General features: G+C 42.1%; 1 protein-coding gene and 1 pseudogene across 2 annotated transcripts; one reads left to right on the plus strand and one right to left on the minus strand.

The window, feature by feature from the left end:
• Positions 1-33,721: 33,721 nt before the first annotated feature.
• TGFBR3 (transforming growth factor beta receptor 3) lies at positions 33,722-233,774 on the minus strand. 2 transcript variants are annotated; one of them, XM_044238675.1, is made up of 17 exons: positions 233,409-233,774; positions 209,934-210,105; positions 149,730-149,914; positions 108,204-108,341; positions 84,955-85,138; positions 80,209-80,377; positions 77,946-78,093; positions 72,479-72,668; positions 70,612-70,946; positions 70,061-70,213; positions 67,683-67,820; positions 67,352-67,510; positions 63,016-63,315; positions 60,054-60,174; positions 50,388-50,429; positions 48,050-48,154; positions 33,722-37,140 (listed from the first exon to the last, which is right to left on the minus strand). In XM_044238675.1, exons 2-17 carry the CDS (start codon positions 210,019-210,021, stop codon positions 37,022-37,024), a joined length of 2,574 nt encoding a protein of 857 aa, XP_044094610.1. In that variant the 5' UTR covers positions 210,022-210,105; positions 233,409-233,774; the 3' UTR covers positions 33,722-37,021. The 2 variants fall into 2 exon arrangements, with proteins under 2 accessions (XP_044094610.1, XP_044094609.1); XM_044238674.1 differs by having other exon boundaries at positions 48,050-48,157; positions 233,409-233,773.
• Positions 159,855-185,550, plus strand: LOC122898519 (annotated as a pseudogene).
• Positions 233,775-288,358: the final 54,584 nt, after the last annotated feature.

The raw sequence follows: 288,358 nt of genomic DNA on the forward strand, positions 1-288,358 counted from the left end.
CTGATAGGATGACTACTATCAAAAGAACCAGAGATAGCCAAGTGTTGCTAAAGGGGTGGAGAAAAAGGAACCCTTCTATACTGTTGGTGGGAAAGTGAGCTGATAACTACCATTATGGAAAACCATATAGAGATTCCTCAAAAAATTAAAAATAGAACTATCGTATGATTCAGTCACCCCTCTTCTGGGGGTAGAGCCAAAGGAAATGAATCAGAATCTTAAAGAGATATCTGTACTCCCTTGTTTACTGTGGCATTATTCACAACAGCTACAAGATAAGTCCACAGATGGATGAGTAGATGTAAGATAAACACACACACACACACACACACACACACACGTGCACGCAGGATAGAATATTATTCAGCTCCAAGAAAGGTGGAAATGTTGCCATTTGCAACAACACTGATGAACCTGGAGAACATTATGCTAAGTGAAATAAGCCAGACAGAGAAAGACAAATGCTGTATGGTCTCACTTATATGTAGAATCCAAAAAAAACAAAAACAAAAAACATCAAATCCAGAAGCAGGGTGTAGAATGGTGGTTGCCAGGGCTGGATGACTTGAGGAGGGTGGAATAGGGAGATGAAGTGGAAAGGGCACAGAGTTGCAATCGGGTAGGGTGAACAGGTCTAGAGGTGTAGTACACAAGTATGTTGACTATACTTAGTAAAGCCATACTGAACACTGGGAAGATACAAGAGGGTAGATATGAAGGGCACTTATCACACACATAGAAAAAGACAATTAAGTGAGAATATGTTCATTAGCTTGCCTGCAGTAATCATTTCACTATGAGTATGTATATCAAATCACCCCATTTTATGCCTTAAATGTATACAATTTTTATTTAAAAGTATATAGACTTTTTTTTTTCATTTATTGGGCAGAGAGAGCAAGAGAGCATAACAGGGAGATCAGTAGAAGGAGAGGGAGAAGCAGGCTTCCTGCCAAGCAGCCAGGGAACCCAATGCAGGGCTCTATCCCAGGGCCCCGGAGATCATGACCTGAGGCGAAGGCAGATGCTTAACCATCTGAGGCACCCAGGTGTCTCAAAGTATATAAACTTTTAAAAAAAGGAAAGAAAGCCAGTTCTGAGCAAAGCTAAGTGATGTAATAGGATAAAAGATGAAGTAGGATAAAAGATGAAGTCAGAGGGTAAGATGTTTTATTTAGGAGCATACAGAGGAAGAGTGGGGAAGATCATGTCAAGCCTATAAATTGTTATAAGGAATTTGGTTTTTCTTCTGAGCAGGAAAGGGAGCCATCAGAAGATTTTGAGCAGATTAGTAAATTATCTGATTTACATTTTAACACACTGCTCTGTTGGAAAAGACTGCAGGGAGGCAGCAGCAGGAAAACCAACTGGGAGGCCCAGGACTCAGGCTCAAAAGAGTCAGGTGTCTTCAAAAGGCAGTGGAGGACATGGCAAGGAATGATTAGCATTTATACATACTGCGAAGGAGGAAGTGAGAGGATCCATGGCTGACAGATCTTTTGGGACACAGGAGAGAAAGAGGAGTCAAGGAGAAATAAAAGTGAGTTAATACATGTAAAATGCTTACCATGGTAAAATGCTTAACCTGTGGGGATGCCTGGGTGGCTCAGTTGGCTAAGCGTCTGCCTTCGGCTCAGATCATGATCCTGGGGTCCTGGGATTGAGTCCCACTTTGGGCTCCCCTCTCAGTGGGGAGCCTGCTTCTCCCTCTGCTCCTCCCCCTTCTTGTGCTTTCTCTCTCTCATCCTGTCTGACAAATAAATAAATAAAATCTTTTAAAATAAATAAATAAATAGAAACCAGTGAATCAATTTCAGCTACTGTTCTTGTCATTCTTACCACCTCCTGTTACACATGTCATGGGAGTTACTGTATGGAACCTACAAGTCGTACCTAACATAAGGTGTTCACAAAACGATTAAACTCTGAGAGATGCATCCCAGCAGTGTTTGTGCCCCCTGCCCCAGGCTGGGTGGTGGGCAGGTGAAGAAGTGTTAAGCATGAAGACAAATTAAATGACTTATCGAGGTCCTTGCTGAGATTGTTGAGTCAGATAAGTAAGTGGCCATGCTCTTTCTCACCTAGGACTTAGAATCTCAGCTATCTTCTGGGGTACTGGTTTTGTACCATGTACTCTGTCCTATTAGTAAAAAACAAATGTATATTTAATACAGAGAATTTAGAAAGCATAAAGGAAAAAATTTAAACTACCCAGGAATAGGGCGCCTGGGTGGCTCAGTGGGTTAAGCCGCTGCCTTCGGCTCAGGTCATGATCTCAGGGTCCTGGGATCGAGTCCCGCATCAGGCTCTCTGCCCGATGGAGCCTGCTTCCATCTCTCTCTCTCTCTCTCTCTCTCTCTGCCTGCCTCTCCATCTACTTGTGATCTCTCTCTCTATCAAATAAATAAATAAAATCTTTAAAAAAAAAAAACTTTTAAAAAAAAATAAATAAACTACCCAGGAATAATATCACTCTAATGTCTTTCTGAGACATATACATCTTTTAAAAATTAAAACTGGGGTCATACTATACATACCGCCTGATTCCTTTAACAATACCTTGTTTGTCTGACAATACGCTTCAACAGTGTCATTGTCGATGGTACATAACGGATGAATTGCAGGTATGGATTCCCTATCATTGGACACTCAGGCTATGTCTAATTTTTAGGTATGAGAGGCAGCCCTGTGATGAACATCATTAATGGTATCTTTTCTCACAGCTCTCATCAGTTTCCCAGAAGAGCTTCCAAGAAATGCAGCTGTTGGGTCCAGGTTCATTCGTGAAGCTTTCGTTGTATGTTGCCACAAACCTAACACTGATTGTCCGGGACACACGTTTTTACAACTGAAGCCTCCTCTAATCCCTTGGCCTCCTCCTCAAGGAATAGGATAGAACTATAACTATGAAGAACTTCAAGTCCAGTCTTTGTTTCCTATTTGAAGCTGTGAAATAGTTTTACCTCTATTTCCCGATGCCCCCATTTGCCAAATGAAGCTACAGCACTTTCCTCAAGGCAATCAAAACTAATCTTTGAAAAGATTATGACTTTCCAAAGCACACAGTTTTTTGTTTTTTTTTTTTAAGATTTTATTTACTTATCTGACAGAGAGAGAGAGCACAAGTAGGCAAGCAGAGAGAGAAGGGGGAAACAGGCTCCCTGCTGAGCAGAGAACTTGATGCAGGGCTCGATCCCAGGACCCTGAGATCATGACCCAAGCCAAAGGCAGAGGCTTAACCCACTGAGCAACCCAGGCGCTCCAAAGCACACATTATTTAAACCAAAAAATTCTTAGAGATCAGACCCTGTCCTTAAAGTTATCCTTCAAGCAGAGAAGCAGGAACAAATCTCCTATGTCTTCCAAGCCAATTTTTTCCCCATTTTATTTTTAATCACATCTGGGACTTTACTGACATAAGAACTGAAGACTAGGAATCAAAGGGCTCAGGACCTCATTGTCAAGGATGGCACACTTTACCCGCTGTCTAGCGTGAGTGAGAATTTTTAGCCAGGAGGCCAAGGGAGGAGGCAGAGGGCTCTTTTCTCTCAGACGCAAGCCCTTGGTCTGGTATTGAATGATGCATGTGTTGAGTTTTGAGATGGTGGACTGGGCTGAGCCAGCTGACCCAGGGGGGATGCCCCAGCTCTCACCCTGGACAGGGGAAGGTGAGGTTGGGCCACCTCCAAAGGGAAGATGGGAGTTGGCAGAAGGGAGGATGAAAGCTGGGGCGGCTGTGCTCTCAGTAACCATGGGAGCAGCCCTTCCTGTACCTCACTCCTGGGCCACCCTTGAGCCTGAGACCCGAGTGAGTTGACATCATTGGGTATCCAGCTTCTCTGCATCTGGCTGACACAGCCGTCCCCACTGAGTAAGCCAAATTTCCTCATCATGGTTGAATTGAAGCTGTTTCCTTGGATGTAGCAGAACTGCAGTCTGGCACTGGACTTTTTCCTTGTCCAGGTCACATGACCTCTAAGGACTTGCAGGATAACATTTACCCCAGAGCTCCTGGGCTATGAACTCCACAAACCCTGAGCAGATTATGGGAAGAAGGCTCCCTCGCCAAAACTCCGAAGTCTCTAGGAAATCTCGTGGTAGACACATTTGGATCCCCTGGAAAACCTCTGAGCTCACCCAGGACACATAGCTTTCACAGTACTCCAAAGGGACCCACAGTTGTTTTTTTTTGGGTGGAGACCACAGAGGAACTTGCTTGCATGAGGTCACCTCACCCAAGGGGTGCAGCACGGGGTTCCTCTGACTGCAGAGCTGCCGTCGTTTCCTGAAAAGTGCCAGGGACCCTCCCTTTCAGGTTCTCCCAGGGACCGTGTTCTGGGGGTACCGCTCCTTGAAACATCACCCGTGGCCCTGAATGTGACCCAAGGTCCTGCAGAGACACAGAGACTGCAGAGGTCCCGGGAGCTGCAGGCGCATATGTCACCATGACCTCAGGGGTCCGGCCCTCAGGCAGGCTAGCTGGAGGTCACAAAAATTAATTAAACCATGTAAATTGACTGTTGGGGTGTTAACCCACAGCAGGCATTGACATTGCTCAGACTTTGAGGGCAGTGAGAGCTAATCTGAGTCATTGTGAGATGGGTCCCTGCAGAATCCAAGGATAAGCAGGGAGGTGCAAGTCTGGCCCACTCCTTCCTGAGTCAGAGCAGGCCTCCCCCTGGTGGGGAGGGGTTCCCTCACGTGGGGACTCCTCCCTTGTAAGAAGGGTGCTCACATCCCACAGCAGCTCACCCTCCTGCAGGGGAGGGCAGAGTGAAGCCTCCTCAGGGATCATCCCACTGGAGGGACGGGACAGTGTCCTCTAGGTTGGTTTTATTCCCATGTCTGAGTAGATGCACTTTTCTTCCTCCATCTCCTTCTCCTCCTTTCTTTTCCTTTTCTTTGCTTTCTCTTTTCCCACATCTTTCTCGGGAAGTAGAAGAAGTCAAAACCCAGTTCCCCAACAGGTAGATGAACATGGTGCTTTTATTCCAGAAAAGTCAGAACAACCCAAGAATTGTTTGGAAAGGCTCCACTATCATATCACATATATTATCCCAGATGTAGAGATACACATCAGGAAAATCATACCATTGTTTAACTTGTTGATATTTTCTTTGTGGTCTAGTCCAGTTTTTCGTTTGAGTTATAGGAGTGTTTGTGGGAACAAGCACCATCCTCTTTTCTTTCTTTCTTTCTTTTTTTTAAAAATTTTTATTTATTTATTTATTTATAGATTTTATTTGACAGAGATTGCAAGTAGGCAGAGAGCCAGGCAGATAGAGAGAGAGAGAGAACCATCCTCTTTTCTGAAGTGAGAGCCAGGAAAGTCCTGTGGGTAAGGGTAGTGAGTTTTGAGAGGTTGATGTCAGGGTTGGTACTGATGGGAGACTAGTTTTCAGACCTAAGGGCATGTCCAAGATCTACAATCATATTAGGGATTGCTGCTAGACGCGAGCAGTGGCAGCTTCTTTGGGAGACCACAGTGTAGCATGGGGTCCAAAGCACAAACTTTGCGGTCACACAGGGTGAGTTCAAAACCCAGCTCTGACATTTACATCCAGAGTGACCTCAGTGAGTTATTCAACCTCTCTGAGGATCAACTTTGTCATTCATAAAATAGGTGGTCCTGAGGACCGAATGAGCTCACATGAGTAAGCCACTTGATACATAAGTATTAGTAAATGATTGCTAGTATTTTGCAATATAAATTTCGAAAATAATTCTGCTGTTTGTATTATTAAGACTGGCCACAGGATAAATTACACCTCTTTTAAAATTTTTTTTTTGTATCACTTTATTTTTTTAAATACTTTTGGTTTTTAGCAAAATAGAAAGACTTTCTATTTAGGGCTATTAAATAAGCCAAATAAGCTCTTAGATTAAGAACTTAAACCTCAATGCAGGTATAATTTATTAATTGGCTCAGTTGATGGAATTATGATCATCATCATGGAAGCCCATTAAGCTAATACATCAATTTCACCCATAATTTAAACAAGGAAAAATAAAGACCTAGAAAGAGTGGAAACACTTTCTTTACCTAGGCTCTGTTAATTATCAGTTTAAGTTAACTTAGACCTGAAGTTGGAAAGGATGGGAAGGGAAAGGTAGCTGACCCATGATGACAGAGAAGTAGGAAGCTGGGGGAAGGGTTTCCATCTTGGAAGAGACCAAAACAAGAGCTTCCACGGAAGTAAAGATTCACATAGGAAAGGCCTGGAAAACCAAGAGCTAAGTAGAGGGCTCCCACTGTGGTCCTGATCCCCTGATGGTGACTGATAACCCCCATTGTGTCCAGGCATAGTGTTTCCGGGCAGGAAATCCCAGCCCCCACACTGGGATAAGGCCAGCCTGGGAGCAGGTCCTGTGGGGACATCTCACCACCACTTCTCACTCTCCTGAGCAGGGTCGGGTTCAGGCTCCCTTTCCCAGGACCTCAGGGGTCCAAGAGGTCAGGGCCAGAGCAGGATGGTGTAGAATCCAGCCTCATCTGTGTGGACTCAGTGGTTAAAGCCAGGCCTGGAGGTGAGAGTGTTGTGCTGGCTGAGGGGAGGAGGGTGAGGTGGGTGAGGGAGGAGGAGTGAGAGAGAAGATACAAGTTTGAAGTTTCACGAGGTGGTTTATGAGGACACAGTGAGGTCAAGGGTCAGAGCAGAAAGTGATTTGAGGGTTAAGATAGAAATGATTCTCTTTCCCCTATAGTTTAATTTTTCTTCCTGGTTTTAACTTCACACTTTAGCTAATTTGGTTAATAGCTAAGGACAAAATCAATCTTGAGTAACTTCTGTTTACTTCAGAGATAGTGATAGTGAGCTCTGAGAGGTCCAGCTGAGGCTTTTCTTGGGGAGCTGTTGGTATATCCTAGACACATGTTTGGACTGGAGTCCCAAATATGCAGGCATTAAAATGCTTGACCTAGGTTCACCTCTGCGTTTTTAAGGATTGGATAAGAGAATGTGAGAGAATTCTTAATGATAATTTTCATGATGATAATGATAGTAGGAAACACATACAACACTGTTCTAAGTGCTTTAAATAGAAAAACTCACTTAGGGGCGCCTGGGTGGCTCAGTGGGTTAGTCTCTGCCTTCAGTTCAGGTCATGATCCCAGGGTCCTGAGATGGAGCCCTATATCAGGCTCTCTGCTGGGGGGGGGAGCCTGCTTCCCACCCCCACCCCCCCACCCCCCCTCCCCGCCTACCTCTCTGCCTACTTGTGATCTCTGTCTGTCAAATAAATAAATAAAATCTTAAAAAAAAAAAAAGAAGAACTCACTTAATCCTCATAACAATTCTTTGAAATAGGATATATATATATATTTTTTTTTTCAGTGATATCACATATGATATTATATATAGACATAGAATCACTAGAGTCACATGAAACAGCCAGGAGCCCCTCATATCTTAATTTTAAAACAAGAATCAGGGCTCCTCGCTGGCCCGTCGATGGCCCACGTGACACGTGATCTCGGGGTTGTGACTTCGAGCCCCATGTTGGGTGGAGAGATTACTTAAATATAAAATCTTCTAAAAATAAATAAATAAAGCAAGAATTGAAATTTGATAACTGCTTTTTAAGAATCCCATTACTGGGGCGCCTGGGTGGCTCAGTGGGTTAAGCCGCTGCCTTCGGCTTGGGTCATGATCTCAGGGTCCTGGGATCGAGTCCCACATCGGGCTCTCTGCTTAGCAGGGAGCCTGCTTCCTCCTCTCTCTCTCTGCCTGCCTCTCTGCCTACTTGTAATCTTTCTCTGTCAAATAAATAAATAAAATCTTAAAAAAAAAAAAGAATCCCATTATTGTTTTTCCTAATTATAAAGTGTACAGTTGTAGAGAATTTGAAAAAAAAATTTTAAACTTCACAAAGAATAAAATTAAAACCACCCATACTCTTGGCACACAGAAATAACTACTATTAACACCTTAATGTATTCTCTTTCAGATTTTTCGAAGATTTGACTATCTGAAGCTTCAGTCCCATCTCTCAATAGATCTAAGCCTCTCTGTTTCCACACTGAAAACATTCTTCTACTCTCCTCCCAGCAGCAGCCTAATGGAGGCAACTGCCTGACCTATTATCGCTGGTGCACACTGTCAGGGAAAAAAGAAACACAAAGTTAAAGATAAGAATACAGAGTCGAGCAGTTTGCCTTCCAAACTGTAGGAGATGCTTGATCAGTCTTGAAACTTAGAGTCAACAAAACACAATTGCTTCAGTTTACTCTGGACAAAGAGATTTCCTCAGCGGCAGAAAACCCTGCCCTGGGCCTCCTGTGCCTTAGAGTTCAGTTTACATTTTGAAACTCTAAACCCGCAGTGACTCTTCTACAAATGGTATCTGCTGTGACCCACACAATGACCACATCGCTAAGGCCAAGTGAGAACAGCGGGAGGCGCGGTGTGGGGGGCGGGGGGAGGCCTCATGGCCATCCGGGTATTTTCAGTCTCTTGTGTGGTCGGGAGCTACAGGAGAACCCAGGACTACAAAGCAGGGAGGCACTGGGGCCAACATAACAGGGCAGCGTTCCCTCTCTCCCGCTCCAAGACATCAGTGGCTTGCTCTCTGCAGAATCTCATTCTCCTTCTTTGACAGGGCTTCGAGACTCGTCTTATTTTTCACCGTAACTTATATTATTTAAATGGCAGAATTCAGCCCACTACGGTGCTTGCTGCCCTGGAGATTTGCAAGGTGCTGCTGGGGGCATGCCAGGCTTCTAGCATGAAATCGCATGGAACCTCAAATTAGCTTAAAATCTTCTCCGCTATTTATCCTCAGTCTTTTAAAAATGCTGCAAATTGTGGGAAAATAAAAGAGGCTTTCTGTAATCCCCAAATGTGACAACTGGGCAGGAAATGTGAGTTTGGGGGAACCAAATTGGGGCGTAATTGAAGAGGAAGCATGATCCAACAGGCGAAGAATCAGACGGGATTTTCTGTTCCTCCATCCACCAGCGGCAGGGTTCTAGAGCTTCTGGGCACTTCACCTGCTGATGCTTTAGTTGTTTTTTTTTGTTTGTTTGTTTGTTTGTTTTGTCAAGTGAAAATCACACTACTTGGTATTCTCTAAAGTCCTGTACAAGTTTCTATGAAAAAAAAAATTTTAAATGTGTTTTTGCACATTTATCAGAATTGAGAAAGCTGAGGGGTGCCTGGGTGGCTCAGTGGGTTAAGCATCAGCCTTTGGCTCAGGTCATGACCCTAGGGTCCTGAGATGGAACCGTGCATCGGGTTCCTGCTCTGCAGGGAGCCTGCTTCTCCCTCTCCCTCTGCCTGCTGCTTCCCCTGCTTGTGCTCTCTCTCTCTCTCTGGCAAATAAATAAGTAAGTCTTTTTTAAAAATCGAGAAGGCTGATAAATGCATTAATAATAATAATATATGAGATGGGCAAAGAGCATGAACAGACAATTCATAATAAAAAAGACACGTAACTAATGAACATTTTCAAAGAAGGTCAACCTTACTAATACAGTTTTCGACTTAAACAAACAATAAGTCTTTTTTAGAAACAGTTTATGCTAAAGAGGTTTGAAAAAGAGTTCCAGAAGAGTTGAGATAATTGTGCCTGCTTGGAGGGTCACACAGGTACAGGTAAGTCTCTAAGTCAAGTGGGGTTTAGACAGTGGGGGTGGGGGATGGGACCTAATGTCCCACAGCCTGGCCAGTCTTGCCAGAGACTGCATGGGTTCTGTTTGCCAGGAGCCCCGGTCCCTTCCACTGTCAGCACTGCTTGGTCAGCCACTCACACCTGACCTCCGGGGCATCTGTTTTGGGGATACTGGCCAAGCCCTTGTCCATTCAGTGGAAATTGATCCTGGGATTTTGTCAGAATTATCAGGAAAGTGAGGTTTCTTTCTGCTGGCACTAATAGCTATAAGAAAAGAGCAGAAAGTAGAAGGGTGGTTGCCAGGATCATGGGGGGGCAGGAAATAAAGAGTTGTTGTTTAGTGAATATAGATTTCCCATTTTGCAAGATGACAAAGTTCTGGGGATCTGTTGCACAACAAGGTGGATACACACTATTTGAATACACACTACTACATTGTACAGTCAAAATGATACAGATGGCAAATTTCATATGTTTTTTAACTACAGTTAAAAACATTAAATTACAAAAGAGGAAAGAAAGAAGGAGGGAGAGAGGGAGGGGAGAAAGGAGGGAGGGAGGAAGGAAGGAAGGAATCAAAGGAAAAGAAAACAGAAGGGCCACGAGGTCCTGTGCCTCATGAAGAGGGCCTAACTAAAAACAGCCAACACAGGCAAAGCAAAGCTGAGAAACTGAGTCCTGATAACTTTGTATAAGCTCCTGAATCTAGTCATGCTTGAAGCTGGTCCTATCCATGGACTTTCTGTGTCTTTATTTTGAAGTAACACATGTACAAGATTTTAAAAGTCAAATTGTATTACAGGGTTTATAAACAACAGCTGTAGAAGTCCCCTGCCTCCTCCTTCCCATCTCCTTTATCTTCCTTTTAAGTGCTATCTGCTACTCCATTTGGTATTTATTTCCATATTTCTAACCAGTAGGGTTATATTGCTCCCTCCCAGGTTTATAATTTCACATGTGATCTATTGACTTTTGATACAGAAGGTGAGGATTTAGCACTACTGTCTTCATTATTCTTAAACCTATTTCATCCTTCCAAAATAGATATATTTTTAAAGACTTTATTTATTTACTTGAGAGGGAGCACAAGTCGGGGGGAGGGGCAGGGGAGAGGGAAAAGCAGACTCCCCTGCTGAGCAGGGAGCCCAATTCGGGGCTCGATCCCAGGACCCTGGGATCATGACCCGAGCCAAAGGCAGACACTTAACCGACTGAGCCTTGTAGGTGCCCCAAAATAGATATTTTTAAAGTTTCGGTTAAATCACTATTTTGTTCCCTCTCTGAAATGTCACGTGATAATATTTCTGTCTTTCATTGTTTGTTCTTTCTATAGATAATACTCTCCTCCCTTGTATTCATTGCTTTTTTTCACTGCCATAATTTCTTCTTACAGTCACAAAAGCATGGTACGACCCTCTGAATTCAGCCTCCTTTTTTCAGCGAAACGTCTGATAGTCTTTCAGTTCCTTTTGATCCTTCAGACATCCCCTCCTGGAGACTTCTATCTGCCTGTTTCAGTCTGCACTAGTTAACTTCCAGGCCTGCTGTGAGCCTTCCTTGACTTTCTTTTCAGCACTTCCCGTGGCGGACACTACAATATGTCCCTCCAAATGGATCCTTCTTCTTCCCAACCACAAAGCTAGATGATTTTTTATCAGTTTTAGCTGAGGGGATGTGAGCAGAAATGACACCCACCCCTTACAGACCTGATGCATAAAACCCTCTGGAGAGTTCCTCTTCCTCTTCTCCAGGCTGATGTTAGAAGCTACGTACCAAAGAGGGCAGAGTCCTTGTCTGCTGCACTCAGAATAATGTCGTGGAGCAGAGACCCATCCCACTCTGCCTTCTTTTATCATTGATTGCATTTTATAAACAAGAGATCATTTTTTGTATTGTTTGACTATTCCTTTTTAAAGCATCTGTTTCTCATTTCAATAATGCAACATCATCTGTTACCTCTTCAAGGACACTGAAGCGTGTTTTTGTTTTTTTTTTTAAGATTTTATTTATTTACTTATTTGTCAGAGAGAGAGAGAGGGATCACAAGTAGGCAGAGCAGCAGGGGGTGGGGAGTGGGGGTGGGGGAAGCAGGCTCCCTGCTGAGCAGAGAGCCCAATGTGGGGCTCTATCCTAGGACCCTGGGGTCATGACCTGAGCTTCTGAGCAGAAGGCAGCCCAGGCGCCCCTGTTGTTTTGTTTTGATTTGAGTTTCCTTTTGCTTCCTGCACCGTTTCTGTTTTCTCCAGGTTCTTTTTGGCATCTATCTGCTTTCATAACTTTCAAACTTCAAATTTGAGTTTTTCCCCAAGTATATGAGTATCCTCATTGACTCTCTGACCGTATTTGAGAGTGAGGCATTAAAAAACTGATTAAAAGCTGTGACCACAGGTGAGGTATATTGCCTGGTAATCTGCATGCAAGAGATAAGGCGACTGGCTGGACTTTTTAGTTGAGAACCCTCAAATCTCAGTATGGTAGGTTTTTTCCTCTGGGACTGGCCAATCTCCCTAGAGATGGATTTCCTGTCTAGACTCCTGCTGGGTCTCCATAAGCCCAAGTGTGGGAGTTCTGGGAGCTGTGCTGGGGGCCGGGGGTGGGGTGGGGATGGGGGCTGGAGGTCTCACCATTCCGAACATGGAATTCCCCCTATTTTCAGAAGATGTCCCTACCTTTTGCATTTTCAGGAGCCTCCTCTACTCTTGCCATGTGTAGTGTCTCAAGGACTAGGAGATCTCTGGTTAATCCACCAGACTAAACCTTCATCCTGTCCCAAGGCTGGGAAGAGTTGGGAACCTCCTCATGCACTCTTTGAGACGATGTCTCTGTTTTCAGCCCCACACCTTCCCTCAACCTTCAGAGGCTCCTGCTTTGCCAGTTGTGAGCCCTCCAGGGTTCTGGGGTGTGAATGGGCTTGATCCTCCTTTGAATCTCTTCATAGTGAATATTGAGACACACTGCCCAGACGCTCCATTTTTTTTTTTTAAGATTTTATTTATTTATTTGACAGAGAGAGATCACAAGTAGGCAGAGAGGCAGGCAGAGGAAGAGAGAGGAGGAAGCAGGCTCCCCGCTGAGCAGAGAGCTCGATGCGGGACTCGATCCCAGGACCCCGAGATCATGACCCGAGCCGAAGGCAGCAGTTTAATCCACTGAGCCACCCAGGCGCCCCAGACGCTCCATTTTTGATTGATGTTCTCATTTCCTTGCCATTGGGCTGATGGGCTGATATAGGCTTACAGCTGAGTTCTTTCCCAGGGATCGGCTCTGGCTGAAGGGACTCACCTCATCCAGAGGTATAGCTCCCTTCCAGGGACAGCCACATCCAAGGACTGGTCCGTGGAGGTGTACAAAGGCCTGAGGCCCTGGCCTCCATTTGGGATCCCTCTGAAGAGTTTCCTGTGAGGTCAGCTCAGACCACTGTGACTGCCTCTCTGCCCGGTCGTTCTTCTTCTGCCCTTCTGCAGGTGTGGCTCCCAGAAACTTCCTGAATCACATCCACCCCCTGTCTCGGGGTCTGTTTCACAGACAACCCAGTCTAAGACGCCCCCAGCCCTCCTGGGCTTTCATCTGATTTTCATATTCTAAGAATTTCTTGGCATTTCTCATTTGCTCTTGTCTCCTCTTTTCTGTTTATATCTATTTTTTTCTCCTCTGCTTTCATTCCGGTGATATTTTTACAAGGCATCTGGGATGAACACGTGTATTCAATCTATCCTATTGAACCAGAAGTGTGAAAACATATTCATAACACCATAGAAATTATAAACCCAGCTTCCTATAAGTCATGTGAAAATTATTAAAATTAACTCCATTTTTTTTTTTTTTGAGACCCATTTGGGAGGGAATGTTAAGACATGAGAAACCATAGGGTAAATAGGACAGATCCAGATCATCGGTGAAAAAGCCAGAGAGTAACCCCCGTGCTTTCCTGACGTACCCTTACCCCACTCTGTTCTCTGCCCCTTCCTGGCAGAGGCCACTAAATCCACACCAAGCTCTGAGGAGCATTTTCTTTCCTTTCCAGGCCTTCACACAGGTTGTTTTCCTGGCCATGAGGGCCCTTCTATCATGTCATCTGGCCAAATCCTCCTAATCTTGTGGAATCCAGCAGAGAATCAAACCCCACACCCAACATCGGCTCAGGTACCCCCTCGGTACCCAAAGCACTCCACATCTGCCTTCACAATCTGACACCAGGATTCTCATTGCCCTGTGACTTTGAGCTCCATGAGCATAGGAACTGAGTATATTGTTCATCTTTTTAGAACTAGCACTTGTCACAGTACCTGACACATAGGACATGCTCCATCATGAGTGTGGAATAAATGAGTAAACAAATGGGTCAAGGGATGGATGATTCAAACGGTCTTCCCTAGGGGGTCAGTCATAGAGGAGCAAGCCCTGACACTTGGGGAGAAAAGATTTGGAGTCTATCCAAGCCCTCACCCACACCATGATCCTAGAGGTGATAGAGCAAAGGAGAAGTATAACCCAGCGCTAACTGGTCTGGGTTGGTAGAAATGAGGTGGGATGATGTGAAACTAGCTATTTTGGGGTACTGATCCAAAAAAGGCAGCAAAGGGGAGACCACACATAAAAATGATTATTACCAACCTGACATTGCAAAAAATTTACCGAAAGGAACCTCCCTGAGAGCCTGTGGTAACAACAGCCTTACTACTAACACTTTTATATCAGGAATTTCTTAAAAATCTGCACTTATTATCTTCACAATAGTCTTAGGAGTTGGGTGCTTATTTATATTCTATTATAAATGAGGAAACTGAGATGCAGAAAACTTGTCCCAGGCCATTCAGCTGGGAAGTGCGAGTGCCAGGATCTGAATCCAGATAGTCTCTTAACCAGAGAACAATAGCTCCCCCTCCTCCCATTTCCAGATCTCACCAACTAAATGCCTACCCCAGGCTGACAGAGAAGAAATCCACCTTTTCAGATAGAACAGTAATATTTCTGCCTTAGCAGTATTTCCAGCTGTGTTTAGTCCCCAACCCAGGTATCACGGAATTTAGGTAAAGAGAGCTGGGAAGGAGAAAGACCCAGGGGAGGGGGCTTTTACCCTCATCCCTCGACAAATGAACCGGGAGAAAGAATCAGTCCAGAGGAAAAAGGAGAGAAAAAGAATCTCTGGAGGGCAGGGCCAACCGGCTGTGCTTCACTGCAGAGCTGTCCCCTCCAGGCCTGCCCACAGGGACCTGGTGGTCTGCTCTCAGCTGATGGGCTTGGCTGGGTTTATGGACCCAGGAAGAAGGGGCCAACAGCGGCAGGGAGCGAGTCAGAGCCAGTGACTCACCCCACATGGGGCCAGAGGTTCAGGAACACATCACAAGATGCTGAGACACGTCTCAAACACTTGCCAGCTGAGTCCATCTGGAACATGAGTTCTGAGCATGAAGGAGTGGGGAGACGAGGGGAGGAGCCCTAACCCTGCTGGTCCCTGACAGCTGACTCAGAGCTGACTTCCAAGGCCAACTGGGATGGCCTGGGCCTGTTGCAGACCATCCCCAAAGTGCTGTGAGAGGTCATGAGAGCCGCCGGGCTGCACTTCCAGAGAGTTTCCCAAGGACGGAGGAAAAGCAGCTCCTCTGAGGTCCAGCGGCTCCATACCCATCCCCCTTAGATCTCCCTTCCCCTGTCAGGGCTCCCTGTTTTCTCAGGACAGCCCATCCCACGTGGGCGGCATAAGAAAGGAATGGCCACCAAACATCCCCAGGGGCCAGCTTGTTGCTGTTCCTCTGAATCCTTTCAACGGATTCAAAGCTGGGCCATTGAATAGTTCCACTTGCCTAAACAGAATTTTCACACTTTTTATTATTGAATCTGTGAGGTAGAATTATTTATTTCATGCCTGTCTTTCCCACTGGGCAGTCAACTTCACCAGGGGCAGTTTAGTCTTGTTCGCCAGCACCTGGGAGAGTGCCCAGTACACAGTTGGTGCTCAATATGTGCTGGATAAGTGATGAACTGTGCATGGATTTATTCCAGTCTTTAGAGGTTAGTATGAACCAAACTCCCCTCCTCGCCCCCCTATCCTCCACCACCCCCTGTCTCTCGTCTCTTGGCTGATGGGCCTTCGGAGACATCAGACGCTCTGATTGCCCCCTCTCTCACTGCCCCAGGCTGGTTCTGCATCTGCTGAGGTGGTAATTAAAGCTCCCCCAAGAGCCTGAGAGCTGGAGCCCAGGTCACGTGGCTCGGGGCCCCAGTCACAGCTCAGGTGTCAGGGGCCCAGGCTGTGCCCCCGGGGCTGGAACGGGAGGGCAGGATCTCTGGAAATCATCTGGGGACTGAACTACACGGATGAAGAATTTGAGAAGTTGGGGAATCAGCTTTTGAAAGGAAATGTCAGTAACTGAGGGGAAAAAACAAGGAGGAAGGAGGGCGAGCTCCTTGGCTATGAGAAAGTGTACTGGCTCCAAGTCAAACTGGCTCTCTTCCAGATTTTTATTTCTGGTGTTTGGTGGTTAAATAAAAAAAGCTTATAAACTTAACTCCAGTTAGGAAAAAATACAACTATTTCAAATATTGATCCTGAATAATCCCTTCAAACCAGGCAGGGTGGGGGTTGGGGAGACCACCCGGTGTGCAGGAAGGGAGGGGGCCCATTGGAGGAGGGCTGAGGCCAACCACAGTTCTGGCTGCTGAATTGGAATAGCACAACCCCTTGTCGGGGCACATATTTTACTGGTCACCTACCCACCTCCCATTGGATTTTAAGGACCAATACAACAAGTCAGTTTGCAGGCAGGTAGCTTCCAGCAGTGATTCTCCACCTTTCCAGACTGTTCCTGTGCTAACATTTACATTAGGATATTAGGTGACTCTTCTTCTCCAGGCAGAAATTATTTTTAATGTGGAAATGAATTCCAAATAATTTTATCAGGTTAATAAAAACGTTACAAATATCCCATAGAAAAACTAGCAAGGGATGTGAACTGGCAGTTCACTAAAGGAAAACAAAGGTTCGACAAACACCTGAAAAGATGTTCATTCCCAATAGTTGTCAAATAAATGCAATTAAAATAATGAGAAACCCTGTTTAGCCTTTCCAGATTAAAAGAAATGTTATTTGCAAATTTTAACTCTTGAAAAACCAGAATCAGCTGGAAGACCACAGAACTGAGATCTCAGTCAAGGAATAGCCACAATATTCTTATTAAAAAGCATGTGATAATATTATGTATGCATAAATATATGTGATATATCTATATATCTTCTATATAACTCATAATAACCAGCTATAAAATGCAATGGAAAAAAGAGTTCATTCATAGTAGCAATAAAACAAAATTTAGGGGCACCTGGGTGGCTCAGAGGATTAAGCCTCTGCCTTCGGCTCAGGGTCCTGCGATAGAGCCCAGCTCAGCAGGGAGCCTGCTTCCCCCTCAATCTCTGCCTGCCTCTCTGCCTACTTGTGATCTCTCTGTCAAATAAAAAAAAAAGTGTGATGTCCAGTTATTAATATAATAAGAAATGAGGGACCTGTATAAAGAAAACCATTCTGCTTTATTGAGGAGCAATGAAAACAAAAGACCCATAGATCTGAAAATATCCAGAAGAATTAAAGACTTAAATGTAAAACATGAAATCATAAAAGTCCTGGAAGAGAATATAGGAAATCATGTAATTCTGAGATAGGGAAGCCGTTCTATGGATGACCCCAAAGGCAGAAACCATTAGTGAAAAGTTCAATAAACATGGCAATATCCAAGAAAAAAGATTAGTTCCAGAATGTTGATAAATACCATAAACCAAAACAAAATAATAAACTACTATAAATAGTAAATATTTTATCATTGTTAAAAGAAAACATTGCCGGCATTACTTTTTGTTATGGAACATTCATTCTCCTCTCTAAAGGAGCATGTTGGGGTAAAGTGTCAGTAGAACCTGGTTAAGTTCTTATTTCTCATCAGTAAACAACTCTATGGACTTCATTCTAGCTCCTCAAAAACTATCAAGATCTTTTGGTCCTTAATGTACTTCATACATTGTGTTGTCTTTGCTTGAAAAGTAAATATTCCTTCTGTCATCACCATGAGCAGCCATGTCTCATTCTTTAGGCTTGAGCATAAATGATGTCTAATTCAAGTCATTCCTTACTGTTCAGCTCACCAACATGTGCATATCCTTTATAGCATTTATCAAAACTACACCTTGTAATTATAAATGTATTTGTTCATTTGTGACTTCAATACAGAGTATGATCCCAAGGGCAGCACAGGAAGATGCCTTCCTGATAGACCGGCAGAAAGCAGTGTTTGGTAGAGTCTGGCAAAAGCCAGGCAGATAACACTTATTTGTGGGATGAATGAATCAGCACTCACCGTGGTGTTGGAGATGTAAGAGGAACTGAGGCAGTCCTTGAGTCTGGCAGCTGACATTTTAGGCACTGACAGATTGATTGAATGTATGGATAGATGAATGAATGAATGAATGAATAGGCTTGGATAAGCCTCTCATGGTAGTATTCTGTAAGGATTGCCTATCTGGTTTTTACCTCTTCCAGGGGATCAGAAACTTGACCTGAATCATGTGGTAGGGTCCAAACCCTAACCCTAGTCAATACCCACATGCCCAGTCATAAACCACTACTGCATTCAAGGAATGCAGTTCAACAAAGAAATTATTGAGAAGGACTTTCATTTGTTCCTCATGTCTTGATATTCAAAGTAGTCCAGTTCATAATCCCTGCAGGACTTCTCTTTTTTCTCTATCCCAGTTCCCTCCAGTGGCATAAGAATATAAGTCATCTAAATCAATTTAGACCTTTCCTTTACCAAGTCCTCATTCCCCTTCTTTTCCAACAAACCCATTCCTCTCCCTACCCCCAACACATTCCCATGACCTCTTCCACTCCTAGCTGTTTAATAGGACTTAATCTCTTTTTAAATCCTTTCCATCCCCCTACCTCTTGGTCTGTGTCTCTCCTGTCTTCAGAATTTGTTTTTACCAAAGTCCAGGAATAAGTCTGACTAAGGCATTCTCTTGGGAAGATAGGGGTAAGTGCAGGAGCGCAATGATCTGGAAATTACTGGAATCTCTTTGGTGGCTTGCAAAGAGGGATGGGGAGGGGCATGGGAGAGAAGGAATCTCACTATCCATCATCCATAAAACCCCTACATGCCCAACCTTTTCTGGAATCCTTCCCTTCAGACCTTGTTATATCTGAAACTTGGCTGCACCCTGAGCACTCAGTTGCCCCTGCTCTTAGACATACCATAAAGTCTCTACCAAAGAACATTCTCCCACCTTCTTTAAAACCCCTAACTCTGAAGTTTATGACATCAGATGATGCTACCAAAGAGCTGTCCTTATGGCCTGGTCCCTCCTTGCTTGTTCCTTGTAGATCAGTCTCTCTCTCTCTCACTCTCATTTCTGTGACAGAGCCTGCCTTTTTCATCTCTCTCATCTCCTATGTTGGAATGCACTGGGGGCTCTGACCCCTTCTCTCTCTACAGCTAACATCTAGGTGATGTCATCCAATCCCATGGATGGCCCATTTACCCATAAGCTAATAACACCTGTTTATATCTCTGTACTCCGACCTCTCCTGTACTTCAAACTCACATACTCACATCTCTATCCAAACGGACATCTCACTCTTACCAGAAGTCTTGATGTCCCCCATGTTAAAAACAAGACAGTAGGCCCCAAATGGAGCTGCTTACTTAGCACAAGCCCCACATCTCCAGACCAAGACTTAATTACAGTTTCAGCTCTCCCAGAAATGGAATCTTAAGCCAGTCAATCAGGAATCGCCTGATCAGCACTAGTTAGATAATTTGTCTTATGGACTGCTGCCATCCCTGCAAGGAGGGCAACCTTGCAGCAACCAACCTGTTTTTTGTTTTGTTTTGTTTTGGTTTTGCCTAGCTAACATTGTTCCTGCTCCCTTCTCCCTATAAGTCTCATTTTTGCAGCTCCGGAGCTCCTTTCTATCTGCTAGATCGGATGCTACCAAACCCAAGAATCATTGAACAAATCTAATAAGACATTCGGTTGAATTTTGGTTTGGGGCACTTAAAGATCCTGTCCTTACAGTTCTTTCTATCCCAGTCAATGCACCTGCCATCTTCTGCTGCTCAGCTCCCAAACCTTAGAGTCACCCTTGACTCCTCTCTCACACTCCACATTCAGCCTATCAAATCTTGGCATTCCAGAATCTATGTGTTTCTCACCACCTCTGCCATGTCTTCCTGTGTCCAGGCCAGTTCCCTTATGCCCTGATTAGTGCCATAGTCTCTGAGACAGATACCCAGCAGCTTCTCTCTAGTGTGTCATTTTTCACTTGGGTTGAACACTGTGTCCTCTGGGCCCTCCTGAAGAACAGAGTCATGGCATTTCCCAGGCTCAGATAGTGTAACCACTCCAACATGCCAGCTGTTCTGAGCCTTTTGGTCCCTCTTCCACCATCCACCACAGCAGTTTTTACATTTCTACTTTGCTTTATTTGGAACATTGCTTTCTCTGAACAGCATGTTAGCACTATTGCTCAGAGGCCTTACCAGGGTGTTAAATCCCACATCATAGGAGAACAGTCCCATACCAATGAACTCTCCGTGGCAAGAGGCTCAAAGCGACCCCCTTGATCATCCCTCCTGGTATTCACACTCCTGTGTGATCTTTCCCCCTTGAGTGTGGTCCAGACACGTGCTGGACCACATGTGATTATGCTACGTAAGATCGTAACATCCATCTTGCTAGAAGTCTGTCTCCCTTGCTGGTTTTGAAGAAGGAAGATGCCGTGTTTTAAATTGCCCTAAGGAGAGGGCTACATGGCAAAGAACTGAGGGTAGACTCGGCAGAAGCCAGCAAGACACTGAGGCCTTCACTATAACAGTCTGCAAGGACCTAAATCCTACCAACAACCATGTGAACTTGAGAGTAGATCCTTCCCCTGCTGAGCTTTCAGATAAGACCCCACCCCTGGCTGATTCCTTGATTGCAGCTTTGCAGATGACCCAGCGAAGCTGTGCTGGAACCCCTGACCTAGAGAAACAGTGAGAAAAATAAATGTGTATTGTTCTAAGGCACTCAGTCTGTGGTAGTACTACTGTGAACAATAGATAGCTAATACATTTACTCTTATCCAATCTTAGGTTCTATCATTCTCCCCTTGATCTAGCACTCACAGGATCCAGTTCCATCCACACTCTCCCAGTCTCTATCCATATATATTGACAGATCCAGGTCTGGCAGATCCTTTCTCTCCTTAGTAGGCCCAGCACTTCCCCAGCTGGGGGTATGTTGTTGACTTGGCCCTAGTTATTGGTTTTAACAACTGTCTGTTACATTTTGCCAGAATCTAGAAATACTCACCCACTCTCACCACCCCCATTCCTACCAAGACAGTTTTCATTCCTAACAGGGAAGGACATATCCATTCTTCAATCATTTAGGTCAGAAAACTGGTGTCATCCTTGATTTTGCATTTTTTCTCATATCCCACATCCAAGCACCGAGCATTTATTGTTAGATTTTCTTTTGAAATGCATGTAAAATCTGACCCTTTCCTACGAACTTTGCTGTTCCTGTCCTGGCCTGAATCACCACAGTTCTCATCAGTACTTTCTAAGAACCACTTCATTGGTCTTCTCACCTCACTTTCTTCTCTACAGTGAGAGTGATCCTTGTAAAACATAAGATCATATCCTGCAATTCACCCTTTTCCAGTGATTTCTTATCTCATCCCAAATAAAACCAGAGTCCTTGTCAAGTCCATAAGGCTACCTGCTCTGGCACTTTCTAGCCTCTAACTTCCTCTCTTACACACACATAGCAGCCACATGGCCTCCTTGCCGGGCCTTCAGCACCCCAACAATCCTGCCCCCACCTTAGCCTTTGCATTCCTTGTTTCCTCATACAGAGTAAATTCCCCCCTCCCACAATACAGACACTTCCTTTGGAGCTCTGTTCAAATGTGCTCTGTGTGCTACCCCCTCCTCATATCAAAGAGGCATTTCTTACCAACCTACCCTATTCCCACCACGCTAACTCTGCTCTAGTCTTCTGCATAACACATGTTTATCGGATTGCTTTCCCCTCTAAAACACAAGTTCTCTAAAGTCAGGTCTACTGTTCACTGATGTGTCCCCAGCATTTAGATTAGTACCTGATACATACTGAACATTCAATAAGTATCCCCTGGGGGTGCTAGACGGCTCAGTCTGTTAGGGCATCTGCCTTCAGCTCAGGTTGTGATCCCAGGATCCTGGGATCAAGCCCCATTCAGAGGAGAGTTTGTTTGTTTCTCTCTCTTTCCTCATCCCCTCAAATAAATAAAAAGAATCTTAAACAAACAAATCCAGGGGACAACAGGTAGCAGCAGAAATGGATACATCAGTTGCCTCTTTTTTGCAGTCTAGGGATTTCCCATCTTGTATTTGTTATTGTCTTATCATCTCATTCAAAATACAGTTCTAAAACCTCATGGCTTCTACCCAGACCAACAAGGTTTATGACACGGCACAACCAAACCCCTTTTTCCTTACCCATTTCCCAAACACACATCCACATCCACACCCACACTTAGACTTAGCAAACAAATCCCTCACAGAACACATTAAACCAACCAAATATATAAAAATCTATATTTACAAAAAGATTAAAAGGAGTTTATGCATTTCACAAAAGGATCCTTTGCTTTGGAAGAGGATTCACCACAGGAATCCTTTAAATAACTAGTTCACTAAATGATTTTAAAATAGGACTTGGCTTCAAGCATCTCTCCTAGAAAAAAAGAAGGCTATATTTATCAAATATCTACTTCTGTTCCAGTCACTGGGCATGTACCATCAGCCATTATTTTATTCAATACTGATATTCTGTGACTTATCAAGTTATACCAGGGATATACTGAATTCTTACATTAGCTTATTTGTATCTTTTGAGTTTCTTTGAGTTTCTTTATTCTTTCCCAGGAAAAATATAAAAATATATAGCACCCTGAGGTCATTTAGTTTAGTTGGGGGGGGGGCAAATAAATACATTTTACACACTGCAAAACAAGAGAATTCCCAAAAGAAGAGAATGGGATTTGAAATTAGCAGGCCTCATTTGGGTTGTCCCGTATAAACCACATATACTTGGACAACTTCCTTAGGGGCGCATTTCAGCCTCAGCTTCTTTACTGATCAAAGTGGACATAATGCCAACCAGCTCAGAGCAAAAGCAGAACTGAATGAGATGTAAAATGTTATTTTCTATCTTCTTTCTACAGGATATGACATATAACACTTGGTGTAAACCATGTGAAATGCCTGCGAAAAGGAGGAAAATATTCATTAATTACCTGATCTGCATGACAGGCTTACTATGTGCTAGGCACTGTTTCAAGCGACAGGGACCTGGTGATGAACAAGACAGTCCCTGTTTTTCCTGGAGCTTCCATTCTAGATAGGGAGATACTGACAATAAATACACTGAAACAATAAATACACCGAAAATGAAAAATATTAGTGGGGAATGAGTGCTACACAAAGAATTAAAGCTGAATGATGTGATGGAGAGAAACTGGGTGTCCTCTGTGGGCTGAGTGGTCTGGGGAAAGCCTTTTTCCATGTGACACCTGAGCTTAGAACTGAATAAGAAGGGGTAGCCAGCTGTGTGATGATCTGGGGACAGCATTCCAGGCAGAAGGACAGCAAAGTCCTTCAGGCAAGAAAAAGATCACGGAACATTGTGGCCAGAGCATAAGAGTTGGGCAGGAGAGTGATATTGGCTGAGGACAGAGAAGAGGAGGGTTTGGCTCCTTGGGGCTTTGAATGCTGATATAATCACAGATAAAAAGCTAATCTTCCTAATATGTAAAGGATTTTTAGACACTGAGAAGTGAAGGACAACAACCCAATAGAAAATCAGGCAAAGGGATGAACAGATAATTCACAAAGGAATACAATTCACAAAGGAATATATCTGTATAAAGACTCACACTTGACTGATTAAAAAAAAATACAAATTAAAATTACATTGAGATGCCATCTTTATCCACTAGACTGGCTAAAATACCAGACTTGGATGGTGCCCTCAGCTGGTGCAGCTGTGGGAAAAGAGGCATTGTTGACAGGGGTGTCATATGGTGTACCTTCGTTCTGATGGGTGAGGTGATTTATTGCTCATTGTGGTTTTGATTTGCATTTCTCACCTCACACCTGTCAGAATGGCTAAAATCAAAAACACAAGAATCAAGTATTGGTGGGGATGTGGAGAAAAAGAACCCTCCTGCACTGCTGGTAAAATACAGATTGGTGCAGCCACTGTGGAAAACAGTATGGAGGTTCCTCAAAAAATTAAAAATAGAACTACTATATGATACAATAATTCCACTACTGGATATTTACCCAAAGAATATGAGAACACTCATTCAAAAAGATGCATGTACCCCTATGTTTATTACAGCATCATTTACAATAGCCCAAATATGGAAGCTGCCAAACTAGCTATCAACTGATGTATGGATAAAAGAAGATGTGGTTTATGCACACACACAGGAATATTACTAGGCCATAAAAAATAACGAACCGTTGCCACTTACAGTGACATGGATGGAGCTAGAGACTATAATGTTAATGAAATGTCAGTCAGAGAAAGATAAATACCATGTGATTTTCACTCACCTATGGAATTTAAGAGATGGAATAAATGAACAAAGGAAAAATGGGACAAACCAAAAAATAGACTCTTAACTATAGCGAACAAACTAATGATTAGCAGAAGAGAGAGGTTGGGGGTGGGTGGGTGAAAAGGTGAAGGGAATTAACAATACACTTAACGTGATGAGCCCTGAGTAAAGTGCAGAATTGCTGAATCACTATATTGTACACCTGAAACCAATAAAACACTGGAAGTTAATTATACTGAATTTAAAAGATTATATTAAAAAATTAAAAATTAAAGAGAACTAAGTTGTAACATCCAAGAAAGAAAGAAAGAAAGGAAAGATATAACTTCATAGGATACAATTTGGTAATATTTATTAGAAATAGAAATGCATTCACTCTGTGGCCCAGGAATCCCTTTTTCTGGGACTTTATCCTTGAGATATTCTTGCACACAAACCAAAGAACCTACACATGAGGCAACCCACTGCAGCTTGTTTATAAAGCAAGACATAGAAAAAAGCCAAGTGCTCGCTAAAAGGGGCAGGTGAAATAGATGATGGTATTTCCCACAGAAGAATCCTATATGAAAAAAGAAAAGAAAAGAAAAGAAAAGCAACGAGGAACTAATATTCTGATATGGAAACAAACTACATTAAGTGAGAAAAGCAAATGCAGAACAGGTACAGAAATTCTCATTCGCTTGCATTTTAAGAAACACCACAAACTTGTACAAAATGATTACCTATGGGGAAAATGGGCTGGTAGATACAGGAGTAGGAGCCAGACTTACTAACACATACTTTTTTTATATGACTTAAATTTTCAAGTCATCTGAACTGTCTTTTTACTCAAAACTTAAAAAAATAAAAAAGTTAAAGACAAAAGTGAATAAACAAGAAAACCTACCGATGTACCTAAGAACTGATGAAGGCCTTAGAATAAATTCCAAATTTCTTTACCAAGTGTCTTGGGAAGTTGAAGAGCTTTCAGTGAGACTTTGACAAGATCTAGCATCTTGTGAAGAGAATGGTGCGGCAGCCACATGGGAAACAAACTGTAGTGGGACAAGAGGGACACAGAGGTCTGTGAGTGGGGATGGGATGGGGGGTGAGGAGTAGTCTATGTGAGAGGTCAGGATGAGTTAGACTTGACTGAGGTGCAGGCGAAGGCCAGCCGAGTACGTCTTGGAAGTGAAGTGAAGAGCACTTGGCAATATACATCTCCTGTGAGGAGTGGGAAAATAATAAGTTTGTCCCGTGAGCAACGGGGTGCACGATGGTGCTGGCAGAGCTCAGAAAGGGGTTGAAATAACTCAGATGGGGCTGTTCCAAAGGCTCTATGGAGCAGGGTGTGTACTGGCAGAGCCATGAAGGACCTTACGATGTGAAATGTTAACACAGTGAGAAGCCACTGCGAAGGGATAGGAAGGGGGCACCCAGCAGGGGGCAGAAGGAGGGCTCTGTCCTGCAGAGGAGGCAGAGCTCTCTCTTCAGAGTTGCTTCTGTATTTCTCCACTGCAACTCAGCTCTAGACCCATGGGCATGAAATGACTTGAAACGAAATCCTGTTTCCATGACATACTTCTCCTAGCCGTAACCTACACTTCCTGACTTTTCCTTGCAGTAACTATAGAGTTTCTCTCACACACATTGGCATTCTGAGAATATGCTGGAAGAGAAAATTCAAACAGGCAAAATGGGGACTGTCTGGCTAGGTTAAGATTTGTCGTTTTTGCCATTTGCTCACAGTAACTGATTTCCCTTCTCTTGGAGCTGTAGTGGAACGGCAAAGAACGATGGGTTTCCCTGGGGTCCATGTTGAACGCACCAGCAGATGCTTCTACTTTGAAGGCTAATTGGCAGGCTACAAAGCTGCTTTTTTTTTTTAAGATTTTTATTTATTTATTTGAGAGAGAGATAGTGAGAGAGAGCATGAGCAAGGAGAAGGTCAGAGAGCGAAGCAGACTCCCCATGGAGCTGGGAGCCCGATGTGGGACTCGATCCAGGGACTCCGGGATCATGACCTGAGCTGAAGGCAGTCGTCCAACCAACTGAGCCACCCAGGCGTCCCACTACAAAGCGTTTTGTATTCACCTCTCCTCTCCACTTAAGATTTGACAACTACGCTGGCCCATGGAAAGACTCCTCTGCAGATGCTTGTACTTTTCTTGAATCAAGAGTAGTGACCCTAGAAGTTTGTGTTTCTGATGAAGAAACTACTTCAGGAGCACCTGGGAGGCTCAGTGGGTTAAAGCCTCTGCCTTCGGCTCAGGTCATAATCCCAGGGTCCTGGGATCGAGCCCCACGTCCGGCTCTCTGCTCCGCGGGGAGCTTGCTTCCTCCTCTCTGCCTGCCTCTCTGCCTACTTGTTATTTCTATCTGTCAAATAAACAAATAAAATCTTAAAAAAAAAAAAAAAAAGAAAGAAAGAAACTACTTCCGGGGTAGACTGTTCTTATCTGGGTTGGGTCTTAATACTGATAATGCAGTGTTCTCTCTTTCTAAACAGAATCCCTTTCACCAAACAGAATCCATGTGTTTTTGTCCTTTTGAAATTCAGCATTATTTCAACACTCTTGTTGAGTGCACTGTGTTCTCTGCAGGAACTATGTCATAGGCAGTTTATGAACCGGGATGAGTAACAGACCAGCGTGAGGGCCTCCACCCAAATCTCTTATGAAGACTTTCAGCTCCAGATCTTTTTGATCGGTCAAGTGGAAGCAACCAAGTTGGGTTTTAAAGCTGAGAAATTCTTGTTGTCTTTGCCCACCCGTCTTGTGCAGATGGTATGCTGAGTCTATAAAAGGATCATGTTCTGGGGTTAGAAAATACTGAGAGCATGTTTTTTTCTTTTCTTTTCTTTTTTTTGAGAGAGATAGAGAGTATTGGCATACAAGGGGGTATTGGAGAGGAAGGCAGAGGTAGATAGATAATCTTTTTTTTTTAATATTTTTAAAAAAATTTATTAATTTTACAGAGAGAGACATAGCAAGATAGGGAACACAAGCAAGGGGAGTGGAAGAGGGAGAAGCAGGCTTCCCGCTGAGCAGGGAGCCCAATACGGGGCTCAATCCTAGGACCCTGGGATCATGACCTGAGCCAAAGGCAGATATTTAAGGACTGAGCCACCCAGGTGCCCCGAGAACATGTTTAAAAAAAAAAAAAGGCAGAAAATGACTGAGATGTAAGGGTATGTGTAGTGTGTGTCTGTGTATGTGCATACTCCTGACCCTCATTTCTTTTTAAGATTGAGCTCATTTCAATCATGTGGATCTACCATGAAAGTTTTTTTTTTTTTTAAACAAAATCTCAGAGGCAGTAATTGGAGGTCATTAAAAGTCAATTTAAGCTATGACATTTTATAGAAAGGGAGGCGATATCATATGACCTTGATTTTAAGTGTGAAATTAAATCTACATAAAAGGCAGTGTTCAGTTCCTCTGAAAAAGCTGAGATAGAAATTTAGACACAAATGCAGCCAATATGCCAAAACTCAAACTGTAGATCATCAACAATGTCCATAAAATTTAAACCAGCCACTTGCTCATTTTTAAAAACATTGTGTTAGGGAAGAACAATGCTGTATAGGTTTGGCTTGCTTTGAAACAAACAAACAAAAAGACATCTACATTTGTCTTGAAAATTCTATCTGGTAATATTTCTTCACTTCACAGAATTATTATAACATTCACAAAATCAAGTGTTGGAATAAATCAACACTTTATAAATGGTGTTTGATTAGTTAATATTAATTTTTCCATAAGCCTTTTGGGGAGGGAAATAAGAAGAGGAGTAACAGAAATTGATTTCTGTTTTAGTCAGCTTGAGCTGCAATATCACATACCACAGACTGGGTGGCTTACACAACAATATTTCTGTCATAGTTCTGGTGGCTGGAGGTCCAAGATCAAGGTGCTGGCAGATCTGGTATCTGGTGAGAGCCCACTTCCTGGATTGTAGATGTCTGTCTTCTCATTACATCCTCACATGAAGGGAAGAGGAAGCAAGCTCTCTCCTGTCTCTTCTTATAAGGGCACTAATGGCATTATAAGAGTTCCAGTCTCATAACCTAGTTACCCCCACCCCCCAAAGGCCCATCTCCAAATAGCATCACGCTGGAGATAAGCTTTTCAACATATGAACATATGGAAGGAGACAAAGATCCAGTCCATAGTGTTCCACTCCTGGCCCCCCAAATCCATGTCCTTCTTATGTGCCAAATATGTCCATTCCCCCTCAACGGCCCCCAAAGTTCTCATTTCAGCATCAACTCTGAAGTCCAAAGTCTCATCTAATTATCTTCTAAACCATTTATGAATGAGAGTGGATATAGGTATGATTCACCCTGAGGCAAAATTCCTCTGCAGCTGTGAACCTGTGATCCTGTGAAACCAGACAAGTTCTGTGCTTCCATAGTACAATGGTGGGACAGGCACAGGGTAGACATTCTAAAGGGTAGCAGAATATGCCACCCAGAATATGACTGTCAGAGTTCAGAACATGCCACCCTAAAATATGCCAGTTTGGTACATTGATTATTTTGAGCTATAGGTACTTGAAAAATAGCACATGCAGGAAGGGACTTTTTCTGAACTCCTCCTTTTCTGGCTAAAGGCAGACCTTACAAAAGGAATTCAATTATCATAAATACCCTCTCTGGGAATTTCATCCATCAGGGAAGATTGACTCATCATGGGAGAGAGAGCCCAGAAATTGACACCACACCCAACTTTGTCACAAACTATCATACCTCCCATCTAGTCTTATAAGGGCCCATTCATCTTCTATAAAAACCAATTATTCTCCCCTAAGAGGCCTATTATCACCCCTCCCCTTTCCCTTTTAAGAAGATATTTAATCCTGAATTCTAAAGCCACCTCCTCTTTTCGCTAGGTATCTCCCATATATACATAAGGTACACATGTTAATAAATGTGTTAGTTTTCCTCTGGTATGTGTCTTTTATTACGGGGTTGCAGCTAAGAACTCAGAAAGGTAGAGGGAAATTTATTTTTCCTTCCCAATAACTCCCATTCCAAAAGGGAGAAACACGAACAAAGGAGTGGGTAACAGGTCCCAAGCAAGTACAAACCCTAGCAAGATTCTGAGATCTTAAGAACAATCCTCTTTGGCTGGATGCTCTACCCTCCAAACCCACTAGAGGAGCAACATCACCCATGGCTCAGCTGTGTTGAACCATGAAAAATTTATTGTATTAATATTGGGTCTACCTCAAACTGTTCTGTTTCAACATGCCCAGTGCTGATGGGGAGACCGTAGCAGTCTGATTTGCTACAACTGTTAGAAAAAGTAATGTGGTAATAGATATGGATATTTAAAAAAAAACAAAAAACAAAAACAAAACTCACTCCCTTTGACCTGTTATCTCCCAAATAAAAGAATTACCATGATCTGTTATTACTGATTCTTTGACTATGTGGATGAACTTAACCTGTAAAACCATGTTAGTTTGGCAGTGGTTTTTAAATTTTTAAATTTTGTATGTTGCTGTTTGAGTAGATTCTAAACCATAGATTTTCTTTTCCTTTTTTTTTTTTTTTTTAAGATTTATTTATTTACTGTAGAGAATGAGGAAGGAGCAAGGGAGAGGGAGGAGACTCCCTGCTGAGTGCAGATGGAGAGGTAGGGCTTGATCCCAGGACCCTGAGATCATGACTTGAGCTGAAATCAAGAGTCAACTGCTTAACCAACTGAGCCACCCAGGCGCCCCTAAACCACTGATTTTCTTTCTTTCTTTCTTCTTTCTTTCTTTCTTTCTTTTAAAGATTTTATTTATTTATTTGGCAGACAGAGATCAGAAGTAGGCAGAGAGGCAGGCAGAGAGAGAGAAGGAAGCAGGCTCCCTGCTGAGCAGAGAGCCCGATTCGGGGCTCGATCCTAGGACCCTGGGATCATGACCTGAGCCGAAGGCAGAGGCTTTAACCCACTGAGCCACCCAGGCACCCCAAACACTGATTTTCTTAATGACTATGTATTTCCAATTTTCTGTTGCTTCTTGAATTGGTTTTGGCAATCCTTCATGCTATCTACTAAGCTTTGGTCTCCCAGTGCCCAACCTACCCTTTCTTCCTGGTGCTGGAACTCAGCAAACCCCTGCCGACTGAGGTTCTGATAATCTTCAGCCCCAAGGAGGTAATTTTTCCTTGTGTGTTAATTCTGTTACCTCTGTTTCCCCTTTTTGCCTTTTCAGCCTCTGGGCACCTGCTTCACCAAGTCATTATATTAATTGCCCTATATTAAAATATCCAGTGTGGTTTCTGTTCTCCTAACAGGACCCCCAAAAGCACATCACCACATAGTAAGTTTTCAAATTTATTAGAATGAAGTTGTTTATGGTGATCCCTTATTTATTAAAATCTCTGGTATTTTGTTTGTCCTCTTTCATTCCTAATGCCTGCATTCTTAATTTTTGACTATCTCTAGTAGTCTTGTAATTACTAGTTTTTGGCACTTTTCCTAACTTGCTACACTGGATGTACTTTCATTTTCAATGTTTCTTTTTTTTTTCCCCCAACATAAGCATTTCACAGATACAAATTTCTCATAAATTACTGCTTTAGCTGCATGTTTGAGTAGAACTTTCATTATTTTTCAAATCTACTTATTTCCTAATTTCTATTAAGAGTACATTTTTTAAAATGTTCATCATCACTAGCCCTCAGGGAGATTCAAATTAAAACCACATTGAGATACCACCTTACACAGTTAGAATGGCCAAAATTAGCAAGACAGGAAACAACATGTGTTGGAGGGGATGTGGAGAAAGGGGAACCCTCTTACACTGTTGGTGGGAATCCAAGTTGGTGCAGCCACTTTGGAGAACAGTGTGGAGATTCCTCAAGAAATTAAAAATAGAGCTTCCCTAGGACCCTGCAATTGCACTCTTGGGTATTTACCCCAAAGATATAGATGTCGTGAAAAGAAGGGCCATTTGTACCCCAATGTTTATAGCAGCAATGGCCACGGTCGCCAAACTGTGGAAAGAACCAAGATGCCCTTCAACGGATGAATGGATAAGGAAGATGTGGTCCATATACACTATGGAGTATTATGCCTCCATCAGAAAGGATGAATATCCAACTTTTGTAGCAACATGGACGGGATTGGAAGAGATTATGCTGAGTGAAATAAGTCAAGCAGAGAGAGTCAATTATCATATGGTTTCACTTATTTGTGGAGCACAACAAATAGCATGGAGGGCAAGGGGAGATGGAGAGGAGAAGGGAGTTGAGGGAAATTGGAAGGGGAGGTGAACCATGAGAGACTATGGACTCTGAAAAACAATCTGACGGTTTTGAAGGGGCAGAGGGTAGGAGGTTGGGGAAGCCAGGTGGTGGGTATTATGGAGGGAACATATTGCATGGAGCACTGGGTGTGGTGCAAAAACAATGAATACCATTACACTGAAAATAAATTAAAAATAAATAAATAAATAAAGTTATAAAAAAAAAGAGCACATCTTTGATTCATGAAATTAAAAAATTTTCAAAGTATTGAGTATTTTTAAATTAACCTTTTTTTATTGATTTCTAAACTACTTGGATTGTGGCTAAAGAACTTGACCAGTGTGTCACCTGTGTGGCTCAATTGGTTAAGTGCCTGCCTTTGGTTCAGATCCCAGGGTCCTGGGATTGAGTTCCCTGCTCAGCTGGGAGCCTGCTTCTCCCTCTTCCTCTGCCTGCCACTCCCCCTGCTTGTGGTCTCTGTCAAATAAACAAATAAAATCTTAAAACAAAACAAAAACAGAAAACTTGACAGTATAATTAAGTTCTGTGATACACACTGAGACTTTGACTATGGTCTAACAGTAGTCAAATTTTATGAACATTCTCTATGTACAAAATTCTCAAATTTTGTTTATAGGCATTAGATCAAGCTTAATTTAATTGCCTTGTTCAAATCTTCCATATCCAAATCTTTGTGATTTACCACCTTCTATGTTAAAATCTATGATGATAAGTTTGTCAGTTTCTCTGTGACAATGTCACTTTGCTTTAGTGCACTAGGACACAAGGATATATATACAAGGATATTAACTGCAGCAGGGTATCGTGGCAAAAACCCTAAAAAGAATACTTCTAAATGTCTATCACTAATGAATTGGCTAATTGTATGAAATATTATTTTGCCATTAAAAGCATAAATTTGTTCTATATCTATTAACCTAGAGGGAAGACCATGTCCAGTGAAAAAGGCTAGTTTCAGAATATGTATACTGGGATCCCACTATTAGTAAACAAAACAAAAATCTGTCTGTGAACACGTTTCATATGTTTGAATGAGAAAAAGTCTGTAAACTTCCTCCTGGGAGGTGCCAGGGAAAGAGCATTAACTTTATTTTATTTACTTAGCAATTTAAGGAAAATCTAGTTAAAACAAAAAGTGACCATCAATACTCACGAAATCTGATAGGAGGATATGCCATGTGAAAGAAGCAAGTCACAAATGCTATGATATGATCTTACGCATTATAGTGACATGTACATGGTAATATAAGGAAATGCCTGGGAATACATACAATAAATCAATATTATTACCTTAAGTGTGAGGCTTATGGGGACTTTTCTAGTGCTAGATGTATTATTTGCATTCATTTTATATATGTATATTGTGTGTGCAAGAAAAATTTTTAGAAGATGTGATGATAAAAACACTATGGATCTGGGGGTGCCTGGGTGGTTTGGTTAAGTGGTGCCATGTGGGGGATCTGCCATAGGGAATAGGAGTTCCAGAGAGATCAAAGTAGTAGCTGGGAAGGTAGGCAGATTATTCTCTATAAGCTCTATCTAGGAGGTTGAACTTTATCCTGAAAGCAAGTGGGGGGACTACTTAAAGGCTTCCAGTTAGAAAGTGACATGATTTGAGCCTTTATTCAATTCTCTTGGTTGCGTAGTGAAGAAAGAATTAGCAGGGGCCAAATATGGAAGTCAGCATACTAGTTAGGTGGTTGTAGTCCTTTAGTCCAGGCCTTGGAGTCTGGATAATAGCAGCAGGAGTAGAAGAGGTTGAATAAACTTGAACTTATTAATTTGGTGGTAGGAGGCCAAAGAGGATTCCAGTTAGATTTCCAGATTTCTGGCTCGGGCAGTTAAAAGGTGGTGGTCATCCAGGTCCATAGAGAATGCTGGAACCATTACTGGGGTATGTGGAGATCCAAAATACTATTATTTCCCATTCCTGGGTTCCAGGAGGTTGACAGAAAGGCCAGGAATGGATGCAGGGGCTGACACCCACTTCTGGGTCTCCTGCCACATTTTTCCGAGAATAGTGACAGCTCCTGCTGTACGTTTCTTCTGGTCTATCCATTCTTTCTCTCTGTTTTACTGAGTTAGGCTTTTCTCTTAGCCTCTTCACTCCCAGCTCCTCATAAACGCATTTCCAATAGAGGATCAATTTAGGAGAAAGTCACAAGGAAAAAGTCACACCATCCTGATGGTAGAATTTAATGATAACCAAATAAGACAGGCATTAATAAATTGGTATATATCTTTTTTATTATGCACAGATAAAGGACTTAAAACTGTGGTTATCAAAACTATACATCTAAGCATATTCATAAAATTGCCAACACATTGAACAGAGAAAAGAATATAACGGGGGTGTTCAAACTGGCCACAGGGATTTTAAGGGTACTCTTTTTACCCCAATAGATGAAAAAACAGCAACAAAATCAGGCTCACTCAGGAAAAACCAGAAGAGAGAAGTATTGTATTTGGAAACTGATAATAGTCCTTTTTAGAAAAACATCTGTCAGTTTCATGAACAACCCCCAGATAAAACAAACAGGAAAAAGGTCACACACACACTCATCACCCAACAAAATGTGCTCTGTTAACACACCCGGCAGTAGAAGCGTCACTCACACCATGAGGTAGTTACAGTACGAAAAGGCTGGCACGCGTGTGCGCGCCCCTCCCCCCACACCCACAATCATGCCCACTACAGAACACACACAGAAAATGGGTTTACAATCTTATTACAGACAAGGAAAAGACCATCTTCGTTTGTGTAGAAAATGCTATAGAAACAGCTCAGAGTGAAGATGTCTCTAACTCTTAAAATACAGAGTAACTGCTGGTAAACACATGGTGAAAAGCGAGAGGGCATTACACAGGCCCTCCGCCTTCCTTTAGAGCATTTCAATAATAGCTTTAGCTTGAACAACAAACAAAGCCAAATGGTCTCTGTGAATTAGGGTGTAGCCTGCAGAAGTAACAGAATACTTTGTAGACAGAAGCATTTAACTGGAATATAACAACAGTTTTAAAGAAACTTGCAGAACTTGTTATAAAGTATAGCTTGTATTTTGTATTGAGACTGTGAAGTATGAAGCGATTGAAAATGTTGTAATAAGCTAGGAAGATAACACTTTCTTTAGAAACACTTTTTTAGAGACATTTCTGAGATACTTAATGACTTCACTCGCCAATTAATATGGGATCAGGTTTATCAACACGGATTTCGGGATCTACATAATACTTCTGACAGTAAGACCTAAACAAATAAAAGGTGTTTTTTTTCTTCTCTTTCTTTTAAAATCTTTTGGTTTGCATCTATAAATTTGTAAATTAATTTTAAATTATTTATAAAATCATTGGCAATGTAGCATCTCTCTTAAAAATATACATTTAAATATAATCACAAAAGGTTTTAACCCTGTCCATCTGAAGATTTGGATCTTTTAATATCTCTTAATGGCTAATTTTCTTTTTTGTAGGATGGAAAGAGTTTTTTAAACAGCAAAGGACTAATCAAAAGAATTCACAGTAACTGAAATTAAACATTTCATATGGAGTAATTTAAATTTATCGAAAACACTTAAATATATCTTTATACACAAATTTTTGTAGTAAAATATAGCTATAAGTGACTTAAAGACTCTAGTCTTCTTTGAAGACATCTTTAAACTTTTTTATACATAGAATATGCTAAAACAATACATTCTGCTGAAGGTTAGGCAAAGCGCATTATTTTCAAACACAGGTAGCATCATCTAAGTCCTCCATTCTGATACCCTTGTGTTAAAAAGTTAACTGAAGGAAATAAATTCTCTAATCTCATATCTTCATTTGTATGCGGAAATCTGCAAAATTTCCAAGAAGTTAACATAAACAGCCTTGAAATCGTTGCCCTCAAGTAATCTGTTTTGGTTCATATTATCCAGATTGAGTATCTACACTGCTCAGAGTATTACTCTATGACTGAGTGACAAGTCTGTCTTATCAGTGACTATTCAGATCTATCATATCATATCAACGACTCTCAGTATCTCCACCTACTTATGTGCCTTATAGATACCGCCTTCAGATACTGGGTGATATCAACATTTCCTACTTAGCGTTCCATTCAGAGAAAGAGGCACAACTTCCTTATTTTAAGGGTGGTGAGATTTGTTTTCGAGTATTTTGGGGTAGCATCTAGCCTTTCCTGTTTGTAGTTTTCAGAGTGATTTTGGGGAGAATTCTGGAAAAACGTTAGTATTTACTTGCAATGAAGCTATCCTCAGTAGTAAATCAATTGGCATGAAGTTTCCCTCTGGAATTTTTTTTTTTTTTTTTAACACAGAGGTATCAGTTGAGCTTATTTTAGCTGCAAAGTGGCATCATATTATTCCATTTTAATGAAATCCACCTCAAATCCTTTTTGAGTTTGGAATATATTTAAGGCAAGAGAACTAAAGCAGTCCAAATGAGTGCCCTTTTCCAGATCTCAGCACTCTCTTGGCAGAACTGGTGACCGTGTTCAGATAACCAACCGGAATCCAACAGGATCTGCTGTGCACGAACAAGAGCTTCGCATTTTACAAAAGGGTCTATTAAAAAGGCCGACATGTTTTGAGAGGAAACACTAATTCTCCCAAATAATTTAAGAGTAAGTTCCAACTTGGAGGCATAGGAAATTTAAAAAGGGGAATGAATTTCTTTTTAACCAGTCTATACCTGTACTTGAATATACATTACTGTGCGAATTCCTCTTCTACTTTAAAACTAAAGTTGCCCCCACCTATAGGTTATTTTTTTAGAACACAAGGTCATCAATGGGCCCAAATCTGCAGTCCCAGAATTTTGGCCATTTCCAATTTCTAGATGCTTATAAAGAAATCCCAAATTTGCATTAAGACATTTTCGCAATCGGTGTGTTAGTGTGGGAGAAGGGGGAAGCTGATGAGGTTATCAGCGTCCGTTTTGGCCCAGGGCACCAGGAAGGAATGTTGCTGTGCTATGTGTCCCGATGCAGTCCCTGAGGGCAGTACCCGTCAAGCCGACGACATCAGCCCCCAGAGGGTGTGACAGCAAAGTGAGAAGTGTGCATCCAGAAGGTGCAAATTAGACGTGGAGGAACACACTTAGAAAATCCTGAAGAACTCCTTTTGTCCTACATCTTGGTTCAGTTACACAAGAACCTTTGGCCATATCTCCTCACGGGTCCTACCGTCTGCTTATTATCCTCTTACTGACTCCTTGCACCAGGGTCAATCTCAGGGCCCCAGTTTGCGGAGAGTCTTACCTGGACAAAGCAGCATTTTTGAAAACTGGCATGTGTTTCACATTGAAAACCCCCAGGCCTGCGCGGGGCTGGTGGAGAAGGCCACCACCTCGGCTTTCTCATGTGAGTTCTAGTGTCTTACGGAAGTCCCGGGGTCACATGTGTATTTGCCCTGGGGGAGGGGGGTGGGGATGAATACAACAGGTGGTCTTTGGCTGGAAATTTTCTCTTTACAAGGGCACGGCCGCGAGGTCTTCCAGGCCCGCATGCACAGTGAGGGCCCCGGCTAGGCGGCGCTGCTGCTGGAGCAGGGGGTGCTCTGCGTGCTGCCGATGCTGTGGGCTGCGCTGCTGTTCTCCGAGGCCGGCGGGGAGGTGGGGACTTGCTGCCTTCCTGCGGTCTCTCCTGCGGTGAAGGAAGCAAAGGGACAAGGGACAAAGTCACTGACTAGTACATTTCCCCGTCTGCCAGCACGGGCAGAAGCAAACCGAGCAGGCCTTACACAGAAAGTTGCTGGGTGCGCTGGTGTTCGCTTGTTGTTCTTCCAGCCTTTGGCGTGGCCAAGAGAGAAGGGTTTTCCAAGGGGACTGACAGGCAGTGTTAGTGACTCAGACCCTGACAGAGGACACCGAGTCCTCAGGATTTCAGTGCTTCGGACCTTTGAAGAAAGTACCACCATGTGCCCCTACAGCCCAGCCCCTGTACTCAGGAACCAGCCCATCTCTTCTCACAGAGAAGTTTGCAGGGTGAGACCTTTACACTGTAGCAAGAAAGACCTGCCGCTTTGGGGGTCTTTTTCTGAATCTACTTGTTCAAACTTCGGGTGGGGAGGCTTGGTTTTGCCGGAGCTGTAGCAGAGAGAGCTGTGTGTCCCAAGCACACAGCCCACCCAAGAAATGGCGTTTAGGGCAAACTGCTCCCAGAAAAACCTTTTGGGGAAGGAGGTGAGCACATGGGGAGTGTGGATGCCAGGGAACCAAGGGAACCACATCCTCCGTCCTCCAGTTCACTGGGGGGTGCAGCGAGAATATCTTCTAACACATGAAGCATCCCACTTTTCATGACATCCCACTGCATTTTAACGAAGCACGTTCCTTGTGCCAAATGTGCAGTGCTTTGGAGGAGGAACAGGAACCCCCGGGTCACACACATGGTTTGCATTTAGCCCTCCAAAAGGCCCTAGAGCGAAGTCTTTTCTTCAGCGAAAATGGTCTCAGGGCAGCCCTCAGAAAATGGCTCTGTGTGGGGAAAAGCGATCAACGCTCCAATGAAAAACACTGCATGTTCTCCGAAGTCGCAGCATAAACTTGATAAACTTCTGGTCAGCGGTCTCCCTCCCCTCCTCCTCCAGTGTGGGAAGGCCCAGAGGGCCAGGTCTGTTTATGAATGAGCCTCCTCTTTCCTGTCATGCTGAAACACACAGCTATCAGCCGAAGAGATAAGCAACCCTCTGGCTGCTTCATTAAAAAACTCCCAGAGCAAAGGCGCTACCCTTCAAGGACGGGATCTTAGCCCCTCACTTCCACTCCCTTGCTGGGCCCCTCAAAAGACTCTGCCAAAAAAGCAGCTCTGGGAAATGTAGACCAGGCTCGTGCCCTTGCGTCTGGTTACAGGTTTCCCTGCCACCCATTTCAGAAACCACACAACGACAACAGACGTCTGCATCAACCTCCAGGCATTTTTATGCTCATTGCATTATTTGGCCCATGCTATATCTCCTCTGATTATCTTTTCTTCTGGGATTGGTGGGATAGAGATGGGATAGGGGGTCAATATGCCTCAGAGGTAGAGAAACTATATTTTCACTCTTCTTGGTTTCTTTCTTTCTTTTTTTTGGCAATCTGTATTTTGGACCCTCCCCAGCATTGCCCTCTACCCTGCATGGATGTATGTAATTAAAGATGGGGAAGTTTGCCTTATTGACAGTGACTTTTCTGCCAGAAATTCACTTTCCCCAGAGTGGGGGCTTATTTCTAGAGGGAAATCAAATCTTTTAGCTATTCTGATGTCAAAAACCAAATGAAAACAAAAACCCCAAAACAAAAAAACCAAAAGCCTCCAGAGACCTGAACAATTCGTGATATATTTTAAAAATTCAGCTCCCTTAAGCCCACATGTTGTTCCACACCCAGCTGGATCCTTATGTTATCAATTAGAAGGACAAATGTGGCTGTGCGTGAAGCATATTTTAAAAACATATTTTCCCCATTTAAACAGAGAATACACCAGAAAAGCAGGAGGAATCAACACTTCACCTTCACTTTCTGGCTCACCTGCACTTCATTTGCACAGCCTGATAGCAGCTAAAGCAGGACGGCCTGGCCTCATCTATTCACAACAAACAAATGTCTCATCCAGAACTGGATTATTCCGAGTCAGGAAAAGTGCCAGTCCTGCTCCCTGCCCAGGAAGTCTGAATATTTGCTTTCTGATGTCTATTTGCCAAATACAATTTGTTGCCATGCCAGTTTATTTTAATCAGTGCCCATTAAAAAGGTCTTTCAACTCCCAGTTTTGGAAACTCTTGTGCTAATGTAAAACACTGTCCAAAATGAAAGCTCAAAACAAAGAAGCCCCCTAGAGTCAAGATTGTAGGATGCATTTCACCATGGTGGATAAGTCAACTTAACCTAATAATCTACTGACTTCAAAGTAGCATTATATGCTGACAGATGGTAACTACACTTGGTGGTGATGCTGCAGAATGTACAGACTTGTAGAATCACCATGTTGGATACCTGGAACCAAAATAACACTGTGTGTCAACTATACTTCAGGGGGAGAAAATTAGAACAGCAACAACAAAAACCAGTCTACTGACTTTGAGCCAATTATGTGCCAAGGCAAGGAGAATCTTTATCTGAGAATCTGCCCAGAAATATGAAAAATACCTTCTTCTACCGTGGTGACTGTTTTCACATGTAAGGCATGAGATTTCTCAATATAACCAAGTTATTAAAAAACTTCTACCTTCTGAGAAATTAAGACAAAGTTTTTTGTTGTCAGATGGAGGTGGTGCTCCAGAAAAAGTCACCATGAGAAACAAAGTTCAGTGTGTAGCCACTTCTGCTTAAAAAGCCAGTGGAGTTCCCCTGGGTTTTCTAAGCGGGGCCCTTTGGTTTTCTGCTATCACGATGACCTCTCATTTCTTGGAGCACTGACTTTCTCTAACACATCCCTTGGGTGACAAACACAACCACCCTTCTTCTGGAGAAGATGCGCCATGAGGACCACAGGACTAAGTAGGGAAGCCCCACTTAGCAAACGTAAGGAGTCCAAGGAAGGATCCTTTCTGCTCATCAACATCAGAGTTGGCCATCCGAAGAAATGTGTTCAGTCTTCACACTTTGCTCCTAAAATTTCACACCCCACTGAGGAAGAGAGATGTGGGGAGGAAGGACAGTAGAGGAGGAGGCATTTGGAGGAGAGTGGTTAGAACGACTTTGACCTGGCTCATATATTTGCCTGCGGCTGAGCTCAGCTATTGGCAGAGATGCTTTCAGAAATAGAAAAATATATTTCTTAAGGGATAATCTGTTTTATTTCTTTAGCTTGGCATAGAGTTGTCCAGATCTGATTTCTTGCCACCTCTTTGGCAGTCTACTTTACAACTGGATTCTTATCTCTGCGTCTTTCAGCACGGCCGGGCAGGTCGTGGGGAAGCAGCTTTATCACAGAAAGATGTGAATAACAGGGAGAGGCTCTATGGGTAAAGAACAACAGAAGAATTTTAAAGGAAGGTGAGAGGAATCTCAAACATTTAGCCCAAAGGAGAATGTTTGCAAATATCACCCAAAGAGGATTATTATGAAGAAGAGCAGACAGCTGTTCTTTCTCTCTTGAGGGCAGATCGTGAGGAAATCAGTTTAAATGGTAGCAATGAGGATTTAGGTCACAGAGAAAAGAACTTGCTGATTATGGGGATTGGTTAGTTATAAGGGGAATTTATGGAATCTCCTTCTTGGAAGATACTTAAGCAATGGATTGAAAACCATATGCGGGGGGGTGATTTAGATTTAGTATTACTTAATGCTAGAAAGAAAAAGATACTGTCCACTAGGCCTATGTGTTGCTTGCAATTATGAACCAACCAATGTTTCAATCTCTGGATATCCTAACTGTAATTATTTTATAAGCTTACTCCTGTAAGGAGAGTGACCTAGACTACCATTAGTTTATAGAAATTGTCAATCACTATCACTTTCAAAAATTGTCCCTCCCTACTCTCCAAGCTAAAAGACTTTCCCTCTGCAGGCAAACTCAGCAGGAGGGGTAAATTTGATGCTGTTATCATTTATGAAGAAAGGGGGAAATATTCCAAGCCAGGAATGAATGAACGAACGAATGAATTTTTAAGATTTTATTTATTCATTTTTGACAGACAGAGAGCACAAGCAGAGGGAAAGGGTGGAGCAGGCTCCCTGCTGAGAAGGGAGCGCAATGCAGGACTTGATCCCAGGGTCCTGGGATCATGACCTGAGCTGAAGGCAGACACATAACCAATTGATCCACCCAGGTGCCCCCCAAAGCGGGAGTTTAAAAGCTTTAAAAAAGCTTTAAAAGCTTTAAAAATATCCTATCTCTTTCTTTCGATATTCCCGCAGTATGGCCAATCTATGTGCACCTGCATTTTGGTTTTCCGTGGCTATCTTTTTTATTTTTCTTAAAGATTTTCATTTTTAAGCAATCTCTATACCCAATGTAGGGCTCCAACGTAGGACCCCAAGATCAAGAGTCATCTGCTCTACCGACTAAGCCAGCCAGGGTCCCTGTAGCTATCTTGCTTTAACTTCGTGTGCGCATGTGGCTGCCAATGGATCCTGAAGTCTTTACAGTCACACCAGAGTTCCCACCCATATCCTTCTGATCCCTGGGACTGAGTCTCTTGCCCCCTACTTCAGTCACACCTATCTTGCTGCTTCTCTCTTCACCTGGACTAAACGTGGAGCTTGAAGAAACTTCAGACTTCTAGAAACATAGGAAGCCCAGACAGATGCTCCTAATTAAAAGCTCTTACCTGACTCAGATAAACGTAAGGATGTGTTGACTTCTGCTTTTTAAGAACACAGTCTGTTCATCTGAGGATTGCTGAATAGAAGCCTGAGGGATTAGGAAAGGTACACCTAATTTGAGACCTCAGCATTTTAATTTGCTCTGTGAAATGCAGCATTCCTTCCACTCTTAGGTTTTTTTTTTTTTTTTCTTTTTTTTTTTCCCCTCTGCCTACACATCTGAGAACCCTTCAGTATCTTACATTTTTGTAGCACTTGGGAGTTCAGAAGACTTTTCACATGTATTCTTGGTTACTTGCTCTTACTGCCAATAACCCTGCGGAATAGGAATCAGGTCTATGTTTACTAAAAGGAAATATGGTTAAGGTACCTGGCTCAGGTAACAAGACTAGCAGTGAAACTAGAGCTTCAAGTCCAAGGGTTGTACAGACACACGTGGAAGGTGGCCTCCCCCAGCACCCCCTGCTCTTCCCTCTTCCTCCTGTTATCATCAGACTTTGAGTACGTTCTGTTCAGGGGCCACAAGGCAAGTTAAATAAAGTATGAAGATAAATGATGACAACATCTAACCCATCCTCCTGCATGGATTTGTTTGCAAAAGGAAAGTGTTTTAGTTTGGCGAATGGGGAGGCACAACTTTAGAAACTGATAAATAGTGACCAGAAACTTCTCTAAACTACAAGGGGTCTAGTTCACTCTTCTTATGGATGAGCGATTGAAATCATTACAATTAGGATATCAAGAGACTGAGAAATTAACAGTACAGAACTGCAACCTACACATAGGCCTGGAGGAAAATCTCATCAAAATTAAAATACATAAACCTGCAAGAAAGAAGAAAAAGGAAAACAAAGAAAGAAATAAAACTGGAAATGGAGACCAAAGCAGTAAAATACTGGAAGCTGGTAAAGAAATGAGTGAGTGACCTAGCAGATTTACGAGAGCCAGAACCTAAGTCAACAGTGAGAGAAGCTGAGAAACAACCAAGTTATAACCCAGAGCCCTCAAAAACTCAAGAAATGGTGGCATCAGATACCCCAAAAGAGAGAGTAGGTGCTGCAAGCACTGGGGTTGGCTGACTTCCGTATAACTACCAGTGAGATTTCCGTAAATCCCCTTCTTTACTGTCTGGTGGGACCCTACCCTTCCTCAGCGGGGAGGAATACAGGAAGTTTACTCTCCAGAAGATAAAACTGAGTCTGATCAACATCAGGACAGTGGAGAGCAGAGAACCCAGCTGAAAGAAGATTAAATGAATGTCATGGACATTGAATGCTGTGACCCCCTGAACTCAGACAGCCAGATCTATACCCTCCAGGAGGAAAACCTGAGGAGCTCAAGAAGAAAGATCTAAAGATGTGTTATCAGGAGTTCTTTGATAAAAGGCCTAGCCAGATCACCCTAAGGGAAGTTCGCAATCAATGTATCCCATCCACAAGCTCCGAACTTACTCATTCTTAAATAATCCTATGTTAGTATTCTCAAGATAAGATATTATACCCATGAGATAAAAAAAGGGTATATGCTTTTATATGCTTTATATGCTTTTATATGCTTTTAATTCATAGGAAAAATATTTTGGAGTTTAAAAATTTGAATACAGTATTTAAAAATTCAGTAGGAAACTAAAAGATAAAGGTGAAGTGATCTCTTAGAAATTAAGGGAAAAAAGTAGAAAACAGAAAAAGAAAAATTAGGGGATCATTCAAAAGATTTTTTTTTTTTTTTTTGAGAAAAAGGGGGTGGGGTGGGCAGAGGGATAGGGAGATAATCTCAGGCAGACTCCTGCTGAGTGCAAAGCCTGATGAGGGGCTTGTTTGCATGACCTTGAGCCAAAAATCAAGAGTAGGATGCTTAACTGACTGAGCTACCCAGGTGCCCCAAGAGGTTCAATTCCAAATGGATTTCTAGAATGTGGGAGAACACAGAAAATAGGAGAAAACAAATAATTCTAAAAATCTTAATGCTCAAGGACATGAGTTTCTGGACGAAAGGATTCAGTTAATGCCTGGCATAAGATATGAAAATACACCTAAATCAAGGACTGTTGCAAAATTTCTTCCAGAAGAAAACAAACCAAACTAAACCATAATAACATAAAAAAACAGGCCAGGAATCTGAATGGCTTTGAGTTTCCCAAAAGCAATCTTCAGAGGTAAAGGTCAATGAGGAGTGCTTCTAAAGTACTGAAGGAAAATTATTTATGACCTAAAATCCTATACTCTGTCAAACTACCTACCATGTGTTTGTATAAACTGAGGATATTTTCAGATAAGCAAGGTATGACAAACATTTACTTCTTATGTGCCTTTTCCACAATGGAGGAGAAAGACATGGGAGAGACGACACAGGCCATTCAAAACTCCGAAGTGCAGGGAACACCCAGAACGGTGGTGTAAGAATTTAAGACGGCAGTGTCGAAACAGAGAGGATGACCGGTTCAGACAGGAACAGCTAAGAAGGCTCCAGGAAAGATTGAGTGAAGGAATCAGTAGAAGATCTGTTACCTGAATGTGTTAAGAGATTGAGTCCACTGATTGAGAGTCAACAGATGAATTAGTGAGAAGCATACAGAAAACTAAGCTAATGTGTGTGTGGGGAAAGATAATCATTAATTCTAGGGAAAATTAAAGGTCAGGCAGGAATGGGGTGCCTGGATGTCTCAGTTAAGCGTCCAAGTCTTGGTTTTGGCTCAGGTCATGGTCTCAGGGTTGTGAAACTGAGCCCCACACTGGGATTCCCACCTCTCTCTGCACACAGACCTCCATGCCCTCACTCGCATATTCCCTCAAAAAAAAAAAAAATCATGCAGAAGGAACAATAATATTACATAGCTAAACTGTGCTTAGCATTTAGGTAGTCATAGTAATGTAAAGAGTAAATACTCATCAACCCCAAATTTCAGCATAATTCTGTCAGGCAAACGGTGGCAATAGGGGAGCAATCAGGGGCATGAATGTATAACTGGGGCAGAGGGATGAAAAAGAACTAAATTCTCCATTGTAGGAGGTGGACAGAAAAGGCCTATAACTGGTAAGTTAAGAAGTAGTGATATTATACTATTATTTTGATATATGCATTAATGTCCAAAATAATCAGCTAAGAGTCAAAAATGGTGCTCTGAGGAGCAAGAAAAGGGAGTGAGGCAGGAGGGGGCTCATGTTCTTCACAGTATGAACAGCAGTTCTTATGGAACGACTTTAGCCTTTAAAGTATATGCAGGTACTACTGTGATAAGATTAGAAAATTTTACGAAAAAATAAAAGTAAATACTTTTGCCCCGGCCTCAAAAAACCCTTCATGGACCACAGGTTTGGGACTCTTGAACCAGGAGGGCTCTCAGGAGCATCAAGATTCTATGGCTCCTTTCTAGCAACCATTTCCATTCCAACGGCTCCTTGAGAACGTAAGCTTCAGAAATGGAGTTTTCCAAACAGGGTTAATATAGCCTTAAGGGTGCATCCCTCATGATGCTCAAAGCTACGATATGAAGTAGGGACTCAGCTTTCTTAGACTCACACACATTGCAGGTACATAAGTAGATAGCCCCAATTCAAACACGTGACTTGGTTTTGTGCTGTGCTCAGATGGAATAGAAAGCATAATCAAAGAGAATCTGTCTAAATTAAGGGTTATGTTTGACACAGAAGCAGATGCTGCTTGAACCCCCAAATTATGCCATATAAGGTCTGTGTTCCATAGCTTAGATTACTGTAGAAATTGAATGTACTGAGTCTGTGTTTGTATACACATTTCTCTCCACTGGCTACTGCATTAGGATTTCTCTTCATCTAAATTTGCTGCTTCGCTGGTCCAGGTATGAAACCAGAGGAGTTCTGGACAGGATAGTGCCACTGGGTTCTGAAGTGAGCCTTTTTCACACTTACGTGATGCTGGTTTCCCGTAGGAGAAGTCTTTAAAATGAACCAGAGGCTATGGCTATTAGTAAAAATTCATTCTGAAGCTGTATCACTTGTGATGCTAGCAGGGTTAGAGCCCAAACGACAGTGTCTATAAACCTTTTGACTTCCACATCAGAGTAATTTATATTGCTGGAAACCGTAACAGGAAGGGTTTTAGGTTTTGTTTTTCTTTCATCTATTTCCAAGCCTATTTCTCTATTAACTAAATGTAAAAACTCCTCCCCTTCAGTCTCTGGTTTGTGGGAGGAGGGAGCAGGAACAATAAACCTGGGAATGTAATGAGCAAAGCAATAAAGGGCGTAAAACCACACTTTGCTTTTTATCAGGTTTGTGAGCTTGGCTCAGCACAGGAGTTGGGGATTATCAGCGTGAGTGCAGTGGGGTGTGTGCCAAGAGTGAGGGCCATGCGGTAGCTGGACCTGGCCTCCTGGCCTGAGATGAACTCTCCGGGTTTGAGGGTGTAGTTCGATGGCCAAGGCAAGTCAGGGCTCAGTGGGCACATGTTAAGTCCATATAAAATCCTCAGGGCTATAGAGTCTTTTTGGCGTAATTCCAAGTTCATTCCCAATATACAGCAGAAGCCGCAAACAGTCCTAGAACCTCCCAGCAACGCAGGAGATTGGGAAAGATTGTGAGAAACAGCTAGTCTGAGATCTGAAAGTGTCCGTATTCCCGTGACAAATTATTTACTCTAAAAGGCTACTCTGCAGAACACTTTCTCTTCTGGTGCTTGTATGAGCCATTCCCAAGGAAGAATATTCCTAAACTGATTCACAGACATTTATATATTCTCAGAATCATTACATTTACGATTAAGAGTCTTATTTTTCTCTCTCTCACATGAAACAGACCTCCTCAAATGTCACTGACTAGGAACAAGAGTCTGAGAACTCAAAGCCCCACTATTACACTCTCCTCAACTTTCACTGTGGATTGTGTGACTTCCCCAAGCTAGGCACAAAGGATTTTTCCTCCTGTCATAATCTAAAATGACTCATCTGGAGGATGCGGTATTTGAAGTGAAAATTCTGGTAAGGATTAAGATACATCTTCTCAAAATGCCACAAAATGCCCTTCTGTGCTTCTCCTTCCTTTAAAGCAGTCTTCTTTTCAGCTTGTCTGGTTGAATGGTCCAAGGTAAGGCCAAAGATGAGCGCGTTACTGGTTCAGTGGAAAATTAATGAAATTCTTTTTTTTTTTTTTAAGATTCTATTTATTTGACAGAGAGACACAGCGAGAGAAAATAAGCGGGGTTGTCAGGGAGAGGGGGAAGCAAGCTTCCCACAGAGCAGAGAGCCTGATGCAGGGCTCGATCCCAGGATCCTGGGATCATTGCCTGAGCCGAAGGCAAGCACTTGACTACTGAGACATCAAGGTGCCCCCAAATTAATGAAATTCTAAACAGAAAGGCCATGGCCTCTGATTGATCAATCAAGCACAATTTGCCTGGGTTCACAGTGTAAATAGCAAGGATCCAAGGACATAAAAGCCCAACTAGCTCACTAGACATACCCCCAAATGCATGTCTTTCTTTGCTATATCCATCTGCAAGGAAACTAAGAAAGAAGCAACATAAGGGCAGTCTATTTGTTTTTTCCCCACTGCACTAGACTCCCCTTGCTACGCCTGCCTTCTGTACTGGGGTCAGAATAGGTTCTCTGTTCAGGGCAGGTTTCCAACCTTGGGATTGAGGAGAAGAGGCAAGGGAAGGGGTAGGGGGTGGGGGGACACATCAGAATTTTGGGGAAAGAGGAACACAGCTTGAAAGCAAATGCTTTGTTTCACCATTTTAATTTTTTTTTTGCAATTCATGAAAATTTGTTTTTAAAATTTAAATAACTTCATAGAAGACAGACATGAGAATTTTATGCTTATCAAAGAGGACATGGCATGGGTTTTAAAAGGGTCAAGAAATTCTAGTTGAAGTCATGGAGACTGGGGACTCTGGTGGATAGGGCTCAACTTCTTGGCAAATATGATAATAAAATCTTAGCTTCCTTTCTCATTTCCTGCCCATTCATATGTCTGTACTGAAGTCTTGAGCTTTGAGGGAAGGGTTTATATTTCCAGTATGTCTACATCAATTTTCTTTAATTAAACCCTAACCACAAAATAGCTTTATTAGTAGCTAACCTTCACCAACATCTCAACGGCAATTAGCATAGTTTAAACATTCCTTTTCTAACGGTGCTTAAAGCAAATTATATTTTTGCAAAACCCAACTGATGCCAAAATATGTCCAAGTGCAAACTGTGGGAATGACCTTTCTCTCGCTTGTTATTATTCCATCCACCCACCCATGCAATGAAATACTGAAACGTCTGCTGTGTGGCAGACACAGGGGACGCATGCGGACTAATACTTGACAGTCACACTCACCTGTGTGAGAATAAATGTACCACAAGGCCCCCGTCAGGAGCGCTCCGATCACAAACGCCGCAAACGCAATGCCCATCACGGTGAGGGTGTCCAAACCATGGAAAACTGCTACAAGGAAGGGAAGCCAATACATGCTTTCAGTGAGTCTGTACCAGATGTTGTAACTTTGTATTTGTTTTACAAGCACTGTCAGGGAGGCTGGGCACAGACTAAGAAAAGGAGGCCAAAATGAGAATCCCAACCAAATGCAATGTATCTGAAACTTGCACATTTTTTTTTCTTTCAAAATGATCAGATTTCCAAGAGAGCTGCAGTTTGCAGGTTACATCCTCAATCTGAAGATGCTCTAGAAACTGAAGTGGGCTCCCATTATCAAACTGTGGCACAATGTTTCTTATTCATCAAACACTTGGAACAATGAGACAAGGAAAACACAGAATACATTTCAAATACTCTACAAATACATTTTCATGGACACTTACAGGTATGAGAGATAATAGGAAGATGGGGGGTGGACAAGGAGGAAACGTAAGGTAAGGAAGGATCAACTATTCCTATAGATTCTAATATTTCACTGGTTCCCTCAGATCAAACCCTCCATCTTAAAAATTCTGTATTGAGTCATTTAAAACAACCCACTTTTTAACACTTTCCCAACCGTGATCTTTCTATGAGGGGGACAGAAATACTTCTCGATGTGGAGTGATGTCAATTTTATGGGCAGCAAAACATATAAATAGAACCAATTGTTCCTCCACTTGGCAAAGATGTTTATATTTGAAATTAATTCCAGGCCACAGAAATAGAACATTTCCTTTCCTTTAAGAGAACTACGTTCTGTGAATCACTTATAAGAAGTTAAAATCAGCTTCTAAGAGACGGGGTTTTCAGCAGAATAAAATGTCTAAGGTGTCTATTTTTTTAAATATAAATTTAAGGTATAGGATCTCCCCACTATCTCAAACCCATTTCTATGCTCCTCTTGAGTCGGAAGTGACTCTGGCTGATCGCTATGTAAATTAAATCTCTTTGCCTTTCATCTTACTTCAGCGTAAAAGACCTAGTTATATAGACAAATGTGACACACATACCCGCCCCTGCTCTGAGGAGCCCCGCAATTTGTAAGTGCTCAGGAAAAATATGCCATGCTATTGAAGATTCTGGAATTTTGGAATTTCCAAGTCCTGGTGGCTACTTTTCTAGCCATATGCCCTTTGGTGTGTTAACTTCTGGAACTGGACCTAGCACTACTTCACCTGCTGAAGACAGGGAGTGAACAAAAGGAGTTTGTAAAAGGTTTGGGGACCTGAGGAAGGAATATGAACTGGAAAGAACTCTGGAGGTTAAGATGAACCAAACCATCCACTCAATTTAAGTTAGTCTGTAGGTATGCCTTTTTATGCTTACAGATGCAAAACTGGGGCATGATTGAAAGTTTTTAGTAAAACTCCTCTGAAATTCTAAAAATGGAGATGTCATTTATGAAAATCAGGGTGGGTCACTTCCCTTGTTGTCTCTTTGTAAGTTCATGATACTCTTCTGTGATACTGCTGAACTAAGGCACTTAATTAAAACAGTGTAGTGCTTTGCATAAAGAAACTCGCCAGACTGTTATGTGTATGTGATAAGGTCAGCCATGGAGACTAATCTAGAGAGCTGTAGGGAAGAATTCTCCTCACAAGGCAACAACATCATCTAGAAGAGCTCTGGGTGCAAAGCCAGAAAGCCCAGGTTCTAGTCCTGCCTGAATGCCAGTTATAACCACGGGCAAGTCACCTAAATATTTTTTGGTCAGAATTTCCTTCTGCATAGAGTGACAAAATTGGCCCCGATAAATCCCAATGCACCATTTTATAGTAGTTGGTCTCTTTTCTTTATTTCTTACAAGTCTCCCCTCCTCGCCTTTCCTTACACACGCCCCTTGGACTAGAGATTGTCTCAAAGACACAGCAACTATCTTTCTTTAGCAAGTAACTACTGTCGATGACATGGAAAACACTCCCAGAGATGGAAGTTAATGCTTTTAGATTATAACTGTTAAGTATGCAAATAATGAACTGTCTCCAAAGCTAAGTAAGTTACTACCTTCCCATTAAGGCCACACGTGCCAGTGGGTCAACAAATTCATATTTAAAAGTGGCAGGCAGAAAAAAAAGAAAGAGGATGAAGGAAGGACAGAGGAAAGGAAAAAGTATGAGATTACGAAAAAGGAGGAGACAGGGATTGAGAGCAGAGGTCTTCTTATCAAAACTCAAAGTTTGCCAAATGCTCCATAACCAATTCCTTTTTATAAAAAGCCCAGGAGGCTTCCTTTCGAAATAGATGGATAAAGACTTACGTGGAGAAACTGGACTCGGTTCCTTAATGCTTGGACCTGTTTCTGGAAAAAAAAAAAAAAAAGAAAAAAAAAACACAAAGAAAAACTTGATGTATTCCATAGAGAAACCAAGTTTTAAGCAAAAGTTCATCACAATCTCAGCAAGGACTGACATGTTCCTATTTGTTAATACTCAGTGAAAGTGTTGTCAGTTATCCTCTTTAGATGTCAAAACTTTAACATGGCTACTCAGAAATGTTAAACATTACATTTTGTTAACAATCAATTGTACAGCCTCTCCAATTTGAAGAAAACCTGAAGGCAAACTTAAGGAATTTGAGTCTGACAGCGTGTGTGTGTGTGTGTGTGTATACACCTTTGTATTTATTTACAAGAGGATTCAATACCTTTAAATACCATATTTCTCCAGTATATTCATGATATTTTTCCACTTCCAAAAATCTTTTAATGTGCACAAGTTTTGTGGTGGTGCCTGGGTGGCTCAGTCGGTTAAGCATCCCACTCTTTTTTGGCTCAGGTCATCTCGGGGTTGTGAGATCAGGCTCCATGCTCAGCTCAGCAGAGTCTGCTTGGTTTCTCTCTCTGTCCCCCACCCCTCGCTCACTCAAATAAATAAATAAATAAAATCTTTGAAAAAGTGTACATAAGTTTTGTAAAAGTATCCTTATTCTTCTTTCCTTAATGCCATTACCCTATAGTTTAGCTCTTTTTAAAAAAAAAATAAGAACTTATTTATTTGAGTGAGGGACAGAGTGCACACATGCATTGGGGGAAGGGCTGAGGGGATGGGAAAGGGACAAGCAGACTCCCTGCCTAGTGGAGCTTGATGGGCAATCTTGGGATCATGACCTGAGCCAAAACCAAGAGCTGGGTGCAACTGAGCTACCCAGGTGCCCCTCAGCCTCTTTTCATCAAACATCTACATTATTATAGAGCTTCCCTAACTGGTCTCCTTGTTTCCACCCACTGCCCCTGCTCCTGCCCTAAATATTTCCTCCTCCATATTTTCCCTCAGAGTGAATTTTCCAGAGCTCAGAGTTGATTATGTTATTGTCCTGATTAAACTGCTCCATGACTTCCTGTACTCATAGGGGAAAAAAATCCAAACTCCAGTCTGGTACACAGAAGTTCTGCTTTCCTTCTCTACCAGCATATCGCTAGCCTCCTTACCTAAGGGCCCTTCACCCACACTGGGCTCCTATACTTATTTAAGCTTCCCAAATTCTCCATGCTGCTTTAGGTCGTCACACTTTGCAAGCCATCCCCTGAAATACCCTCCTCCCCCAGACCTGCTTATTGGTATTTTCACTGGGAGGCCTTCTCTGACTCTCTCAGTGCTACAACCTCCACCTCAGCAGGGCCGGTCTCTACCCCTGTGGCTTACTCCACCCCTCGGTTGTCCTACACAAAACTCCGTAACATCCTAATTCTCTAGATTCTTCTCTGCCCTGAGGGCAGGGTATAGTTCTTACTCATCTGGACATCGCAGGGCTCAGCCTAGCAAGGAATAGGCCTGCCAGAAATGTTCCGTGAAGGATGACTAGAATGTGGATGTACTTCTTGACAATGGAGACAACAGAGGGAGCTGGGAATAAGGCTATACAACAGTGCTTGTATACTCTGACACTTTCTATAATGCTTCTGCGTTCAAATCTCATTAGAGGTTCACACTAGCCTGTGAGAGAGGCAGAAAAAGAATTCTTATCACTATTTTACAAATGAGCATCCTGAGACTCTGCTATCATGTGACTTGCCCAAGGTCACAGCTGGAAAGCATCAGTGCAGGGGCTGAGCCCAAATTCCCGATTCTGCTTCGTAGGCTACATGACTGGGGAGTGTCACTCTGTCCTTAGCAGGGGAGCACTGATTAAGAAGCTTCTCGTGACTCACGGTGAGAACAGCACAGACCAGGGGATGGTGTATCATGGCCCAATACTTATTTTTGCATGCCTTATGAATTAAGAGTACATCCTGTATTTCTAAGTGACTGGAAAAAAAATATTAAAGAATAATATTTTATGACATACGAAAGGTATGTGAAAGTCAGACCTATTCCATAAATCAAGTTTTCTTTGAACATAACTATGTGCATCATTTGTATACTGTCCACGCCCGCAATGCTATAGGAGCAGCAGGGGTCATCAGGGCACAGCCTGTGTGAGAGACAGACCCGAAACACTCCCCAGCTGGCCCTTCCCAGAAAAAGGGTGCTGTGTCCTGGGACAGACTCTGACCCTGCCCTTTAGAGCGGCAAGTGATGAGTGTTCTGCACCACCTTCATTTTCACTCAGTGAGAAGGAACACATACCTTGTGTAAGAATCCACAGTGGAGCAAAAGACAATGTGAAAAACTGACCAAAACAGCAGCGTTTGAGCTCATGTTTACAAAAATAAAGAAGCTACGTAGGATTGTAAATTCTCGGGATTAACCACCTCAGCTGGGCTTCCTACATTCCTGCAGCCTGGGGTGACTGGGTCCAGCTCTAGGGGAAGCGAAGGCACCACAATGGAATGATGCCCCCCAGAGTTGTGCAATGTGCTGGTGCCAGGGTGAGGATATGTTCAGGTTTTAAAGAGAACTACTAAAATTAAAATAACTGTGAAAGCTTTTAAGGAAAACTTTTTTTTTAAAGAAAATATAATTCAGGATGCAGAGTAATTACCAACTACAAAGTAACACAAGAGACTGTCTCCTAGGAGTCTCATCCCATCAGCCTACTGGCAGAGATAAAATAATGAAGGTGATGCCTTCCATTTACACATGTGTGTAGTGTTTTACAACTGACACAAAGCCTTCTCTTAGATTTTCTCATTTTAACCTCCCAAGAATCCTATGAAGTAGGGGTATCTCACCACAAAACTCTACTTCCAAGAAGCAGTGGTTGGATTCACTGAACTAAGTCCACAGGCATTTAAAGGTCTCTATAGTCTTCATCATATGAGAAATATACACACTTCTGGGAAGCGTTCCATCCAGTCAATCGCCCATGGCTGAACTCTGTCGCTCAGAATCCCTAAGTGGTTTTAAATAATGACTCTCCCCTGAGGAGACCTCACATGTGAGAATGTGGGTTTTAGAGCAAGGCCTGTGTGATGGATGGCATTGTTTTAAAATTCTTAATGGATTTAGGCTATGATCTAATCCCTCTCCCCCACCCCAAATAGGGGCCTTCTCTCAGAGCTAAATAGAAACAGTTGTTGCTTATTTCCCCTGGGTGAAGTTTCTCCATAAACAATAACAAGTACAAGCTGCAGCACTGAGGTTATAGGATTTTATCCTTTTTTTTGTTCCAAAAATCCCCAATAACCCCTGTGTATGACTAGGGAGTCTGATCTCTACCGGAACCCTAAAACAGAGTTGGCGTGCTGAAAGGAAAACAGGGGAACACAGCAATATTTACTTTTGGTTTAAGGGTACAATTGTAAGAAAGGAACCCTTGCTATTGCTGTAAAGATAATGTTAACAATAGAGATTTATTTGCAGGAAGAACAAACTATAATCAACATTCTGAATTAAGGATCTTCATTTACTCTGGAGCAAAATTCTGTCTGCCTCTAGAACCAAATTTCCCTCCTCAGATGGCTGGGCATGGTTTTCATAAATGGGATATTTGGGGGGTTATGCATGAGTAATGGACCACAGCTTTTAGCCTCCAGCTTTCAATTCAGTTCTCCTAAACATGGTAGACCGAGCAGGCCCCCAGGGAAACAAGGTGTTTACTCAGTACCCACCTCTATTGGTGTTTGGCAAAGAGGGAGAGAGAGGGAGATCAAGAGGCTAGAGACTCAGGAGGCCTCGGTGCAGATCTCTTTTAACATACAGTTTTTACTAACTTCATTGTAATCAAACCCCTTCTCTGGGTTCTTTCAATATTTATGGCATTCATTCTAATTGTCTGGTCACTCCTCTATACCCTTTCACTTGATTGGTAGTGCTTACCTAGGGTGATTTTTGACCCCTGGCCCTCCACCAGGACATTTGGAAATGTCTGAAGACATTTTGGGTAGTGGAGGGGTTTGCTATAGGCACCTAGTGAGTAGAAGCCAAGGATGCTATTCCAAAATCCTACAACGCACAGGACGGCCCTCTACAATAGTTACCCAGCTCAAAAGCATCAATAGAGTCAAGGTTGTGAATCTCTGCATGACACTGTGAAGGCCTTACAGACAGGGCAATGTGTTTACCATATGCCTAGCCTATGGTAGGTACCAATAAACATTTTTTGGAATAACCATAATTGTCATGTGTATCCCAATACTGCGTACATCTCCCCAAAACCAATCTTCATGCTGCTTTCAGGGTAGTCTTCCTAAATGATCTGATCATTGGTTCCCTACCCAAGAGTTTTTTTTTCTTTTTTAAGATTTTTTTTCCTTCTAAGTAATCTCCATACCTAACATGGACTTTGAACCCACAACCCCAAGATCAAGAGTTACATGCTCCCCCAAATGACCCGGCGAGGAGCCCCAATCTCTTAGTGTTTCTTAACTTTCAGAGGTGCCATACTGGAATATTTATGGATGAGATGACATGTCTGGATTTCCTTCAAAACAATACAGGGACAGAAAGTGAGAAAACAAGTCTAGCCATAAATGGGTAGTTGTTGAAACCAAGAGAAGGATTCATGGGATTCATCCTACAATTCTATTCTATTTTTGTACATATTTGATATATATATATTCCAAAGTAAAAAGTCCCTACGGTATCCCTCTCCCTTAGGTAAAGACTTAACGACTTAGTTTGTCCATTAAGCATTTCTACCACCTTTTTACTTAGCTTCTCCTCATCTCTACCTCAGCCTGAGGACAAAACCTGGCTGGGTGCATTAGAATATTTTTGTTCTGGAAAAATCAAATGTGTTCCAAAAAGTAACGCCTCTCTTGGATTAACTTCCAATTGACGTTCACAACTTTCCCTTTCATTCCCCTTCCACCCCCACTGCCCCCAAAAAACCTAGCTTGGCTGAGAGGTTAAGAGGAAGGAAAGGAAATTAATATTTACTGAGTGCCCATGATATGCCAGATGCTGTCCTGAGCACACTTATTTTTAAAAAGTTATGTAGTGGAAATTCAGTATTTTGGACATTTAACTTGCTAAGAATTACATGCCATATGTAAATCATGGCATATTTGGGGATGATTTTTATTGTCCTTTCTCACTCTTTTTTTTTAATATGTGCCCTGAATTTCAGAAAAATGATCACTCTTCCCTTTCACCATTCTCAAAAAACTATCACTGACGTGGTATAGTCGTTTTTATTGTGTAAGCCCTAGTGTTCTCAAAGGCCACAAAACTGCTCACAGCATCCAAAGCAAACAGCACTAACATGCCTATACTTCAAACTATTTCAGAAAATATGGTAGGATGGCACTACCTCAACTATTTTAATTGTTTTGCCATAAACCATAATACACATAAAGTATGCGTGTTTTCTGGGCTTTTTTTGTGAGTTACAATTCAAAGTCACAGAACTTCTAAATTTTAATACTCCCTTAAACAGCTTACATTTTCCCCAACATCTTACCCTTTGGAGAACAGACATGTTTCCTAAAAGTCTTCATCTTCTTTTCAGTTCATAATCAATTAGAGTATTTGGGTGTGAACTTGAATGCCAATGCGGTATGTATGGCATGAACAGGAGGAGGCGGTGGGAAAAGGGTGTGGAGAGATGCCTATGTTGCTGGCAGTTTATTAAAAACTAGAATCAACCTCCACCTAGCACAAGGCAAAGGGTTTAGGAAGGCCCAAACTAGAGTCAGACTGCCTGGATTTGAACCCCAGATCCACCATTTATTTATATGTGGTGTGACCTTGGTCAAGTTACTTAATCTTGCTTTATACTTGGCTCACAGAAGGGCTATGAGGATTCAATATGAGTATCCCCACAAAGGATTTAGCACAGGGCTTTGTACTACGTAAATGCTCAATAAATGTTAGATAATCACGGTTGTCATCTCTATGACTATCATCACCACCAGCACCACCATGTTGGAAGTTTTAGCAGCAAAGGAATTTAACCCAGTGCTGGTTCCCAAAGGACTGAGACGGCGGATATGTGCTGCAGAAGCACAGGCAAGTTCCATTAAAAATGGTGGCCCAGAGGAGGGACCCAGAATTAGTTAGTCTTGAGAGCCTATTCTCTCTGTCCACAGAAGGAAGAAACACCACCTGAAACGTGTCCATGCCATTGGCTTTGGGAGCTACAGAGCAGCTCTCTGCTTGGCTACGAAGTTGATACCCAGAGACTTCAGCTGCTGTTGCCCCAGAAAACCCAAGTGTTAAAAAATTAAGCTGGAGTAAATGACCATGTAGACCTGGAACTTTGGCACAGCCTTTAAAGAGTATCAGTGTGGGGACGCCTGGGTGGCGCAGTTGGTTGGACGACTGCCTTCGGCTCAGGGCGTGATCCTGGAGTCCCAGGATCGAGTCCCACATCAGGCTCCCAGCTCCATGGGGAGTCTGCTTTGCTCTCTGACCTTCTCCTCGCTCATGCTCTCTCTCACTGTCTCTCTCTCTCAAATAAATAAATAAAATCTTTAAAAAAAAAAAAAAAAAAAAAAGAGTATCAGTGTGGTTCAAAGGACAGTGAAACATCCCACTGCTTGGGCAATTTTTACCCCCAAAATTCATTCTGGTAAGAGATACTTCTGGAGATACTATGGAGTCTGTGGCTTACAAAAGTAACACAAAGCTGGCAGGAAAAACATTCATGACCCTGTTACTATTCAAATCAACTAACGTTATTGGGCAAACGGTCACATTCCCATTTCAACTGACTATTCCAGTTCACGGAGAGGCAGAGGAAAAGCACAGACTCCAACGGCCTGCATCCTGGAGAAATGATTTCAGAGTCAAAAGAAAATAAATAAAGAAGGTGGGAAGAGTCACTCACAGAGCTGAAAACTGCCAGAAAACTGACCCCACTCAGTGCAGTTAGAAAGCACATTTGCACACAGCCCCTGGGAAGCTGGCCCATCTGCTAACCTTCATTTGTTTAACAAACCTAAGCAATGAACTTTCTTCACAACACGCTTCTCAGCTAAAATCTACTCTCCATTAGCAAATCTCGTGAAACTGCTTTGATATTTGGTAAAATTTCCTCCTGAACTTCAATATATATATATATAAAAAAAAAAGCCACTGAACTTTCAGGATAATTACACTAAGCTTAAATAAAAGTAATTACCTAATTTACAGGAGGAATTACTTAGAAAAATACCACCAAACTTAAAAGAAGCATGCATGAATTACTAGAAGTTATACTACTACAATATTAATGCCCAATTATTGTCGGGCATAGAAAAAAATGCAAGCTGCTGCCATCAATTACCCACAGAACTACATCTCTGGAACCAGGTAAGAATAACAGATGGGAATAAAAGGTAGTGATTGTTATTAGTACAAAGTGCAGCCAGCTGTTGCTCAAATGTGATATACTTTGTAATCCAATTAATTCACTTATTTCCCTCCCCTGGACCCAATAAACAGGGAACTCTTTGGGCAATAAATTCAAAAAACAATTTCTTTCTTTCCTTCTTCCTTTCCTTTACTCCTTCCCTTCCTCCCTCCCTCCCTTCCTTCCTTCCTTCCTTTGAAGTAGGCTCCATGGAGCCCAATGCAGGGCTTGAACCAGCTGAGCCACCCAGATGCCCCTGGGCAATCCATTTAAAGAAGGACTGTGGCTGGTACACTGTTTCAAATGGCTGAAAACCAACCAGTCAAAGCAAAACAAACAGCAACAACAAAAAGTGTTGCTGAGGAGCAAATAAACATCTAGTATGCACATTTCACACCCACTTCAGGATGGCTGGGAAATGTATCAAAAACTATTTTGCTTCTTCAAACAGTAGCTGTGTTACAGCTGAAAGGGTCTCAAGAAGCCATCTGGTCTAAACCCTTCCTTTTCCAGATAAAGAAAATCAAAGTCAAGGACATAAGGAGAGATCTCCAAAGTCCCATAGCCAGTTAGCAGGGAAAGTTAAGAGCTGTGCCCCAGTCTCCTAACTCTAAGCCACACCCGCCCCGTGATCCTCTCTTGCCCTTCCAAAGTGAGCATGCCCCTAGGAAGAGGGCAGATGCCATCACCAGATATGTCAGGAAGAATGGCTCTACTATTTGCATAAAGGTCACGCCACCAAAGAATAAAGTAGACAGACAGCATCCACGTGCCTCTGTTCTACTATTAGGTACTGTGTGCCTCTTCTCTCATCTCTTAGCCCCTGCTACCTTGCCAAATCCAACAGTGATTAGATCAGAAAGGCCATCCCAGGGCTGCCTCCAGGCCTAGACCTGGTCAGCTCCACCCAGCAGGACTCTCAGCCAGTGCTCACCAACCAGAGACAGGATGCTGGGTGGCTTTTATCAAGGCTCCAGGGCCATGCTCCTCCTCGCCCCTCAGGGTGGTGGAAGGAGGCCTGGAGACGAAGCCCTGAAATGTCTAATCCCAGAGGCTAGGAACCCACTTTTACTCTCCCAGACTTCTCTTCGTTTGGCACCCTTTGGCAATGTTTCTAAGATAGTTGCAGGTTGTTTTCAGACAGTGACAGACGTAGCTGCCCAGACAGCCCAAATGTGCATTTGCCCCCACCCCCATCAGATGTTGCCAACTGCCTGCTGTGTTCTTGCCCATCCGTGCCCTTCAGCCAGGATGTCCATCCCCATCAGGTGCCCTCCATGGTCCAGAGGGCCTCAGGTCCATTCCTAACACCCTCATGGAGCCTGACTCTGCTTCTCTATTGATTCGGCTGATGTGGCCTACACCGGGTCTGGCTTTGCCTGGCCTAACCACCTGAAGCCAGACCTCCGAGGACACATCCTTCCTTTCCTCCTACAAGAAAGTGCAGACTGCCGAATGCTCCTGTGTGTGTTTGTGTGTGTGTAGGAGGAGACACCTTTCGCTTCAAGAACAAATGTGACTGTGTACAATTCGGAAACCTGAATTAAAAAATGCATTTGGACAGTGACTCTCAACCTTCCTTCTGCTCTGACCTAAGATGGATGGTATTCACATACACAACACCCTCCCCGACCAAAGGCATCTGCGATTGGGATGCCCTGGGACTGCTTGTACTCAGCACAAACACTGCCAGGAGATCATGAAAGATGGGCTGTGGGCTGTTCAATCCTGGTATGTGAGGAACTCAGAGCTTTTCTTGCATACTTGAGGAATATATCTGAATGGCAAGGGAGAATGACATTGGGATAGGGACAACTTTGACTCTGATCTAATATTTAAAGAGGAAATCGCTGGCAAACCTATCATTAATAACTTAGCCATATGGCAGAACAACTAAATAAAAGGCTCCTTTGGTAAAAACCCTTTTCTAAAGTTACTAATTGGCCCTTAAGGGTTTTATTTATTTATTTATTTATTTATTTATTTTAGAGAGAGCACATGAGCAGGGGGAGGGGCAGAAGGCGAGGGAGAAGCAGGCTCCCCACTGAGCAGGCAGCCCTACTCAGGACTTGATCCCATGACATTGAGATCATGACCTGAGCTGAAGTCAGATGCTTAACCAACTGAGCCACGTAGGAGCCCAGCCTTTAATGTCTCTTTTGAATACAACTGGATTTTGATTTACTGTGCTTTGATTTTTAATATTGGAACTTCTTAAAATGAGCAGCCCTCAGGCCCCTCATCTCTGACTGAGCCTCCCAAAACGCACCTTTAGCCTCTACTTGCTGGTGGATCACAGCGAGGGGCTTGGTGAATGTCTTCTTATTCTGCATCATGGCCCAGATCATTGAGGCGTCCAGTGAGGTGCAGGCTTCGTCTGGGGGCACACACTGCAGAGAAAGCAGAGCAAAGAGGGTCAGGGGTCACTCTGAGGAGCCCTGCACCAGCCCAGCCTGCACAGTTGTCCTGTGCCCCTTATCAGACAGTTCCCAGCTGTTTACCACAAAAAAACAGGAGATCTGGGGGTTTTCCAAAGAACCATAAATAATCCGGGAGACGAGTGGCAGACCCCGCAGATACAGTCTCAGCTGCACTTGGAAGATTCAAATATCACTGGATGGCTTATAAACACTGCCTTTCTTCCCCATCTTCCCACAAAACAACTAGAGGTTTTAGTGTTATTTAGTCTGAAAAGTAAAGAAACTATATGATGAGTGTTGGCCCCTCACCAAGCCGGCTTCACAAAAATGGTTCCTGTTTGTGATTTGTGCTTGTGGGAAACGTCACGTGCTGCATTACGAAAGTGACAGATTCTACATGTCTTGTCCAAAAAGATAATCATGGTGTCTAGTTTGTTTGATTTTTTAAATCCTAGTATCGGCTCATCGAAAATGAAGCTTTTCCGGGGTCGTCAGCTATAGGGTTCCAAACTGGAGCCCTGCGGACCCGTACCCAGGTGTGGGGACCATGAGATCAACTACTTCCAGTTATTTTCAGGCCTCCAAATTAGAATTAGCATGCCCAGCCTTGTTTACCTGTTTTTAAAAAGTGGTCACACTCCAGTCCCTTTTTCTTTCAAATAACTTTAGTTCCTTGTCTACGCTCATCAGTAGGTGAAACTCAAGACATCTACCTGCTTTTGTTGTGAAGAAAACAGATCTATCCTTTAAAGAACCTAGAGCAAGCCATCTCCCAAAACCAGTAAATTTCTAATCACAAAAGAGCACCGTGTTTTGACTTTATTGTCACTTTTGCTCAGAGCAACATACTGTAGGAAGACAACCCCTCTCTCTCCCTCAAAACCCAGGGAAAGGTTTTAACACACAAGCCTCTTGCACCTGGAAACAACAGAAAGGCCTCATTATTGCAAAGATTTGCATTTTAGGAAAAGCCTTCTTACTGTGCCGTTAGTTCTTCGGTTAAGTAAGGGCTAAACGAGTGTACGTCCAACTCACTGCTCAACCCTGGACAAGATACCCAACTCCGGCCTTCGTTTCCTCAGCTAAGGGCAGGATCGGACTCAACGATCATTGAGAACTCCTCCTGGAAAGATTCTTTGGCTCTATCATCTGAGAAGTCACTAGAGCTGTGGAGATATTAACCACGAGCAGTAAACACGAAGACAATGGTAAGAGCTTATCGGAAGCCACTGCTTTATCAACGGCGGACTGTTGTCACACCTACTACCTCCCTCGCTACTCTGCCCTCTAGAGGAGTCAGGCCCTCGTAATTCACTCTTACAGGTGAGGCCATGCAGACTCGCAGACAGAGGTCAGGGGACTTGCTTCAAGTTCTGTTAGTAAGCAGCAGCCATCCTTCTCAGTCCCCATGCTCTTTCTAGTGTAAGTTGGGACTTTAGGGTCCCATCCCATGTCATCCACTGAGACTTGGAGCTCTCTACAGACTGTTGTGGAAGGAAACACTAGGGTTAATTTTTACACACTAACATGCTACAGGTGGTGCCAGGCCAGGCTCAGAGAGAGGTAACAACCAAGCCACCATGAAGACTCCTAGAGTAACTGCCAGGCCTCCCCTCCTAAATCCCTCACTCCTTAAAGTCATCCTCCAGCTGCAGGGAGCAGCTGTGTCTCCCAGCCAAGCATTCAGTGACCCTGTCACAGTCCACTGATGGCCACTGGAAGGCGAAGGCTACAGCATCCATATTGCCAAAAGCAACCTAAAGAACATGGTCTGAATCATCTTACACATTCATGCTCCCAAATGATATTGACCAGATTTGCAACATTTTCATACCCAGTATAAATTTTTCTTTGGTGTTGTCAGAGAAATGGATGCCCAGGGGAATGTAACAGTGTAAAGCATTCAGATTAGTGGCTATCTAGCCCCAATAATGTAATTATTCCTCCTCCCTCTGTCCCCCTATCGTACAACCTACATATTAAGAGAGAATTCCATACATACATTTGTTGATACCGCTCAATCATCAGTTTTAGACACTGATGGATATGTGACTACAAAAGTCTTATAAGTCAGCTGATACTGTGTGAGATAATTGCAAAAAAAATGCATGTATGGAATTATAAATAATAATGGCAGATCACAGACACAAAACTATGGCAGAAGACACCTTTCTCACACCAGGCCCAACTAATGAGGTATCGTCATTAACCTTGCAGACTCTCCCCTACACAGTCACTCCAGTGAGGTCAAAGTGTTCTGATTAGTGTTGTGGCAACAGAATGTTTAATATGGGGAGGGATAGGAGGCAAACACGATGAGCCAATACGAAGCTGAGAAAAATTAAAATGTTTGTTAGTTTCCATTAGAAGTCCTCCTGAGACAAGTCAACCTTATAATTCACACAGAGAAGGTCAAAAAACAATTGCAATACAGGTCTCAGTGGGACCTGGGAAAATTAATCCTCACACTGAACTTGTCCTTTTGGATCTCTGTGCTTCTGGCACTGCACACTATCCGAACTGCAAAGATAAAGCCAGACCTCTCCCTCATGGAAAATAGCCTTGATTTATCATTTTTAAGATACTACTAAGTAGCATGCACGGAAAAAAAAAGTCATACTGTCGGGATTTATTCTCTAAGACTCCATAAAACTCCTGGTTCCCTGCTAACAAACATTTTATTACTTCGGTTGGGCAGTTCCCAAACCAAAAACCTCAACCTGCAATAACTCGTGATTAAACTTCTCCGGCAGATCACTGCCTCACCTAAAAATGTCAAAATAACATAGAGATGGATGAAGGCCCACTCACCTTAGGTAACTTCTGGGGGTCCTTTTCCTTCTTGGTGCACAACGTGAGCTCACATTGTAGAAAGAGCAGGGAGGTGTTGAAAATGGACTTAAAAACAAAGCTGAACCGCTTCTTGTCCACCTCAGCTTGCGGGACTGGAAAGTGCACCCTCTTGGGATTGTAGAATTTCACAGATTCATCTTTTGGACAAATGTTTTCAATGATGGTGTAATCGGACATCCTATCAGGGTTTGAATATGGAGAGATAAAGCATGTCTGGATGGCAAATCCCAATTCTTGGTCAGCCTTAGTGACAGACACCTACAAAACAACAGAAAAACCAATCAGAACCAAGCAGGCCTGTTACTTCCACTTTAGGCTACATGGTGCTTCTGAGGAGGGACATGGCTTGATGTTCATGACATCCGTATCTCATCTCCTTTCTAATTACAAAAGTAACATATACTCATTGAAAAAAGATGTCTCCCATCTAGACTTGGCATGGATAACAGTGAATTATTTAGTTCAAATGCTAGGTCTGGAAGAGTCTAATACAATATGAATGAAGTCTCTTCAACCTTCCATAAGTCCTCTGGGAGATAAAAACAAAAGCATGGCGTGCACCTAAAGTGGATTTTCCAAAATAAACAAAACACCAACAGGCGAAGCCCCAAATGTCATAATACCAGGTCATGTCTCAATGGTGTACCACCTGTAAAGCAATATATTTTTCAGAACTACTCACAAAATAAAGTAAAGAGGCAGAATCTATTTAACCCAGGCAGAGAGGACTGAACTTCTAAACTGCCATGAGCCAGAACGAGCCTACAACACTGCAGCAAACCTACAGATTCCTCTCAAGTCTGGCTTCATAGTGAGCAGGCAGAGCGGCCTCTGGGGTTTGGTGTCAGGAACCGTTGCAATCTGGTGGCGATCACAAGCCTGGCAAAGTGACCTAGCGGCTCACAGGTCCAAACCAGGCCTTGCCAAGTACTCTCCCTTCACTCTTTAAGCCCAAGGGTATTTTAAGGGAAATCTAATCTGGAAATGTTTCCAACTCATTATACTTCCCTCTTACAAAACATTTGTATGGGCTATGTCCAAACCTTGTTAAGGTTCTTTTCTTTAGAAACAGGAAGTGGTGTTTGGCCAAGTATAAACAGAATTCAAACCTCAACTATCCTGAGCTCAGCTAAAATCCCCAGGCCAGAGTGGATTCTCCATTTGGTGACACACGGATCGCTGCATGAACTGCCTTTCCCCACATGCCTCATTCCTTGACTAAACTTAGGATCAAAATAAACTTAAACACTTTAGAAATAAAGTCAGTCCTTAACCATAAGCCAATAGCCCCAGAATCCTTTCAAAAGGCGTGGAGATATAAACACACTTTCCATTCTGAGAACCCAGGGGAATCCCCTGACATCGCATGGGGCTCTGAGGACACAGCACTATTTTGAAAGATGCCTCTGTGGTTAACTACAAGACACTCAGCAACGAAGATGATTGTTACCATATCACTTTGTGGTGCCTTAGAGCTCAAACCATCTGAATAATCTGGTGAGATAAATGGTTTCATCTCCTTTTGATAAATGGAGGAAAAAATGAACATACAGGATCGACGACGTGTTCAAAATTCTACCGTGGAAACACTGGATAAAACCAAGCCTTAAACCCAGGTCTTCTGACCTCTCGCCCATTTTCTCTTTACCATTTCACTGTAGCCACAGTGTCAAGTCAACTAAACGTACGATGTGGCCTTGGGAGAACACCTGGTGAGAAATCTTGCTAGCAAGTAGTGTTTGGGAGTCTGTAAATATTCACACATCATTATTTTGCCAATATTTCTGAAAAATAAGATATTTTATCTGGAAACGATGGCAAATTACATATACTGTATTACTAAAAAGTGCCCTTTAACAAGAACTCATAACCCACAAAGCAAACATGCAGGCAGAGTAAGAAATGTAAATCTTTTCTTGAATTTCAAAGAAAGTATATTCTGGTAGGAACTCTAGGGTATCCCAAAAAGTTGTTTTAGAGGAAAAAATAGCATCAGCAAGTCTTTCACTGTAAAATGGCCTGCTGGGGGGGGGGGGAGGAGTGGGCACAGTCAGTTAAGAGGCTACCTCTTGGTTTCAGCTCAGGTCATGATCTCAGGGTGGTGAGATTGAACCCCGCACCGGACTCTGCACTGAGTGTGGAGCTTGCTTGGATTCCCTTCTCTCGTCCTCTACCCCTCCCCCACTCCGATAAACAGATAAATCTTGTAAAAAATAAAATGGTCTGAAAATGAGTACTAGAAGAACTACAGGTCTCAGAGGGAGAAGGGCTCCAGGAAATTGTGTGGCTCATGTGCTGTGAATTGTGAGCCTCAGTTTCCTCCCATACAGAAGAAGAGCACCAATACCTATGAGAAAGGTAGATCTAGATCAGTTATTGTAAGGATCTGTAAAGTCACAGTGACACAAACAACACAGTTCCCAGCTAGTCAATACATGACAGCTCTAACTAGCAGTACTATTCTAGATTTGAATTTAAGGGGTTACCAACAGTTCTTTTTAATTCCCCAAGACAAATGAACTAACAGAAAAGCTGCCATTGTGTGACCAACCATCACCTAGAGATGACCAAAGACCAGGTGGCAAAATCGATGATGTCTTGGATTAAAGGAAAGGATATGGTCTAGAAGGAACATGATTCTGGGGGTGTGCTAGGATGGCTGGGACAAGAAACTTGGAAATAGTTCTTTAGACCAAGCCAATAATTCGGTGAGTTTTACCTACCTTAAATTAAAACATTTTCCTACCAGCATTAGACTCCAAACAGAAACAAAGATTAGGTGTGGATTGCTACCTTATTTTGTAAAATATTTACAGAGTCTCTCTTTTAGTTGGATTTAAACAACTTTAAAATAAAGCTGTTTGAAACATATACTACCCTCCTCAAATTCTCAATACATTTGGTATTTAAAATGGTAGCAAAAAGATTCAGTCCATTTCTTTGTCATCATTTGACAATGTCTTTGCCTAACTTTAACTATGAAAAATATAAATGGTATGTGAAAAGATATAAACGTGAAGATAAGTGAAAAAAAAGAATTTCAAGTAAGCAGCACTGGGTGGACTGGGGAGAAAAACCAAAACGTCCACCAGGGTGGGATACAGGAGGAAGATTGGTCAGTGATTAGCACATACCAGCAAAGCCATGAATTACCCGAGCCAGGTCCAGGTTTGGAAAAGAACAAACCCCAGTTAAGCAGGGCCCCTAAAATCCAGGGCACAACGCAGAGTCAGTCACTGCCCAAATACACACATGTGGATTGTGCAGCCAGAAATGCAAGAAGAAAATAATGATCTTGAATAAGAAGAGATCTCTAATTAGGAACAGTATGTAGAAAGCAGTATATTTTCCCCAGTAGTGAAAGAAGGTATGCCCAAAGAAAGAGAAGACCTCTCAAAACAGGGAATCAAAAAAGAGGAGAGATCCAGGAAAATGTCGAGAGCCAGTGGGCTCTATCCCAGAATCTGAACAAATGTGAGAGTTATTTATCTTTCTGAAATAGAAATATGTGCTCTGAAGTCACTTGCAACGTATGGAAGTATCCCATTTCGACCCCATGAGCTTCTCACTCCTCCTACAGTGAAGCAGAACAGCAGCTTGCAGTTTAACCCCAAAACTAGACAACCAACAGATGTGCTGGGGCCAAAAAGATATTTATCTTTTTCTAAAATCTAATCTGAACCTGGATATTTGCACTGCTAAAAAGTCACATTTTCTCCTCTTTAAATGGCACTTGGAGGTTAAATGATGCTAGCATCTAGCACGTAATACTATGGACTCTCAAGCTGGACAACCTGAGTATGGACCAGACTCTTGAATGGAATCTACTGGTTACTAATTGTGATCTTAAACGAGTTCGTGCCTCAGTTTCCTCACCCCTAAAATGGGGATACTAATAGTCTTATGTCCGGGAGCCTGGCTCAGTCAGTTAAGTATCTGCCTTTGGTGTGAAATATTCCCGGTTAGCCCTAACACTGCAACTACTGAATCCCTGTTCCAAAAATGCTAAGGACAAGCAAGAACAGGACTTTATTAACAGAATTCACACCACCGATTTTTAAAAAGCATTCATCTATAAAACACTCTCCTCCTGTACCAAATCCTGCAATGTCTCTCTTTGGTCAGAAATCAACCTGGATGCATTTTCTGAGTCCAGCCCTCACCCAGAGCTGGTTGAGGGCTGCGGGGAAGAACACGGGGAGGGCTTCTCCAGCAGGTGCCTTGGCTCTGCTCCAGAAGCTGTAACAATTCCGCCCCAACCTAAAAGCCCAAGGACAATGTCCAAGTCTCATACCTCAACATAAATGTGTCCATTCTCTGCCACAGAGAAGACCCCCTGAGAGGGCACGAGAAAGAGGTCAGTGTTGTACAGCTCCATGTTGAAAGTGATGTTTCTGTTCGGTGGGTCCTGGAAGCTACTGGGATTCCCCACCTGCCGCACGCTGCAATTAAACTGGGGAAAGCAAGCAAACAAAAACAGAGATAAATCACAGTGAAATGAAGGGTGAAGACCCCGGAACTTAGTAAGCTTTGGTCTTTAACACCCATTTCCCTCCCCGTCCCCCACTCAATAGTCCCTAACTAAAGCTAACCAAAAAGACAACATTCTCACAACCAACACATACCACGACAACTTCAGGTCGGCTGAAGGAGGTATCTCCTTCATCCATATCTCCCGGAAATCCATTATCCCCTGACTCCAAATCTTCGTAACCATCTGGCCAGCCGCTACTATCTCCAGGCGATGGAACCTGTATCACAATCTAAAAGACAAAGAAAGCACAGACAATGTCGTTAAAACACCAAAACACATGATTTGGTTCTACCTCACACAAACACCCATGTATAATTCAGATGCCAACTGAAAATCTGAACTTAAAAAAACCTCAAAAACTCCATGTTTTCTGAGGATTTTTACCTTCAAAGAGACTAAAAATTAAAGATAAACCCAACATATGTTCAAATTAAGACTTGAATTAAAATGTGTATTTTTCCTCATGAAAAAATAAGACTTGTTCCAAACAGTGGGAAAACGCCAGTTACTGAAATAGGGCTGAATGGGGGCTGCCAGTAGGCCAGTCTACACTGGAGGGAAGGGGGCTTCTTCTTAAGAGGGCTTTTCTTTACATCAAAAATACTAACAAATACTAAGACGGACTAATTTAAAGAGCTTTTCTTATTTGTATCCATCAAGATTTGTATAAGGTTTGAGTTAGAGACAAAGTACCTAATGTTTACTATTGGGAGAGTCTCCTCAATTTTTCTCTGTACTCGTCTATCTTTCCCTCATTTCCTCCCCCGTATATTTGTGTGTGGTGTACGGATGCAGAAAAGAATCATGTTTTTATCTATGACCATCTATCTTAATGTTAGCTGAAATGACTATTCCTAGGTTAGTTCTAGACAACATGAAAAATTCACGTGAGGACCGTGACTCCATAAATAAAACCCCAATTTCTTTGCATTTATAGAATAGTCACATTTTTTGTTTGGTTTTGTTTCATGGGCTGAGACTGCTGAATATGGTGCAAAACAAAAATATATACTAAGTCAGAAAATTGCTACAGTTATAATTGGAACAGCTACAATAATCACTGAAGGGAACAGAATGGGAAGAGAATATAGGAAAACCACCTCTCCATTCTTTACCAGTTTCAAAGAAGGAAGTATTGATGGAACTGAAGCCAAGGACCTAGGACATTGTTTACTCTAGGTATCATCATCATCCCCATGAGAAGAAAAGGATTTCAAGGGCTTAAGATATACCTTTCTCTTCTGAGTCAGAAGTTACCTTTTTCTTTTTAAACTTAGCAGATTACCATACCCTCTTATTGGTGTTAATTTAGCCATAAATTTAAAATTCCAAAATGAAGAATATCAGTAATATATGCCATTCATTATATCTGGAAAAACTGGATAATGTAAGAAAATTAGTGTTGGAATTGGCAGGAGGGTGTTCATCATAGAGCTCAACGGCTAAAAAATTATTCCAGTAACAAAGGGAGATGAGCTGAGCCAGCCAGCCTGGTGTAGGGGAAAGATTAGTGGAGGAGAGGTCAGGAAGCTGGATTCAGTCCTGGCTCTGCCCTTAACTAGTTCCTCAAATCTAAGCAAGTCTCTTAACTCCAGGCAGTTCAATTTCCTCACCTGTGAAATGAGGAAGTTGAATGAGATCATCTTAAGGTTCTTTCCAGCTCAAACACTCTGAGTCTGAAGAATAATAAACTTGGGTCCATAGGAGAGTGAGTGCCCATGTAAGCCACACTGACAAAACACCTGATCTCCAGTCTTTCCTTTGGGTGGGTCAAGTGTATCTACTGCAGGACAGTGGGACGAACACAAATGACAGTCGCACCCTCCCTGTCCCGTGCCACAGGTGAACTCAGGGATTTATAACCTTATTTTTACTGTCAGAAGTATAACCTGAGCTGAAAAACGAACATTATGAAGTGCTTTTGAAATTTCATGTTTCAAATTCTTTTAAGTCACAGACTAGTGTGTATTTCTGCAGAACAGACTTAATCGGAAGAAAGACGATTCAGATGAATGAGCTGACAAGAATGATTTCTGGAAAGTATAGGTTAGCTATTGCAGTGGACTACCATTGGGGGAATCTATGTAATCTCCCTCGGCATAATGTCAAAAGTAGGAGATCTGCCTCAGTTTAGGATCTTTTTCAGAGGTAGAGAGAGACTAAATAATCATTTCCTGAGGACCCTTTTCGGATTTCCCTTGGTTCTTCTGTTCATGAGGAAGGGCGAAGCCCTCCCACCTCTGGACAAGACTCAAACGAGGCCACAGAGACCACAGAGCTGGTTAGCTCAGTTGTGTAGACAACTGAGGGTCAGAGTACATCCCATTTTGTTGAGAACTGGCGCTTGGCTTTCTTTAGGTCTGGGGTCTACGCCCCTGCTCATGGTCATAGAAACTTGAAGGCTATTTTTAAGGTAACACTCAGCAAGGCTCTGGCAAAGGGCCAAGCTTTGTTTCGGAGAACACTCACGGAGTTATAGTAAACCACACCATCTGGGGCTGATCGCCGGTGCCGAGTACCACAGCCGTTCAGCGGAGACTCCAGAATGAAGTGGGTGCCATTCATCGTGGCCTTGCAGGTAGGATCCAGCAGGGTGAGCTCCATCCCTGAGTAGCTGTTGGCCTGAAACAACCACCACTAAACGTAAAAGGGGGCCCCACAGGCAGATCTGCTGCACAAAGGGAGCACGTTTTGCCGGGTCTCCCCATACAGTGTTGGTGGCTGGAGGCCTGCATTTCCCTTCCCCCTTGCTTCCTCCCAACGTACCAAGGATTGTGTTTGTTGGCCTTGGAAATTCAATACCAAAATATTGACACACGAGAATCTGGAACCCCCCTCAACTGAGAACAACAGGACCCGAGTGAGAATCACAGCCAAGGGGAAGTGAGTCCATCTAACTGAGCAAACAGAATCAAGTCCCCAGAGTTCAAAAGTGAAAGAGGGAGAAGGAAATAACTCACACACACTGGGGCAAGATGGGAAAGGAGGTGGCTTTCTCTTCTCTAAGAAATTGCACTGACCTGAAAAGAATCTTTTTCTATAGCTACGATCATCTTCTCTTTGTCACATTTGACTGACAGGGCAACCTCCACGTTCCCCTGCACCTCCTCGGGCTCTTTGGGATCAGGAAACAGTTGTAGGCTGGGGAGGAGAGGGTCCTTTGGCCGGGGGATCCCATCTTCTCCCCCTTCCCTCTGGCCTCTCCTGGAGAGATCAGGGAAAGGAAAGGGGAAACCTCCACTGCGGCCTCCCCCTCCTCGGATGGGCGGGTTCTCCAGGGCAGGCAGGGTGCCGGGGTCCAGCAGGATCCGTAGCTCAGGAGGGATGGTATGTACCTCTTCATCTCTCATTTCCTCTGAGGATGACAGAAGAAGGCAAAACATCATCAGTATCTGATGCCAGGCCCCAGTCATCATCATTAGCAGGAAGAACAAGAGGAACTAGCACAGAATGGGCATGTGTAAAATTACTCTTAACAAGCAATGTGTAAAGGAGATGGGGATCTGGAAGCCTGAATTCTAGTCCTAGTGTTCTTTCTGAGAAAAATTCCCTATACCCAGGCTGTACCCCAGGTCAAATAAAAATCAGACTCTCTGGAGCGGCACCTAATCGTTAATATGTTTAAAGCTCTCTGTATAGGTCCAATGTACACCCAAGGTTGAGAACCACGGGATTAGATAGCTTCTAAGGCTCTATAAGCTATAAAAATCTGATTTGAGAAAGTTATTGGGACAATAATATTCTTCAAGTGCCAATGAAATAGCTCCCTTGAATCTAGGAATTCTTTAATTTCTTGAAATGGTATCGGCAATTTAAGATTATTTGCTACCTCCTTTCTGCCTGCTAAATTCTAACAGATATCTGGGCACCCTGGCCTGTTAGAACCTAGTCCTGAAAAAGAAAAAGCGGCTTAGGCACACATTCCTTCAAAGAGAGAGGCATATTTTGACATAATGAATGCTCAGTGTTCTATCCTATTTTCAGCAATTTAGGGAAGAAAATTTTTCCCACTATTGTCTATATCCAGTCTCAAAGCCAATGCCTGAGGTCAGCCCACCTCAGTGGGAGCAGGGAGTGAAGACAACCAGAGGATATTAACTCTCCTTCAATACTATCTTTTGGAAAGAGATGGCCCAGCCATATGGATCCAAAAGAAATCAGAGCTCTGGAGGGTTTTTAATTTGTACATTGACAGAAACCTTCACAACTCTTTGAGATAGGGCCTATTTTTTTCTCCCATATTACTGAGGAAGAACCTGAGGCTCAGAGGTAAGCAACTTCCCCCTCAAACAGTGAATAAATGGCCCGTACTGAGGCTTGCTTGGTAGTGATACCACTGGGGTAAGGAACAGGTCTGGGGAGCAGAAAACTTGGGATTTGAGTCTCACTAGCTGTAAGGCTCTGGAAAAACCTCACGAACCTGTTCATATTCCACTTTCTGCACCACCCAACGGGGGCAAGAACTCCTGTGTGCCCACAGGTGAAAGTGAGAAAAGTGCCTAGTGACTATTGTCCTCCAAGATACAGCCTGCCCTAGGACTTCACCCCTGTAGTAGGGACAGCTGTATGTCAACTGTAGTGATTAGTAGGCACTTCTGAGAGAAAAAGCCAGGCTAATTTGTTCTTAATGTAATCACAGTGAATTATGTGATCTATAATGAAGGTCTCCAACTTGCAATCAACTGTTACCAAAAAATCTGTACCAAAGATCATTTCCTCAAAATAATCTATCACAATTCTAGATAACCTTAAGCTTTATAGTCAAATGAATCATCAAAATTTACAATAGAACAACAGCACCATATAAGCTGAAATGAGAGTTCCTCATTGGAAAGCCTCATTTGGTGAATATTTTTACTTCAGGGGGAAAAAAAAAATCACACTTACCATTGTTTTCAAGCCGAAGATGGAATCTATTAGCCACAGGAGCCACTGTATATGATGTTACTGGATTATAGTCGTTATCCAAAGCCCACTTGACCAGATTCTCTTGGGTTGAAGGAATGTCATCTCTTATGGATTTGGTCATTATCATGGATCTTTCACTCTCTTTCCCAAAGCCAATACTGTTAGGAGCCTGAAGATAATAGCAAAATTTCACTCATTAGTCTATAACTAAACAGTGCTTTGAATAAGAATTAAATATCTGAAACACACAAATTCTATATTGTAGATGAAGGAACTATGTATTCTTTTGATCCCTATTTTCCTCAGGCTAAGGACACTGACACAAAAATCTTTAATAGCAGATTAAGGGAAATCTATTCATGCTGTTTGATCATGCCATTTGGGTGGCTTATATTGATAAAAATAACCCAATGATCACCAAGTAGCTACATATGGTGTATACCTAGTATGTTCCTACAGTTAATGTTTAAATTATATGTACATACATACCAAACTTTCCCTTATTTTTATTTAAAATGATGTATAAAGTATACAGATGTGCATGTTATACTGCCAAAAATATATCCATCCTTCTATCCTATCTCCTATACCCTAGATTTAAATGACAGAAGGCACAATCTAGTTACTTCACTATGGAGACCATCTCATCTTTGTAGACTATTAAGTCCCTTATGGTGAACCAGTGTTGGTATTTCAGTTGTAATTTATACTCAATTTAGTGATCCTGTCATTGTATTCATTTGTCAATTTTATTAAGGGACTATGCTTAGATTTTATTTTAAATATAAATATATTAACATTAGTTAATATGAGTACCAATGTTTTTATCCCTCTGAGAACCAATATTTTTATCCAGCTATACAAGGTGACTTTCACTTGGTAGTTAGTTACAAAATTAAAAGTGAATGACAGAAATCCTTCCAAGAAAGGACTGAGTAACCAAGACACGGACGGTAAATTTCCACACCACCTGGCTCCCAGGGCAGTGATCTTGTCAGATAGTGAGGGAGCTGAATGCTGCAGGGGAGACGCCAAGGAGAAGGCACCATATTTTCAACAACTGCTCCAACAAGGCTGGAAAGCTCTTCCAGCCTGCAGATTAGACCATTTTCATGCCATATAAAGATCACTTTAATTTCCATGCCCAATTATTTTCTCCTGCATACATGCAGCATTTTTTCCTAAATTCCCCATTTGTTTCCCATTCTGTTTGCCCCTAACATGACTAAATATTAATCCTTTCCCACTGTAAAACCATAGAAGACTCGCATAGGCTCTAAGTTCTCTTGGCCTCTTTGGTTGTGGGATATTGGCTGAGGACACATATTTTCAGCTCAAAGCTCAGATGATCTCCCCCACTACATTTTCCTGCTACCCAAAGTGCTTATCCGAAACTGCCCAACTGGCCAGTCACAATCATGCATGCAAAGGAACCAGACAGAGCTTTAACCATGCTTCGCAGCCATCTGTGAAAAACTCAGTTTCACAGGTTTGGAATATTCTAGCTCTTGGTGTGATTCAGAGAAAATGCCTTACGGGAAGGAAAGGTTAAAAAAAAAAAAAAAACTAAACTAAACTGAGGTAAAGAAGGATCCAATTAGTTCTTCAAACTTAGTTTCCTAGGCGCAGTCTCTAGACTTTGAAAGCAGCATGTCATTTTGATTGGCTGGAGTTGCAACACTGGCCTCCACAGCACTGGTTGGCCTCATCTGCCCTAGTCTCTCATGTTGTTGGACAGCTGAGAAAATACTATATTTCCAGAAGACTATCATCACAACTGCCACCTGTCTTTTTTTTGGTACCAATATGGAATGATTTGTTTACACCTTTCCACATTAAATCTAGGAGCTGTCAGTACAACTCATATTGATTACGCCTCGGGACTTACAAGGCTAGAAATCTATCTACACATTTGTAAAACAGCAAGGCTTGGCAAGCCGGTTCCTTCCCAGCAATGAGTGAAATCCTCACCCTGTATTTCTGGGAGTCCCCAGGCTTTTTTTCCAAGGCTTCAGTGTAGCTACTTCAAATGGGAGTGTTCGGGGGGGGGGGTTGGGAGGGATCTCCAAATCCCACCACCATGTTTCAGCCACATCTTTGTGAGGGATGATGAGCTAGGTCAAAGTCCAAGCACCTCCCTCCCCACTTCCCTTCCACTGCCAAACACACACTTGCATCAGAACTGATGGTGGACAGGGAGAGGTGCTCAGAGATGTAATGCATATTCCCACTGGGACTAAAACGTGTCTTTTCTAAGAATAAGCTAGCCAACGTCAACCTGGAAGTGCTAAGGCCATTTGAAATAATACAACAAAAAATTTCTAGTAAGTTTCCTCAATCTGTTCTTTTATGTTTTGGAGGTTCTTCCACAATGTGACTATGCACAGTCCATAAGGGATGTGAAGAAAGAGCCAGAGCTGGGCATGGTAATGTGGGTGCTTCTTGTATCCCATTCTTGTCCACGGTCCTGCCTGTGCCCATCTCTGGACCGTTCTGTCATTTGGAGGGTGCATTCTGCCCCATGCCCCACCCCCTATGAGCACACACATGGAACTCGTGCTTAAGGGGGGCTCTTTACATTTACCCTATCAAGTTCCTCACAACTCTTTTAATCTACGTTTTGTTTTTCAGTTTGTTTAGAGCTGTTAATTGCTCCTCTAGACAAACTTTTGAAAAGTTGCTTGTGGAAGGAAGATGGCCCCCTTGTCTGTGGCAGGCACTGTGTTAGAAGCTTTACATATTTTATTTAATTCTCCTCTAAATAAAGAGATAGGCATTACTATTCCCTGATTAGAGAAGGGGAACCTAAGAAGCACAGAAATAGCTTGTATGGCTGAGAACCCACCACGTGCACACAGTGTGCCAAGTGCTTAAATGAAACACCCAGGAGGCACCTGACAAATGTTTGTTGAAGAACTAAATGAATGAACGAATGAACGAAAACACTGGGCCATATCTCACAAGAATTCCCACGTGAGTACTATCATCACACCAGTTTCACAGGTAAGGCTACAGACCCTGAATTTAGTTGGGTTCCCCACTATTAACTAAGAGGAATGACAATCAGAAATGGGATTTGATTCCAGCCCCATCAGGAACCAAAACCATGGTTCTTTCCAATCTACTAGGTCGTCTCTGAAGAAAATACTACAGACAAGGCCACGATAAATCCTTCTCCCTTTCTAAGCATGAATGTATGCTTTTTTAGTAGCAGGTACCTTTTCCTCACAGCACAGGCAGAAGTCACATCTGACACTGCGAGTTAGGAAATCACAAAGCATGAAACTGACTGGGAGAATAAAAAAGAACATCATGCAACATTACCTAATTGTTTAGTAATGTTGTCATGCATTGTCCAAAATTGGCCTGGAACAGGAGTACAGCCAAAGAGGGGAATATAAACAGATCTTGCACTGGGATGAGCAATCTCAACTCCAGCCTTTCTTATTCATATGAAAAGTAAGGACACGCACAGTGAACTCCAGGAACACACACTCAGGTACAGAAAGAGCCACTGAAGGGTCAGGGCCGAAAGAACACTGACACAACTCCAGCAGGGAATTTAAAATGTACCGTATGTTTTCGCCTTTCAAAGCATGATTCCCTTTCCTGTTTTTGTTATTCTGAAAATTAAAAACATTTGGTTGGTGTGCCAGGCAGCAAATGCTGTAGACACCCCAGGTCACCAACACCCCTCATGCCATGCCAGGGAAAGCAATCAGAACAGCTCTGACTTCAGAAAATCATGGCTGGGCTTTGTTCTCGACACCAAATTAATTAATGGATCACCCTTATACACGATGGTTTCTTTGGATCCTCTCAAAGTTGAGGGAAAAAAAAAAAAAACGACAATAACAAAAAACCCACAGGAACCAGAAATGATTACTTTAAAATTAAGATGTGTATGCTCGTGGCTTTGCCTGCTGCCTCTGGTGAGTGTTCATGCACGACGGTACCTAAGGGAGCACTGGCTTTGCTCACTGCTGGATTACACTAAAGGTGCCATGAATAAATAACACCAAGACTAAAGGCATCCCTCCCCACCAAATACTGAAAACATAAAATCCTCTCCAACTGATCCAATGCAGGTACTGGAAAAGGAATCGGACACAGTATTTTAAAAAGACAATGCACAAAAATTTAAATCTACAAAAGAGAAGATAAGGTAATTATATTCTTAAAAATGAGGAGGGGGAGGTTTTTCTTTAACTTGCAATGTGATTTGTGCAGTATTCTGTCAAACAGTTATCTCCTTACACATATCTGAAAAAGATTTATTTTGGGGTGCCTGGGTGTACAGTTGGTTAAGTATCCGACTCCTGGTTTCAGCTCAGGACATGATCTTGGGGTCATGAGATCAAGCCCCATGTAAGGCTCCAGACTCATCTCAGAGTCTGCTTGAGATTCTCTCTCCTTCTCCTTCTAACCTCTCCCCCCACTCCCCCACCCCCGCTCTCTCTCTCTCAAATAAATAAATCTTTAAAAATTTTTTATTTTACTGGGACGCCTGGGTGGCTCAGTTGGTTGGACGACTGCCTTCGGCTCAGGGCGTGATCCCGGAGTCCCGGGATCGAGTCCCACATCAGGCTCCCAGCTCCATGGGGAGTCTGCTTCGCTCTCTGACCTTCTCCTCGCTCATGCTCTCTCTCACTGTCTCTCTCTCTCAAATGAATAAATAAAAATCTTAAAAAAAAAAAAATAAAAAAATAAAAAAAAATTTTTTTATTTTACTAAATTTCAACATTCAACTTTTCAGGAAACTAGCTAGTATTTGCCTATCATGCCAACCAAATAAACTTAAGTGTATTTCCTTCATGAAAATAATGCTTAGGAAATAGGCTGGGGTTACTTTTCCTGTGTCATTTCGCTAACCTCTCCATTAGCGTGATTCTTTTATCAGTGTTTCTCTCTCAGAAGTTAGAAGCAAGCAAAAAGACACGCCAACAGCTCTGTTTATCTCAAAAAGACAAGTCAACAGTATGAACTGGGGTCAGCCCAATTTTCTACACCTTCCCTAAATACCTAACCCCAAAGTAAGAGCTGATATTCAGTACCATGACACGGAGGTCCTTACAGGATGACTGTCAACCATGAAAGGCCCCATTGTACTCGTTATTTTACACTTGCTCTGACTAGAAACTACGCTCATACACTTCAGGAATTTCACAAATGAGGCAACAGGGTCCAGAGAGGTTAAGGGACTTGCCCAAGGTCACAGTTTGTAAATGGCAGTCTGGACTTCAATCTTGATCTTGACCCCAGAGGCCACACTTTTAATCCCCACACTGTCTGCCCTTGTTAGGAGGAACCAAGGAGCATCTTATTTTACAAAGTGAAAAATAACAGACAAAGCTCAGAGAAGCAGAAACTTCACAAAAATAACACACATAAGCACAGCTTAAATCGCTGCCATACATCAAAACAAAGAAATGCTCAACCAACTTACAATAACTTTCAGGTTTCCCTTAATATCGAAAGACTTGATCACCCAGTTGACAGACTTTTTGCACTTCAAGATCAGGATGAGATTTCTGACCACCTCCAGGTCCTTTCGAGAAGGTCTTATGTCAATTATTATATCCACCTGGAAAGCACTGTGAATGGAAAACAAAGGCAAAGTTAGGACCCAGATGCCAGAAAGTTGCAACTATCTCCTCTCTTCCAAGTCTTCATGTTTCCAGTGTCTGGCCAGTTGATTAAAAAGCTGGAGTTGAGCCCAGGCAAATGACATGTGCAAAACAGATTGTTAGTGCACACAAAACAAAATGGTTTTACATAACAATAGACAAATATGCCTGCTGATAATTAGACACTAAAATTTTTCTCCTTCTTGAGTGGGGGGGGGAAGATGGTTACTTAATGCATCTATGGTTTGAAATGGACTTGGGCAACCAGAGGAGTTTACTTTTAAAGCAAGTTGTTGCTTTCCAACCTTCAACACCTTCAATGTGTAACTTTCCCAATTTCCTACAAGCACAAAATCCTTCAAAACCAGAAATTTAAGTGCCAGTTTGGTAAGGAAGGCGTCAGGGAGGAGGGAAGCCTGGTAGTAAAAAAACAAACTAGGACACTTCAGATAAAATAAGAAGGAAAGGGCTAGAGAATCTGAATCTGAATAGAAGGTTTGCTTAAGCCATTAACATTTGCTACAGAATCATATCTGCATTTACTTTCCCAAACTTCTGGATATACAGTTATTAATATAAAGAAAACAGATGGTCAACCAAGTGATTACTGGAAAATTGATGAACACAACCCAAACTTCTAAGAATTCCATATAAAAAAGAAATTTTTTTAACCAAACAATAACATTTCTGTCATTCTGAATTTAGAGGACAGTCTTTCTTTCCTGATTTTACACACTTGTAAAGCATATGATGAATGATATACTCAAATGAAGCCTGAGGATTAATATCTAAGCACATTTGCCAGATTGCTTCTATTTCCATTCTCTTTTAAATTTTCCACAAAATTATTCATGTGGGATAGAATGGAATCTTCCCAAAACTGATGTGTAGTTTATTCACTTTTGGAAGCAAAAATTTGATTAGGATTTGAAATCCCGCTACAATATAAATTTACATTTTAAGTCACTAGTCCAAAGGAATGCAGGCTAAAGTGGGAGAAAGAGCCACTTTCCCTCTTTTATTCTCTTTTTTAATTTCCTAATCATTCCTGACAAGGAGAGTTAAATTTTTAGTTCTGGGGCAGGAAGCTGAGGGTGGAAGAAGGAGAAAAAGAACACAATGTAGAGGCAGGTCATATCTAATGGCTCTCTGGTGTGTCACCATGAAGGGCCACACCTACACACACATACACCCCCCTCTAAAGTAGGAGCGCAAATGCGCAAGGAACAGAATTCCATTAAAAACAGAATGTTATGGGACGCCTGGGTGGCGCAGTTGGTTAAACGACTGCTTCCGGCTCAGGGCGTGATCCTGGAGTCCCGGGATCGAGTCCCACATCGGGCTCCCAGCTCCATGGGGAGTCTGCTTCTCCCTCTGACCTTCTCCTCGCTCATGCTCTCTCTCACTGTCTCTCTCTCTCAAATAAATAAAATAAAATCTTAAAAAAAAAAAAAACAAAAAAACACAGAATGTTATTAAAAATATATTAATAAGGCATATTTTCTAATTTTTCTTATCAGGGATAACCTCCGTCAAGGAGATAATGATGGAGCATGAGTGAGTTCTGTCCTATCATTAATGTCCGGGAAGTTCACAGGAGGCATCAGAAATTCATCTAGAATACAGGGGATCTAGAGGCAGATGCAGAAAATAAAATATACCATTGGTGCCTTCACTCCCTTTTTTCAAAACTTCTGTTAATTCACTGAAAGCATCAAACCTCATACACAGGTAGGGCTCTATGTCTCTCTGCCTCAAGTCAGCAAAGATCTTTATTTTCATCTCTTTGTTTTTTAAGATTTTATTTATTTAGTTATTTATCTGAGAGAGCAAGAGAGAAAGGGGGGTGGCAAGTGGGGGGAGGGGCAAAGGGAGAGGGACAGACTCTCAAGCACACTCTGGGCTGAGCGTGCAGCCCTACATGGGGCTCAGTTTCATGATCGGGAGACCACAACCTGAGCCGAAACCAAGAATTGGATACTTAACTGACTGTACCACCCAGGTGCCCCTTTCATCTTTTCTCAGTTCAACACACACACACACACACACACACACACACTCTCTCTCTCTCTCTTTACTTACCTGTAGGGGTTAGAGTTGGGGGTAATTAACTCAATGATGTGTACTTCCTTATCCTGGGGCTGGCTGGATATCACACAACCCTCTGCTGCTTTGGGCTGAAGGTACTCAGCAAGGTAATTGAGTGAGAGAAAGTTCTTTCCTATGTTGCATGTGGGAGGGAACACTTGATCTGAAAGTAAAGAAGCACAGGATAACCTGTCACGCCACAGAGCTATGTGGTAACCAGACTCAGAGGGAAGATGACACTGACATTGAGCAGGTGCAGGACACAGGGAACTAGAAGCCCTAGGAGTGCCTTAGAACTCCTAAGCCACGGCCCTGAAATGCCTCCCATACAGTTGCCAGTGACCTCCTACTGACCAACTCCAGTGGTCTGTCTGGGTCCAAATCTTCTCCTTTCCTGTCCTCTGCGAGACTGCTTTGTCCTCATCCACTTCCTCTGACCTAGCTCTTGTCCCTTTCCCTGCCCCCTCCTCTTCTGCCCATTTTTTAAACACCAGCAATCCTCAATTTTGGTGCACACCTATTTGGTACCCCATCCCAGAGATCCTGATTCAGAAGATCTGGGGTGGGGGTGGGAGCCACTTAGGAAGCTTTCTTTCTGGAAAAGCTCCATAGCTGATTCTGATACAAAACCAAGGCTGAGAACTCCATTCCTTCCTCAATCCCCGTTTTGTCTTGTATTCTTCCCAGATGATCTCCATCACTCCCAGGGCTTCAACTTGCACCTAGATCATGACTCCTTTATTGAGCTGCAGAGCTGTGCTGCCTCCCATCTACCAAGCACCTAAAAATCCAATAGATATTTCACAGCCCACATACTCAAAACTGAAATCAATCCATCTATCCTATTCCCCAGATATTTGCTATTAGAAGAACCAACCACCTAATTAATTCTCTGGCGGGCTATGGAGATATTTACTCATCACAACACTACAGATATGAAGACTGAAGGAAAAAGTTTGGGAGAAACAGACTTTCACTCTTTCTCACAATCTTAGCACAGGTGACGAATGCTTTGATCACACTTTACAGTTTATAAGGTGCTTTTACAAACATCATCCCATTGTGCTGGGGGCTGCTCATCACCTCCACTGGGGAAAGCGACACAAGTACCCAGAGTCTGAAGATAGTCCCGCAACGGCACATGCCGTTCACACAGCACTGTGCTTGATGGGATTTCCAGCTAGCGGTTTAAATGTTTAAACAGAACTTGAAACTGCTGGCAGGATGACAGCTGGGACCAGTGTAAGGGAAGCTCTAGGTGTAGCAGACTTTTTTTTCAGAAGGGGTAATTAATCAGAGCCCTAGCACTTTAATGAAACAAACTTCTGCCTCTTTCATTTAAGGGACAGGATGCTGGGGTTCAAATTCACAGGCAAGTTTCACTCCAGAGAAAGGGGTCAGCCCAGGAGGTCCCCAGATTGGGCTGATGCTGCCCTGCTCTCAACCCCCACCAAGCCTGCGTCACCTCCCTTGGGCCGAGGTCCACAGCACACATGGCGGCATCCTGGCTCCAGGAACCGTGGCGTCCTCAGCACCAGGCCTGGACCAGATGGGACCAGAGGAGCAGGCAGGCTCTTCACCCTGCATGCCTCCCTACAGACCCCCTGGCTCCACTGACTCCAGCGGCTGGAGCAGTCTCCCCTTGCCAGTCCCGGCGGCATCTGCTGAGGGTTTTGCCAGATGAACAGATGAGGAACGCATACTGTGCCGCTGCAGGCCTGCGGATGCCTCCCCCAGATCACAGGACGGAAAATGATGCTGGGTAGCAAGACTGAAATGGAATCAAGACTCCAAGGGGATGTGTATGGGTCAGGGACAAGCTAGTCAACTCAAGAGACTAGGACCCTCCTGGGACTCTGGCCTATCACTCCATCCAGTCCACAGGTGTGCCCGGATTGCACCTGGTGTACAGCAAGCACAAGTCATAGGTTTTCTGAATGGACAAACAATGATGTGAGATTGGAGACAAATGACAAAAAAACTCACACACATTGTGACCCTCCAAAGCTACTAAGAAAAGTTTGTTTAAAAGTTGTGTTATTAAGGGCTTAAGACCCAGAGGCCATTGTCGCTAAGCTGAATAAGCTAATCACTTTCTGTTGTGTGTACATGCCTATATATGAGTTCTTTTCCCCCTGAATGACCTTCTGCACGCCTGGCATCAAAACTTAGACCAACTGCCAAGCAGAAAGGAAACCACAAAGGGGAATCCCCGGGTAGAAACCTGGCAAGTTTTGGGAGGTGGGGCGGGGGGAGTCACATGCGTATTTGTATTTTAGGAAAGGACTGACAAATAACTTTGCAACCTAGAATGATATCCTCGAGAATGGGGGGTGGGGTGGGGGGGTGGGTGGTGGTAATGTAAACTCATTTTCCTCCTGTGGAAAGTAAGGCTTAAGTGGGAAATCAGAGGGTTGCTTGAAGTTTCACAGCTGGGATAAGAACGGAAACTCCTCAATTCTTCCACTCTAGGTACGCAGGTTACAGTCACAGTTCTCCAATATTAGCATGTATCTGAATCATCAGACATGCTTGTTAAAACTCAGATGGCTAGACCCCACCCCCAGAGTTTTCAATCTGGTTGGTCTTTGGTGGGCCCAAGAATTGGCATTTCTAACAAGTTCCCAGGTGATGAAAATGCCACTGGGGATACAGCAAGAGGAGGCTCATGGGCTGCGATCCCTGGATTCAAGCTTGGTAGAGGCAAGTCAGGTTCTGGGGAGCAGACTCATGAGTCCCGCTCAGTGAAGCCTGATCCATGGTAATAGACAACATCACCTTGTGGTCCACCAACCCAAGCAAGGACCCTCATTTCCCCCAAATGCTCTTCTCCATGCTGTCTACCAGGGAGTCCTACCCAGCTGGTGGCTGGAACCAAGTTTCAGGGGCTCCAAAGGGGTTATTAAGGAGTCACTGGTTTTTACTAGACTAGACACCATGTCCTTTAAGTTCTTCCTTGACTCAGCGTGTGGCCCTGGGGACATCACTTAATCCCTGACTCTCAAGGCAGGCAACAGCTACGAATAAAAGTTCATGCACTGTCAAGAGAACAGGTCAACATTCTAAATGTTACTGTAATACCTTTTCTTATTCTAACAAATTCTGGGTAATCAGCATTCTTTGATGCTACTAGAGTTCTGCTTCAGAAATGTAGATCACTGTGGGGGTGTGTGTGGCTTAGAACCTTTGTTAAAAGAGGTTCTTCATTTTGTTCCAATGGAACTTGACTTCTATAAGCTACCTGACACCCCCTCAGAGTCCAGTAACAAACTTCAACTTTTGAACCCAACACACATCTAAAATTCTTCTCTCTACGAAAGAAATCTTCCCATCTGGGTGCCTACTTGCATTTTCAGGATGCGCTTACTTGGCTAAGACTTAATATACGGCATCAGGAAACAAGCATTTGACTCAGGAGTCAGGAAACCTGGGTCTGAATTCTGGCTTTGCCCCTGGCTAATAATGTGGATTTGAGCAAGCTAGCTTCACCCACCACTAACCCCTCTGTAAAATGGTGGAAATAATGGTTTCCTCCTAAGATTACTGGCGAGGTTAAGTGGGGTCCATGGGAAAGGCACCTGTTGCAGCCGTGTTGTGGCTTCTGCACACAGCACACACTCTAACATCAGTGTCCTCCTTTCCTGCACCTGTCACACAGCCCAAGTATAAGAACGGGCCATGGGGCGCCTGGGTGGCTCAGTGGGTTAAGCCGCTGCCTTTGGCTCAGGTCATGATCTCAGGGTCCTGGGATCGAGTCCCGCATCGGGCTCTCTGCTCAGCAGGGAGCCTGCTTCCCTCTCTCTCTCTCTCTGCCTGCCTCTCCATCTACTTGTGATTTCTCTCTGTCAAATAAATAAATAAAATCTTAAAAAAAAAAAAAAAAAACAAAGAACGGGCCATGAACAAGCACTCTATAACCCGTGCTGTGCTGTCATGTAGCCTGTGAAAGGGGTGACACGTGCTGTTAAATTCAACAGAAAGCAGATGGATGCGGAAGACAAGACATGCGGTTTTCACATCATCACCTGACTACAAGAACTCATTCACAAGAGTTGTTATTTCTAGTAACTCAGGGGGGCTCCAAATACGCTCAACTAAAAATAATGATGAAAGAAGTTATTTTTAAAAATGGGCCTTCAAGCTGACTGACCAGATATTTATATCCCTCTGCAAGGCAAGGAAATTAAAAATGGACCATCTCTTATCAGGACCACACAGGTCCTTTCTCCAGTAATTTTGTCCTTGTAACTGGTGTAAGTTTTAAAAATATATTCAAACACTTTTCCTCTGCTATTGTCCAAAATCTAACCAATGTTTCGAGACCATAAACTAACATTGGCTTCCAATGTTTGCAGGTTAACAGGTAAGGGGGTGCCCTAACTCCTTCCGGCAACTCCTCCTTTCCATTGGCAATCACCTCCTTTCCCTCACCTCAGATTCTCACCCTTCAGTTACTCTGACTTCTGTGCATGGATGTCTTCTAAACCGTACACCGCAACCTCCTCCTCTCTCAACCATGTTATTCCCCATTTCCTACTTGGCTGTTACCAGGCCTGTTTCCTCAGAAGGAAAAAAAGAGAAGGAGGGAGCATGAGGGGAGTAGGCCCAATGATCTCCCGGGTCCCTGCCAGCTCCAACATTCTGTAATTCTAGGGTTCCTTGCCCTAACCACCTGGTCTCTGAAAAGAAAACAACTGAGTGTCATAAATCAGTCATTCATTGAAACCACATAAAATTTACCTTCTCCCACTTTAATATAAATGTTTCTTGCTATCTTGAGTTCAGTGAATGAAGTAACTGCTCCGTACTCCTTTCGAGCCCAATTTAACAGATGTTCGTTTCCATGGGGGAAGCTCCTTTCTTCTGTTTCTGCTGACAAGGAGAAGTTTCCTGGTGAAAACTGGACTGTGGAACCCTGAGACACCTAGAGGAAACAGAATAGAATAGAATAGAATAGAGAAACATATTTATTGTGGAGCAGTCACGGGGAGCTGAAACATAATTAAAGAGAGCACTTATCAACCAATGGGTATTTGTCAATCCATCTTCTTCTCTTTGTTACACAGGCCGATCATCTTTATTTTTTTTCAGCAGCTGATTCAAGAAAACAGTCCCAAGGCTACTTCTCCCAGGAAACAACAAAGCTACCAATGACGCAGGATGTCCCTAAGAATTTTCAAAGAACTCTGTGATGAGAGAGTTCTTTGAGAGACCGCAGAGTGCATTGTGAATGATCATTGCTGTTTTTTTCTGATATCTACACTGAAGTGATTTCAAGTAATGGGTTTCAAGTCAAGTGGAAAACCTTGATGAGTGCTGTCATGGGTCTGTAGTGGCCTTCAAGATCAGGACAAGTCAGATCAGGATCAGTCAAGTTCCTGCTAGCAGGTAAACTTGACTTTCAGGTCATCCATGACCACAGCATCTACCAAAAGTTAACCACCACAGAGACAGAGCAAGAATCTCCCTTTGGTTTACGTTCTCTTGAACACAGAGATAAAAAAAAAAAAGAATGACTGGAGACTGCCAGTCTTCTACCACATTACACTGCTTCCTGGAAGTGAGTGAGATGCATGTATGCTACCGTTTATTTTGAAGACCCCCAAATACCCACAGATAATGAAGTCAAGAGGCTGCTGGACTGATCCCAGTACAACTTTCAGGATGATTTATGCAAATACCACATTCTTGCTTGATGTATTTAGACAATTGCTGACATAGCACATCATGGTATATATAATTAACACATACAAAGGAGGAAAATTATCATCTCGTTGCTGCACTGTAATCAAATTTAGTTGGCAAAAATATTCATGTCATCTTTACTGGCTAGCATTTGCAAAAATAGGTGATTTTATGAATGTCAGGGTGAAACCTCAAATTGTCAGCAAAAATGTTCATAAATTCCCAAGTCACACAACTATAAACGTGTTAAATTTCACATTAACAATTTACCACTAACAAAAAGTACAACAGTTTCTGAAGGGATTATCAATAACCGACCAAAGGCAGGGTGAGAGCAGAAATCTTGCTTATGGTTCTATCGCTTACAGCAGTGTTTTCAAGCTTAATGTACACACAAAATGGTACTTATCCTAACTATTGTGCTGGCCTTAACAGTTTCTATTCAATTATATGTATGTACAGTAGTCTCCCCTTATCTGTGGGGCATACCTTCCAAGACCCCCAGTGGATTCCTAAAACCAGAGACAGTACTGAACCCTATGTACACCATGTTTTTTCCTACACATACATACGTATAATGAAGTTTAATTTATAATTGACACACAGTAAGATATAATAATTAGTAATAAAACAGAGGAATTAAAACAATATGTTGTAAATAAAAGTTATGTGAATGTGGTCTTCTTCAAAACATCTTATTATACTATATTCACCCTTCTTCTTGTGATGATGTCAGATTATAAAATGCTTACGTGAGGAGGGACTCCTCGGTGGCTCAGCTGGTAAAGTGTCTGACTCTTGATTTCAGCTCAGGTCATGACTTCAGGGTCATGAGATCAAGCCCCATGTTGGGCTCCATGCTCATTGGGAGGCTGCTTGAGATAGTTCTCTCTCTCCCTCTGCCCCTGCCCCTGCATGTGAGCTCGTTCTCTCTCTCTCCCACTAAAATAAAGAAATAAATCTTTAAAAAAGATTCCTACATGAGGAGATGAAGTGAGGCTAATCACACAGGCATTGTGATGCAGTGTTAGGCTACCAGTGACCTCCCAACAATTTGTCAGGAGGACTGTCTGCTTCTAGACCGCAGCTGACCACCAAAGAAACCACGGAAAGTAAAACGGCAGGTAAGCGAGCACTACTGTATTTTTTTAAATGCCAGCAAAGAAGTTCTTCACCAGATTGATTCCATGATCTATTGATGCTATGGTCTCACTCTTGGCTGAGAAGTAGAAGCATTTAAGAGCTTCGGAATATCCCGAGGTCCAGGCCACACCCCAGACCAATTAGAATCTTAGGGATGGGACTCAGACATCGGAATATCGTAAGGGCCCCTGCGGGATTCCCAAGCTCAGCCATGGTGGAGAAGCCCTGCCTTACTTGGTACCCAGTGATCCATAGTTTGAAAAGCATTATTATAGGTCAAGGACAGTGTGGATACCTTGCAGCTTCCTCTATATCAGTGGTTCTTAAATGGAGTGATTTCTGTCCCCCTGGGGACTTTTGGAAATGTCTGGAAACATTTTTTTATTGTCACAACTGGGAGGAGAGGCTGTCTAGTGAACCGAGGCCGGGGTGCTCCTCAGCATCCCTGCCCCCCATTCTACAACTGCAGCCCCCACAATCAAGAATTAGCCAAAATGGGGGCGCCTGGGTGGCTCAGATGATTAAGCATCTGCCTTCAGCTCAGGTCATGATCTCCAGGTCTTGGGATCAAGTCCTGCCTTGGGCTCCCAGCCCAGTGAGGAGTCTGCTTCTCCCTCTGCCTGCCTCTCCCCTTCCTAGTGTGCTTTCTCTCTCTCTAAAGAATAAATAAGATCTTTAAAAGAGGGGGAAAAAAGAATTAGCCAAAATGTCAATAGTACTGTGACTGAGAAATGCTGGTCTACACTATGAACTGACTGCACATTAGTAACACTCAAACATCTACTGGATCCCCAGATTGGATCCCCAAATCGACAACCCTCACTATGCTAGAAGCTGGGCTGTCTAGTACTTAATAAAGAATAAGAGAAGCTTCCCCGTTTGTACTGGCCCGGGAAGCTGAGAACTAATCATTACTAAGCTGGACATAAATGATGACCTCTAACTATGTAGTTACCCCTCCTACACACCTACTATCAGGCTCCACGAAGTGCTCCAAGGTGTGATAATGACATTTGCTAAATGTCCTGATGCCAGTTATATACAAGCAAAACCAGTGGGGGCAGTTTAGCTTTGCCCTTGTTTTGACAATGCCTAAGAAAAATTTCCCGAACCGTTTACCTGCCAACCCTCGTCTAAATACTCCCAGGCTTAGCTACTCACCAACACTGAACTCCAGAGTTTATCTGGTTTTTATGACTTAAGCACTGTAGCAAAACCTTCTTTCCACCAAAAAGCACTTGTGCTAATGGAGGCTAAAGGACTTGTGATGAAAAAGTCATTTTTTTCAAACCTGTTACTGAGAAAAACCCACAACAGTGCAAAGGCTTTTGTCCCTCTGCCAGCACAGTTCTGAATGTTTAGGCAGGCACCTTGAATGCGCCTCTCTTTTGTGCTCATCACGGGACAGCTATAAAATAAAGCACTTAAGTATTAAGCATTTTACAGAGAATGCATTCCTTCAGAGTGGAAGGCGGGCTCTACAGTGTCAGTAAGAGAAGAGCAACTTCGAAATGTATGCTCAAGTCACAGAAAAGCAATCTGATGGCATGGCCGATGCTTCAAGAAGGGTCAACTCCTGGCTGATCCCCTCAAGCACCGTCAGCCCAGCTCAGGTCTGTGTTCTCCTGGGGCCAGCAGCAACTCGGCTTATATACTCACGGCTGTGGAATCTGGAGAAGGAGTGAACTGCCACTCCTCAGGCACATTCCAAGGAGAAGAAAGCAAAGCTGCCAGAGGCAGTGAAGTGTCCCTGACTACAGGTCAGTGGAAATTTTCTGCTACGGCAAGGGTTTAGTCAGCACTCCTGACCACCCGCTCTCCTGGCTCAGCCAAAGCTGGACGCCGACAAAGGCCTCTCCCAACCCCCACTGAGCTTTAGAAGGTAATGTTATTTCCATCTGATCCTTGGACGACCTGTGAGCGAGGCCACTATGATTTCCACAGCAGAGAAGAAACCTCTGAGAAGCTGTGGGCCTACCCAAGGTCAGAAAGTCAGCACTGGAGCAAGACCAGAACAGGAGACTTCTGACTCCTGGTCACAGCTGGCCTCTGCACCAATCCTGCCAGAAAGAAGACCTCACCAGCTTCCAAGGCAGATTTCTGCTCTATCTGTAAGCTTTGCCTTAGGCCCACGTGTCAGAGCTCTGCCTTCCAGACCAAGAACTCCTTCCTCTTCTCTCCCTGAGACAAGCCTTCAAATGTTGGAAGATGTCCTTTGACCCTGATCACGACTTTGGTTCTTCAGGGCGCTATTTCCAGCCCCCTCAACAACTCCCCAGATATTGTGGTTCTCAGAGCTTTACCAGCATAGTCTCGGAAACACAGTGTCTGGGACAAGACTTGGGGTTTGGGGTGTGGTCCGACAAAGGCACTGTGATGGTTAATTCTGTGTCAGCCTGACAAGGTGCCCAGAGTATTGGTCAAACGTGATTCTGAGTATTTCCGTGAGGGTGTCTGTGCATGATATTACACTTACATCAGTAGACTGAGTAAAACAGCCTGCCCCTCCTATCAAGTGTGGGCCTCCAATCAGTTGAAGGCCTGGCCCCTCCCTCTGAGTAAGAGAAAATCTCCTGCCTGACAAGCTCATCTCCTTCAGACTCGGACACAGCTCTTCCTGCTTCTACAGTAGCCTACTGGCCTTCAGATTCAAATTGAGGCAGACCCTGAGGATTTGGGGGCTTGCCAGCCTCCATAATCATCCGAGCTAATTCAACATACCTCTCTTTCTACATATATGTGGACTCTTAACGAGGCCCCAAATCACATTAAGCTTTTTCATCATCTGAACCCTGCTGGTGTATCTCATATTCATTAATTTATACTTTAAACATATTTGTGACAAATATTTATTGAGCACCTGCCTCCCCTATGCCAGGTGCTACTGGAGAATCTGGGATAATAGTACAGAAGATGACAGACAAAACTCCCCATCCGTGTAGAGCTTACCGTCTAGTAAGGAAGTCAGAGGAGCACAGTAAGTCAGTCAAATATGCAATATCCTAAGAAGTGCTGTGCAAAGAGGAGAGGAGAAGGTTTAAATGTTGTCGTGGGGAAAGTCCAACTGAGGAAGTCAATGAGCAGTTAAACCCCTGAAAAAGAGAGACAGCAAGCCCTGCAGAAGGATGTAAGAAGGAAAACATCTGCAGCAGGGACAGCAGCAAATGTAAAGGTGGGGCGAGGGCGAGTAGGGAGGCTCGTGTGGCCAGAGCACTGGGATGGGCGTTGCGGGAGGGCACAGGTAGGTGAAAAGGTCAGAGGGGTCCGAGAGACTAGGAGGTCCCATCTGACCTTACCCTTACCCAACCTTACCCTTCTGGTAAGGACTTACAGTGTTTAGTCTGGGTGAGATGGGCCACCGCTGGAGGTTCATGAAAACAACTAACAAATGTTTTAACAGAATTGCTCTGGCAGCTACGGCCAGTCTAGACTGAAGGGAGACAAGAGCCCAAGGCCAGGAGTAGACTTCTGTAATAATCCTGGGGAGAAAGGGTAGCAGCTCATGCCAGGGAGGTGACGGAGGACAGGGCGGGACCTAAGTCCCCAGGTCTTTATTGGGTCGAGGCTTTCTGCATCCCTCCCTTATACCAGTAACTCTTTCCTATAAATACAGAGTCTTGTATTTATTCCTTAGACCCATATTCGAAGTCTGTGGAGAACACATAAAAATCCTCACTCTGTTGGCTGTCAACATCGCTGTATTTCATATTTGTACCTCCTATACTTTCATCTGAATCCCTGAGTGGTGGACTAAGACCAGGCTAAGGTCTGTGGCCTTTCAGGTACACCCCCATGCTGACCCCAGCATGCTGAAAAGCACCCACTGGGGTCACAGGTCATCCAGCATCTACAAAGGAACTCCCCAGAACTGTCCTCATCTCATTTTTTTTTTTTTAAGATTTTATTTATTTATCAGAGAGAGAGGGGGGGAGAGAGTGAGCACAGGCAGACAGAGGCAGAGGGAGAAGCAGGCTCCCCACCAAGCTAGGAGCCTGATGTGGGACTCGATCCCAGGACGCTGGGATCATGACCCGAGCCGAAGGCAGCTGCTTAACCAACTGAGCCACCCAGGCGTCCCCCTCATCTCATTTCTAAGGGCACCATGCTAGAACCTGCCCGAGGACATGGTCTGTCACTGTCGTCCCTCCACCGGTCAGTGTCCTCACCCCTGCTTCATCTTCATGGCATGGTACCCTCATTAGAGTCTGACCTGGGTTAAAGTCTGTGGAAGGACATAGATGTAAAGAGAATAACGATGACCAAAAATATTTTTTCTAAGACAATCACAACTGCAAAGAAAATACCGACCTGAGTGAATATGGGATTGTTCTTTGTTTGTTTGTTTAAGATTTTATTTATTTATTTGACAGAGAGATATCACAAACAGGCAGACAGCAGGCGGGGGTGGGGGAAGCAGGCTCCCCGCTGAGCAGAGAGCCCGATGGAATTGTTTTTTAAAAAAAAATGTTAAGTGGGGCGCCTGGGTGGCTCAGTGGGTTAAGCCACTGCCTTCAGCTCAGGTCATGATCTCAGGGTCCTGGGATCGAGTCCCACATCGGGCTCTCTGCTCAGCAGGGAGCCTGCTTCCCTCTCTCTCTGCCTGCCTCTCCATCTACTTGTGATTTCTCTCTGTCAAATAAATAAATAAAATCTTTAAAAAAAAATGTTAAGAGCAAGAATTTTATATTTGGATACAACAGCAGAAACTTTCAAATGCTATTTACTGCATCCTCCATTTTCCACCTTAGCTGTAGGTACTCGCCGTGCTACCATCTCACTTTTGGCTCTAATATCTCAAGCAATCTATACCTCAGGGATCACAGTCACCTCCTATCTTCCAAGCTGCCAATCCTATCTCCTTCTTCCACCCTGGCACCTGAGAGATCTTTCTAAAAAGTCCACACATGATGATGTGAGATAGTATTAAGCATCTTAGCTGGCATATGACCAGGGAGGGTCTCTGCCTGCCCCACTTCCCATTGCTCCCCCATCTCCTCACCATATGGGATCACTCAGTGACAGACACATCCTGCTGCTTCAGGCTCCTGAGTCTTTCTACACCCTGCTCCCCACCTGGACTGCTCCTCCCAAGCCTCCCAGACTCCCCTCCTTTCCTCAGAGTGTAATGGGGCACAGGTGCCTTGTCACACCTCTCGTTGGGCCCCTCTCTCACAAGAACCATGATTGTTTATCACCAAAACTGACAAAAGAACAACACCAGGAGGGCCATAAGAGTGCCCTGTTCATTCTAAATCTCCCGGGCCTGGCACAGAGCTTGGCACAAAGCAGGGACTCAGGAACTGCTCGTTGAATGGAACTCAGTCCTGTTATTTCCAGGAAAGGATATGCCATAATTTCTTCATTCCTGTAACCCGAACTCCTTACTTCCCTCACTGCCCAAACGATCTCGTAGCCAACCTCTAACCCCATAATTTGCTTTTTCACCCATTAACTCCAACTAAAAACCAATTACTAAATCATTCAGTAGTTCCATGTCTTTCTCTCCCCCACCCCTCAATTCAGTGAACTTTCCTCCTGCTTGCTAATTAAAACCCAATCCTCTGACATTCCCTGACATGACAAACGTCTTCCTGTGGGAATGAACGGAGCGCTGAGCTACAAGAATCCTGATCCTTAGCAAGTGAGTGTCTACTAAAGGGGCAAACAGGAAGCACTTTACGGCCCAACAACTCCTGGGCTGCCGAGAGGCACACGGAGCTACCTCCCTTCCAGAATGCTCGCCCCTACTTAAACCACGCATGACATTTGTATTTTCGATTCTGGTTATGCTACCAGATTTTTTTTGAAAGAGCAGAACATTACTCTATCTGCCAGTGCTGGGAGTTTTATGACAAGAACTTACAGCTAGGCAACGAGAGCCAAGTTTATTATTTTTTCTGGATCAGATTCAACAACCTTGTCCAAAAAGAGCAAGAAAAAAGCAAAAGCAAAAGAGGCAACCAGCCCTTTTGTTTCCACACCTGTGTTTAAGCTTTAACTCTTAAAGTCCTAAGCAGATCCACGGAAGCCTCAAGATTTATCTCCCAATCCCAAGCAAAGTGAACAAATCTGGGCTGATGGGTGCAGTCACCATTTTCCTGGAACAGGGGTTCTCTGTTTTAGCACTTAACTCAGCCCAGTGGCTGACTCAGAGGCCTGGGGGTTGCCTCACGGTATTCCTCTGGGCCTCCCCCAAGTTGGTCTGGTCTTCAGTGAGGGGGGAGACGGAAACTTTGCTGAGGATGGTGCCATCCCATAAGGACTCACCTCGTCCTGTCCCCTTCTTCCCGGCTCCCTGCCCTCACCTAACAAAGAATGCTCCCAGGCCAACAGTCCTGATAAAGAAGTCTCACCTCAAGTTTCACCTCACCCTCTTCAAGGCCACTCCCTGTTACCTTCTCATGGGACCTATTTAAAGTTACACTCCAACCGGCCAGCAGCCCCACTCTAGCAATCCCGATGCCCCCTGCCCAAACCTGCTTCCCATGTCCTTACTGCTATTAGATTGAACAGTCACCTTCCAAACTATCAAATACTTTACTAATTTATTATACTTATTGACCATCCCCATCCACCAGCACGGAAGCTCCCTCAGAGCCTGGCATCTTCATCTGTTTTGTTTGTGGGGCTATCCCAAGCACCTACGACAGGGTTGTGCATAGAAAAGATACTCAAGAAGTACTTGTTTGGGGCACATGGGTGGCTTAGTCGTTAAGTGTCTGCCTTCAGCTAGAGTCATGATCCCAGGGTCCTGGGATCAAGCCCCACACTGGGGGCTCCCTGCTCCTCGGGAAGCCTACTTGTCCCTCAGGCCACTCCCCCTGCTTGTGTTCCCTCTCTCGCTGTGTCTTTCTCTGTCAAATAAATAAACAGAATCTTAAAAAAAAAAGTATTTGTTTAATGAATCAATGAATCTTGAGGTCTGATTAACTGGTAGTTCTGAAATTCTGTCACTGAGAAGGATTCAGAAGTCATTCATATAGAGAAGCAATGGAGAAACGAGGAGGGCCATAACCTGTCACGTGTCTGCCAGTGGCTTGGGGCAGGCTGTACTTGTTCCACAGCTGCCCACAGTGGCTGCTAGCCACATGCCACCACTGCTCACTTGAAATATGGCTAGGGAAACCGACCTGTGTTGTAAGGGCGCCAGCAACTGTACTGTGTCGTATTGCACAAGAAAAGAGTAAATAAATCTCAACAGTTTTTTTATTCATTACATGTTAAACGATATTATTTGATTATGTTGGGCTAAATTACATATGCCATTACAATTAATTTCACTTATTTCTTTTACCTTTTTAAAAGACTTATTTATTTGAGAGTGAGAGAGAGAGAGAGAGACAGAGAGACAGAGAGCCAGCATGAGGCTGTGCAAGCACCAGAGAGGGGAGGGGCAGAGACAGAAGACGACTCCCCACTGAGCAGGGAGCCCGAATCGAAACTTGATCCCAGGACCCTGAGGATCATGACCTGAGCCAAAGGCAGATGCTAAACCAACTGAGCCACCCAGTTACCCCATTTGTTTTACCTTTTTAAATGCACTAAAAGATTTTAAATTGCCTCCATGGTTCACATTTTATTTCTACTGAACAGCACTGCTCTAGAACTCCCAGTATGACCATAAGGAAGCACTGATAATATCCATCTATCCATCTGCTTCTTGATCTGCTCTCAGAATATAAACTAATGTCAAGAAGCCTCCTCAAGCCCAATACTTCACAAAGTGTGCTCCTTAGATCACTTTAATCATCCTGCAGTTTCTGGGATGGGGAGGAATGCAGGGTCCAGGAAATTGCATTATAACCTTCCTCCCACCACCCCATGATTCCAAGGCATACTCGAGAATCACCGCTCTAGGCGCTAGATACACATATTATTTAAATTCCAAATAATCTTTGTCAAGCATGAACAGGATTGCATACAGATTGAGCAAGAATTCTCTCCTCTGCACTGGTAGAAAAAAGAAAGGGGGGGAGGGGAAAGCCCAGCAGAAGAGCATAAAGCCAAGTCATGGATGGAGTCACCTTCCTGCACATCTAAAAAGAAAGAAATAGGCCTTGTGAAAACAGAGGAGCCATAGCTCCCCAAAGATAAAGAAATGCCGGCTGACATCTCAGAGGAAAATGTGTTCCAGGAACTGCACAAACACACACCCCATGTCTCAGCTGTGGTCCATTTGGAGCTTGAGTTATCAGTCGGGTGAATGCCTGCTATTGAGGCTGTCTAGCTAGCTCTTTGCGGCTGCTCTGCTCTGCTTGCACACCCAGCTTCACATATTTATAGACTTTGGCATTGGTCAAGGGGTAGCGCGTAGACAATCAAAATCATCTCCTCTCCCACTTCTGTCTGGCCCTACCCCCAACTTTTATCATTCCTATTCCCTTCCCCTGACCCCTGTGCAGACAAATCTCTTCTTGGAGTTGTCTGATTAGGAAAAATAGAGCAAAACAAGAACAACAAATAAGGCAAAGAAAAACACATCCGTATTTCCAAAACACCTGCTGTGTCAAGTATTTACTAGTTCCATTCTAGAGGAAAAAAAGACATAAAGTAGAACAGGCATTTCTCTAGAATTTAGGTTTATATGTAAATAGGATCTCTACAGATGGGCCCTAGGACTCCTAACAGTGTCCACACAGAAAGGCATTGAGATTATGCATTGGTGTATTTTGTGCACAAAGTCCAGTAAAAACAAACTCACATAAAGTACTGGAGCAGTACTGAAATATTTACCTCCCAAATGAGGACTAAACCCTGTACTCTGAAAGAGGAAAAAAAATCACACGCTCTCTCTACCCAATTCCTGGGGGGGGCTGCGCTTGCCCATTTCCTCCAAAGCCACGTGATGTGAAATGTGATCTGAAACCTGTTTTCTATTAACCATATATCATGAGTCAATTTTTTTTAAGTTTGTTTTAAAGAAATAATAACTTCCATGCCCAGAACCTACAGTCATAATTTGTAATGCTACATATTCATGAACCATGTGATTATGGTATCTGCCGACCATGCATTCAAGAAACACAAGTCCATGCAACCATTTAAAAATTCTTGGGTGTCTTCTATTTTGCATCTACAACCAGATTACTTTCTTCTACTAAAACAACGTAAAACATACTCAACGCTTTTTCTCAAAACATTCATGACGGTCACCCTCTGCTTTTAATTTTTATTTTTGCTGAACTAGAAAGAACTAAAGGACTAAAAGTGCCCTCTGTTCTTAACACCCAACATGTTTGCACATGTCCAGGAAGAAAGCTCTGAGATGCTGCCACATGAGTATAAACACGCACAAACTTGAATGTGGGCCACTACAAAAGCAATACTCGAATCTCCCATGGCGATGTTACAGAAATGATAGTATATGTGAATATACAAAGAGAAGCAAAATATGTCACTCCACCTGAAACACAGATTCAGTCCGCACAAGTTACCAAATTAATGAAGCGTGAGCTGCTTTATAATGTACAGTTTTCCAAAGCAGAGTCCCAGGCCACACAGGGACCCTCAACGGTCTTAGAAAATGAGCTCTCCAGACTCCTAAATTTACTCTTTCTCATCCGCCAATGTTAGCAGGATTTTAGGATGAGCATGACCCAAAATTTAAAGTGCATTTGCCATCTAAAGGGTATTTTTCAGGGGAGCCTGGGTGGCTTAGTCAGCTGAGTGTCCAAATCTTGGTTTTAGCTCAGGTCATGATCTCAGGGCCATGAGATCAAGCCCGACATTGGGCTCAACACTGACCCTGCCTAAGATTCCCTTCTCCTGGGGCACTGGGGTGGCACAGTGGGTTAAAGCCTCTGCCTTCAGCTCAGATCATGATCTCAGGGTCCTGGGATCGAGCCCCACGACGGGCTCTCCGCTCAGCGGGGAGCCTGCTTCCCATCCTCTCTCTGCCTGCCTCTCTGCCTACTTGTGATCTCTGTCTGTCAAATAAGTAAATAAAATCTTTAAAAAAAAAAAGATTCCCTTCTCCCTCTGCACCCCCAGCCTGGTACTCACGTGTGCATGCTTTCTCCCTCCCTTAAAGAAAAAAGAAAAGAAAAGAGAGAGAGAGAGAAAGGAAGGAAGGAAAGGGAGGGAGGGAGGGAGGGAAAAGAAAAAGTAAGGGGTATTTTTCAGGAAAAAATAAAACGTTGGCATCATTACTATTACTTGCCTTGATCCTCGGTCTGTTTTTGCCCTCCAAAAGTACTTATGGGAAATCCCTCACCGGGAAAGATTTTTCTTTTTTTCTTTTAAGTTACATCCAATCTGCCAACCCGGGTTCAAACGGACACAAACGGAAATTTACAAGTGCATGGCTCCAAATAGGGTCTTAGAATTCCCTTTACAGAATTCCTCTTTATCAAGATCGATAATCCAAGTTCCATTTTATAGACAAGGAAATTAACACTAAGAGAAGCTACAGGATCTGCCTGAGCCACACACACGGTAGAAAGCAGAGCTGACACCAGAACCACAGACTTTCTTTCCCACTAGAGAGCTGTTTTACTCCACTATCATGGAGCAGGGAGCAGTCAGCTACTGAACTCAAGAACTCAGCAGAGCTGGGTGGACAGAGCCCCACTTTAGCCCCCTAGCAATAGAACACCAGGAGATAATAACCAAGAAGATCCTTACTGATCACTTACCAAGTGAACAAACCTCTGTTTGTGGAAATGGATTCGCTCATGTTAAAATGTGGAAAATAACAGGACCCACTTCACTGGCTTGTTACAAAGGTTAAATAAGGTAATATACGTAAACTGCTTGGAAGAGGGCCTAGCTCTAAGTGTTTGTCAAATGTACACATACATGTATACACAGCTTCAAGACAGGCCACAAGGGTCGTCTGGCTGACAGGCCACAATTCATTCCTCACTGTGACTGGACCATTGCCTTCTTGTCCAAACTGCCAGGAGAGGATATATGAACCCTGTTTTCCAGGGTTAGAGCAGTAGTGGCTCCAAACAGTAGGTCTGAACATGGCCCAGCAGCTTGTATCAGCCAGAAACTGTAGCATCTCCAGAACAGACTCTCTGTGATGAACATGGAAGGGCTAGAGATCAAATGGGCTTTTGTGGGCTTTCGACCAAGGTGGCAGATGGAGAAGCCCCTGACCTCTAGGTCCACTCTGAGTCTCAGCTCACAGCTGTGTCATCAACCACCCAAACGGGGCAAGGCAGGGGCAGAGTGAAGAGGACTCCTTGGCCCAGGGGCATTCAGAGGCCATCTGAGGACCGACGGCAAAACCCGAGAGCAAAAACTGTTCTCGGGATACACATTCTACCTCGGACAAAGAAATAAGAAAAGCCAAAGGGACCCTTTCTTCCCTTGCAGAAATCAGTTTCCAAGCCAGGGGTTGGATGATGGAGGTCTAGAGGGCTAGAACTGGGCTGCCTCAAATGAACCCGATGATTCCATGCCGAGGAAGGAGTCGGACCATCACGCAGTCCCCACCAGAGATGGGGAATGCAAGCCACCTGTGGGGAATGCTTACCAAGGGCCCACTGTCAACAGCTTACAAGAGGACCAAGGCATTGCCATGAGCTTTCAAGCCAAACTCCCCACAATCTCCCAGGAGACAGGTTTCTCTCCCTCCTATGACATGAAAAAATATTCTGCAACCTCCCTTAACAAAACACTCACTTCTTCTACTGAAGAGTCCCTGGAGGCTGCCCACAACATTAACCAAGGGCACCAGCAATGTCACATTTGATACAACTGCCCAGAACTTGGGAGGGGCAGCCCCATCAGATTGCCAGATTAGCCTTGGACAGTAAAGCCTTAAAGCAAGGGAACAGAACTCTCCGCGAAGAAACCAGCCTTCCCTCCTCGGTAAAATTGAGTTTATTTAACCTCAATTTGTTGAGTGAAAGCAAAGCCTTCACAGAGATGTGGCTCAGGCCTACACACAGACATGACACGGCAAGTCCAGCCGAGCCAGGAAAAGTCGACGCTTACGTGAACCCTCCAGGACAGGATGTCTTGATCAGGAAGAATACACCCAGGCAAACCCCATAAGGCCAAGGGGCCACTCACTGGCAAACTTCACAAGCCTCAACCCGGCAAGTGAAGATAAATCCTAGGAAGTCTTCCAAGAAACTCTTTCTGGACAAGGATTGCCAGCTGAAACTGGACTCCTGCCAACACTCTAATTGCCACAGTGACATTTAGGAAGAGCTCTTTTACCACAAATGGGCCAGAAACTCGTTCCTAGGAAATATGGTAGTTGACTGACCCCAGTTCATGAGAGGATCAAGCCCTGTACAATTAGGGCTCTTACAGACAAGCCACAAAACCAACAGATAAGCAGCTTCTGGAACAGAAATGTATGGTACACAACCACTTGATAGATCCCACAGGGCACAGTGAGTCATTCCACAAGAGACATTTTTTAAAAAGAAGAAGAAATGAAATGTTTAGTTATTTCATCTGTCTCTGAGAGAGAATCTATCTGGGGAAAGCCTCACTGGAAAATCCGAAAGGGTATACATGGAGCCCTGGTCTGTACACTCCTAGCATATAGGAGGGACACTGGGGGTGGAGCAAGGAGCTGTGCTCGCGTCTGCAACCCCGACCCATACTGCTCCTCGGCCTGCCTCACAGAGGGGTGGTCTCAGCTTCTCCCACCTTCAGAAGCCAACAATGGTACCCCCTACACTGAACAGCAATTGCCCATCTCTTCATCTCCGACGGGCAGCTCCTCGAGGGCAGGCAGTCCACTCCACTTCTCTCTGGAATTCTCCATACCCAACCTCACTTCCCAACAGCCTGCAGGCACTAAAAACCGGGTGTGGGATGAATGAACAAGTAGATGCATAAACCGTCATCCCAGGTATGCTAATCCATGTTTTCCTAAATGTGGGGAGAGCTGCCAAATAAGGGAAAGGACGAATTTTGAGAGGAAAAAAAAAAAAAATCATTTCCAGATTTTTAAATGTAACTAGTGAAGAATATGGGAATTTTTTTTTTTTTTTTTAAAGTTCCCTCCTCCACAACCGAACGTGAATGCCTGAGTTATTCAAAGGGCATTTTTGGATACTACAACCCTCCGTTACACATCACTTGAAGTCATGAAAAGGAACGTGTGGACATGTGCCGTGGCATAGGCTGTGCGTGTCCCTTCCTCGAGCGGAGCTGAGCGCACATCTGGGGCTATTTAACAACTGATTGGAAATTTTGCCTTCTGATTTCCAGTTAAATACTGGGCACAGGAAAACAAATAGCACTTGTTTTTCACTGAGGCTTGTCAGTCATCCAAACTGCAGTGCAGACCCAGAACTGCCTGTGGTTTGGTGGCAGAGGCCCAAAATAGTTAGACTTTTTTTCCCCCAAGTTGAAGTAAAAGGAATAAACCAGATTTTGCAACCTCAGGCTCTTCACCCACCCCTCCCCCCATCTCTGGAACACAAAACTAGATTTTAAATATTAAGCATGTTCCTGGTATTCATTTACATTTTTTCATTAGGATTAAATCTTGATTTATTTTTATTCCAAAGCCAATAGCATAGTGTTTGGTTTCTTTCATTTTTTTTTTTTCCCTCAACTGCTCTGCCCTGATATTTACTTGGATTTGCTGAAGAGGCAATGTTCAGATTACCATTTTCTGTTTCCAATTAAACTGGGATGTAATATCTAGCAGCCATATTATCAAAGAATCAGAAAATCTCTTTAGAGACTGGCTAGTACCACCTCCTCACTATAGGGATGAGGAAACTGAGGCCCAGGGACTGAAGTGATTTTGTCCAATGATACAGAATGAGTTAGTGGCACAGCCTCCTAGTACTCAGGCCTCCTGTTACCAGGCCAGAGTGTTCAGCAGAAACAAAAATCTGAGTTACCTCTGAGTAGAGTTGCCTGATAAAATACAGAACAGCTAGTTAAATTTGAGTTTCAGATAAATAGTGAATAATTTTTGAGTATAAGTATGTCCCACATATCGTATGGACAAATGAAAAAGAAATAATTGTCGTTAACTGAATTTCGAATTTAATGGGGTGTAGGGCTCCATCCCAGGACCCTGGGATCATGACCTGAGCCCAAGGCAGACGCTTAACGACCGAGCCACCCAGGCGCCCCCATTTCTTATTTTTAATGTAAATGGCTGCAAAATAGAAGTTGCAGCACAGTAACCTGAAGGACTAGTGAGACTGGAAGAAGTTGCTGCTTATTTTTTGGCTTTCCTCCTCTTAGATGCCTTTCCTCCTTAGAAGCATGTAAAACAGCTAAGCCTGACATTGAAAGGCTGGCTGAGGCCTCTCGATTAGACAATTAGACACTTTAGGTCTTGTCTTGAGCATTTCTGCTTGTCTCAGGGCTCTGAGTCTGTGGACCAGGAGGGCGCACTCAGGTTTGGAATACAATAAAACAAAATTAAAACAATACAAAACAAAAATCAGGTACAAGGAATAAAGTAAAAAGATACATTTTTAAATCCAGTTCATTGGTTTTACACCTTGTTTTTGTTTTTGTTTTTTTTTAAAGATTTTCTTTATTCAAACCATAAGAGACTCTTAATCTTGCAGAACAAACTGAGGGTTGCTAGGGGGAGGGGGGAGGAAGGGAGGGAGGGAGAGGGTTGTGGGGTTATGGACATGGGGGGTTGGTGTATGCTGTGGTGAGTGCTGTAAAGTATGTAAACCTGGTGATTCACAGACCTGTACCCCTGGGGCTAAAAATGCATTATATGTTTATTAAATTTTTTTTAAAAAGTCATTAAAAAAAAAGATTTTCTTTAATTATTAGACAGAGAGAGAGAGAGAGCACAAGCGGGGGGAGAGCAGGAGAGGGAGAAGCAGGCTCCCTGTGGAGCGGGAAGCCTGACACCAGGCTTGATCCCAGGACTCTGGGATCATGACCTGAGCTGAGGCTTAATGACTGAGCCACCCAAGTGCCCTTACACCTTAATTTTTAAAGACTGCTGGAGAGACTTTTTTTTCCTAACAACATACTTGAGATATAATTCACGTATTAAAATATCCATCCTTTTAATCTCTATAATTCACTGTTTTTTGTTTTTTGTGTGTTTTTTTGTCAGAAAGAGAGAGAGAAAGCACACAAGCAGGCAGAGAGGCAGGCAGAAGTGGAGAGAGAAGCAGGCTCCCCGCTGAGCCAGGAGCCCGATGCGGGACTTGATCCCAGGACCTGATCCCAGGACCCTGGGATCATGACCTGAGCCAAAAGCAGCAGCTTAACCCACTGAGCCACCCAAGTGTCCCTACAATTCACTGTTTTTAGTACATTCACAGTTGTACTCTAATCATCACTATCTAATTCCAGAACATTTTTATCATTCCCCAAAGAAACTCCGTATCATTAGTAGTCATTCCTCATTCTCCTGTCCCACCAGGCCTGGTAATCACTGATGTATTTTCCATCTCTATGGATTTACCCATTCTGGAAACAAATGGAATCACACAACATGCAGCCTTTTATATCTGGCTTCTTTCCCTTATGTTTTCAAAGATTCATTCACATTTTGGTATGCATCAATACCTCATTCCTTTTAATGGCCAAATAATATTTCATTGCATGGATATACATCTTTTTTAACCCACCCATCAGTTGATGGGTATTTGGGATGTTTCCACTTTTGGGTTGTTAAGAATAATGTTGCTATGAACATTAGTGGGCAAGTTTTTCTGTAGACATATGGTTTGCCCAACTGCCTTCTAAGGCCAGCCATTTATGAGGGCTCCAATTTCCCTACATCCTCAACGACACTTGTTATTATCTGTTTTTTTTTTTTTTTTTATTAGATCCATCCTGGTGAGTGTGAAGTGGCGTCTTTTTTTTTTTTTTAAAACATTTTATTTATTTATTTGACAGACAGAGATCACAGGTAGGCAGAGAGGCAGTCAGAGAGAGAGGAAGGGAAGCAGGCTCCCTCCTGAGCAGAGATCCTCATGCGGGGCTTGATCCCAGTCTGCCTACCTGTGATCTCTGTCTGTCAAATAAATAAATAAAATGTTTAAAAAAAAAAAAAAAGACGCCACTTCACACTCACCAGGATGGCTCTAATAAAAAAAAAAAAAAAAACAGATAATAACAAGTGTCGTTGAGGATGTAGGGAAATTGGAGCCCTCATAAATGGCTGGCCTTAGAAGGCAGTTGGGCAAACCATATGTCTACAGAAAAACTTGCCCACTAATGTTCATAGCAACATTATTCTTAACAACCCAAAAGTGGAAACATCCCAAATACCCATCAACTGATGGGTGGGTTAAAAAAGATGTATATCCATGCAATGAAATATTATTTGGCCATTAAAAGGAATGAGGTATTGATGCATACCTGAGCGAAAGGCAGAGGCTTTAACCCACTAAGCCAGCCAGGCGCCCCTGTGAAGTGGCATCTTGTCGTGGTTTAAGTCTGCATTTTCCTAATGACTGATGATACTGAGTATCTTTTCATGCGCTTATTGGCCGTTTGTGTTTTTTCTTTGGTGAATGTCTATTCACATGGTAGCATATTTTTAAAGACAATCTAGTATTGTCCCGATCTTCTTTTTTTTTTTTAAACAAACTCAGGTTGACAGCTCAGACTTTTATTGCCCAGTTGCACTATGCTTTTTCTTCAGTGTGGAAATAATTGCATAAATGAAGTTTTTGCAGACTGAGAGAGTAGGACTATTCTTATTTCTAATTGCATGGAGGGACAACCTGAACCTATGCAATACTCTCTGGGCCATCCAAACACCCTACAGAAGAAAACCTACACAGCTCTGACAGCTGCATCACACACGTGCACATGCACATATGTGTGTGCACATGCATGTGTCAGAGAGAAACTCACACTTACAGACTCACTACTTGACAATGAAACAATCACTCTTTATCCCACTCCTGTTTCCCATGGAACCAGAACAACCAGATAAAGGAACTGCACTCTCAGAGGAAATTCAATCCCACTATCTCCCACCCTGACATGCTCCTTCTTGCCCGCACTGTGAAATCGTAAGAAGGCCTAGAACGATCTGACAGAAAAAGCCAGAGATATTTATTAGACACTATTAAAGTATAATGTTTTTATCTTATTTTTAAAAAATATTTTATTTATTTATTTGACAGAGAGAGAGAGAGATCACAAGGAGGCAGAGAGGCAGGCAGAGAGAGTGGGGGAAGTAGGCTCCCCGCTGAGCAGAGAGCCCAATATGGGACTTAATCCCAGGACCCTGAGATCCTGACCTGAGCCAAAGGCAGAGGCTTAACCCACTGAGCCACCCAGGCGCCCCTCAAGTATAATGTTTTTAGTCACTCTCATGGGTGGCTGAGACATGAGAACAACACAAGCCCCTGCTAACGAACTATGAAAGGTCCCCCTTCGAAGTCGGGGCAACTGTCATGCAGACATGTCAAGTTCAATTTAAAAGTCATCCGAGGGGCACCAGGGTGGCTCAGTGGGTTAAAGCCTCTGCCTTCAGCTCAGGTCAGGATCTCAGGGTCCTGGAATTGAGCCCTTTTTGGGCTCTCTGCTCAGCAGGGAGTTCCCCACTCCCTCCCTCCCCACCTGCCTCTCTGCCTACTTGTGATCTCTGTCTGTCAAATAAATAAATAAAATCTTAAAAAAAAAACAAAAACAAAAAACAAAAAACGATCATCCTGAACAGAGGAGTAGATACCACTGCTTCAACTTTTCTCACCACCTTACTTAAGAGAAAAAAAAAACCCAAAACTGTTTAGTATTGTAACTCTACCTGTAAAGTAAAGATAGCTTTAAGACAGTAATGCAGACATACACATCAGACCTAGAATCAAGGGACTGACTGCCTCTTAGGACCCCTGGGTGGCTCGGCAGCCAACTCTTCAGGTCAGGTCATGATCTCAAGGTTGTGAGATTGAGCCCTGCCTTGGGCTCTGGGCTCAGTGGGAGGTCTGCTGGAGATTCTCTCTCTCTCCCCCTCTTCCTCTGCACCCCCCAACCCCATCCTCTAAAAAGACTGCCTCTTTCCTCTGCAACTCTGAGCTCACTGGGTAACCTGGGAGAAGACAATGATGGAAATGGCTTAGCCCCAGTTTCTGAAAATTCCATGGGCCTTCTAAAGTGTTTGTAAAATAATGTGATTATCTTATCTCCAAACTTTAACTTTTAACTACTGTAAGTGGATAAACAGAATTCACCACTGGTTTTCTGTCCAGCAGCAGAGCTGTCTGCTACAACAGCTGTCCAGCCGAGGAACAGACCCTGAAATTCCCTTCCAGCTACACAGATCAAGGGAAGAGCTTGCCTTCCCTTCTTCACGTCACATACTCTCTCTTAGGGACAGCTACCCAGCTTGTTAGAGAGCTTGCATCACTCATCCACTGACCTGAGAACCCAAAGGAACAAAAGATGTTCTATCCTGAAGGAATGTACAGATGGGAGAAAACCATTCTCCCTAAAGAAAGCCTGCTAGACAACAAAGCAGAGCTCAAGTGTCCCCGAATTTAAATCCTTGCCTTCTCCCAATGCTGGTAATTTTAGGCACATCACTTGATGTGCAATCTCCTTCCACGGGATTAACTCCAAGTAGGGCTAATGTTCCATTGTTAATTAAAGCCATCTCCTGTTTTCATTGTTAGTGCATTTTAAACTGATGGCCCAGAAACAGTTCTTACAGATCTTAAACAAAACTAAAGCAAATAAATAATAACAAGGACTGAGATACTTTCCATTAAAACCCAAGGAGTGATAGGTTCATGAAGAATCCTAAAACAGACCAGAACAACTATGATATATCTGGACCCCACTTTACGTCTGGACCTGCAGCCCAGAGAGATAGGAACTCCTTTCAATCTTGGACAAGCCAAGCAAGATTATTTATAATTAGAAATATACATTCAACATCCTTCCCAAGTGTTCCTTACTACGATTAATAATAATAAACAGTTACAACAACAGCAGGTAATGGGGTCAGGCACTGTACATGTTACATGTAATCTCACCTAATCAAAACAACACCGTGATGCAGGGACTGTTAATTTTCCCATATCACAAGTGAGGAAAATCAGGCTCACATAAAAAAATAATTTGCCTTGAGTTATTATTTGCCTTAAGAGGAGGGTGGGCAAAGCCTTTGCCCATAACCTCTCCCATAAACTGCCCAGTGTGGTAGCCTCATAGAGCTGCTGAGTACCTGCAGTGGGGCTGGTATGCCTGAAGAACTATATTTTAATTTAATTTAATTTTTTAAAAATATTTATTTATTTGAGAGAAAGAGAGAGTGAGCGCAAGCATGGGGGGAAGAGAGGCAGAGAGAGAGAGAAAAGAATCTTAAGCAGACCCCATGCTGAGTGCAGAACCTGATGCAGGACCCTCAGATCATGACCTGAGCCGAAACTAAGAGTCGGATGCTTAACTGACTGAGCCAGCCAGAGGCCCCAATATATTTGTAATTTTAGTTAATTTCAATTTAAAGAGCCACCCATAGCTAGTGCCTATGGTATTGGACAATACAGCTCAGCACTCTAAGGGCTAAATGTATATAAAACTTCATCATCAGAGCCATTATACTCACTATCACAAATACCTTTAATTACGGAAGACAATAACTATGGGTATGCAAGAGGCAGGCTGGGGTAAGAGCTTACAGACTAAGTCCTGTCTGGGTTTGAAAGTACGTCACTTCATTTGGTTTTGTCCAAAGCCTCATGACTAGATTCAGGTTATGTGCATGTTTGGCTAGAATACAACATAAATGATGCTGTGTCCTTTCTCAGAGGGCCATATTTAAAGGTACACAGTGTCCACCTGCACCATACTGGTGATGTTGACTTGGATCACTTGGTCAAGGTATTGTTGGGTATATAGTCACTTATTTTTCTTTTGTTATTAATAAGTAATTTGAGACTACGTAAATATACTATTCCTCAAACTCCCTCCACCTTTGCTATATTTAGCTTCTTTTTTTACCCCCCTAAAAGATTTACTTATCTATTTTAGAGAGAGAGAAAGAGAGCACACCAGCATGGGGAGGGAGAAGAGTGAATCCCAAGCAGATTCCCTGCTGAGCACAGAGCCTGATGTGGGCCTTGATCTCATGACCTGAGATCATGACCCGAGCTGAAATCAAGAGCTGCTTAACCAACCGAGCCAGCCAGGCATCCTTACATCTAACTTCTCCTGATGATTCTTGCCCAATAAACTTTTACTATAATGATCGCAAAATCAGAAATTTCTAACTCCACCATTCCTTCTGTATTATTGATTGGCACATGACTGTGAAGAAGAGCTGTCCCTTATCCCTAATTTATCTACTTCTTAGCTGTATTGATTACAGACTCCTACTTTATTCAATAAGTACCTTTGAGTTTTTAAAAAGTATTCTTCAAATACAAGTGACAAGAAAATACAGATCTGGATTAAGAGCCATTCATTGGGCCAAGTCAGCTCACACGGCAAGAGAAAGACTATTAACCGAGGCCTCTTGTTGTTCTGGATGCTTTGGGGCAAAGAGTAAGTTTAAAAGCCCAAGGCTCTGCAGTTAAGGACATGAGCACGGAGCTCCAGCAACAGACAACATGAGTTATCACTGCGAAGGGCAGTGTTGCTCATCATCAGACATGATATCATACCCCAACAATTCCATCCAAACAACCCATCAATTTCTCCACAACTAGCAAACTTGAATGTTTTGGCAAACTCAAAAGGACATGATTTACAAATAGTAGGTAATATTTGGATCTTTCCACAAGAGCTGGGTTCCAACTTTTTTATAAAATACAAATGTTTTCATCTTGGAACTCGCTGTGTCACTTTCTCAACAAACAGATCCTCGTATCAGAAAGTGGGCCTGTGTTATATACAAATAGAATGGGCCTGTGTGTATTTATTTCGTGGTCAGAGACCACACACCTAGTGGCTATTTACAATGTTTACATTGCTCTTGATGCCACCAGAGGAGTCTCAGAGCTGAGACCAAAGCCCAGGCCACACAGAGTACAACTGCAGGTCCTGCTCTAACGTGCAGACTGGACTTGACTTTCCGTCCCCAGTCGGACACACATGTGCAGTGTTTGTCGCTGTGGCTGCTTCTCTCCACCATCCAAACCCTGCTAGGAGCACCCTTCAGATTTAACACACTGTGGACTTGGGTGTTATTTCAATGAAATAAGCCTTAATTTTAAAAAGACCTGCCATGTTTTAGGGTCGTTATATCCTTGTGCTAAGGACACTTTGGGAGGGCTTCGAACACTTACCAAGAAAAGTCTGGAGACCCCAACTGCAAGCCTCTCTGTCTTCAGATGCCAGACCAGGGGCTGTGGGGAGTTGAGCAGGAACACGACAGGCTTGTGGTGAATGTGGACTGAGGAGATGGGATTTAGGTGCAGAGTGACCTAAGAAGCAACAGAAAGACGAATCTTAACATTGGCTTTCCATTAAAATCACTTGGGGTGGCATGTGGAATCCCTTTTCACAGATCACTGTTAAGAGAAGCTATAAGTTAGTTCAGAGTCTATGGATAGGTTGAACTCGATGATACTGCCAATATCTAGCTTTTTTTTTTTTTTTTAACTATAAAAATGGCTACCTCATGTAATTCAACCCATACGACTCTCAACCAAAACATGATTCAGCTCCCAATAATAGCAGAACACAAACAAACAGAACACCTCTCTGCCGCCCCCAAACTTAGCAAAGGCAGAACAAAAGTGACCTTCCCTCAGAACTGTCTTCTCCTTCAAGGCAAATGATAAAGCTGAAAAGTAAGAGTACAGAATCCCCAGGGGCGGGTCATCCCTCTGGAAAGCCAGAGAAAGGACTTTCTTCTCTTTCAGGTGAGCCTGAACCTCTAAAAATTTAAGGGACTTCTGCCAAAGAAAAGTGCCAAAAGCTAAGGTAGAGGGGTTGCCAAGGGGAGCTGCCAGTGCTTTCAACATCCCAGCTATTAGCTTGAAGGGGTTTTCCAAAAAATGAAGCAGAGAGAACACACAGAATAAAAACTGACTGTATATAAACCTGGTCCAGGGGGAAAAAAAAAAAAAAACCCGGGAAGAAAACCACGAGCCTGGATAAGAAAACTGTGACCAGTTTTGATAGCAGATCAAGGACTATTGTAGGTTACCATTGTCATCATTAACATCATCAGAAAGCACCTATGAGGACAGCTGCAAACAGTGGGTCCAACAACATCTTCCTGGAGCACACCAGCCAAGGTAGGTCAACGTGAAAACAGAAAAGCAAAAGGGTGCATAAAGAAATACGGAATAGATGCCTTCATAGAAGCATGTCTCATACTGGCTTTCTGGACAGAGGGGTGAGGGAAGACCCAAGAAGCACATATTTTAAAATGTTGAACTCCAAGAGCACCAGAAAGTGATGAGAGGGAAAGCATAAAAAATGACTTTAGCTGGCAAGACAGAGCCCGAGGAATATACTGGGAATAGCTGAACATCGCAGGCTTAATCCTTATGAGGATTAAATGGCCTAGATCTATGACCTGAGTATATACAGCCATCAGGATAGAGGGCTCAAGGCTGGACCATTTTAGCATCTTCCACTGGCTGCAGGCCCACTTTAATCTTGATCTCAATGTATCTTTGCCTTTTATTGTAGAGACTGCCTAGGACACTGATGTCACCCATCATAGTAGCCCTCAGGTCACTGATAATAAGGCAACATACTTTACTTTCAATACCCGTGCCTCAGCACATGGCAGGCACTCAGCGAGTGCTAATGAGATACTTAATTTTCTAATTTCCAATGCCACCGAAGTACTTTATTCTACTAATAATCTGCAGTATGCTATGTAATACCAAGACGAACCATTAACTGTCGAGTGTGCATTTTTTTTTTTTAAAGATTTTATTTATTTATTTGACAGAGCGAGATCACAAGCAGGCAGAGAGGCAGGCAAAGAGAGAGGAGGAAGCAGGCTCCCTGCTGAGCAGAGAGCCCGATGCGGGCCTCGATCCCAGGACCCTGAGATCATGACCTGAGCCGAAGGCAGCGGCTTAACCCACTGAGCCACCCAGGCGCCTGAGTGTGCATTTCTTAATCTCCGAAACAGATCGCAAACACTCAGCAGGGAAAGATACGTCTTACTTTAATACTGTGCTCAAACAGGGTAGTAGACAGTTGTTTCAAGGACTGATTTATCACAGCAGATTCATAACTTTCTGTTATCTAAAAGGCTAAAAAGGCTGAATATATTAATGGGTTCAAAGGGACTTAGTTAATTCACAGAAAAATTTTAAAAACACGAGCAATACTACCCCGGGCTCTATCTCCAACACAGCGAGGATCATTTTTACCCTCTGGCATATGCAAAGCACTAAAAGTACGGTACTAGTGAACGGTGATGTCAAGTACAGCTACAGCATAGTAACATTATTTCTTGGTCGTACACTACCTCGCAGCACTCTGCACAGCTGTCTGCATCTAGAAATAAACAGGCTGATGGCCACTGTAAACAGAAGAGGCTGCAGAACCAGAGTCAAAGTGAATGCGGCACTACGGAGAGACACACACAGGGCAAAGAAAAGAGAGATTAAGTAATTACTTATTCAAGAGTACCTGAAAATTGCTAACACTCTGTCATGAACAGCATGTGTCACTAAAAAGTTTCCAGAGTTATTCATTCCGAAACTGTTTATCGAGTGCCATCATGGCACAGAGAATAGCCATGCGTATCCCCCAATGGTACGTCAACTCTTTTTCCGATGATTTTCTTTGCAGCCCTGAGGCATACCACTTTCGAAGTGTGTAGATAAAATAGCAATAAATATATATCTAAAATGAACAAGAATTTAAAAAAAAAAAACTTAGGAAATGAAAAGAAAAATGTGTATGAGACAGATATCAGTGCTGGGGTCCAAAATTTTCCAGATGGTCAAAAGTGTCGAGGCCTGGATCACACAAATCAAGGAAAGATTTCTAGGAGCCACAGCTCTGAGCTTTCCTGGAAACGGTTCTCTCTTCAATATGTGGCAGCGTCTGGCCAAGATGAATCCCCGACTCTGGCACACAGAGGGCCCAGGCAAAGCCCCAAAAACCATCTGGCAAAGAAGAATTCACAGTATGATTGGGAAATTAAAAGAAAAATACTCAATACTTCTTTTAAAAGATCATTTGGCAGGAACAGAGAGTCCCCCCAAACATCCACTCACTCAATCCCTTCAGCAACCTTCCTCCACTGGAAGGGAAACTTGCTGAAGGGAAGACAGAGGAGAATCAAAAACAATGAACAAAGAATGAAGGTATAAAATCTTCCCCAATGGTGGGGAGAACATACCTGGAATATCTTTGCAAGAATTCCTGGCTAAGGTGCCTAGTTTCTGCCAGGTTGAAAGGAAAGGAGAGGAGAGGAGAGGAGAGGAGAAGAAAGACTCTAGTCAGACCATAGTCAGGACAGACTTTAGTTACAAAGATAAGAACATACTGCTGAAGGTTTTCACCGGTAGATTATGACCCCACGATCATGGTCTGAAAACCAGAGCTGGGGCCGGCTGCAGAAAAGAAACAGTCCATGGGGAAATGATATACGTGGTATCCGATGACTTCCAGTTTGGCAATCCAGACAGCTCAAGCCTATACTAAATTTACATAGAAGTTAAGAGTCTCTAACTAGTTCATAAGCAATAACAAACTAAACGAGGGACCATGCGCCTGGGAAGCCTGATGAAACTAAAGGGAATGCACCCAAATGAGGAAACAATGACTACTCTCTAAATTAGTAGAGTTCATTTTTGGCAGTAAAAAGCATTTGAGAACATAATAGAACAGATGAACCTTCTCACCACACACACACAAAAACCCATATGCACACTACATTTTGCAGGCAATGTCAGAAAAAAATACATTCACTGCAGGACCCATGAATTCTAGGTTAAGTACCCATTAATCCAGGTTGAGGAGTCCACTGTGGAAGAACAAGAACATTCTAATGGCAGAAACAAAATGATTCTGCGTAATTAAACTAGAGATCGTATCTCTGATTTTAACAGGTCACCCTCTCAGAGGAAAGAACTTATTAGATGGCAACTCAGAAATAAAACACTTGTCCATATAGTTTCTGAGGTTTCAGTGACCTCTTAAAACCATACTTCAACTACAAACTGGTCCATAAAGCCCAGTCCAAGAGTTCTGCTCTAACCTTTTTTGTCTCAAACAGTGCCACCCTTCAGTCTTCCTACTGGTGTGAGAAAATGCAAGTATATCTAATCTGTCACATCCCCTATGTAGACACTGTCCCTCATATACTGCTGATCTCTCCCCTAAATGAGGAAAAATGAGCTTTTCCTCATTTAGATTCTGAGCTAATGGAAAGCTCATCTGTTCTATGACATCTATTTATACTAAATCTTCTGAGATTATCTGTGTACTTCAACAAACTACCAGATATAATTAATGTATTTCTTCTATTTTATAAAGAAATTCAAAGTAAATCCAAAGTCAAGGCCAACTCCAAGGAGCATACAGCCTCAGAGTGGCAAGACATACTTCCTATCTCCCATTTAGGAAGCATGTCCTTGCCCGTGTTATCAGCAGAAAACAACAAGGACAATTTTCTCTGGACCCTGTTAAGGTGAAGACCTCTCTATTTTCCAAAAATTATCTTTGATAAGCAAAAACTACATATTGTCTCAAACTCTGTAAATCACTTTATGAAAATGAATTATGTACTTACAAGAAAGAAAGAAAAAAAATGGAAAGATGCCATTTGAAAATTGTTTGGAATTTCTAAGGGTTCATAGTAGTGATGCAAGATATTTCTACCAGAGTGATTTCAAAAATTTCCTCTTAGACCCCCCTACTCCCGGGGTTTGTTAAAACAAACATAAGCAAAGCGAGCAAAACAACTGATATAAGAGTTGAACAGCTGTCTGACTTTGCTAACGTGTCAGTGAGGTTCCATTTCAACATTTCTGACTCTCACAACAGTCCCTAGGGACCCATGAAACAATGAAATCATCCAAAACACTACCAGAGAGACTCCTGTTCTCTGAATGCAGACCAAATGCTCTAAAATGGATGATCCAATAATCAGTTTATAAGAAAATAGATAAGAAAATAACTCTAGCAGTGTGTCTATTACTAGGACCCATAAAAGCACACCCCGGTCTACAGATAGCCATCATCTATCCCCAATTCAGAGGTAAGGGGATGTCCACTTAGCAACAGGGTTGGTAGTAACTGAAAACATCCTGAATCTGGGTCTCATAACACCATAATTCACACAGACAGACAATGAGACATACATCTATTTCAGGATACTGGGGGACCCCAGCTGAACTCAAATTTCACCTCTCATTGGGCAATATGACTTGAACTCAGATGCATCTGAAATGTGCAACCAATTGCTGTGAACGGGAACCAGTAGTTAGTTGCTGCCACGGCGTTTGAAAGGATGATCCAGTCTAAGGAGCCTCTCCAGCTGACATTTTATTTGCCATCACTTGTCTTTTGCCATTTGGGAATTGGTATAAAAAGACTCCCTTAAAATATTCTTAGGGGAGTGGATTTGGAGCTTTCAAAAATTTTCCTTATTACATTATTTTTATATTTCTCTGAAGTTCTAGAAAAACATCAGTCAGGTGGTACTGAACTCAAGGAATCTCCACCCCCGAAGTGACTGCGCCCTCACCCAGGGAGTCAACGCACCATCCTCCCTGGTCTCAACAGCACTGGGGTCAGAGATTTCACACTCTACTTCACCAAGTGATATCGAGCTCTTCTCCCCAGTGGTTTTGTCTTGAAACCACTTAACATGATGAGCGGGATACAGCCACCATTCCTCCTCCCCCAAACGACAGGATTCAGGATTCCCTGGGAGCTTCTGAAAATAATCTATTATGACCACAAAACGGGGAGCGGGAGGTGGTGGTGGGGGACCTAAAATGAAAGTCTAAAATTTGATGCAGAAGTAAGCCTGCCCTCTCTGCTCTCTATTTTGAATGCCCTGGAAAAATACTCGGAACTAAATTTGGGTTGGGGGTTGAGGGGCAGGAGCTCATATAAACAGAAGAATATTTCTGAAACTTCAGGTCATGGCCCTCTAAAAGGGTCCTGGGAGAGTTGCAAGGGGATTCCAGAGACCCTGGCCATTCCTTCCCAGAGGAGCCCACAGCTCAGTCTCTACTGGGAAGAGAGACAGGGAAAGGGAAGACCCTGGGCATGCTGTGGGGTAGATGCACTGGGGGAGCCCTCAGCAGGCCACCGGTGATGGCAAGTCTAACACTGAGAGCCACAGTTCCATCAATCATTAGTATTAAGTATCTACCATCTGAATAAAGTACTGGTGGTCGCCAACACACCAGGGCCTTTCCGGATTCTGGCCTGCAGCACCCTCCTGCCAGCCCCTAGACAGACATGTATGTCCAGCTCAAAATCAGTGAAATCTTTCCCTATCTGCAGGTGGGGCTGGAACTCAACAGCACTCCCACAGACCATGCTCATGTTTCCACCTCTGCACCGCACTACAATACTCTGTTTAGATATTTGTCATTTACACACACACACACACAGACACACACACCATCCCTTCTACTGTGAAATTCTCAAGGCATTCTTCAAGGGCAGAAACTGAGTCGCAGTCATTTCAGCATCTTTGAGCTTAGTGCAGAGCGGAACAATTAGCAAGCAGTCAATAACTTTTCTGAAAGAATACATGAAAGGAAGAATCAATAAAAGTTATTCATGAAATGATTCAAAAAATGGGTAGAGTCGTACTGTCATGTTTTTCTAGCCAAAAAGGGTAGCGCTGCATTTAGATAAGAGAACATTAACTTTCACTATGAAGTTTCACTTGAACTTTTAAAAAGTTAAGAAAAGCTAATTCCAACTCATGCTACCAAAATGACTGGCAATGTACGTGGGAGAGGACTCCGATGCCAAACCCAGGCTTTGGGGCCTAATTATCACGTGTGTGTTTAGGGACTATAGCAAGCAAATACACACACACAAACACAAACACACAGAAATTGTTTATTGGGGCACCTCGCTGGCTCAGTGGGTTGAGCTTCTGCCTTCGGTTCAGGTCATGATCTCAGGTCTTGGGATCGAGTCCCACATTGGGCTCCCTGCTGAGCAGGAAGCCTGCTTCCCCCTCTCCCTCTGCTGCTCCCCCAACTTGTGCTCTCTCTCCTTCTCTCACTGTCTGTCAAATAAATAAATTCTTTTTAAAAAAAATTGTTTCATTATTTTTAACAGTTATGAATATACAAATAGATGAAATGTGAAAAAGCCTTTGGAGCAGGTTTTCCTTCTCAGGGAAAAATAACAAAGATAAAAAATTTTGACCAAACATCCTATTGTATCTTAGAGCACAGAATTTTAAATACTTCTCAATGGGGTGCCTGGGTGGCCCATATGGTTAAGAGTCTGCCTTTGGCTCAGGTCATGATCTCCAGGTACTAGGTTCAAGACCCATGTCGGACTCCCAGCTCAGCAGGGGAGTCTGCTTCTCCCTCTTCCTCTGCCCTTAACCCTGCTTCTGCTCTCTCCGTCTCTCTCTCTCTCTCTCTCACATGAATAAACATTCTTAAATAGAAAAAAAAGTAGGGGCACCTGGGTGGCTCAGTCATTAAGCGTCTGCCTTCAGCTCAAGTCATGATCCCAGAGTCCTGAAATTGAGCCCCACACTGGGCTCCCTGTTTAGCGGGAAGCCTGCTTCTCCCTCTTTCACCCCCACCCCCGCTTGTGTTCCCTCTCTCACTGTGTCTCTCTCTCTGTCAAATAAACAAATAAAATTTAAAGAAAAATAAAATAAAATAAATTTTAAAAATTAATACTTCTCATTTAGGTAACAAAGTGTGCTAGAACAGTTAGAAATTAAAATCCTAGACAAACAGAAGGAATTCAATATTCGCACAATCATTAATGTGAAAAGTTTGCTTTTATTTTTTTATATTCCCTGTTATACTTAATAAACAGACTCACTCCAAATGCTTAATTATTGTTTTTAACACTACTATATAATCGAAGTACCATATAACTAAGGACTATGTAAAAAGGTTTTTTTTAACTGGAGACAGGGGATTTTACTTATACATATTTTTTGAGAGACGGTGCACGTGAGCACGTGGGTGGAGACAGAGGGAGAGAGAGAATCTTCAGCAGGCTCCACACCCAGCACGGAGCCTGACTCGGGGCTCCATCTCCACCCTGTGACCATGACCCGAGCAGAAATCAAGAGTCAGACACTTAATGGACTGAACCACCCAGGTGTGGACTGTGTAAATTTATTTCAACTTCTACTTTTATGATGGACTTCAAACTGGTTTTGCTACCTACCGGTTTAATAAACCTGTATTTTGGAATATAGGTCTCTAATACTAGGATGTCAGAAATAGCTGGGCTGTTGACACTGGGGTGAACAGAACGGCATGATAAAGAGGATCATTGAGGTGACCGACGGGAGCCGATGTTAAAAACAGGCACAGCAAGAAAACAATTCTCACAAGCCCTGGAAACTGAATGAATCATTCCTACCAGTCAACTGTAGTCACAGATCTCAAAAAAGATTGCTGCTTATGCACCATCTTAAAGCTAGCAAATTCGTAATAGCAAAAAAACAAAGTGCACTGGTATTCAGGTAGTGATTTAAGATGCTTTAAGCTTTACAAAAGGAGGGACGCCTGGGTGGCTCAGTTGGTTGGACGACTGCCTTCGGCTCAGGGTGTGATCCTGGAGTCCCGGGATCGAGTCCCGCATCGGGCTCCCAGCTCCATGGGGAGTCTGCTTCGCTCTCTGACCTTCTCCTCGCTCGTGCTCTCTCTCACTGTCTCTCTCTCTCAAATAAATAAATAAAATCTTAAAAAAAAAAAAAAAAAAAAAGCTTTACAAAAGGATGGCACCTAGATTCCCCTGGCCCAGGATATTAAGCTGAAGCTGGGGAGGCATTGTGACTGGGCCTACAGTGTTACCTGTCTAGCAAGAAAAGAGAAATCGGAGGAGGAGCAACAAGCAAGGCACGGGCTTCACAAACACCCCATTTGTGTTTCTGTTGTTAACAGGAATAGTAGTGGGAATAGGAATGACAGCCATCATCACTGTATTTCAGGGGAAGATAACAGACAGGTCCATGCATCCTTCCATTGGGTTAAGATTTGCTGCTCTCATCAGGAGTTGCTCTGCTTTGTTATCTAACTATTCCCATTTTAAAGATGAAGAAATTGATGCTTAGAAGTAAATAATTTTTCCAAATCAAATGGCCAGAGAGTAAAAATGTTGGGAGTAGAATCAATGTCTCCCATTGTCCCCCAGCCCCCACCGCCCTGCCTTCCCACTCTACCTTAACCTTAGGTGTTGGCCTTGAGTCAAAGAAGAGGACAGTGACCTACTCTACAGGAGTAAGAGGCAGGAACTATTTTGCTTCTGGAAAAGAAAAGATAAGAAAGAAAGGCAGGGGACTGAGCTGTAAGCAAGATGATGGGAGGCTCCACAAGCTGGGAGGTAGGGAAAACTCCACAGGGATGGGACCACAAGCATTTTTATGAACTGTGATGTCGCCATTGCCAGCTATAGTTGTTTGAGTTGCTTTGATGTAAATTCTCTATCTCCTCTATAAAAGCTTTAGTAAGGCTCACTGTTCTCGTGAACAAATGTACTGCAGAACTCAAAATGGCGATGGTTGCATTTCATGTCTAAGTGGATCAGCTGTATCTCAAACACAGCACATGTAGAATTACAAAACCGGGAAGTGGAGAGGGCCTGAGAACTTTACAGCTTTGGCAATCTGCAAAAATATACCCTCTGTATTTCTACAAGTCGCTGAATTAGCAAAGGTGCAACTCAATCATCCCTTGAACTCCAGCTGGTATGTGGACTAGACCAAATGACTCTCGAAGGAAACTAAATTCTGGTTCGGATAGAACCACCTTGGGAATTCTGTGAAGTCTGGTTTCCTTTGAAAGCTCTAACAAAAACAACTCCTGAAGTTCACAGTACTGGCCCCCTAAGGGTATTCTGGTCTCATCCAGCCAGGTTATGATTTTAAGTGGAAATGTTTTTAAAGGAACTTTAGTTTCAATGTACATGGCTTATCTTGAGAAAGGGAGAAATAGCCCAGAAGCCAAAGCAGGAGAACATGTTATCATTCTGTGTTTTTGGAGTATTTTTCCTGAAAAAACATTATTTTCTTTGATGGAATGTTCCACTATCTTTCGGAGGCATGGAATTTTAAATGCTTTTAATTCAGGCAATGAACTGTGTCGGAACAGCCTAACTGACAATAGAGCAAATGCAGTTTGCAATATTTACATAACAGTCTAGTATTTTTGCCTATTTTCCTCCACAGAATCAATTTGCCTTGAGCCTTGCAGTAAGTTTTCAGGATAAGACCAGTGATCACAGAAAGTAAACAGGAAATTGCCAAAATATGCACACAGAATTTGGCACTTGTACTTTTTAAGTGTCTAAGATGGAATATCTTCCTAAAGCCGCTACTGAAAGGTTTAAATTTCCTATTTTCTTGAGATAGCATTAAAAAGTAGTCAGGATATTTGTTCCAACTAGAAAGGGACTAACATAAAATAAAGAGCAGGATACCTGGTAACAAATTTATTAAAGTTACTCTATATCTTTAAAAGTGCTTTAAGTACTTATTAACAACCTAAAAGAAAAAGGAAAATAAAAACTAAAAGAGGGAAGGAGCAAAGATACAGAAGTCTGAACAACATTCCTTGTTTGGTCTTGCTGACATTAACTTACAGGTAAATCAACACTGAGTGTCACAGCAGAAACTAGGAAAGATTTTATCTTAGAATGAAACAAGCAAATTCTAACACAAACCATTTGGTTTTCAAGTTATATAGTTAATACTATCCAGTCATTCACCTCCCAATAATGAAGATACTGTAATGCTGTCAAAACCATATGTGGAGTCAGCAAATTTAAGCCCCGATAAATCAATTTGTATTACTGGGAATTAGTGACTATATAGAAGAAGAGAGAAAAAGGGATAACATCAATTCATTTCCAAGTGAATAATTGAAATTTTTTCCTCTGTTTGACACTGGCAAATACAAGGTTCTGCCTTAACATTTGGTGACACTAATGGAGTCTTAACTTTTTTTTTTTTTTTTTATAATCTCATTTCTTCTGCTTAAAATACAGGGAAAAAAGGTTCTACTCTCTGAACTTTACTCAGGGTACTAAACATGTAAGGCAGAGCTAGAGCACCTGTAATTAAAGAGAGTCTGAAAAGTATTACAATGGCTTAGTTTCTCATGTAAATGGAGAAGGTACAAGCTACTCTTCATAATACATCTCTAAAGAAATTTTCCAATCTGACCAAAGTCTAGAAGATCCTAATAGATACCAAGATCAAACAGCTTAAGCTCTGTTTCATAATTCAGTCGAGTCCCAAACGCCTCTTAAGTCAACAGCTTAAGTTCTACTTCTCATTTTCAGCAAAACCATCAGTCTACCATTCGGTCTCTGACTCATCCTCTAATAAACAGTAAGAAGAGCCAAAACGGGAAAAGTAGAAGTGTGTGTGTATGTGGGGTGCATGACAAAATATTCAGGATTGGATTAAAAATTTAAATACTCCAAATTACGAGAAATCTTGTGGAAATAATTAAGATTCTTTGCCATTCATGATTTTCGGGTAGAAATGAGAAAAATATGAGTCATGATAATGACAAATAGCTCTATAAAAATGTGATTAAAATTTTTTTATTATACCTGACTTTTTTTTTATTATACATTAGGTTCAAGTGTACAACACAGTGGTTTAACAACGCTATAATTATGCTATGCTCACTACAAGTATAGTTCCATCTGTCATCAGACAGTGCTATTATAATACCACTGACCATATTCCCTGTACTGTACCTTTTATCTCCACGATTTATTTATCCCATAAATGAAAACCTGTATCTCCCACTCCCCCTCACCTATTCTGCCTATCCTCCCACACCCCACCTCACGGCAACCACCAGTTTATTCTCTGTATGTATAGGGCTGATTCTGCTTTTCGTTTGTTTATTCATTTGTTTTGCTTTTAGGTGCCATACACAAGTGGAAATCCTGTGCTACTTATTTCACTTAGCATAATACCCTCTAGATCCCTCCATGTTGTTGAAATGACAATAACTCATCCTCTTTTATGGTTAAAGAAGATGTGATACACACACACAGACACACACATCACACAGACACATGGACACACACAATGGACTATTACATAGCCACAAAAATGTGATTTGAAATAAGCAAATGTGACAGAGCCATACAATGAAATATTATGTAGCATAAAAAGAATAAAGTACTGGGGCACCTGCTTGGCTCAGTCAGCTAAGCATCTGTCTTCTGCTCAGGTCATGGCCCCAGAGTCCCAGGATTGAGCCCTGCTCAGCGGAGAGTGGGCTTCTCCCTCTGCCTTTCACCCTGCTTGTGCTCTCCACCTTCCCCAATTCTCCCCAAGAATAAATAAAGAAATCTAAAATAATAAAAATAAAAATAATAATAATAAAAAAATACTGATACATGCTATAACATGGGTGAACCCTGAAAGTATAACGTCAAGTAAAAAAGCCAGACACAAAAGAGCACATGTTGTATGATTACATTTCTATATGAGACCCGGAGCAGGCAAATCCAGAGACAGAAAGCAGATTAGTCATCGCCATGACCTAGAGGTAGAGGTGGATAAAAGTGACTGCTAACTGATAGGGCATTTGTTTTGTGGGTGAAGAAAATGTTCTGGAGTGAAATACTGGTGATGCTTGTAGTACACTGTGAATGTGCGAATGCTACTGAACTGTACACTTTAAAATGGCCAAAATGGTAATTTTTTTATGTTTTTGACCACACACCCAAAAAAATGTGATTTGAACTCCCACGTGGGTTGGACCAAACCAACTCTTGAGTTTCAAATCCCACCTGCAAAGACCTTCATGTGACAGAAAATACTAGAAAGTCAATTTATCTTAGAAGGGCTAAAAGGTCCCATAGATCCTTAGGACTTTATTCATCGAGGAGGGTCAAAGCCGAGCCACACAATTAGTTAGCTTCAGACAGTAATGTGACTTCTATACATTTTTTTCATTTAGTCAAACAGCATTAGCTAGGTACTCATGATGTGTCATGCACCATGACAGTTATTTTCATTAATACTGAGAAAAGAAAGATGAAGAAGACAAAACCTGTCTTTCACTAATTTGCTCCCAGTCCAGGGGAAAGACAGACACATGAAGAAATGATTGTAGTACAGAACACTAACACTGAGATATGTCCAGGCCGTGTGGGGAGAGAAAACGATGTCAAGGGTCAGGAGACGCAACAAGCAGGCAGGACAAATTGAACCCAATCCTCTGTGTAAGAAACAGGCAAAACTTGTCAACATGATAAATTTTCTGGTTTCTCCCACTCCTTTCCAATTTTCTGAACTACTTGGACTGGCTGCATGACCCCCTGTCAGAGATATTTTAGAAACAGAATCCACAAACCAAGTGTAAGCTGGACTGGATAAGCACTAAGACCCCTTCTGACCCAAGGATCTAGGGATTCTGTGATTTCATTAGTGAATACTTTCCCTAAGACTTTTGGAATCACTTTATCCACATCCTATTTCACCGCTTCCCTAAATAAGTTTGCTAAATTTGTTTTTAAAAAATCCTTTTATTTAATAAACAATAAAGTCAAGTCCTCGAGAGTGTTTCTCAACAGTAATTATTTCAAAAGAAAATGACAGGCAGGATAGAGCAAATCTGTCAGAAAAGTGAGGACAGTTCTTCAGTATCTCATAGAGTTTAGAATACTGCTGCGGGTAGGATCGGGTCACATCTGTCTGTGTCTTGGTCTATGTGAGTCTGTGGCAGCCTGCTGTCTCTTGCTTATGAGTCCAGACTCTACAATTAGACCTAGCTTTGAAAAAGCCATTATTCTTTAAAAAATAAATTAATTAATTAAATCTCCCTTAACGTTCAAAGAAATCAGAGCAATCACAAAGAATTGCTGAAGTTAGGTAATTTGTATTTATTATAAATATAATTAATCGTTAACTCTGAATGTGAAGTAAGTTCTATTGTTCTCTCAAAGAAAGATGATGAAAACTCAAATTTTTCAGACCACTCCACAGAGACAATATTCTAAAATATCCTTGTTTTTAGAATAGAGAAACCCGATAAAGTCATCAATAGACACCATACCCTTAAGCAAACTTTTAACCAGGGTTAACAAGTAGAAAAACTATATAATATGCATTTCTTCTATTAATTTTCCACTCACCATGGAAGGCTCCCGGCCATCACTGAGAAATAAAATATGGATGATGTGTAAAATAGATATTGTCCCTTCAGGACACTGCATGACCAGATAGTTCACAGAGAGGGGGCAATCTATCAGCCTCAAGCTACCTAAGAGTTGTCACAAGATCTAAGAGACTGCCTCTTGATTAATTATTTTATGGCTTAAAATGGGACCCATAGGGCGCCTGAGTGGCTCAGTGGGTTAAGCCGCTGCCTTCGGCTCAGGTCATGATCTCAGGGTCCTGGGATCAAGTCCCACATCGGGCTCTCTGCTCAGCAGGGAGCCTGCTTCCTCCTCTCTCTCTCTGCCTGCCTCTCTGCCTACTTGTGATCTCTCTCTGTCAAATAAATAAATAAAATCTTTTTTTTAAAAAAAAGGGGACCTATAAAATGAACTATGACTAATCAGCATAGCATCATAACTGAGAGCATGGACACTTGCAGCTAACTGCCTGTGTTGAATCCCAGCTCCATTCCTTACCTGTGTGACTTGGTTTATCTAAAAACCAGAATCATAGTACCTACCTTTTAGAACTATTATGAGAAAGAAAGAAGTTAAAACATATAAAGCATTCCTAATATGCCCGTCCATATTAAAAATTTAGGTATTAGCTATACAAAGGCCTTCAACAGACTTCAGGAACTGAATGTGCAGTCATCACCTGAGGCATCACGGGAAGCTTCTCCTATAAAGATGGATTCCCTCAGTTTTCTCAAACCCTTTTCCTTCTTGTGAAGTGCTCTCCATTTGCTACTCTGCAACCTTCTCCCACCAGAGCTGTTTATAAAGTGGGCATACTACTGGACTGTGGTCTGGAAATTCTCAAGGATAAGATACAGGCAAACTCAGCAAATAAGACCTCTCCGTTCTGTTTAGAAAGAGGCTGAGGTATGTAGTAACATATGGAATTTAACTACAGTTTTGTATTTTCACACAGGATGAATTTCGTCCACCTCACAGAAAAAACTATAATGTCCTTTAAGAAGTCTCTTGTCATCAGTGTCCCCAGAATGAAGAAGGAAGCTCTTCCCAGTGAATGCTTCTGACCCATGTCCAATTGACCTTTCTCTTATAGTACCTAGCACCTGCTGCCTTGTACTAAATCAAGCTTGTACATAAAAACGATCTAAGAGGAGGGGTTGGGACTTGTCTTTTCATTACCTCAGAGTCTAGGCTAATAAATGGCTCTTAGTAGGTCCTACCTAGGTATTTAATGATAAATGAATGAATAAACGAATGAATGAGTGAACAAATCAATAAACACATTTTAAAGCATATATTAATCTCTTCCAAGATCTACATTTTCTTCCAAATTGGCCAGCGTCCCCTGAAACCCAATCCTTTGGGTCACTCTGCTTTCCTTCCTAAATTACAGGCAGTTTGACCTAGTGGTTAATAGCAATGACTCAAAGTCATTTAGAATCTCCGTTCTCCACTTACCAGCCTTGGGGCCTTGAACATGTTAAGACTCCCTGGGCATCAGTTTCGTTAACTATAACATGGGGATAATACTTATGCCTATCCATCAGATGTCAAAGGATTAAACATGTCATGTGGAAAGCACTTCAAACAGTAACTGGCACACAGCAAGAGCTCTTTTAAATGTTAGCTATTGGGGCTCCTGGGTGGCTCAGATGGTAGAGCCTCTGCCTTTGGCTTAGGTCATGATCTCAGAGTCCTGGGATCGAGCCCCATGTCGGGCTCCCAGCTTAGCAGGCTGTCTGCTTCTCCCTCTCCCTCTGCTTCTCCCCCTGCCAGTGCTCTGTCTCTCTCTCTCAAATGAATAAATACAATCTTATATAAATAAATAAATATTAGCTATTATTACTTCTACCCTCTAAAACCATGGCTATTTTTTCCATTCCCTTGGTTCCTATGGAAGGAAGGTCTTGTCTATACTGTCCTCCACGGAGACTTAAGATCAAAATAGCCTTCCTCACAGTCCCACAAACAGCGAACTGCTGGCAGCCCTGGACTGAGCCCGAACCCTCTTCCTAACCCAATCTCTCCCTTCTGGGCACACACAAGTCCCATCAAGCTTCCCCTTCTCCACCATTCTTTTCTTCCCCACCTGGCAACCCTATAAATGTCACCAGCCATTATCCCCAAGTTCTTACTCATATCATTATCATGACCAACACATCTCCGTGGCTCACTAAACTCTGGCTTCGGCCAGACTTGGAGGTACTTCAAAGTCCCCTATGATTTGTGAGAAGGATAAGGGAGATGTTTGTTTGGAAATAATACAACACGTCCTGAGTGAGACGCCCTGTTTCCACGTATCTGTTTATCACCCACTCTCCGGCTTGCCACCCGCTCGGTGAAGACCTCTACCACATAACGATACCGAAAAGGTTGAAACAGCTGCAAAGGTTTCTGTTTCCCTGGAGGTGGAGTTTCATGGAAGGCTAAGAATCACCACAGCAACCAGACTACAAAAACAGTCCATGGGCTTCAGCCCCGTAACTCTGGTAAAGCAATTTGTACTCCGTGAAAAGGCTGGGGCACAGAAGTTGAAAAATGATCAAAGTAAACACTGCTCCTCGAGCACCATTTTGTTGTGCTGATTTCAAGGCATCAAGACACAGCATCAAAGTTCTGTTACGAAGGATGCACACTGAGGGCCAGGGATTTGCTGGGCTGGATTTGCTCTGGTGCGAAGGTCTAGAGATAAAATTCATAGCCCATTTTCCAAAACAACCATCTCAAATGTGCTCTAAGAGCAGACCAGGGTAAAAATGTGTACCCTTATATCAAGTTACCCTGTCCATGCTCGAACAGCTGTGGATCCCAACCCTGGATTTAACAAGAGAGGGAGAGAGATGATTTTTCTGATAAAAACCTTCAATAGACTTTATGACATACTGACCTTACACGGACTAATTCTGATAAATTTAAGAAAAAAGTATTCTAAGCCTCATTTAACACTAAATGACAAAACAACCTGTTCTAGGGTCTCTCTCTATGCCATAGTTTAAATAGAAAATAAGGAATTATAATATATTATTTCTATACTATATAGAAGCACCAACTATAAAGTACAACAATCTAGAAACAAATTTCTTCACGGATCTGTAAAAACCTTTAAGTTTTAGTAACAAAATGACAGTTAATTATTAACTAGTTTCATTATAACTTGAATACATGGAACATTTTTATTTTACTTAAAAGAGCTCTAAGTGGTACATGTGAGTAGCCTTACACCATCCTCAAAAGATAAGAAAAATATACAATTCCCATGCACAGAGCTTATAGAAAAAATCCTCAGAACCTCAATTGTATTGAGAGTACACAATGCATTAAAAATTTAAAAATGGTAGCAAGAACTCTAACTCAAATTACCCCGAACAGAACATTTAGAATCTGATTAGAACAATATGATGTGTCACACACACTTCCCACATTCCTCTTCTCTAGATGAACCCAATACGTGGTGCTACTTCCCAAACCTACTGTGGAGAGGGCCCACTTGTACCATTTCTGGGGCTTCAGCATGATGCTCAGTCAGTAGGGAGTCAGCTACCCACAGAACAGATTGTTCCACAGGGCCCACTGGCCCAGCAGTTTGCAATACATAAGGAAGTAATTAGTATTATCTAATACTAATTGCTTCACAGGCAGGAATAAACAACTCCAGTTAAAGGCTTGTTCAGTCTTTTCTAGCTTCTCCTTGTTTTATCTCCAGATTAATAGCTATGAAGCTACTAGGCTAACAGGGAGAAAATGTCCTTATTTCCTGTTTTGTGCAGTCGTTGATTCACTTGGCAGATACTAAGTGGCCAGTATGTGTATGGTACTTGGGTAGATCCATCTTTCCCAAAGTATGGGAATACCTAAGAAACGTTAAGAAATGAGAAAATTTTTACCTATAGCTTACATGCTCATTTTCATGGGTATTAAAAACATAATTTCACGTTGAAGATGTTAGGGTGAAGCAGGTTTTGTTGTTGTTGTTGTTGTTTAGATTTAAAGAAAAATAATTAAACAGTAATCCAGATAGTGTATCAACACTGCAAGAACTGTGAAAACAGAACACATAAATATTTACTCAGGAACTGCCACTAGGTAATGAAAAGACTTCAAATGCAAACTAGATACAGAATTTGTCCTCAAGAACTTCACAGTTTAACAGGTGCACAAAGGTAAAAGACAGATGTAAATGTCTATGGGAGGAGCAGGGGAGCACTTCTGGCTGGGTCCCAAGGGTAAACAGGTGGAAGAGGCAGAACTAAGGTGACAAGGGCAGGGAGAGCCCTAAGAGAAATCTCAAAGCAGGGGAGGGAATATGGAGAGGTGTGGGGAACATTTAATTCAGATGGAGCTGAGGAAATGTATAAAAGAATACAGAGAAATAAAATTAGAAAGGTAGACTGGGGCCAGATCTCAACGGGCCATGAAAGCCAAGCTTAACCAATCAGTGGCAACTGAAAGAACAGCATGTAATACATGTCACAGAGATGTGACCATGGCTTGTCTCCTGATAAATAACAGGTACATCAATTTCTGGCATATCAAGTATCAGTTAAATCACATTAATGCATTGATTTATTAAATCCACTCCAATTACCTCACTTATTTTCCCAAAAGAATATATATCATAATAGAGCTTAATACAAAATACCATTTTTGGATCGCATTCCAACTTTTATATATATGGTATTGCTACTGAATTCCCAAGGAATATCTCACAAAGTAAGGAAATTAAACTTTAGTCCTCAAACCAAGCATCCCAGATCTAAAGAATTTGTTCCATGGTTTGTTCCCAGCTCACAGGCCCTCAATAAACACTTGTTGAGTTTGGGGTCTCTTTTAACCATAATCAATGAATCAGGAAACTACTGTGAGTTATTTGCCTTCAGCACTTTTAGAAGGACCAGCTCACTGGGCCTGGTAATTCTGGTCCTGGCTATACGCAAAAATCTTTATCTCCAACCCTTAGTTCTCTCCAGTACATGAAATAAGTCTGACAGTCTTCTCTCTCTCTCTCTTTTACTATCCCTAAAGAAAAACAACTCTGACATTCTCCACCCTAGGAATGTCTTCTTGAGATGCCCAACTAAGTCTTGGCAAGAATTAACAATAAGTTTCCAGTACACATCTGAAACAATTTTGGGTCATGATCTCTATGATCTTCTTTTTAAAAAAGCAAGCAAGTAAGCTCCAAGTAAGCTCTTGGTAAGTAGCTTTGTAATGAAAATATGATGGTCTGATTCACCAATAAATAAATAAATTAATTAAATTAAATAAAAACCTGTTTCTTGCCATCAGGGGGAAGTAATTAATTATCCTTGCCTAAGAAATAGAGAAAAGTAACTTTCACTATAAACTACAAACACCAATGCTTCCCGATCTTGTATTCCTTTCAGTGTGATATTCATTCATTTGTGGGGAAAAGAAAGTTCTGCTATCTGACTTTGGGATTCAGCTTCCCCATAAATGGAGAAGCTAGACCAAAGCCTGTAGATATTTGAGCAACTTTAAGACAAATCCCTAGGAACGGATGCAGTTGACAAGAAAAAACGGTCTGATGTGACTGAGTCATCTATTCAGAAATGCCAGGTCCCACTAAATGATTTGTGTATTCAATTATAAGACTGACAAAGTTCAGTTTAACCTGACAAAGTGAATACAAAAGAACAGAATAGAAGATTTTTCTTCTTTCAAGAACTGAAAATATTCTAAAATGAATTTATTGAACTTTTCAGACCAGTGTGAACATGCTTTAGAGAATTTCTTTCCTTCAGTTTTTTCTTCTTCTTAAATTTTTACTCTAACTTTGGGTCAGTGTATGCCCTGCAGTCCTTTATACTTGGCAGAAGCAAAATAAATCATGAAGTACTCAAAGTTAAACCTAAGGGTAAGTCAAGAGTTATAGTGGTCTTCTAAAATAGGTAGTGCTGACAAGACAATAGTCATAAAACAAGTTAATTTATCTGGTTTTGTTAATTTCTTCTAGACATACTTTTCAATGAGAGACTTTCATGATTTATACTGCATTTCAGGGAGACTGGCAGATTTTTCTATTTTCTATTGAAATACAGAACTTCCAATAAATAAAAATACAATTTTAAAACAAAAGAGTCATGCAAACAACATTATTATATTGTCAAGTTCTAAAAACACTATTTTTTCTGGCTAATTCTCCTTAATAAAGACAATGGCTGCTCTTGATTAAACCATAAATCACTAGGCTGAGAACAAGTCTCAGTCACTATAATTGACTCATTTGGTGACTAGGAATTCTTTCAGGCCAATTGGTAATGTCTCAAATGGTCACTGTTAGGCACACTGGCCAGCTCTGGATCCAAGGTGCAAAATTATGAAGTTCTCTCATTTTTCCCCCACTTTTTTTTACTTCTTCCTGCCACTTTTCCCCCCAAATATTTTACTGGTTATCCCAGAAGCAAAAGAAAAGGGAGAACAGTGAACTTAGAATCAGTAGACTTGGTTACTGCAAGCAGGGGTGATAAAATTCTGCAAGAAGCAAAAGGGTAAGACACAAAATGAAATTTGTGTAATACAAGCACTGATTTTTAGTGATGGAAGAGATTTTAGAGATCTTCTACTCTAAATACTTGTTGTAAATGAGGAAATCGAAGCCCAGAGAGAGACTGGCATGCCCAAGTTGCACAGCTGACCGTGGCATCACTGGGACTAGTACCCAGATAACCATTCCAGTTATCTAGCTTCTACCTATCCTGCTAATGGAACTGTATCTCTCCTTACAGAACTGATTCTCTGCTTTTGGGAAAGAAGGCCTTCCCTAGTCTTCAGAATTCAGGGCCAGCATTTTTCACCATTGGATAAAAGAACACAGAAACATATGAAACAACTTCGCCCTCTGCAAAGCATCACATGATCTGATCCTTAACCAACTCCATCCCCTATTGCTTTTCCTCCTTGCTCACTCTAGTGCAGCTACCCCAGCCTCCTTACTTACCTCTAACAGGCTTATTCCAAGCTTAGGGCCTTGACCTCGTCAAGCCCTTTATCTGGCCCATTCTTCCCTTGGATCTGCGCATGGCTCATTGCCATCATTAAAGTCTCTGTCCAAGTATACCTCCTCAAAGAAGCCTTTCCTAACCACCCTAACAACAACCCCTTCTTATCACTTGAATGAGTACTCTGTGTTGAAACCCACCTAAGCATTGAGAAAGCTGAAACTCTGCCTTATTTACCACTGTATCTCTAGTCCTAGGACAATGCCTGCACATGGTAAACACTCAGACATTTTTAGAATGAATCAATGTATCGATGTATCAAAGGACAGATGAATCAACATATGGGGTAGACTCCACAACATGATGCTGAGAAATCCCTCCATTTATGCTTTTATATAAAATTGAAGGGAAAAGAAGGCAGCTGTAGATACAGAAAGTTAAAGCCTGTTGGCTTATACCTAAAGCGTATCTGCAAGGTATTTCTGATAAAAGGTCATTGCCAATAAAACAAAAAGTACTTTCAGCCTCCTTGAAATACGCAAGAATTCAAGATCAAGTCATAATATATTTCAAAGTTCACCTGATTCTGCCAGCAGGAGCCCTGCAGTGCTGAATTTTGGGGCATGTGAATGATATACTGTTTTACTGAAAGATTTTCCAAGATTGCTTTCCAAATTCAACTCCATGGTCTTTTTATCCCTAAAGGGCAAAACACTAACCTGTTTCCAAGCTATTTGGTAATATTTTGGCAGAGATAATCCAGTAGAGAGAGTTGTTTGTATAGAACAGAACTATTGTTAGTAACAGGACACCCTAACCTGCCCCTCTCTCTAAGCTCTTAACCTACAGATGACAACCCAAATATTTATATGTAATACTCACCAGATGGCTCTTTCACTGTAGTTCAGAGACTCACCCCCAATAGCACTGAGTCAACAAACAACACCGGAAGCAGTATTGAAGCTCATGGTTAAAGAGAGCAAAGAGGCTGAGATCATCTAAGTGGGAGCAAGAGCAGGCGGAGAACTCACTATCCACTGTATCTTTGCTACCTTTGATAATTCTCAAGATGGGGGTGCCGGGACTGCCGATGCCTGGCACTGTGCCTGACAATAACAGGTGTATAATAAATATTGATTTAATGATTGAATACATGGCTAAAGCTTGGGAAAACCCACTTTGCCCACAGCTACTCACTGCATACTGACCCCATCTCCACGAAGTATGTGATGCAGATTCAAGCTTGGGCTAGCCAACTACTTCCTAGCTCCCAACCAAGGGAAGAGAAATCTCAGCCTCAATTTCTATGCCTCTAAACTAGAACTAAGAAGTCCTTTGCAGGGGTGTTGAGAAAGCTGAGCAAAATGCCAGTTTTCATAATCCTCTATGAAGCAGCTTGCCAGTGTCCGGCTTTGGCCCTGATTTGAGTGGTACTGTTACCTCCTGCTTATAGGTTTTGGGACCACGAAGCAGGATGACAAACCTAGGACATCTGCATACCTGATCCTCGGCCACCTGGCTTCCTGATAAAGAACTCAAAAGTTCTTCTTCCATTTCCCAGCCTTTCCCTCAACATTGGGGATTTGGGTGTCATTAAGACCCAAAAGATAGAACTCAGGCAGCACAAATTCAACCATGACCACAGGTTCCACAGGTTTCTTTGCACAAGGCTAACCTGGGCAGGCTTAGCTCTTAACACCCTAAATTTTACTGCAATTCTGGGGACATCAGAATCTAACCAAGAATGGTCCTGAGAATACCACATTCATTCCACACCTAACCCCAACACCTCATCTACTCACAGGTGACTCCCCAAATTGCGTGACAGAAACTCGGTCACCTGACTTTCCATCCGGAATATGCCTCCAGAGAAAAAGGAACCCAGAAAGTGGTAAAGCCATTAAGTCTTCCCAGGCAGCTGAAGTCACCAGATTATGAGGTCAAGCTAGAGGTTTTCTCCAATCTGTGGCTGGGAGGTTGGGACGAACATTTTATCTTTAGAGGTCAATCTAAATTGCCTCTTCCAGTGATAAAGATGACATCCGTTCATCTAGCTTTGAAGACCGGAGTACACAGCTGAGCCCATTCTCCCACCATAAACACCAACAGGCAAGGCTATCAGCCACAAGCTTTCACAGCTGCCAAGGTACTTGCTGTCCTCAACGTATTTCAGCTCGGCTCTATTTTATTTACCAGCCTCCTCCCCTAGTCGTGGAAAATTCTCCCTCTAGACCTTAGCCAAACCACATCCCTATTTCAAACCTCTCCAAATTCTCACCTCCAAAAAACGTTGCCAGGCTAACACACCTGACTCCAATTACTCCAGCAACACGCCTCCCCTGGCCCCACATCCTTCCAACATGCCTGATTCGTTAGCACTTCTGTGTTTATCTCGGCCCAGCTGTACTTGATTAAGTCTATTTGGTTACGTTTTCATCATGCGTGTTTAGGGCAATAATATGTTTCTATGTCTATGTCCTTTCTGTTTACAGGTGTTGTTCTCTGCCCTGTGCTGCACATCCAAGCACGAGCTCCATGAGCTCCTGCCTTCCTCGCTCCCACAATGCTTTGCACGGCGTCCACGAAGGCTGCTACCGATAACTGTCCAGCTGCCTGGGTCTAATTACGTGAGGAGGGGCCTTCGCTCAGGCAAACTGAAATGACTGGTTTCTCTAGTCTTCTGTACTTCATTAAATAAAAGAGAGGGGGAGATTCTTTGTGTGTACTCTGTCCGGATAAAACAGTAGAACTGTTTAGAAAATCATGAAATTTCTATTATACGAGGCAATAAGATCTAAGCGGTGAAACTCAGAAGCATCTTCCCAAATATTTTGAGGCCAGATTTGTCCCAGATCTGTAAATCCTACTTAATCCAGGTTCTCTTTTTAAAAAAGAAAAAAAAAAAAAAAAAAAAACCCACACACATAAGAAGGTATCAGATACCCTTAGTTTACATTTTAGTTATTAGGAGGTTTCTACTGGATGGTGAGGGTTTCTTTAAAGATATTTTCTAGTTTAACAATTCCAGAAACACTTTTATTCTACATTTCAATTGGTATTTTGTACTAAAGTCTGTACTTTCAGTCTGGAGGAGTGGACTAACTGTATTTAAAAATGTAACCGTAACTCTCAATGCAGACTTAAAAAAAAAGAAGAGGAGAAAAGAAACCCAAAACACTGAGGTGAAAGGAATATTAGATCTCATTCTGCCCAACCTCTTTTCATTGACAAATGAAGAAACTGAGACTCTTATGGTTCTATAGATCTGGTCAAGTTTGAATAAAAAAGATCCTGATCTAGTATAATTCAGTATTCTGTTTCCACACCTTAAAACCTGAATTACTTTATGACTGAGCCAAACATACTAATATGAATAACCGGATATCCAGAAAATATAACTATTTCCAAAATAGAATTCCCAAATAAAAAATGGCTAACAGTTTATTGAATAAAACTAACTGTTAAAATCACCACATGCACTTGTTCATTCAAGCATTTATTTCACATATATTTATTGAGTGCTTACTATATGCTGGGCATGTTCTAATTCCTGGCGATCTCAGTGCACAAAGTAAGACATCTCATGGATATTCTAGTGGAAGGGACAGACAATAAACACGTCTAAACATAAATATCAGGTGCTATTTTATCAGATGATAGGAGTTATTTTAAAAGAGTAAAACCAGATTTGGAGACAGCAGGGGTGAGAATGGCTATTTTAAATGAGGTGGTCAGTGAAGGCCTCTCTGCAGAGGTAACAGCTGGACAGGGACTGGATGGAGGGAGGGAGAAGTGCTGCAGGCAGAGGGCGGGAGGCAGGAGTGTGCTGGGAGCCTCTGGAGAACATCAGGGCCAACAAGTGCGCCCACTGAGATCGGTATGAAGGTGGGAGAGGGTGTGACCGCTCCCTCTCTGTGTAGAATACAGTCCCCTAGTGCGGGCTGAGGACTGTATTCTAAGTGTCATGGGAAGCCACTGCAGGGAGTTATTAGTGAGTTTTGTTAGCAGACTTTAGTTTTAAAAGGCTGACTGAGGCTGCTGTGTGGAGAACAGATCTTATTAGTTAATAATGACAGCAGCTAACACTCACTGAGTGCTTCTTAAAGCCCAAGCTCTGTTCAAAGCACTTGTCACAGTGTAACTATTTTATTGTCATGGTATCTATGAAAGCAGATACTGTTATTTAAAAACCTGCCCAGAGCCACACAGCTCATAAATAGCATAGTGAAGCCTCCAACACAGGCACTCTAGCTCCAGCAGACCCTGTCCTCTGAAGGATCTGGGGAGTTCACTGCGTCTCAAACAAAGTTGTGATGGTGGCTCTACAGTCTCCTGGAGGTGGTGGTGGGGACAGGTGTTGGCGGGGGGGGGGGGGGAGTGTCAAGCAGAGGCAGATTCAGAATCTGTTTTTACAGTAGAACAAACAAGACTGGATGTGACATCTGAGGAAACTTAGGAGGTCATGGATAACGCCAATGTTTTTGGCCTTGGCAAATGAGTGACAGTGTCTTTTATAGTGTCTGTTCAGTGTAGCAGTGAACAACACGGGGTCAGGGAAACTACATCCAACTCAAGACAGTCTTCCAAGCTAATGAGACACAGGAAGAGTATCGGCAATTTGTGGTTGCTGTAACAAACTACTAAAAACTTAATGGCTTAAAACAACAGAAATGTATTCTCTCACAGTCCTGGAGGCCAGACATCCAAGACCAGTCTGGGCCAAATCAGATCACTGAGCCCAAATGAAGGTGTCGGCAGAACTGTGCTTCTTTCAGAGTCTCAAGAACACCATTCTCTCCTGGCCTCTTCCAGCCTCTCACAGCTGTTGTTATTTCTTGGCTTATGGTCCCATCGCTCCTGTCTTGGCCTCCACAGTCATGTGGCCGTCTCCCCTTCTGTAAGTCAAATCTGTCCTATAGGGACACATGTGATTGCATTGAGAGGCTACCAGGATAATCCAGGAGAATCTTCTCACCTCCAAATCCTTCAATCAGCCACATTTGCAAACACTTGCTCTATAAACCATTCACAGAGGAACATCTTGGGGAACAGGATGTGGGCACATCTTTGAGAAACATTATTTAGCCTATCACAGGTGCAGACTAAGAATTAGCAAAATGTATCCCTCCTTTCCGTGAGAATTTGGGTCTTCTGTTAACTTTCTTAACTCTGTAACCCCCGTATTGTCAACTATAATAAAAGGCAAGTTCCTTATGGTGAGAAATTATCCTTAACTGGAAAATTATACTAGGATTGGAAAGATTAAAAATACGGCCTAGGAGGAGAGATCTGGGGGCTTCCATGAGAGCAAGTGACTCTTACAAATCGAGCATTTCCTTCATGAGTACAATGGAAATTATTCCTATGAGCATAGCTGCCTACTAGCTCCTGGGAAGTATAAAGTTTCTAAACCAGGGCAAGACAGACAGACAGACACACACACACACACACACACACACACACACACACCCTGGAGAGCTCTGGGTGGCTACACAAGCTGAGTGTAGGCAGCCACAAGGCATCCAAAAAAGAGGAATGCCATGCTGCCTGCTACAAGCTATGGTCCCTATCCTGTATCCTTGTAAGCAGGCTAAAGCCACCTGTGCCCTGTGACAGTCTCTTGAGTCTGAATGTTTATTTGAACCCAAGAAGACCCCCTGGGTGTCTGTTACCACATGTAATACAGACCTCATTTCAGCTTCATTTCATTTCCATCTCTTCCTCCACCAAACCCTTTAACACGGTTACCAACAAGGAAAAGGAGCCTTTGTTCCATTAGTTGTGTTCTGGGGGTCTCACTCTAAGCAGCAGAATGGCTAAAGGGGGCAAAAAGAAAGGAAAACTGGGAAAATACAAATTAATAAATCCACAAAAACTGAGCTGACTGCTCCCTCGAGGAGGAGAAGTGAGCAGTACCTTCAGCTGAATAGGTCATGCTTCCTGCACCAGGCCTTCAAGAGGCCTCCCCTGCAAGATTAAATACGAAAGTCCCAACCCACATCTCTGCTGGAAATGTGCAAGTGGATTCATTACTCAGAGCCAAGATAAAGGATAAATCTTTATGAGTACCGTAAGTATGAGTCATAAAAAATAGGAAACACATGTAGGACATATACACAGTCATAGGACCGCGCCAGGGAAAGTGTTTAGGAAATGTATATAAAAACACACAGAAAAAACAGGACTGAGTATTACCCCTGTACACAGCTCCAAAACACAACAAAAAAACTCAGAGCAAGTCAGGGGTCCAGATCACTCTGGTCTCTAACAAACAGAGATCATTTCCGTATTTGAAAATAAGCTGGGTTTTTTCCCCTTTTTTCTTTCTTTTTAATGAAAAAAGGAGGAGAATGGAATCAAGAAAAAGTAACTTGGAGGAGGCTCTGAAAGATTTTATGATTTGGGAAATCTGAACAGCTTCCAACTAAAACACTGGGAATTAGATATTTACAGCGTTAAAAATGAACAAAAAATCTTTTCAGAGAAAGACTTGTTCACAATGGCAGTATTACCATTTCATTTACATTCTTACTATCTTAACAGCAATGATAAAGGTAGAAAAAGAGTGGAATCTTCAACCACTATGAAAGCAGGAAACAAAGCAGCAACACATGCACTAACATACAAAAAGCAATAAAGGGCCAGCATTAAAGTTTCTAAGGGGTGCTGGGCTCCACAGAAAGAACTAATGGTAGGGAACAGGCAGAGCCCTCTGGCTAATGGCAGAAGATAAAAATTGGGGTGGGAGGTGTTTCAGAATATAAGGGAGAGCAAATGGCCCCCATAAGTCCTCCGGGCCAGATGACAAAGGCAAAGTGCCCAAGCCTGACTAATCGTTAGAAATTAAATTCTTGGGGTGCCTGAGTGGCTTCAGTGGGTTAAGCCTCTGCCTCTGACTCCAGTCGTGGTCTCAAGGTCCTGGGATCCAGCCCCTAATCAGGATCTCTGCTCAGCAGGGGCCTGCTTCTCCCTCTCTCTCTGCCTGTCTCTCTGCCTACTTGTGATCTCTCTGTCAAATAAATAAATAAAATCTTAAGAAAAAAAAGGAATTAAATTCTTCGATAGCCTTTGATTTTGAAAGGCCCTCAAATTTGAGATTCAAAGCGGCAAGCCAAGGAGACACCCTAAATGCCCATAAATCTCATACCAAAGCATGCATGTGCATGTCCAAACAGACCTTTAGCTCCCTTGGACTTGAGCTTTTTCTGGTATCTTCAGAAACTACTGATTCCCAAGGAAAGCACTACCTGCATGTCTTTCTACTGGAGGTTGAGAGGAGAAGGAGAGAAATGAGTCAAGTATTGTTTTTAACTTTTAAATGTTAAATTTACCGACGAGTTCAAGCAAATCAATGCTCTCTAAGTAGCTTTTTGGAGGTAGAACGCTCAATACAACAACCGCCTCACAGAATGATCCAACTTTAGAGCACTAAAAGATCACCCACCTACCCCACGGCACGGCTACAGCTAAGAAATAGATCTCCCATTTTCTGTCCGCCTTCCATTTCTCAGTCTTCTTGGCAGTGGCCATAGCTCTTTTTCCCTCTCTCCCAAGGCACCCGGCACATGTGCTCACATCAGTAGGAGTGAGGCCATACTTGCCAAGTACTCACCTCTTAAGATAATGAATGTGGCTTCCACTTAAATCAGCGCACAGATACTGAGTACCTACCCATGTGCCCAGTGCTAGGCACATAAAACCTACAGCCACGGGGCGCCTGGGTGGCTCAGTGGGTTAAAGCCTCTGCCTTCGGCTCAGGTCATGATCCCAGAGTCCTGGGATCGAGCCCCGCATCGGGCTCTCTGCTCAGCGGGGAGCCTGCTTCCTCCTCTCTCTCTGCCTGCCTCTCTGCCTACTTGTGATCTCTGTCTGTCAAATAAATAAATAAAAAATTAAAACAAAACAAAACAAAAAAACCTACAGCCACATCACCAACTTGCTGTAGCAGATTCAGAATCAGGTGAGTGCACACATGTATCAACAAAGAGAAATTAAACTTTCATGTGCACAATGTGGAATTTGGGCTTCAGGCAAAAATAAGGCTATTGCACCGATCCCAGATCCTATGCCTGACTCTCTTTGGCTCATTATTAGACCCAGTAACATCTAATCTAGTCTTTCCATCTTCAGAAGATGTGCCTGCAATGTGCCTCTCTTCCCCCAAAGGATGTAAAAATTCTAGATTCAGCCAAAGGACTCTGTAGTTTAGGTGAGAAATGCCATTAATATAAAACAGTATTGCAGGATGTCTTGGACTAGACTCAGACAATACGAGATGACTGTGGGCAAGGAACCATTTCCAGGAGTCAAAAGCATAGCCATTTCAACTGAGTTTTAGCACTCTAAATCAAGAGGGCATTCGGAGCAAAATCCCATCAGAATATTTAAGAATGGTGATCGATAAACTTAAAAAAGCCAATTCATTAAAAATAATCTTTTTCAATCCCATTCTTCAAAGGTTAAAAGAGCTATCTAGTTTCCGGGCATTGATGCTTTAGCCTTTCAGATAAGACCAAGTAGCTCAGAGAAAGGACTATGTCAATTACTACCAGATTAGCTGAGGTGCCCTGGCAATCTGGAAAGGAAAGGACAGAGCATACACACATTTGCAGTGGAAATCGAAAAAGCAGGTCTTCCAAACACGGATTCGGGTTCCTGTGTCTTTAAGAACAGACCCTCATAAATGGATTGCTTCTGCTGGACACCATGCTCTAAATAAACAGACTCTTCTGGCCGACACACAACTTCCTGTAGGGTTCTGGTGGGTAAAGCTTGAAAAGGCTGCCAAATCCAATGACCAGCAGCTTTTGAGCTGACTTAGAAAACAAGCTACAAAGACTTGAGTCCAGAGTAAACAAAGGAAAAAGCCACATTAAACAGGGAACAAATTACTATACAGGCGGGGATATTTTAAGTGCTCACTGAGCAAAAAAACAGGATAAAAAAAATCACGTTATTAGGTATTTAACAGTACAGGGTAGAGTAAAATGCCCTCTCTCCACAGGTGGAATCAAGGTTAATTAATTCTAGCAATGTTAAGAACTGGCTGGGAATCATCATCCTACATCATGAGGACAGATCACTCGTAAGGGTCTAACTGCAAACCTGGCTCAGATCGTATGAGCTACCCAAGGGAGCAGCATGGAGTCAAAAATCATTTGTAGCTTTTTACCCAGCTGAAGACAAAGACTAACTAGTTTACTATCAGATGACTAAAATCTCTGAGTAAAGAAAAATGTAACAGAAATTCAGAAATGGACTGGGCAAAGACTGACACAGAGCCCTGGATACTTGAGAGTAAATTGCAGAATGAAGCTCACTCAGGAAAAAGAAATCAATGCTGTAATACAAAAAGAAGGATACCCACTTAGCTATAGTGGTTAAGAGGGACCTGAGGACAAAACACCAAGTCCATGGACATAATGCAAATCAAATAAAAGCACGCTGTGGAAAACAGAAGTAGCATGGGGCACGTGGGCAGCTCAGTCGGTTAAGTGTCCGACTCTTTTTTTTTTTTTTTTTTAAGTGTCCAACTCTTGATCTCAGCTCAGGTCATGATCTTGGGGTCATGGGATCCAGCCCCGTATCCAGCTACTTACCCAGCAGGGAGTCTGCTGGAGATTGTCTGTCCCTTTCTCTCTGCACTCTCTTTCATTCAATCTCTCTCTAAAATAAATCAAATAATTTTTAAAAAGAAAAGGGGAGTAGCTTAAGAAGACTTACAGTGATACTTTAAATAACATCCTTAGTCTCATTCAAGAACCCAATAAGCACAATGCAAAATAGGTCCAAGACTTGGTTCCTGCCCCTAAGGAGTCCACATACCAGCTGGGTATGCAACATTAACACACATGATTCAGCCCCAAATAATACAAGAAAATACATAATCCCATACTCTGAGGAGGTACAGACTCGTGGCGGGGGTGGGGTAGTGGAGGGGATTCAGAGCAATCTTCAGAAGAGAGAGAGAGGGAGAAGGGTAAAGGATCACGGAAGGGTTCAGCACAGACTGAGCTCAGAGAGAAGTTCAGGTGGAATTAGGAAAAAAAGATGTGTGGCAATGGATTCACCTCACTGGCAAAGGTCATAGGTGAGGTTCGGGAATCTGCACTTAAGCATCTCTAAGGGATTCTAAAGCAGAGGATTCACATACCACACAAAGTTGGAGAGATACAGGGTTAGTCCAAACCCTCACTCATGCAGCCTTTCCACTCATCTTTCACTTTTTAAAAAGATTTTTATTTGAGAGAGAGAGAGAGAGCATGCGCACAAGCAGAGGAGAGGGGTAGAAAAAGAAGAGAAGCAGACTCTACCCTGAGCAGGGAGCATGACGTGGGACTTGATCCCAGAACCCTGGGACCATGACCTGAGTTGAAGGCAGACGCTTAACCGACTGAGCCACCCAGGTGCCCCTCATCTTCTACTTTCAAACCCCAGCCCACTCCAGCTCCCACTGTCCCCATCACTGTCCCCATCTTCTAATCCAGTGATTGACAAGCTTTCTCTGCAAATGGCCAGATCATAAATCTTTCAGGCTTTGTCACACAGCTCAACTCTGCCATTACAGTAAGACAGCAGTCACACACAATACATAAATGAATGGACATGGCTATATTCCAATAAACTTTATTTACAAAAACAAAAACAAAAACAAAAAAACACTACTTACAAAAACAGTCATCAGAGTGGTGAATGAATAAGCAAAATATGGTATGGCCATCTAATGAAATACTCTTCAGGAATAAAAAGGAATGAAAAAACTAAGACATGCTACAACATGGGTGAATCTCAAATGCATTATGTTAAGTGAAAGAAGCCAGTCATAAAAGTCACATACACTACATGATTCCATCTACAGAAAATGCCCCAAACAGGCAATTTATCAAGAAATAAAGTTGACTGGTGGTTGTCTAGGGCCGGGGGTAGGACCACAGGCAATGGGGAGTGACTGCTGGTGGGTACAAAGTTTCTTTCTGGAGTGCTAAAAAGTAAACTTTATGGTATATAAACTTTGTACATACAAAACAGGCAGCAGGCAGAATTTGGCCCAAAGGACACAGTTTTGTACTCCTTGAATTGTATCCTGGTGACACCATGTACTTGGAGGAACTTTGTTCTACATGTGGTTTCTGCTTTTCCCTCTGTGTATACTGAGGCTTCTCTCCTCCTCTACTCAAAAACTTGTACTTGACTTTCTAGCCCTTTATTAAATGCTCTCTTCTGGGAATCCTCCCTTCACCTGAAGATAGAATTATTACCACTCCCTCTGTTGGGCTCCTGCAAACTTTTAAAAAAAATTTTTTTTAAAGATTTTTTATTTATTTATACAGACAGAGATTACAAGGAGGCAAGAGAGGCAGGCAGGGAGAGAGGAGGAAGCAGGCTCTCCACGGAGCAGAGAGCCCGATGTGGGGCTCGATCCCAGGACCCTGGGATCAGGACCCGAGCCGAAGGCAGCGGCTTAACCCACTGAGCCACCCAGGTGCCCCAACTTTTTTAAATTTTAGAACACATAATGGTCATAATATTTGTCACACTGCATTAAATTTATTTGCCTCAATCCTCAATAAGTGCTGAAGACATAAACATGAGTTAGAATGTAGCAGGACGTCTACCTAGCACAGAGTAGGCTCTCAATGCATAACTCACCAAAAGTGTCTATCAATGAATGAATTATGAGGTAATATGCAGAGAAATTTGTTTTAAGAAGTGGTCCAAAAGTTAGACTGAAAACAATCAGTCCCAGGAAACTGGTTTCAAAAGCTGCAGGGTTAAGTGGAAAAGAACACAGAAATTCAAGAGACATTTCATAGGAAATGTCAATAAAACTTGTCGGCTGACCACTACAGGATTTGAAAGGGATGGGTAAGTCCAAAATGGTGCAAAAAAGTCCCAAGACAGGCGGTAGCAATGACACTGATGGGCAGGGAAGCTGGGCAGATAACCAGCTTTCCTGCTGGAAAGAGAAGACCGGTTTAACTTCAGTTTCAGAGATATAAAAAGGGCTAGTATTTGATTGTTTACCATGTGCCTGGCACATAGGGCAGCCCTCTGTGCCATATGGACATCTCTCACTCCTCAGTAAACTCTCCAAAGAACTGCTACTATCATCTCCATTCCAGATGAGGAAGGAGGCTTAGAGAATGAAGTAACTCACCCCAAGGCACATGCTGGGCAAGTGACCGAGATTACGGCCACGCAGAACCCCAAAGGTACAGCTACTCCTCCACAGAGCATCTCAGGCACCTGCAAGCTTGAAAGAAGACCTGAAAGGCAGCGTTCTCTGGAACCCTGACAGGAGCGCCACTGCTGAAGCTTGGAGAGAGCACTGGGCGTCTTTCGCATGGAGGAGACAACCCAAACCCTGAAAACAGACAAGCTGCCTCAGAGACAAGAGAAAGGAAAATGAAGGCCAAAGACTACACTCCAGGCAAGAAACCCTGAGAAGGAACAAAGAGCTGGCAAAGAAACAGAAAAACTGATGCAAAGGTAGAAGGAGCACCAGGCTAAGGTATCATCCTGAAGCCCAGAAGGAGATGCTAGAAAAGGGAGGACAGAAAAATGAGCTGAGGAGGAAAAAAGTGGGGGAAGGCACTGTGGCACAAAGAGCTCTGCCGGAGGAGAGGACCCCTGGGCTTCAGTCCGGCACTGGCACCACCTTCTTGTTTGACAGTGAACAGTCACCACGGCACTCCCCAGCCCTGGTCTCCTCTGTCAGGCAGTTAAAACTAGATTGCCCCCAGTCCTAGCAACCCAGTAGCTGGTCAGAAGGGCATCATCAGAGAGAAGCTCAGGAGAACAGAAGTCAGGCTGCAGGGCGCCTGGTGGCTCAGTGGGTTAAGCCGCTGCCTTCGGCTCAGGTCATGATCTCAGGGTCCTGGGATCGAGGCCCGCATCGGGCTCTCTGCTCAGCAGGGAGCCTGCTTCCTCCTCTCTCTCTGCCTGCCTCTCTGCCTGCTTGTGATCTCTCTCTGTCAAATAAATAAATAAAATCTTTAAAAAAAAAAAAAAAGAAGAAGTCAGGCTGCAGGGAGGAAGGAGGGGAGAGGCAGGACACTCCGATGTTCACTCATTCAAGAAACTGGAGAGACAAGGGTGAGAGAAATATAATGGTGTGGAGCTATGATTGGCAGGGCCAAGTTCATGCATGGCCTCTTCACCGTGGAAGAAAGAAAAGTAAAATAATGAAACACGCTAATTTTCACAGAAATACTCAGAGAACGCACTGCGGAAACAACTGAAAGTGATATAAGAAACATTTCTGCGGAATGTGAGTATTAAGTCAGAGATATTAGCAGTAAATTTCTTTTTATTCTCAAACAAAATGTCAACAGAGCAGATAAGCAATGAAAACAAGAGAATGCAAGTTGGAGATTTGGATACTCTGCACACACAAGCTGGGTGTTTGCCCAATCAGCACATCTGGGTCTCAGATTTGTAGACCTGCTCCTACTTTGGTCTACTGCTTTTTACAATGCTCTCCAAAATGCCCCTCAAGCAAAAAGTCACATTTTCAAATGTGGAGGGTGGCCCTGAAAAAGCATTTTCTTTTTTTTTTTTTTTTAAAGATTTTATTCATTTATTTGAGAGAGAGAGACAGTGAGAGAGAGCATGAGCGAGGAGAAGGTCAGAGAGCGAAGCAGACTCCCCATGGAGCCCAGAGCCCGATGCGGGACTCGATCCCGGGACTCCAGGATCACGCCCTGAGCCGAAGGCAGTCATCCAACCAACTGAGCCACCCTTTCTAACAACATTTTTAGGAAATTACAATTTTTTAGATGTCGAGGCGTTTCCATGGCAGCAACAGGATGGGTCAGGGCTGTAGTCCTAACCTCCATAAACACAAACACCACACTGGCTGGAAAAGGCTACTGCTGAACAAATTTCAGAGGGGGTCAAGGCAATCTCTTCTCCAGACGGGGGAGGAGGCAACAGTGAGAGGTTTTTTCAGTCTGTCCCCTCCCAGCCAGTCGAGAATACAACCCGGCATTACCTCATGCCGAAATGGCTGAGTCCAACCAGGCTCTATCCCTCTGGAGGGGCCAGGAGCCCTGCTTTCTAAGGGCAATTTTATAGCATGTGGACATTACTGTGATAAATGACAGGGTTTAAGTGATGTGGCCAGCCAGCATCTTGGTAGCAATGTTGTAACTTCTTTGCTTAGTTTGTGTCCTCAGTTGTCTGCTAAGCCCTGATGTTTACTATTATTGCTCTCATTTCTGCTTTCACTTTTTCTAGAAGTCCCTAACTGGGTTTTTGGAGACTTCTTACTTGAGAGTTAGCTGTAGTTTTCCAATTCAACATCTTGCCCCAATATGTCAGAAACCACCCTTGACTAGTGTGGCCAGTTCTAAACTGGCCAGCATGGTCCTCTGCTGAGCCAGCAACCATATCTGGTGGCCTTGCTGTCCCCAACTGTGCTCCTCTATCCAGTCCTGGCCTAGCACCCGCATTCAGCCCAGCAGGGTGTCATCATCTCATCGGCACTGAGTAGCTTCGTTTGAATGAAGGGGCAGCTTCCTGAAAATGATATGACTGGCCTACTTATTTAGGACCTCCAATCCTACGTGACAGATTCAGTTGTCTTTCAAGTTAATAAATAACTTCCATAGCAACACTCAGATGAACTGAGAAATGTGTCCCTTGTTATCAGTTTAACTTTTGGATATATCTACTGTAGGTCTGCAACAAAATGGTCCATTTAGAGGCAATCTCACCGAAACGGCTGGAATGCTTTCCAAAGCAACCTCCATTTAAACAAACACCAGGCAGCGTTTATGCGTGGAAGGTATCTGTTTAGGAACTAAACTTAACCAATATACAGTGTGTGTGTGTGTGAGCAGTTTACTCTGACACTTGCTAAGCATACACTACATGTAAGATCTCTGAAACACTAATAGTCTTGAGTTTATTTGGATTTTGTTCTGCACATACACAGGTCTAGGATTAGAAAGTCATTCATGAATAACTGCAGTGGGAAAAATGCCCCAGACAGAGAAGGAATGCGGTTGCTGTGCTACTGTTCAGTGTTCACTGGGTACTTCCGCTCTCACAGAGGTAATCTCCAAAAAACCAGTCAATTCTGTATCAGTTCTTTTAGAGGTGATGAGTAAAGTTAAGACAACAGCCCCTTCCCCCTACCCCTGCACTGTTCTGTCTATATTTTAATAACTAAGGGGTAAGAGAGAAGCTCTCCACCTACTAATAGTGTAGAAACAGAGGGAAGATCGTGAACAAGCAGTTAAGTGGACTGGTAGTAGCAATCTCCAAAATGTTTAATCCCTGAACTTCTAGATACCTCCAAGTGAGCAAAAAAGACATCAATTCAGATGTCAAAGCCCACATACTAATGTGTCTGTGTTTCATTCAAAGGAGGAAGAGTCCCTTAATGTGTTTATTCTCCCTTCTCATACGGTCCAAGCAAGTTTGGTTACAACGAGTCACGGACCGCAAGCAGAGAACAGGTGGGTTACTTGTGTGAAGGCAGCTCAAAGCCTTATGGGGGGAGGAGGGGAGGAAATAATCAACTATGAAGGACAGATGGGAGACAACCACGGAGAGAACAGGGGATCCTCGGCTTCCAGCTTTTTATAATTACTAACACTTGATGTGCTCATCTTTCTAAATGAGAAAGGAAAAAAGACAGCAAAAGGCCAGCCTTAAAGCAGTGCCCCCAAAGCTACGAGGGAGGGAATGAAAACGGACTGGGAGCCCTGGAATGAGCTGTCAAAAGCCAATGCAGGAAACCAAATCCTCAGTGGGGGACCAGCTGGCTCACCAAACAGGTGGAGTCGAACAAGACTGGTTAGCAGGTTTCACAGCCCAGAACAAGGCGAGAGCTAATGGTCGAAAGGAAGTGGACTGGAAGGGCAGGGAGAGCCTGGACTGTCGAGTCCAAAAGACCCAGTGTCCACTGCCTCCCGGAGCCTCACTGCTTTGCTCAGGGTCAGGGAGGGCTTGGCAGGGAGGACACAAGTCCCGACGAGGTGGCCAGGCCCACAGGAGGCGTGTCACACAACCGCCACTGCGGCTGTTCCTGTAACGTGGTGGGCAAGGGAACTGCTAAGAGGCAAGCAGAACAGTTAGTATTTCAGATAACTGTGTTTACTTCCTTCTCTTTCTCCCAACTGTGGTCTTTCCTGCCCTCAAAAGAAGCAGGAAAGGAACTTTAGGCCACAGTCCTCAAGAAGGTACAAAGCAAAAGTGACTTGGAGCCACATGTGTGATTAACCACACATCCCACTTGGCCTTGCCTGCCAAGAAGCCCAGATCCAAATTTCATAGTTGGTCGTACCGACCACATTAACCCGTACGGCTCACAACTACGCTTTTCTTCCTTCTTTGTCCTCATTCTGCATTTCTGCATATACTGTTGACATGTCTATTGTGAGCCCATCCTGAGCCTTTGCTGCAGAATGAGGCAGAGAATATGCAAATACACAGAAGTAGGAAGGGTTCTGAACTTTCTGGGGGATAAAGTTATTAAACCCGGACCCTTTCCCAGGACAATGGAGCCTTCCAGATCTTTTCTCCATACAACCAGTTACCGGCACACTCATTAATAGTTGCTGCTGTAATGTCAGGACAAATACATAAATTTAAACACCGTGTCCTTTATACACGTAGGTAATGCTAACTAGGGGTTTACCCTCAGCAGCTTTTCATGGTAAACAGGCTATTAGATAAGTCAGAAATAGAAAAGACACATCACCACATAAAAGCAGGTCACAATAAAAATTAGATAGGAAACAAAATTGTTGCCACTCCAGCAACTAATGAAGGTATGTTATTGTAAATAAGCCTCTGGTCGCCTTATAACCCCCTCAGGAATCAGGAAACACGCTGAGGGCCCAAACGGGGGGGGGGGGTGCAGATTTTACTTTGAAGTCAAAAAGCAAGAGGAGCTGGTTTTTATAGGATGAAAATGATGACACCAATGCCCGCTTATTCTTAAAGACAGAACTGATCTCTCGGGCTGTTTACAGTCTTCTGCCCTTCTGCCGCCAGAGAGTCTTTTTCAAGTTTCCTGTTCACTTCCAGGCCTGTTGTTTCCAAAACCAATGATTACAAATGAGAGGTGTGGTCTCAGATGAAAAATACAATTATAGGTCTCTGGGCTGTCCTGAGGGGAACCTAGCAGGGAGGCCAATGGTAAAACAGTGCTTTGCTACAGAAGGCTTTGTATATATACATAACTGTAACAAGCGAGTTTCTGATACAAATTCTCTGCTGGCCTATAAAACTGTTTATCTAAGTTAAGCGCAACTGTTTCCCCAAATCTTGTCAACCTGCTGTGGTTACTACTTCCAGGTGTAGGATCTGTCACCTCCCCCACACAGGAAAAGCAGCAGCCTCTCCTCAGCAGGAAAACCTGAAGACTCTTGGGAGGTAGGAATTTAGTAAAATGTTAGAGAAGGGTTGATTCACAATAGATCTTACTGCTCATCCTGCACCAGTAACAAGCAGGGGGAAAGAGGGTGGATTTGGTAATTCCCTCCCATTTGAGGAGGACATGATGAAAAACAACTATCTTGATCATCAGAGTCAAAGTCAATTATACCTGGGAACCAATACGGCATTCCTTTTGCTAATGTATGAGCAATGACTTCATTTCACTTTGAAAAATATTTGCCTTTTATGTTCAGTAGAGACCTACAGAAAGGCTACCACTGGTCCTCCCACTATCACCCCCAAAATAGACCAGCTGCGATTTTTAGCACAAACCATGTAACAGCATAGCTATAAATACCAAGTTATCCACTGAAAACAACAGAGAAAGTTAGGTTGCAAGAGGAAGCAATCCTGGTTTTAAAAAAGGTGAATACAGTCAAGTTAAACTTTACTGGCTAATTAGAATACTAGCAGGTTGAATTACTGTTTTTTAACCAGCTTTACTGAGATAAAATTCACATACCATAAAACCACCCACCCATTTAGATGCAATCCAGTGGTTTTTCGTATATTTCCATTTATCAATGGTGCTTAGTATATTCATATGCAATGGGGGACCATCACCACAATTTCATTTTAGAACACTCTGTCCTTCCCGAAGAAACCCTATACTCATTAGCAGTCAACTCCCACTTCTTCCTTTCACCCTTCAGCCCTCAGCAACCACTAACTCACTTTCTATCTCTATAAATCTGTCTATTCTGGACACTTCATATAAATGGATTCACATAACATGTGGTCTTTCGTGTCTGTCTTCATTGTCTTCTTTCACTTAGTGTCATGGTTCCTTCACCAGCAGCACGTGTCAGTATTTCATTCCCTCTTACTGCCGAGTAACGTTCCATTGTGTGGACAGACCACATTTTATTTACCCACTCATCAACAGACAGGTTGTTTCCACTTTTTAACCACTATGAATACCACTGCCACGAGCATCCGCAGACAAGTTTTTATGCGGACATATGTTATCCTTTCTCTTGGGTATATACTCAGAGAAGTGGAAGGGCTGGGTCATATAGTTCAAGGGATTTTAGAAACTACACGACTGCACAGTCATACAAGAAGAAGGTGAGAAAGATTTACTCTTTCTCCACCCCCATTTTACCATCCAGAAACAATCTCTCTTTGCTTCTCTTTTCATTCTCTCATGGCCCAACTGCTCATGTTGTCCTCTACGCTCACTATACATAAAATAGTCCAAGGTTTACTAAGGGAGAGCAGCTCAGAGCCACAAGGAATTTCCAAAGACCACATATCCCAACATCTCGTTTTCAAACAGGGTTGAAGTACAGCCATCTAATTCTTAGAAAGTCCCCAAAGAAGGAAACAACGCAACTGCCCTCAGGTACCCAGGACCCGAAAGATCTTCAAATCACTAACCGTAAATCACTAACGCCAAATCATACCTATACTATATAAATACTGAAGAAAGAAGAAGAATGTTTAGGTTTTTAAGCAAATCTTGGAGACTGTCCCCTCTAGGCCCTAACTCTTTATGCCCTCGCTGAACATACTATGTCCCTGGATGCCAGCTAGTTTGATCTGTCCTCCGAACTGCTGCGAACGCTTGAATCTGACACCGAAATGCAAGTGTGGGAGAACTCTGCGGTCATTCCTAGGGGTATTGGCTTCAACAGTCGTATTTGAATCTATTTTCACAGGCAACAACAGTAATGCACAATTTAACATCCAGAATCTCTGCTGTTGCTGCTTCTGTAATAGCTCGAACTTTCCTCTTCCTTCTTGGTTCCTCCGAGAGAGCACATATAAAATGAGTAATTATTGCTGCTACAGAATTGCTGGAGTCAGCAACGCTTCACAGGAACTGCATTTCCTCCTCCTCCTCCTCTCCCGCCCACCACAGTCTCCCCCATACGTTAAGAATTAAAGACACATGACCAGGACAGAGAAAATCTGCCCTGGAAGAGGCGTTGCAGCCACCGTGGCAAGCGACCAAAAGTATTAACAGTAATTTCCAGCAGAGCTGAAAAGGTTAGATGATTTGTCTTTGAAATGAGCCAACTCGGCACACTTTCATGAGATTAAAATCAGTTTGCTTTTCTTTCTAGACACCTCACCTCTCCTATTCCTACTCTCCCCAAAAGGCAGAGTGGTTCAGGCACATAAACAAACAGTCCTGGAAATTAACTTCCCTGACCACAAGAAAACTCGAAGATAAGTCCCACTCTGCATTAGTCTTCCTACGCTTCGCTATGATCAGGATCTATTGTGGTTTCTCTCTCCCTGGAGAGAAAACACCTGAATGATAACATTTCTGACACACAGAAGCTTAAAAACAGAAAGAATGACAACCGTGTGTTATCTTAAAAGAAGTATGATGACTATTACCCCAATCTAGGTCATTTCTGAGCCACTGGAAAGAGGAGGCCATTTTTCTCTTACGGTGATGACCCTGTGCAAGTGAGTTATTTCTGCTGTCACCTGTAAAAGGAGGATAACAACAGGACTTCATGGGGTAAGTGTATGAGTGCTTCAAATAGGGCTGAGGACAGGTGAAATACCAAGGCACTAGGAGCTTGGTTCATCACCATCACTACCACCTAGACCACCGCTACCACGGCTATCTTCAAGAAGCTGCCTAGATGGCTTAAGGAGCTAACACCCAGCTTTCTATTTACTGCCTACTTTTCATGCTTTTCATGCAAGGACAAAATAACTGCCATCTTTACTCGAATGCTCCCATTTCCACTGACTCATCCTGCAGGAGCAACCAGTTCGTAAGACAAAGCAAAGAAAGAAGACAGGTCACAGGAGAGGATGAGAAAGATATTTTACAGTAACAGAAAAACAGCACCTTATTTTGTTTTTTCACAGCCATGTTTCAAAGATGAAATCCTTAAGAACATTCTTTCCAATACAGGAAGCCAGGAAAGTTACGAAGCTGAAAAATCTCTTTATTTAGAAAGAATTCCTGGAGTTGCCCAGTCCGGAGAGCAATCTGTTATTTGAAATCCCTCTCTTGACTGTACATTGTGTCCTCCTCCCCCCTTATATTCATATGTAAGCATCCTTGTTAAACCTGAGGTAGGGGGGTGGGAGGGGGGCTCTTTGTCCTGATTAGTGTCTTTACAAGCTCAGAGGGGCAATAAGTAGAAAGCTGGCATCTGCACCTACCTCTCTCTGGGGCTGGCCGAGCCCCGGGTCAGCAGCACGGAGGTTCAGGACGTGCACTTCCTGGGGCAGCCCTGTTGTACCTCTGCTCGCACACCCTGACAAGACGGTGAAGCTCTCCATGAAGGCCTGGACCGGATGCGAGGCATTGACAGGCGACAACTCACACTGGGCACTGGGCTCTGGACCTGCAGAGGGAATCACAAACACAAATCCCTCAGAAACAGCAATGAATTGTGCCACAGTTAAATTAATTATCCTAGACGATCCAGCCATGGCCAGTCCACCAGAAGAACCTCTCCAGGTTAAGTTGTTTCCGAACTCCATGGCAAAAAGGCTTAGCCTAGTCTAAAACCACCAATCTCTAAATTCCTTGTAGATGATTTTGATGTGTATTTGACTATGGAAATTCCCTTTTAGACACAAGTCACGAATGTATTCCTCTGGATGTAGGAAACCTCCTGTTTGACATCTGTGTTCAATTCTTCTTCCTCTCTTAGGAAAAGAAAAAAACAAACACAGAAATAAATGGAATAAATTGCCTAAAGTCCAATGATAGTATGAATAAATAATATTTAACAACTAAAGTTTCACCCCAAAAGTATAAGATACAGTCCCTAACCTCTAAGCATGCCCTGCCTTCTCAGAGAGAGCAAAACCACCTTAAGAACACCATAAAACAAGATGTAATGAACGGGGCAACTGGGGCCTGAGTTGCATAGCAAAGTTTGGGCCAGAGAGCTGGAAAAAAATCCTCCCAAGAAAGGGAGAAGCATATGAGTAGAGCCTCAAACAGAAAAGGTAGAACCCTGGTCACACTTGGCTCCTGCTTCCTCATTCTCCCTTTCTCCAATAATCAGAACTTAAATCCTAACATCCATTCCTGCCCATCCCTCCCTCCTAGGGTCCTCACTGTCTCTGTCTCTAGGCGACTACACATCTTCCTAAAAGGACACTCAAGCATCCAGCTCTCCAAGCCACCTTCCATGCAAGCACGGACCAGACCACCCAGGGTGCTCAGTGGGATGGTCGCTCCCCATACGAATGCATGTCCCTCTCATCTCGGCCGGCATGTCTGTCCCTTACGAACTGCTGGCCTGAAAATAAAGCCCAAGCTCCCTAACCAAGTACATAAGGCCCTTCCTAACAACTCCCTTCCTCTCCTCCAGCCTCACCCCCACCCACCCCAGCAACCCCAACGCATCTTAACTGCACATCTTTATTCAAGCTTGTTTCCTTCACCCAAATTCCTGCTCCACTTTAACTTTGCCCCACAACAAACAGCCCAAGATGAGAGAAGTACTCTTCCTCCATCCTCACATAATTCCTCTGCCCATCTCAGCAACTTCTACACTGTAATGACCAGTACATCTCCATCTGTCTTTGCTAGTCTGATATGACCTCCTGGACAGTGGACTACTCATCTTTGTATCCTCAGCACCCATCATAGCACCTGGCATGTACAAGATGCTCAAAAAATAATTGTGACATGAATCACTGAGCTTTAAAATACATTGCTCCCTCCCTGATTGGTGATTAGGGCACCATTCTGGGGACTTGGATTTAGCAGTAGGGGGCTAAGAGGGGAATGACTGAGGTACAATCCCACTTGAGCCTCACGGCACAGTGGCTGGATGACTGACAGAGAGGGACATCTAAGAAGGAGGAGGAACTGCGATTGTCCTCTGCAAGTTTGGTGTTGTCCCCATTTGATACCTGGGGAGACTGGGACTTGAACAAACAGCATCCACTAAACCACAGCATCCTCTAAACCACAGCCTCCCAAGCGGAACCCAGTGAAAGACCTGGACACACTCCAATTAGTTCTTCCTGACTCCTACATATTAAAAGTACTCTCCAGGATCACAGCCCCAGTGTAAAATGCAAATGCTGTTCAGAACCAGGCAATCCTGCACGCCCACTGCTAGACCATAAGCAGACACCCTGTCTGGTGTGCCAAGTCTATTTCAGAACTCACGGAAATTATCGAGGCTGATAGAAGTTATCTGGTCTGAAATGAAGTATGTACCTTCTCAAATAATCACTGTGGCTCTCTGTGCTGCTGTACTGTGCCCAGCTGCTTTCTGAGAAACAGAGGTGGTGAAGGAAGATGTCACAGTGGCAAAAGGCAGGAGGTACTGGACCTCTGATTCTCAGAAGTCTCCGTGTAGGGCGAACAGTATGAGCAGGTGCCCTCCCTACTGTTTCTCCTTTGGGCCTCTCCAACCACAGTGGGCTGCTGGTGTACTTGGCACCCCAGAGCTCCAGAGTCTCCTACTCCTACTCAACTTCAGAAACACACTCAACTCTGGGGAACTGGTTCCACAGCTTCGTGCCATAAATGTGCCTTTATCACAAATTAAGCCCAAATAAAAATGCTTTTCAGGGTGGGGGGATGGGTGAATTAGGTGATGGGGATTAAGGAGGGCACGTGTGGTGATGCTTGGAAGTGCTGAGTCACTATACTGTACACCCTGAACGAATACTACGTTGCATGTTAATTAACTGAAATTGAAACAAAAATTTAAAAAGGAGCACCTGGCTGGCTCAGTCAGTACAGCGTCTGACTCTTGATCCTAGGGTCATGAGTTTGGTTTTTTCTTTTTTTTAAGATTTTATTTATTTATTTGAGAGAGAGAGAGACACCAAGCACAAGGGAGAGCACAAGTGAGGGGAGTGGGGAAAGAGAGAAGGAGAAGCAGGACTCTCTGATGAGCAAGGCACCTGACTCCAGCTAAATCCCAGGATCCTGGGATCACAACCTGAGCCAAAGGTAGACAATTAACTGACTAAACCACCAGGCACCTCTGAGGTCGTGAGTTTGAGCCCCAAGCTGGGTACAGAGATTACACACACACCCACACAAAATAAAAATAAAAATTAAAAAACAAACAAAAAAACCTTTTCAGCTCCATTTTTGTAGGCATGCGCAAAGTTCCAACTGGTTCTACCCAGAACACATCTGCAATCTGCTTGACTCTCCCTCCTCCTTGCAGTGCCACCATCACCCATCAGGATCTTCCTTAAAATCACCACAGTGCTCATCTCCACACTGGGGTTAAAGCAAAAACTCACTGACAACAAATCAGGGGATAAGGTCTTTCCCAAAGTGGGGAGGAAATCAGAGAGGGGATACTCCCAGTACTAAGGACTAGCAATCCTCACTTAGAATCCATGGTTTCTGTCCTGCCAGAGTCCAGGGCAGGGAAAATCCCACTTAATGGGCTACAGCTCCAGCCCTGTGTTATATAAGTCAGCCCAAGGTCAAAGAAAAAAGAAAGCAATGCACAGGGCATGCTCTGATCAAGTGACTGGATAACTGCACTTTACAGAGACCCACTGGGGTCAATGTTTAAACACACTCCATATAGAGTATCTCTCTAACCACCAGACACACCAAAGTAGTTAGTTTCTGAGGCTCCTTTACTGAATTTATTGCCACAAAAAAAAAGCTATAAAATATGATTAAGCTATCCTTAAAGCCAAAAAATCAAGAAAGCAAGAAAAATAAGAAAGTAGGAATCATCCACCCTTAATCCTCCAAGGGTATAGAAATGGTGCCTTCAACAATTAACACACAATGTCAGTCTGGTATAATAAAAAAAAGTAAGTAAGTCGCTCCTATTTACTAAGTGCTCACTACAGGCTAGGCAATACTAGTCTATATGACCTTGAACACCATTACAAGGAAGTTATTACCCATATTTTAAAGAAAAGGAAAATATATTCAATAAACTTAAGTAAGTGCTTTAAGGTTGCCCAGTCACCCAAGCACTGAGACTCACACCTACTTCTGGGGCTCACATCTCTGTATAGTGAAATTTTCATTAGAAAACATTGAACATTTATGGAAGAAATTATATGAATTCTCTACAATCTCTCTCAGAAGACAGAAGCAGAAGGAATACTTCCTAACTCATTGTATTTGGTCAGCACTACCCTAATACCAAAACCAGACAAAGACATTGCAAGAAAACTATAGACCAGTATCTCTCATAAACACAGATGCAAAAATCATAAAAAAAAAAAAATACTAGCAAATTGAATCCAACAATGTGAAAAAGAACAAAACAGCACAACCAAGTAGGATTTATCCAGATACATACATCTGAAATTCAACTGATGTAATTCATCTCACCAACGGGCTGAAGAAAAAAAATCAGAAGAAAAAGTCACATAATCATATCAACAGATGCAGAAAAAGCATTGGACAAAATCTAAGTCATTCATGATAAAAACTCTGAGCAAACTTCAACAAGAACTTCCTCTACTGGATAAAGAGCATTAAAAGAAAGAAAGAAAGAGAAAGAAAAAGAAGGAAGGAAAGAAAAAAAGAAGAAAGAAAAGGAAAGGAAAAAAAAACCAACCCTAGAGCTAACATCATACTTATTAACGTAGAGAAACTAGAAGCTTTCTCATTAACATCACAACTAAGGCAAGGATGTCCCCTCTTACCACTCCTTTTCGACACTGTACTGAAGTCCTAGCTAACCTCTGCAGCTTGGTATGACCATGTGACAAAATTCTGGTTAGTAAGCTATAACCAGAGGGGGTACATGCAATTTCTAGGAGGTTTCTTATGAAGGGAAGGAACTGTGTTCTTCTGCCCTTACCTCCTTCCCGTTGGTTGGAATACAGACGTCCTGGGTAGGGCATAATGTCGAGCACCCAAATACACTCAAATATTAACGAGGGACGGGGGAGCGAGAGGAAAGGGGAAAAACCATGAGATGCTCCAATGGGCAAAGGATTTCATACAAATAGGAGATTCTATCTCAGAGTTGTCCCTTTCACTCTTCACCAGTAGCTAAAACTTCCATCTTGTATCAAAGGCGGGTGGGGGGATCAACCATGAGATGAGGGAGGTGGCATTACCGGTTGCTAAAAATCAAGTTCCAGCTGGGGCTTTCCCACGCCCAAATGTCACAGCAGGCAGGAACCACAAACTTGTTTTCGTCCTCACCTCCCATCCCAAACACTCTGCTGGTTAAGGTCCTTCTCTCCAGGTGGCACAACACTTCCCTGGCCAGCAGCAAGCCCCCAGCCTCCTGTCACCTGTGGGTCAGCCCCAGGACTTGCTGATCCCCTCCTGAAGCCACAGCCTGCCTCTCTGCACCGGCCTCCAGGCACCCGCCGCATGCCTCCAGTCCTTCTACTGCAGGCTGCTCACCTCACACAAGCCCAGAGCCACATCCAGGGAGCAGAGCTTCCACCAGGAAGCCTGGGAGCCACCTCCAGGCCCTACCATACGAGTCTAAGCCAGCTAGGCGGCCACCCCGGAGCCCAGACGCTGCGCCTCCTTGCCGCAAAGGCTTGGAAAACATGTTCCAAAACCCGGTCTGACTCATCTGCTCACTTCTGTGGTGAACTGTGAGCGCTGGGGCTGCTGGTGTATGCTCTCCCTGACAGCCTCAGAAAGCTGGGAGTTCTCTCTTGTGGCCACTACTGCAAACCCGCAGCCCTTCCTTCCCTGAGCAATCCCTTCCCCACAGTCAGGAGGCAAGGGAGCGTCATGCTCTGTGATGATCAGCACAGCAAAAGCTACAAGACCACAGGAAGGATCAACTGGGCACAAACACCGGACCGGAAGGCAACAATGCCATAAATATGCACTCCTGGTCACCTTGCACCATTCTTTACCATTAAGAGGCATTTAAAAAGGGGGGGGGGGCATTTTACAGATACTTTATCTGAAGCCTCACAGAAACTCTAACATGGAGAGACCAGATACTATTTCCACTCTAAGTAAAATGGTGCAGCCCCAGAGCGGGGCAGCTATCCTGACACAGTGTTTCTTGATAGTAACACACTCACTGTTCACCTCCAGAGACATTCTGCAAGGCTGCCTCCCTAGCTGGGTATTTCTGTTTATTCTAAGCATCTAGTATATGCCCCATCCAGCACTGTTTGGGGGTAATTCCCAAAGAAGTCCAACGTTCCCTTGGTCTGAAAGCATGAGCTTAGTTTATCCTTCTCTGCTGGCCGCACAAGCAATTCCCCCAAATCCTGCCATGTTTTCGTTCATGTGTCCTCTTTCCTACCCTGAAGCCAGACTCTGATTTTCCGTAGACCTTCCTCAGTAGAGGAAGTAGAGGTCTACTTTTTAAGTAGACCTTCCTCAGCCACCAGGACCGACCCATGACCCCTATTTGCCCACAAGACACTACTTCTGCTGACTAAAAGCATGGACCTGAAGACAGCACAGATTCAAGTCAACCCTGTGGTAAGAAACTCTCTAGGTGGCCCAGACCAAGTGGCCTCCTTCACAAAGCAGGGCCCTCTGTTCGGCAGCTGGGCCACCTGGGGCAACACTGTGGGGCATCCGATGACAGCCTAGGCCTTCGCCTCCTGGGAGAAGCCAGGGTTTAATTCTTCACAAGTACGGTTATCATAACCCTTCTCTGGGCCATATACTGTGCACATGTTGTTTCTAATCCTCGTAATACCGCTGTAAAGACAGTGTTAAAAACCCCATTTCAGAGTGGTGGAAACCGTTAGCTGATACAGGCTAAGTAACTTGCCACAGGTCACCACCAGGAGGGGCAGGGCGGGATTCGAACCTGGTCTCACAGGTGTAAGTCACCGCCTGCGTCCACCCTGCCTTTTCCTGGCCTTCACCTCAGGGCTTCATGAACAAACGGACTTACAGGTCAAACAAACACATTTACTCATATTTGATCAAATAACTGCTTGGTCCACACTTGCAACTTTTGGTCGACTTCAAAGGCATCATAAACTCAATGAGAAAGCACAAGTTCATTTTGCATTTTACCAAATGTTGTCTTCCTCTTTTTCACTCATGTTTGCTTATCTGCACACAAGGGAAATGTTCCTAAGATCTGGCTATCACATCAATGTCCAAATTCCCAGTTCCACTTAAAGAAAAAAATGCAAATGGACTCACCCTTTCATTATGTCCTTTAGCTCCAACACAGCATTCCAATCTCAGTTACAGAACCCCCACATCCACACTGGCTGCGGGCCAGCCCTAAGGCCTGATAGAATGCAGACGAAGCATCTGGGAACAGATGCCTTTGCTGCACACACTTTAAACTTAATCTGTCCCCAAAGAAATTAATATCACACCTCACGCAAGGAGTAAAACCTTGGGGGTGGGGGAGTGATTGTTTGGGGGAAGGAACAATAACTAATTTTCACATTTAATAAATGTGATCCTTAAGTATTTTAAATATGAAGGCACACCATGTTGACACAAACATCTGGTACCTATTGCACATAATTTCCAGCACACAGACTTCCCATATCACCCAGGGTACTCATGAGGAGTATGTGTTCAGCAGCAATAAAAGTGGTAAAGATGCAGAGGGAATCAAGGGGTAACATTATAGCCTGCGACCAAGACACTGCAGTGGGGAGATTTTATTCCAACAACACCATTGGCTAATAAGGGTTTCTGTTATTGTCCCACAGGGAATTCTGCAATGCTGTCAGCTGTGAAGAGGGACAAACTCCCACAGACTGTACGCCTGGGCACTGCAGGATCTATTCTGCCCCTAAGCTGGAAATTCTTTCTACCCCCACTGGATGCAAGAATCTGTAGGAAAGCGCACCCACGATGACTTGTCAGCCAATAGTACAGCCTGGCTCTAAGTGAGCTACATGCAAGGGAATGAGACAAGCACCAGGATATGATGCAAAAGCAAAGCTCCAGGAAAAAAACACCTGGAAGGCCAGAGCTCAATAGTGCCTGCAGCAACACAACATATGCTGGTGTTTATACCATCTCAAATTACACCACTTTGGAGCTACAGCCCCTTGGGGATGGAACTGTGGAATGTACCACCATTAAAATCCAAAGGGGGCCTTTCTACCAAAGTCCCACCTAGATTTTTCAATAAAACTTGGCTTAAGGCTAAAGCTTATCCTAAGTAGGAAAGAGACAAGCAGAAGAGTTTCTAGTATTCTATAACCTGAAATGCATATTTATCAGGGAAAAAAAAAAAAAGCCACATTTTTCTACAGCACAACTCCTTACACATCTCTTACCATAGTTTCATCCTCCAAGTGAATACCTAAATCCAGACCCTCCTCCTGAGGAACAAACCATCTTCCAAGACGTCAAGCGCCATTGTTGGGCCAAAAGCCAATGCATATTTGTATACTGTTGTGTTCAAATCATGGTACAACCATACTGAAGAATTTCCTGTGTTCAAGTGTGTTTTTAAAAGTTCAAAAAGAAACAATGGGCAGGGTATCCTTAAGAATTTAAATTCTCAGTGTTGGGAAGTGCCAGGTTATAAAGGGCACGTACTCTTCCATCTAAGCAAGATACCACTACGCAACCAAGAGTCTCAGAGAGGACTCATACGGCTCTCGGAGGAAGTGGGTTTTCTCCTGTCTTTTATCATCTGAAGAGAACAGGTAGTAGAGGAAGTATGTTCTAGAAGTTACCACTAGGCACAGCAAGAGAAGAGTTCCTATATTAGACACACAGTGGTAACAGGAGGAGCACTAGTGAGCTCCAGGAAATAGGAGAGCCACCATTTTACATCCAGATCTGCCACTTACTAGCTGCTTAACTTTGTTCTTTAGCTTCCCATAATCTTCTTCTCTCTTATTTCATGAGAGGCTCACAGATCAAGGAGACACCATATATACCAATGCTTTACAAATTTCAAGTACTATGAGATACGTAAAGTCCTTTGAGGGGAAGAGAAATAAATGAATGAAAAAATTGTCTCCATTGAAAAAAATGTTTTCTTTATGAGTTTTTAAATGATTAATAAAATATCTAAGATAAGATGTTCTTCTACTACTCCCTAGCCACTACTCCCCAAAAAATACTTCTAGGAATCGCAGTGGAAAGATTTAGAATAAAAGTATGTGCAGTATTAGAGTAAAAATTCCTGTTCTCTGAGCAAATTCTTTAAGTACAATTCCCAAACGATAGAAGAGTCCATGTTTCTGCCTCCAGGGAATTTCCAAAATCCAGAGAGTAATCTGGTATCATTTTGGCTGACTTTCTTCTTGTTTATTTTTAATCTAGAAGATGAAAAGATGTTCCTATTCTGACAAGATCTAAAGGAAAAGCCAGGAATACAGGGGACACTGGCTCCCCTTCAGTATTCAATTACAGGGAGATCCAAATGAATGGATACAAATTATGGATGTTATTCCTGTAACAAATGGCTCAGCACTGAGACCAAGAACGAATTAGAAGACTGGAATGATGGAAGAAAATGGAATGTTTTCTCTTGTGTGAGTCTGAGATAAATAAAATCATTAAAACAAAGTCTACTTCTTTATTAAAAGAAATATATTTCATTGATCTGAATTCAAAATATTAAACACAACGTAGGCATGTAACCAATAAAAACTGTAATTTGATTCCTACCAATGCAGTATTTTCCGGCAAAGCAAGACCTGCAGCACTGGAACGTTGCCCCTCATTAACCCTGAGAGAGGATGTCACTAAACCAAACCTCTTCGTCAAACAGACCTCAACTTAAACCTGAACGTCCCTAACCTGATTTTCTTTTTTTTCCCTCTAGCACACTGATTATCTGATGAGAAAGAAAAATATGGGAGGAAAGAGAGGTAAAGATGGGCAAAACACTGGAGAGGTACAACATGCTACTGTGAGCATTCTCTGGGACCGGTGAGCCCCCAGTTAAGACTGGGGGGTTCGGGATCTGGGTAAGTGCAAGACAAGCAGCTGTAAGTGGGGGAGGGGTAGGGTCAGGAAGGATGGAAGGAGAAAACCACAAATGCTGGGAGCTGAATCAAGGCCTGTAACCACTGGTCCTGATTACATACAGGAGATAAGAAATTAAAAATAAAAATCTACCAACTTTTGTTTTGGCCATGTAAAATATTACTAATTACAGCCATGTGTACAAACTGGGCCACAAACTAAATAAAATATATTTACTTAAAGGATTTTATATATAATCTGGGCACTCAGCAATTGGTTGTTAAAAGGCATGAAGGACATATTTTGCATGAATGCCAAATTATCAAGCATCAACTCAATTACAGTAATAAACCATATTCCCTCCTCTTCAAGCTAGGTAGCTCACTGCTCAACTATTTCTGTTAAGAGGAAAACAAAGCTGACAGTTTTTAGAGAAATCTATGAACGACTGGTGTGCTGTCGCTCCTTTCACGATGAAGCTAAAAGGTTCAGAAGAAACCGTGGAGCTGGTATTTCCAGAGTCTGCAGCAGTTACGGGTCAATCAAGTGGCACCACCGATAAGACTACTAGGTGTAGACCAGGGAATAGGAGCATGGTGCCTGGGTAGGGAGCCTTGGCCCAGAGCCACATCCTCTACCTGATTAAATCAAGGGAACTCCATAAATGTGTTATACCTATTATCCTTTTCAGTTATAGCCAATAACAGCCCTTAGTTATAAATCTATTTGGGCATTTGTTTGCATGCCATTTATTAACTTTGGCATATGTGTTTGTGTCTTCTGCTTAGTTCAAAACCCTATGAGGGCAAAAAATAAAGAAACCCTATGAGGGCAAGGATCATGCATGTCTCTTGTGCTTATCCTCTTTCTCTGCCAGAGCCTAGCACAGTGCCTGGCACGTGGCAGGTGCTCCCAAATACTGGCTGGGTGATGAATTCCTCAATCAACCAAAACCCTGGTTCTCTACGGACCATGAAGCCAATGCCTCAGGTCTGTGTCTCAGTCCTTCCACACTTTAGCCTTGTAACCAGGGGAGTTACTTAACCACTTGATGTCTTTGGTTCTTCCCCTATGCACTGGGGATAATCATAGTATCTGCCCCATAGACAGTTCTTAGGATTAACTCTTTTTTTTAAGATTTTGTTTATTCATTTGACAGAGAGAAAGACAGGGAGAGATGGAACACAAGCAGGGGGAGTGGGAGAGGGAGAAGCAGGCTTCCTGCTGAGCAGGGAGCCTGATGCAGGGCTCCATCTCAGGACCCTGGGATCATGACCTGAGCCGAAGGCAAATGCTTGACGACTGAGCCACCCAGGCACCCGGATTAACTCATTTTTATTATCACCTGACTCTAATTATTATTAGCATCTCTCCAGCTATGGCCTGTGTCCTGAAAAGAAAAATACTTTTCAACCTATCTCAACCTCCTTTTGCATTAGGAATCGCAGAATAGTAGAGCTTACAGGAAACTGGGCTCCATGGAGATCAGTGTCCTCACCATCACCCACAGGGTGTGGGGAACCACTATGGGCATATTTCATTATACTGCACTTTGTGTTACGGTGCTTTACAGATACTGTTGTTTTTGTTTTTGTTTTAATCAATTCCAGGTTTGTGGCAACCCTGTGTTGAGCAAGTCTATCAGCAGCATTTTCAGGATAGGATTTGCTCCCTTCATGTCTCTGCATCACATTCTGGTAATTCTTGCAACATTTCAAACTTTTTCATTATTATATTTGTGATCAGTGATTGCAACTCATGGGAAGCTCAGGTGATGGCTAGCATTTTTAAGCAATATTTTAAAATTAAGGTAGGTACATAGGGGTTTTTTTTTTACACATAATCCTACTGCACACTTAAGAGACTACAATAAAGTGTAAACATAACTTTTATATGTACTGGGAAACCAAAAAATTCATTTGACTCACTTTATTGTGATATTGGCTTTACTGCAGCAGTCTGGAACCCAACCCACAATATCTACGAGATGTGCCTGTATGAACTAGTTGGTGAGAAGGCCTTCTAGTCCAATCCTTCCTAGTTTTTTTCAGACAAGTCCTGCCATGACTTCCAGTTCTAGAAATGCAAAATTAATGTACCAAGATAGGTCTGACCACGGTCCCCAGTTTTAGTGGCTCTACTCCTACAAAATTCCTGCTTCACTGCATGTCGACCATACTCCCAAAAAAAAAAAAAAGACAATTCCTATCCAACCCAAATGTCATGCTATGTATTCCTTTATCACTTATATACTTAACTCCTTCTAGAAAAGAAACTGAGGGACTTGTAATAAAAAATTTTAAATGGGCTTAGAAACCCAGTTAAGCTGCCAATCAATTAAAAACTGGCAATGACAAAAAGAAATCTCAAAGAACTGAGTTAAAGGAAACTACTTCATTTGAGTTGCCTCACCTAGTTCTGAGCTTCCTAGTAACCAAGGTAAAAGAGAAACTGTGATGCTTAAAAGATCTCATTTAAAAAAGCAAACAAACAAAAAACTCATAAAAAAGAAAATGAGTCAGCTCTTTGGATAAGAAAACATTTTTCCTACGTCTGAATTTCAGAGGCCTGTGATAATGCAAGGATCAGTGATTTCAAGTGTCATTTTACAAAAAGTATAGATGTATAAATTTTCTTACATGGCCTCATTAAAAACAGAGGGAATACACTCTATAGTGAATTTCTTTTTTTTTTTTAAGATTTTATTTATTTAGGGACGCCTGGGTGGCTCAGTTGGTTAAGCAGCTGCCTTCGGCTCAGGTCATGATCCCAGAGTCTTGGGATCGAGTCCCACATCGGGCTCCTTGCTTGGCAGGGAGCCTGCTTCTCCCTCTGCCTTTGCCTGCCATTCTGTCTGCCTGTGCTCGCTCTCTCTCTCTCTCTCTCTAATAAATAAATAAAATCTTTAAAAAAAAAAAAAGATTTTATTTATTTATTTGACAGACAGATCACAAGTAGGCAGAGAGAGAGAGAGAGAGAGTCAGAGAGAGAGCCAGAGGAGGAAGCAGGCTCCCCATTGAGCAGAGAGCCTGATGTGGGGCTCGATCCCAGGACCCTGAGATCATGATAGAGGCAGCTGAAGGCAGAGGCTTTAACCCACTGAGCCACCCAGGCACCCCTCTATAGTGAATTTCATTCAGGGGTCCAGGTAATTCTCTCTGACATACATGCACAAAAACTTCTTTTCTAGAACTGGAAGGGGGTTTTTTGGTTTGTTTTTACTTTTTAAACCAATAATTTACACCAATGTATGTACAAAGGCAAAAAACAAAGTGGCATTAGTTTGCTAAAGGGAGGATTTTCTCATCTTGCTTTTTAAAAACACACCATTCAATTAGCCCAAAGTTTCAGATTTTGTGGGCACCTGGCTGGCTCAGTCAGCTGAGGATATGACTCTTGCTCTCAGGGTTGTGGGTTTGAGTCCCACGTTGGGTGTGGAGATTACTTAAAAAAGAAAAAAAAGTCTTAAAAAAAGAAAGTTTTAGATTTTCCTATGCTATTCAGAAGTCCAGGAGCAACTTCTGAAAATTGAAACAGAGTTACCAGTTCAACACAAGGCTAGAATGGAGGGGTTTGATTCAATCAAACTGTATTTAACCTAAGACAAATATAAGAAATTATTATACTGGGGTGCCTGGGTGGTTCGGTTGATTAAAGCCTCTGCCTTAGGCTCAGGTCATAATCCCAGGGTCCTAGGATGGAGCCCCACATTCGCATTAGGCTGTCAGCTCGGCGGGGGGGAACCTGCTTCCCCTTCTCCCTCTGCCTGACTCTTTGTCTGCTTGTGAACTCTGTCTGTCAAATAAATAAAATCTTTTTAAAAAATTATACTGCTGTTTAATAAACTCCCCCGCAAATTTAAAGCCGAGATCAATGAGATACCCGTGCAGAAACCACATGCACTAAGCATGGTCATGACAATTGCCACACACAGTAAAGTCCTGTCAAACATAGATCTGTACGTGACAAAGAAACCTTTCAAAACCGATGTGTCACCGGATGTTTCAAAGCTTAACTTTTTTTTTTTTTTTTTTAAGTCTGTCACATTCAATCAAAGCAATTTCTGTTTTTCGGAAATCTATGTGTTATTGGGGGGGGGTGTGGATCTTTTCTTCAGTGTTTTTCCACTCTGAATCAACTAGCTCCTCTCTTTTCCTCACAAGTGAACCTTCGGAAACCACTCTGCCACAGGGAGTTCACCTTCTCTCACATGGAGACAAACTCTAATACTTTCAAATGGTCAATCTAAAAAAGAAATCCTGTGCATGCCAATCCCTAAAACAAAAAGAACTTTGTTTCAACATTTGCACAGAAAAATGTACCAAAGTTTAATCCATTATTTAAAGTAATAATTAATTCCTTCTCCCAGTATTTAATATCGTATTCCCTACACCCCCCCCCCTTACTTCATCTAGGCCAAAGAGCCACCGTACCACCTTACAACAAATGCTTCATTTGTTCAGCACTGACTGGTAATGAGATATCCCACATAAGCAAATCTTCCAAATAAGCAAGGATTTACTCCTTTCAAGAAAGAGACTTAAGTCATTTTTATAGGAAATCTACCTAAAATGTACTACATACATAGTCCTTTCCTGGCCACCTTAAATATTCTGAGCATCCTGACTATCACTAAATTTTTTTTTGAGGACTTGGGGGTCATCATTATGAATACTAATTACAATTTATTAAATTTCAGTAGCTATTTCAGTTTCTGTCTCTACACCAAATGGTCCCACATTTGTGTTTTATACTTCTGCCTATCCTTTTTATACTGTTTTTCTACCCTGGCTGCAGGTCTGTCTCTCTGCTCCAAGCCCATCACATGTCATCTTTCATACTCAATTCTAAGTCAACAGCTTGGATAAGGGCCATCCCACCTACAGAGCAACCTCTATGGACTTCTGACAGCTCTCTTCCCTGGAACTCACCAAATGTTTTGGTTTTCTTCATGTGCAACGGACACACAAACTTGCTATAAAAGTGACACTGTATAACAACCTTAGTGACTATATTAGCAACAATATTAGGGACGCTGTTCACGCTGACCTAATCTGAATGGCAAGCCATCAAAGAAAGTGAAGTGTATGCACTACTCAGGGTGAACTGCTGGGAATTTAGTTCACACCGAAACTGTGCTAAAGGCCTTACTCTTCTATGACTCTGGGACTTCAAGCATTTTAGAAATATTATCTTTTCAATCAAGAGGGAGAGAAAGCAAATACATGACTAGGTCTCCTGAGTATATATATGTGTGTGTGTGTATATATTCTTCTTTATTGTTCAGGATGAACAGATAATAACCTGCACACCCAGGTTAATTATAATTTTAGCATCATCTACACATTCTTCTACACTACAGTTCTTCAGTGGAACTTGTAATCACCATTCCTTCCCGTCTTCTCTCTCCCACCACCAGTGCTGGAGGACATGGTTGCTGCGGTCAGACTCTGCGACCATGGGTCCCTGTTTTGGGTCGGTACTAGTGATCCATGATGTACCAGACAGTGGAGGGCCGGCTGCATGCTGCACGGCACATGGAAGACACACAAAGCCACTCAAAAGCCCCTCTACTGACATTATCGGCAGCTTTCTAAAACCAAGTCAAGACACAGAATCTTCCCTGCCTTCTGATGTTAGTTAGAAACATGGGTCAGACTGCCCTCTTTGCAAACCACAATTATGGTTTAAAAAAAAAAAAAAGGCAGATACTGAGAACTATCACAGTTTCAGATTCAGAGAGGTTCACATTTTAAAGCTCTTTTCTAAAATGAAATAGTGTTTCTTTGCCCAAGAGATAATTCATAATTTATCCTAAATTTTGACCTTTTTTACTGTAAAAAGCATAGGAAGTTACATGGAAACAATGAATGGAAGTGCACTTTTTTATTAAACAAGAACAGGAAACTTTCAGTAGTTTATGGTACAACTACATATTTGAGCCAAAGAGAAAAATTAAACTGTGCTCTTTTAACTCCTAACTTTTCACCCTCTCCCATCCAAAACATACAAGAACATGCAGCGCTGATACCCATGAAACAAATCTCAAGACCAAGAGAAAAAATGAATATTTACAGTCTTCAAAAATATATTTCCCCCAAATTACCTTATAAGCCTCTTCACACGGACCTACACCTACTTGTTCTATTATTGCGTGGCTCAAATGAGTCATAATAAAACTCTGGAATATTAAAGACAATAAGTGAGGAAATTCCAGAAAATATAAAAACTTTCAGGGAGCCAAAACAGAACTGTATTTATTTTTCTATCCTAATGCACAGGAATGAATAAACCAACAAAGAAATCAGGGATCACAAAAGTAAATACACATCTGGCTGTAGTTCTGTAACAGAGTCTTCCAAATTGACCAACCTGTCCATACTATAAAAATTATTCCCTTAAACAAAGTTAACCCCAAGCACCACTCCCTACCCAACTCTAAGAACCTTCTACTATACCAATTTAAAAACAGGTTATTTTTGAATCCATGACACCCAACACAGCAAATGACACTTAACAGGGCTCCATGAATGTTACAGAAAGGAAAAGCCCACGTGGAATTCTCATTCACTTTAGTCTTAGTCCAGCCCTGTCCAGGTCATGGCTCCAACAGCACTAAAACATACAACTTTCCTGAGCCTCAGTTTTCTCACCTTTAAAACAGGGATAATACTTATCTTGACTAATCCCTAGGGTTGTTACGAAAGAAATGAGATCATGTACTTGAAAGTTTTGGTTTTTTTTTTTAATTCAATCAGGAAGCCCTATAAAACATAAAAATATTACCAATAAACACATGAAAAATCAGTAGAAAAGAACATCCTTTCTCCTCACTGTCCTATCCCTCTCTTTAAAAAAGCAGCTCACAATATGCAATAACAGACCTTAAGAACACATAGGAAAGAAAGAAGGCTTATCTTGGGGATAGAAGCCCCAGGTTCTAGTCTCAGCTCTGCCAGTAACAAGCAGCTTGCCCTGGGCCACCTGTATATTAGGGCTACTCCGGCCTTTGTTTCCAAAGCAAACTAACGTATTGGATAACAAAGAATTCTACAAGCTTAAAAGCAAGATACCAATAGAAAAGATTGATTAATTAGAGCTGCCTAACAAAAAGTTTGGACTTCAACAGCTTTATTATCAAATCCGATGACAGGGAAAGAAACAAACTGCCTCTGGCAAGACTCATCCTAAAACACCCTCCCTGAAAGGTGGTTAAGAAAAACAACAGAGTGGAGAAGCTTCCTCCACAGTGGAAATAACAGAATTAATTATGTAAAGGGATGGGGGTTTTGGAAATAGGAACATGGAGGAAATAACTATCCATCAGAACCCCTTTGAGTCCAATTAAACTTGTAAATTAACAAACTGGGTCAGATTTCCCCCATTTCTGGTTAAGGCAGAGGCAGGCAACTCTAACCCTACATGTGCATGCCCAGCATTCCAGAACAAACAGCAGCTAGAGCAGAAAGCAGCAGCAGGAGAGTAAGAGGAGACAATAGATCAACAAACTACAACAGATTGGTCACTTAGTAATTAAAAAGAAAAAAAGAAAAGAAAATAACCAATTTGAAAGTTCAACTTGAGGCTGAATTCCTATCAGAAAACAACTGGAGGCCAAAGCCTACATCTGCATAATACTTTAAATCTGAGGCTGGTCTTTGGAAAAACATTTGACAAAGATTATCAAAACATCTATTTTTCTTTTTTTCTACTCACTTTTTCTCCATTACTTTTCATATTAACCCCTGAGCTTCACTCACCACTCCTGCTTTCTCAACTACAGTAAGCAAATACGTATAAATATGGACTGAATAGAAACTCTGTAACATATTTTTCTGTATCTATCTTTTTTTATCAGATATTCCTCTTTTGTAATTGCATGAACGGCAAATATTCACACAACTAACAGCCAACCAAATGAGCTGGTGTACGGTGCTGATGTTGGAATCATCCTGACAGCGATTAGACAGTGTCAGATTCTTCCTGGATTCCCAAAACGCTCACTTTTTAAAGTCCACATACCACCGGTTCCACCTGTGGGGTCTTTATGGGATTTTATTCTGAAAATCACTAGAGACTGTGGTTCCCACCTACTGGCCTCAAGTGAAACTTTAGACTCCTGCTCTAAGCATTAACATTCAAATACAGCTTTACCTGGTGGGTAAATCAAATCACATCAAAAGCAAAATGAAGCGTTAAGAAATGTAATTACATGCATTTTTTATATCCCTCTGCGTAAGCAGAATAAAACATCCGTATTTCACCCTTTTCCCCTAAATTAATACAGAACATCAACGACAACAGGATATGATTATTTTCAATTACTCCCATCTAACCGATATTCTTATTAAAGAAAACATCTTCACGTCACCACATATGAACCCATCTAATCGCGGAGTGCCTTATCGTTTATCATGTCGTCAACTATGCATCTGACAAAATCAAACTGTGGCCCTAAGTAGTGAAAATTACTGGACTCGCTAAGAACTCAAGAACCCAGTATACAACAAGAATTCTAGTTATGTATTTGCTTTAAAGTAAGAACAGTAACTTTTAACTCCACCTCGGGCTTTGGACTCTGCTTCTAACTTGATGAGGAAAAAAGACCTACCATGAGGTCTAACTCCAGTTGACATTAGGGTGTTAATGCAAATCCCTAACCAAGTGATAGTATTTTTACAAACAAAGCATCATAAAGAACATACTGTTCGAAAGGCATGGAAATCGTGCTTTCCAAGGTCCATATTTGACAATCGTTAGGAGAGGGCTGTAGATATCAGCACAGTGTAATACGTGAGATGTAATCCCTCTTCCTGACAAGGTCACTCGCAAAAGAACACTCTGACCTTGGCAAAGTTCTCAAAAATTTAGACAACTAGGAACTGCAAGAAGGGTTTTTTGTTCTTTCATTGTTGATGTTTGTTTTCAAATGTTGCCTGTTTTAAATCACCTCCTTGGTTTTTAAGCCGGAAAGGATGCAAATGTTTGAGTTACTATAATCACCTTTCTCCTGCTGCTTTGAATGGCCTATAAGGTAATCTCTGCAGACACCAATATTAAACTGCGCTGGCCTTGCCAGGACAAATGTTGGCCCACGTATTTCAGCAAGGCCACGAGTATTCTGAAGGTCAAACAAAATACTATTTCCAGTCAGAAAGGAAGTCTTTGCTTTCTGGAAGGTGGCCCCCAGCTCAGCCTTGACTTGGTACGCTGCAAGGCAAGTAAACCAAAAACTGGAATCAGCCTTCATATTTAATCAGTACTTTCCGAAAAGTGCTACTGATAACAGGGAGAAAATGTGAACCTACTTGATGTTCACATTTCCCTCTATCTTGGCTCTTCTCCTTTTTACAGATGCATCTACAGATGTCCGAAATAATACTTCACTAACAAAGTTTTCAAAGTAAACTACAGAATGTCATCTTGGATTCCTGTACCATTCATGAAAAAGGCTGGACACATCACTTAGTGTTTTCTTCCTATTTACCAAGTCCTGCCTATAGTAAATAGCATCCTAGTGGTAATGGTGCTAAAACAAAAAAACAAGAAGGAAAGTGGGGGCTGCTTTTGGATGTCTACTTTTCATAAAGGGCTAAAAACCTACTAGTTTTCAAGCACGAAGTATAAGACCCACTGGACCAGGTGTGATTTGCATGCTGACGGGGCAAACATAATACTCTCTTTTTTCGGCACATGGAAACAGAAGGAAACCTCATCTGCCTTTTTTGCAGATGAGGAAACTGAAGAAGATTAAGGGACGGTCTGGCTTGGCAGTCAGCACCTACCACACACAGCACCACTCCCTTCTGGGGTCTGGTCATGCAGAAAGGCCTCCTGCATCCGCACCTCTTACACTCATCTCCACTCCAAGTCCCCACCATGCTTGAAGCCCAGCTAGACTTCAGCGCTCACCTTAATGCTCTTCGCTGCCTCCATGAAGCCTCTCTCAGCCTCACCCCTTCCTCTGGATCCCTGCAGCATGCTGGCTCTTCTCTGATGGGCACACCACAGCACCAAACTACAGGACACCCCCCTACCGCATCTAAGCATATTAGAGTCAAGTGTTATCTTATTCGTCCTCCCTAGCCCTGAGAAAAGACCTCATACATAGTAAGCACTCAGTAAATACTTGTTCGATGGAATTCTTTGGGAGATGGATGAAAAAAATGGCATTTCCAAGATTCCACAGCAAGTGGGCAGCAAAAGCAAAAATAAAACCCAGGCTTCATGAAGACCAAATGCAGCTGGTACCACGCCGCCACGGAAATCCACAGCTGTGTCTGTTCTCACATAGGTGGTGAGCTGAGGACTGCATTGGGCGCACACACATCCAAGTCCTCACAACGGAGCAACAAACAGTGAGACTTCTCACCATTAATTAAGGTTTGGCTTTTTAGTAAGTGTCCCCACAACCCTAAACTGCTATTTTATACCAAAGTTCTAAAACACTGGATCATTTCCTCTTTTTCCCCAGCTTTTTTTAAAGTAAAGTTTAGGACAGCGGGAAAACTGCTGAGCCAAGACGCAGAGAAAAGCTGACTCTGCACATGCCTCATTGTTTTCTATTTTCATTCCAGCACAGTTGTGGCTGGAAACCAGTGTTTAGGATTCCCAGTGGATCTGCGTCCCCGGTGTTTCACCACGTCATGGCTTATACACTACTCAGAGAGGTGTGAGGCAACTGAGTAGTATGTTCTCTCATATGTATCATGTATCTTTAGGGAAGTAAAACAAAATATGTGTTTGAGGAGAGGAGGAGGAAAAAGGGACCAAGGGAGTTTTCAGAGGTGTAATTACACCTCCACAAGTGGGACCGTCCATGTGTGTATTTTGGAGGTGGAAAGTTGAATGTAAACATTGACTACGTTTGTGCTTGTGCCTTCTGTATACATTCCGAGTCACAATACACTTGAGCACACATCTGTTAAAAATGCTGACATGTTCACTATAAGAACATTATTTACTCTGTAAGGGATTTGTATTTCGTCGTATTTTTTTTTTTCAGGTTTTCTTAACTTTCCTCCTCCAATATATCTGATGACTTCTTTTTAAATTTTTGATTACTTTACAGCATGCACAGGATCCCCCTACGATCCGTGGACACGGGTCATTCTGCCAGAAGAGCAGAACGGATTCCCCTTTCCAAACTGCTCAAATTTCACCTCTGGGAGGAAAGGCTGCTCACACCTACTTCAGGAGACCTACAAGCACAGGGTCCTTGCTGGAAGAGTTCAAAACAATGATTCCATTCCGACTATCGTCCCACTGCACTGTCCTGTTCCCAAAGAGCTAAGGCATTCCCCAGGTTGAAAATAACCTCTGACCCATATGGAAATGGAGACTCAAAGGGAGCAGAGAAAATCTGTCCATTGAGGGCCATTCTCCTGTTGGGGGAGGGCCCTCAGAGGCAGCTGCATCTGTACAGCCTTTCCTGGTGGTGATTTTTTTTTTTTTTTTTTTTTTTTAAAACCATGATACTAAATCCACAGCCCACAATAGCAGGACATTGCTGTCAGGGCACCGAGGTCTCTCCGTGTAGCCGCTCTCACAGCCTCCTGAAGTCATGAATCATACCTCCAAGCTTGATGCCAGAGACAGAGGCTGTACCCCCACACCACCCCCGACCTTGAGGATGCCCGCTCTTCCTCTCTCCGCTCACACTCTGATGCGCTATTTCAAGGACATTTTACTTCCTATAATTTTTCTCTTTAAAGACTTCAAGAGAAAGGACGGGCTTCAGAACAATGGAGAAGAGACACTGCAGTGGTAACAGAGGACAAGGGTTCAAATTCTGAATGGGCTCCTTAGAAGCCGTGTTTCTTAACGCAAGTCACAGTCTCTCCAAGTCTTAGTTTCAGGTAAATGGTAAGTAGCAGCACATTTTTCAGGAGATTGTTAGAAGATTTCAATGAGGGAACAGATAAGAAAGTACCTAGCACATGCTAAGTCGTTACTAACATTTTGCTTATAAAGAAATCCTAATGCTCAATTAATACATTTCAGAGGGTGTGATCATTCAATAATAAAGGCCAGTACGAATATTCTGAGCCCTCTGCAAAATATTCTCAGCCAGGTTTGGGTAGCACGTGAAGCAGCCAACACCTCTGTTAAGATCTTACACCGTAACTGTAATTATACCAAAACTTTACAACGTAACTGTAAAGGTATTACTGTGTTACAGACATAGGTGTTAACTGCCATAGTATTTACAATAGAGAAATACTAGGAATAGCCTAAATATTCATGAGGGTACACCCGTACCATGAAATATATACACTGCAGTTAAAATAGTGCTATTTGTACTGACAGAAACATCTCAATGACATATTAAGGTTTTTTTTTAATTTTAGAAAAGTACATAAAGAATGATACAACTTATTAACTCCCTAAAACTCTGTGTAGATGTACACAAGTGCACAGAGAAAGAGGACTGAACACATAATTCTAATGGTAAATAGTTCCTACCTACGGTGGGGGCAGCGCTAGAATGGGGTCAGGGAGCTAAACGGGCACTGGGACTCTGCTCTTGGTCTCTCTGAATCAACTTCGCCCATGTACATGTATTTTAAGTTTTTTATTACTTGTATAATGAACACAGTTTTATTTGTACAATGAAAAACTAAAAATACATACTGTCATATAAATAATTTTGAATCAAGCCAACTGAATCAACTGAAACTGGCTGAGTAGTTTTCTGCTCTGGATGTCTTATTTGGGGTGGCGTCAAACGTGGTTCAAAAAGACCAGCACTCCAGGGTCTCAGTAGGCAGCAAAGAACCCTGTTCTACTCCACCTGTGTGATGACAGCCTCTCCTCTACTTGAGGGCTTTCTGTGGCCCTACTTCCTTCTCTGTGGCCAGTGTCCCAGCAGAGCCAGGGTCTTGCCTGGGCTCAGTAGCAGGCAGTAGTGAAAACTTCTGGCTTTGACTCCTCATTCTGCATTGTGCCATCTAAGATTTTGCCTCAGTTTTCTCATTTGTAAAACAGAGACATACCTACGCCTTGCCAGGCTGTCACATGGGTTATCATATGACACACACCACCATGCTCAATGAACGGCAGCTTTAAACGTTACTATCATTAACCAGGCAATGGTATGGGTCTCAAGGTCAATTCTCATCTGTAAAATGAGATCCCGATATCTGATTATTTTGAAAGTTTCCAGCTATAATATTCTATGAACATATGATAAAGAAGAAAAGTACACAAATAGGCTGAAAAGTGCACCTAGATGTCTGGGACCAGGGAGATGAGACCACCTCCAAGGCAGGGCCGTGGCAATGATGTGACTTGTGTGACTGTTACCACATCACGGGGTGAGAAGAAAAGAGGTAAGAGAAGCTTTTTTTCCTCTAGTCTAGAAGACTTAGAATTTAGAGATATAAAAGAAAGACACGCAGAGAAACACATTCATATTCTTCTACTGCCAAAAAGAAAACATTTCAGTATCCCCTAATACCTGCTGGTACTAGTATCTAGTACCTAGTACCTCTTGGGAATAGCAAAGCTTACAAAACAGGGCATCTTAGTGTAACTGGCCCAAACACAGCCTTCAACCTCCAACCTGCTCAACCTTCTGGGACAGAAGTTCAAGTTAAATGCTCTTAAAACCAATAGTATCTCTATACATCTACATCTATCTTTTGGGGCTCAGCTGAAATGTCCACCTCCCTTGTTAACCTCTCAAACCATCCCCATCAAAAGCCATCTCTCTCTCTGAATTCCCATAAACTTTGTTCTTCACCTTTATTAATTTCTACTTTACATTATAGTTATTTACTTGCCTGTTTTACCTCCCTTACAGGGCCATAAACTCCCCTGTCAGCTGAATAATGTTCCAGTCAGCCACCCATTCACAAACATTTACTGAGCATCTACCTATATTTTATTAGGTTTATCATCCAAACTATGAGGGATACAGAAATAATAACACTCTCTCCATCTTCAAGGAGCACAATCTGATGAAAAGATGGGCAAGATAACAATTTCAATAACCAAGGTGCTATGGGAACATGGAGGAGGAACCTCCTTAATTCACCTCAAAAGAGGGAAAGATGAAAGTGTCAAAAAAGCCTTCCAAGCAGGGAATGCCTGAGGTAATTCTTCAGAATTAGTGAAGGGGTGCCTGGCTGGCTCAGTCAGAAAAGCATGTAACTCTTGATCTCAGGACTGTGAGTTCAAGCACCACACTGGGTACAGAGGTTATTTAAAAATAAAATATTAAAAAAAAAAAAGAAGCTACCCAAGCAAAAAGGATAGGAAAGGATAAATATGTACTAAAATCAATACAGGGGGCACCTGGCTGGCTCAGTTGGTAGAACATGCAACTCCTGATCTTGGGGTCATGAGTTCAAGCCCCATGGTGGGCACAGAGCTTACTTTAAAATATATATTTTATATATATATTTATATATATTTTTAAAATATATATATATTAAATCAGTATAGATGCATCTACTTGGAGAACTGGGTGGCAGTTTCTATAAGTTAAGCATATACTTACCATACAACGGAGCAACTGCCCTCCTAGGTATTTACCCAAGAAAAATTGGAAGATATGTTCATAAAAAGACATGTTTACAAATGTTCATACCATTTTTTTCATAATAAAGAGAACAAGCAAATGCCCATCAACACGTGAATGAACACACAAAGTGGGGTGTAGCCATACAATGGATATATACTCAGCATTGAAAAGGAAGAAACTACTGATATGCAGAATAACTTGTTTAACTCTAAAAAAAATTTTGCTGAGCAAAAGGAGCCAGGCTCAAGAGAATACATGAAACTCTGGAACAGACCAAAGTAACCTATAGTGACAGAAAGCAGGTCAGTAAATGCCTGGGACAGGGATATTGACTACAAAGGGACAGGAGAACTGGGAGGGAAGGAGGGAGTGATATACAAAAATCTGCATCTTCTGTAACTTGATTGCAGCCGTGGTTAAAGAAGTATATACATTACAGGGGCACCTGGGTGACTCAGTGGGTTAAAGCCTCTGCCTTCAGCTCGGGTCATGATCCAAGAGTCCTGGGATCGAGCCCCACATCGGGCTCTCTGCTCAACAGGGAGCCTGCTTCCTCCTCTCTCTCTGTCTGCCTCTCTGCCTACTTGTGATCTCTGTCAAATAAATGAATAAAATCTTTAAAAGAAGTGTATACATTATATATAAAATCCATTAAACTGTACCATTAAAATATATGCATTTTAGTCCTGTAAATTTTACTTCAATAAAGGAAATTGGTTTTATTTAAAAATTGTTATTTACTTATGGGAGAGAGAGAGAAAGAGAGCAGGCACGTGCATGCACCTGTGAGCAGGGGTGAGGGGCAGAGGGGGAGGCAGAGGGAGAGGAAAGAATCCCAAGCAAACTGCACAAAGTGCAGAGCCCCATGAGGGGCTTGCCCTCACATCCCCCGAGTTAATGACCTGAGCAGAAACCAAGAGTCAGATACTCAACTGACAGAGCCATCCAGGTACCCTTCAATAAAGCTGATTTAAATATATATATTTTTTTATTATTTATTTATATATATTTATTATTTATTATTTATATTATATATATATATATATATATATATATATATATATACACACACACACACACACACACACACACACACACATACATGGGCGCCTGGGTGGCTCAGTGGGATAGAGTCTCTGCCTTTGGCTCGGGTCATGATCCCAGGGTCCTGGGATGGAGCCCCACATCGGGCTCTCTGCTCAGCAGGGAGCCTGCTTCCTCCCTCTCTCTCTCTCTCTCTGCCTGCCTTTCTGCCTACTTGTGGCCTCTGTCTGTCAAACAAATAAATAAAATCTTTTTAAAAAAATAAAGAAAAAATAAAAGAAAAAAATATATAGCACAGTGTTTAGGAACATAGACTCTGGAACCAACTGCCTGCTCTATGACTAGCTGGCTATGTTAAGAGTTAACCAGTGCTATCATTATTATTATTAGCATTAGCATTTCTATTCATATTCCAGGAAGAGGGAAAAACACAAGCAAAGGTCTAGAAGTAACAAACAGCATGGTGGTGTAGAGACTACAAAACAGTTTAGTGGTGTGGAACATAAATTAAGAGGAAAAACATGAAGGGGATGAAATCAGAGAGGTAGAAAGAGTCAAGGTTACTAACAGAGAGCTTCTGACACAACCAATCAAATGTTTTGGTTTGTTTTGTTTTTTAAAACTGATGAACATATAAGGAGATACCCCTCGAGACCCACCAGAAAGGCTATTATCAAAAAGACAAATAATAACAAGGGCTGGCAACAATGTGGAAAAACTAGGCTGGGAATGTAAAATGTAACCACTGAGGAAAATAGTTCGGCAGTTCCTCAAAAGGATAGACACGGAGCTCCCATTTGAGCCAGCTACTGCACACCAAGGTACACATATACCCAAGACAAATAAAAACATATGCCCACATAAACACTTGTACATGAATGGTCTTAGCAGCATTATTTGTAATAGCCTCAAACTAGAAACAACACACATGTTCATCAACTGATGATGGATCAATAAGATGTGGTCTACACATACACTGTAATACCATTTAGCCATAAGAAAGAGTGAAATACTACTGTAGGCTACAATATGGATGGCCCCTAAAAACACTATGCTAAGTAAAAGAAGTCAGACACAAAAAGTCACATACTGTAGAACTGCATTGACATAGGATGTCCAGAATAAGCAAATCCACAGAAACAGAAAGTAGATTAGTGGTTTTCAGGGGCTAGAAGAAGGGAATAGTAGGGAGTGACAGCTAATGGGTATGGATTTCTTTGGGGAGTGATGAAAATGTTCTAAAATTGACTGTGGTAGTGGCTGAACAACTCTGTGAATGAACATACTAAAAACTAGTGAGCTGCAACCAGTCACTTTAAATAGGGGAATTATATCTCACAGTTGTTATAAAATATTTAATGAATAAGATATCAAAGGTCCACTTACTTCAAGGAATGTTTGATAAAAGTTAAAACACAAAAAATTTGAAACATCTTCTTTCATTCAATTTGTTCAAATCCCGTTATGTGCCAGCTATAGTGGCCACAAATATCGAGTGAGACAGTACCTTAGCCTTAAGAAGCTATATCCTAGAAATGGGAAGAGAGGCAGGTATATAGGGTAGCACGCTAGAGGGTACCACAGAAAGCTGTCTAGGAACTGAGGGAACACAAACAAGGGCCAGGACCACCTCTCCATTACTTTGCCTTTGACCTCTTCCTCTTACACGGTATCACTAGATGTGCATTTCTTCTACTGGAAGTCTGCTCACAAAAATTTTGGCTGGAGACCCCTGTAGTAAGCAATGTGATTGATTCTCTAGCTGATCAGTCTAAGCCAGTCATGGCAACTCCATTACTCATTGCCAGTGACTGGTTCAAGGACAGATGGCGCTCTATCAATTCAGCCAGTGAATGCAGAGAGAGATATGCTGGGGGTCTGGGGAAAGAGGCGCGCTTTCTCTTAAAAAAGCCAAAGGCAGCATCACATCACTCTTCCTTGGATCGTGAACAAAACCTTGATACCTACTGAGCTCTTCTTATAACCACCAGGAAACCTGTCTTCAGTTAAGATAACCCTATGAAAAAGACAGAACCACCTAAGAATTGGATGCAATTAGTCCAATTTCCATTTTCTCCTGTCCTGCATTAACTAAAAAAGCTTCTAATGATGTCACCTAATGTCTTCTCTTCCCTCATGGGTCAGGAAGCACTTACAGAGCATAGGTTAGAGGCTACATCTCTTTGAGTCTATCTAGCACATGGTCAACCATCACAAGTTACGTATTTCAAAAGAGCAGAAAACAATGAACAGTGTTACACTTATCCCTAAATATTTTAAAAAGCAGAGTTTAACAGAAAAAAAATTACCCGATTAAAGGTTTCCCTATTAAAACTTACACAGTTCCCTTCACTGCCTCAAGCAAGGACCTCGTTTTATAGAGGGAAGGCTCCTATTCCTTCCCCTCCACCACTTCCTGTGGTGCGACGTGGAAAAGGTCCTAAGCTTCCAGGGAAGGTGAGCAGATAGGGGTAGGGACCCTGTAGGTGTGATGTAAAATGCCAGGCAAAGGGCTAGCACTGGAGGCTAAGCATCATAGCAACAATCACAACAACAGAACCAGTGGGGTGTGTATAGACTGGCGTTTACAACATGGAATGGTACTGGCTTCTATTCTCAGCATGTGTCACTGACTTACTGACAAGACAGTTAAACATAAAAAGGGTCCATTATCAGTGGTAACTGGGACAAAGTCTCTGGGCTAGAAAGAACAAGAAAACTCCAGCAGTAGTCCTCAAACCTCCTAAGTCTCAATAGTTTCAATCTCCTCCTCCAAACCTTTTCTAAAATTGCTCTTACCAAAATAAACTAATTTAAGTTGACTTCCACTTCCTTTCCCTGATGTGAAGGCATGGAAGAATGAGCAGGAAGAGACACAAAAAGTCCCAATTATCCACCCCTTCTTAAGGCTCCTTTGTATGCCTGCTGCATAAGGTCATTCATTAACTAAGAATAAGTCACTGGTTTGTGATAACACAGTTCCTGGCACATAGTAGGCACTTGATAAATGTCTACTAATCGACTGCAGCCAACTAGAAGCAAGCATGTGAGTGCTGGACAGAGAGGAATAAAGCCTTGACTCAAACAGGTTCACTTTTTAGCCAACCTGCTAAAGACAATAATAGAGCACATCATCGAAAGCTGAAAAGAGCTGGTATTGCAGCTAAGGCTGCTGTTACTCACTGCTCCCTGAATGAATAAATCTATTCAGTTTCTCTGACCCGGGTCCAGAATACAAGTGAGTTACAGCCAGTGCAGACACTGGCTCCCAGCGAAGTTGCTATTAACCTCCCTGGCTAGCTGTAAATAGATAATAGAGAAACCTGCTCAGCTCCAGACTGTCCAGACATCACTCTGGTTAATGGCTTCACCTCATTCAGGGCACTGGTTTTTCAGATCACCCTGAGGTCTGCCCTCCAAAGCCTGTGACAAAGCCAGCACAGAACATACTCCAACTTCTTCCCTTCCCTTGTCAAGAGAACTTGAATGTCATGATAGCTACAAAATAAACCCAGAAAAGTGGGCTTCTTCCCTTGATTACAATTACACAGAGAAGAGCATGGGATTTGCTTATACCTATACTCATGCCCATGATGAACCCTCAGATATGACCAATCAACCCCAACAATATTTTAGCTTCATTAACTGGCCAGAGGAAAAAGAGCCTGTCACATGGAAAACTCATATTTCCCACAGGGATCTCCGGCAAAATAGAGCAGAAACATCACAGTCAGATCCAGAGTACACATGTTCAGTACCCAAACAAATGGAAACCGACAGGATACTTGTGGTTATAATTTAACTTAAATCCTCAGATAAAGGAAGACCACTACTGATTTGGTTTGGTTTATCAATAGGAGAGTTCTAAGGAATTATCATGAGCAAACAGTGGCAGCCACCACAGTTACCGCAAAGACCTGAGTGTTGAAAGAGGACCAAGTACACTTAGCTTTACTTCCTTCCCTGCAGTGAAGGGTCCCTTGGGATGGGTCACCTTCATGAGGGGCAGCAGCTGTTCAAACCCCAGGATTTAGAGAGGGAAGTTAAGGAGTAAAGGGTTGCTGGGATAGAGCCACAGGCCTGAATCCCTCTAGGAAGGGACTCTGGTTTAAGCCCACATTCTTCTCACTGTGCTCATAAGCAGCAGCAGCCCCCCTCAACCCACTCCCCTTTTATCCCAATTCCTTGACATCTATTAGATCAAGACCAGGTGGCAGATCTTAAGTCCTTCTCAATGCACCAAATGGCTATTTTAAGTCTTTTTTTTTTTTTTTTTTTAATTAAGCTCTATACCCAACGTGGGGCTTGAACTCATGACCCTGAGATCAGTCACAAGCTCTACAGACTGAGCCGGCTAAGCACTCCGTGAATGGATATTTTACAGTGACAAGGTACAGTTCAGGGAAGGGAGCTCTGGGATGGCTTTGGAAGACCTGTGGAGTTGCCCCAGCTCTGCCAAACTAGCCAAGCGAATTTATCCTTGGCTTACACAACTATAAAAGAGGGCAGTGTGGTCTGATAATTTTTAAGAGTCCTTCCAGCTCTCAACTCTTGGAACTTTCAATGTAGGCTATAGTTTCATCTATCTACACCCCAGTGGAGTATCCCAGTGAGCATCTAAATGAGGCTGAAAGACACAGATGCTGGAAGGGTCTAGCCATGGAATCATAAAACCTAAGAATGCTAGAAGCACCCAGAACATAGCAGTCCCCTCAAAGGAAGCTCTGGGTTTCACAATGTGCACAAAGATCTCTATGGCTCACCATTTCCCATGGGGAGTACTCGGGACCATCACTGTGAAAGCAAGGACTCAAAAAGGACAAACTCCAAACTCAATTTATTCCAGGCAAGGGTCTATTCTAAAGGTGCAGACCCAAAAATAGCTTTATAGTTTACAAAAAAGTAGAACCTAAAATAAGATTTTCAAAAAAGTCAGATCCTTGGTACTTAACTTCCTTCCAAACCCACAGCTAGAGGCCAGCCCTGTGCATCGCAAGGGTAGATTCAAAAAAATTACCCATTCAAGTACCAGGGTATTTGCCTCCTTCTTTCTCTGGCATAACCAAGATAAGCTCATCCTTGCACGGTTCTGTTTGGTAAAGGAGGGTATCAGGCAATTAGGCCATGGTGCATGTCCCCCAAGGTCAGAACACTTCCCCAGCTACTTTTGTTTGGTATGTCTTTGTTTTGGCTTAGCCCTGGCAATCTGGCAGGCAAAGTATTTCCAGGGGGAGCTCTGTCCATGGTGTGAATGTCCCGGCCTTGAGGTCCCTGTTCATTTTCATAAACAGAGCCCAGTTGCCACAGTGACTGGTGCTAGGAGCAGCTGCTAAATAGCAGAGGTCACCCAGAGCTTTCTTTGGGTTCTACAGTCTGGGCTATGTGTTCCTCTGCCTCTGTGAACAGTGGGTCAACAGGAGCTGCAATCACACCGGCCAGGACTTCACACAGGAGTCTGGGCACTGAGGAGGAATGTGGTTTGAGATGGGGCCTGGACCCACATGACACAACTCTGCCAGAGGGCACAGAAAGAGTAAAGGGCATAGGAGTGGCAACTTCCTGCCTGGGGGTTCCACAGTCCCAAAAGGGTGGGAGGGGGCAGGGCCAGAGTTCAGTGCAACAGGAAGGACCTTGGAAAAGTGAACACGGAGCTGGGCCTGTGATGCTTCTGAAATCATGTACGCCATCGGGTGCTTTTTCCCTTCTCTGTTAAGGTGTGACATGGTTCTCCCCACCACCAGAGCAGGAAACACCACACCCCACTTGACATGCACAGGTTAAAAAACAACAAAAAAACCACAACACTTCTGGACTGGAGTCCCAGAGGTCTTTCTAAATTAGAAACTATCCCTCTTGTGTTTCCATTTCCCAAGGCAATCCCGCCCAAAGGCCACAAGATCCGCTTGATACAACTAGGGCAGGTGTGAAACACAACCGTGTCTGAAAACATGTATACCCCTGGTCCCTCTCTTTGTTGTCCACGTGCTAAGATTAGAAACAGTTGTTTTTCACTCTACGAAGTAGAGCTTCTGTCCTCAAGGTAGATGCTTTCAGATAAAAACTTAAGAACAGCTACAAAAAAGAGATTATAAGGCAGGTTCTCTTAGCTCTTACAAAACCAGGTTATCTTGGCCGGGGCCAAGGAAGCCATAGAACAGAACTGAACATAAACCTCACTTAACATCTTTCAGACCCATCCCCATGTTAACATGGAAGTCATAAACATTCTTTGGTTCCAGTGCCAGTTCCAGAGATGGTGATCTTTAAAATGTAAACAGAATGAAGGCTTATCTCTCTCAGAAACATATGCTTCTGTCTTTACCAACCATGAGCCAATCAGACCACAAAAAGGAGAGGAAAACAGGAACAAAGATTTCTAACTTATCAGTGTAAGTCAACGGTAAACCTGAAAACTTAGATCCCTCGTGCTTTCCAAACAAGACCCAAATGTTTCACACGTAAGATGTTTCTGTGTTATTCCCACCACTGTAGTTCATTACAGGCCAGAAGAAACCTAAATAGTTAGGAACTTTGTCCTTAGGCAAATACTTCAATATTTAGACTTCAAAGACTCCATATTAACCTCTGTTTACACAAAGTAATGTGTTTCCTTTGCCTGCTCAACATCAAAATGCTTCATAATTAATTACCTCTATTTTTAAAAACCCCAAATACTGTTAAATATAATGGCCAATATACTGGGGGTGGGGGGGTGAGAAGAAAGCATGTTCAAAATCTCCTCCAATCTCTGAAACACAAAATGATAATTAAGACATCCATGGAATTTGATTGATGTAGATAATTATTAAAAAAAAAAAAAACCAACTTTCCCCCTGGGGCGCCTGGGTAGCACAGTAGATTAAGAGTTACAGGCTTGGGGACACCTGGGTGGCTCAGTTGGTTAAGCAGCTGCCTTTGGCTCAGGTTCATGATCCCAGCGTCCTGGGATCAAGGCCCACGTCGGGCTCCTTGCTCAGCAGGGAGCCTGCTTCTCCCTCTCCCTCTGCCTGCCATTCTGCCTGCCTGTGCTCGCTCTCTCCACCCCCCCCTCTGATAAATAAATAAAATCTTAAAAAAAAAAAAAAGAGTTACAGGCTTGGTTTCAGCTCAGGTTGTGGTCTCAGGTTTGCGATCTCAGGGTCATGAGTTCAAGCCCCACATCCGTTAAAACGCTCTCTGATCCTCTTTGCTGCATATGCTCTCTCCTTCTCTCAAATAAATAAATCTAGAACAAAACAAAACAAAACAAAAAAAACATTCCCCTCAAAATTACAATTTTTATCTATTTTTTTCCATTTTGTCTATGAACATTGTGAATCTAAGAATGGAACAGTTTTTTATTCCATTACACAGAAATTCAACAAAATTAAAATTCTGGGTAAAGGCACAGCTTTAGAAAATTCAAAGTTATTTCATTCTCTAGCTAGTTAGTACTTACACCTTCTTTTTCTTTAGAGTATTCCTAGTTCATGATCAATGGAGCACCTCAGAAATCAACTCCACACCTCCCACAGGGAAGTGCAAATGGAAGCACAGCAAGTGGCTTAAATGGCACAGTATTTTATAAACACTGACGTCATCATGGAGACAATGATCAATATTTCTTGGAATTTGTATGGGGAAATTTCCAGTTTCTTTAAAAGCTCTTTTCCACTCTATTACCCTCAAAATATCCACATTTGGCAGTAATATTAATATCATCTATGGAGTATTTACTATGTGCCAGGCTTTCTTCTAAGCATTTTACTTGTATGTAAATTTTATAGTATATAGTAGATAAAGTATTTCTCAAAACCTTGAGATATACTATTGCCTTCACTCTGCAGCTGAAAACACTGAGATGGAATGATGTTAATTAACTCACTCAAAGTCATGAAGTTATTGACTTACTGAGTCAAGTGATTAAGCCACGGCCAGCCCAGGATGGAGTTGGGGGGAGGGTGGAGAGAGGGAGAATGTGCAGGGAGGGTGGTACCTGGACTAGAAGGCAGGAACCAGCATTCTGGTTCCAAAATCAAAAGGTGTTCCTTCCCGGAGAAAATACTGACCCAAGATAACTCAAGGACTATGTCAATGATTTCTGACCTAAATACATGTCCTCTCTCTATAGAAAATGGAGCTACTGGCACCTTAAAGAGAGATACAAACACCAAAGAAAAAATGAAGCTCAGATTTTCTTAATTAACTGTGCAACGTTCTCAGCTAATGTCATTTTAATTTTACATATATCTTCTACAACCTAAAATAGTCTTTGCACATTACCTAAGAACAAATTTTAAAAGCCTTCAGAAAAGGGAACTATTTGGACTTTCTATGTTAAATTTTCGCTACATTTTTCTCCTACACTGTAATGTTTTGATGGCTTTTTACAATTCATATTTCTGGCCAACTTGTTTCATTAGCACTCGAAGTAGAATTAAGCTCATATAACATCCCTGGGGTTATAGTGTGAAGCTGCTATCCAGCAGAGCTGATTTAAAACACCCAATTCTGGGGCGCCTGGGTGGCTCAGTGGGTTAAGCCGCTGCCTTCGGCTCAGGTCATGATCTCAGGGTCCTGGGATCGAGGCCCGCATCGGGCTCTCTGCTCAGCAGGGAGCCTGCTTCCTCCTCTCTCTCTGCCTGCCTCTCTGCCTGCTTGTGATCTCTCTCTGTCAAATAAATAAATAAAACCATTAAAAAAAAAAAAAAAAAAACAAAAAAAAAACACCCAATTCTGACAGCATGGTATACCTCTGCCTTTGATAAAATTAGAAACCTTTCCTTCCTTTCTAGAAAATCTTCACATATCTGAATGTATCTGAAAGCTGCAAATAATCATAAATTATTATAAATATTTTTTTCCTGAGATCTCATTTCCCATCCTGACAGGTTCTCCTTCAGCTCAGGCACCAAGAATGGGCCATGACATACAAATGAAAGCGAGAGTGGCCTCGTGTGGCCTGGGTATGCCCAGGGTAGATGCAGTAGCCTGGGCCCTGGGAATGCCCCATCGGGAGTTGGCAGCTGAGCATGGAACAGCCAAGAGGAGCAGAGCCAGCTGGTGGGCGAGGGGCAAGGCAGGTCGGAGACAGGCAGATGGGGCGGCCAGAAGGGCCAGAACATCAGGTCCTTCATGATGAAAAATTTCAAGATGCTTCTCTGTCTTCCATGTAGTTAGTAGTATGGGTGGTGAAGAAATGGCTGAGAGTGTCAAAACTTCTCTCTAGGACCTTACCAGGGGGAATCAAAGACTCCATTTGGGGAATCTGTACCATCTCAAAGCTCGATGCCCAGATTCAGCACAAGATAGAGAAGCGTGGAAGAAGTGCAGGCAATGTCCCACACCCAGGAGAGCCCAGAGTACAGAAAGGAAGCAAGAGAGTGAGCTATTGGGGCGCCTGGGTGGCTCAATTGTTAAGCATCTGCCTTCGGCTCAGGTCCATGATCCCAGAGTCCTGGGATCAAGCCCCGCACTGGGCTCCCTGCTCAGCAGGAAGCCTGCTTCTTCCTCTTCCACTTCAGCCCTTGTGTTCCCTCACTGTCTGTCAATTAAATAAATAAAATCTTAAAAAAGAGAGAGAGAGAGAGAGAGAAAGTGAGCTACATATCATCAGTAGAAGTCTCCTCTTGTTTTATCAAGTGTTTTTTCCTGTACTACAGTCGGTAACAGACCAAATTACTGGTGATCCATCATCACAACATGGAGATGTTTGATCGTGGCTGGAATTCTTCCTTACCTCAGTTTTCAGTGCTCACTGGGTGTTCCCTCTGTGCCTAGCAAAGTCGTAAATACCATTTCAAGACAGCTGATGTGGAATTTGAGGCACCGGGGAGGAAGCCTCACCCATTCCCCAGTGTCAGCAAGTAACTGCTAACATGCTCTTCAACCTTTCGCTGCAAGCTCATTCCCCTCATCCAGGGCATGTGCATGAGTCTCCTTCCCATCTGCCTTGTGCGTCAGCTGGTTAGTTCTCTGGGTATGTCCCTCCCTCCTTGCTGGACTGCTGTTGAGTATTGTTGGTCCGGTAAAGGAACTGAAATGCACCAGTGACTGTTAAAACACAGAAAGCAATTGGCATTACTACTTTGGATTTGGTTTGCCCATGGCTTTCCTCACAGCAATGCAGTCCTGATATATTACCAGTGGTGGCCTCTTCTCCCTCCTTTCCTGCATTCATTACCAGTACCAATGAAGCAAAGACCCCTGGCAAAGTATACCTTTTCCAGGAGCGTCTCTTCTCTGGGGTGGTTTTCTTAAGCAACTGACTCTTCTGCACGGCAGTCTATCTGCAGTCTGTCCTGAACAGCTCAGCCTCTGCAGAGAAATTCCCTTTGCCGCATCTGCCTCCCACCAGGCCACTGAGTCACCTGCCATCCAGAGGGGATGGGTGGGACTGGAAGGAACCTGAAGGAGTTCTTTTCCTTGTCCCCTCCTCCACCAGGGCAAGCAGGACCTGCTCTTCGAGGGACCCCCCTGCCTGTTCCCTTCTCTCTGAGGAACTGGGATTTCTGTCTCTGGTGCACATAGAGCGGAATCTTCCTGACACCAGCATGAATGGACCACAGGTTTCTCTGCAGGTCTTTCCTAGCATTTGCCAGCCCCCATGCCTGGACTGATGTAACTACTTTTTTTCTCCCTGTGCCATTTACCCTCCTAGCTCCCGGTCCTGCTTTTTGCCACCCTTGGGTGAATGGATTTTAAAATTCTGGCTGCTATATTTTATGGACCTGTTATTTTTGGTATTTTTCTGTGAAGGACATATATTGGATATGGGAGGTAAAGGCGTACCTATCTCATTTGCTCCTGATCACTCCCTTTATAGCCATCACGGTTTATTGTTTCTTGTAACTCAGGTTAGATTTTCATCTCTTTGGCGCTACTATAAAAAACAAGCCTGAAGAATGGGACAGAAGGAACGACCTCACAGCCGGACTTGCTGGGTTTGGGGGAGTGATTTTCTTTCTTCCCCTTATAGGGGAAAAAACTTTTTTCACTGGTACATTTAAAGATTCCCAGCTATAGGGAGGTAAAAGTTTTGGACAAGTGCCCCTACAGCACTGAACTCTCAAAGAACCTGAACTTGGAATTCTGAAGGTCTGAAGTGTACTGCTGGCCACTGCCGGGTTGTCTGGTATTTCAAAGGAATACTGGGTGCTGCAAATAGTAATGGAAGGAATAAACTTATTAAACTCATGAAGCCTGTGATTGGTTGGTGTTCTCCTGTCATTTCACAGAGACGAAATATGGGGAGGGGGCAGATGTCAAAACACTTGTCCAATTTTAAAATGTCACAATTAGGGGCACCTGGGTGACTAAGATGGTTAAGCATCTGCCTCAGCTTGGGTCATGATCCCTGTCTTGGGACTGAGCCCCATGTTGGGCTCCCAGCTCAGTGGGGGGCTTCTCCCTCTCCCTCTGCTTCTCCTCCTGCTTATGCTCTCTCTCTCTCTCAAATGAATGGATAAAATCTTAAAAAAAAAAAAAAGTCACAAACGTGAGCTGGTTAAAGTGAAAGTGACATTGACATTTCCCTGCACTAAACTGAAAACACATTCACATTTGAATGTTTAATTGTTAATTCCATCACTTGAATACTGAGCACGTACATTTCCCAAGTTCTTACAGCTCTAAGAGATATAGCAGTGAACAAGGTGAGCAGCCTTTATTTTCATGGAGCTTCCATTTAGGCAATTAAAAGAATATGGCAGATAAAACTTTGAGACACAAACCTCCTCTTCAGGAAAGGACATATGCAATAATGCACGGGGTAGGGGGTTGGCGGTGTTCTGCAGAGTGAGGTCCAGAGACCCAGGCACTGCCTTTCCCCTCCGGCTCACTGCCCCACCAAGGCTCCACAGGACAAATTCCTCTGCCAAATGTGCACGCAACTAGCTCAAAGCAGCTCCATCTACAAATAAAAGCCCTACTTCTTTTATGAAGAGGGAGCAAAGTCCTTTGAGTCCCATTGATACACCATTCATTCTGGTCACTTTTAGACAACCCTTAATTATCAAGAATTCTTTTACCTCCCTGCCTCCATTCAGGTGGGTTATTTGTTAACCAAATTCCACGCAGCTCTACAGGGCAGAACTAGGGGCTGGGAGTGGAGGTTTACAGACTGGTGGATTGCACAACACAAAGAAGAATTTCCCAAGGGTCAGGGATATTTTAAATTCAAGTAAAGGCTAGAGGCTCAGTCAACAGGATATTAGACAGGTGATTTATGTACCAGGCTGAACTGAACCAGGTAATCTCTAAGGATCCTTAAAATACCAACATACCACAAATCTAGAGCTCTAGTAGTAAGCCTTATGAATGTAAAATCGACCCAGATGTAACCTATCCTAAAACATTACTTGAGGATAATGTTACTAATGAGATACAAACTCAGATGTCATGAAGAAATAACCAACCTAAAATACACCACATGTTAACCAAGCAATAATTTTAATAGCACACCAATACTCATAGCTATGGCTCAGCAGAGCTTAGCAAGTGCCTGGCGGGGTTTGAGAACGTGAAGCATCATATCTCATTAAATCTGGAAAAAAACAGTATAGTGAGATGGAGGCTCTTACTCTATTAGCTCCACTTTACAGATGTGGATGCTGAAGCAAAGAGAGGTGACAAGGCTATTTATTGGCAAACCTGGGATTAGCACCAGGCAGCTGGCTCTCACGCCTGTGCTCTGAAGCACTATGCTCTCTCTTAAGCTGTCTTATTGGGAGCTGGAGAGCATTTTCCTCTTTGACTGGGTTACATAAAGATTCTGAAATAGTTAACTATTTAAAGGAAACTTTGAAATGTGATGCATGAAGCTTTTCTGATGTAAGATAATCATAAATTTCTTTTCTAGATATACTACATACTGAATTTGCTGTATTTTACCAAACTGTAGAAGTACTCAGAAAGTTAGGTCAGCTTCCAAATCTTATTTCCAAGTAGTAGCTTAAACACTGGAGGAATCTGGCTCAGAATCAATTACAAAATTTTCCTATGACAGTATAACAAACACACACTACATTAGATATTTATATTTCTGCTAAATATCAGAGATGCCCAAATTGGTGATTATGACAGAGCTGGCCCTCAACTGTGGCAGTTTCCATTACAAAACCCACATTACAGGAATTCAGGATCCTGTTTAAAAATTGATTGAGACTGATACTTAATAGGACAATATATTCCTGGCTTCCCCCTCCCTTTTGCTTCTTCATCTTTAAAAACTTGGGGTGGGGGGGAGGGATGGGGAGGCTGGGTGATGGACACTGGGGAGGGTATGTGCTATGGTGAGTGCTGTGAACTGTGTTAAGACTGATGATTCACAGACCTGTACCCCTGAAACAGATAATACGTTACATGTTATTAAACAACCACCACAACAACAATAACAAAACAACAACAAAAAAACTAAAGCCATCAAGTCTCCTCCATTTAAACTGAAAAAGGAAAATGTTAGTTCCAAAGTTTGGAATTCTTAATACATTCCAGCTGCCCCCTTTTTTTTAAGTCTACATTTGTAAATATTAAAGATGTCTAAGGAGTCTTAATCAAGTCTTTTTAAAAAGTACTATAATAACTAACTTCAGTAAGATTTTAAGTATATAAAGGATATTACAACCTAAGCCTGCTTCAGGATAGATCTCAGTCATATATGAAGAACCCATAACAAAGGAAAATGACTTACCTAAGTACGTATAAATCTCCACACAAAAGTTTACATGTACATACACAGAACATTATAGCACAAAAATTCTAGGAAATCACACACTTTTCAACTTGTGATACACATAAACTGACCCCCCAAAATATTCAGGAATAATTAAAAATCTTACCCTTACTCAGTATAGTAAAAACCAATTAAGATCTAAAATGGCAATTTTCTGAAGGGGATACTGAAAGAAGTCATTTTACAGGCCTAAAAAGTCAGAATGGGACTCTCAAATCCCTGCCTCACATATATTACTATATCCTATCCTCTAGATAGGATCCTTTTCATCATTAACTTTGTAAATACCGCTCTCTAGAAATAACGTGAAATGCTCCACACAATGCCCATGCTGCCAAGATGACATCTTTGAGAGAAGCAGTGATGGGGAATCATAAAATTTGGGAGCTGACAGAAATCTGAAGATCCTCGGGCTTATCTCTCTTAACTGCCAGGTGGAAAAAAAAAAAAAAACAGATAAAGAGGTACTGAGTGACCTCCCCAGGACCAAGACTTCTAGGTGAAATCCTTCACTGAAACTTCATTTGGGCCACAAGACAAGATTCGCCCCCTCCATGTGCTAAAATAGCTCTTCATTTACTTAGCAAGCAGCAATTCTGAAAGGTTTTGGTCTTAGGTTCCTTTTATGCTTTAAAATTACTGAGGACTCCAAAGAGATTTTGTTGGTATGAGTTTTATCTATCAACATTTAGCACAACGGAAATGAAAGCTGAGTAAATTTTTAAAATATTTAATTCATTTAAAACCAAAAATAAACCCACAGCATGCTAAAGCAAATATTACCTCTTATGAAAAATAACTATTTTTGAAATATAACAATTTGGTGAGAACAGCGGCATTGTTTTACATTTTTGCAAACTCTTTTAACATCTAGCTTAACAGAAGACAGCTGCATTTTCAGATCTACTTCTGCATTCAATTTATTGTGATATATTGTTCTGGGTGAAGGATATGAAGAACTCTGGCCTCACACAGACATGTAATTGGAAAGGAGAAGCAAATCTTAACAGTCTTTTCATATACTTGTGGCTAGCTATTTCTTCTTTGATATTTTACCTAAACTCATTAAGTAGTCATCACTTAAAGGTTATTTGTGATGTGCAATCTGAATTGCATAATAAACTTTCCATACATTGTTACATTAAAATCCATTGCTCTCAAAATACTGAGTACTTACAAAGGTAAAACTAATAACCTTACAGCAGAGAATTCTGGCAGGTACCACTTTAGCTAAGTGATAGAGGCCAACATCACCAATATTAAGACATATCAACTTAATGTAACCTCGATCTGACACACTGAGAAGGGCAAATTACCTGTATGTGCCCTTCCCAACAATGCATAATCTCAATCATGAGAGACTATCAGATCAACTCAAACAGAGGAACATTTTCCGAAACAACTGGCCACTCTTCAATAGTGTCAAAGTCACTGGAAGACCGAGAGCTGTCACAGACTAGAGGAACCAAGGAGACAGGACAAGTAAATGCAATGTGAGATTTTGAGTTGGGTCCTGGAATAGAAAAAGAGCATTAGGGGAAAAATTGGTGAAGTCCTAATAAATTCTATTAATAATTAAAATTCTATTAATAATAATACAGTTAATAATACTATACCAATAATACTGTACTAAGATTAATACTGTACCAATAACAGTTCTATGGGTATGTGTTACTATAAGGTGAAGCTGAGTAAAGGATATGGGAACTCTTTGTATCATTTATGTAAGTCTTCCGTAAGTCCAAAATTATCTGAAAATAAAAATTTTTTAAGATCAACCACTTTATCCTGCACTATCAAGATGTGAGATCTTTTATTACCCTCACATGATTCTGTAACATCATGTATTGGCCAGCTGGAAAATCACGGTTCGCTGAGTTATGCAAATATGCCAGATATTGACATATTTCTTATATGATATCAAAAAAAATCACATTTATTCATATTTCCATTGATCTCATCAAAAAGGTATTTAACTATTCAGAAACTGCTATGGCCATGGGGATGAATATAAGTTTTCCAAAACTTTTATTTTTGCTTGAAAAATAAAATCCTTCATTGGCAACTAATACTATAAACTGTTTTCTTTGAAATCACAGGATCACTTTGTTCATTTTCGAAAAATGCCTGCCAAGTATCAAAGGCTAGATAATCATCGTTGGTCAGTTGTCCTTTCAAGTAAAATGGTATTCCATGAAAAACAGACCAGTTCAGCTCACAATTCAAACAACTGCACAAGTGTTTCCTCAGAATGGCCATGGAGCTCTGGAATGTAGAAGAGCTACTCGCCTACTTCCCATTTCATCACAGAGGATGTGAAAAAGACATGTATTTGAGGGTTTTTAACTTCTTGGAAAGAACATTTTTTTTTTAAAAGATTTTATTTATTTATTTATTTATTTATTTGACAGAGAGATCACAAGTAGGCAGAGAGAGAGAGGAGGAAGCAGGCTCCCTGCTGAGCAGAGAACCCGATGTGGGGCTCAATCCCAGGACCCTGAGATCATGACCTGAGCTGAAGGCAGAAGCTTTAACCCACTGAGCCACCCAGGTGCCCCTTGGCAAGAACATTCTTAACTGCAACTGGTGTGTGGCAGTGAGGCACTACCTTGATCCCTATAAGGCACCAGCTGTTTTCTCCAATATTCCTTTTATGCCATCACTGCAATGTCAACCTAGTGCAAAAGACAACTCTGAATTACTACAATAACAGTTCCGACCACACCAACTCTTGAGAATGTCTCAGATCCATGACTGCACTTTGAGAGCCACTGGTTTAAAGAGCTCCTGCATGAAATGTACCACCACGACTTAAGCCAAGGTAAAGAGTACTAAAGAGTTTTATGCCTAAGCTGCATTGAATGTTTACCAAGAGGCAATAGCTTCTTGCTGTCAAAGACATTATCTAGTGACAGATCCAGTAGCTGTCTTCAAAACCACCACCACTCAGACATTGTCTTACCTAAGAATCTGAAGGCAGTGACCTCCTTACCTGGTCTCCACAGGTTAGTCCTTATCCCAATACCACTCCCTTCTCCCAAAATAAAATACATTAGGGTTCAGATTGATTACTTTAGCAAAGTTGCTTCTCTTTATTTTACTTTATGAGTGATACAGGGTTATTATTAGTGATTTGTTAAAAAAACATTAAGTACCTACTATGTGCTAGGGATTGATCAGTGGATGGTCCCTGCCCTCTCCCTGAAAGGTCACATTTAAGCAGAGACAAAGTCCTCCACTTTAGAATTTTCACATATACTGAACAGCTACACCAGAGCTTCTGCAAACTAACTTAACTTTTGTGGAGCTTATATTTTAGTGTGTGTGTGTGTGGGGGGGGGTAAATAATAAACATAAGTAAATTATAAGCATGTTTTAAAGTGAAAAGTGCTACGAGGGGGGGAAAAAAACAGCAAAATAAGAAGGGATGGACATACCAGAAGTTCAGAGGGATTACAATTTTAAGTAGGATCGTTAGGGATGGTTAGGGTGAGACTAAGCCCACAGGTACCACACAGATGAGGAAAATTACCATTAGCTAGTATCACCCCATTGTTTCTGGGCTCTCCTCTCTCTCCCAGCCCCAATCCTCAGTGCCATTACTACCTTTCTTAAGGATCCATGCCTATACTCCAACCTTCACCTAAAGGCCAAGTCACTTCCTCTAGAGAAGCAAGGTCTTCTTCATCCTGGCTCCAGACTCAATCCTTAGGCTGTTATGTTGCTCACTTCAAAGCCACCTAAGTCTTTAGCTTAGCCAACAGCAAATCTGCCAACTGCCAGAGAAATACCCTGACCTGCCTTATCTCTGTTGGGATCTGCCCATCCTAGGTGTGTTCTTTCTTTTCCCAAATATACAGGTTCTCTAAACAAGGTTTAACTCTATAAAGACCTACTAGTGCCACAAACTGCTGGCTGCTTTACATGCATTTCATTCTTCTGATAATCAACAGACTAAGAGTAATCAGCATTATTCCATAGATTAGGGAACAGAAGTTCTGAAAGTCATCACTTGGGACTCAAACCTCCAAAACAAGAAAAAAAGAAAGTTTTTTATTCACAACCTCCTCCCAACTTCATCACACACTGTGTAACACTTCAGTGCTCCGACTGTACTGCTTTAAGCAGAACATAAGGTAAATAAACTAGTCACTGGCAGAGTCTATCTTATCTGCAAAATTGTATTTCATGATCAGATCTGATTTTTGAACCAACTATATGCCTGAATAATAAGACTTACAACTTAAAGGAGTGGGTAAGTATGTTCACCATGCTAACATTTTCAAAGAACACTATTTTTAATAGTTTCCTTTAAAATAAACACAACCCGGGGTGCCTGGGTGGCTCAGTTGATTAAGCATCTACCTTCGGCTCAGGTCATGATCCCAGGGTCCTGAAATCAAGCCCCATGTTGGGCTGTCTGCTCAGCATGGAGCCAGCTTCTCCCTCCCCCTGCTCCTACTCTCTCTCCCACTATCTCTGTCTCTCTCTCTCTCACCTAAATTTAAAAATATATATATTAAAAAATAAATTAATTAATAAAATAAATAAACACAGCCCTCTGGTTTATACGCATTATCTCATTTATAATCACCACAACGGTGTGGTAGATACTGCTGATATCTCTATTTTTGTATGTGAGGACACTGAGGCTTATACAGCCTGCAAAAAGCAAAACCTGGGCCTGAGCCTGTGTCTGAATCCACAGCCTAAGGTCACAACTACCGTAAAATTTCTGTCAAGAATGAACACTGTGATGGAGAATCTTTTACTAAATTCAAGTATAACAGTCCAACAGATTCACTTTGGTAAAGGCCGCAGGCATTCCTCACAGTTGGAGCATAAAATCTCTACAAAATCCTAGTTACAAGTCTCAAATAAAGCTTCATCAGAGTGACTGCACTCTAGCAAAAATATGCTGGGAAAACCCAAGGGCAGAGCAAAAGGCCACAAGATTTTCAGCCTCTGGATTCTGATATTGCCCCTAACTCTGACCTTTAGTCCAAAGGAATAAGGATGTTCATTTCACCTCAGTGAAGAGATGTTATGGCTATCCCCTGGTCAGGAACACCAGTTTGAGCCTTGAGTAAAGAACATATTTCTCGGGGCACTGGGTAACTTAGTCAGTTAAGCATCTACCTTCAGCTCAGGTCGTGATCTCAGCATCCTGGGATGGATCTCGGCGTCATGGCTCCCTGCTCAGCAGGGAGTCTCCTTCTCCCTCTCCTCTCTCTCTGCACCCCCACCTGCTCATTCTCACTCTCTCAAATAAATAAATAACATCTTTTTTTTAAAAAGCCACATTTCTTAAGTACACACCAAACTCCTGAGTTCTACAATTTAGGACAAAGCCATCCAGGTCAATAACTCACTTCAGCAGCAGCCCTAGTTATCTGTGCTTGAGCTCACTCACCAAATGGCCAGAGGAAGAATTAGTTTTCATCATTATTAATAAAGAGTAGTTTGAAGAACACAGAATTATATCTCTAACAGAGGTTCTCAAACCAACTTCTAATGAAATAGTTAAGCATAATGAATACTGTTCACATCTGGACATACTATAGTCTTCAAAATAAACTACTGAAAACTACAAAAAGCAGTGCTGAAAGAAATTAAAGAAAACCTACAAAAATAGAAGGGTATACCATGTTCATGGATGCCAAAACATACATGACACTACAGATTCTGTGTATTTTTCATTCAGTCAATGGCAATCATAACGCCTTCCTCTCCCACTCAAATATAAATAATCATGGTTACCTTAGGGTAACTTTGAATTTGTTTTATCTCTTTACAGAAAATCACTCTTTAAGACAGCAATGTAACTATTAGTTGTAACATTATTCATGATATATTACAATTTATCTGGGAAATACAGGTTAGTCTTGACACTGTAGCACAGTATTACTTTCTAAAATAAAAATGCAATAAGACTAAAAAAAAAAAAAGCATTAAAAAAAAAAAACCCATAGTCATTTATTTGTTCAAAGGCTTTACTGCCAACTCTAAAAACGTCTTTCATGTTCTCTCACAGCTCTGAGATCTGCATTCCTATCAATACCATCAAGATGCCTGGGAACCATTTGCAAAAAGGGTTAAAAGTCCGAAGTTGTTCCACTAGGTTTGCTGGATGAGGACGAGGCAGGTTGCCCAAAGTCTCAGGACAGCCAGCCTCACACAGAGTAAACAGAGGCCACTGTGCTCTCAGGAATAAATTCCTCAACCAGAAACACACTCTGCTGAGGGTTTCATGTAAGATTTTTCTGATAGATTCCAAGCTGAGTAGTAAACAGAAATAACAGATTTTGGGGGGGGGGCCTTCCTTGAGTTCAGGAAGATCTGACAATATCATGAAACAGCCTAGCGCAGGCCTCTGAAATTTTTCATTAGAATTCTTTTCTCCTGAATCATGTTAATAAAGTACGATTTGGCCTGGGATTTGTACATAACTACTGACTCATAGGCTACTCAGGCCCAGAAGGACGAGGAAAAAACACTTAATCTGTCAGGAGGAGGCAGGGCCAGGCCCACGGACTGAAAGAGTTCTGGAGGGGTGTTTTCAAACAATGCTATATACTGCTTAGAAAACAGCTCCCTTATAGAATACTGTTGGCTCTGAGCTGTCTGACATATTCTTCTCTACTTTCATCTTCAACTGACTGCACTGCTTGTAGTCACCAGCACTGGCACCTGGCCCAGAAAGCCTCAGATCTCTCTCATCTTGAAGGGGCAGGGACTTCCATTACCTTTCTACAATTCAGTTGACTGAGCTAACTCTAGATACTATTATTTTATAAGCTATGTCAAATGTAGCAAAATACAAGCCTATTTTGTCCCTTCAAACATACAGCATATCCTGAACTTAAACTGGCATGCACCTGATTTCAAATTGAGATTTTTGAACACCATTTTCCAAATGCAGTAGCAGTTTGCTGCCCTGGGCCAGTCAAACAGAGAAAATGAGGAATCTGATTTGTTGGAGGGGGGGTGGGGGATGCGTGGATGGGGTACTACTTAAGGCCTGATCCTGGTGCCTTTGAAATTTAACACTAAAACCTAAACTATTTCATAACAAACTAGAAGAGGCTCTTGTGAAGTATTTATTTAGTTAATAAATTTTAAGTAATTGTGTTTCTCTCACAAAACAGAAAACAAAACTCCTAGAAGATGTTGAGTTCCCCAGTTCAGCAAGGTCTGTAAAAGCTCCATCGGCCAAGAGCCTGGAGCAGTAAACTGGGAATTCAGGGAACAATGTGGCCACAAGCACTTCTCCAAAAAGAAAAACAACTCCCCTCTTGGCCCAACTCCAAAAGGCAATTGAGCTGGGTAAGGTCCAGGTTAATCTCTGAACAGCCTCTCTGCCAACTTTCTCCTACACGCATTAGGTTTTTCAGCATGGGCTTTGCAAATCTAAAACAATTAATTAGTGCTTTTGAATTCACCCCGTACCATTAACGAACCACTGCCAGACAGCCTTTGATAGTATTTCCAGAGCTAATTAAATGTGGCAAAACAGAGGACACACACTTGCTGGGCATTCGATAGGGCCTGACTGTGAGACCTGAGCAGTGACAAGTGAAGCCATCCTTGCAGACAATCCTGGGGAGACAAAGGTGGGGGGGGAGGAGGGATGCTGGGGTCAGTCCCTCAGGGTCCCTTACAATATGCCAGACACTCCTTGAAGTTCAGACAATTCATTCACTGTAAAGACTTTTTTTGTTGTTCTAATGAGAGAAAATTCTTAATTTGATATTTGAAAATTTGGTATTGCTTGCTTCTAGTCCCTACCTCCACACCTCCACTCACACCCCAAAGACTTGTGTTCAAGTTAAGAAAAAAAATGTGCAATAGTTTTAAACACTAAATATTAAAATAAATCTCATCCCAAAATTCCCGTCTCTCAATCACAGAGTGCACTCCCATAACCTCTATCATTTGGGCAATCTTTCCATTTTTTTCACTATCTAATGCCACACAGAATTCCAGACTGCTCCACATGCATACAAGATAAACACATTTTTGGGAGGCCGAGAAAAAAGCTAGCAGGGGGCACGAAATAAAAATGTTGTTGCATTCCTCTGGATTTTTCTGGTCCAATTTCAAAAACAGAACCACCACCACCTGGAGCTTATGGCAAGCTCCAGGGCTATACAACCTTGCCCTCCTCTACCATGACATTGATGAAGTCTGAGAAAGCAAATCAGAAAACTTTACAAACCAGTAGCATAATAAAGTTATTTTTAAAAGACAGCTTTTCAGGCAGAGAGGTTAAATCCTCTGTGTGTCTCATTCCAGTTTTTAATACACACGGTATCAGCTCCTTAACTCTTAAAGATATTGCAGAATCCACAGCTAAAGTAATAGCTGCTCAACAAAAATCCCCAGACTCTTTGGCCAAAGTTCTTGCCAATAAGAAAGTAACTTATCGATTATCATTTCGCTGAGCAAGGAGGTGTCTGTGCTGTGGCCAACCCTGCTTTCTGCACCCAGATTAACACTGCTGGGGAAGGTGAAACTCAGCTACAAGAAACACTGGACAGGGGTACCTCACTGGCTCAGCTGGCAGAGCATGTGACTCTTGGCCTTGGGATTTTGAGTATGAACCCCACCTTGGGGGTACTGTTTACTTAAAAAAATAATAATAATAAAAATCACTGGACAAGCCACTTGGCTGACATGGAACTCCTTCAACGGAGCCTTCCTTTGACTGATTTTGATTGGTTTGGGTCCTGGGGACCATGGCTCCAAGGTACACTCCAGACACTGGGATTACCTGGTTTCTAAGGTTCTTTACAATTGCCCTACAGTGTTACAGTGTCTCAAGAGCTTTAAACGCATGTTCATAGCCACTAACCACCAAGCAAATTATTTCGCTATGACCAGAAAGCTAGAAAAGAAATGGAGAAAATGACCAACTTAAGGAACGTGAACCTGAAGGTGTGACCTGTGAAGGACTACCACACAGACGGTCAACAGAGTCTGTGAGAGATTCAGACTGGTAGCTGACAGTGGCTCTAGTGCTTTCAATTTTGATCCTATTTCTCAGGCTGAGAATGTGATCATGGGGGAGGAGGGGATTGTTAAAAACAAGGTGACAGGCTCAGAATGGAGTTATTTAGGCTAAACCCCACATCGCCATACTGACTGAATCACAATTTCAGCTCTCCCAGAAATAGAGCCTTACATGTCTTACATATGCCTTACAGACCCCTGCCATCCCCTGAAGAAGTGACCTTGCTACAACCTATTCACCTCTTACTGCTACAAACTTCCTTGTCCCACTTGGGCACCTAGGTGGCTCAGTTGGTTAAGCATCTGCCTACAGCTCAGGTCATGATCCCAGGGTCCTGGGATCAAGTCTAAGTCTCATAAGGGGTTCCCTGCTCAGTGGGGAGCCTGGTTCTCCCTTTCCCTCTGCCCGCTGCTCCCCTGCTTGTGCTGTCAAATAAATAAATAAAATCTTTTTTTTTTTTTTAAGATTTTATTTATTTATTTGACAGAGAGAAATCACAAGCAGACGGAGAGGCAGGCAGAGAGAGAGAGAAGCAGGCTCCCCGCTGAGCAGAAAGCCCGATGCGGGACTCAATCCCAGGACCCTGAGATCATGACCTGAGCCGAAGGCAGCGGCTTAACCCACTGAGCCACCCAGGCGCCCCTAAATAAATAAAATCTTAAAAACAAACAAACTTCCTTGTCCCACTCTCTCCTGCCTGTCATTCTGGATAGCTCCTTGAAGCTCTTTTCTGTCTGCTGAATGGGATGTGACCTGATTCATGTAAGATTAAATAAAGGCAGTAAGATCCTTAAAATTAAGTAGTAAATACATATGGTATCAAAATGCTTCATAAGTATCAATCACAATAGGTGAAATTTTTTTACTCCTGAAAAATGTTAATTTTTTAAAGTTCTGGCTTGGAGTCTGATAATAGGAATTAAACAGGAATCAGTGAGGAAGCCAGAGTTTAAAACTAAAATAGCAGCAGCAGCAATGAGGTGTGCCCCACTTAAAGCTAACTTTTTGAAACACCCTTTTTAATCTCCCTCAACTCCCCCTTTTATCCAGTCATCGGGTACCACCCTTCATTATCCAGAGTCTCCTGGGCCTACCGCCTGTACCAATGTCCCCAGGCTCACTCAATCAACACAAGTCCCCTGCCTTGGTCTACTCAGTCACAAGGCAAGAAATGGGAAAAGACAAAAGAGGTACATGACGGGAAAAACTGCTTCTTTAGTAACTGTGATGATTGTGTTGAAGTGTAGCCCCTGGTTTCTACGGGTGCACCACCCTTGTATCTGCAGAGCACAAGGTCTCCGACTTCATTCCCTCCAACCACTTTCCTCTCCAGCACATGACTCCCTCAGACCCAAATGAGTTTATTGAAAGTTTTTCAAGATAGCTAGTTCGAAATCAAGCTAAAACCAAACTCCCATTTACAGCAGTAAGAATTTTCTAAAAGGTATTTGCAGGTTCTAGATTACAATTAGAGCACTGACAAAACAGACAACCTATGCGTTCAGATGTGGTCTGCAGACCAGCAGCATTGACGTTATCTAGACCTGTTAAAAAAATGTATAGTCTGTGACATATCAAGAACTACTAAAATGGGAGCCTGGATGGTTTCCTCTGCCTTGGGCTCAGGTCATGATCCCAGGGCCTGGGACCAAGCCACAGATCGGGCTCCCTGCTTGGAGAGCCGCTTCTCCCTCTGCCTGCCGCTCCCTCTGCTTGTGTCCATCCTCTCTCTCTCTTTCTCTGTGTCAAATAAATACATAAAATATTAAAAAAAAAAAAAGTAGTAGGGTAGCTACCTGTATGGTAGAGACTTCAAGTCTCCACTGGGGACCTGTGTGAGGCTGCATATATATATAGCCTTGCAATTTTTACTCAAGAGTGAGACAGAGGCACTGGAGTGTTAGAGCAGCAAACTGATATGATCTGAAGAATGTTTTAACAGGAGCCCTGTGGCTGCTGTTTTGAGAATAGACTGTTGGGCAAAGATGCATTTGGAGATACTGGTTGATGGCTATTGTGATAACTGAGCAAGTTGAGGGAGAACAGGATGAGATTTTAGAAGGGAGGACCCATGGGAATGAGATGCTTATGAAATCAAGAATGATTTTGCGATTTTCACATGTTTTAGGGGAAAAAAGAATAAAGACTTCTATCTCCTATCAGTGGAACATTAGGCCATAATCCGTTAGCAAAGATAATCACTTCTACATACCAGTAAAAGCTGTACCTTAAAATAAACCATCTAAAAATCTCTCCCCTCTATGAACGACTGTTCTTGGAAAACCATGCTCTTAAAAGCCTGAACTCTCTTCTCAATTTACTTACTGTCTTGATCATCAGGTCTCATTCTTTTCATCCCCTAGATGGTCTTTTTTTTCAGGATTATGGATTTTGAGGATATTACCACTTTTTGCAATAATGCTTCTCATAATAAAACCAATGTTTCAGAGAAATACAGTTGTGCCCATCCTTATACAGTAAATAAATGTGTTATGTGTAAACTCATTTTTATAAATTAACATATTAAGCTTGAGGTTGATAGGGCAGGTTCTTTCCTCTGAAGAAAATAATCATTTTAAAGTACGTTTTATGGGGCAACTGGGTGGCTCAGTTGGTTAAGCAGCTGCCTTTGGGCTCAGGTCATGATCCCAGGGTCCTGGGATGGAGCCCCACATCGGGCTCCCTGGTCAGTGGAGAGCCTGCTTTCCCTCTCCCTTTGCCTGCTGCTCTGCCTGCTTGTGCTCGGTATCTCTCTGTCAAATAAATAAATAAAATCTTAAAAAAAAAATAAAAAATTAGGGCGCCTGGGTGGCTCAGTGGGTTAAGCCACTGCCTTCGGCTCAGGTCGTGATCTCAGGCTCCTGGGATTGAGTCCCGCATCGGGCTCTCTGGTCAGCAGGGAGCCTGCTTCCCTCTCTCTCTCTCTCTGCCTGCCTCTCTGTCTGCTTGTGATTTCTCTCTGTCAAATAAATAAATAAAATCTTTTAAAAAATTAAAATTAAAATTAAAATAAAAAATTAAATGTTTTGTAATATGGATATTCAGAGTGGTTTTGCCTGAGAGTGGGGCATATATACCTTGCTTTTAGAGTTATAAGTTATAAACAGACAAACATCAGATGAGTGCTCTCTAAATCTTAATGTCCATACAAATCATGTGAGGACCTCGTTAACATACAGATTCTGTTTTAGTAGTTTGTGTTTTTTCTGAAAGATTTCATGCATTTATTTGAAAAAGAAAGCGAGAAACAGAGCACAGGTAGAGGGAGGGCTCAAGCACTCTCTCTGTCAAATAAATCTTAAAAAAGAGGGTGCCTATGGGGCTCAGTAGGTTAAGTGTCTGCCTTCGGCTCAGATCATGATCCCAGGGTCCTTGCATTGAGCTTCACATCAGGCTCCGTGCCCAACAGGGAGCCTGCTTTTTCCTCTCTCTCTACCTGCCGCACCTTGTGTGCTCTGACAAATTTAAAAAAAACTTTAAAAAAAATAAATTTTAGGAGCACCTGGATGCCTCAGTGGGTTAAAGCCTCTGCCTTCCACTCGGGTTATAGTCCCAGGTCCTGGGATCAAGCCCCTCATTGGGCTCTCTGTTCAGCAGGGGGCCTGCTTCCTCCTCTCTCTCTGCCTGTCTCTCTGCCTACTTGTGATCTCTGTCTGTCAAATAAATAAATAAAATCTTAAAAGATAATAATAAATTTTAAAAATTAAAAAAAAAAAAGACAAGGGGAAACAATCAATGATGTTTCCTCTATCTCACAACAAAGGGGCAAGTAGGAGTGAAGTGGCTGTGTGCCATCAGCAAGCAGAAGCCCCACAACAGTGCCGGCACGCGCACACGCATCCCACGGGAAACACTAGCAGAGCAAAGTGCTACAGCATCTCGGTACCGTCATGGATAGAAACAAGGGTGCAGCTCTGGAAGCCGCTATTGTGCTCTCCCTGGAGGCTGGTGCTACCCAAGCCCCCATCCCCGATGAGGCAGAAGAGTTGGAAGGAAGGGAGGTGCAAACACTTGGACAGCTCTGGTCTACCATCGAGACTAGGACTAAATTATCCAGGCATAAGAGGACAAAGGGAAGCAATGCAGAGAACTTGAAGCAGTTACATTGGAATGTCTTCCTTTTGCCGTAACTACAACTTATCACTACGTAGTTGCCTTCACTGCCAAAAGAGAATAACTTAAAAAAAAAAAATCAATTTTCTTTTGAAGGCGTTAAGATTTTCCGCATTCCACTCTAGGTTTTGGGTTTTAGGTTTTTGGTTTTTTTTAAAGACTGCTATGAGTTGGCAGATAGGGCAAGAGAACAGCTAGACCTCAGTCCCCAGAGCACCTGCTGCCTAATCTTTGGAAGGAACATTCTGAGAGCAAGTGCATTTTTAAGCCCTCTAGAATTCTGCATGATTTACAGTGTCCTCTCAGAGAACAAAAATATGACTATATTGCACTTTAATATAAATCTTTTTTAGGCCACTCTGGCAGAGAATGGTTGTAAAAAAAAAAAAAATTAAGTCAGCCAGGGGCTCACATGGATGCAGTGCAGTCCAGGCCAATCTTCCAAGAGGGTAAGTACTTCGAAGCCTCAATGCCTATGTCCAGGGCTGTCCCGATAGGAGGCCTCACTCTGGAACCCTTCCCAGAACACTCCCTGCTTCTACAACTCCCAAAGCCAGCACTCAAGAGCACAGAGCTCTGTCGGTGACTCAAGGTCACCCCAGAGTATAAGGGATTAGTTCTCCCAACAAACAAGCTGAGATAGCCTCATTCTCTATACCCACGATCGTGAAAAGTATATGCTTGGAGCCGTCAGACAGCTGCATAGGCACACACAGATAGCTCTGTGCTGGTGCCAATGTAGATCAGCATTCATAAAACAGACCATCACCGGTGCCCTAAAATCACCAAGATAAATCAGGGATCCAAAAAGCAGCATGGCAAAGATACAGTCTAGGATAAGGCTGCAGAGGAGAGAGACACCTGGCATCCATTCACTTGTCTGACATCACATCTATGTACAATCTTACTCATGTTCTTGGTGAACATCTTGCTTATGCTGTGCACAGCTGGTTACCCAGCTATCTGCTAGGAAACCGCCTTTGCAAATGAAAGGAAAAAAAGCCTTATTAGACATCATATCCCACTCCACCCTCCCCTTCTAACCCCCCAACCCTCACACACACACACCAAAGTCCATGCAGGGCAAGGGACTCTGAGAAGCAAACTTTTTCTTGACGACTGCTACATGTCCCAATTGTGTGTAGGCGAGGACATGCATGTTGGCTTGCTTCCTGTTTCTAGGCAAAAACACAGAGCAGGGAGGGGACCTCATCATGCCTGGGTGTGCATGCTCTCCCCAAAAAGAACACAGCATAAAATTCAGGCCACTCTATCCGCTCTGGGTCTTTGAATACAGTTCTTTACTCTGTAAGATAAATAGAAAGTTGGCATGGTTGGGAAAGCACACACAGATAGCTCTGTGCTGGTGGAAATGTTGATCAGTGTTTATAAAACAGACCATCGCTGGTGCCCTAAAATAACCCAAATAAATCAGGGATCCAAAAAGCAGTGTGGCAATGACACAGTCTAGGACGAGGATGCAAAGGAGAGAACCTGGAGTCTGTTCACTTGTCTGACATCGAATCTGTGTACTATCTTACTCATGCTCTTGGTGAGTATTTTGCTTATGCTTGCTCCACACAGCTGGTTACCCAGCTGACATCACTGATATCTTGTCCCTCTGTATCCAAGAGAGCAGTTACATACAAAAGTGGTTACAGCAACAACCTAAAAACTCAGTAAGCACAGACCCAATCAACTAGCTGGACCCTGAGACCCAGTATTGGCAAGAGAAGGCCTTGGTCGGATTTGCTCTGAATCTTCGAATCTATCCCTCCTCCAGTCTTTATGTCCCCTGGTGGCCGTCACCACTGGCACTGTCACCGTCTTCCTGCCGTTATGAAACATGGCCTTCGATCACTCGCTTGGCAGAGAGGAGAAAACCAAGGAAGAACCGCCTCTGCAAACCTCAGGCCATTAGTCACAAGTCCAAGAGAAAGATTCCTCTTTCCTTTAGGGCAGCCTTCCAGGAGGGGCAAGCAGCACTCTGCCAGTACTGTATGTATGACTGAATATAAATGACCACTTCAACTTTGATCAAAATTGGTTTGTCTCTCATTATAGATTACATTTTTCTTCTCTAAGGCTCAGGTCCCTCTAGCACATTACCGTTAGCAGGAGTGGTGGAAGCAGTAATAATTATGAACCGTGATAATGACAATCACCTACCTCCTCAGCCTTCCGTAAGGGTTAGATGAATGGACAGGTGTCAAGTGTCCAGCAAAGTACCTGGCTAGTACAGTTTCAGGAGGTACTAAGGGAACCCCACAGCAGAAAGACCCTGAGACTTGTTGGTGCAGTCTGTCTGCACAAGGGTGTTGGATTCTGACTTGACAGACACTTGACCTATCTTTCTAAATTACTTTCTCTGAGTCCCATTACCCCCATTCTGGAAATGACAAAAACAATACCTGCCTCCTGCCACGTCTGCCAGCTTGTCCTATGCCAAACCAAGTATTAACTGGCTGGTAGCTCTGCTTTTGTCTCCTGGACACAAAGAGTACCGAGCTTTCTTAGCAGGAAAATAGCTCCAACTAAAAGCATCTCTATTTTCCTGGGGACTATACTTGGAAATCCAGGTACACTTGGGAGAGATAAAAAGAAATGTGTTTGCTCAATAGAAATGTGTGTGCAGGTTGTGGGCAAGCCTCCAAAAAGATGAAGCTAGGCACGGAATGGCAACGATGGAATGAGGCAAACGGCCACCCCGCCCACACCCCACCAGCACTGAGGCTGCAGAGTTCACCTCAGAAGCACCTCTTGGACCTGGCACCAGGGGACAGCGGACTGCAGGCAAGTCCATCCCTTCCGACTAAATCGATTTCCTTGAATTCTCTGCATGTGCCTCTTTTTCTCGTTATTAGGGATCCTGGAAACACAGCCTTACCTAACTCTGGCAAGCCTCAGAAGCAGAAGTTATTATTTTTTAAACATGTGTTGCCAAACAACTTTTAAAGTGAAAACTTAGTGAGCTTTAAGCCCACAGAAGCATTTATAATTTTAAACTTCCCACTTTTCTTAGATAGATTATAGGACTTTTTTTTTTTTCAAGTCTTAATTATTTCGAAAGACAGAAAGAGAGAGAGCAAACAAGCAGAGGGAGGGGCAGAGCGAGAGAGGATCTCAAGCAGACCCCACACCCAGCAGGGAGCCCTACACAGGGCTCCATCTCACAACCCCAAGATCATGATCTGAGCAAAAATCAAGAGTCAGACACTCAACTGATTGAGCTACCCAGGTGCCCTGTGAGATTACAGGATTTAAGACCAGGTGCCAAAAAGCTAAGATAATTTCTAACCAGGAGGCATCATGGTCCTTACCAAGAGCAGGACCCTCCCCACCCACACATTATCTAATAACCCAGGGGAAAAAAAGAGGGCAGAACAAGTAGGGGTTTTGTCGAAGCAACCTCTAACCCTGGGATATGGCTTGCTGACCCCTGCCTCCTTCACCCTCAACCACAAGTGCAGAAGGGAAGGCTTTCACTAAAGACCCAGCCAAATCCATGGGACTAGAACACGTCTACTGTCCTAACTCAAGTTAACTGTATATGTTGTGCTGTCCTTTGCCCTCCCCAGCTACATATCTAAAGGAGGCCTTTTATGTAGCCTTCACCCCTTCTGCCACCAAGAACCCTACAATAGAGCTTCGCAGTCATGTCAGTGAAGGAAGAATGCAAATAAAGAAGACCCATTACTTAAGGTCCTTCCAGTCTAACAACTTACACGTGTCTCTTCTAAGGTGGAAGAAGTTGAATCCGGTTCCAGAATGACTTACTGGTGAAGGACTTCAGTCATTCCACACTGAGGGTCTCCTACGTAGAGGCTCCAGCAGAGTGGCAGATAGGCTGGCCTCTAGAGCCAGACTGCCTGAGTTCAAGTCCAGCTCTGTCTCTTATTTTATGGGACTTCATACAATTTTTTAAACTGAGTCTGTTTCCTTGTGTGTAAAAAGCAAATTACAATAATACTAATACCCACCTCAGAGGGCTGTCTTATAAAAACAAAAGAAGCTAGCTGGGAGAGAACAAGCCCTTGATAAATTGTTGGCCGATATGCCAAGCAGTGTTGTCTCTGAAACTAAAGAAACTATATTCTCAGCCTCACTTTTTGAGGCTACAGTTTCGATTCTAAGATTAAACAGTATATGCCTTTGGCTACATGGGAATGGAAGAAAAATCGAAACCTCAAAACGAAATCCACAAGTCTCACTCTGATCTTTATGGCCCTCTGCAACCTACTCCCATCCTTCCTTCCAAACAGACCTCGTGATAGGTTCCTGTACCAATTCTCCAGGTCATTCATTTAAAGGCCATTTTTCCTTTAAAAAACACATCAAGCACCTACATGCCACATACTGTGCACTAGACATGTTCTGCCATCTGGTCAACCAGCCCTTGCCTTTCTAGATGGTCTTTGCCTGGCTGGCCTTCAGAACAGAGCTCAAGATCAAGCCCATCTACGAAGTCCTCCTTAGCTACTCCAACCCACCAGGGCTTCCCCTTTTGACCTCTCTGAGGTCTTTTGGCTTTTATTTGGTATTCACCATATATTGATTATTTTGTTATATGGTTATATTTCACATGCCTAACTAATGCACAAGTGATTCAAAGAAAGGGAGGAGTCTTACATTTCTCTGTAGAACCCTGACTGATTAGTACTGTGCTTTGCACTTAGAGGGACTCAGCAAATTAGTGATTTACTTATGGTTTCAAGATGACACAGAGAGCCCACAGCAAATACATTATCATTCATTTTAAACACCCTTCTGATCAATACTCCCTTCATAGTGTAGAGACTTAAAGGCTCAATCATCAGGCCTAGACTCAGTAGCTACATGGTTAAATCTGCCACTTAGCCATGTGACTGTGAAGAAGTTACTTAACCTGTCTGTATTCAGTTTCCTCATCTATGAACTGAGGGTAAACAGAGTACCTACACTTCTTAGGAGAGTTATAAGGATAAAGTGAGGTAATACATATAATGTACTTTCAACAGGATCTGGTACACAGTAATTAATTACTCTATAAAAACTAATTATTATTATCATTATTACAATTTTCCTGAAGTTCAACTCAACCAGAATGCTCCAAAAAGCATTTTGTAAAAATATGCTGAGCCCTATATGGAAAGCTACTGGATTCAGTATACACAAAACATTTCTCCCTTCTTAGTTAGCCAATAGGTTGTTCAGAAAAGCATCTCTTGGGCACCTGGGTGGCTCAGCTGGTTAAGTATCCGATTATGGATCTCATCTTAGGTCTTGATCTCAGGGCCATGAGTTCACACTGGGTTCTACAATGACCATGGAACCTACTTAAAAAAAAAAAAAAAAAGGGCATCTCTAATTCTATTCACATAGATGTGTTAGTTTGTGAAAATTACTGAGCTATACACTTTCATGTGTATGTTTCTCTACATAAACTGTATTTCAATAAAAATTTAGCATTAAAAAAAGGCATCTGTACCTCTACCATTAATCAGTTCCCTCAGATTGCTGCTACAAAATTGGTAATTCTACTGTATCCTCAATTTTACCGTAATTCTCAGCAAAATTTTGACGATATATAACCAAAAAAATATTTTACCCATGGCTGAAAGAGGAAGGAAGGTCTTAACCAAAATTGATTCACTATCTAATACATCAAGGCTCTACAGAGTCATCAAATTCACCACTTTACCGTGAAGTACCTTCTTCAGTTATGTTTTTTTAGTCCTAGGCATCAATGAAAGCAGAAAATTCTGCCTTAAACTCACCAAGTATGGTAATACTTCTTGACATCAAAATAGCACATTTTCCATCAAGCCATTTCTCTTTCTCTCTTTTTTTTTTTTCTACAACTTTTCATTGAGTTTTGTTTTTTTTTTAAAGACTTTATTTGTCAGAGAGAGAGAGAGAGAGAGAGAGGACAAGCAGGGGTAACAACAGGCAGAGGGAGAAGCAGGATCCCTGCTTAGCAAGAAGCCCAATGTAGGACTTGATCCCAGGACCCTGGGATCATGGCCTAAGCCAAAGGCAGACACTTAACTGACTGAGCCACCCAGACGTCCCTTTTCAATGAGATTTTAATTAAGATCAGTTTTAATGCAGAGGCTAAGAGACAAATAATAACTCTTCAATCCTGAGACAAAACAAAACTGCTGACAGAGAGTGGGCAATTCAAATTCACACTGGCATTTAAAAAAACAAAACAAGAAAACTACCAACTTTCTCTCAAGATATTTCTTTCTTCTTTTTTTTTTTTTTAAGATTTTATTTATTTATTTGACAGGCAGAGATCACAAGCAGGCAGAGAGGCAGGCAGAGAGAGAGGAGGAAGCAAGCTCCCTGCTGAGCAGAGAGCCTGATGGGGGGCTCGATCCCAGGACCCTGAGACGATGACCTGAGCCGAAGGCAGAGGTTTAATCCCCTGAGCCACCCAGACGCCCTCTCAAGATATTTCTAATGGAAAGGGGACATTCTGCTGTCCAACCTCATAAACCAAGTTCTGCAAACTGATTTACACTCAGCCTGTGCCTATAAATGACTCCTGGTCTGAGTTTACTGGAGGCTTCACCACTTCTTTTTTTATATTTTATTTATTTATTTGAGAGAGAGAGAGAGAGCATGAGCTGGGGGAGAGGCAGAGACAGAGGCAGAGAAAGAAGAAGACTCCCCACTGAGCAGGGAGCCCACCGAGGAGCTCGATCCCAAGACCTTGAGAGCATGACCTGAGCCAAAGGCAGACGCTTAACCAACTGAGCCACCCAGGTGCCTCAGCCTGTACCACTTCTTACTGGCTTCTTCATACAGCGCACAGGTGAAGAGCACAGACATAAAATCTGACTCCTCCACTTGCCACATGACACTGTGCACATCACCTCCTCTCATCATCTGTCAAATGGGAAAAATAAGCCTACCTCAGAGCTGTGATTAAGGGAGCTCATGAAATAAGAATATCCTTATTCGTTGTTAGATTCTGTAATTGTTTAGCCCAGTGCTTGGTTGTGGTCCACATGTAACAAATGGCAATTATTATCATCACTATCATCTCATCTGTATGTGAATTCAATAGCCAAAATCAAAACCAAGAGGCTAATCATTTTTCAAGTATGTTTCTTGTTGAGACCAGCCAGTTTACAGAACTGGTCCAACAAATTCTTTCATGTAGCTCATTACACAAAAGACACAAAGCAAATTACCACAAAATTGACCAAATTAAGCTTCCAAATCCATTAAGTAACCCTGACTGGGAACTCTAAGATGATGATACTCTTACTTAAGCAACAATGTTCCAACCAGGTCTTTCACTTCTAATCTCTGATCTCATACTCTGATGGCCTCCAGGAAGCACAGTTCTGCACTTTTTAAAAAAATTACAGGGGCGCCTGGGTGGCTCAGTCTGCTAAGCATCTGCCTTTGACTTGGGACATGATCCCGGAATCCTGGGTTTGAACCCCACATCGGCTCCGTGTTCAGCAGGGAGCATATTTCTCCTTCTCCCTCTGCCTGCTGCTCCCCCTGCTTGTGCTCAATCTCTATACATAATAAACAAATGCAACCTTTTTAAAAATAAAAAAATAAAATGACATATTAAAATACCTAAATAGGCAAAATTAATACTTCCTGGGCGCCTAGGTGGCTCAGTGGGTTAAAACCTCTGCCTTCAGCTCAGGTCATGATCCCAGGGTCCTGGGATCGAGCCCCACATCGGGCTCTCTGCTCGGCAGGGAGCCTCCCCCCGCTCTCTGCCTGCCTCTCTGCCTCCTTGTGATCTCTGTCAAATAAATAAATAAATAAAATATTTTTTTTAAAAAGCTTTCATGAAATTCTTACTTAGGACAAGAAAATAAATGTAATCTATGCATGGAACAAAATTAAGTTGGATGACGCATCAGCATGTTTCTCTCTACCCATCTCAGCACTGAGATTTAGCTGGGCATCCATGTCACTGACATTAGAATGTGTAGCACTGGTCTAGTAAAATGTAACGTAGGCACTCATACTATGTAATTGGTAGTCAAATATTTTATTTCTCAGAAGGACATAAATACTCACGAGTCATATAAACATCCCATTTCCTAAATTTTTCCAAACTGAAGATTCTGAAGAAAAATTTATCAGAAAGAATATTACAAATGTACAAGCTATATTCTCCAACTCACCTGTAGCGGCCACACAACAACTCATCAGGGCAAACACAACCATCACATAATGAGAAGGCATTTTTATCTCTCCACAAGCGTGCCCCATTCAGTCACCTCGGCTTCAGACTGGAGACAGACTTGGCAAATCGGAAGTGGCCTTAAAAATCCTCCTCTCCAATTTTCAAATTGCCTGTAAAAATAAACATATTTCAAGAAGAAAACTTAATGCAGAAACTGCTTTTCAAAAACACACATCAAAGTGAAACAAAGAATTTCTGCTAAGTGTAAGAGACATTTATTTTACAAACACCCCAGTAAGCTGATCTGGGGGTGCTAATCACCTAATGAAGATTTTTAAAGAAAAGACTTTTGTAAAGAAGTGCTTAGTTTTGACACTTTAAATCTTTGCTTTTACATTAAAATTTTCAGGAATACAGAAGAAAATCAAGGTTCACCTATAATACAATATCACCAGTTATGTTATGGCACCAAAGTAATTAATGACGCTTGACACGTGAACTTCCTCAGGTCAAGGAAACACAACTCTGACCAGAGACTCAATCTCATAGTGTAATGACAGAGTCATCACAACAATCAAACCAAAATACGTTTAGAATCAATGTGAAAAATAAAGAACCATGGAAAGTAAAGCTCTCGTTTCAACTGTTTGTCAACATTGTAACAGGAGACAGGTCTTCCCTGTCTCTCAGTTCCATCCGAGACTCTGGTTACTGGACCATAGGATGCAGAGGTACCTTCTAACCTCATGCTATCCAGAGCCTTGAATGACAAGTTTTATTGTCATTTGCTTAACTTGAATATCCCTCCGGTGGTCCTAGACACACCAAATATATTTTCCAGCCCCATATCCCTGAGCCTGGCACAACCCACAGAAATTATTCAATTCAACAAACATTTATTGGGCACCCAGCATGTTCCAGGCACTGTGTAAAGGCATGACTCCTTCTTACCAGGAATAGAAGTTATCCAGCAACTGGCTAAAAGCACAAAGACCCGTCTCATCTGTGTGCTGGACAAGGCGAGATCATGGAGTTTCGAGGAACCATCTCAAATAGCTGGGGACTACAGCTTTGGGACCCTCACCCAGAAACACTGTCTACAGAACTAGCTTGCTACCTTCAGAGACAAAGCCAACTGGGGTACTTGCAGATGCAGTGCAAAAATATAAAAAACAATGGCAAAATTAGTTTCTAATTAAATGGTCTTAGTTCACTGCATCAAGTGTTAAGGAAAAGATACTTAAAATGGCTCTTTTCACAGGGTGCCTTGCATGGCTCAATGGTTCAATGTCCAACTCTAGATTTCAACTCAGGTCATGATCTCAGGGCTATGGATGGAGCCCTGCACTGGGCTCCACACTGAGCATGGAGCCTGCTTAAGATTCTCTCTCCCTTTCTCTCTGCCCTGACCCCCTTCCCTCTCTAAAAAAAAAAAATTTTTAAAAGGGCTCTTTTCGGTAGTACACTAATTGCCTATAAAGAAGGGAAAGAAGACAATTGGGGGAGACTGGTGGAAAGGCACAGGAACCTTGTCACTGATTCCCATTTGAGTTTTCTACTATGTTGGGGTTTTGTAAGACCCAGAAATAATAATAAAGTTCTAACATCCAAAATAATTTTTTATATATGCCTTGAAACTAAATTATCATATACACAGGAGGTACTGCTAGTCAGTCTTGATGTACGACAGTGATTAAAAGCCTAGCATGAACAGAAAATGGATTACGATGGTAGTTAAGATTCTGCCTAGGTATGAATCCACTCTGCCACCTACCAAGTGGTTATGCTGGGCAGACGATTCTACATGCAAAATCTACTGTATGGGCCACTGTATGCAAGAACTGTATTATCTTGCATGCACATGTTTGTTTATGGGTGTATAAAGCTTAGAACAGTGCAGAACATATAATAAGCAATCAATAAACGTTACTTGTCCATTCCTTTTGAGGTATATTTATACCAACAAAATGGAGAAATTAGGGTGTGGTTATTTATGTAATCCTAAACTACTATAAAGTCAGTTCAATCTTTTGTTTACTGAAAAATGAATACTTCAACAGACACAAAAAGGAGGTGAGCTAAAGAGTGGAATCACGAAAAGAACAAAATTGCCAGGTAAGTAGAGGCACAAGTCATTAATGGCACAGTGGTGTCTTGTCTCAAAAACTGTCTAATTAGATAATTTTGGAAATGATGAAACTGACTTCAATCATCCCTCTAAGTCCAACACTGCTGTCACCATAATTTCAGATCAACTCAAATGAAATGGAAGTCTCCTCTGTGAACTTAAAAAGTCAATGACAGCAGGGCTGTCAGTTGAGCATCTGACTCTTGTTTCAGCTCAGGTCATGATCTTAGGGTTGAGATTAAGCCCTGCATTAGGCTGCTTGAAAGGTTCTCTCTCCCTTTCCCTCCCGCTCTGCCCTTTCTCCCACTCATGCTTTCTCGCTCTCAATCTCTCTCAAATAAATGAAGTCTTTAAAAAAAAAAAGTCAATGAGAGCAAAGAGAATTTAACCTTATTTTTCCCCTTCAAAAAATTAAATTTCCTGAATGGGTAGATAAGGAAAACACTCTCCAAAAGAATATGCTATTTCAGCAAACGCTAAGAGCAATTTTCATAAAGCAAAACCCTGAAAGGAGATCTCAGAAGAAGATGGCTTCCCAAAGGATTTTTATGGAGCACATAAACTATAACCAGCACGAGGCTTGTGGGAATATTTAATGAGTTTAGGTCCCCCACTGCCCGCAGCTGCAGAGGGTCTGTGGGACTGTGAGCATTAATCCAGGGGCTTAAACCAGGTCTGAATGAACCTGTGGAAAGAAAGGCAAAAAGTTCTATTAAAAATATAGACTGCAAATTGCTGACAAGAATATTGGGCAATTATTAAAATGCAGCAATTACAGATACAAGAGAGCCAAGCTAAACAGTTTGATGCCCAAAGGCAAACCACAGCAAGTTCATGCCGGATCTTAAAACATCTCTGAGGAAGTCCAAGACAAGTTGAAACTACGCACTGCTGCTTCTAACAAAGAGGGAGTTTTTCTTCTTTTAGCTTAAAAGTCCCTCCGTAATGTCACTTGTTCAAAAAGAAAATAAACCGCACAGAGTTTTTGTCTAATCTCAATGTGGTGACAGGATCCTAAGGCAGAGGAGAATAAAAAAGGGAGCATGTCATTCCCATTCTGCGGAACTCCGATTCCGGCCAAGACTTGCACACATCAGCACCTCAACGTACAACCTAGGGATCAGCTCCCCAACGTGAAGGATGCTGGATGATCAAGGCTTTCAGAAAGCTGCAGATATGAATATAACCTGAGGAAATACAAACTCCTCTTTTCTTTCTATCAGGTTATATCACATTCAATTTGCAAAGGGCAGGGACTCCCCAACCGAAGTTTCTACACCCAATGACTATCTCTGGACCTTATAAACTAAACGCTTCCTTTAGAAATATAAATAAGGTACTCCATGATCTTGAAAGAACAATTTTGGGTCCACTGTGCAAGTCAGTTTGTCCACACTGCAAAGCAATGTGTTCCGTACAAAGGGTACCAGTACAAATGAGCAGAAAAAAATTCTGAGAGCTTAATAGACATAAAATGTATATGCACGCACACACACGCACACACAAATGTGATCTGAATTCTTCTAATTTCAGAGCTCCTCTGTGTCTGAGGCCATGACACGGAGCGTGCTGCCCCACATTCCCTAGTGATCCAATAATATACACAGGTAAGAGCAGGATTAGCTGAAAAATCCCTCCCCAAATGAAATCCATCATGGGTTACACCAGTGTTCAAAAGAAGCTGGTTGGGAACAGCATTCCCTGGTTTGATCGGAATGTTTTTTTAGAAAAGCGTAACTTTCTCTTAGAGAAAAAACATGGTAAAATGATGTCTGGCAATAGGCTAAAAGCCAGCAAGAGAAATTACTAATTTCCCCTTACATGTCTAACACAGCTGGCTATATACATGAGATTATTTAAGATTAGAATTTAGAATGAACTTGGAGAGGATCGATTTCTCAATTAAAGGAACTGGCGTGCTAGAGGTAAGTAACAGCTTTTAAAGCTGGAAGAGATCAACATGAGTTCATTGACAAGAAGCAACCAAACTCCCAGCCCCGCGCTTGCCCAGGGTAACACGGCAATGCCGAGATTAGAAACTAGGTCTTCCCCTGACAGATTCTCCCTCCCAGGTCCATCACCACAAACAAGGAACCATCTTCTCCCTCGCAATTCTCAATCTCTGAAAACAGAATAGTTTTTCCAAGAGAGGGAGAAGCCTGCCGGGGCTGCCCCTGGACAAGGGGACTTCCAGGTAGACATATACCCTCTGTACAAATCGCTACTGATCACGAACTGGGACTTGATTTCAGGACTCTAGGTGGCAACTTTAACAAATCAAGAATCCTTGGTAATGCTATATGACTCCAAGTTCTCTGAAAACTGCAAAAGGCCAAGACGAAGCACAAGCCTGTGCATTGTCGTATCTTCACACCAAGACCATTCAGGAAAATAGTCAACAAATTTGAAGATCTTCAAGACAGAGATATACTAAGTGGGATAAAAAAAAATTATCATTCCCTAAACTCATATGGTAAATAAACACCTGAGTTTCTGGTACCTTAAACATGACATTATTTTTTAACAGATCATTAAAAAGTTTCTGGTCTGACATGTAAGTGAATTTTGGAGAGAGAAATATACTGTGAAGTCTGCAAACGGTTAAATAAAAGCTGGTAGAGTTCTGATGGTTATTCAACATGTTATTCAGGGGATTCAGAAATGAGGCAGGACGGATGACATCAGTATCTAGCTTGGCAGCCTGTAAAAAGGGGTTTACAGGATGTAGAAGAGATACTGTTGTTTGTCTAATGACATTTGGATGCCCTTCGAGACCTGCACACAGAAAAAGCAAAGCCACCTTACTGAATCACAACAGCAATTCTCAGATTTCTCTACTATAAAGAGAAACTGGTAATTCCAAATCCCCATTTTCAGACAGATCTGGCACAAGGGGAAAAGTCCTGGGCTTGGATAAGAAATCTCTGGCATCCAGTCACGTCGGTGGCGCAGTCAGTTAAGCATCCAACTGTTGGTTTCAGTTCAGGTCATGATCTCAGAGTCATGAGATTGAGCCCCAAGTCAGGCTCCACGCTCGGCTCCACGCTCAGCTGGGCACGTGCTTAAGTTTTTCTCTCCCTCCCCTGCCTCACTCTCTCCAAAATGAGTTAACTCTCAAAAAAAATAAAAGAAAAAATAAATACATTTTTAAAAAATATTTAGAATTGCATTCACACTCAATAGTCAACAAATATTGACTACTATAAACCAGGCACTGTTGAAGATGCCAAGGATACTGCAGTAAAAAGAGGAGCCAAAAACTCTGCCTTCATGGAGCTTATATTCTAATAGAAGTAACACCATTTGTTACATTAGGCAAGATATTTAATTTCCTGAGCTTCATTTCCCCCTTCATTAAGTCTTTAGTCATTGTTTACTCTATGCCAGGCAACGGGAAGATAATGGCCAAGCAAAGAGGTATGTTCTTTGTCCTCATGGCCTTAAAGTCTGGTGAAATAAATCGACTAATACTCACAAATTTGTAATCAGACGCTGTAAGAAGAGCTTTAGAGGAAAAGTACCCACAACCTGAAGGATAAGTAGAGGTTTAAAAGGGTGAGGGGGGCGCCTGGGTGGCTCAGGGGGTTAAGCCGCTGCCTTCGGCTCAGGTCATGATCTCAGGGTCCTGGGATCGAGTCCCGCATCGGGCTCTCTGCTTGGCAGGGAGCCTGCTTCCCTCTCTCTCTCTCTCTCTCTGCCTGCCTCTCTGTCTACTTGTGATTTCTCTCTGTCAAATAAATAAATAAAATCTTTAAAAATAAATAAATAAATAATAAATAAAAATAAAAGGGTGAGGGATGACATTACAGGTAGAAGAACCATTACAGTTCCCTGATGCTGGAGGGAGCAAGGCGGTAAACCTGAAATGAAAAGGAGAGGAATAAAGTTTAAGAAAGGGTTTAAGCAGGGAGGTGGTGGGATCTACTGGGTTAAGATTTCCCCAGGACAGGGGCACCAGGCTGATTCATTTGGCAGAGCTGCAACTCTTGATCTTAGGATCATGAGTTCAAGCCCCATGTTGGACATAGACCGTACTTTTAAAAAAAATTTTTTTTTCCTGGTACAAGCCCTAAGGAAAACAGTACAGAGATTCCTCAAAAAATTAAAAATACAACTACCATATGCTCTAGTAACTCTACTTCTGGGTATATAGCCAAAGGAAATAAAATCACTATGCTGAAGAGATACCTGCACCCCTATGTTCCAGCCAAGACCTGAAAATAAACTAAATGTCCATCAAAAGATAAATGGATAAAGGAAATACAGTATATATACACAATAGAATACTACTCAGCCACACACACACAGAGGAAATCCTGTGTTTGTAACAACATGGATGGACCTCATGGACAGTATGTTAAGTGAAATAAGTCAGAGAAAGACAGATAGTATATGAGCTCACTTGTATGTAGAATCTAAAAAGCCAAACTCATAGAAACGGGACAAGGGTGCCCGGGTGGCTCAGTCAGTCAAACCTCTGACTCTTGATCTCAGCTCTGGTCTTGATCTCAGGGTCGTGAGTTCAAGACCCACACTGGGCTCCAAGCTGGGTGTGGAGTCAACTTAGGAAAAGAAAAGAAACAGAGAACACACTGGTGGTTACCAGAGGTAAGGGGTAGGGGAAGCAGGAGAAGGTGATCAAAAGGTACAAACATCAGTTATATGATAAACGAAGTCCTGGGGATATAATATACAATATGATGACCACATGTTAACAATACTGTATGGTATATGTGAAAGTTGCTAAGAGAGTAAATCTTAAAAGTTCTCATCACAGGAAAAGAAATTTGTAACTAAGTGTGGTGATGGACATTAAGTAAACTTATTGTGGTGCTCATTTATCTATATCTATCTATATATATATATATACACATATATACATATGTGTGTGTATATATGTATGTATATACACACATACATCTTCACATTTTACACCTTAAGTTTATACAATGCTTTGTGTCAATTAATCTCAATATAATTGGAAAAAATAAAAATTAAAAATAAACTAAGATTTCCTTGAGCACCCTATGGAGAACAGACTGAAGGGAGCCCACGGTGCATGGAAGATCCATCAAGACACTTACAACAGAGGGGCGCCTGGCTAGCTCAGCTGATAGAGCTTGTCTCTTGATCCTGGGGTTGTAAGTTGGAGACCAACGTGGGTGTGAAGATTATTTACAAATAAAATCTTTAATTTTAAAAAAAAGGCTCGAAGTGCCTAGATGACTCAGTGGGTTGAAGCCTCTGCCTTCGACCCAGGTCATGATCCCGGGGTTCTGGGTTCGAGCCCCGCATCGGGCTCTCTGCTCAGCAGGGAGCCTGCCTCCCCCTCTCTGTGCCTGCCTCTCTGCCTACTTGTGACTTCTGTCTGTCAAATAAATAAAATCTTTTAAAAAATTTAAAAAAATTTTTAAAAGGCTCATACCGGATCAGACAAGAAAAGAGGCTTAGATCGGAATGCAGGCCCAGTTGTGTTTTTTTCTTTTTAAGATTTTATTTATCTGAGACAGCATGTGCACAAGCGCACACATGAGTAGGGGGGGTAGGGACAGGGAGAGAAGCAAGCTCCCTGCTGAGCAAGGAGCCCCACCATAGGACTAGATCCCAGGACCCTGAGATCATGAGTCAAGACACTTAACTGACTAAGCCACCCAGGCCCCTCAACCCCATTTCTTTATTTTTAAGATGAAACTAACCTTACTTACATCACAGGGTCACTCCAAGAATCAAATGAAATTATATATGTAACAGCAGATAAGTTATCACTATTTGTCAGTTGACTATCTCTACCATAGAGAATGATCCTGAAGCCTAAGATTCATTTAAAATCCCAACATTCTGTGGCCGTCGGTGGCAGGAAAAAAAAAGGAATTACTTTTGAACTACCTTACATATGGGAAGGAATTCCACATGAAGACTCAATGGCAAGAAAGGCAGCAGGCACAGAGGTTACAAGATGTGCCAAAAAGCTGGACTTGACTCTCCCCAGTACCTCCAGGGCCTGGCCCACCCTCACTGTTGATTGAGAGTGTGACCAGCACATCTATGGCTGGCCCCAGCATCTTTAGTTCCCTTGGGGCTGACCTTCAGTCGTCCTTAAAAGCCCCTCTTGTCTATCCCAAGCACAACAGATCTCACTGCCCAAGCAAAATATGGCAGAAAGGAGAGGGCAGGCACGGAAATATTCCACATTGTTGCGAAAGACCACGTTTTATTCAAGTTCACTAACTAGGATGTTTCACCCATCCTTGCAATATTCCAAAACCACCTTTTCACATTTAATATTTCTGCATTCAAAGATTTCTGTTGCTTATAATTTTAAGCTAAAATTATTAGAGAACGGTACCTGGGGATTTTAAACTGGGCCTAACTAGACGTGTTAGGTCGGACAGCCTCTGCCATCCCCTTATCTGTAAGATATGAATGACATTCTGATTGTAATATGTGAGCTAGAATATGGGCATGGTACCTAAAACATACCAGGCCCACACAGTGCATTTAAAAAAAAATAGTCACTGAGGTTTTTTCCCGGTTAAAATACCACTAGACTTTCGGGGCACCTGGGTGGCTCAGTGGGTTAAGGCCTCTGCCTTCAGCTCAGGTCATGGTCCCGGGGTCCTGTGATCAAGCCCCATGTCTGGCTCTCTGCTCAGTGGGGGGCCTGCTTCCTCCTCTCTCTCTGCCTGTCTCTCTGCCTGTGATCTCTGTATGTCAAATAAATAAATAAAATCTTTAACAAATAATAAAATAAAATACCCCTAGACTTTCAAAATACCAAGCAAACTACTGGTAGCAAAATAATACAGTTTATATCAAATTTGTATTCATTTGGGGATTAGACTTCATTGTCTAGAATCTAAAAAAAAAAAATACCTACATTACCAAAAAACAATGACTCCAAACCCAATACAAGATTGAAGCCCTCAAGACAGTAATAATATTGCAAAGCTGTTCTGAAAGTGTGGTAAAGCTACTACTGTCTGAACAACTCTGGTGTAAGTTACAGGGATCTGGCTGCATGGCCTTCCTAGACTCTACCTTCAGATGCCCAAATTAGCTTCAGGGGTTTAGCCGAAGGCTGAGGAACTTAGCCTGGCACCGCTGCCAACCAAGTTGCCTGGAGTGAGGAATCAGCTATCACCACAAGGGCTGATTAAATCATGAAGCTGCAATTATTCCAGCAAAAGTCAGCACATCTGAATATCCTCAGGACACGAGCCATCATCCCTTAGGCACTAGCAAGCAAGCACTAAGTCATTAAAAAAACTCTGGGGAGCTACATCTATCAGACCCCCATGAGACTATTTTGTACAATATACAGTAATTTACTAAAATATTTTAGTCACATGATTATATTCACAGGGATTCTGCAAATAATATGAATTCAGAATAAACACTTCAGCCATAGACTATTCTATTCTGCTAACTGCAATTAAGCTCTTATTTTTTTCTTCCTCTCACTGATTTCCAAGATAATATTATATCTCTTAAATGGGAGCAATCCCTCAATAGATAACATTTCAATTATTTCACTGATATTATTTGGTAAAGAGAGGGCTCAGCAGCTTAGGCATGTGAAACATTAAGAATTAAAACCCTTCAATGGTCACCCATTGCTGTCAAGGATAAAAACCAGAGCCCTTCCCATGACTGCTGGATGTTGCCTCCTTAGTCTGACCTTATCCTCCACGTGCTCCAGCGGCATCTGCCTCAATTCTGCCCCACAAAAGGACCACGCCCTTGCTTCCAGAAGAGTGTTCTTAGTAACCTTCCATTGTCTCCCTGACACGGCTGCTTACCACAATCTTCAGTCTTAACTCCTGGTATGAGCACTACTTCTTTAAGGAAGCCTCCTAGGATTGCCTCAGAGGAAGTAAAACTTAAGACACTTGGAATGTAGAGCAAGTCAGGTCTGCAGGTAAATGTTTATGTGATAATTTCCTTCCAGGTATGTCTTCCCTGCATCTGTTCACTCTACAGAGAAGGATCTCAGTCTAGCTGGTAGTAGTATTAGCCTACCTATTGGGCATATAGCAGCCATTCAGTGACGGTACCATAGTGGGTAGCAAGTAGAAGACATGACTGCGTACGTTACAGTTAAAGTATGGAAGGATGGCGACTTATCAAAACGTTCCTCAATAATAGTGAAACACCAACAAATAAGAGCTGTGTCTAAGAAAGAACTTATGCCTCAGGCAGCTTCAAAGGAACAGGCAAGACCAGAGTTCTGGCACCAATATGTTTGACAAGTCCAGACTAGTCACTCCATTCTGGGCTTTAACTTCTTCATCTCCAATACGAAGAGATTAAACAAGAACATATTTTATTCTATACCTTAGGTATAATCGTCATTATATGGACTAACAACTAATCCTGAATCCCTCCTATAAAATGAGACTTCAAATACGCTTGTGGAAATGTGAAATACATGATCATGTGATGGCTAGTACAAATGACTTCACAAAATGGGAAAGTATTCTCCAAGGAAAACATTCAATTTGACAACGTAAGTGTAAATAAAATACTAATACTATAGTATCTATTTTTAATACATAGCTTGTATAAATAAAAAATATTTAAATCATTATCTTCTGAGCAGTGAAGGCACACACAAAACCTGAATTTTCTCAGATGTGCCCATCTTATCAAAACTGGCATTTTGGGGTCACCTGGGTGGCACAGTCGGTTAAGTATCTCCCTTCGACTCAAGTCTTGATCTCAGGGTCCTGGGATCCAGCTCCACGTTGGGCTCCCTGCTCAGCGGGGAGACTGTTGTTCCCCCTCCCTCTGCCTCTCCTGTGCTCTTTCTCTCTACCTCTCTAACTCTCAAATAAATAAATAAATAATCTTTAAAAAAAAAAAAACCTGCCATTTTTATTCTATTCCTTAAACTCCATGAACTCTACTCATTCCCCTCACCTCATTCTAAAAACCATTCCAATTAATCCCACCCACCTGTGAACAGTCTCCTTAACATTTTGTGTATAATTTGTTCCATATTATCTTCTACCCAAAGCTGACCCAGAACGTTAGAAATAGATAACACCCACTCCAGCCCTCTAATTTTACAGATTAGCAAACCAGGAATTAGAAAGACTTAGTGATTGGCCCACCGTTACACAGCTAGTTAGTAGCACAGCCAAGACTTGTCCACATGCTGCTTTGTAATTACTCTGTGGTTGTTCATGTTTTTATTCCACATTCCCCTTCCTATTAGAGCTAACACGGTCATCTTCCAACTCCACAAAAGATCTCAGCTACCACCTACTGAGCACCTACTGTGTTTTTCACAATTTCTCATTTCATCCTGTCAACAGCCCAAGAAGATCCTTCACTCTGTAGTGAGAAAAGTGAGACTTCAAAAGGCTCAACCACCCAAGGGTCACCAGCTAGTTAAGTCCTGGTACAGCATCTGAGCCCAGGTCTGCCTGATTCTCTTGACACTACAAACAGGAGCTCCTCCCTCCCCGAACACACAGTGGAAATGGTTACCAGAACCCTATCAGAGGGCCTTACAGATGAGGTGGCATTTGAGCAGAGGGGTGAGAGACAGCTATGAAAGAAATGCATCCCAGACAGAGGGGAGAGCGAGTGTAAAGGCCCTGCTGGGAGTACACTTTGTGTGTTCACAGAGCAGACTACATCCAGCACAGTTCGGCGGAGAGTATGGACACCACCCCCCAGCCAATCCGGGTTCAAATCCCTGCCCTGTCTCTTCCTACCAGTGTAGCTGTGGGGAGCTTACTAAATACCTCCAAGTCTCAGCTATAAGATAGAAATAATGATTCTATTTCCCTAACGGGGTTGTTACTAGAATTAAGTAAATTAGTAACACATAAAGTACTTAATACCTAGTATGTTCTTAGGTTTCAGGAAATGGTGGCTATGATTTTTAACTAGATCATTGATAACATCTATGTTCAAGACAATTTATTTTCAGTTTGATAGTTTTGAATCTGAGAGTTAAGTTATGCTGTTAGTTTTGTACATGGCCAATAACTTCCTCGTAAGCCTTCGACTTCCTTAGCTGGACTTCCTGTCCTGATGAGGAGGACTCTGTGGGAACCACACTGATGTTATCACAGAAGAGCAGGAGGCAAATCATTCTAAAATCCCTGTTACACTATTACAAATTATGCTCTTCATTCAACATAACCCCTATCTCCAAAAATCAGATGCTTCTTCAGAACTGTAACTCACGTCCCTTGGATTTAAGTCATTGGTTTCATAAAACAGATCTCACCAGTCTCGACTCCTCACTAGCATCACTGACAGAAGCTGGTGGTAATTTCAACTGCAATCCATCTTGAGAAGGGTTAAAACTTCTCTTCAAAATTAGGCATAATTTAATTTAAAAACAAAAAACCCTTTCTCTGTTGTCCTTTTGGATTAATCTTAGTGTTTCTTTTCAAAGAAATTAGAACATCAAAGCGAAATTCAGGAGTCATCTGGCCTGGCAGTCTCCAGATTGTTCCTTAGAGCACAGCCCTGAAGCAATCAGGAAGGTACGGTAAGTGGCCCTGGGGATGGGCCCAGAGCCAAAGGAAGATGTCAGGGCCACAGGAAAAATCCGCTCCTCTGCCCTAAACCCTCTCCCCCTGCTCTTTTCTTTAATGCTATGTTTACTTTTCATCTGTGCAACCCAATGGGTTAAAGGGCAAATCACAGGCAGAGACAAACCACAGCAAGCGCAAGCCTGTGAGAGGTAAACTGGGAATCTTCCCAAACCACTTGTAAGGCTGGGGAGAGCCCACGGTTGCTGTTTTCAGTCAATTAAAAAGAGGTCAATGTTCTAGTATGACAGGTCTTGAATGAGGCTTTTTAAACATCAGATTCTCCTCCTTCTAAACAGACCTGATAGTTTTCCCTTTGTAATGCCTTAAGTATACATTTAACTGGAGCTGTAAGAAATCCATGAGATCGTCTCATTCATTTATTCATCTAACAAGTATTTATCAAGTATCTGCTCCATACCAGCATTGCCCCAAGTACAGGGATTCAACAGGGAAAAAAAAACATAAAAAGCCCTGCCCCCTCATGGAGCTTACCTTCTAGTCAGAGGACAAATTATAAATATATGTAATTGTATATGAGATAGAGATAAATGCTAAGAAAACAAAACAGAGAAGAAGGAAAGGAAATTTGGGGGGTCCTTGGTCTGGTTTATTTCTTTGTTTAGGGTAAGGACCTACAGGAAGTAAACTGTAGATATCTAAGAGAAAAACATTCCAAGCAAAGGAAACAGCATATGCAAAGGTCCTGAGATAGCATGTCTTGCATGCTCAGGGAACAGCAAACGGGCCAGGATGCTGGAGCAGAGAGAGTAAGCCAGAGAGCACAACATTGAGGTTGAAGAGGTAATTGCCAAGGGAGTCATGGCTGGTTGTCTGCAGCTTTACAAATTATTCTAAAGATTCTGGCTTTTACACTGAGAAAGAAAGAATATTAGAGTATTTTAAGCAGAGGAATGACAGGATCTGGCTTTGGCTTTGTCAGATCCATTCTGGCTATTGGGTGGAATATATTGCAGAGAAGTAAGAAAGGAAGAACTACTCCCCAGCTATGTGATCCAGGTACCTGGCAGTTCTCATCTTCAGAGGGACTTGGGATTATTTCCAACAGTCACTCTAACCCTAAACCCTCTGATTCTGAGTTTATTTCCTTTGCATTTTCTATACAGTTACAGTTTATATCCACTGTAAGCCTCATCTCTCCCCAAACCTTTAGCTGAAGTGGAACTGAGATAAAGAATTCAATCTGACAATATATGTTATATGCCAAGCCCATGTCACACTTTCAAGGTACAGAGATGACGGGACTCGATCCTGCTCTAGGAAGTCCACAATCTGGCAGAGAAAGAAAAAAAGTTCTCGGGAGGTAGCAGAAATCCTATGAGAGAAATTAAGGGAACAACTAACCCACCTGCCAGGAGGAGCCACGTGTGGCTTCACCACACTGACAGCAGAGAGAGAAAGCCTGGATGAGAAAACAAGAGACCACCAGAGAAGGGAAGGGAGGGGACGCTAAAAGAGAGACAAGTTCAAAGGCTTCGGAGCGTGAGAGCACATGGTACGCTCTGGAAACCATAAGGACTCTGGTATGAGCATAGTGAGGTTCAGGAAGAAGCAGAAAGAGAAATGGCCTGAAAAAGTAGGCTGAGGCTACGTTGTTAGTGGACATCTTGTGCCAAGGATGATGGAACAGCAGTGATTTTTATTTGTTTTTTAAAGATTTTATTTATTTATTTGACAGAGAGAGATCACAAGTAGACAGAGAGGCAGGCAGAGAGAGAGAGAGGGAAGCAGGCTCCCCGCCGAGCAGAGAGCCCGATGCGGGACTCGATCCCAGGACCCTGAGATCATGACCTGAGCTGAAGGCAGTGGCTTAACCCACTGAGCCACCCAGGCGCCCCCCAGCAGTGATTTTTAAAATGTAAGAAATGAAAACACAGATTTGTGTTATAAAAGGTACCAACCGGGGACGCCTGGGTGGCGCAGTTGGTTAAAACGACTGCCTCCGGCTCAGGGCGTGATCCTGGAGTCCCGGGATCGAGTCCCACATCAGGCTCCCAGCTCCATGGGGAGTCTGCTTCGCTCTCTGACCTTCTCCTCGCTCATTCTCTCTCTCACTGTCTCTCTCTCTCTCAAATAAAATAAATAAATAAATAAATAAAAAATAAAAGGTACCAACCGAAATGGATGAATTTTGAAATAGAGGTGTCGAAGCCAGGAAAATTAACTGAAGGACCTGCACAACAGTGCAGATGAGATGATGATTTGGGAATGGAGAAGAAAAGGTCAGCTGAGATCTGCTAAAAAGGTAAGTCCCGTCCGTGTGACTGGTCTTATTCAGCTCAGAGAAGTAAGCAGAAGGCAGTTTAGTGTGCCTGAGGCTCCTTGCTTGGTAACTGGTGCCATTTACTGACAGAGGAAATGAAGGATTGAGACTGTGGACCACAGAGAAATAGTGTGTTGGGTCTGGGACTTGGTTTAAACAGAAAGACCTACAGAACCACCAGGTAGCTGCTGGAAATAAGCGTATGAAATATAAAACTGGAAGTTACTGGCAGAGACGTGGCCATTGAGGCATGGAAATATGAACGACAAAAATGTAAACTGAGAAGAGAAGGGAAAGGGAAAAAAGAGAACCTTGGAGAATGCCAACACGTAGGGATCAAGCCCTGGAAAAGAAACCTGAAGAGAGATGGGGAAGAAAAGGGGAAAAGCAGAAGTAGTTGTTCTAGGGAAACTAAGATGATAAAACTCGGGGAAAGAGTTAAGCAGCAAAGGTCCCTGAGAGAGGACAGTGGAGATGCTGACTGAAAGCAAGCACAAATTTTGCACCTTGCACCTTTTCTAGCACCTTGGTACGCCTTCGTATGGTGGGTGTGGGAGCCTGCCTGCAGCCGGCTGAGGTCTTCAGCAGGAGGTGAGAAGAAATGAGCCAACAGCCAAATACCACGAGCCCCAGCAGACTGCCTTGTTACCAAAGATTCTGTACCATTAGGAAAGTTTTATTCAACACTCTGTGGAGGTGTAAGGTGTGAGAAACAGGAACTAAGATCTGCTGGGGGTGATCTTCTGGTAGCGCAAAGGAGATTTCTTAGGTAACACCTGGTTATCGTAGGACCACTAATCCTGAAACTAGCCACAGGCATTCAGAAAGCCTAGGTGCTTCTGACAAGGACTGAGGACACTATCTGCACCCACACATCACCCAAATTCCAATTAGGCTTCTCACCCCAACATCCTTAGCCTTTCTTCACCAGCAGAGTAATGTTCAGCAGCATTCGAGCCTGGTAAAAAGTGTTAGCAAAAACCCCACCGCACTGACTACCTGGTACGATGCTGGCCTCCATGACCGGACGCCATTTGGACTGGAAAAGCCTCTCCCAAACACACCAGCCATTGTCTGTCTGAGTACTCTGAGAAACAAAAAGGAGCTGAAGGAGAGGTTTTTAATCCCAAATTTATTCTTAATTTCCGATACAGAACACTTGAGAAAAATCTGAGAGCCAACCAGAAAGACTAACAGATTTCTTTTTTAATGTGCATCTACAGTCCGTTCTCCTTTACCCTCCACAAAAAAGCAACCCAACCCCCAAATGATCATTTTCCTTGGCTTAATTTCCCTATTTTTGTGATATATAATTGGAAACAGACTGCTTTTTCCTGGCTTCAGAGAACAGGATCTTTGGGGTTACAGGAGTTGCCAACTACAGAACCTCAGTCTTAGCATAGTTTCTTTTGCAAACCTTGTACCTATATACCTACTTAAAATAGATCTTAATTCCAAAGAAAACACTTAAATCCCTCATTATTATACAAAAGTTCATTTTGTCCTAATGAATTAGATGCTACCCTCCCTTTTCCACCCAGTTAAGCTAAAGAGAATCCTGCTCTGAGTTCAGTTATCTCCCATCTGAGCATTACCAAAAGCCCTACACCCACCAAGGTACCTAAATGGGATGCTTTTTGGAACTATTTTGAAGAATTTAGTAGGACTGATTCTACATGAAACTTTATTAGCCCACACACTGAATGTAATTAAAATCTTGAATATCTTAGAAAGCAAAACTCTAATAATGAAATAAAGACGCCACAAACTGAGAAAGGCACAACTCCAAGAGAAAAAAAAAAGTGAAAAGTATCAAGTAGGTCATCCTTCCCCCAGCTCCACCAATGGTTGGGGAACAATTATAATGGATGAATAGGACAGATACAAAAGAAAAGACTGGTGGATATTCACAAAGTTGGTTGTTATCCTAAGTAATTTTTTCATGATTCCCGTGGTATTTGATGAATACACAACAGGTAACAATCTCTATAAAGACAAAAGAATAAGAAAACTAAGGAATGTCTGCTAAGAAAGGCTTTTTGACAGAAAGAGACCAGCAATAGTAAAGATGCCCATTTAGAAGATCAGAAACTTCTCCCACACACATAGGGAACACCTTACAATGTAATAATGCAAAATGTATGTAATGAGTCAACGGTGCTTTCCCTCAAAGCTTAAGTTAATTCGCCAGCCAACTGCACATTCTAATACAACAAAATGAGACATTCTTTATGGACACTCAGAAGAGAGTTTTGTGTTTGAGTATGTTTTGTTCTAAAGAAAAAATAGAAAGAGATCACTCATAACAACACAGGCAGTGCCACACAGAAGACACAGGGCTTTGAGATTGGAATCTAAGAATTTCACTTAAAATAACCTTCCAATTACTTAAAAAAAAAAAAAAAAAGCCACTTTCTGCTCCAGCAATCATCATACAGTTAATTATGAAATGAAATTTGCAAATAGGCAGCAGTGTATTTTTGTATCCAATGACCAATTTCACACTGTCAAAATACATAAATCACTAAAAATGCTAACAGAATTATACTCCCAAAAGGAAATCTTTTCACATAACAAACTGAATTAAGCATTCATCAACTTCCCGTTAGTAAAAGAATAAATAAGAATTAAAAAAAGAAATCCAAAGTTCTCCTAGACCATCCACCTAGTCCTTGGTGTTCTTACCCATCAGTGGTGGTTAGTCATCAGACGTAAAAAGCTGCAGACCTTCTCCCAGGGCAATCCAATCAACAGGAAAGCCCAAGGACGAGTATCTATAAAACTGTTTTCTAAAGATCATTTTCTGAAGGACTAACTAACTTAAATGTGTTTTTACAAATGTTCCATTTGCAATTTCACACAAAATCCTGACCTTCAGCATGTACCAAGGAAATGAATTATGTACTTGGAAGGACAAACAAGCAGACGCTTCCTTCTCTACAAACAGCACCCCATTCTGACCCCCTTTCCCTTGGAGCCCAGCGTCCAAGAGATAGGGAGAGTATATGCTTCTGTATTACCATCCTTTTTCATAAAGTAAAGATAGAGATAACATTTTAGATTTAATTCTAAATTATTACTATGGCAACAATTTAACATTAAATCCTAAAAATGAACTTTGCTATACTCCACTCTAATTCAGAGTCCTCGTGCCAGACTCGAAGGTTTCAGCACCAACATCAGTTTTAATCTTTTTTCCCCTACGATTACGTTTAAGCAGGAGATACCAGGATGGCCTAAGGGCATGACTCTAGGGCTCTTATTTCAGACCTTCAGTAATAATCTCAATTTTAAAAGATATCATGCCTTGTAAGTATGCCCTTAGTTATCCTCTTCCGAAGTCTTAAAGGTTGGCCTAGAAAACCAAAGAAAAAATGCACAAGGTCCAAATCAGAGTGGCCTCAAGAGAATGTTTACAAATGTTGTTTCAAAAACTAAATATTGGCACACATCTTGGTTGAGAGATAAAAATCATTACTCTCCCTCTGAAGAAGGAAAAATATTCAGAAATCTGTGCTAAATCTTAAGCACGGGCTTTGCAAACAGAGAAAATAAGGCTCAATGTCGGTTAACAAACAAATGTTTTATTTCAAAAGATATAAAACAAGAAATCTAGAAATGGACAGAGCCCAGGAAATGGACCTAGATCATTTTTTTATAAAGTCCTTCTAAGCTGTGTTGATTTATTTCAGCTTGACTGGAAACCAACCAAATTAGCAATAGCTTATATTTTATGAAATGCTATAAAGAGACAATGCTGACATTCCAAGTGTTAACTCTGAAGATGTGGAAACAGAGAAATTACTGCCACGGATCTTGGTGCAGTAATTTTCTTTAAAAGCTACAAAAGCTCTTACTGAAACAGTTAAAGGCTAACTTGTGGAAAGCTACCTTTTCTTAACACCTGGATTTGCTTATTTACATTCCAAACTGTCCATATTTCTAGAGGTGATACAAGCTTACTTACAAGGTAAAGACCCCTAAAAGCATTTACTTGAGTTATGCAAATTTCAAAAGGTATTTAGTATTAAGTTTCAAAATTTCAGAAGTTAAAAATCACCAGGAAAATGGGGCGCCTGGATGGCTCAGTGGATTAAAGCCTCTGCCTTCGGCTCAGGTCATGATCCCAGGATCCTGGGATCCAGTCCCGCATGGGGCTCTCTGCTCAGCAGGGACCCTGCTTCCTCTCTCTCTCTGCCTGCCTCTCTGCCTACTTGTGATCTTTGTCTGTCAAATAAATAAATAAAATCTTAAAAAAAAAAAAAATCACCAGGAAAATGCTCCAATGTACAAAAGTGATAAAATCATTTTCAAACAGCTGTTAAGATCAATTAAAGAAGAAAAGGGGGATAACTGTCCTCATTAATTAATGAACCTGACAATTATAATAAGATTTTGTCCAACAGCAATCAAGGGAAAAAAATATTTTCAAGATGAGTTATCCAGAACAGAGGTAATTCAAAAAGATGACAGCAAATTCACTCAGAAAAAAATATTACAACAATAGCAATACTTACCAGTCATCCTCTAAATTCTAACTGTTCTGTTAGTCTTAAATGTAAAGTCAGGACTTTCCAGATTTATCATCCCAGGAAATCAGTGGTCACTTAAGTACTAAATAAGTCAGTGGTGACCACCTTCGCAGTGCCATACTCAAATTCCTAGGCCGCTTAGGTCCAGATTCTGCCCTTCAGCAAAGTCACCTGACTTTTACAAGAAGCAACTCAGTTTGCATGCAAAAGGGAAAGATTAATTCCTTTGAGACTTAAAAAGAATAGGACAATACCTTCTTTTAAGCAAATCCATTCTGTCAATCTATAAAGGCTTTCCAAGACAAAGCCTTAGGAAGCCTTAAGGCATCTTGGCCTCCAGCTTTAAGAGGCTTGAAAGAGGACAGCTAATTTGCCAAACTGCAAGACCAGGAACCAGAAGCCTATTAAGGGCAGGGGGCTGAAAAATGTTGCTGAAGAGCGCAGTACATCAGAGCATGGAAGACTAAGTTAAATCATAAGTAAGATGCTACCCTGAAGGAATTATTGCAATGCTGAGATTTATAAAGAAGGGACGAAATTTGAAAGCTATTTTTTTTAAGTTGTTTTTTAAAAGGATCCACATGACCTTAGCCTGCTAAATGAAATAAAGTCAAAACTACCTGATACACAAGAAACAAGAAAGGAAACTGGCCTACAAAACTGCAGGCAAAGACTGAAAACTTTTTCCAAAACTGTTTTAGGGACACCTGAGTGGCTCAGTCAGTTAAGCGTCTGCCTTTGGCTCAGGTCATGATACCAGGGTCTTGGGACCCAGCCCCACATCAGGCTCCCTGATCAGCCAGGAACATGCTTCTCCCTCTCCCTGCCTCTCCCCTGGCTTGTGTGTATGCACCCGTTTTCTCTGTCAAATAAATAAAATCTTTAAAAATAAATAAATAAATAAAACTTAGTTTTACTGTATTTCCAAGCATGTTAATTCTTAAAAATATTTATATTATATTTATAAGAATGAGTGTCTACGGACACATCACACCTTTACTAGACAAACAGGATACTTCTGAACTATTACTGTTTACTAAAATATAAGCCTCTGAAGAATGCCCAGAATTGCTGTTATTCAGTACTGTTATTGCACGTGGAAGATGTTGATCAAGAATGATAATGACAGGGGGCGCCTGGGTGGCTCAGTGGGTTAAGCCGCTGCCTTCGGCTCGGGTCATGATCTCGGGGTCCTGGGATCGAGTCCTGTATTGGGCTCTCTGCTCAGCAGGGAGCCTGCTTCCTCCTCCTTCTCTCTCTACCTGCCTCTCTGCCTACTTGTAATCTCTCTCTGTCAAATAAATAAATAAAATCTTAAAAAAAAAAAAAAGAATGATAATGACAGGATTCTAAGTGCACCAATCTCCTTGAGAACAAATTCACTACGTCCAATTTTCTACAAAAGACAAAATGAGGATCATTAAAAGATTCACAATGAAACTTTTCGGACTCCCAGTTCTCCTAGATAACTTGAAATATTATTCAAAGTGCACAAAAAATCATCTTAAAGACACTTCTTAGGGAAAACAAATGGCAAAAACCACGTGCAAGTGTATTTAATGTCTGTCCAGCCACCAGAGTTCTTGACATATGTCCAACATACAGGCTTGGTCCTCAAGGTCATTCTTATTGTAATCAATTGAAATTAAATGCAGCTTTCCACTGTAAACTCAGAAAGCAACTTGGTGATTTTGCTAGATAAAGCCACAACATTTTCCATTTCTGAAACGTATGTTGAACACCCTAAAAACTGGTTTAAGTGCCTAATAGACATCAATGGTGTGTTATACTCCCCCTATTGGCTAATACTCAAAATAACAATGAATTCCCCAGAGGTTGCCTTTCAAGTGCTGGGGTTCAAAATAAGTTGGAGATTTTTATATTTAAAAACATGAACTGGATCAACAGTTGTTAAGCAAAGCTGCCATGTAATGGTCTGATTCCATCAAAACAGGAAAAATTAAAGCTGACAAATGACAAAGACAAACTGAAGGGCTGAAAATATGCTGAAGCTTGAAACACTAAACAATGCAGAATTAAAGCCAAAAGCAGAGAACACCAAGAAACAGAGCAACATCCTTTAACTGACACAATGGCATGAAATCCATTTCATTTTAATAGCCCTTAAGGGGGTAAGAATTATTTCCCTGCCTCCTGTGCCAACCCCAAGCTGTTTCCTAAGGAAGCCAAGTAACTCTGACAATGTGTAGAGAATAAAAGAAATTAAGAATAAAGATTCATATTAATAGTAATCAGGGTTCTGTTTTTAATTACTTGGATTCAGTTTCGGAGCTGCAATGTGGCACCCCAGTAAGCACATCACCTAAATTAATCACAGATACCTTATTCCTGTTTCAAGGGATATGTCCAACTAAAATGGAAAGCTGAACAACGTGGGAAGACGCCTGGGCTCACCGCACCCAAACCTGACTGCACTTGCGGCACTCGGTGACTCAACTAGCTCTGGAGTCAGAACAGAAAATAATGGGTTGGGGCACCTGGGTGGCTCAGTGGGTTAAGCCGCTGCCTTCGGCTCCGGTCATGATCTCAGAGTCCTGGGATCGAGTCCCGCATCGGGCTCTCTGCTCAGCAGGGAGCCTGCTTCCCTCTCTCTCTCTGCCTGCCTCTCTGCCTACTTGTGATTTCTCTCTGTCAAATAAATAAAAATAAAATCTTTAAAAAAAAAAAAAAGAAAATAATGGGTTAGCTGGAGCAAGTAACTAACCTCTACAGTCTCATCTGAGAAATGGGGCTGATAGTGTTTTAACCACAGAGCTGGTGTGAAGTTTAAGTGGTCCGCAAGGCATACAGGAGAGTGATTGATACACAGTTTGGGCTCAATGAACGTCAGTTATCATTGTTCAAGAGAAATAGCTGATTTCACAGTGAAGTAACTGCGCCTTACAGTACCATTTCAGGATAATTAAAAAGTCGTGACCAGTGCTTGGTTCCTTATAGAGACTTCTTTCCACCCAGACCGCTCACTTTTCTTCTAAGGGAGATGTTCAGAAAACCCACGGTTCCCCCCTCGCAGGCTGTCACTGCTACCATCCTTTACCCTCTTTGCTCGTCTCCCATCACCTCTGGGCTCAGGACAAGCAGTTCTAACACTTGCTCGGCGCTAGTACTTTACATATATTAAATCATTCAATCCTCACAGTGACTTTATGAGACCTATTATTATCCCCATTTCCCAGCTAAGGAAATGAGCGATTTTCTTCTCTCAGCTCTTTTAGAACACACTAAATCCATTAGGTTCCACTGTGCCAAGGTAATCCACGCCTGACAATGCCTGCAAAGTGGGCAAATGCCCCATAACAAGTCTGCAAGCAGATTCTTCTAGCAACAGCCCAAAGACTTCCAGTTTGTTCTAATCAAATGAACATGCTAAGAGAACCCTTCAAAATGAACTGGGTACTGGGCTAATCTGTTAGCAGGGGGGAAACGTTCTATGCGGGGCTCCGGACTGCAGCGCTGCTCTCCGCGCCACCACACGGGGAGGGCGCCTGCTGCGGGGAGCGCTGCTCACGTCGGTGCGCTAGTCCCAGGGCGCAGCCTACGCAACGGCAACTGAGTGCAAACCCACAACAAACCTCTCCCACCACGCTGTCACGCGCCCAAGTGGAAGTGGTCCGCGCCCGGCGGGGGTCGGAAGAAACCGCGGAGAGGAAGAGAGAGGACAGGAGTCTTCCCCAGGACAGCGCATCGCCGCGAGCGCTGCCCACCCGACCCAGGACGGCCGCTCCCCACGCATCGCGGGCCACTGGTCCCGGCTCTTCCGAGAGTAAACACTGCCGGACCAACGCCGCCCTCCCGAGCCCGGGGGTCCGGGCGGCCGGTGCGACCCCGGCCGCGAACAGGCACGGAGCCTCGCGCAGCGCCGACAAGCACCGCGCAGCCTGCAGAGCCCGCGGCCGGAACCGGCGCAAGGCTAGTGGCGCGGGCTGCAGCGCCGCGGGGCCGGGCCCGCACGTACCTCGGAGGCGGCGTGTCAGGCGGAGATCCACCCGCCGCAAGTTGGAAGAGAGCAGAGGAAAGTTTCCCCGCCCAGCGCTCGGCGGCCGCGAGCTTCGGCAGCTGCTGCGCCGCGGCACAACTACGCCATCCGGACCCGCCGGGACTTTCACCTCCTGCAGGGCGCTCCGGGAATCGCCCAGGGAAAGCGACCGGGCACGAGAGCCGCCGACGTCCCTCCCTCACTCACTGAGGAGAGGAAAGCGCCGCTCTGCGTCCCCGAAACCCTCGATTACCCCCATCGGGCCGACCCAGCGCACTCGCTCTGCCTCACACACACGCGCGGGCGGGGACGGGCAAGACGCCACAGCAATCAGCGCGCGGGGGGAAGGGCGCTCCTCCGCCGCCGCCCCACCGAGGGCTCCGCGCGGCCCGGAGACTCCTCCTCCCGCCTCCCGCCTCCTCTCTCCTCCCCCTTTTCCTCCCGAGCTGATGGATGAGTCCCGAGCGCTGCTGGAGCCAGCGTTTCCCCTCGGGCTGAGGAGGGAGGGAGGAAAGGAGCACCACGAACGCGCGGGCTGCTACGCGCCCGAAGTGGGGCGGCGAGTGGTGTCTCAGTCCTGGGGGCGGTGAGTGGAGATAGGGGGACGCGGACGCCAGAGGCAGGGATCCGCTCCCTCAAAAGTAGTTTGAAGAACTACGTCCTTCAAACTTTCCAGGTCTCTGGAGGCGTTGGGTTTTTATTTGGTTTACTTCAGTCTTGATAATAAAAATTCTAAATCTTCCAGTAAACTGATCACACCTTCTTGCCCACTGCTTAGCAAAGCCCGCCACCACACACACACACACACACACACACTCATTCATTCTGTCCCTGTTTGTCTTTCCCACCTCTAATCCTGCTAGTTATCTCAAGATGCGCTCTGATGCTGGGCGCCGGTGGGGTCTTGCCTCCTCCTCTAACAGCGGAGAGCGCCTTACCCAGCCCTTCTCCCTGCTCGTTAAATAAATGAATACAAAGGAGCTAGGTCAGCTTTGCCAGCTATCCTAACAGGGGCACGACGAAGGGGCAACTTCTGCGTCCCTACCTGCGCCTGTGAATTGTGTACTGCAAGAGGGACGATTGCAGTAAGCAGAATCCCACTTTGATTCTCTTGCTTACACCTCGTTTTCCTATTAAAAGACAAGACATGTTCGAGAAGTTTCTGACACTGGACTTCCACTTGGACAAATTACTTAAAACTCTCCAAGGCTGTTTTTTCCTCTGCAGAACGAGGATCTTGGCCCAGGAGGCCTCTCCCAGCTTTAAAGTCCTCTGGTCCCGGGCCTTTTATATACTGGAATGGAACAGAGAAGTTTCTTGTACTATTGCTTATATTATTATTTGGAAAGTTACTCGATTTCTCCACTTTGAAAGAAGAGGAAGTATTTCCAACCCTCTTTGTCTTGTACCTATACATAGGGAATCCAGGAGATACTTTTATAAAGGTCAAATCATCTTTGATTACCTGACTTACTTTAAACCTCCTCCATAAGCCATTCCTTCCTTGCCAATATTTATTGAGCACCTACTGCTTGAGAGGGTTGAACTAGGCCTTGGAGATATACATAGTCATAAAACCCCTAAGGTAAAAACAGCCTGGTAAAGTTAGCCTCAGCTTTGATATATTCTCTCTAGATTTAAGGCCTTAGATTTCCCACAGACTCAAATTACATAGTATTCATGCTTCACGTTGTCAGGTTTTCCTTTCAAGTGCAGACATGAACACTTGAATTGGGTGTGAATATCTAATCCTACATTTAAATGTATCAATCATGTTACAGTTTTCTAATTTTGTTTTCTTTCTTTCCTTCTTCCTTTCTTTCCTTCTTCTTCTTCTTCTTTTTTTTTTTTTTTTTAAAGATTTCATTCACTTATTTGTAAGAGAGAGAGGGAGAGTGAACACAAGCAGAGGGAGAAGCAGGCTCCCAGGTGAGCAGGGAGCCTGATGCAGGTCTCATCCCAGGAACCTGGGATCATGAGCTGAGCCAAAGGCAGAAGCTTAACAGACTGAGCCACCTTCTAATTTAATTTCTAGGCATCCCTTTAATGTGTTTTTTTTTTAAAGTTTTCTGTTTGCTTGTTTGTTTTTTAAGTAAATTCTACTCTAACTCTACACAACTTTGAGATCAAGAGTCACATGCTCTACTGACGGAATCAACCAGGCACTCCAAGGCTTTCTAATTTCTCAATAAAATGGCATGGTAGAAGAAGAGAGAGAAAAACCAAGTCCTAAGTAATTTAATTCTTAGAAGTGTCTTGTTTTTAGAGAGTGAAGTCACTGTTCACAATGGAGCCAGATTCTCAATAATTTAACTATCAACATCTATAGAACTATTGCTCTGTGTCAAGCAGAGTCCAAAACATTCTATACACATGAATATATTTACTCCTCACAGATCTATAAGACTATATACAAACCGAGGCCCAGATACAAACCTACATATATACTGAGGCCTTATAACTTGTAACGATAGCATAGCTAATAAGTGGGAGGTCCAGGATTCAAACCTACATCTATTTAGTTCTGAGCCCAAGTCTTCAACTCCCAGAGCATACTGCCCCCAAAAGCTTTACATATTGACAAAATGAAAGGTTTGAGGGATTTGGGGCTGGTTGGGGTGTGTGTGTGTGTGTGTGTGTGCACTGTTTCTTGGTTTGTTTGTTTTGTTTTGGTGGGGTGTTTTGGCAAAACATCTTTAAAATTCAAGGCTATTTAATTAGTTCAGCAGTTTAAATCGATGATATGGAAAAACACAAGAAATCACATAGGTAGTTACAAAACTGACAATGTCTAGAGGTATTTTCTCTTTAAGCCTTTACACTAATAATGTGATATTATTTTCATAAATCCAGAAACCTAAAGCATTGAGCAAAACTTTAAAATAAACTTACATTTTTGGTTCCCCGGCAAAGTTCTAAAAAAAAGATTCCCCTACCTTTTATTAATGACAATATTAACTGATTTGGGGGGAATGAATCTACTCCTTTCATTGGTTAAAATCAGGACTGCAACCAACTTATAGCATTTGTCATCATAATATACAAAATTGCTTTGATCCAATGTGGTATCTTGGTCATTTGTTCTGAACATTTTCAGAAAGAATTATAAGCAGAGGTCTTAAATAAAGAGGTACACTTTCTCACACTTGGATAAAAATGTGTGACAGCCAGAATCACACTAATTTACTGAGGCTGTGTTTCTCACAAGGAACCATCCCACCTACAGGTGTGGAATGACTCATTTTAAGAGGACTCATATTTAGTGACTTAGCTCCATATACTGTTGATTAGCAGACAACTGAACAAATTCATACAAATCTGTTTATGTTCCTTATAGAAGCAAACACCTCAAATTTCTGAAAATCGTTAGAAAATCATTTGGTTTTTCTTTTTTATAAGATCCTCATGCTTTGCATGTGCTTTGCACATGGCAAATTCTAACTTACTAAATCCTTATAATAGCCCTAGTATCCTTATTTCACAGATGAGAAGACATGCACAGAGAGTTTAAGTAACTTGTCCAAAGTCACATGACTAGCAAGTGGCCGAGCTAGGTCCCCTGGTCCCAGAGTCTGCTCTGAACCTGCACTTTGGGATGCAGCAGGTGAAAGAGAGCACCCTTCCAGGCATAGAAAGTCTTATTTCTTTAGGTTCAATTCTTTAAAAGTTTCAAAAGGTAAAAACAAAAGTTAGCGTAGGAGAAATATTACTCACTACCACCACATAAAAACAGATTACTTTCACCCAGTGAAGAGGGGAGAAGGGACCCTAACTCTAAAGGTTGTCTGAAACAGCCAACATCTTGGAGGCAATTGCGTAAATATTAAGAATGTGTGACAGAACACGAACCATATGTTCTGTAAGAGTTGTGACAGGACACTGGTCTACAAACTACAATGTGTGCTCCTACTTTCCGCTTGGTTGACCTATTACTACAGACAGCTTTACTACCTTGTTTCTAAAAATCGCCTATAAAGATTCCAATTCATACCCGAAGGTGTTTTCCATATCGACATAATCTAAGGCCATAATCTAAAGCCACATTTTCTATATCTATACCCAAGGTTAGAATTTGGTTCTCGCTAATGAAATTTGCGGCTGGCCCATTTCAAATTAATGAGAAAAAAGTACTGTCAGATGAATCTGTATGCAGAGCAGAGCCCAAAACAGATACCTGATTCAGGCCATAGAGAATTTAGAAATAAAAATCCAAAGCAAAGTCCCTTACAATAACCACACAGTTCCTGCAAACTTGTCATTTCCTGTGCCAGTGCAGGAACCTCCAATGGAGGCTTCCACAATGCACCTTCAATTTCCCCCTCGGTAGGGCTCCTGACAAAGCAGGAAGCCTCACACCATTTCAAAGTAACAGCAAAAACCCCAATTGCTGTGGTCTTAGCTCTGTAGGGGATGTGGCAGAGTGCCTGCTGCCCCCTCTCTGGACTTCACCCTGGCCCCCACCCCCATAGCCGCCCTGCAGAGAACTTTTGTTTTGGTCTGGAGAAGAAAAAAAAAGACAAACTAGGACATGTTATTTTATGTGGGACACCAAAAAAAGACAAGGATCAGAACATATATTATTTTCTGTGAGTATTACAAATCTCATCGCCTTCAGTTTAACAAATACAAGAAACTCTACTAAAAATACCCCTAATTTTTCAAATACTCCAATTTTAAAACTATTATTGCTATTGTTATTGACCTTCTGTTATTACTGTTGTTATTACTGAGCTCTTACTCTGCCCAAGGCCTTGTTTTAAGTTTGGCCTTACAAAATTCATTTCCAAACATATTTTGAAAATGGAGATTTCCATGTATTCATTACAAAATTACCTGTTATAATATTTCTTTAGGTCACTCACTGTTCTTTTAATACGTAATCTAAGCAGGAGAGTTTCCCAACTAGGTCCTGCAGACACATTCTTTTGATTTCAGTAATGAGTTCAATAAGAAGTTTGTTTTTATTTTGCATTTTTGTTTTACCGATAATGACTTTAGTTTTCTTAAGTCAGTGTTTTTCAAAGTGGGGAACTTATTCCCAGAGGTCTCTGCAAATTTTTTCTTTAAAATGAGTCCTTACATTGTTAACATTTGAGAAATGTGCTATAAAATTTTTAATTAAAATTTCCTTTAAAGTTTCCTCAGCTTACTCTTACAATTTATGCTGCTTTCTGGAAGACGTTAGTTTCTTTTATGTTCCAAAAACCAACCAATATTCATTGAAATTAAGTGGTAAAAGATGCATATAGAGGTGACAGGAACTATAATAAAAAGATAACTAAGAAAAAAAATATATCACATGTTAACTATCAAATGTGGCTGTGAGTGTTAGGAAAATTGAGATGATCAGAGCAAGGCAAGAAGTAAGCTGAGGATTCAGTGGATGCAGACAATGGAAAGAACATTCTGAACAATGACAAAGGAATGCTAAGACTATAAAGCAGGCGTGCCCCAGAGACTGGTCCTAAGAAAGAAGCTAGAATAGGAATGGACTCTTCTGGACCTGGGTGGCTCAGTCAGTTAAGAGTTTGCCTTCAGCTCTGGTCATGATCTCAGGGTTCTGGGATTAAGCCCCACATGGGGCTCCCTACTCAGCAGAGAGTCTGCTTCTCCCTCTGTCTGTGACCCTCCTCCCTGCTTTTTCTCTCTCTCTCTCTCAAAAAAAAAAAAAAAAAAAGAATGGATTCTTCACTTTCTTATAAAAGATTATAGGGGCCTTACTGTCCTGTTTCCATCAGTCTCCATAAAAAATCCAAGGTTTCTGGGGCCTCTGGGTGGCTCAGTTGATTGAGCAAACTCCTGTTGGTTTTGCCTCAGGTCATGATCTTGGGGTCACGGGATCAGGCCCCACATTGGGGCTCACGTTCAGCCCCATAATAGCTCTGCCCTCAGCGGGGAGTCTGCTGGAGATTCTCTCTCCCTCTACACCTATCCGCCCCCCCACCAGTCGCCTCACCCCGCTCATGCTCTCTCTTTCTAAAATAAATAAGTAAATCTTTAAAAAAAAAAAAAAAAAAAAAAAAGAACAAATCCAAGGCTTCTGGGTCATTGGCTTTTTACCCAGATTCTTAGCATCATATGGCACTCAACATCCCCTAACTTCATTCAATCTTTCTCCCTTTCTCAACCTCCAGTTTGCTGTCTGAAATTTATGACAAATTAACAGTAAAATCCCTTGTACTTTTACTTCTGGAAAACTCTGGGCCCTCATTTCTTTGACTTTCTCCTTTCCAGTGACCTGCTCTTCCACCCTACTGCAGTACCATGATAATGTCTGGGTCTTTTCATCAGAAGTAACTGCTCCACCTCCCGAATCTCAGTTTCTTCTCTTTTCTTTCTTTCTTTCTTTTTAAAGTTTTATTTATTTATTTGAGAGAGAGAGAGCACAAATAGAGGGAGCAGAAGAGGGGGAGGGAGAAACAGACTGCCCACTGAGCAGGGAGACCCATGTGGGGCTGGATTCCAGGACCCCGAGATCATGACCCTAATGGAAGGCAGACATTTAACCAACGGAGCCACCCAGGTGTGCCCCCGCCCTGAATCTCAGTTTCAAGTATTGCTCTCTGACCCCTGGTCTTTATTGTTCCAACTCATGACCTCTAGTATGTTGACTCTGACAATTCTAATGATCCCCACCAGGATCTGTAACCCATTATCCCTACCACTCTTTCACCATCCACAACCATGAGTGATCTCACTTTAAATTTAAGACCATAGTCCTCAACGGGTTCTTTTTTTTTTTTTTTTTTAAGATTTTATTTATTTATTTGACAGAGAGAAATCACAAGTAGATGGAGAGACAGGCAGAGAGAGAGAGAGAGGGAAGCAGGGTCCCTGCTGAGCAGAGAGCCCGATGTGGGACTCGATCCCAGGACCCTGAGATCATGACCTGAGCTGAAGGCAGCGGCTTAACCCACTGAGCCACCCAGGCACCCCCCTCAACGGGTTCTTAATGGTGCTCAGCAATCCTATTATATTTTCCTTATTAGCTCGCTCTCTTATTCTCCGATCTTCATACCTTCCACCTCTACTTGAACTCAATTGATGACCTTTCTTCATAATTTACTAAGAATACTGAAGAATATTGAAGCCCTCAGAAGAAAATATCCTCACCTTCCAATCACCACATCTGCCAATTTATCTGTGTCTATTCTTCTCTGCTCTGCTTTCTTTCTGTAACTGCATAAATTCATCCTGCTCCCTCGATTCCATTCCTTTAACTCCTTAAGGAAACCTATAGTAATTCCTCTTTCACCTGTATCCTCAGTTTTCTCTCTCTCTTATCATTCTCATCAACTTAAACTTTCAAACTTACTATAACGTTTCTGATTTTAGAAAATCTTACCCAACCCCTCATACACACCTCATCCCTATTTCTCTACTCCTCTTATAGTAAAACTCCTCAAGAGGAGTGTCTACATTTGTTGCCCATTTTTCTTTACCCATCATTTCCTCCTCAACTAGGTCCAATCAGATCACCCTTGTCAAGGTTACCCTGTAGCCAGATCAATGGCAAATTCTCACTTTTCATCTTATTTAACCACTCGATAACTTATGACCCAGGAGCTCCCTTTCTCGTCCTAGAGACATTTTATTTGGTGGCTGGGATATGGAGCATTAGTGGTTTCTCTCTTAATCCACCTGCTGGTCCTTCTATGCTGCCTCCTTGTCTTGCTCCCAGAACCAAAATGTTGGCTTGTCCAAGGGTAAGGTCTTTGATCTCCTTTTCTTCCGTTGAGACTCTCTCTGAAAGAGAGATTATTCTAGATTATCATCTACAATCATCTCTTTAAGTATATCTACACAGTGTTGATTTTCCAAATTTTATCTGTGGTCTAGACCTCTTTCCTGAACTCCAGACTCACGTATACAGTTAAAATTTCAACATCTCTCCTCAATTTGCTCAGTAGAAAAAATCAAACATTTGCTCTTCCTTCACATGATTACTTCCCATTATTTCTCTTATAATTAAAATACCATAGGGGCGCCTGGGTGGCTCAGTGGGTTAAGCCGCTGCCTTCGGCTCAGGTCATGATCTCAGGATCGAGTCCCGCATCGGGCTCTCTGCTCAGCGGGGAGCCTGCTTCCTCCTCTCTCTCTCTCTCTGCCTGCTTGTGATCTCTCTCTGTCAAATAAATAAATAAAATCTAAAAAAAAAAAGTTTAAAATACCATAATCTGTAAACTATACCATTTTTTTTTACCTATACAATTGTGATCACCCTAGTCTCCCTGCTTCTAATTTTGCTTCCCAACCAGTAACATTCACACACGCACATATACATACTTACTCAGTGTTCTTTTTTTTTTATGATTTTATTTATTTATGTGACAGAGAGAGAGTACAAGTAAACAGAGCAGCAGGCAGAGGGAGCAGGAGAAGAAGGCTCCCCACTGAGCAGGGAGCCTGATGTGGGACTCAATCCCAAGATCCCAAGATCATGGCCTGAGCCGAAGGCAGATGCTTAACTGACTGAGCCACCCAGGTGCCCCTACTCAGTACTTTCTGTGTACAGTTCACATTAGTGAATAATCTGGCCCATCCTTAGAGCAGGCTTCCTGTGTAAAATCACATAAGACTATCGGCATCGTAAGACAGGAACCACGGCTATCCTAATCAACCCTGTATTCCCTGCTCCTGGCATGTCTTGCATCTAATAGGTATCCAATAAACATAACCAAAATAATGAATGACTTCATTCCACAGACAGAAACCCACAGCTGAAGGAACAGTGAGATTTTATAATGACCATTGAGAGAGTGCATCTCTGAAGTTTCAATAAGAGAGACTGCATCACCACCCCCCCAAGGGCTTTGGAGGGTGATGCAGGCCAGGACTTGAGAGACAGCAGAAAACATTGAATCTAGAAGAACTGGCCTCATTTTGTTCAGACTGGAAGCAAACACATGATATAAACATGAATGAAGCTTGACCTGGAAGCCAGAGGTTCTAGCATGAGGAAGGGGCTTTCTGATCTCAGTCAGACACATTAACACCGAGCAGATAAACCAAAGTCCCAGACCAGAGTACGTAAGCATACTGACTAAAGTTAGCTGAAAGGAGAGAATGAGTCAACTGCCACGAAAAGTAGAAACAATAGGTAATGCCTTAGCATATCATTCTTAGAGAGCTAGAGATAAAAATCTTAGTGTCAGAGATAAAAATTATCATACTACTATCATCCTTGCTGGAAAATGCTGGCCATCTTGAAATGCTAAACTAACAGAGAAAAAGCAGAATATAAAGGGTCTTTGGCTCCTCCCCAAGTGTGAGAGAAAGGAAGGAAGCATTCATTAACTTTAAGTCTCCTCCCTTCCCACTCACCTTTTCCCTCAAAGAAAGGACAACATACTTCTTTGCCTCTGGTCCCCTACACTACACAGTCCCACTAGTACTGCCTTCAGTTCTCTCTACGGAATGCTGAAACAGCTTTAACTTTGTTTAAAAAATCAAGTGAACTAAAAAAAAGAAAAAAGAGAGAGAGAGAGAGAGAACTAATTGTTCAGGCCCTGTTTAAAACTCAAAAGCTTCAGAGGGTTTTGTGCATTCTGTAAGGTTTTTTGTTCCTCTTCTTTTCTCTTTTTCTTCACCAAATTTTCTCTTGCTTTTCCTTGAATGTAATTTCACTAAATTTAAACACATAAGCAAAGTATATACATTTGTGGCATTCATGCACATTTGTAAAAACTAACATGCAAGTCACTAAATTTTATAGATTTTTTTTTCCTCATATGAATTATTTTTACAGTCTTTGCTTGTGCCAAGTGTCTTCAAAACTTCACCAGGTACTCTTTCAACTTTTCTCAGGGTCTGAAATTTTTCAAAATATGAAGATTGGAGGGAAGAAAACTTCCCTGGGAATGCTAAACTATAACTTTGCATTTGACCTGGAATAGTCTCAGATTTCAGTCCATTGGATAGAAATCTCTTTCAACATTTTTTTCCAGAGAGCAAAGTGGTATGTATCTTTAAAAAAAAAAAAAAAAAAAAAAGATAGACTGAGGCTCCCAAACTGGTTCTTCAGATATTTGACTTTTCTTAAATAACTCCGACTTTAACTCAGTTGGAATTTCAAGCAACACTTGAGTGTACTTGTATCCTTGCCTGGTTGCTTTTTCTTTCCTGTATTTTTGAACTAACCGGTATTTCAGCTTATAAGATTGTCTTTCAGAGTAGGATATAATGTTTTGGTTTTTGGTTTTTTATTGTTGTTGTTGTTTTTTTTCCATAAAGTTCTGCAGCTCTATAGCTTTTTATAGGTGTTGTTCTGACAAACGACTATAGCCCACTAAGGTATGGTATGGCATGTGGGTATTTATGTGGTGGCCTCGTAGCATCAACATATTCAGGGGGAGTATACAACTTGATGTGGGGAAGAGGTATATTAGCTGGGAAGGGTCATATGCCTGAAAAGCATATTTGGAAAAGCTTTGTTATCTTTAGGAAAACCTCATGTAGAAACACTAGAAAAGCATCACGTCCCAAGGGCTTAGATGTGGCACGGTTCTGGTTACAGCGTATTTTCCTTGTATATACTGGTCCATTAAGCTCAAACCAACCTCATAATTATGTGATTGTGACAAGATTAACTGGATGGACAATCCGAAAGTCCTGAAGGTCAACTGAGGGGCCTTCTATCCAATAATACTTTTTACTCTTCAGTTATTTTTAGGTTGGCTTGGTGAGAATGTGCTGTGCAGCTATGCAGGGATTATGAATGTTTTGTTCCAAGACCCATTTATGACTGTTGTTTGGGCTGAAATGTGCACAAGTTACCAAAACTAGGCACAAAGTAGGTGACTGATTTAAAAAAAAAAAAAAGAACAGTTCTTATTTATAAGAGATTTTCAAAATACAGAAAAATGCAAAGATTCTAATGAACACCCATGTATCAACACCCAGAATTGATCATTGTTAACATTTTAACAAATTCTTTGTCTTTCCATTTAAGAAACAAAACACTGCAGATGAAGTTAAAGTCTCCTAGACCGCCCCCTCAAATCCAGTCCAGACTGATTCAGAGGAAACCACTTCCATGCATTTAGTGTGTATCCTTCCAGAATGTTTTGTTATACTTTTACATATACATATGTGTGTGTTTTTATATAATATACATGCATATGTTTATATATAGAGAGAGCTATGCTTTATAATATGAATGTGTCTATTTTACATTACCTAAGTAGCATATAATCTAAACTTACTTTTCATTCAAAGCTCTGACTTTAAAATCCTTCTGTGTTGTGTAAGAGGACAGTTCATTTTTCTTAGCTGCTAGATAATATTTTACAGTATTTTTTTTAAAGATTTATTTATTTATTTTAGAGAGAGAGAGAGAGTGTGGGGTTGGGGGGAAAGGAGGGAGAGTCTCAAGCAGACTCCATGCTGAGCACAGAGTCCAACATGGGGTTCAGTCTCACAACCCTGAGATCACGACCTGAGCCAAAACCTAGAGTTAAGACACTTAACCTACTACAACACCCAGGTGCCCTGAGAGATTCTTATACCCATCTCTCTGTTCACATGCGCAACAATTTCTCTAGCCTGTGATGTATAATTAGAAGCGGAATGGTTGAGTTGAAAGGTATAACAATTAAAATTTAATAGGTATTATCAACATGAACTCCATAGGGATTACATTAATTTAGATTCCCTCTGTTGGAAAGAACTATTCTACTCATCCACATTCTCACCAAGAGTTGATACTGTCTGATTTCCAATTTTTTTAATTTAAAAAGTGATTTGCTTTGCCTTGACTCCTAGTAAAGTCAAACATGATTTCATTTATTAGTCATTCAATTTTCCTCTCTGTGATATATGTTCAATTCCTAGACTGAGTGACTTAATCTTAAAAGAAATTTAAAAACTAGTTTACCAAAAAAGCAATCATACTAAAATTTTGATATAAGTAGTTAATGTTTAAACTGGTATCTTAAAATATATTTTTAAGATTTTATTTATTTATTTATTTATTTGTCGGACAGAGAGAGCACAAGCAGGGGCAATGGCAGACAGAGGGAGAAGCAGGCTCCTCACTGAGCAAGGAACCGAATGTGGGATTCAATCTCAGGACATTGGGATCATGACCTGAGCCAAGGCAGACGCGTAACTTGCTGAGCTACCCAGGTGTCCCTTAAAATACATATATATTTAAAAAATGTAATTTTTCAGGGCGCCTGGGTGGCTCATTAGGTTAAAAGCCTCTGCCTTCGGCTCAGGTCATGATCCCAGGATCCTGGGATCCTCCTCCTCTCGTTCTCTCTGCCTGCCTCTCTGCCTACTTGTGATCTCTGTCAAATAAATAAAATCTTTTTAAAAAAATGTACTTTTTCATTTTGTGCCTCAGGGGGAATAACCTGTTTTAATTTTTCTTAATGTAAATAAAGCTTCTTGATCATCAGTATTCAACACAATGTCTGGCAAGTAAAAGGTGTTCAATAAATACCTGCAGGATGAACTTTATTTGTTCCAGAGTAAGGTAACAGGTAATTACAGAAGAAGAATTTCAGAAGCAGTGCTCCAGTGAAGATAAAACTATATGCTAAAAAAAAAAAAAAAAAAAAAAAACCAACAACATTAAAAATACACAGCCCACACTTCTCTCTCCTAATCATGTTGTTTCTTATAAAGACTTGGTGGCTCCACTTTTTAGATTCGAAATCAAATGCTTCTAATACTAATGTTTTAGGCAACGTGTCTTTTTTCAGAATTCAAATGTTGTTGACATGCAAGGTTACATTAGTGTTAGGTGTACAACACAGTAGATTTGTTGATTTGTTGATTTGAAAAGTCTGTGTTATGCTGTGCTCACCACAAGCGTGGCTCACATCTTTCACCAGACAACATATTACACTAACTATATTTCCTAACCAAGGTGATTTTTATCAGGGACTCACCTCGAAAAGTCGACACAGAGGCTTTCGTGTCTTCCCTCTGATGTGTCCTGGCTTTGACTACAAATGAAACCAAGAACGTTAATTGAGTGTCATAGCAACCCTGAGTTTTCACTGAGAAAGTAACACATAAGTATTCTTAAAATATCAAGAAACAGCCCTGACTCTCTTTCTCAGTTGATTTGAATTTTGTGTGAAGATACTTGTTGTAATAGGATTTTTTTTTAAGTTTATAGTTTAATCACCTGGTGCTCATCACAACAAGTGTACCCTCATCACCCATTTCACCCATCCCCCCTCCTCCTGTCCTCACCTCCCCCCACCCACCTCCTGTCTGGTAACCATCACCCTGTTCTCTACAGTTGAGTCTCTTTCTTGGTTTGTCCCTCTCTCCTTTTCCACTTTTCTTGTGTTTCTTTTCTTATATTCCACATATGAGTGCAATCCTATGATATTTGTCTTTCTCTAACTTATTTAACTTAGCATTACACTCTTTAGCTCCATCAGTGTTATTCCAAATGGCAAGATTACATTTTGTTTTATGGATGAATAATATCCCATTGCATACAGCATGTCTTTTTTTTTTTTAAGATTTTATTTATTCATTTGAGAGAGACAGAGAGAGCATAAGCAGGAGGAGACGGAGAAGCAGACACCCCAATGAGTTAGGAGCCTGATGTGGGGCTTGATCTCCAGGACCTGGAGATCATGACCTGAGCCGAAGGCAGACACCCAAACATCTGAGCCACTCAGGTGCCCAACAGCACATCTTCTTTATCCATTAATCTATTGATGGACACTTGGGCTGTTTCCAGAGCTTGGTTATTTTTTAAAAAAGATTTTATTTATTTATTTGACAGAGAGAGATCACAAGTAGGCAGAGAGACAGGCAAAGAGAGAGGGGGAAGCTGGCTCCCTGCTGAGCAGAGAGCCTGATATGGGGCTCCATCCGGGGACCTTGAGATCATGACCTGAGCTGAAGGCAGAGACTTAACCCACTGGGCCACCCAGGCGCCCCCAGAGCTTGGTGTTTATAAATAATGCTGATATAAACATAGGGGCGCATGTACTCCTTTGAATTAGGATTGTTGTGTTATTTGGGAAAATACCCAGTAATGGAATTGGTGGATTGTAGGCTAGTTCTATTTTTAACTTTTTTCTTATAAGAACAAAACAGTGAAGTATCCCAGATAAGAAACTCCACACCTTGGGCACCTGGGTGGCTCAGTGGTTAAGCCGCTGCCTTCGGCTCAGGTCATGATCTCAGAGTCCTGGGATCAAGTCCCGCATGGGGCTCTCTGCTCAGCAGGGAGCCTGCTTCCCTCTCTCTCTCTCTGTCTACTTGTAATTTCTCTCTGTCAAATAAATAAATAAAATCTTTAAAAAAAAAAAAAAAAAAGAAAAAAGAAACTCCACACCTTGACCATTTTTGTCTTGCAATATGTGTTCTTGACTTGCTCTTTTATGTTGACACCCTTGCAAAATCAATAAGGGGGTCCAATATTAAACCTCTCTGTTTAGAAAATAGTTGAGGTTACAGGAAAGCTGAATCATCATATAGTTTTACAGTATCGCAAAATAATAAATACTAAAACAGCTTCTGTATAGTTCCTCAGTGGTTCTCATGGTGAAAGAGATGGGCTTCACAGCAAACTCAGGAGAAATGAAAGAAAGTTATTCTCTTAAGGAAAGCTGCTGACAAAAATATCATGCCTTTTATGATATAGGGCTGCATTCTCACACTGGTATGCAAAGGACTGCTTCCTTGGTCAAATGGGATTAGGAGAAACGCATTAATATATTAACATGGATATTAATTAATGCATTAACATTAATGTCAGCATAATAACCATTAAATACTACATCTAATATTTACTGATGGCACAGTTACCTTAATAAGATCTTAATAAAGCCTCTCAGGAGTTCTAGAGTAAAAAAAAAAAAAAATCCCATTTTTACTTTTTTTTTTTTTTTTTTTAAAGTAGGCTCCACAGGACTTAAACTCACAATCCTGAGATCAAGACCTGAGCTGAGATCAAGTCAGAGGCTTACCCGACTAAGCCATGGAGGCACCCTCCCATTTTTAACTATTTTTAGCTCCACATTTTCCAAACTTTTTGACCCCAGAGTTCTTTTTAAAATGTAATATCCATACAACTAATGTTCTGCAGAACACTGGGAAACTCTGATATAAAAAACATAATTTATTATTTGATCTAAACAGTTATACACTTCATCAGTGTATTTCATCAATAAATATTTCCTCTACTGGTAACTGATACCTACCAGAATGAGGTCCCAGAATGTCAGAGAAAGAGTTCTAGGCCAAAATTCAGGACCTTTACTCCCCTGTCTGCCTGTCTGCCCAACAAATGGCCTTCTATTTAGTCCTTACAAAATGGTAAGAAACTCTAGGACCTGAGACGCTGCCTCCCTCTCACCCCAGTCAAACCTTAGGTTTGAAGACTACTGTACCTCAGTCACTGGTAATCTGAATCAAATATCTTAGCTGCTTCTCCAGAGCTCGAGTGTTTACTGGAATTACCATCAGGCCTTACAAAAGTAAATGAGTATTCTCAATCACCCCCCAAATTAAATTGAGTTCTTATACAGTCTTCTCAATTGTGGTGAAAAACACACAGCATAAAATTTACCATTTTAACCACTTCTTGGTTTGCAGCCCAGTAGTGTTAAGGACATTCACTCTGTTGCACACTAGATCTCCAGAACCTTTTGACCTTATAAAACGGATATTCTATACCCATTGAATAACAACTCCCTATTTCTTCCTCCCCCTCCTCAGCCCCTGACAACCACTGTTTTACTTTCTGTGTTTATGAATTTGACTACTTTAGATTCCTCATGGAAATGGAATAATGGAATCACACAGTATTTTGTCTTCTTGTGACTGGCTTATTTCACTTAGCATAATGTCCTCAAGTCCATCCATGCTGTATACACAACAGGTTTTTCTTCCTCTTCTTCTTTTTTTTTTTTTTTTGAATAATAACAAAAAAATTATTTTTTTTTACTCATAAAAATGGGGGAGAAGCTTTTTCTACAATACTTTTTTAAAATAATTTAAAAAATTTTTTTTAATATTTTATTTATTTATTTGACAGACAGAGATCACAAGTAGTCAGAGAGGCAGGCAGAGAGAGAGGGGGAAGAAGGCTCCCTGCTGAGCAGAGATCCTGATGTGGGGCCCGATCCCAGTACCCCGGGATCATGACCTGAGCCGAAGGCAGAAGCTTTAACCCACTGAGCCACCCAGGTGCCCCTTAAATTTTTTTTATAAACATACAATGTATTATTAGCCCCAGGAATACAGGTCTGTGAATCGCCAGGTTTATACATTTCACAGCACTCACCATAGCACATACCCTCCTCAATGTCCATAACCCCACCACCTTGTCCCTACAGCCCCTTTTTTCTTTTTTAAGACCAAATAATAGTCCATTGTATGTGCACCAAATTTTGTTCAGTCATTTATCCATTGATAAACATTTGAGTTGCTTTCAGCACCTGGCTATTGTGAATAATGCTATAATGAAAACGGTGTACAACTCTTTGCAATCCTGCTTTCAGTTCTCTTGGATATATATGCAGAACTAGAATGGCTGGATCACATGATAATTCTATTTATAATTTTTTGCAGATCTCTATGCTGTTCTTCACAGTGGCATTCCCACCATCAGTGCACAAGGGTTCCCTTTTCTCCACATCCTTACAACATTTATTTTCTGGGGTGTTTTTTTTTTTTAATTGTCTTATACAGATAGTTATTAGGTGTATTTTCATTGGCTTTCATTCTATGAAAAATATATAACAACCCTTCATTAATCCAAATATTTGATTACCTGGAACACATTCAAGTGGTCTCCAAAGAAAAATAAGTAGGTTCCCAGTATGAAAGGAAATCACTGTAAGAACCAAAAATACAAATACTCAATTAAGGTAAACTACATTTAAAAATCCAAATGAGGGCGCCTGGGTGGCTCAGTGGGTTAAGCCACTGCCTTCAGCTCAGGTCATGATCTCAGAGTCCTGGGATCGAGTCCCGCATCGGGCTCTCTGCTCAGCAGGGAGCCTGCTTCCCCCTCTCTCTCTCTGCCTGCCTCTCTGCCTACTTGTGATTTCTCTCTGTCAAATAAATAAATAAAATCTTTAAAAAAAAAAAATCCAAATGAAACAAGTGAGTCATTTTTGAAGTTATTTGATCTCTCTTTTTTCTTAAGGTTTTATTTATTTATTTGACAGAGAGAGACACAGTGAGGAAGGGAACACATGCAGGGGGAGTGGGAGAGGAAGACGGAGAGCAGGCTTCCCCCCAAGCAGGGAGCCTGATGCAGGGCTCGATCCCAGGACCCTGGGATCATGACCTGAGCCGAAGGCAGACGCTTAACGGCTTAAGCCACTCAGATGCCCCTGTTTTATCTTTTATATGATTAAGATGACAAGGATTTGAATCTGCTTTTACTCAGCTATTTGTTTAAATAATAGCATGGTAAACATTTGAACATTACAAACACTATTGTACACTGTATTTTGTTTAAATATTAAGCAGAGATTTTCAACTGTTTTTGAAATTTTATAGAAATAACCAAATTAGAATGAATGGTATGTGTTTTCCTGATATGCAAGAGATTTCTGGGAAGTTTTCCTATCAATATTAGGAGGGTCTATAATAATAATACTAGTGCTTTAAAACTTACAAAGCACCAGCAAGCACGTTATTTTATTTAATCTTCCCAACATCCTCTTGGGCTAAATATAATTACTGAAAAACTGTGGTACAAATTATCTGTCCAAAAACATATATACTAAGTGGTTAGCTGAAACTCTCAGCCAAGCGAGCTCTCTCTAAATCCCTACCTCTTTTCACTCTTCCATTAGAAAACATGGTTCTATTTGGATTAGTTTAGTTTTGAAAATATTTTTTCACATTTTTTTGGGGCCACTAAACACACAGAATGCCTTTTTAATTTTTTTCAAGCAAGGGCCCAATAATTACCTTTTGGACTCAGTCTCTGTGTGGGAAGTTAAAACAAACATGCAATGCCAATATAGCTCCTCCTTACGAAGAGTCGACACAAAAACAAGTTATTGCCAGACCTGCAGATGATGGGGTCAGCAGCGCACATCCACACGAGAGGCGTGGCTCATGGAAGAAGAAGGTTGTAGATGAGGACCAGGGCCAGGCTCTCTCCACTCCCTTCCTGCCTGCTATGCTTAGGATCTCATTAGATGAGCAGAGGTGCCTTCCAAGTCTTCCAGAATTACTCAGGGTTTGTGCATATTTAGAAAAAGCGGCGACCACAGGTTCTGCTAGCAGTCTGCTGGATTGATTATCTTAGTTGTCGTTGTTGTTGGTGGTGTTTTTCTATGCCAGCCTAGGCCTCTTTCTCTCATAAGAGAAAGAATCTAAAATTTAGATATTACAGAAATAAATAAATAAATAAAATTCAGATGTTGAGTTGCTGATGGCAAATCATGATTTAACTGTACAATTTTGATGTAAGACTCCCATGGGAGTTATAAATTCTTATACCTGGTTCATAGTAGATATAAAAAATATACATGTATGTATATACATCTATATTTATTTATAAGTTCGTGACAACATATAAATATCTGCTGTAAAGTACACATATTATATATTATATAATTACATATAGATATAGATATATCCCCTAGGAGCTAGGAATGTCTCCAAAATATGTTGAAAAACTTGAGAATTCTTATGAACTTTGGAAACATAAAATGAGAACAGTGGTTAAAAGCCCAGGCTTTGAAACCAGAATGATGTGGGCTTATATTTTTGTTCTACTATTTGCTAGCTGTATGAACTTGAGCATGCTGGTGAACCTAAGATGCCTTATCTGTAAGAGAGAAATAATAACATCTACCTTTTAGAATTCCTGTGAGAATTAAATATAGAATAATGACAGGCTTTACATACTTCCTGGCCGATAGAATGTGCAATACATTGTAACTATTATTAGCACAGAGCCTTGGGATCATTGCTCTTGGCATCAATTCCTATAGGATAATCCTATTAATGTTGAAAATGGAGGTGATTAAGTTGAATCTATAATGACACTCTGACATAACTTGGAATTGCATATTTGAATAATCCTTAGGATCAGTTAGTTTATTTAACACTTGTCTCTAGGGTACAGGAAAATGTTAGTTATTTGAGCTTTCTAAATTTAGTATTCCAAACCAACAAAAACTTACTACTTATCCAAAGGAAATTTTGGTAAGATTTCCTATTAGTCAGAATTGTTGGTGAGTTACTTTTGCTTGTACGGAATTGATCATTCTCACCTCTAGATAGACAGCAATATCCAAAGCTCTTTCGGTTGAAAGTTATAGAAATGCAACTCAAATTAGCTTAGGAAACAGGGAATGCATTGGCTCCAGCACGTGGAAAGTTTAGGGTTGATTTAGCTTCAGATGGTGCTAAATGTTGCCAGAGCTCTGGTTCCCTCCATGTGCTGGCCTCACTCTGCAGAGAGCCTCCTCTATGAAGCCTGGGGTGAGACCATAAGCTTAAGGCTTATGTGATTTTTTCAGCTTGACAGCACAGAGAAAAGGCGCTCCTCTCTCTCCTAGCAGCTATAAATTTCAGAGAAATAAATCTTAGAAAAGATGCTTATTAGTTCAGAGTAGGTGGGGCACTGTGGTCATCTTACTAGGACCACATGTCCTGGGGATAGATTTCCAAATGAAAATCAAGATCTAGGGGTGCCTGGGTGGCTCAGTGGGTTAAGCCACTGCCTTCGGCTCAGGTCATGATCTCAGGGTCCTGGGATCGAGTCCCGCATCGGGCTCTCTGCTCAGCAAGGAGCCTGCTTCTCTCTCTCTCTGCTTGCCTCTCCATCTTCTACTTGTGATTTCTCTCTGTCAAATAAATAAATAAAATCTTTAAAAAAAAAAGAAAGAAAATCAAGATCTGATTCCTTTTTTTTTTTAAGATTTTTATTTATTTATATGTTATATAGAGAGACACAGAGAGAGAAGGAACACAAGCAGAGGAGAGGCAGAAGGAGAAGCAGGCTTCTTGCTGAGTAGGGGGCCGGCCTGATGTGGGGTCCCATCCCAGGACCCTAGGATCATGACCTGAGCCCAAGGCAAGACGCTTAGTGGCTAAGCCCCCCAGGTGCCCCAAGATCTCTTTTCTGACAAAGAAGGATGGTCGAGTGAGTAGGTAAAGAACAGAGAGGCCCACAGCAGATAGTTTCAGTTGGATTGTCTGAAAACAAGGATCTCAACAAGGCCATCATGGCATTTATTAAAACATACACTATTTCATGAAACCACACAAAAATGTTTCAAAGGGCTTTGGGGTGGGATATTCTTGACTCACTTCTTCTTCATGCTAAGCTCCACATGTGGTAAACATCTGCACAAAAAAAAAAAGAATTTGTTATCCTCATATGTTCTGCATCCTAAGCAATATAGTATGTATGTAATTACATGAAAAAAGAGGAAATTTTTTTCCATATTGCAAAAGCAAATAAGACTATTAATAAATAATAATCATGTACAATTACATGAAAAAGAAACAAAAGAAAAAATTTCCCCATATTAAAAAATCACATTGGGCAATTAATAAATAATAGTCTAAAATTTAGCCAACAAAATAGGAACAAAAGAGTTAACATTCTATAACCAATTTACATAATACCAAAAATAAAACAAAAGGAAGACATTAGCATTACTTGCCTTAGAAAATGACTACTGAGTCCATTTTCCCAAGTGAAATGATTTTATTTGCAAGGGAAAATAAGTCATTCTGAACACACATACACAAAAATGCAAGAAGGAAAGTTATTTTCTTTGTTTAGCCTCTATGGTGAAAATAACTTTTAAACTCCTGATTTCATTCTCCATAATTTTGGTACACAAGTTCATAAAATACTGATGCCTCTCAAGTTAGAAGATTCTTGCTGAGACCTCACTTTGCTCTGCAAACATGATCTCATCTTTCAGCTTGGTTATGTTCCAAATCCAGGAGTGAGGGCAAGTTTACGATCAGGGAGGAAGAAAAGGAAAATATTTACATAAGCCCCATAATACAACTTTTTTTAAAAATCAGAAAGAGAGATCCACACTATGTATATAAAGTCTCTGATACAATCCAAATAGGGAATAGTCACAGAATATGGGGAAGAAGTTAGAAAAAAGCAGTCACCCTTTGCAATGGAAACATGAAAAAGAATGAGATGAGCCATCTAAAGATATCCTCCCGAGAATGACATGCCCCAAATTTGACACCTTATTATTAATCTAATGTAGAGTGCCTTCTTAAACCATCAGGATAGCACATGAAAAAAATCTCATCTGGAAGGCATCACATTAAACATCAGCATATATAAAAACTGGTATGTTAGAAATGAAATATTGCAATGAGGAAAGATTTTGCAACTCATGATTTGAACATTAAGACTTTTTTTTTGGTTATATCTCCAGAGCTCTTTTGAAGGAGAATGGACGTTGTATGCCCCATCAAACATGGTAAGTATCTAGTTTCACTTTAAGAAAATCTAATTTTTCCTCTAATATTCTCAAAACATTTCCTCAGTTCTAGCATGAGAGTTTCAGTACATTATCTGTACCATCCCAATTTACCAAAATATGGTATGATGTAACCTTACCAACCTTTAGTGATGATGTCTATACAACCAGATACAAAAATAAATAATACAGTAATAATACAATTAAGATAGATATTTATTTTACTGTGTGTAATTCTATGTTAGATTTATGTTTAAATTATGGAGTTTCTTCTCTTAATATTCTAATTTCATTGTAAATTCCCTTTCATTTTTTATTTAGATTTTTTAAAAAGATTTATTTATTTGAGAGAGAGAGAGTGGAGGGAGTGCACAGAGAGGAGAGAGAGAATTCCAAGCAGACTCCCTGCTGAGCATGAAGCCCAGTTGCTGGGCTCCATCTCACAACCCTGAGATCATGATCTGAGCAGAAATCAGGAGTCTGAAGGTTAACCAACTGAGCCATCCAGGAGCTCCTATTTAGATTTTTAAATCCATTTAGATTTGGGTTAAGATTCACTCTGTTGTAGCCTTCTCTTTTCACTTCCACTTTCCTGCAAAGTATGCCTTCGTGTCCCCTGCTTTGCCTAGCATAGAGCCATTTATACACCAGATGTTCAGAAAGTATTCCTTAACTTAAATGAATGACTAAAAAGCCCTGAAAAGTGAAGATACAGTTCCCAACCAGTATTTTTAGCCAGCATTTATGTGGCCAACTTCCATCTTGCTGAACAAGTGTGAGGAAACCATGCTTTTTTGTTCTTTCACTGGTGCATTTAGGAAATGCTCATGGCTCAAACAGAGAACCACTGCTTTCTGTTTCCTTCTGGGAAAATCCACTGCAGACGCTCACCCCAACACCCCAACTTACAACAGCGATACTGCGGTTGACGTTTCCTTCTTTAGATCCCCTTGAGTTAGATCAGTAATCCAAGGGGCAAGAGAGGGACGGCCCACTTCAGTGTGCATCCTACTGGGGACCTTGCTGGTAGGGAAGATGTTGTCTTAGCACCTGTGATGTTGTCCTGGGTTAAACCCAACAAATGCTCCCTCATTTGCCCTTCTCCCCCCATACCCCTTACCTCTTCCTTTTGATGACATTTATTGAAGAAATGGACTAGAAGTCTGGGCTCTGGCATGCAACACTCTCAAGTTTGAATCCTGATCTACCAACTGTGACCATAAACCTTCATGTCCTCAGCTGTGAGACAGGGTTAGTAATTGTTGCTGTGAACATTAAATGATACATTCCATGGAAAGTACCGAGCACGGCAAGTGCTTCATTAGTTATGTTACTTATCATTAGAACCTTTCAGACCCTAATTTAAATGTTGATTATTATCTATATTTTGGATTCAAAAGGCAATCTAAATGTAAAGTCAGTTCTTATTCTCTGATTCAGAACACATCACTGACAAGGTTCTAAGTTTAAGATAAAGGGACTAATAAGATCAAAAGGTAACAAATAAAATGTCAAAATCTATTAACAGCTCGGCCACTAACTAACTCAATGATCTTAAACTTTTGGCCCTCCTTTGTAAGACACAGATAAAAGCATAGTTTTCTAAGGAGATGTATACAAATTTAATCACAGAGAAAGCAACCACTTATATATGGTAAATTCTGAGGTACCATGATGAACTTTCATGCTTTTTTAAATCAAGAAAAATAATATATCATGATATATTTATTCCATAGGTGTTCGTATTTTTTTTTAAAGATCTATTTATTTATTTTGAGGACAGAGAGTGTATGAGTGGGAAAGGGATGGGTTAGAAGGAGAGGGACAGAGAATCTCAAGCAGACTCCCCCTGAGCCGGAAGTCTGGCACAGGGCTTGATCCCACAACCCCGATATCATGATTTGATCCAAAACCAAGATTTGGACATTTAACCAACTGGGCCCTCCAGTCGCCCTTCCACAGGTGTTCTTGAACTCAATCTACCATGAAGATCTACAGAATATTTTGCCAGCATATGATTTATTCTTAGATTGAGATATGGTTAAATGTAAAGCATTTCACTCCCATCAACAGAATAAAAAGCTCCCCGAGGCCATCTCTTTAGTTCACTCCTCAATACCGCGAGCAGCGCCTGGCATGTGAGAAGTCTTACAATACTTGCTCAATCAATGAATGAAAGGATGGTGGAACATGGTTCTTCATTAATGCATCAGATTGCCTAATGTTTAAGAAGTTGTTGGTTGTTGGGTAACTTTTCATTTCTAAGCATTCTCTTCAATCCTTAGAGGGTTCATGTCTCTGTAACACCTAGTCATATGGACAAGATCTTGTCAAGTCTTGGGGTTTTTTGCTTGTTCATTTCATACATGTATGTTACGTACAGATTATAGTACAATTTTAACAATAACAAGGAAAAAATGAGGATTTCAGGTTTTTAACTCTATAAAGGTCAAAATCACTAATTTAAAAAACCTTTTTGTTAAAAAAAGATGAGATTCCCTTATTTCAATAAACCATGTTGACTTTTCTTTTTACCAAGGTACCTTCTTGCTTGGGCAATGCAGTACAATACCCTTATGTCACCAGGCAGCTAATGTCAGAATTCTCTTTTGTTTGAGATAAACTCTACTCACAGATTCATCTCCAAGACAAGACATCTTGTTTTTCTGTTCAGGCAACAACTGATAAGCGACCTGTTCTTTTATGCTCCAAACACTTTAAATAGACCCCAAACAATGACATCTGTGAAACTGGAATGAAGCTTTGAAAAATATGAATAATAAAGACCATTGTGATAAAAGATTAGCTGTAGTAAGCATTCAATATTTTTTCTGCACACTTTTATGTTTTTATGAGCCTAGGTGACTCAGTTGGTTGAGTGTCTGACTCTTGGTTTTGGCTTAGGTCGTGATCCCAGGATTGTGAGATCGAGCTCCCCGTGGGGCTCCCCCTCAGTGAGGAGTTCTCAGCTTGGGGTTCTCTCTCTTTCCCTCTGCCCCTCCCCCGACTTGCACGCACACGCTCTCTCTTTCTTTCAGTAAATGCATACTTAATAAAATAAAACAAGACACAAGAGAATGAAACAAAAACCCTCTACTCAAGAAGCGCCTGGGTGGCTCAGATGCATAAGTGACCCACTGGATCTCAGCTCAGGTCTTGATCTCAGGGTCCGAAGTTCAATACCCATGTTAAAAAAATTACATAAATAAAAAGTAAAAGTAAAAGTAGTCTATTCAAAACACTTCTTGTTTTAAGTTTGCCCACCCCAAATGTCAATTAAAACAAAAAAGTAAGTACTTTCATTTATTTATATTTCTACATCTATAGATAACTAGAAATACCTAGAAAATACAGCATCCATATACAGCATTAATTTTTAGAGGAAAGAAATATGTTCACAGTGGAATGTCTCTGATGTTTACATTAAATGAGTGTAGATACTAATCTTTCAAAGTCTGAAGACTTCCTTTCTGTCCTAGATAAAGAAGAGCCCTCTGATTTAGTATTTAGTTTGTTCATTAATCATCATAGCTCTGCATTTAAAAAAGCCCAATAGATTTTATAAGGTTAAATTGCTGAGTCCTATTTACTTAAAATATGGTAGAAGCAAGCATGAACGAATCATAGAAAATACATTTTAGTGATCAAAATACAAAATATTAAAAACATATTCTGTCTACGTTAATAAAACATTCAAAGGGATCGCAACCAATTCTGTCAGTCTCAGAAGTTCCTGTTTTGGCAGTTAAAAGAGAAGAACATGAAACATTTTGTGAATTTTTTTCTTTGTGGATAATTAAATACGAGCCATGAGAAAACAAATGTACAGATGCACACCATATTTTCATCACTCTGAAGACTACAGTCATGTATTGGTAACGCAATATTCAAAAGAAACAACATTTGAACAATGAGACATGTTACTGGCTCTTCTCCTAAATTAATGTTTTTTGGTAATTTTATCAAGTTTAGCCCCTGTGTTCTCCTTTTTATTTGAAGTAACTGAGCTTGGTTGTCATCCTTCTTCTTCTAGGGAAGCCACCTCCCATCAAATAACCAAGCGTATTATTAAGGTAGGAGTGTAGGTGTGAGGGTTGGCTCTGTATGGGGGCACAGACATCGCCCTTACCTGGGCTTTCTCTTCATTCATAAATGACAGTCACAGAGAAATCAGTCCTGCTGGTTGCTATCACAAAAGCAACATCATTTCTCCTGGAGTCTGCAAGAATCTGTCTCCTTCTAGTGGATGTGGGAATTGATGTTCCTAAGTGGAAACTGATAGGCAACATTATATATATATATATACACACACTGCAAATATATATGTAACAAATAAATATATAACAAATATATGTATATATCTCTTAAAGCTACCATAAGGACTAGGCAGAAAAAGTATACAGTGCCATAAGGCTGAGAAAATAGGGAGACTTTGATATGGGGGGAAGGGAGGATGTGAGGATAGCTTCCCTAATGAAGTGTGTGTAGAGGGGGGTGGGGGGGTGGGGAGTGGGGCTGGGAAGATGGGGGCAGGGAAAGTATTCCAGACTCAGGGAGAAGAGAGGAGGGGGTTGGGGAGCTGAAGAAACCGAATGAAGGTCAGTGCAGCTGGATCGCAGCTGCGAATCTGGTAGGAATGAAAGAGGAGATGAAGCCAGAAACACGGGCAATAGGTCAGGAAAAGTTTTATCGTTTTTATCCAAGGAGCAGTGGGAAGACATCGAAGGGTAGAGAAGCAAGTTTGCACGTGCTGAAATGCTCACTCTGGCAACAGGGCTAGCAGGAGGGTCTGGGGCAGGTGGAGGGATGCGAGGAGTCTGGCTAGGTGTCGGGGAGCCTTGCAGTGTTTCTGCCACAGGAGAGTCACGGTGGCGCTGGTGCGGTGGCAACAAGAGAAGGTAATATCCACAGGCCAGTGAAAGTCACCATCATCTGGCAGAAAGCAGAAACTTCAGAACAGCCCTTAAAATGCTGCAAATTCCATGCAATAGGTTTTCTCTCACAATAACGGAAAGCCAGCTGCCGTGTGACCTAGTGTTTCCTCCCAGTTTCTTTTCATTCTGGAGGAGTCTGTCAGCTCAGAGTTCATCAGCTGTACCCAGAGGGTGAGGGAAGGAAATCTGATGGGGAGAGAAGGCTACGGCAGAGAAGGGAGGAATCTGAGGGGCAATGGAGAGCCATAGACATATCTTTTGGGGGACTATCATTCAACCCCCACATCCTCCATTACCCTCCACAGCCAATTCATCCATAAATCCTGGAGAAGATATCTTCAGTTTATATCTCTCAGCCATTGATCTTCATGGCTATAAAGACGCTACGCTCCCCTGCTCTATTGCTATGACCCCAGTCACGGCACTTTGTGCACTTTGTGCCTCTTGAGAATTTCTGCAATGACTCCCTAGCAGCACTGGTCTCCTGCTTTTACTCTTGGCCCCTTCCTCCACAGTTCATTCCCTATGACGTAGCTTTTCAAATATATATATATTTGAAATATATATATATATATATATATATATATATATATATATATAAAATCAGACCGTAGGACTCTCCTGCTTAAAAACTTCCAATGCACTTAGAACTCCCTTTGCACTTAGTACAAAATCCAGCGTTATCCAGTCCCTGCTCCCTTCCCCAGTCATTCCTCCAGGTCCTTCTACTAACAGTGTTTCTAGCCATGCAGGCCTTTCTCTACTTGGTCAGAGAGGCTGTTGCTCCTGGCTGCCCTTTAACACAGCACCCTGTCCATGACTTCCATAGCATTTCTCCATTTGCAATTCATTTACCGGTTTAGTAGCCATCTCTTCACACTAGACTGAACCTCAAAAGGGAAGAACCAAGTCACTCTTATTCAGCACTATCTATCTAGAGATTGGCTAAGCACACGGTAGATGCCCAATAAACAATTTGTTAAACAAATGATTGAGTTAGTTAATGGTTCCCACTGCTTATAGAATTAACAATAAAACTTGGCTGATATTTCAGGTCCTTGGTCTCTAGTTCCCTCCCACCTCCAGTACCTATCCTGCCTCATCTATCACTTCTTAGAAGTATGGGAAGACAGAATTCCATCTTCTTACCGTCCCACTTTGATTCATGCTGTTTTCTCCTTCAGGAATATCTATTCCCTTCATCTGCTTACTATATCTTGCTTACTTGTCTAGCCTAGTTGAAATCTCTCCTCCTCCAGGAAGCCCTCCTGACGTCACCTCTACCTACATTATTCTCTCCCATCTTTGTTCTCTTCTAACTGCTTTGTACCACAATTTCAGGGTTTCACGTGATTCTCACTTATGCCTCCAACTGGACTAAAAGAGCAAGCCTCTGTTGTACACTTCTTTAGACTGACATAGGAATTGAGACAATGGCATGCCAGAAGCCAACCAGCTACTGGCTATTTCCTAGTCTCAGTTCTCTCCACAACTAGTCATGTGACCTGGGGTACTTCACTTCACCTCTCAGTTTATTTTCTTCCTGTGTAAAATAAGGGGTTGGACCGTGTTAGTTAAAGCCTACTTGGGTGCCTGGTGGCTCAGTTGGTTAAGCCTCTGCCTGTGGATTGGGTCGGATCTCAGAGTCCTGGGACAGAATCTCATGTGGGCTCTGTGCTCAGCGGGGTGTCTGCTTCCCCCTCTGCCGACTGCTCCCCCTGCTTGTGCTTGATCTCTATCTCTCTGACAAATAAATAAATAAAATATTTTTTAAAAATAAAAAAATAAAGCCTCCTTTAGTTTTAAGATGCCTAGATTTTATTATTCCATTTTTAACAAATCCGCTTCAGAAGTAGATATAGAAATTAAGTTAGTTATTACATAAGGAACGCAGAAAAGTGCTGGGTCCTGAGAAAGCCCTCAACACATGAGTTGCTGGTTCATTTTTTTTTTTTCCCCAGCAGAAAAATGAAGGTCTGGCAATCCGAATAAAGTAACCCAAGCCAACAGCTAGTAATGACAAAGCCCACAACCTCCATAAAAAAACAAACCCGGCTCCCCCCTGCCTCTGGGATAATCACAATTACCCTACATATACCTTACATACAGGGATTTTAGTTTATAAACCTTTTCATAATCATCTCCTGAGGCACATATTATCACACTTAGTTTTCACACAGGACAGTGAAGTTCAGAGGGGATAAATCACTTGCCGAAGGTCACACAACCAGCAAGTAGGTAAATGAGGACCACATCCCAGAATGGAGCCACCAAGCCCAAGTTGTCTCTAATATGCCACACCACACTGCAGCAAGGTAAAATTAACGAAGTGAACTTTGTTATACAACGTTCTTTTGTTTTCTTTTCTTTTTTAGATTTTATTTTATTTTGAAATAGGCTCCATACCTGGTCTATAGCCCAATGCAGGGCTTGAACTCACAACCCTGAAATAAAGACCTGAGTTGAGATCAAGAGTCCTATGCTTAACTGACAGAGCCACCTGGTGCCCCAAAGATTTTACTTGATTTTTTAAAGCCATCTCTGCAACCAACATGGGGCTAGAACTCACAATCCCAAGACCAAGAGTCGCAGGCTCACCAACTGAGCCAGCCAGGCGTCTGTGTTCAATCATGTTCCTGCCAATAAAAATCTAAGCAAAAAATACACCAATAGGTTGTTTACAATAAACCTAGAAAACCTCAGAGCAATTACTTGATGGACTTAAGTGACGGTTTCTTCTCTTCCACCCCACCGCTCTTCCCGATCCACCCAGGGCTCAGTGCATGTGCGGTTCTCATTAATACTAACCTGGATCGCACACGCCAGCGCTTCACATAAAACACACCTGAAAGCACTCAACCATTTAAGGGGCAGACACTTCCAAGAGTCAGGCACAAGTAGTCATGTGACCAGGCACCCTGATAGCCGCCCCTCCCCCTGCCCCCAGACTGTCTGCTGACAGAGTATGGAAGCTTCGTAACTTGAGCTGTTCCCCCGCCCAAACATTTTTTAAGTTTGGGAAGATCCATAAAAGATGCATTTCAGGATCTACCCCAAGTAAAAAGGGAAGGTTGGCAAGATTTTATGGCTTGTTTACTTTTTAAAAAGTAAACAAAATACAAAAAGGATTTGCATTTTCAGACTGTTTCACCGGGGCAAGTTTAGAGCAAAGAGCAAATTTCCACGAAGGTCACCTTCCCCAGTTTGAGTGAAACTGCCAGAAGAGGCCTGGATTCCAAGACCCCAGGACACAGGTTCTAGTTCAAGCTCTGCTGTTGACACCGACAGATCCCTTAAACTCAAGCCCCAGTTTCCCTGCTCAAAAAAGAAAACAAATTAAAAATAAACAGAAAATATACCTGTTGTCCCTACTTCACAGGGGCACCGTGAGATATTGTTTGTGAAAGTATTTACCTCCGTAAGGAATTAATATTACTGCTCCCAAAAGGTGAACCTGAGAAAAATGCCTCCATTTGCAAAGTATGTGTGTATATTCTGCCACCTAGTGGCCAAATAAAGACATTATTTTAATTTTGCTCCTAATACTAAGATTACATTAGTGGAATGAAACTTTGAACAAATGTATCAAATTTTTCTTCAACGTTTACTGATTCTATCAATGTTATATCACTGAGGCAGCAAGAAAAAAAAGTAATCAGATACAGAATGACATAATTAATTTACTTGAACTAAAATTTATGACCCGTCCAACATTACATTTTTTCATGTCATATCTTCCCCCCCCCCCTGCATATAGTCATTTACCATGAGAATAGTTATCAGGTGCTACTTTGCCAGGGCTACAGAAGGCAACCAACCAAAGTTCCTGCTTGTAATGGTGCTTTTATCATAGTGGCAGAGACAATCAGTGGATATGTATAAAATATTGTTAATAGATAATGGGTTCTGTGAAAAGAAATAAAGCAAAGTAGGGAGAATGGAGAGTGACGGGCAAGGCAGTACCTGTTCTACTTTAGATAGGGTTATCAGGAAAAGTCTCTCAATAAGAAACCTAAAGGAGGTGAAAGAGGAAACCATGCTGAAATTGGAGGGTGGGGGCAAGAGTCCTTCAGTCTGAAGGAAGAGAAGGTGCAAAATCCTGAAGGTGGAATAAGTTTGATGTGATTGAAAAACAGCAAGGAGGCCAGTGGGGCAGAAAGCAAGGGGGTGGTAGGTGAAAGGCCAGAGAGGTGGTCCCCAAGTTGGTACAGGCCCTGATTAGGAATTCACACTTGGCACCGGGATCCCTTGAGTTCGATGGGAAGGCACTGGAGGGTTTTGAGTAGTGGAATGACCTAGCCATCCCGAGTAACCCTCTGACAAACAAAATAAAATACGAAATAACCTGACAGGCAAGTTTAATGGAATGCCTGGGGAGAAATGGTTCCCATAAGAATATAAATTTCTCAAAACGTTTATAAAAACAGCTTAAAAAAACAACAACAACAGCTATTTTAAGGGAACTCACAGGAGATGGGTTTTAGAGGAAGAATGCATAGCATCTTTACACTGAAATAGGTCAGGAAAGCCAAAGCCATTTTTACTCAGGATTGTCTTAAAAAAAAAAAAAAAGTTTTGGTAACAATGGTGCATAAATTCTAAAGACTCTCTTTAATGCAGAAGATAAATATTTACTGACTGTCCACTACTGGCAGGTCATCTGGCAAGTTCAGTTTGGATGACAAGACAGGACTCTAACCTTAAAAGCACTTACAAAATATCTGAGGAGGTAAAACACATGCACATCAAAGACAACGCCAAGCAGCGTATAAATGTCAAAGGGGAGTTTGTGCCAGGGCTACAGTTTATGGGAGAAAGGGACACGTGTCACGCAGGAACTGAGGGAGGGAAAATAGGGCAGGGGCGGGATCTAGGAGAGGTGGCCTGGGGTTAGGACAAAATTCTAAGAAAGTCAAGAAGCTACACCTGGGATTAAAGTCTCACAGAATTTTAGAACTGGAAGAAATTCATCACAAGAAAAGAAAATTCTGTATCTATGTATGGTGATGGCTGTTAACTAGACTTATTATGGGGATCATTTTGCAATACACAGACTTGGTCACTGACCTATGAATGATGGTTCGATTATGATTTTTCTTTTTTTTTTTAAGATTTTATTTATTTATTTGACAGGGAGAGATCACAAGTAGACAGAGAGGCAGGCAGAGAGAGAGAGGGAAGCAGGCTCCCTGCTGAGCAGAGAGCCCGATGCGGGACTCGATCCCAGGACCCTGGGATCATGACCTGAGCCGAAGGCAGTGGCTTAACCCACTGAGCCACCCAGGTGCCCCGATTATGATTTTTCAATGGTATAAAAGAGATATGTAGGAAACACACTTCAAAATTTGACTTGTGATCCTTTCCCAGTGTTACGTAGTACAATGGTCTCTTGTGATGTTGGGCAGGGTCACAGCTCTCAGTCAGCCACATGATCATGAGGGTTCACAACCAATACACCTACAACTATACTGTACCCATACAACCATCCTGGTCTTCACTTTCAGTACAGTAGTGAATCAGTTACATAAGATATTTAACACTTACATTATAAAACCGGTTTTGTATTAGATGATATTGCCCAACTATAGGCTGATGTAAGTGTTCCGAGCACATGTAAGGTGGGCTAAGCTAAGCTATGATGTTTACCAGGTTAGGTGTATTCAACAAATTTTGACTTACAATATTTTCAACTTAGGATGGGTTTATTTGGATATCATCCCATCCTAAGGTGAAGAAGATCTATATGCAAATATTGAATCACTATATTATACACCTGAAACTAAAATAATGTTATGTTATATTATGCTATATTGAGGTGTCAATCACACCTGAATAAGAAAGACAAGAAAACTGGAAATAATTTAATCTATCACTGTTATTTCACAAAAGAGGAAAATCAGATCAAGACCCTACTGGTTAGGGGCGCCTGAGTGACTCAGATGGTTGGGCATCTGCCTTTGGCTCAGGTTGTTATCTCCAGCTCCTGGGATCGAGCCCCACATCAAGCCCTGCATTGGACCCTACTGGTTAGTGACAGATCTGGACCTAGAATTAAGGCTGTTGAGTGTCAGTCCATTGCTTTTGCAATCACCACCAAGAACATGACAGTGAGCTTATGGAATTCTTAAAATTACAAACCAAGGTTGGAATGGAGCCTCATGGGACCATGGAGAACATGGCCCATGTGGTGGTTAGAAGGATACCGACCTAGGAGCTAAGTGGTCAGCAAGGTGGAAAGAAGTAATTACAAGTAGCATAATGGAAAATATATATTGGTCCCTGCCACTGGTTCCTGGCACAGAGTCCCTGATACCCTTTTAATTTCCCAAGTGATAAGAGAACTAGGAGCATCTTTTGTTCTAATATCTGGTCTTTGACCCTGGTTCCTGACACAGGGCTCTTGAAATCCTTATAATTTCCTGGGTGATAGGAGTGTCTTTTGTTCCAAGGAGGTGACTCTGGGTGTGCTCCTGGCTGACAGCTGGATACTGAAAAGACGAGACATGATTAGAAGCTTGGAACTTTCAGCCCACCCTCCATTCTCTTAGACAAGGGCCAAAAATGGAGTTAATGATCAGTCATGCCTACGGATGAAGCCTCCATAAAAATCTCCAAAGTAGGGGCATGTGGGTGGCTCAATTGGTTCAGCATCCAACTCTTAATCTCAACTCAGGTCTCAATCTCAGTGTTGTGAGTTCAATCCTTGTGTTGGGTTCCATGCTGGGCATGGAGCCTACATTAAAAATAAATAAAGAAAAAAAATTCCCAAAGTATGGGGTTCAGAGAACTTCCAGACTGGTGAACACATGAGGTGCTAGGGGAGTGGCATGCCTGGACAAGGTACAGAAGCTCACCACCCCTTACCACATACCTTGCCCTGTGCATCTTTTCCATCTGGGATCCTTTATCTTGTGCATCTTTTCCATATGTATCCTTTATCCCAATTCTTTTATAATAAACCAGGAAATATAAGTAAACTGTTTCCCTGAGTTCCGTGAGCCACTCTAGCAAATTAGTCACACCCGAAGACGGGTTTGCGGGATCCTCTGATTTACTGCTGGTCTGTCAGAAGCACAGAAAACAACCTGAGCCTGTGACTAGCATCTGAAGGGGGGGTGGTGCTGAGGGTTGGGGAGAGTCTTGTAGGACTGAGCCTGTAACCTGTGGAATCTGATGCTGTCACCAAGATAGACATCAGAATCAGAATCGAGTTGAAGTCTCAGACAGCTTGCTGGCCAGCTCCGCTAGGCCTCAGGGAATTACCAATCAGTGATTGGTGGCATTAGTAAGGTGGGCCTGACACTGGGCAGGGATGAGAAATCCTTACTCTGCAAATCTGAATAGGAGATCACAGAGACTGATGTCGAAAATTCACACTCTTACAAGAGGTGGAGGGGAGCACAGGGCCATGTCCATGAGAAATCACAGGGGAGGGGAAGGGAAGGATATAAACTGATGTGTTTTGGGCTGTTTCTTTCTCTTTAAAAGACACCCCAGTCTTGTTTTGGTCAGATACAACTCCTACCTGGATAGTGCTAGCAAATGAAAGATGGAACTACACTATTTGGGAATATGGAGGTGGGTCATCTTCTTCATACTTAATAAAGTATACTTTTTGTTCTGGAAAGCATACTTTTGTTCTACACAAAAGTATACTTTTTCTAAACGAAAGTATACTTTTGTTCTAGAAAGATTTTTTTTTTTAGTTTTATTGAGACATAATTGACATACGACACTGTATAAGTTTCAAGTGTACAACATAAGGATCTGATATATATTTTTTGTAATATATTTTTAGATCTATATAGTTAAATATATGGTAAAATGATTATCACAGTGAATTTAATTAGCATCCATCACCTCACATAGTTATAATTTTTTTTCTGATGGTGAAAACTTCTAAAATCCCCTCTTAGCAATTTTTAAACCAAAAGAAAAATTTTTTTAAAGATTTTATTTATTCATTTGACAGACAGAGATCACAAGTAGGCAGAGAGGCAGGCAGAGAGAGGAGGAAGCAGGCTCCCTGCGGAGCAGAGAGTGGGGCTCCATCCCACGACCCCGGGATCTTCCACCCTGAGCCAAAGGCAGAGGCTTTAACCCACTGAGCAACCCAGGTGCCTAACCAAAGAAATTTTTAATGTAATTTTTCGGTCAATCTTCCAATCCTACTAAGATTACTAGAGAGATCCAACTCTGAAAGAGAAGGGAATATCTGGCTTTACCCATGGACCAAGAGAGAAAGCCACCTGGTCCGGCAAAGAAGGCGGGCTCCCCTGAGCTAGTCATGCCTCTGTCCTCTCCATTGTGGAAGGAAGTCACACCCAAGAGAGGCAGGAGCAGAAACTGAGCAGAGAGCCAAATCTTGTTTGTTTATCTGTTCATTTGTTAATTTAATTTTAATTTTTTTCAGTGTTCCAAAATTCACTGTTTATGCACCACACCCAGTATGCCATGCAATATGTGCCCTCCATAATACCCACCACCCAACCCCCCACCCCTCCCCCTCCAAAACCCTCAGTTTGTTTCTCAGAGTCCACAGTGTCTCGTGGCTCATCTCCCCCTCCAATTTCCCCCAACTCACTTCTCCTCTCCTTCTCCCAATGTCCTCCATGTTATTCCTCATGCTCCCCAAGTAAGTGAAACCGTAAGATAATTAACTGTCTCTGCTTGACTTGCTTCACTCAGCATAATCTCTTCCAGTCCCATCCATGTTGATACAAAAGTTGGTATTCATCCTTTCTGATGGAGGCATAATACTCCATTGTATATATGGACCACATCTTCTTTATCCATTCGTCTGTTGAAGGGCATCTTGGCTCTTTCCACAGTTTGGCGACTGTGGCCATTGCTGCTATGAACCTTGGGATACAGATGGCTCTTCTTTTCACTACATCTGTATCTTTGGGATAAATACCCAGCAGTGCAATGGCAGTGTCATAGGGTAGCTCTATTTTTAATTTCTTAAGGAATCTCCACACTGTTCTCCAAATTGGCTGCGTGAACTTGCAATTCCCGCCAACAGTGTAAGAGGGTTCCCCTGTCTCCACATCCTCTCCAACACTTGTTGTTAACTGTCTTATTGATTTGGGCCATTCTAACTGGTGTAAGGTGGTATCTCAATGTGGTTTTGATTTGAATCTCCCTGAGCTAGTGATGATGAACATTTTTTCATGTGTCTGTTAGCTATTTGTATGTCTTCTTTGGAGAAGTGTCTGTTCATGTCTTCTGCCCATTTTTTGAAGTGATTATCTGTTCTGTGTGTGCCGAGTTTGAGTGCTTTAGAGATCTTGACTATCAACCCTTTGTGTGTAGTGTCATTTGTGAATACTTTCTCCCATTCCATGGGTTGCCTCTTTGTTTTGTTGACTATTTCCTTCATCTTGAAAGAAGTTACTGTGGCCAGTGTTGAAGAGGTTACTGCCAATGTTCTCCTCTAGGATTTTGATAGATTCCTGCCTCACGTTGAGGTCTTTTATCCATTCTGAGTTCATCTTTGTGTATGGTGTAAGAGAATGGTTGAGTTTTATTCTTCTACACATAGCTGTCCAATTTTCCCAGCACCATCTATTGAAGAGACTCTTTTTTCCACTGTATATTTTTTCCTGCTTTGTCAAAGATTATTTGACCATAGAGTTGAGGGTGCGTATCTGGGCTCTCTGCTCTGTTCCACTGGTCTATGTGTCTGTTTTTGTGCCAGTACCATGCTGTCTTGGTGATCACAGCTTTGTAGTAAAACTTGAAATCAGGCAATGTGATGCCTTCAGTTTTGTTTTTCTTCTCCAACATTTCCTTAGCAATTCGGGGTCTCTTCTGGTTCCATACAAATTTTAGGATTGTTTGTTCCAGCTCTTTGAAAAATGCTGGTGGAATTTTGATCTGGATGACACTGAAAGTATAGATTGCTCTAGGTAATATAGACATTTTAACAATGCTTATTCCAATCTGTAAGCATGGAATGCTCTTCCATCTTTTTGTGTCTTCTTCAATTTCTTTCATTTAACAGAGAGAGAGAATAAGCAGGAGGAGTGGGGGAATCAGGCACCCTGCTGAGCCTGACTTGGGGGGTGGTATGGACTCGGTCCCAGGACCCTGGAATCATGACCAGAGTTGAAGGCAGACACTTAAATGACTGAGCCACCCAGGCACCGCAGCAGAGAGCCAAATCTTATTCTTACCAGAAAAGGGAAAGAATCAAGGCCAATTATGTCCACTTCCTTTTCTTTTCACTTCTCTACTCCTCTATCATCTTCATTCGTTAAACAATACTGAACTCACACCAAGCAGACTGTTAGGTACTGCAGGAGATGCAAAAATGAATGAGACATAGGTCCTGCTCTGAGTCTGTTGGGGGCAAAGGGAGACAATATTCATGGCAAATATCTTAAACATGAAGAGAGTAAGGACTTTGAGAGAGCACTAAATGTTTAATGCAGTAGTTTAATATGAATTCTATAAATGGGGGACATTTCTGTCTTATTTATGAGCTGCTCCCTGGTCCTTGAAAACATTAAATTAAAAAAAAAATGAGGGGTGCCTGGGTGGGTCAGTGGTTTAAGCCTTTACCTTTGGCTCAGGTCGTGATCTCAGGGTCCTGGGATCAAGCCCCATGTCAGGCTCTCTGTTCGGAATGGAGCCCGCTTCCTTCTCTCTCTGCCTGCCTCTCTGCCTACTTGTGATCTTTGTCTGTCAAATAGATAAATAAAGTCTTTTAAAAAAAAGAATGAATGAGAAAACTGGAAAAGTAGATGAAAAACTGAAGAGCCTTGGATAGCACTATAAATTACGCTTTCATCATTTTTGTTTATTTAAAGAATGTCAAGTGCAGAGACTCCTGGGTGGCTCAGATGGTTAAGTATCTGCCTTCGGCTCAGGTCATGATCCCAGGGTCCTGGGATGGAGCCCCACATTGGGCTCCCTGCTCAGTGGGAAGCCTGCTTCTACCTCTGCCTGTGGTTCTCCCTGCTTGTGCTCTGACAAATAAATAAAAATCTTAAAAAAAGAAAAGAAAAGAAAAGAAAAGAGTTTTCTGTAGAGTTCCGGAGGATGGGAATGAAAATGGCAGCCTCCCAGTCTCTGTCCCAGAGGAGCCGAGATGTCAGGCCCCCAACTCCTTGGTGCACCCTTGGAGAAAAGCGCTTGATCACTCCTGTCTCCCTGGCCTCCAGCCATGCTCCAAGCTCACCTGGCCTGTCACCAAACATCTCTGTCTCTGGCACACAGCCCTGCCTAGAGTCTCCAGATCCAGCGGATCCCTGCCACTCTTCCAGGGGGGTCTCCCTGGATCTGTCACTTGTGGGGTCCCTGCTCAGGGAGTGGAGGCCTAGCCACGCCATGGATCACAGCTTAAGGTGTGACCACTTTGGAGTGGTTTGATAGACTGTCTAGCTGGGCTCCTGCTGCCTGATGACATCTCAGCCTGCTACTCCTCTGCATCTTGACTCCTCCCAGTCTTTCCCTTCTTGATGAAAATAATTCATACATAAAATTAAAAATGACTGAATGAAGGTGAACCCTCCCCTCACATGAGACTCAAAATGAATGCCACATGGGTCACAGACCTAAATTTAAGAGCTAACACTACAAACCTCAGAGAAGAAAGCCCAAGAAGAAATCTTCCTGACCTTAGATTTAGCATCTATTTCTTAAAGATGATGCCAGAATCAACAGGTGGAAGAACTGATACACGGGTAAATTTGTCACCAACACAACTGCCTTTCCTCTGGGCTCCTCACGAGCTCCCAGGCACCAGGGAGAGCCCCAGATATCCTCTCTCTGAAGATGTACCTTCTGTGCCCGGTTAGCTCCATCTTGTGGCAGAGAGACAGGGATTACTACCATGGCTTCTCCAGCAGCTTCAGATCAAGTGGATGCCCCTTACCCAACATTGTGGGAGGAGAAGGATCTCTCTCTTCTTCTCACGTCTTGAGCTGGAAGCACAGCCTCCTCTCTCACACAAGCAGAATTTGAGGGATACCAAAGTTGGGGCAGGCAGGAGCACAGGGTCATGGCTAGAGGAGCCTGAGGGCTGTGGACGAACTATATCCAGTGCCAGAACACTTGGTAGAGGCCCTCTCCAGCCTGCAGCTTCCATGAGGAGCCAGTGTGCTTTGTAAGGGCCTCTCTTGTTCACACAGGTTCAAGTGGTTTTTGCTCTTGCCACTAAAACTACATCTGGATGAACAAAAGTCTATAACTCACTGACCTGTGCTGTCCTTGGAGGTTCTTCCCTGAGAGGATGTGGTCCAGCCAGGATAGACAGGGAGCAACCTGATAGGAGTGGCCTGGTCTGTACTCCTCCGATGGCCTGGAGCGGGGCGTGGTTGCTCAAGTTAGAACCTGAGTTATGGAGCACGAGGGGCTGGAGTGGCTGGAGCATATCACTGGATGTGTGTTTCAGGACACAGGGCAGGGATACTTGTGGGGGAGGGCACATGAGGGGGGTGTGGAAAGCACTTCCCTGTTCTATGGTCACTCCCACTACTGATGGACTCACTGCTGGCTTGTCCTCCGCATGGTTTCAGGTCTCATCTATAGACTCCAGGTCCCTCCTTTCCCAAGGAAGGCTGCCACTGAATAAAGAGAGCATAGAGAAGCCTGCAGCCTGTCCTCCAAAAATGTGGTTAAAGTGTGTTCCAGAAATGGTGCCTATAGGAATCAGACATAAAGAACAGAGATTTATGGCACAGACATACTTATTTATTAATGAAGAGAGTCAAACAATTGGAAATGGCTCAGTTGTTCAAAAGATGGGGCTTTGAATGCTATCACTGAGAACGTCCAAGGGGACAGCAGTGACAGTGCCTATCCACTGTGGGACATCAGGTAGAACAAGAGCCCAACCCTAAAACTCTCTCTGCCCCCTACCCCACCTTACACACACACACATGTGTGTGCGTGTGAGCACACACTAAATCCAGAGGGAAAAGCATGGGAACGGGACACATACATTATGGGCGATTATTTCATGGAAGAAGGAATGTGTCTTTAAAATCATTATTCTTTTTAAAATCATTATTTTACTACATACATATAGTCTGCCTAAACCTAAAGAACTATTTACTTTATTACCAGACTTATTAGTAAAAAATGGGAAGATTTGAGACGTAATTTTAATATTTTTATATTACACCCACTAGAATAGTTTAAACGTGGCCTAGGCAGGGAAATGAAAGGATTTAAAGGTGTCTCATGGACCCAGAAGTTTCCCCGGTTTCTGGCTTTCAAGGTATCCTTAGGAAAGGGAACACAATTCCAGATAAAGAAAGTAATTCATTTGGGGGCTTCCCATGATCATTGTTGTTTCAGAAACATTTGTGTGTAATAAAATGTTTTTTTTTAAAGATTTTATTTATTTATTTGACAGACAGAGATTACAAGTAGGCAGAGAGGCAGGCAGAGAGAGGAGGAAGCAGGCTCTCTGCCGAGCAGAGAGCCCGATGTGGGGCTCGATCCCAGGACCCTGGAATCATGACCTGAGCCGAAGGCAGAGGCTTTAACCCACTGAGCCACCCAGGCGCCCCAAAATGTTTTTTTTTTAAATTTATTTATTTGACAGAGAGAGATGACAAGCAGGCAGAGAGGCAGGCAGAGAGAGAAGAGGGAGCAGGCTCCCCGCTGAGCAGAGAGCCCGATGCGGGGCTCGATCCCAGGACCCTGGGATCACGACCCAAGCTGAAGGCAGCGGCTTAACCCACCGAGCCACTCAGGCGCCCCAAAATGTTTTTTTTTTTATTAAAAAAAAAAAAAAGAATGTCAGGTGCATAAAATTGGATTGAGAGTTCTCTTTGTTTCATGACACACCCTCATCATCAATCATCTTTTATTATTTAGTTAGCTTTAATAATACAAACATCCATGAACCCAGCCCCACCACAAAACCTCCCACCTAACGTTCTATCTGCATGCCTCCCTTCCTTCTCCCCCACCTCACCCCTCCAGGGGGACTCAGGCTCTTCAATCTTGTCTCCGTAATTTTCTTACTTTTCTTTTTTTATGTTTTTTTGCTTGTTTGTTGTTTTTACAGGTAGATGATAGATATTCCCTCGAAGTGCTTTTGAGTTATGATTTTTCTCAAAGAGTATCGTGTTGTAAACTTTTGGGGTGTGTTTCTTTTTTCACTTAATTTTTTTTTTAAAGATTTTATTTACTTATTAGAGTAGAGAGCACAAGTAGGCAGAGCAGCAGGCAAAGGGAGAGGGAGAAATGGGTTCTCTGTTGAGCAAGGAGTCAGATGCAGGGCTCATCCCGGGACCCAGGGATCATGACCTGAGCTGAAGGGAGATGCTTAACCAACTGAGCTACCCAGGCACCCAGGACAATGTATTATTAAAGCAAGATAAGATTGAACCATCTTGTGTTCATTTTCTTTTCTTTTTTTTTTTTCTTTTTTCACTTAATTTTATCTATTGTATTTTATTATGTATATTCCAGTTTATTCATTCTTACTCCCGTCAGCAATTGAGTTATTCCCAGGTGTTTGCTATTGTTAACTGTGCGGTTATGAACATTCTCTACACATTTCTTGGTGCAGATGTGCTGCAATTTCTTTTGGGGATCTACCTAGGAGTGCGATGGCTGGGTTGTGAAGTATGTGAATTTTAAATTTCAGAAAATAATGCAAACTCTTTTCTAAACTGGGTTGTACCAATTTAGATTCCCTCTGGAATCATTTTAATTTAATCACCTCTTTAAAGGCCCCGTATCTAAGTATAGTAACATTCTGAGGTACTGAGGGTTAGGACATCAACATATGAGTTTTGCAGGGTGGGGGTGTTACCCTATTCAGCTTATAACACCTTCTATTCCTTACTTACTAAGATTTGATATATGAATGGATGTTGGATTACATCAAATGGGGTGGGGTTTTGGGGGGCACCTATTGGTAAGACTGTGTTGTTTTCCTCTTTTAATATGTTAATGTGATTATTATTTTCATAAGTGCTAATTTTAATATATATTTAGTATGTAAGTGAGTAGACTGTATTTAAACTTATTTAACACTCTTCTTTCAGGTTTATCCCTTTATCGTACGAATGGTAACAGAATATGCCACCCTAAAATATGTTCCTTTGGTATGGATTGTTTTGACTCATAAGCACTTGACAAACAGCAAATTGGGGGAGATGTTTTCTCTGAACTTCCTATATCTACCCAAAGACAGATCCTTTAAAAGGAACACAATGTCATAAATCACCTCTCCAGGAGTTTCATCAACCAGGGAGAACTGGCTTTTATCACAGGAAAGGAGAACAGAAGCCTACACCAAACCCTGGCAGATTTTGTCACAAGCTATCATACTCCTATCTATTCTTCCAAGGGCTTATTCATCTTTCCTAAAAATCAGTTATTCTTCCCTAAAGGGCCTACATTTCCCCCTCCCCTTTCCTTATTAAGATGATATTTACATCTAAATTTGAAGCCCCTTCAGAGAGTTACTCATTTTCCCGTGGGTGTCTTCCATTAATACATGAGGCATGTATGCTAATTAACTTCTGTTTGTTTTTATTTGTCAGTCTTTTAATACAGGGATCTCAGCTAAGAACGCAGAAAGGTAGAGAGAAAACTATCCCACCCCTCCATTCATATAATCAGCACAAAGCAAGAAAAAGATTTTCTAATTTGTGTAAAATAAAAGCCTACTCCTGAATTTGGTAATCTTTTAAATACTTTTTCACATAGTTTAAGTTTGCTATCTTGTAAAAAACTTTTTTTAAAAAGCAAAAATTGGGGCACCTGGGTGGCTCAGTGGGTTAAGCCTCTGACTTTGGCCAAGTCATGATCTCAGAGTCCTGGGATCGAGCCCCTCTTCAGACTCTCTGCTCAGGGGGGAGCCTGCTTCCCCCACGGCCCTCCATCTACCCACCCCCACCTGCTTCTCTGCCTACTTGTGATCTCTCCCTGTCAAATAAATACATTAGAAAAAAACTTTAAAAAGCAAAAATTTAAACCCATGGACATTTTCCCCTTTTCTAGTTGGTTTTTTTTTTTTTTTCGTTTATTTTTAAGTAATCTTTACACCCATGTGAGGCTGGAACTTAAAACCCCAAGATCAAGAGTTGAATGCTCTACTGACTGAGCCAGTCAGGAACCCCTCCTTTCTACTTTCTGTTGGGTTTTAAAAATGGGTGAAGGGGTGCCTGGGTGGCTCAGTTAAATCTATGACTTAATTTCAGTTCAGGTTATGGTCTCAGGGTTTTAGGGTCAACCCTGGTGTTGGGCTCTGAGTGCAATATAGAGTCTGCTTCTCTCTCTCTAATAAATAAATAAATCTTTTAAAACAATGTGATGCAATGAGCAGAGGAAGCCCAAGAGTAGATCCATGAAAATAATATAATAATTTACTTATTGTAGTTTTCTGTTGTATCCCCAAAATATATGCTATATATGTGTGCGTGTGTGTGTCTATTTTTTCCAATCCTCTATTATGAAATTTTTCAAATACAAAGATGAAATAAATCTGAGTACCAGTATATCACTATCTACCATTCACATTAACATTTCTGTACACCTATTTTATCACATACTTATCCACTCCTCTATTGATCCATAAATCATTTAGTTTTCTGACGCATTTCCAAGTAAATTTGAGAAATCAGTACACTTTCTCCTAAACACTTCAACTTGTGTAGTTGACTAGTGTCAAATATTTTTTAGAGTTTTAATTTCTTTTGATGTAACATTTATATACATTAAAATGTTCATATCTTAAACATTCATAGAGTTTTGACAAGTGATATGCCTGTGTCACGCCGCACTCCATCAAAATATAAATATTAACATTACCCAAGGTTTTTTCATGCGCCTTGCTGCTCATTTCCCACCCCTAACAAAAAGCAGCAAGTACTTTTCTGATTGTTTTTCATCTTTCTTCCTGTTCTAGAATTTCATTCATCATTCTGCTTTTATTTTATGCATGTATGTACTTATTTATTTTACCAGGAGACAAATGCAGAGATAATTTAATTTGATTGAACTTATGATGCTTTATTTGGATTCTCCAAGAGAAGTGGTAGTGGGTGTGTCAATCATCATCATTCTGCTCTTATTTATTTATTTATTTACTTAAGATTTTATTTATTTATTTGAGAGACCGAGAAACAACAGAGAAGGTGTGGTGGGGGAGGGGCAGCAGGTGAAGGAGAAGGAGATTTCCTGATAAGCAGGGGAGCAGGGAGCTCCAGATAGGGCTTGCTCCCAGGACTCTGGGTTCATGACCCAAGCCTAAGGCAGATGCTTAACTGACTGAGCCTCCCAGGCACGCCATCATTCTGTGTGAATCAATAGGAAGGTAGACAGTCAAATAACATCTAGACTTTTTTTTACTACATAAGCCATATGTTAACTTTCACATCTAATAGGAAGGATAAAATTTAGAGGAAAAACTTTCATTTACAAAATCATGGCAAATTTTATATTTTATTTTTTAAAGATTTATTTATTTTAGAGAGACGAAAGAGAGAGAGTGAGGGTCGAGGTAAGGGGGAGGGAGAGAGAATCTGAGGCAACTTATTGCTGAGCATGGAGCCCAACATGGGGCTCAATCCCACAACTCTGAGATCATGGACCGAGCTGAAACCAAGAGTTCAACTGACTGAGCCACCCAAGCGCCCCCAAATTTTGTATGTTTAAAATGAGATTGTGGTATAATAAAAATTAAATATTTGGCCTTTGTTCCACTTCCTGGTGTAGAGTTCCTAAAACCCTTGGAATCTCCAGAATGATAAGTAACTTCTCTGTGGCCATGAGATGATTCAAAGTGGGGGCTCCTAGATAGCTCCAGGATGGGAGGTAGCCATCAGAAAACCCAACCAGGTAACCAAAGGGTTACAAACTTTAGCCCCCCTCCCTGATCTCCAGGGAGGGGAGAGAAGCCAGGAGATTGAATTTAATTACCAATGGTCAATGATTTAATCAGTTAGGCCTAGGTAATGAAACCTAGATAAAAGTCCATAAATGCTGGATTCCAGGAGCTTCCAGGTTGGTAAACACAGTGATGGGTTGGGAGGGGGGTATGCTCTGAGAGAGCATGCAAAGTCTGTGCACATGTACTCCCCTCTCCCACCAATATCTTACCCTATGCCTTTTGGGTGTTTCTGAGGTGTATCCTTTATAATAAACTGGTAAGCATCAATAAAGTGGTTTTTTCTGTGCTTTGTAAGTCATTCTAGGGAATTATACTGATGGGGTTGGGTTCCATGGAAACCCCCAAATTCTAGTTTGTTGGGCAGAAGTGTGGGTACCTAGGCTTCTACACTTGATCTTAGCCAAAAGAAGCCATGGTACCTAGGCTTCTTATAATTTTTTATATGTTCACTATTAACAATGGCTTAAATTTCTGCTTCTCAGTTATGTTTAAATAGGAATATGGTCCATGACCATTAACTATGCATTTGGAGCTACCTTTGCCTTATAAAATGTTAGTGTCAGAGCACTATATAAAATAAGTGAGGTCTAGGGGTGCCTGGGTGGCTCAGTACATTAAGCGTCTGCCTTGGACTTAGGTCATGATACCAGGGTTCTGGGATGGAGTCCTAAGTCAGGCTCCCTGGTCAGTGGGGAGCTTGCTTCTCCCTCTCCTCCCTGCCCATGCTCTCTCTCTCTCACTATTTCTCTCTGTCTCTCTCTCAAATAAATAAATAAAATCCAAAAATAAATAAATTAAATAAGTGAGGTCTAATGCTTAAACTCCTGTTGAGAGATTAAGAGATCATCAACATAGTATAAAAACAAAAGTTGAAGCGTTGATTGGGATCGTGCTTTTCTGTTACTCAGTCTGTTACGTAGGTCAACCCTGGTGACATTCTGGAACCAGGTAGAAGTAGCTCAGAAATGTAGAAGCTCTTCAGCTCAGACTGCTGTGTGTCATTAGTAACATGTATCATCTTTCCTGAGGCTCAAAACTGATTCTGGAATTATCTGAGGGATGTCTCTCAAGCCTTTGTTTTTTTGCTCCAATTGAAAATCTCCTGGGGCGCCATGGTGGCTCAGTCGGTTAAGTGGCTGCCTTCAGCTCAAGTCTGGATCAGGCTCCTTGCTTGGTGGGGAGCCTGCTTCTCCCTCTCCCTCTGCTTGCTGCTCCCTCTGCTTGTGTTCTTTCTCTCTGTCAAATAAAAAAATTAAATCTTAAAAAGAAAAGATTGTAACCTGCTGCTCATCAGGTTTTCAAATTACTGTTGCCATTTCCACTTTTTGATCACAGATTTGTATTTTATTCTGCTTTGCTTCCAAGCCCTTTGTGTTGAGGTGTTTCAAGGATCCATCAAGGAAGCATTTGGCTTAGTTATAGCATACCATGCCAGTCTAGAAATGCTGCTTTTAACAGCACTATTATACAAGGATCATTTCTTTTGCTAGCTATTTGCAACCTCAACTTTTATTCTTGGTACTCGCTTATTTCAAGTGTCAAAGTAAATGTTAGTTTCTCCAGCAACATACACTCTCCTTAGTCTTTTTTTTTTTTTAAAGATTTTATTTATTTATTTGACAGAGAGAGATCACAAGTAGGCAGAGAGGCAGGCAGAGAGAGAGGAGGAAGCAGGCTCCCCGCCGAGCAGAGAGCCCGATGTGGGACTCAATCCCAGGACCCTGAGATCATGACCTGAGCCGAAGGCAGTGGCTTAACCCACTGAGCCACCCAGGTGCCCTCTCCTTAGTTTTCTTAGTGCAATTCCCTGATTTGCCCTTTTCCTTACACATTACTTGTGTGCATTATAGTTAATGTCTTCAACTTTATTAAGTTCTTAGATTTCTTCTTAATACTTCCTCACTTCTCCTCACGTGTTTAGATCCATGGATTATTCAGTAAAATGCGACATCATCATGACCTCTCAATATTTCTACAAGAGCTTTAAGCATCAGCAGGGACCTTCTTACTTGTATAGCTCGTTCTGGCCTCAATCCCCGGTTCCCCATGCTGTGGCAGCTGGGGCTCCAAGGTGCCAGGGGGCCCGTAGCCCCAACAGAGACACTCCACATGCCTGAAGAGCTCTTCAGTGCTGGAGCTAGCTGGGCTTCCAGCCCCTGCTTCACATCTGCTTTTTAATCAAGCAAAATAAGAAGGTAAACTATAATAATATTTAATATACAGGTACCTAGACTAAGGAATGTAGTAACATTTATTATATTCATGGATGCCTAGCATATTTACATTAGCCTTTCCATATGGGTAGAAATTCCCACATTATGAGGCCATTTGACTTGCCCATAGCAGGTGCAGTGTCTCTGCCAATTAGTGATACCATCAGACTTTGATTCGTTGATTCAGGAGTAAGGAAGGAAAGAAATGGGGCCCTGAAAGGAGTGTCTGTCCTTAAGGCACGATTGATGGTGGAAGCATCCAACTTGGGGTGCGGGGCAGCAGGGACTTCAAGGTCAAGTTCCTGATGCAGACAAGTCATAGGGAAAGACAGCGGGAGCAGCTCCAGTAGTTTAGGGGGCAGCTGACAGCAGTAGTTTTCATTTCAGGCTAGTTCTGTAGCAGGTCTGGAGTATTCCTCAAGTTTAGCTTTGAGTCTGTTTCATCAGACTTTTCAACAATGCCTTTCTCCTGCTTAAATTAGCTAGGATAGATTCCGTTCTTTGCAATTAGAAACTCTGGTACAGTGAGATATCTTGAATGTAAGTGGGAGCTAATAGGAGCCCCCTTACTCAATTATTCATTTTAAGCACCGTGGTTGCAATTTTCATGGTCCTGGTTAAGAGCCATCTAGAGTATTATGTGGTACAAAATATATAAAATTTAGTTTTTTTCTCCAATCCTGGCACAGAGTTCCTAAAACCCTTGGGATTTCCTGTCAGAAGCAAGTAATATCTTTTGTTATTCACAACAGACACCTTTGACCACACCTGAGTTTATGCTAACAAGGTGGTTCAGGGGGAGGCCCCTAGGTAGCCTCAAAATGTAAGCTGATCACCAGAAAGACCAAAAACATTGATTAGAAGGGTGGAACTTCCAGCCACATCCCCAACCTCCAGGAAGGGGTAGGGGACTAGAGATTAACTCCCTTGCAGGTAAACACACCGAGGTGTTAGGAGGGTAGCTGCCAGCTTCCCCTACCCCAACCCTATATCTTACTCTGCATCTCTTCCATTTGGCTGTTCTTGAATTGTATCCTTTATAATAAACCTCTAAATGTAAGAGAGTTTTTTTTGAGTTCTGTGAGGCATTCTAGCAAATTATACATCTGAGGGGGTCATGGGAACTCCATGGGCAGAACTATGGGTGGCCCAGGCATCCTATTTGTGAATGGCATGTCAAGTATAGGCATGGAACTGAGCCCTTAACATGTTGGGTCTGTGCTAATTCCTGATAGTGTCAGAACTGGATTAAATTACCAGAAACGCAATTGTTGTTGGAAATTTGGTTGCTGGTGTCAGAAATATCAGACGTTATTTAGTTTGACTTTCAAAGTTCCCTGCAAATAGGATACATGTTGAAAATAATGTTAATACAAACAGGAAAAAAAATGACAAAACTTACATATTATGAGTTTTCCAGGTAAAAACAGTATGGCAATTGGATTAGGTATTACAAGTAGTTAAAAAATGAGGAGGAGAACATCTGTCTTTTAAGAACACATGCTGTGAGAAAAACATTTTGAAAGTGGATGTGCAAAATTATTTCTACCGTTTGGTAATTTTGTCCCCCAAAATGATGGAACTGTTACCTCTAAAGTCTCATCTGCATTGTAAAAAGACTTGGAGATGTAATTCATGATTTGTTTTGAAATTTCAGTGGGGGGGCGCCTGGGTGGCTCAGTGGGTTAAAGCCTTTGCCCTCCGCTTAGGTCATGATCCTGGTGGTCCTAGGATCGAGCCCCACATCAGGCTCTCTGCTCAGCAGGGAGCCTGCTTCCCTTCCTCACTCTCTGCCTGCCTCTCTGCCTACTTACGATCTCTGTCAAATAAATAATAAACAAAACCTTTGAAAAAAAATTTCAGTGGGTTTTGAACCTATTTGTTAAAGATATTAAAAATGCAAAATCACCCAGTTCACAAAAACATTGGCTGACATTAGGAAAGAAAGAATTTTCCTAGCCAGGTCTTAACAATAACTGAAAAATTGGTGTATTGAATAAAAAATGAGTATCAAGACCTACAAAGTGCAGACAACAGTGTATTTCCATTTGGATCTTTGTATCTCGGTGAGATATCTTTATCAGTTAGAATTGTCATTGAAACCAAATACCAAAATAAACTGAACTAGATCTTTAAACCTGAGTCCTGAAACTATAGAACTATAGAAAAAAACAAAGGCTGTAATCTCTTTTGAACACTACCTTCACAAAACTTTTCTAGATATGTCTCTTAAGAGAAATAAAAGCAAAAATAAGCTCCTGGGACTACACCCATATAAAAAGCTTTCACCCAGCCAAAGAAATCATCAATAAAACAAAAAGACAACCTACCTAAAGGTAGAAGATACTTGTAAATGATATATATGATAAGGGGTTAATATTCAAAATATATGAAGGCCTTAGGCAATTCAACACCAAAAAGCCAAATAATTCCATTAAAGAATCAGCAGGGGATCCAAACAGACATTTTTCCAAAGAAGATGTACAGATGGCCAGCAAACACATGAAAAGATGCTCAGCTTCATTAGTCATCAAGGAAATGCTAATTAAAACCACAATGGGATTTCAACTTCACTCCTGCCAGAATTGCTAGTATCTAAAAGACAAGAAATATCAAGTGTTTGCAAGGATAGGACAAGAAGTAACTACGTGCACTGTTGGTGGGAATGCTAACTGGTGCAGACGCTATGGAAAACAGTATGGAGGTTCCTCAAAAAACTAAAAAAAAAGAACTACCCATAGTGTATATGAACCACATTTTCCTTATCCATTCGTCAATTCTTGGATGGAAGGACATCTTGGTTCTTTCCATAGTTTGGCGACCGTGGCCACTGCTGTTATAAACATTGGGGTACAGATGGCCCTTCTTTTCACGACATCTGTATCTTTGGGGTAAATACCCAGTAGTGCAATGGCAGGGTCATAGGGAAGTTCTATTTTTAATTTCTTGAGGAATCTCCACACTGCTCTCCAAAGAGGCTGCACCAACTTGCATTTCCACCAACAGTGGAAGAGGGTTCTCCTTTCTCCACATCCCCTCCAACACATGTTGTTTCCTGTCTTGTTAATTTTGTCCATTCTAACTGGTGTAAGGTGGTATCTCAATGTGGTTTTCATTTGAATCTCCCTGAGGGCTAGTGATGATGAACATTTTTTCATGTGTCTGATAGCCATTTGTATGTCTTGATTGGAGAAGTGTCTGTTCATATCTTCTGCCCATTTTTTGATATGATTGCCTGTTTTGTGTGTGTTGAGTTTGAGGAGTACCCAACTTTTGTAGCAACATGGATGGGACTGGAAGAGATTATGCTGAGTGAAATAAGTCAAGCAGAGAGAGTCAATTATCATATGGTTTCACTTATTTGTGGAGCATAACAAATAGCATGGAGGACAAGGGGTGTTAGAGAGGAGAAGGGAGTTGGGGGAAATTGGAAGGGGAGGTGAATCGTGAGAGACTATGGACTCTGAAAAACAATCTAAGGGGTTTGAAGTGGCGGGGTGGTGGGAGGTTGGGGTACCAGGTGGTGGGTATTATAGAGGGCACGGATTGCATGGAGCACTGGGTGTGGTGAAAAAATAATGAATACTGTTATGCTGAAAATAAACAAATTTTTTAAAAAAAGAACTACCCTATGATTCAGTAATCATACTACTTAGTATTTACCCAAAGAAAATGAAAAATTTAATCTGAAAAGATATATGCATCCCTCTGTGTACTGCAGCATTACTTATAATAGCCAAGATATGGAAGTAAACCAAGTGTCCACTGATAAATGAATAAAGAAGATGGGATACACACAAACATACACACACAGAGTGGATTATCACTCTGCTACACAAAAAATGAGATCCAACCATTTCCAACAACATGGATAGACATAGAGGATATTACGCTAAGTAAAGTAAGTCCGACTGAAAAAGACCAGTAACATATGATTTTGCTTATACGTGGAATCTAAGAAATGAAACAAACAAAAAAGGAGGAATAGATCCATAAATACAGAGAACTGATGGTTGCCAGAGAAAAGACTAGACTTTATGCCATCAGCTACTTTCTTTAAGGGTTTTTGTCTATTTAGTAAACTAAAGGAAGAAACTAGAGACAGAGAAGCCATGGATAGAAAGAAATAAATGAATACAGCTAGAAAGAGGGCAGAGATGGCCCTTCCTTCCTGAGAACACTTTTCCTCTCCATTTCTCCTAAACTCCAGAGACTTTTGTTTTTACCGCTTTTCATCCATTCACCTCCGACCTGGTCCTCACTCAAAACTGCATGACCTCCAGGGCCTCAAAGGGAGTTTTCTTTCCTGATCACATTGCTCTTTTTACCCTATTGCCTGAACTTGTTGACCTGCTTTCCCCTCTTGTAACTCTGGTCCTTTGCCCTTCTCTTTTTTACCTTCCCATTTGGGCTACCCCATTTCCAGTTTCCCTTTCCCTGATTTTTGTTGTTGTTGTTGTTGGCCTAAAAAGGACCTAATATTGGATTACAAAGGTTATAAAACCCTGTTCCAGCTGCTTTAGAACCCAGAGCCCTTCAGGCTACTGACCTCATTTTTTTGTGCAGAGTGCCCTGTAGCGTCTGGTTAGAGGTTCCCTACATTCTTAGGACAGCCACTTTGGCGTGGGCATAGCCCAGGGACACAATCCAAAACCCTAAAGCTGAAACTTCTCATCCGGGATTCTAAGATTTTTTTAAAAAACTGAACTAGTAAGTTCCTTGAGTGCCATTCAAAAGTATAAGAAAGTACATACACCAATTAGATTCTATAATCACATATTTGCTAAAAAGATTATAGTGAAAAAATAACAAAACTGCTTCTTTTCAATAATGATTGTATTGGAGACTTACTTTTATAAAAGAGACAGCAACAACATTGATTACAATAGACTGAAAGGCATAAATGTTTTTCAAGTAAGTAGTATTAATTACTTCTCTGTACCTTATTGTATTTTCAAGAAATGATTTGTTTATTCTATTAGCCTAAGAGATGAGTTATAACACATTCTCTCATCACTTACAATTTTTCATTGCTTCACTCTCTGGCAAAACTTAGGATCAAGAAATACAAGCATTGATACTGCAGTAGTGTTGTGTGATGACAGATGATAGCTACACTTGTGGTGAACACAGCATAAGGTGTAGAGAAGAGTTGAATCATTATGTTGGACTCCTGAAACTAATTTAACATTGTGTGTCAACTATACTCAAAAAAAATTTTTTTAAGAAATATAAGTATTCTCGGGGTGCCTGGGTGGCTCAGTGGGTTAAGCCTCAGGCTTCCGCTCAGGTCATGATCTCAGGGTCCTGGGATGCCCACTTCCCCTAAACCGGCTCTCTGCTCAGCAGGGAGCCTGTCCAGGGTGGGTTGGGGGGGTGTCTGCCTCTCTGCCTACTTGTGGTCTCTGTCAAATAAATAAAATCTTAAAAAAAAAAAAAGAAATATAAGTATTCCTAGGGTGCTTGGCTGGCTTAGTCAGCAGAGCATACAATACTTGATCTCTGGGTTGTGAGTCCAAGTCTCATGTTGAGCATAGAGATTACTTACAAATAAAAATCCTACTTAAAAAAAAGAGCATAAGCATTATTGATTCTGACTTTACTGCAAACCTCAGCATTTCTAGGGAAATATACATTTTTAAAATATATACAATTTAAAAAATCAAATGATTTTACCATTTTTAAAAGATTTTATTGATTTATTTATCAGAGAGAGAGAGAGGGAGGGAGAACACAAACAAGCAGGGGGAGTGGCAGGCAGAGGGAGAAAGAGAAGCGGGGCCTCCCGCTGAGCAGGGAGCCCGATGTGAGGCTGGATCCCAGGACCCTGGGATCATGACCTGAGCCAAAGGCAGACATTTAACCTACTGAGCCACCCAGGCGCCCCTAATTTTACCATTTTAAACATAGTCAAAATCCTTTTTTTTTAAACTACTAAAAACATATAAAATTTTACTTATACATCAATAATCATCTCTCAAAGTACAGTAAAACAAATTCAAAAGAAAACAAACCAAAATGAGTGAGAATCTCTTCCTCTTTCATGATTTGTGTTCCAGTTTGTTTAAAAAATAAAATACTTGGGACGCCTGGGTGGCTCAGTTGGTTAAGCAGCTGCCTTCGGCTCAGGTCATGATCTCAGCGTCCTGGGATGGAGTCCCACATCGGGCTCCTTGCTCGGCAGGGAGCCTGCTTCTCCCTCTGCCTCTGCCTGCCTCTCTGTCTGCCTGTGCTCGCTCTCTCTCCCTCTCTCTCTGACAAATAAATAAATAAAATCTTTTTAAAAAATAAAAAATAAAATACTTCTGGGATGCCTGGGTGGCTCAGTGGGTTAAGGCCTCTGCCTTTGGCTCTGGTCATGGTCCCAGGTCCTGGGATCAAGCCCGGCGTCAGGCTCTCTGCTCGGCGGGGGAGCCTGCTTCCTCCTCTCTCTCTGCCTGCCTCTCTGCCTACTTGTGATCTTTGTCTGTCAAATGAATAAATACAGTCTAATAAAATAAAATAAAATAATATACTTCTGTTGCTTATTTGTTTCTGAGGAGCCTCTGTGCACACTGTAAAAATTACCTATGTGTCAATAAAAATTTAGGAAGTGGCTGAGTTACAATGTGGAATGCTCCAATAGGAATGCATCCTTAGAATATATTAGGTCAGGACAAGGGGTCAGAATTCACTAAAATTAACATAAAGCCTCCTTAGAAACAATGAATAAGCAGGGAATAGGCAACAAAAGAATTTTAGCAAACAGGTTTGTTTTCCTTTGAATTTGTTTTAAATTGCTCTAATTTTATTATTATTGCACTTGCTGTGATTCTGTCAGAGGGAACTTCCCCCTTTTAACCACTTATTTTAGTTCTGATCAAAGAATTCAGATTTGGGAACAATCTGCTGGATCACTGAAGGCATATTCAGTTTCCTGACATGGATTATAACTGTTAAAAGCAGCCAAAAGATGAGGTCATTTCTCATATAGATTTTTCCTTTGGTCTCTTTGCTTCTCCAGTACAATAGAAAATACCTGTGCCAACATCCACCAATTAATAAGGATTTAGAGCCATAGAGTTTTTATAATTTCAATGATATTTGAGGGCTGGTAATCTACTTCAAATGCTAGACAACCCCAGCAAATATTTAGGAACTCCCTGGGATGCCTGGGTGGCTCAGTGGTTAATCCTCTGTCTTCAGCTCAGGTCCTGATCTCAGGATCCTGGGATAGAGACCCAGGCTTTCTGCTTAGCAGGGAGCCTGCACGGAGCCTGCTTCCCCTTCTCTCTCTGCCTGCCTCTCTGCCTACTTGAGATTTCTCTCTCTCTCTCTGTGTCAAATAAATAAATGAAATCTTTTAAAAAATTTAGGAACTCTTTAATCCCTTCCAGGACAAGAGAGCCTCCTGCCCTCAATACAGAGTTACGTCACTTCAGAACTCTTTCAAGCACAAGCCAGGGTGCCATCTTTTACTTTTTACTTTGGACAGTGGATTTCTCAACAGAGAAATATATATCCCTTTACATATTTGTCCCATTGGTGAAGTGGGTCTTTAGGCATAAGTCATTTATTCATCATTAGACCAATTAAATGAACACCTGCGCTGTGCCAGATACTCAACGATGTAGTGAGGATAAGGCAGTGAAGAAAATAGACAAAAATCCCTTCTCTGAGCTTCCACTCTAGGGAGAGAGAGATAGATTAAATAAGCAAAAAATTCTATAATGTATTAGATGGTTATATGTGCTGTGGAGAGAACTGTAGCAGGGGAAATGGTTAGGGAGTATGGGGGGGGATGGAAGTGCTAGTTGCTCTTTTATTAAAAGGACAACTTTACAACACAGTTGTGCCTCTTCCTTTAGTCACAATGAGCTACAGGGCAAAGGGTAGATGTAGACCTAATGGATTAAATTTAAAGTTTAATAAGGATTTAATAAAAGTTGTAATTTTGCCAAGCATGAAATAAGAAGGAAGAGGAGATAGAGGTGTTGAAGGTGATTGCAAGAAGGGATTGTCATGACTGACTGTAGTATGAAAACTGGATAAGAAGGGAAGAGGGGACGTAGGTAAGGGATAGTGAAAGGTGATAAAGGGTTAATGGGTTTCTGATTCTGGTGGAGGTGAAGGATTGTGGGAATCCATAAGTTCCTGATTCTCTTCTGGAAGGGAAATTGGAAGCCCCATTGGGAATTGATCCTCCATTTTTATTTTGGAGTGTGTGACTCATGAATAGCCCTCTTCAGCCCATTAGTAATCTGAAGTTGGGCAAATGGACTCTCCTTCATAATGGGTCTTCTTCTCATAAAGAGCCTGAAAATGCAGTTAAGGACAGACAGGCATCCACGTTACTCAAGATGGGTAGGAACTTCTGAGGACTTTCAGATTAGGTTACAGCCCTTTCTCCGAAACTTCCAGAACTTCCTACTATACCTGATTTATATTTCTTATGCCGAAAGAAACTCGTTATGCCATATAGTTTCAGCATTCTGATGCAAAATTAACTTTCAGTGTTTTC

Source organism: Neovison vison, chromosome 2 (assembly GCF_020171115.1).
Source record: "Neovison vison isolate M4711 chromosome 2, ASM_NN_V1, whole genome shotgun sequence".
Classification (NCBI taxonomy): Eukaryota; Metazoa; Chordata; class Mammalia; order Carnivora; family Mustelidae; genus Neogale; species Neogale vison.

What these genes read in the sequence shown, in the direction of transcription:
- TGFBR3 (XM_044238674.1), bottom strand. Translation starts at nt 210,021, where the DNA reads ATGGGGCACGCTTGTGGAGAGATAAAAATGCCTTCTCATTATGTGATG. An exon ending in CCCAACTCTAACCCCTACAG is followed by an intron (nt 78,094 to 80,208) that starts GTAAGTAAAGAG and finishes TTCCATTCACAG; the next exon opens with TGCTTTCCAGGTGGATATAA. An exon ending in AGGGAAACCTGAAAGTTATT is followed by an intron (nt 72,669 to 77,945) that starts GTAAGTTGGTTG and finishes TATTATCTTCAG; the next exon opens with GCTCCTAACAGTATTGGCTT.